This window comes from Rhinoderma darwinii, chromosome 7 (assembly GCF_050947455.1).
Source record: "Rhinoderma darwinii isolate aRhiDar2 chromosome 7, aRhiDar2.hap1, whole genome shotgun sequence".
NCBI classification, from domain to species: Eukaryota; Metazoa; Chordata; class Amphibia; order Anura; family Rhinodermatidae; genus Rhinoderma; species Rhinoderma darwinii.
Genome location: NC_134693.1, coordinates 63,088,379 through 63,376,736, shown reverse-complemented (window position 1 = coordinate 63,376,736; position 288,358 = coordinate 63,088,379). Strand labels below are relative to the sequence as shown.

Here is a 288,358-nt window from a genome sequence, read left to right as displayed (position 1 = left end):
CTAAGCATGGCACTAGATCAGGATACAGGTTACAGGAATAGGAACAGGAAACACTGGGAGTAGGAAACACTAGGGGACCATTTGCAAGACAGACTAGAAATACAACAACAAAGCTCAGGCGTGGGAGGATGGGGCTGGGACCTTCTTATAGCCCAGAGTGCTCTGGACCAATTAGCTCAATCACCAACATGCTTGCGCTCTGGCTTCTCAAGTCTGGACTGAGATCGTGAGCGCACCCTGGTGGTCACTGTGGAGCAGGAGGGCCGTATGTGCAGACATCTCTTGAGAGAAGGGCGTCGACTGGATGGAAGGAGTTCGTGGTCAGCGACCACGGACGATACAGTATCCCCCCTTTTACGCCCCCTCCTCTTGGGACGAGAACAAGAGAGAAACCTCTTAATGAGGGTAGGAGCGTTGAGATTCTCCTCTGGCTCCCAGGACCTCTCTTCTGGACCAAACTCCTTCCAATCTCCTAAATAAAAGGTTCTTCCTCTTACTTTTTTAATGTCCAAGATCTCCTTAACCTTGAAGGTATCTGAAGGGCCGATGGAGGCAACCGCAGGGCTTGGAGTCTTGGTAAAGCGGTTCAGAACCACTGGCTTCAGGAGAGAAACATGGAAGGAGTTGGGGATCTTGAGGGTAGGAGGCAGCTGAAGCTTGTAGGCGACAGGATTGATCTGCTGCGGGATCTCGAAGGGACCAAGGAACCTGGGAGCAAATTTGTACGACGGCACCCTCAGTCGAATATTCCTGGAGGACAGCCAGACCTTCGTGCCAGGAAGAAACTGAGGGGGTTCTCTTCTCCTTGTGTCCACCTTCCGCTTCATGCGGTCGACCGCCAGCTGGATTGAGGATCGAGTCTGCTGCCAGATCTGCAGAAAGTCCCCAAAGGCCGTCTCAGCAGCTGGCACCTCGGGACAGGGACATGGAGAGGAATTCGTGGGTGCTGGCCATAGACAATAAGGAATGGTGTCTTCTGTGTGGACTCGCTGATATGATTGTTGTAAGAGAACTCAGCCCATGGAAGCAACTGCACCCAGTCATCATGCTGTTTGGAGATAAAGTGGCGTAGGTAGTTCTCCAAGATCTGATTGATCCTCTCGACCTGACCATTGGACTGAGGATGGTAGGCCGAGGAAAAGTCCAACTTTATACCCAGGAGTACGCAGAGGGCTCTCCAGAACTTCGAGGTGAACTGAACCCCCTGATCAGACACAATATATGCTGTTGCAAGCCGTGCAGGCGGAAGATGTGTTGAATGAACAGCTTGGCCAGCTGAGGAGCAGAAGGAAGACCGGTCAGAGGAACGAAGTGGGCCATCTTAGAAAATCGATCCACCACCACCACCCAGACAGTACTGCATGCGGCAGAGAGAGGCAGGTCCGTAATAAAGTCCATAGCTATATTGGGCACAGGCAATGGCTGGAGCAGACCAGTAGGTCTGAAGTGAGCGACCTTGTTGGCTGCATATACTGAACAGGAAGAAACAAAGTCCATAATATCCTTGGGCAGCGTGGGCCACCAGAAATTACGAGCAATCAGATCCCGAGTCTTATGGGTCCCCGCGTGACCTGCCAGTCTAGAGGAGTGTCCCCAGCGGACGATTCTTTCACGGTCAGCCAGGCGCACAAAAGTCCTCCCTGGAGGAATGTCCCCAACTTGCAGGGGATTGACAGAGACAATGCAAGATGGATCAATGATGTTCTGTGGAATCTCCATGGTGTCTTTTGTCTCGAAAGACCTGGACAAGGCATCGGCCCTCACATTCTTGTCGGCTGGAGCTCAAACTGGAACCTGGTAAAGAACAGTGACCACCTGGCCTGACGAGAGTTCAGTTGTTGGGCCATCTGAAGATAGGTAAGGTTCTTATGGTCCGTAAAAATCAGGATGGGATGAGCTGCGCCCTCTAGTAGATGTCTCCACTCCTCCAGAGCCAATTTGATGGCCAGTAACGCCCGATCCCCAATCGAGTAGTTGCGTTCTGCGGAAGAGAAGAGCTTAGAAAAATATCCACATACCATTGACTTGCCCTTGGAGCCTTTCTGGAACAGGAGTGCACCAGCACCTCCAACGAGAACTGTAGAGAGACATCTGGATGATGGAGGATAGAGGCTGATGTGAAGGCACTCTTCAGGCTATTGAATGCGGACTCTGCCTCAGGAGTCCACACCATGGCGCTCATGCCCTCCTTAGTGAGGTTAGAGTTAGGAGAAGTCAGTGAGGAAAAGTTTGGAATAAACTGTCTGTAGAAATTGGCGAATCCCAGAAAGCGCTGTATGACCCTCAAGCCTTTGAGGGCGTGGCCATTCCAGAACAGACTTTACCTGTTACGTCCGTAAAAGACGCCACGAAAAACGCGAGTACTTGCAAAAACGTCTGAAATTCAGGAGCTATTTTCGCCTGAAAACAGCTCCGTAATTTCAGACGTATTTTGCGTTTGAACATACCCTAATGGGTGAAATCCACAGTGAATCTGCAGCAAGGTCTGCTGCAGAAAATCGGCAACAAATCCGCTACGTGCGCACATGGCCGGCCTTAGATATGTTCGACCAGTGCGGTCGCACAGGGCGCCAGCCGCCACACTGCAAGAGGGGCGCCAGCGAGTGTGTGTATCCCCCCGCCGTTGCAACTACCAGCGGGGATACTCACACTAACTGCAGTTGCCTTTCCACCCATGCGCGTTTTCACTTAGTGGCCGTCGCTACCGCTGTAGCAGCCATGGCGGCAGCTAGCGGTGACACCGGGCATGAGGGCTCTGCTATCTACTAGTGCCACTGTAGCTCCCTGAAGGAGCGGAATCCCCGTGTGGCCGGGGATTCCGCTCCAGGAGCGTTGCTTGATGTTTCTGTCCATGTATGGACAGTGACATCAGGGGAAACTACTGAAGCGGAATTCCCCGTTCACAGCGTTGCAGACTCTATGACCGGGGATTCCACTCCAGGAGAAGCCAATGACGTCATGGACACAGACGACAGGAGCTTCTCCTGGAGTGGAATCGACGGTCATAGCGTCTGCAACGCTGTGACCGGGGATTCCGCTTCAGGAGTTTTCCCTGATGTCACTGTCCATATATGGACAGAGGCATCAAGCAGCGCTCCAGGAGCGGAATCCCCGGCCACACGGGGATTCCGCTCCTTCAGGGAGCTACAGTGGCGCTATCTATACTGGAAGGGGGGGGGGGGGGGGTGGTTGCTATCTACAGGGGGGCTGTGGGCTGTGTGGCACTACCTACAAAAAAGGACAACTGTGCAGTAGCACACAAAATACCCTGCTTTCCCGGGTATAAAAAAGAAGTATGGAAATAAACTAAGATATAACTTTTATTTAATCTAGCTAAAAGGATTAATCCTTTACTCAGACTATATAAAAGTTATATCTTAGTTTAATTCCACACATTTATTTGATAGCTGGGTATTTTGTGTGCTCCTGCACAGTTGTCTTTTTTTGAATGTCTATTGCCCGCCAGCTATCAGGGTCATTTCGTAGTCCTTGCACTACCTACAAGGGGGCTGTGGGCAGTGTGGCACTACCTACCAGGGGGCTGTGTGGCACTACCAACCAGTGGGCTGTGGGCTGTGTGGCACTAACAACCAGGGGGCTGTGGGCTGTGTGGCACTACCAACCAGGGGGCTGTGTGGCACTACCTACCAGGGGGCTGTGGGCTGTGTGGCCCTATGAACCAGGGGGCTGTGTGGCACTACCAACCAGGGGGCTGTGGGCTGGGTGGCACTACCAACCAGGGGCCTTTGGGGCACTACCAACCAGGAGGCTGTGGGGCACTACCAACCAGTGGGCTGTGTGGCACTACCAACCAGGGGACTGTGGGGCACTACCGACCAGGGGGCTGTGTGGCACTCCCTACCAGGGGGCTGTGGGCTGTGTGGCAGTCCTTACCAGGGGTCTTAGCGACACTTCCTACCAGGGGGCTGTGTGGCACTCCCTACAGGGTGCTGTGCGGCACTCCCTACAGGGGGCTGTGTGGCACTCCCTACAGTGGGCTGTGTGGCGCACTCAACAGAGGGCTGTGTGGCGCTATCTACAAGGAGGATGTATGGCGCTATCTACAAGGGGGCTGTGTGTCGCTATCTACAAAGGGCTGTGTGGTGCTACCCACAAGGAGGCTGTGTGGTGGTACCCACAAGGGGCTGTGTGGCGCTACCTACAAGGGGCTGTCTGGCGCTACCTACAAGGGGGCTGTCTGGCGCTACCCACAAGGGGGCTGTGTGTTACTACCTACAAAGGGCTGTGTGGTGCTACCCACAAGGGGGCTGTGTGGTGCTACCCACAAGGGGCTGTGTAGCGCTACCTACAAGGGGCTGTGTGGTGCTACCCACAAGGGGCTGTGTGGCGCTACCTACAAGGGGCTGTGTGGCGCTACCTACAAGGGGCTGTGTGGCGCTACCTACAGGGGGAATCAGTGAGTGAGGGGCTGATGGTCATTTTACTGTGAGTGGTGGGCTGATGGTCATTTTACTGTGAGTGGGGGGGCTGATGGTCTTCAAGTGGTTTACACCTATGACCTCTAATTGAAGTTAATAGGAGGCAGAAAATACCTGCGGCGCTCGTTTGGAGTTTTTTTTCCTGCGTCATTCGCTTCAACAGCTTAAGAAAAACCACAAAAAAAGGTCACACAACGCTGTCAGATCCTGAAGGAATTTTGAGGCAGATTTTTTTTGCCTTACAAAAACGTGTGTGAACATACCCTACGAGTGGAGTGCTTGTTCTTAACCGTTTTCTGTCTTTCTCCAAACAATTTTTGGTAGGGGGGCCCTGAGGAAATTTTGTTTTTCCAGTGCTGTCTCGAGTCCGAAAAGGTTGGGAAACTCTGTACTAGGCTACAGGGTCCCGTCATGGAGCAGCTGTCTACAAGGGGGAGGTGCGGGTACTGTATGGCACGATCTACAAGGGGGAGATGAGGGACTGTGTGGCACTGTCTACAAGGGGAAGGTGGGGGACTGTATGGCACTGTCTACAAGGGGGAGGTGTGGGGGGCTGTATGGCACGATCTACAAAAAGGAGGTGGGGGATTATGGCACTGTCTACAGGGAGGCTGTATGGAAAAATCTACAGGGGGGCACTATACTGTGTGGGGGCCACTAAGCGGAAATTATACTGTGTAGGGGTACTACAGATGGTATAATACTGTTGGCACAATTAGAGGACAAAATACTATGTCCTTGAAGGGGTTGTAATATATTATATTATTAAATATTATTATTATACTGTATGGGGGCACTAAAAGGGGAATTATAATTTTTTTATGGGCCAATTTTTTTTTAATGATGGGGTGGGGTGCCGAAAGATCATTTCACGCAGGGCACCATCTATCCTAAGGCCGGCCCTGCGTGCGCATATCTGTGAAGGGGATGCAGCACCAAAACAGCGAACAAAATATGATCAACACCCATACATGTGAATACACCCAGTCAGTGTAGTATACAATGTGGATCAGGTACATTAATGGCTGATCTTGTCTTTTTAGGTTATGACTGTGGGCGCTATGGCTGGCTTTACACCCAGTGGCTGTGGAAAAATCTGCGTGACTGTGTGTAAATTTGAAATTGTTTTACTGGCAAATGAGGCAGTAGGTGGCACTATTGCTCCACCATTTCTTGAGCTGCAACACATGTTTCTAATTCAGTAGAAGGTAATTGAAATAACACAGAATGCCTGTTTTTATAACTTTTTCTATGGAGACATTTTCATCCAGCACTGCTCTACATATCATAGTCTGAAAAAAATAATCCAGAATATCCTGTCATATGAATGGCCATTAAAGGCGAAGACACACGTTATCCGCATGCAGCCAAAAACCACCCCCACGGGCTATTAGCATAGATTTCAAATTGATAGTTAATGGTTGCATGATTTTGTGGTTGAAACTGTTATTACCTGCCTATGGTGCTCTAAGGGTATGTGCACACGAGAACTGTCTTTTAAGTCTGAAAAGACAGACTGTTTTCAGGAGAAAACAGCTGCCTCGTTTCAGACGTAAAAGCTCCTCCTCGCATTATGCGAGGCGTCTTTGACGCCCGTAATCTAGAACTGCTCTTCATTGACTTCAATGACGAACGGCTCAAATTACGTTGCAAAGAAGTGTCCTGCACTTCTTTGCCGAGGTAGTCAATTTACGCGTCGTCGTTTGACAGCTGTCAAACGACGACGCGTAAATTACAGGTCGTCGGCACAGTACATCGGCAAACCCATTCAAATGAATGGGCAGATGTTTGCCGAGGTATTGGAGCCGTATTTTCAGGCGTAAATCGAGGCATAATACGCCTCGTTTACGCCTGAAAATAGGTCGTGTGAACCCAGCCTTACTCTAGATCCAATGAGGTCCGAGTGTTGTGTCTGTAATATGAGCACAAAAAAGCACCCATATTACGCCTGTGTAAAAGCGGCCTTCGGGTAAGTGCACACAGGGCGAATACGCTGCATAAAAGTACACAGCGTATCTGTCCTGGAAGTCACAGGGTGGTGCAGTTTTTCTGCGGGAATCTCTGCTGCGCTAATACTGCTAGAAAAAAATAAACCCTGTTCTCCGTTGTCATAGCAACACATCCCTCTGCTCTGAGTACAGTCCGGCCTCCTGGGATGACGTTGCAGTCATACCTCCCAACTTTCAAGCTTTCTACAGAGGGACAACTGATACGGCAAATGTTGCCTCATTAAGCCACGCCTCTAACTCCGCCCAATCCTCACCCATACACACCCAGTTCAGCCCACACAGTATCATGTTCCCATAGTGCCTCCCCACAGAATAATGTATCCATAGAGCCCCCCACACAGTATGATGCCCCATAGTGCCCTCACACAGTATAATGCCCCCATAGTGGCTGTTGTGCCCGAAGCCGCTGACCTCCGGCACCTCCTACTCACCGGCAGCCGTGACTGCAGGACACTCTCATCTTGCCGGAATCTTCCTCCCCAGAGATGCCAGCACACGTTGTTGTGTCTACCCATGTTTGTCTACCAAATGTTTCCTTAGCTGTATCCTGTGTTCCTCTATCCCGTATTCAATATCTGTGTCTGAGTCAAGTCAAGTGTCCGGGATGACTGCATTATTCGTGTTCTGTGTCCATGCCAAGTCAAGCGTCTGTGTTAAGTGTTCGTGTCAAGTAAAGTGCCCCTGTCAAGTCAAGTGTCATCTGTGTCAAGCGCCGGCCACACCAAGTCTCTGCCATGTCTTCTAGCCAGGCACTCTAATCCTAAGGCTGAGTTCACACAACCTATTTTCAGGTGTAAACGCGGCGTATTATGCCTCGTTTTACGCCTGAAAATAGGGCTACAATACGTCGGCAAACATCTGCCCATTCATTTGAATGGGTTTGCCGACGTACTGTGCAGACGACCTGTAATTTACGCGTCGTCGTTTGACAGCTGTCAAACAACGACGCGTAAATTGACTGCCTCGGCAAAGAAGTGCAGGGCACTTCTTTGCAACGTAATTTGAGCCGTTCTTCATTGAACTCAATGAAGAGCAGCTCAAGATTTACGAGGAGGAGCATTTACGTGTGAAACGAGGCAGCTGTTTTCTCTTGAAAACAGTCTGTCTTTTCACACGTAAATGCCTGCTATCGTGTGCACATACCCTAAGAGTTTAATTGACTCTTGTTTGGCCAGCTGCTACTCCACTACGTCGAAGCCACGTACTAGTGGGTCCACATACCCCACAGCCATGACAGTGGCCTCCACAGTATAAAGCCTCGATAGTGGCTTCCATACAGTATAATGCTCCCAAAGATGCCCTCCACACACAGTATAATGCCCCATAGCTGCCCTCCCAAGTGAACTGTCAGTTGAAGCAGGAAAAATGGGCAAGTATAAGGATCTGAGTAACTTTGACAAGGGCCAATTTGTGATGGCTAGACGAGGGTCAGAGCATTGAAAAAAAGGCTGTTCTTGTAGAGTGTTCCCAGTATACAGTGGTTAGTACCTGCCAAATGTGGTCCAAGTAAAGACAACTGGTAAACGCGCGACAGGGTCAAGACATGATTTGTGCAAAAAATGTTTTTGCCGGAGTGCTTCTTTAGTTCTTGCTTTGATAGAAAGGTGTTTGAACACACAGTGCATAGCAGCTTGCAGCATTTGGGGCTGCACAGCTGCAGACCAGTCATGGTGCCCATGCTGACTTCTGTCCACCACTGAAAGCATCTACAATGGGCATGTCATGGAGCAATGGAAGAAGGTGGCCTGGACCAATAAATCACATTTTCTCTTACATAATGGCGACATCCAGGTTCGCGTGTGTTGCTTATCTGGGGAAGAGATGGCACCAGGGTGTACTCTGAGAAGAAGCAAAGCTAGCGTTGACAATACGATGCTCTGGGCAATGTTCTGCTAGTAAAACGTTGGGTCCTGCATGTGGATGTTTTTTCCACATCTACCACCTACTGTACCTAAACACTGTTGCAGACCAAGTACACCCATTATGGCAACGTTATTCTCTAAATAATAGTTAGATAATAGATAGATAATGCGCCCTGACACAAATTTTTTTGTTCAGGAATGGTTTGAGGAACGTGACAAAGGGTTCAATATGTTGACTTGACTTCCAAATTCCCCAGATATCATGCCGATCGAGCATCTGTGGACAGGGGCATAACTAGGAAACGCTGGGCCCCATAGCAAACTTTTGACTGGGGCCCCCTCCCCTGGATGCCACACACAGCCCGCCCTTGTAGATAGTGCCCCCCTGTAAATAGTGGCATACAGCCCCCTCCTGTAGACAGTGCTATACAGCCCCCCTGTAGACAGTGCTATACAGCCCCCCCCCTGTAGACAGTGCTATACTTTTAAGTATCACAAGGAGAGACAAATCGATGCGACACACAGCGGCAATTTTTTTTCTTTTAAGCCACGCCTCTAATCCCATCCAATCCCCGCCCATACACACCCAGCCCACGCAGTATCATGCTTCCATAGTGCACCCACAGAGTATAATGCCCCATACAGTATAATGCCCACACAGATGCCCCATACAGTATAATGCCCACACAGATGCCCCATACAGTATAATACCCACACAGATGCCCCATATGTTATAATGCCCACACAGATGCCCCATACAGTATAATGCCCACACAGATGCCCCATACAGTATAATGCCCACACAGATGCCCCATACATTATAATGCCCACACAGATGCCCCATACACTATAATGCCCACACAGATGCCCCATATAGTATAATGCTCACACAGATTCTCCCATGCAGTACAATTCCCAAACAAATTCCCCCATAAGGCATGATGCCCCATAGCTTCCCCTATGCAGCATAATACCCCCATAGCTGCCCCCACAGTATAATGCTCCCCATAACTGCCCCCACACAGTATAATGCCTCCCATAGCTGCCCCACAGTATATTGCCCTCCATAGCAGCCCCACAGTATAATTCCCTATGCAGTATAATGCCCCCATAGCTGCCCCACAGTATAATGCCCCTCATAGCTGCCCCATACAGTATAATACCACCCATAGCTGCCCCCATAGAGTATAATGCCACCCATAGCTGTCCCCACAGTATAATGCCCCATAGCTGTCCCCACACCGTATAATGCATCCCATAGCTGCCCCCACAGTATAATGCACCCCATAGCTGCCCCACACAGTAAAATGTCCCCTCTTAGCCGCCCCACAATATAATGCCACCCATAGCATAATGCCATTCATAGCTGTCCCCGCAGTATAATGCCCCCACAGTTTAATGCCCCCATACAGTATAATACCCCTTATACAGTATAATGCCCCCCATAGCTGTCCCCACAGTATAATGCCACCCATACAGCATAATGCCCCCACAGTATAATACCCCCATACAGTATAATACTCCTTATACAGTATAATGCCCCCCATAGCTGTCCCCACAGTATAATGCCACCCATACAGCATAATGCCCCCACAGTATAATGCCCCTCATATAGTAAAATGCTCCTATAGCTGCCACCATATTGGCCCCCCTTCCCTACCCAGTATAACGCCCCATAGTGCCTAATAGAAAAATAATAACATAATTACTTACCTCTGTTCCCATGACAAGTGGCGGATCCTTCTCCAGTCTGTGCTGTGAGTGACTCGGCACAGACAGGCGTGATGACATCACAACATCGCGCCTGCCTGCGCCGAGCCGCTCATGGCAGAGTGAATGCTGGAACAAGGAGCCATCAGCTCCTTGCTCCAGCATTCAGGAAGCGGGACCAGTGCGGTCAGCGCTGTGAGGCTACGGGGGCACTGTCAGACCCCAGGCTTAGGAGCCCAGTCGCAACTGCGACCGTTGCGACTCCTATAGCTACGCCACTGGTGCTGGGGTCACATTCTGAAACCCCTGCCTTAGGCACCAAAACAGCTTGCCCCATCCCTGAAAACAAGGCTTCTCTTGTACCTACTCTGTTTTCTAGAGCAATTGCGAACGTTGCGACCCCTAGAGCTATGCCACTGTGTACAGTAGCCTGCTCTGTCATATTGTTCATTAGCATCTGCGTCCAATGGACGCAGGCACTAATGAATGTAGTGTCGCTACCGCTGTAGCAGTCATAGTGGCGCCTCGGGGCATGGGGGGTTGTGCGGCCGGGGCGGCACGGGCCCCCCATGCCATGGGACCCGTAACAGCCGCTATGGCTGCTACATCGGTAGTTACGCCACTGTCTGTGGGATGTGCTGGACAAACAAGTTCGATCCATCCAGCCCCTAAGTCGCAAATTACAGGACTTTGAGGATCTGCTGCTAACATGTCAGATACCACAAACCACCTTCATAGGTCTTGTGGAGTCCATATCTTGATGGGTCACAGCTGTTTCGGTGGCATGACGGGCATTCACACGGTCAATATTCATGTCGACAATATTAAGTTATATACAGTACCAGTACAACAATATGTACACATATTCAAGTCAAGTGGACAGTAGCAAGGAACAATGCAACATAAATCATATAATACAGTATAATGATTAGTTCCATAAACTATCAAGAAGGAGCTACATTTATATTGTAGAGGAAGATATTTCTAAGGCCCCATGCACACGACTGTAAAAACGCCCGTAATTACGTGCCCATAGACTTTTATTGGCCACGGGTACCTTCCCTTTTGCTTACGGGAAGGTGCCCGTGCCGTAGAAAATTATAGAACATGTCCTATTTTTTTATTTTACGGGCCGTGCTACTATACTTTATAATGGGAGCACAGCCCATAAAAATGGCCGGCTGCCCGCGGCCGGCCGTGCCCGTAATTACGGGTCGTAATTACGGGCACTGTCGTGTGCATGAGGGCTTAAAGGGTTAGAAAATTTACATCAGGTTTTCATTATATACATATTTTATAAACATGTTGATGTTTTATTTTTGTCATTCTCCATATATATGACAAATCATGAAAAATATTCCAATTCCGACACTAGACATTTATTATTCACATTATAGATCTCCAGTGAAGAAACACTGCCAATTGGAGCAGTTCACAAAGTAGAAAATTATGCTGGGTTCACACGACCTATTTTCAGACGTAATGGAGGCGTTTTACACGGCTCCAATACGTCGGCAAACATCTGCCCATAACTTTCAACTTACTGGGCTTTACGATGTACTGTGCCGACGACCTGTCATTTTACGCGTCGCTGTCAAAAGACGGCGCGTAAAATTACAGCCTCGTCAAAATAAGTGCAGGACATTTCTTGGGACGTAATTGGAGCCGTTTTCCATTGACTCCAATGAAGATCAGCTCCAAATTACGTCCATAAAAGACGAGTGTTACTGTATTGAGTAACAGAACAGAAAAATTATGTTTTACCCAGTCATTGTTGTTGTGAAAACTTGTCATTTTCCACTGTAAAATTTCCAAATCTAAAATGTTAGTTTAGCAGTAAAATATAGGCTTGTACTCTATATAAATATAGTATGAGTAAGTTCTGATACAAAGTCTGCTGAAAATGTCAGGAATTACAAATCAAGAAAGGGAAAAAGTGTGAGTGTTTATTTTGCCTTTACAAAAATGTATGTGTGAATGAAGCAACCGATATATTTAAGATACAGTTATCTATGATTACAATATCTATATCAACCATTTCCCTAAACGATTTGGTGATTTTTTTAAATTATGTTTTTACTATGAGACACAACCACACTTCATGCCAGAAGCAGACTAGCCGGTAGTCTAAGGAAATGGAAAGGGGAAAAAGAATAAAGAAGGAACAAGAATTAATTGACAAATGGTGGGCGATTTTCAGACGTTTTTGTAACAACTCGCGTTTTTCACGCGTATTTTACGGCCGTTATTGGAGCTGTTTTTCAATGGAGTCAATGAGAAACGGCTCCAAAAACGGCCCAAGAAGTGTCCTGAAGTGTTTTGACAGCGACACGTAAAATTACACCTTGTGGGAACAGAACACCGAAAAAACTCATTGCAAACAATGGGCAGATGTTTGTAGGCGTAATGGAGCTGTTTTTTCAGGCGTAATTTGAGGCGTAAAATGCCCGAATTACGTCTGAAATCACTGCGTGTGAACATACCCTAACTATTGGCCTCATGATGGTTGTGTGTGCGAGTGACACTGGTGATTTCAATATCCCCAAAAAATCTATAATACAAATAAGAGATCAAAAAATCAATTACCGGCCTTCAAGCACCACACAACAATGGTATTTGAAAATGTATTGATATAAAAATGTAGAAAAAAAACAGACAAAATATGCTGTATCACATATACAGTGAAGGAAATAAGTATTTGATCCCTTGCTGATTTTGTAAGTTTGCCCACTGTCAAAGACATCAACAGTCTAGAATTTTTAAGCTAGGTTAATTTTACCAGTGAGAGATAGATTATATATTTAAAAAAAACAGAAAATCACATTGTCAAAATTATATATATTTATTTGCATTGTGCACAGAGAAATAAGTATTTGATCCCTTTGGCAAACAAGACTTAATACTTGGTGGCAAAACCCTTGTTGGTAAGCACAGCAGTCAGACGTTTTTAGTAGTTGATGATGAGGTTTGCACACATGTTAGATGGAATTTTGGCCCACTCCTCTTTGCAGATCATCTGTAAATCATTAAGATTTCGAGGCTGTCGCTTGGCAACTCGGATCTTCAGTTCCCTCCATAAGTTTTCGATGGGATTAAGGTCTGGAGACTGGCTAGGCCACTCCATGACCTTAATGTGCTTCTTTTTGAGCCACTCCTTTGCTGCCTTGGCTGTATGTTTCGGGTCATTGTCGTGCTGGAAGACCCAGCCACGAGCCATTTTTAATGTCCTGGTGGAGGGAAGGAGGTTGTCACTCCGGATTTGATGGTACATGGCTCCATCCATTCTCCCATTGATGTGGTGAAGTAGTCCTGTGCCCTTAGCAGAGAAACACCCCCAAATCATAATGTTTCCACCTCCATGCTTGACAGTGGGGACGGTGTTCTTTGGGTCATAGGCAGCATTTCTCTTCCTCCAAACACGGCGAGTTGAGTTAATGCCAAAGAGCTCAATTTTAGTCTCATCTGACCACATCACCTTCTCCCAATCACTCTCAGAATCATCCAGATGTTCATTTGCAAACTTCAGACGAGCCTGTACATGTGCCTTCTTGAGCAGGGGGACCTTGTGGGCACTGCAGGATTTTAATCCATTATGGCGTAATGTGTTACCAATGGTTTTCTTGGTGACTGTGGTCCCAGCTGCCTTGAGATCATTAACAAGTTCTCCCTGTGTAGTTTTCGGCTGAGCTCTCACCTTCCTCAGGATAAAGGATACCCCACGAGGTGAGATTTTGCATGGAGCCCCAGATCGATGTCGATTGACAGTCATTTTGTATGTCTTCCATTTTCTTACTATTGCACCAACAGTTGTCTCCTTCTCACCCAGCGTCTTACTTATGGTTTTGTAGCCCATTCCAGCCTTGTGCAGGTCTATGATCTTGTCCCTGACATCTTTAGAAAGCTCTTTGGTCTTGCCCATGTTGTAGAGGTTAGAGTCAGACTGATTAATTGAGTCTGTGGACAGGAGTCTTTTATACAGGTGACCATTTAAGACAGCTGTCTTTAATGCAGGCACCAAGTTGATTTGGAGCATGTAACTGGTCTGGAGGAGGCTGAACGCTTAAGGGTTGGTAGGGGATCAAATACTTATTTCTCTGTGCACAACGCAAATAAATATATATAATTTTGACTATGTGATTTTCAGTTTTTTTTTAAATATAATCTATCTCTCACTGGTAAAATTAACCTAGCCTAAAAATTCTAGACTGTTCATGTCTTTGACAGTGGGCAAACTTACAAAATCAGCAAGGGATCAAATACTTATTTCCTTCACTGTAACCCTTCCTAAGCCAGGTAAATCCTCCAGATTGTCCTCCAAATTTCTATCCTAAATCACTCCTCAACACAGACTTAAAAGTGTATGCCAAAATGTTGGCCTCCCGTCGGTTAACATTTTGCCACTTTTAATATAAAATGACCAGATGGCCTTTGTCAAAGCCGACACATCTGACGGCATAAGATGTTTTCTGGATTTCTTGTTGAGTTGGTGGGCCCATGTCATACGCCTGCTCTGTTCCTTTCTCCGGATGCGGAGAAGGCATTCGACAGAGTTCATTGAGGCTATATAGAATCTGTCCTACAAAAATTTGGTACAAAATCTCTCAACAGTAATGGCATTGTATTTTAATCTTAATGAATAAATATACTCCATAGGATTCCTATCTGGCTCGTTCAAAATGACCAACGGGACCAGACAAGGCTGCCAGATGCCTCTGCTAACTTCTGCAATAGTGATGGGCCATTTGCAGAACAAAGACTAGCACAAAATATGTCTGCAATTAAAGTGGGGACATCTGAGCACTGAATTGGCTTGTTTGCTGATAATGTTCTCATAGCATTATCTAACCCAATGAAATCACTGCCGGCAGTTTTAGATATTATTCAAAAGTTTAGTGTGGCTTCTTATTACAAGATAAACACTTCAAAATCACAGATCCTAAGTTTAGGACTGAAGCAATCTGAAATAAATGTTCTTCCTAACATGTCTGGCTTTAAAATGTGTGGAGGAATCTCTCCCTTATTTTGGTATCAATATCACTTTCCCTGCATCTAAGATGTTTGACTTAAATTAAGGTGTATATACCCTTCATCACCACAATTAAGCAAGACATCCACAGATTGAAATTACATGGCATATCTTGGTTCGGTAGAATTTCAGCAGAAATGGTAATATTACCTAAAATACTTTATATATTTCGTAATATCCCGATATACCTTCCTGTCTCATTCATCAAAAAAATTACAGTCTATCATACAGCAATTTATAAGGGGGAAAAATAAACCTAGGGTAAAAGCGAACATATTACATTTGCCTTACTCCAGAGGTGGATTGAATACCGCTTCTATTTTGCAATATTATAGAGCTGTAATATTAGACCAACTGAAACTCCTCTGGACTTTAGATTTTTCTAAGTTATGGGTCCATATTGAACTTTTGTCACTGGGTAAACATCCCATTCCATATCACTTAAAAGCCATTTTTAGTTTTTCAAAAATACTTTCACCCCAATTTGCTTACCCTCAAAGCAGTCTCACAAGTATGGAAAGCAACCGCCATTAATATGAATCTATTAAATTTTCACTTGTATGACAATCACATTGATATATTAGAGGTGGCTATTGAAGATTTATCAGTGTCTTCTCGGAAAAATAAAGGGCTTGTAACTATAGGACTATTGTGGCAGAATAACTCCTTTGTTACATTCTCTCACTTGGTAGAACATTTTGGTATACTTCATAGTGACGTTTTCGGTGATCTCCAAATCAGGCACCTGCTGTCAAACTTTCCTCTTCCCACTTAGGCTTCGTTCACATCTTCGTTGGGGTCCCGTTCTGACGTTCCGTCTGAAGTTTCCGTCATAACGGGACCCTAAACAGACACAAACTAACAGGAACGGAAACCAGAGGTTTCCGTTTCCATCACCATTGATTTCGATGGTGACGGATCCGGTGCCTGTGGTTTACGTTTGTTTCTGTTGTGCACTGGACCCGTCGTTTTGGGGGAAGCAATAGCATAGTTCTTGTCAGTTTATGTCTGTTCAGGGTCCCGTTCTGATGGAAACCTCCGACGGCACGTCAGAACGGGACCCCAACGCAGATGTGAACGAAGCCTAACCCACTTTGCTCCTTTAGACTAGATAAGTGGCTACTTTCTACAAAGAAGAATACTATAGGTATTTCTAAATCCTAAATTCTCTTAAGACTGATCCAATAGAGTAGACTAAAAAAAGGTGGGAAACTGATTTGGGAATGCAAATTACTGATGAACAATGGTTAGATGCTCACTCTACTATAACTAAAGTTTCTAAATGTATAAATCATTTGGAGAATGCTCATAAGATTTTTAATGCCTGGTATTTAACTTCTTTAAAATGTATATGATATACTCGAGACTATCAATCAGATGTTGGAGATGTAAAACAGATGAGGGATAATTTTTTCACCTTTGGTGGGACTTTCCTCTCCTTGCATGCTTATGGTCACAAGTATTTAAGTTATTATCTAAAATATTTAAGAGGCAAATTCTCCCTCAACCAGCACTGGCCCTTCTAGGCCTAGATCTAGAGCATTTTCCAGTGATCAAATTTTTTTTTAAGTTACATGCTTTTATTTCCACAAGACTAAAAATAGGCCAATATTGGAAAGAAGATTTTGTCCCTTCTTTAAAAGATAATTATTCAAGGAATCAATAAAAACCATTGGTTCAAATTGATGTATGCACGTGCTTTCCACAGAAAACCTATAATTTATGCTATTTGGCAACCTTGGATTGATAGTTTATTCAATACTGTCCCTAAGGATTTGTATAAGTAAAGGCATATACTATATAAAGTTCAGTGTATAATAAATCGAACTCATTTTTCGATCAATGTCATGTAAGTCAATTTTGTTATATACACTAGTCCGCACTTGTCACGTTGGGTTCGTGGATCCACTGGACTGTACTGCCTTGACGGTATCGCAGCTGGCCAACAGGGCGCAGGTCACAGTCTATAGTTTGTATACTGTACCTGTGGCAGCTCGGACAGTAGCAAGGCAGGCTCGGCTGGGACTAGGCAGCAGGTAGACGTCAGGCGTGGAGTAGCAGGACAGGAGTGGAATACAGCACAGCACGACTACAGCTCAGCACGGCACTTGACCAGGATAGCACGGGATACAGGAATCAGGTACGGGGAACACTGGGAACTGGAAAACACTAGGAGACCATTTGCATAGACAAATTTTGGGTACGACAACAACGCTCAGGCATGGGAGTTAGGGGCACAGCCCTTCTTATAGCCCAGGGTGCTCTGGGAGCAATCAGCTCAATTTCCCACCTGTGTGCGCTTTGGCTTCTTAAGTCTGGATAGAGGTCACGAGCGCACCCTGGTGGTCACTATGGAACAGGACGGCCATATGTGCAGACATCTCAGGAGAGAAAGGCGTCGACTAGATGGAAGGAGTTCGTGGTCAGCGACCACGGACGTTACAGCACTGTTAGTTATTTTGTTGTATTATTGTAAGGCTTTATCCCATCGCATTGTCAATAAAAAGCAATGTTAAAAAAAAAGAAAAAAAGATTAAGGGCCCAGCGGACTGTATCACAAATGGTAGGCTAAGATGCAGAGCCCAGCGGACAGTATCACACATGATAGACTTAGATACAGGGCCCAGCAGACACTATCACACATTGTAGGCTTAGATACAAGTTTAAAGCTTCCTCTCTTGTGATCTTTTTAAACTTTTTATTCTGCCCTGCTGTGTACCACGAATAATAGACTATTAGTAACAGGGAAAAGGGGTATGAAAGGAAAAATGAGGGCAAAAAGTTACCTGGATCACTAGATCTCTTAGTAAAATTAATATACCCACATTAGCAGGCATGTGTTGCCTGATAGGGAAGTTTAAGGTGAACAGTCCCCTTGTTCATACGTCCCAACTTTCAAGTATCACAAAGAGGGACAACTGATGCGGCGCTCGTAATGCGTCACGGCAATTTTTTCCTCTTAAGCCAAGCCTCTAACCCCGCCCAATCCCTTGCCCATACACACTCAGTTCAGCCCACACAGTATAATGTCCCATAGAACCCCCACACTGTATAATGCCACTATAGCTGCCCCACACAAAGTATAATGCCAAATAGCTGCCCCCACACAATATAATGCCCCCATACAGTATAATGCCCCCATAGATGTACCCATCCAGTATAAATCCAACACAGATGCCCCGATACAATATAATGCCCACACAGATGCCCCCATACAGTATAATGCCCCAATAGCGGCCCCATACAGTATAATGCCCCTTAGCAGTTTCCATACAGTATAATGCCCACACAGATGCCCCCATACAGTATCAGGGCATGGTCGCAATTGCAACCCCTATAGCTATGTCACTGGTTTAACCTCTTAAATGCTGTGGTCTATATTGAAGTGGCATCTAAGTGGTTGACAAAGGAAGGGGGATCCTTCTGTACCCCATTGGCCCCCGGCAAGCGATTGGAGGTAAGGCAAAATAATATTAATAAAAAAGTTATTTAATACACTATACAGTATCTATCCTAACAGGGCCAGCTCCAGGTTTATGGGGGACCTTGGGCGATAGAGTCTCAGTGGCCCTTTTGCGGTGTGTCACACACATCACCCGATTTAAGCGCGGAAAATATTCAGCAGCATGTGAATGAGAAATTTCATCCACTTGCCTGCAAAAGTCTTAAAGGGGTTTTCCAGCCAATAAAAATGTATGGAATATGCTCAGGATAGGCCATCAATAGCTGATGTGTCGGGGTTCGAGTCATGGGACCCTCGCCGATCAGCTGTTTGGAATGGGCTGCAGCGCTCGTACATGTGCCGCTTCCACTTCCTTTCTTCTTGCTCACTGTAAATGTTCGACACGCTTTTAGGGGCAATTCACAGGTATTGCAGTCTTTTCTCCCATTCACTTCAATGTGTGTCGAAAATTCACAGTGAGCAAGAAGAAATTAAGGGGAAGCAGCGTTATTACGAGTACTGCGGCCCCTTCAAAACAGCTAATCGGTGGGGGTTCAGAAAGTTGGACCACTACCCATCAGCTATTGATGGCCTATCCTGAGGATAGGCCATCAATTTTTAGTGGCTGGAAAACCCCTTTAAGCTGCGGATTTTCCGCCCGAAATTTCCACTCAGTACATAAATACATTATCAGAACAAAGCTCATATTATAAATACAGCACCAGAACCAAGCTCAGTACTAATATACAGTACCATAACAAAGCTCAGTACATAAATAGAACATGAGAACCAAGCTCAGCACATAAATACGGTACCATAACTAAGCTCAGTATATAACAAGGAACAAAGCTCAGTATTTAAATACAGCAATAGCACCAAGCTCAGTACATAAATACAGAACCAACCAAGCTCAGTACTTATATTTAATACCAGCACAAATACAGCTCAGTACACAGATCATGTGCAACTTCAGTTTAACCCCTGCCATATAAATTTGTATGGCGAAAAACTACAAAACCCAGTATAGCCTGAACAATGATAAGGATATGCTGGGAGTTGCTGTTTCACAATACATAATGATATCACCAATCATCTCGCTGCAGATTATACAGTGCCTACAGTACTGATCAGTCAGTGGGAAAATAAACATTTACATTTAGTTATTCACAGGTGACGTCTTCTCAGATTCTAGTCAATATTTTTCTCTTTTCTTCTCCATCCGGTTCAGACCTCCATGATGACTACTCCTGGTCACGCCCCATTTCTGCAAAGTTTGCCGCTCCTCACTTTTCCAACATTTCCGCATTTATAAACTAAGATAAAATTCTCATGGTACCATACACTGTGCCCCTAAATATAATAGTACCATACAAAGCACCATGGCATATAATAGTATCATACACTGTGCTCCTGAATACAATTGTGTCAAACACTATGAAGTAAAGTACCACACACACACACACACACACACACACACACACACACACACAGAATGTCCTCTGTAGAGTGCCACTCACAATGCCCCCGTAGACAGTGCCATTCACAATGCCCCCTTTAGATAGTTCCAATCAATGCCACTGTAGAAAGCACCACTCACAATGCCCCTTGTAGATAGTGCCATTCACAATGCCCCTGTAGATAGCGCCACTCACAATGCCCCTTGTAGATTGTGCCATTCACAATGCCCCCTGCAGATAGTGCCCCTGATAGAGCCCGTGTAGATAGTCCCACCCATAGAGCCCTCTGTAGAGAGTGCCCCCCCATAATGAGTCCTGTAGATAGTGCCTCCCATAAAGATTCCTGTAGATAGTGCCCCTATAGAGCCCCATGTAGATAGTACTATTCACAATGTCACCTGTATATAGTGCCTCTCATAAAGCCCCCTGTATATAGTGCCCCTCATAGAGCCTCCTGTAGATAGTGCCCATTATAAAGCCCCCTGTACATAGTGCCCCACATAGAGCCACTGGTAGATAGTGCTCCACATAAAGCCCCCTGTAGATAGAGAGCCTCATAAAGCCCCCTGTAGGTAGTACACCTCATAAAGCCGCCTGCAGATATTGTCCCCATAGATAGAGCCCCACATACAGCCCTCTGTAGATATTGTCACTCACACTGCTCCACAGCAATAAAACGAACATCACTTACTCACTGTCACGTTGGGTTCGTGGACCCACTGGGCTGTACCGCCTTGGCGGTATGGCAGCTGGCCAACATGGTGCAGGTCACAGTAAGGTACCTGTGCTGGCTGTATACAATGAAGAATGGTGTCTTCTGTGTGGACTCGCTGGTGTGATTGTTGTACGAGAATTCAGCCCACGGAAGCAACTGGACCCAGTCATCATGCTGCTTGGAGATGAAGTGGCGTAAGTAGTTCTACAAGATCTGATTGATCCTCTCGACCTGACCATTGCACTGAGGATGGTAGGCCGAGGAAAAGTCCAACTTTACACCTAGGAGTCTGCAGAGGGCTCTCCAGAACTTCGAGGTGAACTGAACCCCCCGATCAGACACAATATGCTGCGGTAAGCCGTGCAGGCGGAAGATGTGTTGGATGAACAGCTTTGCCAGTAGAGGAGCAGAAGGAAGGCTGGTCAGAGGAACGACGTGGGCCACCTTCGAAAATCGGTCCACCACCACCCAGACAGCACTACATCCAGCAGAGAAAGGCAGGTCGGTAATAAAGTCCATAGCTATATGCTGCCAGGGAGCATCGGGCACAGGCAATGGGTGGAGCAGGCCACCAGGTCTGGAGTGAGTGACCTTGTTAGCTGCACACACTGAGCAAGACGAAACAAAGTCCAAAATGTCCTTGGGCAGCGTGGGCCACCAGAAATGACGAGCAATCAGATCTCGGGTCTTACGGGTCCCCGCATAGCCTGTCAGTCTAGATTGTCCCCAGCGGAGGATTCTCCCTCGGTCAGCCAGGCGCACATAAGTCCTCCCTGGAGGAATGTTCCCAACTTGCAGGGGATTGATAGAGACAATGCAAGACAGATCAATATTGTTCTGTGGCATCTCCCTGGTGTCCTCTGTCTCGAAGATCTGGACAAGGCATCGGCCCTCACATTCTTGTCGGCCGGGCGATAATGGAGCTCAAACTGGAACCTGGTAAAGAACAGTGACCACCTGGCCTGACGAGGATTCAGCCATTGGGCCGTCTGGCGATAGGTGAGGTTCTTGTGGTCCGTAAAAATCAAGATGGGATGAGCTGCGCCCCCTAGTAGATGTCTCCACTCCTCCAGGGCCAACTTGATGGCCAGTAACTCCCGATGCCCAATTGAGTAGTTGCGTTCTGCGGAAGAGAAGAGCTTAGAGAAATATCCACATACAATAGACTTGCCCTTGGAACCTCTCTGGAACAGGAGTGCACCAGCACCGACAGAGGATGCGTCCACCTCCAGCGAAAACTGTAGAGAAACATTTGGATGATGGAGGATAGAAGCTGACCTGAAGGCACTCTTCAGGCTATTGAATGCGGACTCTGAGGTCAGAGATAGGAGATGTCAGTGAGGAGAAGTTTGGAATAAACTGTCTGTAGAAATTGGCGAATCCCAGAAAGCGCTGTATGGCCCTCAAGCCTTGAGGGCGTGGCCAATCCAGAACGGACTTTACCTTTTCAGGATCCATCATGAGACCTCTATTCGAAACAATGTAGCCGAGGAAGGGTAGAGCTTCCTTTTCAAACACGCATTTCTCCAACTTAGCGTACAGACGATTCTCTCTTAAGTGCACCAAAACTTGATGGACATGTCTCTGATGAGTCACAGGATCTGGAGAAAAAATAAATATGTCATCAAGGTGGACCACAACACAAACATAGAGGAGGTCACGGAAAATGTTATTAACAAACTCCTGGAAGACCGCGGGAGCATTACACAGGCCGAAGGGCATTACTAGATACTCATAGTGTCCATCATGGGTGTTAAAGAGGCTCTGTCACCAGATTTTGCAGCCCCTATCTGCTATTGCAGCAGATAGGCGCTGCAATGTAGATTACAGTAACGTTTTTATTTTTAAAAAACGAGCATTTTTGGCCAAGTTATGACCATTTTTGTAGTTATGCAAATGAGGCTTGCAAAAGTCCAAGTGGGTGTGTTTAAAAGTAAAAGTCCAAGTGGGCGTGTATTATGTGCGTACATCGGGGCGTTTTTAATACTTTTACTAGCTGGGCGCTCTGAAGAGAAGTATCATCCACTTCTCTTCACAACGCCCAGCTTCTGGCAGTGCAGATCTGTGACGTCACTCACAGGTCCTGCATCGTGTCAGACGAGCGAGGACACCGGCACCAGAGGCTACAGTTGATTCTGCAGCAGCATCAGCGTTTGCAGGTAAGTAGCTACATCGACTTACCTGCAAACGCCGATGCTGCTGCAGAATCAACTGAAGCCTCTGGTGCCGGTATCCTCGCTCGTCTGACACGATGCAGTGATGAGTGACGACACAGCGTGATCTCTGGAGAACACGGCTGTGTCTGCACTGCCAGAAGCTGGGCGTTCTGAAGAGAAGTGGATGATACTTCTCTTCAGAGCGCCCAGCTAGTAAAAGTATTAAAAACGCCCCGATGTACGCACATAATACACGCCCACTTGGACTTTTACTTTTAAACACACCCACTTGGACTTTTGCAAGCCTCATTTGCATAACTACAAAAATGTTCATAACTTGGCCAAAAATGCTCGTTTTTTAAAAATAAAAACGTTACTGTAATCTACATTGCAGCGCCCATCTGCTGCAATAGCAGATAGGGGTTGCAAAATCTGGTGACAGAGCCTCTTTAAATGCAGTCTTCCATTCGTCACCCTTGCAAATCCGTACTAGGTTGTAAGCCCCACGCAGGTCTAGTTTGGAAAAAATTTTGGCACCACGTATACGATCAAATAATTCAGAGATTAGCGGCAACGGATATCTATTCTTCACCGTGATTTGGTTGAGACCCCGGTAGTCTTATACCAGGACGCAGGGAGCCATCCTTTTTTTTGACGAAGAAGAACCCGGTTCCTGCCGGGGAGGAAGACTTCCGTATGAAGCCCCTCTCCAAGTTCTCCTTAACATAGGCGGACATGGACAGAGTCTCTGGCAAGGACAGAGGATATATCCTACCTACCACAGGGAAGGGATGCACCAGGGATCAGTTCGATAGGACAGTCATATGCCCGGTGTGGGGGCAGTGCCTCCGCCTCCCTTTTACTGAAGACCTCCGAAAATGCAGAATAATGTCCAGGCAATCCTGCCAATGACAGGGGAGGCTGGACCAAACGAATCTGCACCAGACATTGTCTGTGAACCTCGGGGCCCCACTGGAGAACCTCTCCAAAGTTCCAGTCCAGGACTGGGGCATGTAGTCGGCCTTGGACAGGACATAGAACGGTAAAAGTTCGGAGTGGAGAGCCCCTACTTTGAGCGTCAGCGGCTTGGTCACAGCTATAACTGGGTCTGGCAGAGGTAGTCCATTTACTGATGCAACCATTAACGGTCTCTCCAGAGGAGTAGTGGGCAATTGGAGCAGGTCCACCAGGTCTCTACAAATGAAATTAGCAGAGGATCCAGAGTCCAGATATGCAGAGACCTGATGCGTTTTCTCACCGGACACTATGGTCACGGGTATGGACTATGGACAATTTAGACGGGAGTCCCTTTTTACCCAAGGTTGTCTCTCCTACCAACCCTAGGCTTTGGGGCTTTTGGGGACACAGACGCACAAGATGGCCTCCGAGGCTGCAATAAAGAAAGAGTCCCAAAGTGCGTCTGCGTTTTCTCTCCTGGGTAGATAGCTTACATTGGTCCATCCTCAGAGACTCCTGAGGAAGATCGGCATCTGAGGGTGGCAGGGGTTGCTGCAAGGTAGGAGCCAGACTAGGAAGGCCTCCCTCCCGACGAACCTCTTGTAGCCGTTCTCGGAGCCTTTTATCCATCCGGGCAGCCAGGAGGATGAGGTCATCCAGGGTAGACGGCAGGTCCCGAGCGGCAAGTTCGTCTTTAATTTTAGGAGACAGTCCATGCCAGAATGCAGCCACCAGAGCCTCATTGTTCCACAACAGTTCTCCCATCAGGGTGCGGAAGTGGATGGCGTACTTGCCCAGAGAGATGTCACCTTGGCTTAGGTTCAGCAACGAAGCCGCAGCAGAGTAGACTCGTCCAGGCTCCTCAAACACTGTGCGAAATGTCCGGAGGAACCCCTGGAAGTCACGGGTCTCTGGTCCCTGTCTCTCCCAGTTAGGATTCGCCCATGCAAGGGCCTTGACAGTAAGAAGGGAGATGATGAAAGCGACCCTTGCTCTATCAGACGAAAATGCCCTAGAATATAGGCTGAAGTGGATCTGGCACTGGTTCAAAACACCACGACAGGTACTTGCGTCTCCATCATAGCGGTCAGGAAGTGGCAAAGAAAAACGAGGATCAACACTGCCAGGAGGTGTAGTCTGAGGAACCGTACTGCCAGGAGATGTAGTAGGAGGAGCGGCAGCTCGTGCCTCCTGCCGACGTGCGAGAATGTTCAAGGCCTGGAGCAGTTGGTCCTGTCGAAACTGGAGGTCTAGCATATCTGCCCGCATCTCCTGAGACGTTGTCATGGTCTTGGATCGACCAGCGGGGTCTATGGCCTGAGCGTACTGTCACGTTGGGTTCGTGGACCCACTGGGCCATACCGCCTTGGCGGTATGGCAGCTGGCCAACAGGGTGCAGGTTATAGTTCACAGTTCGTATAAGGTACCTGTGGCAGGTCGGACAGTAGCAAGGCAGGCTCGGCTGGGTCTAGGCAGCAGGTAGACATCAGGCGTGGAGCAGCAGGACAGGCGTAGGTACAGCACAGCATGGCACGGCACTGGAACAGGATAGCACGAGATACAGGATACAGGAACACTGGAACTGGAAAACACTAGGAGGTCATTTGCAAGATTAACTAGGATACGACAAACAACGCTCAGGCAGGGAAGCATGGGGCTGGGACCTTCTTATAGCCCAGGGAGCAATCAGCTCAATTACCAACATGCATGCGCTTTGGCTTCTCAAGTCTGGACTGAGCTCGCGAGCGCACCCTGGTGGTCACTGTGGAACAGGACGGCCGTATGTGCAGACATCTCTGGAGAGAAGGGCGTCGACTGGATGGAAGGAGTTCGTGGTCAGCGACCACGGACGTTACACTCACCTGCCCTTGCTCCCACACCGTTCTTCAGTGTAGCAGACCTGGTCTAATCTGACCAGGCCTGCTTCAGAGGAACGATGCAGGTGGTGCAATGACGTCATTGCGCTGCAAGCATCACAGATAAAGTGCCAAATGCCAAAGTAAAGACTACTCAATTGTATCTGCATTTTATGGATGCGGATACGTTTGAGTGCAGGGGGACTGGTCCTGTGTACCAGTAATAACAACCGGTTCAGGAGAAAAGGGGAGAACCGGCCGGAACCAATCCCTTAGTGCCCTCCGATGCAGTGGGTCCCGCAACTTGCCCAGGTTTGCCGGGTACTGATGCGGCCCTGTACCCTAACATGTTGCCAGTTAAAAATACAGCTAAATTAAATTTAAAAAAAAACAGCCCTTATATGACAGAAAAATAAAAAATTTCATGGCTTTCAGAATGCATAAATGGAAAAGCAAAAACATTATTATGTCCCCAAACTAGGCCAAATCCTAAAAGGATCATTTGCTTGGATCTGTGAATGCAGAGGCGTAGCTAGGTTCTCCAACACCCGGGGCAAAGATTCAGTTTGGCGCCCCCACACTCTCTTTCCTGACATCTCCTTCCCCCTCGCCATGTTTGTTTTCTCTACCAATCAATGACGTGTCATTTCTTTTCCACATTTTTTTTTAATGTAGCTTAAGCATAAAAACATTTGTACATTTTACAAGCAATGTAATTCTATACACAACACTAGAACCAAGCTCATTACATATATACAGCTCAATACACATATACATCCCCAGAACCAAGCTGAGTACATATATACAGCTCCAGTACCAAGCTCTGTACATATATACAGCTCCAGAATAAAGCTCATTACATATATACAGCACCAGAACCCAGCTCATTACATACATACAATACCAGAACAAAGCTCAGTACATAAATACAGCTCCAGAACAAAGCTCAGTACATAAATACAGCCCCAGAACCAAGCTCAGTACACACACATATATATATATATATATATATATATATATATATATAGTACAAGAACCAAGCTCAGTACATATATACAGCACCAGAACAAGCTCATTACATATATACAACACCAGCACAAATACAGCTCAATTTAGTGCAACCCCTGCCATATAGGTTTGCACTAATTTGTTTCCAGCTCCCAGCATGGCCCGAACAATGGTAAGGATATGCTGGGAGTTGCTGTTTCACAAAAAATATCATATCATAATCATAGCACCCATCATCTCGCTGCAGATCATACAGTGACTACAGTACTGATTAGATGCAGAATAAATATTTACATTAAGTGACTCACCGGTGACATCTCAGATTCAAGTTCTTTTTCTCTATCCGGTCCAGACCTCTATGATGACTTCTTCTGGTCACAGCCCATTTCTGCAGTTTGCCGCTCAGATGTCTTCAGCTTCTCACTTTTAAAACATTTCTACACCTATAAACAAAGATAAAGTTCTCATTATACCACACACTACGCCCCTAAATATAATAGCGCCATACACTGAACCTATAATTATAATAGCACCATACACTGTGTCCCAGACACACACACACACACACCGTGCCCCCTGTAGATAGTGCCTGCCATAGAGCCCCCTGTAGATAGTGCCCCCTATATAGCCCACCAGTGTATATAGTGTCCCACATATAGCTCCCCCTATAATGCTCCACAGATAGCCCACCCCTGTATATAGCCCCCTGTAGCTATAGCCCACCCCTGTATATAGTGCTCAACATGTAGCCCACCCCTGTATATAGTGCTCCATATATAGCCCACCCAAGTATATAGCCCCCCTGTAGATAGAGCCCCCCATAGATAAAGCCCCTGTAGGTAAAGCCACCCCCGTAGACAAAGCCCCCCCTGTAGATAAAGCCACCCTCCATAGATAATGCCACACACTTTTTTATTAGGATAAAAAAACAAACTATACAAACTCACCTTAATCCCATTCTCATGCCGTCCAGTGACAATGGAGACCTGCTCTCTTCTGCGCAGGTCTCCTAGGGTTGAACGACATAAGCAGCGCGATGACATTATTGCGCCGCTTGCGTCTATGAAAAGGCACTGATTGGCAGGGCAGAATGACTTTCCCTGTCAATCAGCGGGACATACCCCCGGCCGCCCAGGACAGCGGAACACCGCCCGGAATCCGGGACTGTCCGGATGAATCCGGGACGATTAGAAGGTATGAGATAGATAATAGATAGATAGATATGAGATAGACAGATAATAGATAGATAGATAGATAGATAGATATGAGAGAGAGAGATAGACGTGAACTCGCCGCTTGCGTCTACGAAAGGCACTCATTGGCAGGGCAGAATGACTTTCCCTATCAATCAGCGGGACATACCCCCGGCTGCCCGGGACAGCGGGACACCGCCCGGAATCCGGGACAGTCCGGATAATTCCGGGACGATTGGGACGTATGAGATAAATGATAGATGATAGATAGATAGATAGATAGATAGATAGATAGATAGATAGATAGATAGATAGATAGATAGATAGATAGATAGATAGATAGATATGAGATGGATAGATATGAGATAGATAGATAGATAGATAGATAGATAGATAGATAGATAGATAGATAGATAGATAGATAGATAGATAGATAGATAGATAGATAGATTACATAGATAGATATGAGATGGATAGATATGAGATAGATAGATAGATAGATAGATAGATAGATAGATAGATAGATAGATAGATAGATAGACAGACAGACAGACAGACAGACAGACAGACAGACAGACAGACAGACAGATAGATTAATGGATAAATTTGTTTTTTTATTATTGCTATTACTATTTATGAGGGGGGGGGTGCGAGGTGTCACGGGGGAGAGGATGGTCGCGAGGGGGGGGCAGGACCGCCCCCCCCCCTAGCTACGCCTCTGCAAAGGTCTTGTTTTCACAGTATTGTAGGATTTAATGCAAATTTTAAAAGCTAATTGTTAGGGTGGGATGCTACATTGTGACACACAGAAGTGTCTTTCTTTATAAAAGCCCATTTTTTTTTCTTTGCGATTCCATGGTCATTGATTATTTTGTGCTTTTGCAGTTATCATTATGATCAAAAACATAAATGATCAAAAGGAAACATAAATCATCGCAATATATATGTGTAATCGGGTCTAAAGTGTACAGAGGTTGTATGAGTATTTAAAAGTGTTGTTAAGTTTCCGCCTTTCCAAAAATAGGTCAAATAGGTGTTAAGCAGACAACCACTTTATAAAAATAGCTTTATTATTTAACTTCCCAGCGATATATTCTGGGAAATAATGTTCCTTGTATATGACACAGTTTAATATTAGCTAAAGCAAGTACCTGTCGGTCTTTAAACAATCCTATTATCCACATAACAATCACTGGATTGCACAATTATAAAACTTTCAATCTTTCTCAATCCTGCAACATGAACTTTCACTAAGATATAGCTCTGCGATTTCACAAGACAATTTTATCCACATCAGTAATTTGTCTACCAGAACATCTGTATACATTAGTGGGTTACAGTGAGGTCTCAAACAGTTATGACAGCTCAACACGTCACTTATTCTTTGATCATTCCACTACAGTAGATTTGCTGTATGACAAATGTGTTTTTTCTCCCTTTAAGCATTTTGTTGTGGTCAGATGTAATCCTGTAAAAGATTGTAATTTTTGAATCATGATATCTCAATATATGAAGAATCGTGCCACAGTATTTCATATCGTTTTTGTTGACAGAGGCAAGCGTAATAGGAATGCAGGCCCTGGAATTTCTTCTATTGGCTCATGTTTGTAAACAGAAAACCTGCCAAACCCAATATTTACCCCATTCCTTTGTTGTATGTCCTTTTGAATGTTTTCATCTGTTTCCACTGTTAATAAATGAACATCTTTTCCAGTAGCATTTGTTAGTTTTGTTGGTATCTTTTATAAGAATTCCTTGGCCCCTACTATTAAATTGTTCCTCAATTATAACCTTTGTCATTACCTTGGATATGTGCCACGATTGTATTGGCGGAGGCTTGTAATTTATAAATGTAAATACATTTATAATATACTTACATTTTTCAAAGTGGCCCCGTTTCCAGATCCTGCCGTGGGGTACTTGACGGGTGACGTCACTCTCTGCACTTGCTCTAGCAGCTGTGTTTATCTTCAATCCTTTTCCGGGTATACGACACGCCACTTGTGGCATGCCGCGTATGGGGTGTGCTGTTGTAATGCGCATGCGCGGCCCCTGCTGTTATCTCGAGGACAGCAGGGACCGCAAGAACAGCAGTGACCGCGCATGCGCGTTACGGGCTGTGCAGCAGAACAGCCCATACACGGCACGTCACAAGTGAGGTGTCGTATACCCGGCAAAGAATTGAAAATCAACACAGCAGCCAGAGCCAGTGCAGAGAGTGACATCACCAGTCAAATACCCCACGGCAGGATCTGGAAATGGGGCCACTTTGGAAAATGTAAGTATATTACAAATGTATTTACATTTATAAATTACAAGCATTAACACATAGTCATTTAATCTCGGACAACCCCTCTAAGGAAGTCTTGATCTTAACAACTTACTCTAATTAAATGGTACGGTCATTGTTACACCGGAATTTGCAGATCACAGCCCTCAGAATAGTCTCCAATCAGTAGTCGCTGCCAGGACAGTGGAACAGCAGGACAGAACACAAAGTCAAGGAAGCAGCCGAAATCATTACTGGAAAGAGTGGTAACAGACTGGAAATAGACAAAAGCAGAGTGGAGATGTAGGAGACAGAGACAAGACTGGTTAGAGACAAAGCTAAGGGATGAGTAAAGTCAGGAAGTAACTAAAAATCATATCCCCTACTAAACCAACCCCATACAATAGAACTATAAGAAAAACTGGGATAAGAAAGGAGCGTGGATGTCACTAAAGTTACTCATAATAGTGCCCCAAACAAGAATGAATTCAGGCTAAGCGCACTCAGCCTGAGTTAGCGGTCTGGGTTGAATTAATTAATCGATGAGTGACATTACTGGGTCTAAGTAAAGCGGAGAATAAAACAGAAGGGAAAGTACCAGCGCAGCCGATATCCATAAGTCAAACAATAGTATAAAGGAGGTAGTAAACACAGCCACTGTTTTAGAATGCGTAACGTCCGTGGCCGCTGACCACGAACGCCTTCCATCCAGTCGACGCCTTTCTCTCCAGAGATGTCTGCACATATGGCCGTCCTGTTCCACAGTGACCACCAGGGTGTGGTCGCGAGCTCAGTCCAGACTTAAGAAGCCAAAGCGCACGCATGTGGGAGATTGAACTGATTGCTCCCAGAGAACCCTTGGCTATAAGAAACTCCCAGCCCCATCCTCCCTAGCCTGAGCATTGTTGTCGTATCCTAAGTTTTTCTTGCAAATGGCCCCCTAGTGTTTCCTGCTCCCAGTGTTCCCTGTTCCTGTATCCTGTAACTTGTATCCTGATCTAGTGCCATGCTGAGCTGCAGCCATGCTATATACCACACCTGTCCTGCTACTCCACACCTGACGTCTACCTGCTGCCTAGTCCCAGCCAAGCATGCCTTGCTACTTTCCGATCTGCCACAGGTACCCTATATGAACTATAGACTCTGACCTGCGCCCTGTTGGCCAGCTGCCATACCGCCAAGGCGGTACGGCCCTGTGGGTCCACGAACCCTACGTGACGGAATGCTAAATAAATATCTCCTTTATACTAATGTTTGGCATATGTGGATGTTGACAGCATTGGTACTTTCCCTGCCCTGCTTTTTTATTCTCTGCTTTGCCTATTGATTGCGGTGGTGCTGGACTTACATCAGATTGGGGATAGCTGTAGATGACTATATGACTTTATTCGGCTTTTAACAGTGTTGTACCTGTATTTGTGCAACGTTACAAGGTGAGTGGCGTTATTTCCATCTTTCATCAACTCTTCCTACTGTGTTCGATCTGCACGATGTGGCGCCTTGTGTCAATTTTTTTCTTTTAGATTACTGGGTCCAAGTAGTTATCAAGTCCATCAAGTTTAATCTATCATTTTAATGCTGTATCGATTAAAGGAAAATCAAAAAGAATGCAGTTGATAATTTTATGATGCAACGGAATGAATGCTCTAATCCCTCTACCCTCTTCATCTATTTAACATACACATTGAGTTTCAGTTACAGTGAGTATTTGATCCCTTGCTGATTTTGTAAGTTTGCCCACTGTCAAAGACATCAACAGTCTAGAATTTTTAAGCTAGGTTAATTTTACCAGTGAGAGATAGATTATATTTAAAAAAAAAACTGAAAATCACATTGTCAAAATTATATATATATTTATTTGCATTGTGCACAGAGAAATAAGTATTTGATCCCTTTGGCAAACAAGACTTAATACTTGGTGGCAAAACCCTTGTTGGCAAGCACAGCAGTCAGACGTTTTTTGTAGTTGATGATGAGGTTTGCACACATGTTAGATGGAATTTTGGCCCACTCCTCTTTGCAGATCATCTGTAAATCATTAAGATTTCGAGGCTGTCGCTTGGCAACTCGGATCTTCAGCTCCCTCCATAAGTTTTCGATGGGATTAAGGTCTGGAGACTGGCTAGGCCACTCCATGACCTTAATGTGCTTTTTTTGAGCCACTCCTTTGTTGCCTTGGCTGTATGTTTCGGGTCATTGTCGTGCTGGAAGTCCCAGCCACGAGCCATTTTTAATGTCCTGGAGGAGGGAATAAGGTTGTCACTCAGGATTTGACGGTACATGGCTCCATCCATTCTCCCATTGATGCGGTGAAGTAGTCCTGTGCCCTTAGCAGAGAAACACCCCCAAAACATAATGCTTCCACCTCCATGCTTGACAGTGGGGATGGTGTTCTATGGGTCATAGGCAGAATTTCTCTTCCTCCAAAAACGGCGAGTTGAGTTAATGCCAAAGAGCTCAATTTTAGTCTCATCTGACCACAGCACCTTCTCCCAATTACTCTCAGAATCATCCAGATGTTCATTTGCAAACTTCAGATGGGCCTGTACATGTGCCTTCTTGAGCAGGGGGACCTTGTGGGCACTGCAGGATTTTAATCCATTACGGCGTAATGTGTTACCAATGGTTTTCTTGGTGACTGTGGTCCCAGCTGCCTTGAGATCCTTAACAAGTTCCCCCCGTGTAGTTTTCGGCTGAGCTCTCACCTTCCTCAGGATAAAGGATACCCCACGAGGTGAGATTTTGCATGGAGCCCCAGATCGATGTCGATTGACAGTCATTTTGTATGTCTTCCATTTTCTTACTATTGCACCAACAGTTGTCTCCTTCTCACCCAGCGTCTTACTTATGGTTTTGTAGCCCATTCCAGCCTTGTGCAGGTCTATGATCTTGTCCCTGACATCCTTAGAAAGCTCTTTGGTCCTGCCCATGTTGTAGAGGTTAGAGTCAGACTTATTAATTGAGTCTGTGGACAGGAGTCTTTTATACAGGTGATCATGTAAGACAGCTGTCTTTAATGCAGGCACCAAGTTGATTTGGAGCGTGTAACTGGTCTGGAGGAGGCTGAACTCTTAATGGTTGGTAGGGGATCAAATACTTATTTCTCTGTGCACAATGCAAATAAATATATATAATTCTGACAATGTGATTTTCTTGTTTTTTTTTTATATAATCTATCTCTCACTGGTAAAATTAACCTAGCCTAAAAATTCTAAACTGTTCATGAATTTGACAGTGGGCAAACTTACAAAATCAGCAAGGGATCAAATACTTATTTCCTTCACTGTATACACCCACTGAATGCACTTAACTTATAACTGGCACATACTGCCCCCTCACAAGCTTCAGGCCCGTATTTGCCACTAGGGACTGAGGGTCCAGTGCCTAGGGCATTCAGCAGGGGGGGGGGGGCATCTGCAGGATCGTTTATTATTTTTTTTCTAAAATAAATTAACTTTGTGACCTGAATGACTGGCGGTCAGGTCACTCACAGGGCAGAGGGAGTGGCTACTCCAGCTCTTCTAAGACCCACCCTCTATTCGTGGATTGGACATAACTGCTCACATGAGCACCTGTAGCCAATCCAAGAACAGTTGGAGTATCTCAGAGACAGAAACAGCAAGAGGAAAGGAGGAAGCTCCGCACACAGCCTGCCCTGCAAGCAGCCTGTGAGAAAGGGAGAATGTGAGTGCCTAATAGAGAATATGTCTGCTGTTTGTGCCTCTATATGTGTCTGTGTGTGTCTCTGTGTGTATATATGTGTCCATGTGTCTAGGTGTCTGTGTTTGTATGTGTATATGTTCCAATTTGTATGTATGTCTCTGTGCGTGTATATGTAATGACCTCTGCAAAGTACGTAGAGTTTATGGCTGACCACTTTCTTCCGTGGTACAAAAAGAAGAACCGTGCCTTCTGTAGCAAAATTATCTTCATGCATGACAATGCACCATCTCATGCTGCAAAGAATACCTCTGTGTCATTGGCTGCTTTGGGCATAAATGGAGAGAAACTCATGGTGTGGCCCCCCATGTTCCTCTGACCTCAACCCTATTGAGAAACCTTGGAGCATCCTCAAGCAAAATATCTATGAGGGTGGGAGGCAGTACACATCAAAACAGAAGCTCTGGGAGGCTATTCTGACATCCTGCAAAGATATTCAAGCAGAAACTGTCCAAATACTCACAAATTCAATGGATGCAAGAATTGTGAAGGTGATATCAAAGAAGGGGTCCTATGTTAACATGTAACTTGGCCTGATAAGTTTTTTTTTATTGAAAGAGCTTTTGATTTCTGTAAATATGACCTACTGATGCTGCAAATTCAATAAATTACCATTTTAGTTCTCTTTAGAACCTTTAAAATGTTTTGATCTCTGTTGTGCATAATAATTTGAAACAGTGCATTTTGAGTTTTTTACTTCTAAAAAAAATCAGTTATCATTAGGAGATTTGTTCAATAAAATTTGAATTATACTCCAACGGTTGATGGCTTGAAGATTATACTGACTGTCATTTGCATCGACTATTTAGAAAAATCAGCGAAAAATAACATTTGCATAATAATTTGGAACGCGGTATATGTAATGAGCTTGGTTCTGGTGTTGTATATGTCTTTATGCTCGAGTTACATAAAAAAAAATGTGTAAAAGAAATGACACGTCGGTAGAGAAAACAAACATGGCGAGGGGGAAGGAGATGTCGGGAAAGAGGTTGAGGGGCGTGGGCGCCAAACTGAATCTTTGCCCAGGGTGCTGGGGAACCTAGCTACGCCTTTGGTCTATATATGTGCTTTTATGTATTTGAATATGTTCCAGTATGTGTATGTATATATGTGTTTGTGTGTGTGTATATATATTGTAGAAGTGCAGCTACTGGACAGTGCAGAAACTCAGGTTTTAAGCAGCCAGGGAGCATGTACAGCAGAGAGGGTTTTCTCTGCTGTTGCTTGGGTGTAAAGTCCGGAATAGGGCCTGGTTTGCTGGAGTGTGAAGGAGAAGGGCGGCTTCCACTCCATACAGACAGTCCATGTCTTGGGCTGTCTGATGAGCTTAGTTAGGCTTCACCTGAGACGGCTCTTTAATTCAGGTGTGTGCTGTTCACACAGGGCTCTCAGTCTTGGGAAGACAGGCATGCTAGCCTGTGAGAGTCACCAACGTGTAAGGTACAAACTGCCTATGTTTTGAGCTGCTGGACACAAGGCATAGTGTCTCGTAGTGAGGGACACTGAATGTGTTAGTTAGAGGCTGGACGTCCTAGGGTTTATTTTGTATGGTTAATGTTGTAATACTGCTTGCTATGGTGAAGACAATAAAGCTAGCTGCGGCTAGTTTAAACCTTTTATTCAATGAGTTGGAGTGAACTTTATATGTGTGCCAACCATCTCACCCAGGAGATGGTGATCCTGTGAGCTAAGTGGTCCACAAGACGTCCTCCTCCTCCTCCTAAGCCTCATCCTCCTCCTAAGCCTCGTCCTCTCTCGTCCTCTCTCGTCCTCTCTCGTCCTCCTCCACCTCCTCGCCCTCCTGTGCCTCCTCTGCCTCCTCCTCCGCCTCCTAAGCCTCGTCCTCCGCCTCCTCCTCCGCCTCCTAAGCCTCGTCCTCCTCCGCCTCCTAAACCTCGTCCTCCTTCGCCTCCTCCTCCGCCTCGTCCTACTTGTCGTCCTCCTCCCCATCCTAAGCCTAGTCATCCTCCGCCTCCTAAGCCTCGTCCTCCACCGTCTCCTCCTCCTCCTAAGCCTCGTCCTCCTCCGCCTCCTTCGCCTCCTAAACCTCGTTCTCCTCCACCTCGTCCTTCTCCGCCTCGTCCTCCTCCGCTTCCTAAGCCTCGTCCTCTTCCGCTTCGTCCTCCTCCGCCTCCTAAGCCTCGTCCTCCTCCGCCTCGTCCTCCTAAGCCTCGTCCTCTTAAGCCTCGTCCTCCTCCGCCTCCTAAGCCTCGTCCTCCTCCGCCTCGTCCTCCGCCTCCTAAGCCTCGTCCTCCTCCGCCTAAGCCTCGTCCTCCTCCGCCTCTTAAACTTCGTCCTCATCCGCCTCGTCCTCCTCCTCCTCTGCCTCCTCCTCCTCCGCATAGCTGCGTAAGGAGAGGGGGAGGAGTCCAAATGTAGCGCGGCGACAGGCGTTCTGCGATCCCGCCATTTTCTGGAGCCTCGCTGGAGGTGAAGAACTGGACGTCTGGACCGAAGACATCGCCTGGAAGACATCGCCTGACAACGAGGACTGGAGTGGGAGCCAGCAGCTCTTCTGACACAGTGAATAAAGTGTCTCAAAGTGCTGATTATGTATGGCCCTGTTCACACAGTGTATTTTGCAGGCAGAAAAAATCTGCCTCAATATTCCTTAAAGAATTTTGAGGCAGATTTTGACCTGCCCACACTATCTTGCCGCGTTTTTTGCTGCGTTTTTTGCCTGCGGCGATTGAGGACAGCAGACAAAAAACGCAGCGAAAAATGCATTTTCTGCCTCCCATTGATTTCGATGGGAGGTCAGAGGCGGAACTGCGGCAAGAAAGGACATGCTGCTTTTTATTTTTTCCGTGACTGGCTCCCATTGATTTCAGATTAAATCAATGGGAGGCGGTTTTGGATGTTTTTTGGCCCTGATTCTGACGTAGTGTCCGAGTCAATATCAAGGCCCAAAAACTCTGTGAACTGGGCCTTATTGTTAGGGTAGGAACACACTAGGCGTGAACACTGCATATTTTATGCAACACGTTTTATTGCGGAAAATCCGCAGCGTATTACAGTCGCAGCAGAGTGGATGAGATTTGAACAAATCTTATCCACACGCTGCAAAAAAAATTGACCTGCAGTGTGTTTTTTTTAAGCCGCAGCATGTCAATTTATGCTGCAGAATCGCTGCTCCTGTGTTGCGGAAATGCTGCGCTTCTGCCGCAAAAATCACAAATGAGAAAAAAAAAGGTATTTTTTTTAATTTATAAAAAAGTTTAGACTTACCCCGGCCGTAGTCCTGGTGACGCGATCCTCAATTCTTAGCGCAGCCCGGCCTCCTGTCCTGACGTTTCATCCCATGTGACTGCTGCAGTGGTCACATGGTCTACAGCGTCATCCCAGGAGGCGGGGCTAGGCTCAGAAGAGAGAGACACGTCGCCTAAACTACGGGCGGGGCAAGTCTAAACTTTTTTTTCCCTGCAGGAATCCCGCAGCGGACATGCCTCACGAAACCTGCGCCACTATTTGGTGCGGTTTTGCTGGCGGAATTCCCTGCGGCTACCAGGGCGGATAAGCTGTGTAGTTTTACTCAGCATATCCACCTAGTGTGTTCCTACCCTTAGGGCTGATTCAGACGAACGTGGCGTTTTTGCGCACGCAAAACACGCGGCGTTTTTCCTGCGCAAAAGCCACTTGACAGCTCCGTGTGGCAGCAGCATATGATGCGCGGCTGCGTGGATTTCGCGCAGCCGCCATCATTATAACACGCCATTTGGATGTTTGTAAACAGAAAAGCATGTGGTGCTTTTCTGTTTACATTCATCATTTTGACAGCTGTTGCGCGAAACAGCCAGTTCGCACAGAAGTGCTTCCGTGCGGCATGCGTGGTTTTCATGCACCCATTGACTTCAATGGGTGCATGATGCGCGAAAAACGCCAAGATATTGAACATGCCGCGCTTTTTACGCAGCGGACAAACGCTGCGCAAAAAGCACGGACTGTCTGTACTGCCCCATAGACTTATATTGGTCCATGCGAGCCGCGTGAAAGCCACGCGGCCTGCACGGACGCAATTCACGTTCGTGTGAATCCGCCCTTATGATACGCTCCTGGAGCTGCTGCCTGTCCAATAGGCCTGACCAATAGGGTGTTGGTCCAGTAGAATTTGCAATAATTTTTTTCTGTGAACCAGCTTAAAAAAATACAAAACTTTTGTGTGAGGCTGCTGGGTTCACACGAGCATGTTCGGTCCGTAAAGGACGGAACGTATTTCGGTTGCCAGTCCCGGACTGAACACACTGCAGGGAGCCGGGCTCCTAGCATCATAGTTATGTACAATGCTAGGAGTCCCTGCCTCTCCGTGGTAATACTGTCCCGTACTGAAAACATGTTTTCAGTTTCAGAGTAGTTCCACGGAGAGGCAGGGACTCCTAGCGTCGTACATAACTATGATGCTAGGAGCCCGGCTCCCTGCAGTGTGTTCGGTCCGGAACTTGCTGCCGAAATGCGTTCGTGTGGCGCAGCACAATGTAGTTACATCCTCAGGATAGGCCATCAATAGCTGATGGGTCGGTCCGAGCGCTGCTTCCTCTTCATTTCTACTTGCTCACTGTGAATCGTCGTCACGGATGTAGCGGCGATTCACAGTATTGCAGCCCTCTCCCAATGAAGTAAATGTGAGGAGGCTGCAATACTCTGAATTGCACTACATCTGTGTCAACGATTCTCAGAGAGCAAGTAAAAATGAAGGGGTAGCATGATCTAGTGCTGGACGGAGTACCGTTAACAGGCGGTGCCATGGTAGGGGGGCCCTGAAATTCCTGATGGCGGCCCTGGGTAATCCAGAGGATGTGTCCTTGGAAACAGATGTGCCAGGTGTATCTGAGATTTCCCTAGAGGTTGGGATTGTTGATGGTGGTAACCTGGAGTACAGCCCTGCCATACCTAGTGATGGTGATGAAAATTTGCAATAGAGGTGACTGCAGCACCTTTAGAAATGTTGCCCCCTACAGGTCATTTCTATGCTGTAGAAACTGAGACTGATGTAACGCTCACTCATTCCATGGGGATGGGGGAAGCACAGGAGGTAGACTTCAAGTCGTGTTCAGTGGATGCTACTATAGTGTATGCTTCGGGTTACTAATGGCTCAAGTGTGCCCCTAGAGTCATGGTTCACAATAACAAGACTGTTGCATGTGATGTGTGCACTGTTCCTAATGGCAACCAGCTGTATACTGCTGCGATGTGTGAGTGGAGTGGTGATAAACTCTACAGGTCTGAGAATGTGGTTGGGGTCACCTCAGAGTCAGCTGAATCCAGCAACAGCGATCCACCTTTTTATTTGAGCGACCACACGAGTGTGAATGTAGCCCTAAGTGACGCACATGAGTTCCTGGATGGTGGAGTCAGTGAGGTGTGTGCGCTGGTGGCTGTGGCCTCGGTCACTAATGAACCGCCCAGTAGTGAACCAGATGTACATGAAAACATTTCCCTAGAGGTTGGGGCTGTCAATGGTATTAATGAAGACACTACTTCTATGTATAGTGTGAGAAGGGTTACTACTTCACCCTTAGAAGTTCTGCCCCCTGCAGGTCTTTCACATGTAGACATTGAGACCCATGTAGCGCCCACACTTTCCCAGGAGGTAACGGGAGCAATAGAGGGGGTCTTCCAGGCTTGTTTGATGGATACTAATGCAGAGTGTGCTTTAGCCATGGAAGTTGCATGTGACACCAGACAGGTTGCTAAGGGCAACAAGCGGTGCTATACCACTAAGCAGGATGAGGGTCCTAATGCTGCTGCAGAGACAACCACTACCGGGTCAGATCGAAGTAACCCAGAGGGGTCGGGTCAGTGCAGTGAAAAATTGTCTCTGGATGGACAGTCTGAGCGTATAGATGCTGAGACACAAAACTCCACGATGGAGGGGAGTATAGCATCTGAAAGTGGTTTTGTAGATGATACAGGGTATACCACAACTCATGAGTTGAGTGTTACTGAACACAATGAGCCAGTGTCTAAACCAAGGGGTGACACACAAAGCCACTTCATGGATACGGAAAGGTCCCTGAATGTAGGGCACAACACATGTAAATACGGCTGTGATCAGCAAAAGCTAGTAGTGCCTACAAGGGAGGAGGATGCCATGCTTGCCAACATAGAAGAGTTGTTGGAGCCAGTGGCGGATTATCATATGGGCGATTCAGGCGGCCGCCCGGGGCCCGAGGCTCCCAGGGGGCCCATGGCAGCCCGAACTGCACATCATCTTGCAAAGGTACCTATTCAGCGCGCTAGCGCTGCTAACTAACACACCGAAAAAGGCCATACTTACAAATGGACACAGCCAGGCCAGAAATGCTGATGAAAGTGCGAGCAGGTGCTTTAAATAATAATAGCCACTCCCACTAGTCTTGAGGGGAGTGGTGTGTGGTGCATGGGATGTGTAGTAAGAAATAATAAATGAATAGTGTGTGTGCAAGTGTAATACTATAAGTGAAATATAGGGGGCAGTAATAAATGAAGTGCCTCAATAGAAATAAATGGATAATGGAGTGCAAGTGAGTGAAACATGGAGGGATAGTGTGTACGTCATGAGGCACAACGTGTATAGCCAGGTAAAAGCCTATTTGTGACGCCTTGATAATTCATAGAGCGGGCTACCCTGCTTGCTCTGCCTAACAACAACACACCATGCTCTCCCAGCATCAAAGACCCGGCTGTGTCCAAGAGAAGCGAATATACATAATAATGAAAAATACCTGGGGTATTGGTAATCATTTTGGCCAAAAGGACGCAAGCTCGCAATCCACGACAAGGATCCCCAGACTTGCGAGTCCCTAACTCCTAAACTGGAACAGAACGTTCCTGATGCACAAACAGAACCGATAAAAACACAGGGACATATACAAAAACACCGAAAAAGGCCATACTTACAAATGGACACAGCCAGGCCAGAAATGCTGATGAAAGGGCGAGCAGGTGCTTTAAATAATAATAGCCACTCCCACTAGTCTTGAGGGGAGTGGTGTGTGGTGCATGGGATGTGTAGTAAGAAATAATAAATGAATAGTGTGTGTGCAAGTGTAATACTATAAGTGAAATATAGGGGGCAGTAATAAATGAAGTGCCTCAATAGAAATAAATGGATAATGGAGTGCAAGTGAGTGAAACATGGAGGGATAGTGTGTACGTCATGAGGCACAACGTGTATAGCCAGGTAAAAGCCTATTTGTGACGCCTTGATAATTCATAGAGCGGGCTACCCTGCTTGCTCTGCCTAACAACAACACACCATGCTCTCCCAGCATCAAAGACCCGGCTGTGTCCAAGAGAAGCGAATATACATAATAATGAAAAATACCTGGGGTATTGGTAATCATTTTGGCCAAAAGGACGCAAGCTCGCAATCCACGACAAGGATCCCCAGACTTGCGAGTCCCTAACTCCTAAACTGGAACAGAACGTTCCTGATGCACAAACAGAACCGATAAAAACACAGGGACATATACAAAAACACCGAAAAAGGCCATACTTACAAATGGACACAGCCAGGCCAGAAATGCTGATGAAAGGGCGAGCAGGTGCTTTAAATAATAATAGCCACTCCCACTAGTCTTGAGGGGAGTGGTGTGTGGTGCATGGGATGTGTAGTAAGAAATAATAAATGAATAGTGTGTGTGCAAGTGTAATACTATAAGTGAAATATAGGGGGCAGTAATAAATGAAGTGCCTCAATAGAAATAAATGGATAATGGAGTGCAAGTGAGTGAAACATGGAGGGATAGTGTGTACGTCATGAGGCACAACGTGTATAGCCAGGTAAAAGCCTATTTGTGACGCCTTGATAATTCATAGAGCGGGCTACCCTGCTTGCTCTGCCTAACAACAACACACCATGCTCTCCCAGCATCAAAGACCCGGCTGTGTCCAAGAGAAGCGAATATACATAATAATGAAAAATACCTGGGGTATTGGTAATCATTTTGGCCAAAAGGACGCAAGCTCGCAATCCACGACAAGGATCCCCAGACTTGCGAGTCCCTAACTCCTAAACTGGAACAGAACGTTCCTGATGCACAAACAGAACCGATAAAAACACAGGGACATATACAAAAACACCGAAAAAGGCCATACTTACAAATGGACACAGCCAGGCCAGAAATGCTGATGAAAGGGCGAGCAGGTGCTTTAAATAATAATAGCCACTCCCACTAGTCTTGAGGGGAGTGGTGTGTGGTGCATGGGATGTGTAGTAAGAAATAATAAATGAATAGTGTGTGTGCAAGTGTAATACTATAAGTGAAATATAGGGGGCAGTAATAAATGAAGTGCCTCAATAGAAATAAATGGATAATGGAGTGCAAGTGAGTGAAACATGGAGGGATAGTGTGTACGTCATGAGGCACAACGTGTATAGCCAGGTAAAAGCCTATTTGTGACGCCTTGATAATTCATAGAGCGGGCTACCCTGCTTGCTCTGCCTAACAACAACACACCATGCTCTCCCAGCATCAAAGACCCGGCTGTGTCCAAGAGAAGCGAATATACATAATAATGAAAAATACCTGGGGTATTGGTAATCATTTTGGCCAAAAGGACGCAAGCTCGCAATCCACGACAAGGATCCCCAGACTTGCGAGTCCCTAACTCCTAAACTGGAACAGAACGTTCCTGATGCACAAACAGAACCGATAAAAACACAGGGACATATACAAAAACACCGAAAAAGGCCATACTTACAAATGGACACAGCCAGGCCAGAAATGCTGATGAAAGGGCGAGCAGGTGCTTTAAATAATAATAGCCACTCCCACTAGTCTTGAGGGGAGTGGTGTGTGGTGCATGGGATGTGTAGTAAGAAATAATAAATGAATAGTGTGTGTGCAAGTGTAATACTATAAGTGAAATATAGGGGGCAGTAATAAATGAAGTGCCTCAATAGAAATAAATGGATAATGGAGTGCAAGTGAGTGAAACATGGAGGGATAGTGTGTACGTCATGAGGCACAACGTGTATAGCCAGGTAAAAGCCTATTTGTGACGCCTTGATAATTCATAGAGCGGGCTACCCTGCTTGCTCTGCCTAACAACACACCATGCTCTCCCAGCATCAAAGACCCGGCTGTGTCCAAGAGAAGCGAATATACATAATAATGAAAAATACCTGGGGTATTGGTAATCATTTTGGCCAAAAGGACGCAAGCTCGCAATCCACGACAAGGATCCCCAGACTTGCGAGTCCCTAACTCCTAAACTGGAACAGAACGTTCCTGATGCACAAACAGAACCGATAAAAACACAGGGACATATACAAAAACACCGAAAAAGGCCATACTTACAAATGGACACAGCCAGGCCAGAAATGCTGATGAAAGGGCGAGCAGGTGCTTTAAATAATAATAGCCACTCCCACTAGTCTTGAGGGGAGTGGTGTGTGGTGCATGGGATGTGTAGTAAGAAATAATAAATGAATAGTGTGTGTGCAAGTGTAATACTATAAGTGAAATATAGGGGGCAGTAATAAATGAAGTGCCTCAATAGAAATAAATGGATAATGGAGTGCAAGTGAGTGAAACATGGAGGGATAGTGTGTACGTCATGAGGCACAACGTGTATAGCCAGGTAAAAGCCTATTTGTGACGCCTTGATAATTCATAGAGCGGGCTACCCTGCTTGCTCTGCCTAACAACAACACACCATGCTCTCCCAGCATCAAAGACCCGGCTGTGTCCAAGAGAAGCGAATATACATAATAATGAAAAATACCTGGGGTATTGGTAATCATTTTGGCCAAAAGGACGCAAGCTCGCAATCCACGACAAGGATCCCCAGACTTGCGAGTCCCTAACTCCTAAACTGGAACAGAACGTTCCTGATGCACAAACAGAACCGATAAAAACACAGGGACATATACAAAAACACCGAAAAAGGCCATACTTACAAATGGACACAGCCAGGCCAGAAATGCTGATGAAAGGGCGAGCAGGTGCTTTAAATAATAATAGCCACTCCCACTAGTCTTGAGGGGAGTGGTGTGTGGTGCATGGGATGTGTAGTAAGAAATAATAAATGAATAGTGTGTGTGCAAGTGTAATACTATAAGTGAAATATAGGGGGCAGTAATAAATGAAGTGCCTCAATAGAAATAAATGGATAATGGAGTGCAAGTGAGTGAAACATGGAGGGATAGTGTGTACGTCATGAGGCACAACGTGTATAGCCAGGTAAAAGCCTATTTGTGACGCCTTGATAATTCATAGAGCGGGCTACCCTGCTTGCTCTGCCTAACAACAACACACCATGCTCTCCCAGCATCAAAGACCCGGCTGTGTCCAAGAGAAGCGAATATACATAATAATGAAAAATACCTGGGGTATTGGTAATCATTTTGGCCAAAAGGACGCAAGCTCGCAATCCACGACAAGGATCCCCAGACTTGCGAGTCCCTAACTCCTAAACTGGAACAGAACGTTCCTGATGCACAAACAGAACCGATAAAAACACAGGGACATATACAAAAACACCGAAAAAGGCCATACTTACAAATGGACACAGCCAGGCCAGAAATGCTGATGAAAGGGCGAGCAGGTGCTTTAAATAATAATAGCCACTCCCACTAGTCTTGAGGGGAGTGGTGTGTGGTGCATGGGATGTGTAGTAAGAAATAATAAATGAATAGTGTGTGTGCAAGTGTAATACTATAAGTGAAATATAGGGGGCAGTAATAAATGAAGTGCCTCAATAGAAATAAATGGATAATGGAGTGCAAGTGAGTGAAACATGGAGGGATAGTGTGTACGTCATGAGGCACAACGTGTATAGCCAGGTAAAAGCCTATTTGTGACGCCTTGATAATTCATAGAGCGGGCTACCCTGCTTGCTCTGCCTAACAACAACACACCATGCTCTCCCAGCATCAAAGACCCGGCTGTGTCCAAGAGAAGCGAATATACATAATAATGAAAAATACCTGGGGTATTGGTAATCATTTTGGCCAAAAGGACGCAAGCTCGCAATCCACGACAAGGATCCCCAGACTTGCGAGTCTCTAACTCCTAAACTGGAACAGAACGTTCCTGATGCACAAACAGAACCGATAAAAACACAGGGACATATACAAAAACACCGAAAAAGGCCATACTTAAAAATGGACACAGCCAGGCCAGAAATGCTGATGAAAGGGCGAGCAGGTGCTTTAAATAATAATAGCCACTCCCACTAATCTTGAGGGGAGTGGTGTGTGGTGCATGGGATGTGTAGTAAGAAATAATAAATGAATAGTGTGTGTGCAAGTGTAATACTATAAGTGAAATATAGGGGGCAGTAATAAATGAAGTGCCTCAATAGAAATAAATGGATAATGGAGTGCAAGTGAGTGAAACATGGAGGGATAGTGTGTACGTCATGAGGCACAACGTGTATAGCCAGGTAAAAGCCTATTTGTGACGCCTTGATAATTCATAGAGCGGGCTACCCTGCTTGCTCTGCCTAACAACAACTAGCTGCTAACTAACGATGATGAGGAGGGGAGGAGCAGGGAATTGGCTGGGAAAGGGGTAGGACACGCCTCCCTGACAAGTGCGGGCCGCCGCCATTGAGTAACAGAACAGCGACGGACGGCTGTTCTGTTACTCCGAATCTGCAAGACAAGAGCCGGGCGGTCGGTCACCGGCGCTGAGGTCAGTACAGCAGGCTCATCCTCCTGTCCAACTGGTTCCCGACCGCTGGCTGTATTTTTACGGCCAGCGGTCAGGGACGGGTCCTTAAAACCCGAGCCATAGACTTTCTACGGCTCGGGTTTTAACTTGCTGCCCGCGCGATCGGGCAGCTGAATGTCGGGTCTCCGGCTGTCAGTGACTGCCGGGGACCCTGAGGAGAAGACAGAAGCAGCTTTCGCTGCTTCTGTCTTCTCCGATGTCTTCTTACACAGCGTTCAATGAACGCTGTGTATAGGAATAGAGACAGCAGCAGCGGCGCTGTCTCTATTCCTCCCGGTGATCATGTGACTGGTCACATGATCGCCGGGTGCCGTTAGTGGCAGGCTGCTGCTGGGTCTAACTAGACCCAGCACAGCCCTATTAGTGACAATCGTCACTTTTTTGACCTTTGAGGAACAGACCACAGTAATAAAAAAATAGGAAAGTAAAGTGCAAAAAAAAATGAAATAATAAATACACATAAAATACCCACCCCAATAAAAACCGTCGTCGTCCCCCCGCCAATCATTGTTGTAACGCTAGCGCTGACCCAATTACCCTAATATAGACATGTAATATATTAAAATTTACGGTAAACAATGACGATTACAAATAAAAGGTCTATTTTAGGGTAAAACTATGTTATTACCAAAAAAAATAAATGAAACGTAAAAAAGCTTATTTTTTTACTATTATTTTCAAACTTTATGAATAAAAATTCTAAAATAGCAAAAAAGGTGTGTATAAAAACGATAAAAAAAAAGAAACCTGCATTGTCTACGGAAAAAACGTCGCAAAAATCACGTCGTTTTTATTTATTTTTTATAAAAATGTGTGTTTGGTGCAACTTTGTAATCACGTTTTATTAAAAAATATTTTCACTTTTTGAGATACAGCTGCTTTGTATCCTGTATCCGTCAGGTCAGCAGGACTGACGGGATCAGTGAAACGGGCCCTGCGCTAAATTATAATCTTAGATGTGATAGATTTGAGGTGGATCCTGCGTGTCACTGATCCTGTCAGTCCTGCTGACCTGACGGATACAGGATACAAAGCAGCTGTATCTCAAAAAGTAAAAATATTTTTTAATAAAACGTAATTACAAAGTTGCACCAAACACACATTTTTATAAAAAAGAAATAAAAACGACGTGATTTTTGCGACGTTTTTTCCGTAGACAATGCAGGTTTCGTTTTTTATCGTTTTTATACACACCTTTTTTGCTATTTTACATTTTTTATTCATAAAGTTTGAAAATAATAGTAAACAAATAAGCTTTTTTACGTTTCAGCTATTTTTTTTGGTAATAACATAGTTTTACCCTAAAATAGACCTTTTATTTGTAATCGTCATTGCTTACCGTAAATTGTAATATATTACATGTCTATATTAGGGTAATTGGGTAATATATATATATATATATATATATATATATATATATATATATATAAAATTATGATATAAAGTTTTTAAATGTGTACATAACCTTGTGGCACTATATACAAGGGGGAGCGCTGTGTGCCACTATATACAAGGGGGAGCGCTGTGTGCCACTATATACAAGGGGGAGCGCTGTGTGGCACTAAATACAAGGGGGAGCGCTGTGGGGCACTATATACAAGGGGGAGCGCTGTGTGGCACTATATACAAGGGGGAGCGCTGTGTGCCACTATATACAAGGGGGAGCGCTGTGTGGCACTATATACAAGGGGAGCGCTGTGTGGCACTATATACAAGAAGGAGCGCTGTGTGGCACTATATACAAGGGGGGGCTGTGTAGTGCTATCCACAGTGGTATGTGTGTGGCGCTCTTTATAGGGGGGGCTTTTTGGTGCTATTTACAAGAGGGAGAGGGCTGTATGGCATTATCTATATGGGGCTGTGTGTAACGCTCTCTACGGGGAGCATGTGTGATATATAGAGGGGGCTGTGTATGGCGATATCTATGGGGGTGTGTAATATCTACAGGGGCTGTGTGTGGCACTATGTACAGGGGGCTGTGTGTATGTGGTGTTTTACAGTGTGTGGTATTATTATATTCAGGCACGCAGTGTTTGGTGCTATTATATTTAGGGGCACAGTATGTGGCACCATGATAACTTTATTTTCGTTTATAGGTGTGGAAATGTTGGAAAAGTGAGGAGACGTCTGAGTGGCAAATTCTGCAGAAATGAGTCATGGCCTGGAGAAGTCGTCATGAGCGCTGGACCAGATGGAGAAGAAAAGAGGAAAAAAACTACTAGAATCTGAGACGTCGTCACCTGTGAGTCACTAGATTTATAGAGAATCTGTCACCTCTCCTGACATATTTATTATAGGAATCCTTGTATTTCACAAAAAGTCTTTCTGCAGTCCAGGACTGATAGACAATTCCCCTTGTCAGGAGGTTGTGTCCCTGCACAGTGTGATACTCTCAGTATGTAGGGACACAGCCCTGTGACAAGGGAAATCGTAACACTGTTAATGCTTGCCCAAAAAAGTAGTGTCAAAAATAGTTACGGCGCGGCAGGGCGGCGGTGAGGAAGGGGGGCCCAAGTTTGGGTAACAGCCCAGGGCCCATGGTCTACTTAATCCGCCACTGGTTGGAGCACCCGTATAATACACCCACGGGTGATTATCAAACTGTTACTGTAGAAGTGACCCTAAGTGTAATTATGTTCCAATGTAGGAGCTTTGACCCTGGAGGGAGGTTGAAATGTGATCAGTCCTACGGTGTTTATCAAAGGGGGGGGGGGATATGTAGCAGTGCAGCTACTGGACAGTGCAGAAACTCAGGTTTTAACCCCTTCAAGACACAGCCTGTTTTGGCCTTCAGGACACAGCCAATTTTTTCAAATCGGACATGTTTCACTTTATGTGGTAATAACTTCGGAATGCTTTTACCTATCCAAGCGATTCTGAGATTGTTTTCTCGTGACACATTGGACTTTATGATACTGGCAAAATTTGCTCGATACATTAAGTATTTAATTGTGAAAAACACCAAAATTTAGCGAAAAATTGCAAAAATTAGCATTTTTCTAAATTTATATGTATCTGCTTGTAAGACAGGCAGTAATACCACACAAAATTGTTGCTAATTAACATCACCCATATGTCTACTTTAGATTGGCATTGTTTTTTGAACATCCTTTTATTTTTCTATGACATCACAAGGCTTAGAACTTTAGCAGCAATTTCTCACATTTTCAAGAAAATTTCAAAAGGCTATTTTTACAGGGGCCAGTTCAGTTGTGAAGTGGATTTTAGGGCCTTATATATTAGAAACCCTCGATAAGTCACCCCATTTTAAAAACTTCACCCCTCAAAGTATTCAAAACAGCATTTAGAAAGTTTCTTAACCCTTTAGATGTTTCACAGGAATTAAGGCAAAGTAGATGTGAAATGTTCAAATTTCTTTTTTTTTTGCAGAAATTCATTTTTCATCTATTTTTTTTTGTAACACAGAAAGTTTTACCAGAGAAACGCAACTCAATATCTATTGCCCAGATTCTGCAGTTTTTAAAAATACCCCACATGTGGCCCTAGTGCACTTATTGACTGAAGCACAGGCCTCAGAAGCAAAGGAACACCTAGAGGATTTTGGGGCCTCCTTTTTATTAAAATATATTATAGGCACCATGTCGGGTTTGAAAGGCTCTTGCGGCACCAAAACAGTGGAAATCCCCCAAAAGTGACCCCATTTTGGAAACTATACCCCTTGAGGAAATTATCTAGGGGTATAGTGAGCATTTTGACCCCGCAGTTTTTTTGCAGAAATTATTGGAAGTAGGCCGTGAAAATGAAAATCTAAATTCTTTCAAAGAAAATGTAGGTTTAGCTTATTTTTTCTAATTTCCACAAGGACTAAAAGGAGAAAATGCACCACCAGTTTTGTAAAGCAATTTCTCCCGAGTAAAACAGTACCCTGCATGTGGTCATAAACAGCTGTTAGGACACACGGCGGAGCTTAGAAGGGAAAGAGCGCCATTTGGCTTTTGGAGCTCAAATTTAGCAGGAATGGTTTGCGGAGACCACGTCGCATTTGCAAAGCCCCTAAGGGACCAAAACAGTGAAAACACCAAAAAAGTGACTCCATTTAGTAAACTACACCCCTTGAAGAATCCATCTAGGGGTGTAGTGAGCATTTTGAACCCACAGGGGCTTCATAGATTTTATTAGAATTGGGCAGTGAAGATAAAAAAAATCCTTTTTTTCCAATAAGACGTAGCTTTAGCTCAACATTTCTCATTTTCTCAACAAATAAAGGAATAAAAGAACCCCAACATTTGTAAAGCAACTTCTCTGGAGTACGGCAATACCCCATTTGTGGTCATAAACTGCTGTTTGGGCATACGGCAAGGATCAGAAGAGAAGGAGTGCCGTTTGGCTTTTGGAGCACAGATTTTGCTGGATTGATTTCTTGACACCATGTCACTTTTGCAAAGCTCCTAAGGTACCAGTACAGTGGAAACTCCCCAAAAGTCACTCGATTCACGAAACTACACCCCTTGAGGAATCCATCTAGGGGTGTAGTGAGCATTTTGACCCCACAGGTGTTTCATAGATTTTATTAGAATTGGGCAGTGAAAATAAAAAAAATCCTTTTTCTTCAATAAGACGTAGTTTTAGCTGAAAATGTTTCATATTCTCAACAAATAAATGAAAAAAAGCTCCCCAACACTTGTAAAGCAACTTCTCCTGTGTACGGCAATACCACATATGTGGTCAGAAACTGCTGTTTGGGCACAGAGTAGGGCTCAGAAGGGAAAGAGCGCCATTTGGCTTTTGGAGTACAGATTTTGCTGGATTGGTTTCTGGTCGCTATGTCGCATTTGCAAAGTCCCTGTGGGACTAAAACAGTGGATCCCCCCCAGAAGTGACCCCATTTTGGAAACTACACCCGTCAAAGTATTCACCTAGGGGTGTAGTGAGCATATTAACCCCACAGGTGATTGGCAGAAATTGGTGTGCACGCGATGTTGCAGAGTGAAAAGGGTTTTTCAATAGATATGCCAATATGTGGCGCCCAGCTTGTGCCACTGGAGACACACACCCCAAAAATTGTTAAAAGGGTTCTCCCGGGTATGGCGATGCCATATATGTGGAAGTAAACTGCTGTTTGGGCAAACTGTAGGGTTCAGAAGGGAGGTAGCGCCATTTGGCTTTTGGAGCGTGGATTTTGCTTGTAGTAGTTTTGTTTTGAGTCTTACTGGTGTTTCCGTTTATAATGTGGGGGTACATGTAAGACGGGCGGAGTATATAAGGGGCATAGTCAGGTGGTATAGTGGGGTAAAAAAAAAACAATAAAATAATCCATAGATGTGTGTTATGCTGTGACTTTCTGCACAGGCCGGTGTCGCACTAATAAATGGTCTTTACTTAGTCCCCTTTTGGACCACACTCTGGACCTTTGCAGTTTGGGGGATTTTGCAGGAAAGTGTTGTCCTGGTATAATACGGGCGCCCTCACTTCCAGCAGATATGTTTGGGCCCTCCCCTTCCTGGTTCCCTAATTTTAGGGGCCTTGATAATTCGCCACTTGAAACAGAAGAAACGTTCCCCTCGGGCCGGCACAACTGCATATTTTTATTTCCTGGCTTATTGGTGCCTTGACTAATTTTATTTTTTCATAGACGTAGTGGTATGAGGGCTGTTTTTTTTTGTGTGTGACGAGCTGTAGTTTTTATTTGTACTATTTTGGGGCACATGCGACTTTTTGATCACTTGTTATCCTTTTTTTTTGGGAGGCCAGGTAACCAAAAAAACTGCAATTCTGGCATATTTTTTTAGTTCTTTTTATACAGCGTTCACCACGCATTATAAATTACATGTTCACGTTATTCTGCGTGTCAGTCCGATTCTGGCGATACCAAATTTATAGCACTTTTTATGTTTTACAACTTTTTGCACAATACAATTACTTTTGTAAAGATAATGGATTTTTTCTGTCGCCAAGTTGTGAGAGCCAGAACGGTTTTACATTTTTCGTCGACGGAGCTGTATGAGGGCTTGTTTTTAGCGAGACGAGTTATAGTTTTTATAGGTACCATTTTTAGGTACATGTGACTTTTTGATCACTTTTTATTTCAATTTTTGGAAGACAAAGTGACCAAAAAATAGCAATTATGTCAGTATTTTTTAGTTTTTTTTTTACGGCGTTCACTGCGCTGGATAAATAACATAATATTTTATAGTTCAGGTCGTTACGGTCGCAGCGATACCAAACATGTATGGCTTTATTATTTTTTTCAATAATAAATGACTTGATAAGTGAAAAAGGGCGATTGTGTTTTGTGTTATTATTTAAAACTTTTATTGTATATTTTACAACTTTTATTTTTACATTTTTTACACTTTTTTTTACACTTTTCTTTAGTCCCACTAGGGGACTTGAAGGTCCAACTGTTTTATTGATGTTCTAATACATTGCACTACCTATGTAGTGCAATGTATTAGAACTGTCAGTTGTTCACTGACAGCAAGCCGATCAGGCTCCGCCTCCGGGCGGGGCCTAATCGGCTAACGTAATGGCAGATAGGAAGCCATTGTTAGGCATCCTGTTGCCATAGTAGCAGTCGCCAGCCTTGCCATCGCGTGGCAAGGCTGCCGATTGCATACAAACCACTTTGATGCAGCGATTGCATTGAATCGCTGCATTGAAGGGGTTAATGCCAGGAATCGGAGCTAGCTCCGGTTCCTGGCGATAGATCGGGGTGTCCGCTGTAACATACAGCGGACACCCACTGCTGATGACGCCGGCTCAGCTTCTGAACCGGAAGCTGAGCGGGCGCCATCTTGCCGATGGTACCGGAAGCCTCCTGGGCCCCGCCGACGACGGGGCATAGGAGGATTCCGTTACTGGCGGACCGGGAGGTAAGTATTACCCCTCCGATCGCATTTGCAGCCACCGGCAACCCAGCGATCACGTTGCTTTGTCGCCGGTGGCTATAAACTCCTCACATGCTGCGATCTCTATTGAACGCAGCATGTGAGGGGTTAATCGGTCGGATCGGAGGCTAGCTCCGGTCCTGGCCGATACCTCAGGGTGCCAGCTGTAACATACAGCTGTCACCCGGCGGTGATGTCGCTGGCTCAGCTCCTGAGCCAGCTTCATCTCCATCACGTACAGTTACGTGGAGATGCGGGAAAAGGCCATCTCCCATCACGTAACTGTACGTGAAAATGCGGGAAGGGGTTAAGCAACCAGGGAGCATGTACAGCAGAGAGGGTTTTCTCTGCTGTTGCTTGGGTGTAAAGCCTGGAATAGGGCCTGGTTTGCTGGAGTGTGAAGGAGAAGGGCGGCTTCCACTCCATACAGACAGTCCATGTCTTGGGCTGTCTGATGAGCTTAGTTAGGCTTCACCTGAGGCAGCTCTTTAATTCAGGTGTGTGCTGTTCACACAGGGCTCTGTCTGGGGAAGACAGGCATGCTAGCCTGTGAGAGTCACCAACGTGTAAGGTACAAACTGCCTATGTTTTGAGGTGCTGGACACAAGGCTCAGTGTCTCGTAGTGAGGGACACTGAATGTGTTAGTTAGAGGCTGGACGGCCTAGGGTTTATTTTGTATGGTTTATGTTGTAACACTGCTTGCTGAGGTGAAGGCAATAAAGCTAGCTGTGGCTGGTTTAAACCTTTTATTCAATGAGTTGGAGTGAACTTTATATATGTGCCAACCATCTCACCCGGGAGATGGTGATCCTGTGAGCTAAGTGGTCCCCAAGATGTCACAATATATATGTACCGTATTTTCGGACTATAAGACACAGTTTTTAGCAAGAATTAATCTTGCTTAGAAGTCCCTGCGTCTTATAGTCCGCAGTCAAGGGACCCGGCCTCGCCGGGCCCCATGACTGCTTCATTACTTAACCCCTTCCCGGCCCATGACGTGTCGGCTCATCATGGAGCTGGAGGGGGATGATGTATGGAGCGGGCTCACGCACGGAGGTGTCAGCATACACTGCAGGTGTCAGCTTCTGACACGCTGCACTAACGGCCAGGAACAGCAATTTCGCTGTTCCTGGCAGTTTAAAGTGCTTGTGCCATAAAACACATGTATCCCCTATCCACAGGATAGGGGATATATGTGTGATCGATAAGGAGAACGGGGACCGAAAGTTACTAAGAGCATTGCATGAGAAGCTGTGACTTCTGCGTTCTGTGTCCGGCAGCTTCATAGAGATCAATGGGATTCTTCTGCGCGAGCAGCTCTCCATTGATCTCTATGGAGCTGTGGAACAGATAAGACAGACACAGAACCCGGAAGTCCAGGCTTCTCATGTAGCGCTTTGGGTGACTTTCGCTCCCCTGTTCTCCTTATTGCTGGCGGTCCCAGCGGTCGGACCCCCAACGATCTCACATGTAGCCCCTATCCTGTGGATAGGGGATACATGTGTTTTATGGCAAACCCCTTTAACTAGTTAAATGCCGTGGTCAATAGCGACCGCGGCATTTATAGGATTTTTTCTATGAAGGACATTTATGCCATATCCATAGGATATGTCATAAATGTCCGATAGATGCAGGTCCCACACCTGGGACCCGCACCTATCTCAAGAACGGGGCCCCCTAAACCCCGTTCTAGCTTTCTGTGCTCTCCCGGGCCACTTGATTACATGTGGTGTTACTGAAACAGCGTAGCTCGCATGCTACGCTGCTTCCGTAACTGCCATTCACTACTATGGGAGTTAGAGAAACAGCGTAGTTACGCTGTTTCAGTAACTCCACATGTAACAAAAAAAAAATGTTAGTTACATTTTTAGGAGTGTAAAAAAAACAAACATTTTCCCTTTTTTTTTTTTCCCCAAGCACGATGTAAAAATTAAAATAATTTCGTCCCGCAACAAAATAAACCTTCACACCACTCAATCGATAAAAAAAAAGTTTTGCCTCTCAGGATGTTGTGAAACAGAATAAATTATTTTTAAGAAATAATTTTTTTCCTATTTTCTGTTGTCTAAAACCTGGGTTCGTCTTATGGTCCGGTGCGTGTTAGGGTATGTACACACGACCTCTTTTCAGATGTAATGGAGGTGTTTTACGCCTCGAATTACGCCTGAAAAGACGGCTCCAATACGTCAGCAAACCTCTTCCCATTGCTTGCAATGGGTCTTACGATGTTCTGTGCACACGAGCTGTTACGGCAAAGAAGTGCAGGATACTTCTTGGGACTTAATTGGAGCCATTTTTCATTGACTCCAATGAAAACCAGCTCCAATTACGTCCGTAAAAAAAGGCGCCACGAAAAACGCGTGCACTTGTAAAAACGTCTGAAATTCAGGAGCTGTTTTCTCCTGAAAACAGCTTAGTAATTTCAGACGTATTTGGCGGTGTCGTGTGCACATACCCTTATAGTCCGAAAAATACGGTATGTATGTATGTGACTCTGTGTGTGTATAAATATGTGCCTTTATGTATGTGGAGTTACATAGGACTGCAGGTAACACTACTACATTATCTGTACTCAGAGTTTTGACTGTCTTATCAGTGATATTACATAGGACTGCAGGAAATAATATCTACTGCATTATCTGTATTTAGAGTGTTATTGTGTTATCTGTGGTATTACATAGGACTGTAGGTAACATCTACTACATTATCTGTACTCAGAGTTATCACTGTGTTATCTGTGGTGTTAAATAGAACTGCAGGTAACATCTACTACATTATCTGTATTTAGAGTGTTACCACTTTGTGTTATCTGCAGTGTTACAGAGGACAACAGATAACACTACTGCATTATCTGTACTCAGAGTTATCACTGTGTTATCTGTGGTGTTACATAGGACTGCAGGTAACATCTACTACATTCTGTACTGTGAATATGTGTGTCTATATATGTGCATTTATGTATTTGTATATGTTCTAGTATGTGCATGTTTGTGTCCGTGTGTATATATGCCTCTGTGCGTGTGTATAAATATGTGCCTTTATGTATGTACAGTATATATGTGGTTAATGTTTTGTAGAGGGCAACAATAGAGAGTCCTGTACTCGGTGTCATCCAACTTAAGGCCGGCCCTGCTCAGACTCATAGTTTAAGTAGTGCTGCAGCCATTTCTGGACAGCGCTGAGGGGAGCGGCAGATCCACGACACAATTGAAGGGCACCAGGTAAGGTATGTTTGTATTATTTTACCGTGTTGCATGTCCCAGTCCCCAGGACCGGAAGGTCGCTTCAATTGTATTTGTGTCCTTAGGACGCGAATACAATTGAAAGCGCAGGCAATGCAAGGGTACCATCAGTTCCATTCCTTGCCATTCAGCGCTTTTTTTTTGTTTCACAGGTGGCACAATGAAGTCATTGCGCCATCTGGCATAGTTTCACTGGAGCAGGCCAGAAAAGACCAGGCCTGCATCAATGCCAAATGTAAATGGTCATCCCTGGCCGACGCTAGTAACCCGGCACGGGGATTCCTTTGTATCTAAAGGAGTCCAGCACTAGATTCATAGTGGCACACATAACCGAGATGTGCCAAAATTCTGGTGCATCATGGATGATCCTGCGCCACTCACAAGGCTCAGTAAACTAAGCAGTGACCGCTCTAAGCTGTCAAAGGTTAGTTTACATCATGTGATGGCCGGTTACCTAAGTTCATTGGCCTACTTTTAAAAGTAGGCCAATGAACTGAGGTAACATGGGACCACGTGATAATTGTTTTGCCGTTGGTTGTTGTACTACTTCGGATTCGAGGACTACTTCGATGACAGCATTTTTATTTTCAATAAAATGGTTAACGAGGGTTGCTTTGGGTTTTATTTCAATAAAATATTTTTTATATGTTGGTGTTATTTTTAACATTATTACAACTGCCTTAGTGATGGCCTCTCCCTGATAGACAGCGTCCATTACTAAGGCGGGGCTTAGTGTAAGCCGGTGAAAAGGCAAGCACTAACTCCCATTATTACCCCGGTACCCACCTCCCCGGGTATCGGGAAGAGACGGTTATGATTCAGTACCCGACAATCTGCACTGAGGGCCGGGCACTGGGGTGGCCGTAGGCTTGTATTATTAGGCTGGGAAAGCCCAAAAACCGTAAGCCTTCTCAACCTCGTAACGCCAACATGCTGCTGCGATGTTGCATCTGGCTGGTTATGAAAAATGGGGAGGACCCCACATAGTTATTAATTTTTTTTTTAGAATTTATAATTGAAAAAAGCAGGATGGAAGGGGCTTGTTTTCTGGGCATTTCCAGCCTAGTAATACCAGCCTGCGGCCACCCCAGTGCCCGACCATCACTGCAGATAGTCAGGTTCTGTATCGTAACGGGTTCCATACATCTGAATGGAATTCGAGTTAGCGAGAAAATTGAGATTTGTTTGAGCGCTGCAGGGTGAAGTCGGTGGTTGTCAGTATTCATAAATGAAATATTTATTGTAAGATACTACACGCTGAGGTTCTGAACCGGAGCCTTTATCAGGTACAAGCAATAATACAAATGGGAAGAGTTTGTATAATTAAAAATAGATGGAAACAGGGTAAAAAAGACATCATCAGGTCAGAGTATGCTCGGGTCAATGCAAAAAGAATATAATAGTAAAAACGTTCATACAAATATTAGATGTATATAAAAGTAATTACAATTGCAACACAATATGCAAATATAAGCAATGGAGACATATAAAATATAGAAAACCCACGAGAGAAACAGACCAGAATCATAAGACACTGCCAAAAATAGTGAAAATGTTTCATCTATCAGACTACACCCTGAGTGAATATGAAATCAAAGTCCTCTCAAAGGGTCTTTCTTTTTGTCCCACCAAACAGTTTTCATCTATATTAAACACCTTCTACGCAAACAAACCCTAAACAAATATTTCTCCATCTCTTTTCTCAAGAAACCTTCCATTTCTCTGGGTGCCAGCACAATGCTTGTATCTACGATTCCTACCCCACCACGAAGAGTAGCTTTCCAAACCCAATACCTTTTCCTTACATCACACAGGTCCTGGAGTCGAGACGTTTTTTTAAGCTAGAAGCTAAATACTTTTGTGATGTAGAGAAACCAAGGTTGTATTAAATTCAATCTCACACGGGAAAGGATGGCGATAAAGAATCTATGGTTGCCTTGTGAAACAAAATAGATTCAACTATAAGTGTATGTTTACACGCTTAATAAAACAAGTCGGAAAATATGGAGCTGTTTTCAAAGGAAAACAGCTCCTGATTTTCAGCTGCTTTTGAAGCAACTCGCGTATTTCGCTGTGTATTTTACGGCCGTTTTTGGAGCTGTTTTTCTATAGAGTCAATGAAAAATGGCTCCAAAAATGGTTCAAGAAGTGACAAGCACTTTTTTGCGGGCGTTTTTTAATGCAGCCGTTTTTTCAAAACGGCTGCCTAAAAGAACGGCCAGTTGTAAAACAACGCAGTTTTTTCAATTGAAATCAATAGCCAGATGTTTGGAAGCGTTCTGTTTCCAATTTTTCAGCCGTTTACGACCCAAAAAACGGCCGAAAATAAGCTGTGTGAACATACACTAAAGCCGAAGCTACCAGGATTTTTTATCATAACAAATTTTACCAGATTCTCTATTCGATTCCCACTAATAATAATTTAGCATCTTACAACAGCCATATCAATGCAGCAATGGAAAAACGTCTCACTAAAAAGGGACGTTTCCTCCCTGTAAATCCTTTCCTTTCTTCTATCATCTCCCAAAGTACACAAATCAATACACAATTTCCCTGGTTGCCTGATATATATTGCAAATATCCAAAAAGTCTTATATAAAACAAGTATATAAAAAACATGTGGGCTCACCCAGAAACAATGTCTAAAACTTAGTAAAAACGAAATCCAAACACAGATCATAAACTAAATTGTATTACTACATTCAATGCAGGGCATAAAGCAAATCAATGCTGGAATAGCTGCTTATTTTCAATTCTCTCCCAAATTAAAGTTAATAAAAGATAATCTATATATTATATGCATCCAAAAATGGTGCAATTTCAAAATACAACTTGTCCCGCAGAAACAAGCCCTTATACGGCTATGTCGACGAAAAAAAAAAAAAGTTATGACTCTTGGAATGCGACCGTGAGAAAACAAAAAATAATCCTTGGTCATTAACGCGCAAAATGGTCTGGTCATTAAGGGGTTAATAAATGAGCAAAAAATGTCTTAAATTCTGTTTTTATTTGGTCATTATGGGGTATTGAGTGCAGAATCATGGAAAAATTTAATTTCTTTTTATTTTAGCAGAAGGCCCCAACATAACAAAATATCAAAAAAGTGAAAGGGTCTGAAGACCGTCCGAATGCACTGTACAACACAATAGACACAAGTGGTCCCTTTTCCAGCATCCCAATTATTTTGAAACTAATACTCATTACCATTTTACTTTCGCGCTGATATGCCTCCCCTCCAAGCCATAAGTCGACCTAATCAAAATAATAAATGTGACAGGCACTGCGACAGAGAATTAGGAGATAGATACACTAAGACCTAGATATTTTTAAACCTCCATTGATGTGTATGTAACTAATACATAATGCATAGGCTGTGCTTGTCTCACTCCTGGCAGAAGTCATCTGTTATAGATGGCTTCTACTTGGAGTTGTTCCTCCTGTCCAGTAGGTAAAGATGGGTCAATCAAATGTAACAAAAAGAGGAGAGAATGACTACAGCTAAGGGAATAGGGAGGACTGAGGTAGTTATTTAATGCGGTACTCTGTCTGGCATTTAATGGTCTGTTGTGTGGAGGCAATCTGCCTGGTAATAGGGTGCTGTGTCTTACACTGGGGGACATTCTGGCTTGCAGTAATGACATGTGGCTGAATCAATGGGGGCATTATAGTTGACATGGGGTCGCTTCTGGCAGACACTTGGAGGGGATCTGACTGCCAATGAGGGGGTTGTTACTGGCACATGCGGGCCATTCTAGATAGCAATGCGGGTTGTGACTAACAGGGTGAGGAATTGTGTCTGACAAGGATGGGGGTGTTCTGTATGCCAGTGGGAATGGGGGCTGAGGCTGATACGTTGGAAAAGCAGATGGAGAAAATTGTGGTTGACACTGTAAACTATGGCATACTATGGCTGTCATTTTAATAGACAACCCAGTTGCAAGACCCACATTTGCTTTTATTTTACAGCCATTAAATGACTTTAAGATCCAAATCTCTGTAGATATAATGGATATTTTGTGTAACTAGTTTATATAGTTGGTATTTATTATATACTCCTCAACATTGAAAAAGCAACACCGAGAAGGACAAGCTGTAAGGTTATACACATCGAGGATGTAGCAGGTGTCGCTAAGATCTGCAAATGATCAAATTTTCAAGCACCTAGCTTCAATTTGTGAGGGATATAAAAGCCAGATTAAGAGCAAAGTTTTTATCCACATGAATTCTCAAAAATCAGATCAAGTGGTGTGGGAGGATTGTGCGATGCCCCCTGTTCGACGATGTGCCAGTTATCGTCACTTGTCGCGAACTGCGAGGGACAGAATCCTTAAACTGAGACACTTTGGTTTAGCACTCCGGCAGATTGCTACGCGCTTAGGCCGTGATGTCAGGACTGTTCAACGTTGCGTGTCCTAGAGATTGGGAGAACAATGAACGGGAAAGACAGCAAGAGGTGCGCAGAGGCGAACCTCTGCAAGGACGAATCGTCTGCTTGGAAGGATGACGCATAGCGATCCATTCTGTACTGCAATTGAACGTCACATCCCAAGCCTATGGCGGCAACCAGTGTCGACACAGGCGTTTACATGACACTGGGCTACGGGCCAAATATCCAGCTACAGGTGCTCCATTGACCACGCGCCACCACTCTCAAAGGACTTACAATGTTGCAGAGCAAGATGGAAACTGGAATGGAGGTCTATCCTCTTCAGCATTAAGGCCCGCTTTTGTCTCGATGCAATGATCGATACTGAATAAATCAAGATGTTTGGAATATATTGTTTCCAGTTTTTATGATTTGTGTAAAGGGAAGTGTCTCTCTCTCTCTCTATCTATCTATATATATATATATATTTACATATAGGGCTGTAGAGACACAGCTCTGGTCATGAATACAGTATAAACAAAGCAGGATAATTAGTATTGTCCTGCTCGGTTTGGTAAAGATGGAGACAGGAGATACTGTTGATCTCCTGTCTCCATTTCAAATTTCCCGCACACATGGACGGTCTCGCGTGATAACGCGCGGGCGCTCAGGAGTTGGCCAGTGATATGTTATCACCCATGTTAGCCGGGGGGCGAGCGCCACTTGTCCCTTGCTGCGAGCGTATCGGCAGGGCTAAATAGCCCTTCGTCGGTACTCTCAGCACCTGAAGCTATCTGGATCCTGCCCCCACACTACCAATGAAGCTCACCTCTCCAGCTGGGACCTCACCATACCATTAATGACCTGCTCCTGCCCCTGCTCCACCAACGAAATGTTAAGTATCAGTGCAGCAATGGCTACACTCTAACTCTCCCTGTCTGTCCCTGTTAACCCTTGCTGCCCTGAGTAACCCTTGGTGTCCCTAAGTTCCTGTTGACCCTTGCTGTCCCTGTGTTAACCGTTGCTGTCCCTGTGTTAACCCTTGCTGTCCCTGAGTAACCCTTGTTGTCCCTGAAAAACGCTTGCTGTACCTGAGAAACCCTTGCTGTCCCCGAGTTAACCCGTTGCTGCCCGTGTCCCTGAGTTAACCCTTACTACCCCTTGCAGTTCGAGTTAACCCCTTGCTGACCTGCTCATCCCCTGTGTATCCCTGGTTAACCCTTAAAACATTTAACCCTTCCCAATTTTAATCCTTTACATGATTAACCCTTAGCGTACAGGGACAGTTATATTAGGAGGGAGTGGGACAGAGATAGTGAGCATGTGAGAATTACAAGTAACTTGTATTGTAACGTAACTTCTATGTATGTTTAGGTAAGTGGGTGGCGGTATAGTTTAGGATTGTAATACCATGTTTATACTGTACTGTGATTAGTTACTGTATTTTATATATGAGAGTGATTACTGTATGTTAATAAATATTACCTTTATTTACTGTACAGTCTTATTCCCTTAAGTAGCAGCAAAACAAGCAGAGCAACGTTAGTATAAAGGAAAGGTAGGGGAACTAGGCATAACCCTAGTGACCCTGATTATAAAGGAGGTAGTAATAGTGGGTGACACTAGCAGGTGAAACCCCACTATTACCCCACTTCCTTTTACAATTTGCATATCATTAAGATGTCTATTGATCCTGCGATTTCCACAAGGTCAAAACTTTTCCTTCTTGGTGTTGCAGTTTCAATGTTAAGGAGTGTAAAAATGGAAAAGCATTGCATCAAAGAAAAATATTAAAACTGTAAATTAGATTGAAAAACTCATGAAATGCTGCAAGTGACCTGCCTAAGATGGAAGCAGATGTGGTTTCCAATTTTTTTTTTTTTCTTATATGAAACATGAATTACAAGTCTCTATAATATGTTCTTTGTATGTTAGCCAGTGGACCAGGCTCTGTGAGAGCAGCTTGCACTAGACAGTGTCAAAACCCAGTGTGCGGCACCTCCATAGCCTCACTATCAGGCCAATGAAGCAGAGATTGTGCTGGTTTTGGTGGAGGCCACCATTTTACTCTTGATGTTGGAGACACTGAAATGTGAGCCCCGGGTTCTCTCTCTATATTGTTTACTTATATTATATGCCTTGTATTTTGCACATTTGACCTAATTTTTAAAGTATTCTACTTGATTAAATACATACAATGTACATTCTTTTAAAGCGTAACCTAACCTTTCAGAAGGAATAACACTATTTCTGACCATTATATAACTAGTGGGTGGAGCCGAACTGCTATCATGTCTTCTATACACAGCACTTCTATACATAGTTACTGAGCCACTTTCTCGCTATTTGGATTGGGTGATGCATCCACGGTTAGTGAATATTCCCTCATCTTTACAGGATACAAGACTTTTTGACAATCTTGATGGAATTTGGTTGGCAGCAGAACTTTAAGTTAGCTAGTATTGACGTTGAGAGCCTTTACACACGCATCCCGCAGGATGAAGATGTACAGCCTGTCACACGTCAATTACACTATACAAAGGGGGATCCTATGTTTATTGAATTTATTTGTGAAGCATTGCAATTTGTGTTGAATCACAATTCCTTCCGATTTGACGATACATGGTACCATCAAAAGGCAGGAACGGCTATTGGGACCCCAGTGGCACCAACTTTTGCAAATTTATTTCTAGCCGATCCAGAGGAAAAAATTATTTACAACCTATTTAACCCTTATGCTAGACATTTACAATTATACTTACGGTACATTGACGACATTTTTATAGTGTGGTCCGGAACGCAAGATGATTTTTCGAATTTTGTGCGGTATCTCAACACAAATGACATAAATATGAATTTTACATATAAATTTGGGGATCAGGAGATAGAATTTCTGGATGTATATGTAACTATAAAAGAGGGACAGGCTCAAAAAAGAGGGTATCTTAGTATGATAGAAGGTATGATAGTTACCATCCTAAACATGTCACCCAATCTCTACCATATGCCCAATTTCTACGTCTCAGGAGAATTAACAGTGATGAGGTATTCTTTAAGCAGGTAGATGAAATGAGACAAAGATTAGAGTTATGGATATACCCTTTAGGTCTCATCATGGAAGCATTAAAAAAAGGCAAATAATAATAATCAACTATCCTTATTGCAACAAAATAAAAAGAAGCAATTACGTGTAAAAGAGAACAAACAGTTTGGTTTCATCAGTTGGTCACAGTCCTATGAGTGATGTACGTAATATGTACTAGCTTTAGAAAAAAATTGGCATCTGGTTGAAAACGACCCATTTATTATAAGAAGTCACAACCAGGCAACCAATAGTGTCGTTTCGCAGGTGCAAAATATATACTGGTTTTAGGTTGCTTTTCACAAAGGGAAAAAGAAAATGAGAACTGGCTATCAGCAATGGGGCTGAAATGCAATAAAAAAATGTGGACAATGCAATTTTTGCAATTCCCTAATACACACTAGGAACCTTAATTTAGGGGGCTGTGCGTTTGAAATAAATGAACTGATAACCTGTAGAATACAGTATGTAGTATATGTGGTTGTTTGCACTTGTGGCAGATTTTATATAGGAAAAACCGATACAACCGATGTATAAAAGATGTTGTGAACATATAAGGTCACTAAATACAGGTGAGGATTGCCCTAGGTTGATACAGCATATGCAAGAGAAACATGCAAATAATGCACGGTGCATGTGCTTTGCAGGTATCACTCAGATTAAGGCAATAATGTCTGGGGGAGATAGACACAAAACTCTATTACAAAAAGAGGCTGAAATTATCTTGAAGACAGGGGCACTGGGACTGCTCGGTCTTAAGGATCGATAGGATCTTAGTGTTTTTATAACATAGACTATGACATTTTAAATGAATCAATGTAACGTTTATGCTATGAAATGACTATGTTGCCTTACCTGTTATTTTGTACTGTGTATTTTTCTGCTTCTAGCGGTGAAAGTTTGTTATGTAAACACGCACTGACATACGAACATAAAACGGGCAGGAAAAGGAAGTGACGCCAGGGCCTTGACAAAGCGTGTTTGCACACAAAACGGGCGTAGGTTTACTCCGCATTATTTAGACCAAGATCTTGAATAAAGAAATTCATCGCCAAGTCGGTGAGTGCCTCGATTTTTTTTCTATTTTGGATTAATAATCTAAACATGCCAGGTTCCCTGTTTCAATGGTGTTTAAGTGTGTTAACAGGTTACATACGATTAAAAACTTTCATAATTTCCATACAAGCCATAAAAATATATAACTTAACATCTGAAGAATTTTGGCAATGCACTTTAAAATACCTGATCATGAAAGATGGCAACATAATACAAAATTTAGTTTTATGTTTAATAGGCTGATAAAAGAATGTTTGGCATTACATATGGCTTTGAAGTAACACATAACCCCTACACCTCTAATGGACGACGCATCATTTGTGCAGTCTGCCAAGCCAAAAAATAAATGCGTCATTGTCATGTTGTTAGTCATTCTGAACTCAAAATCCTAATCAGGAAGTCATAAACAAAGATTACACGCTCTCTAAAATGTGAGGAAACACGGGGGCTATAGGATCTCTTTAAACTACACGTTGCACAAAAAGGATTTAAAACTATACATTCTATGTAGTTGTCTAAAAATAGCAGACGACACATCAGTAACATCATCCTGAAGAGAGCAATTATTCTTAATAAATTTATGTACAATGTCAAAGCTTAGCAGTCATCTATAATACAATAATGAAAACATATATGTAAGGTGAAAGCCAGAGAAATGGACCACATAAAACCGTTAGTTACAACACATGTGAATGGAAATGATAGGCTTACACAATTAAACCTCTCTTGCTTTATATGCTTATCATTGTGCTATATACAGGGCCAGATTTACCTATGGGCACATGTCTATAGGTGAGCCGGGGAGAACGTCGTCCACTGGAAAGAAATGACACCAAGAGAGGAAAAACAAGAAAGGCTGCAGACTTTGGAATCTCGTCTTTAATTTAATATATAGAGCAGGCACAGCCATACTGTTAGGAAAACACCTGTTCCCTTAAGGTCGCTATGACAACCTGTCTAGCTTCTGGCCGATTCTTCTTTTGCTTGAGCCTCTGTTCTTCTGACAATCTGCTGTGGGCATGTATTTATACCTGTCTCTTCCCAACTATGTTTGCTTGTGAATTTTCTTATTTCCTGGTTCCTGATCAAGCTCCTGCATTTCTGATTTCTGGACTTCATGTATACTTGACCTCGGCTTGTCTCTAGTTAACCCTCTGCCTACCGATTTGATTATCCGCTCCCGACTGGTTTTGACCATGTCTTGTCTGATTACTTCTACTCCATTTCTGTACTTTCTGTTAACCTACTGGCTGTCTGGTATCCAGCTCAGGTTTAACTGCATTGCACCTCTTTTCCAAAACTACACTCTGTTAGGACAACCTGGGTTCTAAGCAGCAAAGTCCATCCCACCTTGCGGTCGGCTCTGGCAAATACATTAGAGTAGCCTTAGACTCCTTCGACCAGAGTGGTTACGGATTAGAGGTTGCAGGTTTATGTGCACCCTCTCTCGCAGCAGGTTCCAGCAGCCTTGAGGTATCGCTCCACTTGCATTTACATAACACATACATGACTTAAGGTGTGGCCTGGGCAAAGACTAAGGTGCTAGACAATCTGTGTCTACAGGCTCTGGAGACGTAAATACGGTATTTTCTACATACCATGAGATACCAATTTGAAATGTAATATTTCTTTTTTTTTTTTGTCTAGTAACCCACTCTACATCCACAGACAAAAAGAGACATCAATAAGAAAAGAATGTTCACATTTCCAATAATTTTATATTCAAAATACATTTTGAAGTTGAAATATTTACTATAAATGTATTTCTGTTAGAACAAGAATTTATAAAACATTTTTAGGTTATTAGGCATTCCAAAGTAACATTTCACTGTGATGTAAATAACAGTAGAAAAGTAAAAGTGGTTACCACCCCACTTATGGGAGTGTACAACAACTCCAGACGTGACTGGCTCATGTAGCTTCATGTGTACTACCCTATCTAGTATAAAAGATGGCTGGACCATTGTACAAAACAAGCACTTTTTTACATTTTGTGTCACCCTTTTCCTCATAGATTGTTAGCTGTTGCGATCAGGGCCCTCACTCCTCTTGTTTGATTGTTAATTTGTTTTTCTAGATTGTAATATCTGATTTTATTTGTACACGTACCATCTGAATTGTAAAGTGCTGCAAAATATGTTGAGGCTACTTAAGATTATATTATATATCCAGTTATTCTTTGTAAATAGTATAATACATTAAAATCCTATACGACATATAGGAGATATGTTATAAAGTACAAGTGTGGAAAATATCATTTGTATGTGTATATACTGTACATATGATAATTGAAATTGATGACATTACTACAGGATACTTATTTATGTAAGGTAATATATCTTGATTTTCTTCAGATTGTAATAATTTGATTTTAGCAGTTTATCATTAAATATTTAGTGTAGTCATTTTATCCTTGCAAAAAAAAAAAAGATATTATTTTCTTCAGAACTATATAAAATCAACGTTGCCTTTTTGAATATTTTTTTTTTCTTTTCACTACAGTATCGTTTATTGAAATCTGGATCAATGTTAAAAGGCTATGGACACCTTTTTAGATAATTTTTTCTTTTTTTTTGCATTGCATGTATTATGGGGAGAATTTTTTTTATGTAATTGGTTTTAATAATAAGATGTGCTCGGTTTGGCTTCTGCAGCTTGCATGTGTTCCAATACATTCCAAGCTGCTCACAATGCTGTTCACCATCAATTCCATCAGACGAGCTCCCTGTCGACTTGTCTCCAGCCTCTGTTTGTCTCCTCTCTTGAGCGATGATTTAAAAAATCATTCCGGCATTATTATTAACTTTTAGCTAAGATGATCATAATCACACTTAAGACTGCGATAAATTATCATATTCCAGCAGTATTTACTGGATCCAGCCTCTTCTTGAGTTTCCGCATATGCAGCCATCTTTGTAGCATCTTCTCTTCTGTCAAGGAAATGCTCCCTCTTGCATCGTGGATTCACTTCGCCTAGCCATACCATACAGCAGGACGTGGATCCCGCTATAAGATGGTGGCTCCTTCCTAGAATAGAGATTTCAGCAGGATACAGGGCGTCACTGTTGTGTCACGAGATCCAACGGAAGCCATAGATACCAGTGATTTTAACAAAGAAAGGAACAAGAAATCACACCCACATCATTAGACATTTTGGCAGAATGACTTTATAATACAGTCTGATTTGATCAGAATCGATCTTAAATGAGCCTTGAGGATTGGAGAGAGAGGCAAGAGATGAGTCAACAGGGCGCCAAACCATGCAAAAAATTTAACTAAAACCAAATACATAAATATATATATATTTTTTAAAAATACATTTAATACAATAAGAAAATAATTGATCCGAAGGTGTCCATAGCCTTTATCTGTATAAATATTTTACATAAATCAGTAATACAAGTATGATACTTTGTAATATATCTTGTTAGGGAAAAATGGCAACTTCCTGATCTTACAGAAGCCTATGCTTCCCGTTTCCCTGCCTGCAGGCTCTATATAAATGTTCACAAACCGCCAAAAAATTGTCCGTAATATAGTAAATAGTAGACAGGGAGGAGGGTCATGCAACTGCAGCTTTACTCTCTCTGTCAAAGACACTGAATGCTGTGAGAGGGGAGGAAGAGCAAAAGTAGTGGGAGTGATGAGCACAGGACTAGCATCTCCCAAGGAAAAGCCTGGTTGCTCTGCAGGCACGGGGAGAGGAAATATACACTCTCAAATGCCATGCTGAAAGATGGGAAAGAATCAAAATCACCTAACCTAATAGTCTACAGATTATAATTTCTAATATTCTAACCTAATATTTGGCTGCATATTATTTTTCCATCTCAAGAAGCAGATCAAGATGTAATGTTTCAACATTAAGGGGCAGATAATGTTAGTTACAGGAGACAAGTACTCTCACGATCTATGTACAAAGCAGTCATTGAGTATTTAAAATGCTATGACGGGTCAAGATTTATTACACATGGTATTAATGTCTAAAAAAGATATTTGTCTTTTAATATTCAATAACAACTTACTTATTTCCATAACAAAAACAATAGGGACAGTAACAAAAAAGGTAATAAACAGAACTTGTAAATAAGATGATAAATAATGATCGGTTGCTTGTTTTTACACGTGGCTTCTTTTTTTCATCCACATACAACCCAATGGAAATCTCCCTTCATAATATTGTCAAGCTATGTTGGACAATTCAGCTTTGCGGTTTGCTCTTGTTAAAGAATTTCCGAGCTTCAACATTACTAAGTGACACTGAACATCGAGACGGATGCTGCCTCCTGTACTCAATGCTTTCTCGAATTGCTTCCTTTATCACCTGCAAGAAAATAAGAATGTATACATTGAGGCAACACTCCAGCAAACACATGAAATCATTCCTACCATTACCTAACATTATAACAGTGTTCTGTTTTCCCCCATTGGTTATTCTCACTATTTAAAGTGATGGTATATCACTAGGAACGAAGGGGCCAAGATGCTGATTTAGCGCTGCATTCATTTCACTGTTTTTCCCTGCCCAATAGCGCCCGGACTATGAAGGGAACGGCAGCACGGCCCCATTCAAGTGTCTGGGGTTGGCTGAAGCTTCCTGCACAGCTCGGTGGCCGGGAGCAACACTGTGCAGGGTAAAATTAAAAGGGGATGAGTGCTAAATCAGCACTGCGTTTCCTTCATTCTCAGGATCATTAGGGGTCTATCACGTTATAAGATGGGAATAATGATTTAGCTTGATTTTAGTAGGGAGCAGTCCAGCTTTTGTCAAGCATTTTGATTTCAGAAATCCCTGTCTGCAGCTAGTAGCTCTGGTAACTGCATGTTCCATAATGCCTTACCCAGGCATGACATATAGATGTGTGGCCAGATCACATCTATCAAAAGCTAAAGTTATATACTGCAGATTATTTCAAATTGTTAAGAGGATGTTGGAGAACTAGGGAAAAACACAGGAGAGGCTGCAGACTACATGCCCTATGCAGCAGCATGCTTGTCATAGCCACTGTTTTAACTCCGGCCTAATGCATAGAGGGGCAGAGATGACTTCGACTATCTGCAGTCAAGAGGAAGCAGCCTGGAAAAGATTCAGTGACAGCAGCAAAATATACAGGGTTATACTGATATTAATACTGATATTTTATTATTTAGTCTACAAAAGACAGCAGTGACATCAGAGATCTCGATTACAGGCGAGGATTATTTTGTTGGTTGAAGCCTGGTTTACATTGGCAGTCACTTTAAATTTTGTACAGGTCTTCATAATATCTACAGTGGTCATATAAAAAACAGACCACAATACGAGCAATTCTGTCCGAATTTTGTCCCTTCCGCACCACGGAATTGATGTATTATCTTACACAGAAATAGATAATTCCCTCCACCAGCCTCTTTCCAGGAAACCAGTAAATTTGACATGTTTAACACAGATTTATTTCAAAGGCTTTTCAAGTTCCTTGCATGTTGTTGGCGTTAGAAATCCTTAAATAAGCACTACGCTTTGAACAAACTTTTCATACATTAATAGTATAAGTGAAGATAAGAAATTTTGTAATATATCTTATTAGAGAAAAATGCATTTCTCTCTTTTATCAGGCTCCTTCCCCCTCCCTCCTAGACTATTCACTGTGAATTTCCTGCTTTCTCCATCTTAGGCCCTATTCACATGGCGGAATAGTCGGCCGTGCGATGGCTGTTTATTCAACGGCAGTCACATGGCCGCAGTAAAAACAACAGACCCCAAATGGGGCTATTCACATGACCAATTTTTTGACGGGCTGCCAAAAAATGGAGCTTGCCCTATTTTGGGCCGTTCTCACGGCAGCACGGCTCCCATAGAAGTCTATGGGGCCGTGTGAAACACGGCCGTCACTTGGATGTGATCCGAGTGACAGCTGTGCTTTCTGGCGCTCGCTCTCTCCTCCTCCTCACAGTGCGAATTGCACGTGAGGAGATTTTTTTGCTGTAGGTAGTGCCACAGCCCCCTTGTAGAGAGAACCCCCCGTAGATGTTACCCCCTTGTAGATAGCGCCACTGTAGCTCCCTGTAGGAGCGGAATCCCTCTGGCCAGGGATTCCGCTCCTAGATGGGGCCCCTGACGTCACTATCCATATATGGACAGCAACATCAGGGGCAGCCAATGAAGCGGAATCCCTGGTCAGAGGGATTCCGCTCCTCCAGGGAGCTACAGTGGCGCCATCTACAGGGGGGTGGTGCCATATACAAGGGGGCACTATCTACAGGGTGCTGGGTGGCACTATCTACGAAGGCAATGTGTGGCCCTATCTACAGGGGGGAGTCTGTGGACCTATCTACAGGGGGGAGTCTGTGGACCTATCTACAGGGGGGAGTCTGTGGACCTATCTACAGGGGGGAGTCTGTGGACCTATCTACAGGGGGGAGTCTGTGGACCTATCTACAGGGGGGAATCTGTGGACCAATCTACAGGGGGCAGTGTGTGGCACTATCTACATGGGGCTGTGTGTGGCACTATCTACAGATGGAAGTCTATGGCATTATCTACAGAGGGCTGTGTGTGGCATTATCTACAGAGGGCAGTGTGTGGCATTATCTACAGAGGGGAGTGTGTGGCATTATCTACAGGGGGGAGTGTGTGGCATTATCTACAGAGGGCAGTGTGTGGCACTATCTACAGGGGGCTGTGTGTGGCACTATCTACAGATGGAAGTTGGTGGCATTATCTAACGAGGGCTGTGTGTGGCATTATCTACAAAGGGCAGTGTGTGGCATTATCTACAGAGGGGAGTGTGTGGCATTATCTACAGAGGGGAGTGTGTGGCATTATCTACAGAGGGCAGTGTGTGGCACTATCTACAGGGGGCTGTGTGTGGCACTATCTACAGATGGAAGTCTGTGGCATTATCTACAGAGGTCTGTGTGTGGCATTATCTACAGAGGGCAGTGTGTGGCATTATCTACAGAGGGCAGTGTGTGGCATTATCTATAGAGGGCAGTGCCTGGCATTAAATTCATCCATTTCTAAAACGGACAGAGAAAAAACGGCTGAGAAAAACAGACCAAAACGGACGTTTCTATCGGCTGACATTCGGATCCTGTCATGTGAATAGAACCTTAGACAAGACAGGCTCTTAGCTTACTGCGGGATCGGGATACTGCTGCCTATAGAAGTCTTTGGAGAGAGGAGGGGTAAGGAAGGAGAGCAGGAGCAGAGTGAGAGAGAAGAAAAAGACAAAGAAAGACACAGATGTTCAAAGTAAGATTTATACCTCACCCCAGTGCTGGACTCTCAGCTAAACTGTTCATTACTGCTGTATAATCTCCATGCTGCTGTATTTTCTATATAGTTTTGATAGAGATAAGGGAGCAATATTTCCCTCTTCTATGTGTGCTTTGTATAGATGGCATGATAGCGGTACAGCTATACCCACTAGCTCAGAGAGCTCTTAGAATTAGAGATAGAGCCTGCAGATGGGGAAAACTGCTATAAAAATGCAGGGTGCGGGTCATATAATAGGCAGAAATATTGTTGTTACTCATACACACACACATATGACAGCTAATGCTGAAAAGTAATCTCATAAGTGTAGGTATGCTTTAAAATATAATATTTAGATGGTTTCCACACACATATTGCAACAACATAAATACCACAAGCAGCATAAAAAACTATTATAAAGGAATATGCTTATATAAATGTAAAAAAAAAAAGTGAAAACCAGTTATGATATGTATACCATGTAATCATATAATCCTAGTGTGGTATTAGAGAACAATAGACGTTAATATGGCATGTTTACAAAAATAAAAAAACAATACAAAACAGGAATATTGCAATACCACAGGTCAGTGATTAGATGTACATGTAGTACCACATATGAAAAAGGGAAAGATTTAGAATCGAAAATGCGTAACTATTTAAAGAGACTTGAAGCTTTGACTTAAACTTTTAGACGACTTATCAAAATAAGCTATCATGTGTGTATTCATGAGGAATAACATTATTTCTGGCCATTATATGTCAAATATATATATATATATATCCGCAATTTATTTTACCAGTTTTGCCCTCTGCAGGCTCTACTTGTCTCTGAGCTAGTGGGTGGAGCCTAACTGGCCATACACAGCCTAAATATTTCTATACACAGAACCCATAGAAGAGGAGAATCCTTCTCTAATATATATATATATATATATATATATATATATATATAGATTATATATATATATAGACAAATCAAGGGTAGGAGCAGCACTGTGATTCCTTGCCTGTTAAGGCTGGTGCTCAGCTTTCAACCAGGGAGTGACCTCTCCCTGCACAAACGTGTATCCAAAAAAGAGAGATCGAAGCAGCACTCAAAAAAACTCTGGTTTATTCATCCAGCATCCACTGCAACGCTTCACCTTCTCTATGAAGGCTTTTTCAATACATAACTATGATGCTAAGAGCCCGGCTCCCTGCAGTGTGTTCGGTCCGGGACTTCCGGCCGAAATACGTTCCATCCATTACGGACGTAATGTGCTCGTGTGAATCCAGCCTCATACACAGGCGCCAAAAATTGTACACAATATTCCATGTGTGGTCTGACTAGTGAGGCAAAACTATGTTCTTGTCATGAGCATCTATGCTCCTTTTGATGCATCATATGATTTTATTTGCCTTGGCAGCAGCTGCCTGACACTGGTTGCTAAAGGTAAATGTACTGTCCACCAATATCCCCAGTCTTTTTCAGTATCAGTTTTTCCCAGTGTTTACTATCACTGAGCCAGTTGTTAACCCAATTACACATATTTTCCCCCAGTCCCAGCATTTTAATTTTATGTATCAACCGTTTATGCGGCCCAGTATCAAACGCTTTTAAAAAGTCTAGATGCACCACATCCACAGGCTTACCCAGGTCCAGTCTAGAACTTACCTCCTCATAGAAGCTAATCAGATTGGTTTGACAAGACCGATGTCTCATAAACCAATGCTGATGCTCTAAGAAAAGTTGTTCCAGAAATGTGATTTTAAGGTAAATACAAGTATTCAATAAAACAGACATGTCAGGAGAGGTGAACAAGCTACCCATACAACTTCTGTGCATGCATGTGTTTTCAATAGGGAGAGAGGGAGTAACCTGCTGCCAGTCCCTCTGACTATCTTACCTGAGAACAAAATAATCGGATGTTGAAATTCAAATGTTGTCGGAGGGGAGTCGAGAAGCCCCCATACCCATTAGATGGTCTGCCGGTCCCGTCGAAAATTGGTGGGTTCGGACCAACATTATTCTGATGTGTATAGGGTACCTTTATAGCACAGTTATCACAATGTAGCAGTCCCACCCCCATTCATCTCACATTATGATTTGGAAATACCTAATGTTCACATGTTTACCACAAATTTAGTAGAATCATGTATACTAATAAATCGTGTGCCAATATGGAATACATACATTTATGTTGTTGAGGGTATTAAACTCCATGAGATCATGCAGCCTTTTAAATGCTTCATTTGGGTACTGGAAATTAAATGTTGAGAAGGGACTTTCAGGGTCATCAAAAATGTCAAAATCTGCAAAATCCTTTTCTTCAGTAGTTTCTCTGGGGACACCTGAGATATATGAGAGAAAAAAAATCTTTTTTTTTTAGGAAAAAATATATAGCATGCAACATAGCAAACCTAAATTAATATAAGTGAAGGGGCTCTCAGACAATAAAAGGCTGAAAGAATCTGCTTTGTCCAATCTGCAAAGTAGACTCCTTTAGGTAATTGATATTTATAAATGTATTTACTATAAAGATTTACATTTCACTGTAAACAGGCCTTACATATTGATAAAAGGGTAGGTTAAAACACCAGTCATGTCCAGTGTCTATGTATGATGTTATTTTCAATAAGAACGTTGGAATCAATAATATAATTTACAAAACGGCTACATATTTATCTTAGAACTAATAATATTCTAGTTCTAGCAAATAAAATAGAAGGAGATAATTTGATCTTGGGAAATATTTCAAGCCAGGAAGGAATTGTTTTCCTGCATGAGCCAAAATAGGCCACGATTGCCCAGAGGGGTTTGTTTTGCTTTCCACTGGATTAGACAGCTAGGTCTGAGAAAAGTGTTAACTTGAAGGACTTGTATTCAACCTATATCATTACGTTCGCTATAAACCTCAGAAACAACATTGAAAGTGACGACATGCAGTATGAGAATATGTGTGAATATGGTAAAGCAGTACTCTCTTCCCACCGACATAATGTTATCTACTACATTTGTATTGTGTTTCTAGTAAGGATTTATACTTATAGGTGTGGAATTTTGATAACGTGCAACGGTGACAATTTGTGTATATCGGAAAAATAGGCGTTCTGTAGTAACTGGCGCACCGTAAACCAACAAGGGAATTTTTTAGAGATATATCTGTCCTTACATATCCTACAATATGATAAAATGGTCTAACGGTTTCAGAATGGTCTTATTTTCCAGACTGTTTTACTAAACATGATACATATAGTTGATGATGGGAGTGTTGGGTAATGGAGAAAAAGTCCTGCGGCCACATGATTACTAATTCTTGGTATACTGAGGGCAGATGTATAAACAGTCTACATTATCATGTCTATCTGCATGTCAAATATAAGCAGTATCACCGAGGTCGGCTATTGTTGATGTGACATTTAAAAGCACATTATACAGAGACAGAAAGCCACTTGTACTTAGAATAGTTGGGCGGACTATGTTGAAATACATGAAAATAATCCTTTCAATGAACATACCTGGAGCTTTGAACTTTCTAAATGCAATGTTAGCCAAGACAAAATGAATCACAGTGGGGCAGTCTTTTTCTACTGATGGGTTCTTAGGTCGAAATATATAACATTCTTTCAACCCTTCTCGGTCAAAGACGTGTGTGTCTATCTTTGGAAACGGCAGTTTATTCATACGCGCCCACTTTTCAGCGAGTAGGAGTTCCTAGAGCGGAAGTAATCATTTAAGATGTTTAAAATTCCTTAAAGAAGTCAAGAGTTCCCTTATAAAAACAGATCGTTATCATACAAAAACTATGTTGCACTTGGTCAAGGAAGTTTTTCAATGCACTTAAAATATTTACCTTTAGTAATGATCTTTTAAAGTACCCTGTAAACCTGACACAGGAAAAGGTCTCACTAATGTCTCCATCATTATGTATTTCCTTAATACAAGTGATCACCTCAATGAAAATTGTGGCCGAAAAAATGTTATGAAAGTAAGAGGAATGTTTCTGTAACTGCTTTGTAGATTTATGTTTTTTGTCATGGATCAGAATTTTTTTTTCCCAGAAACACAAAAAGTTAAATAAATCAGCAGTCAGTATTAGGTCTAAGGTTAAATCTTAGTTTATTAAATTGGACCCGTCATCTCTCCTGACCTATCTATTTCAGTAAATATCATCATTGCAGCATCTTATCTCTGCATTGGCCGTTATAATGAAAGCTGTATCCTTACACACTCTTACAATGTCCAATCAGTACTAACAGTGTTAGACCGTGTAGGGATACACCCTCTTGACAAGGGGAATGGTAACACCCAGTTATCAATTTATTTATACATTTCCAAGAGGAATAACAGCTGAACGGCACAACGCAGAGATCTAACAAAAGATGCTTTACAATCGTTACTTTATTGAGAATTCAACTGTTTATTAAAACAGACCTGTCATGAGAGAAGACAGGTCTTTTTTAAAGGGGTTATGTGGGGAGTGAAAAGTATAAGTAGTGTGCTCACTGCAGTATGTGAGTACACTTGCGAATATACATTCCGGTCCCCCGTCGCACTGATTATGAGATTTTAATTGGTGACCAGAAGTCTAGTTGCACAGTCTTCCTTCATTACGACACGACTCTTCATCATCTAACCGGCCCCGTTGTACTCTATGTACAAGCAGTAGTAGTCACTGCTAGTACAGATTTCGTCATGTGACAGGCCCCGCTGTAATCTGTACAAGCAGTAACTACTGCTGCTACTGCTTGTACATAGAGTACAGCGGGGACGGTTACATGACGAAGAGTTGTGTCGTCATGAAGGAAGACTGTGCAACTAGACTTTTGAGAAATTGTAACAGATCTGTTAATTTTTTTTGGCCATTTCTAATTACAAAGACAGCACAAAGACACTTTTTATAAATGTGCCCTATTGTGTTTTAACTTTGTAACCCTGTTATAGATTAGCGTATACCCACTTTATTATTCTGTATATACTGAATTTTAGTACACCTGGCATATCCATGTATTACATGTAAAATTGAATGGCCGTCATGTAGTACTACTGCAGGGGTTGCTGCATGGGGAAATGTATGGCCGGATGAGTTTTACCCCATTGACATGAACCAGATGCAGATTCCCCCTTGAAGACATTAATATTGATGCCATAAATTAAACGCTGTATTATGTACAAGAAACTTTAGATACGGTATACAGGCATGCGTTTATGCTATAAAGGCAACGAGAACTACAATTTTCAAAGCTCAATACATCTTAAAGGGGTTTTCCAACTGTCAATTTTTTTTTATTATTATCCCTTATACTTTAAGCTGAAGCATTTTAGATACCATTTTTCAGTTTGTACCTTTATCGCCACTCCAAGCGCGATTCAGAGTCTCATTCCTGTTGTGGGGTATGTAATAGTTTCAGCATAAAACTGAAAACTAAAATTCTGCTCTGCACACTCCTCCTTCCTAGCTGCTCCTCCTTCCCTGCTGTACTTGTCTTTTCTGCACTATCATGTGATTGGCTGAGAAAAGCTGCACATGTGCAGAGGATAGTACATTTAATGTTATAGGTGTGTAGCTGCACGCAGGCGCACTTGTCTCAGCATGGACGCATGCGTGGAAAAACCCAAGGGTGGTTCAACTGAGCATGCTCGATGGAGACATTAGATGATCCAGCTCATGTACAGGACAACACTGATGACGTCCCGTACATTGAGGGAGTGGGTCTTAAAAATACAACCACTAGCCCATATATGGAATGTCATCAGAACAGAAAGTAAATACAGAAGCAGCGATCACGTGTCCTGCGAGTAAAAGTACGAATAGTGGCAGATTTCTAAAAGCAAGTATATGACAAAGTGACTTTATTTTGCATGTTTAGAAAAAGACGGGATAAAACGTTACTCGGAAAACCTCTTATGTACTGTACTTATGTAAGACTCACTAATGGACTGGAGGGGATTACAATAAAATGAACGTAACATAGTATTATTAGCTCACATATAATGTACAGTTAGCTCACATATCACAAGAATCTAGGCTTTCATATGTTATATTATTCAAACTGCTCAACTTATCTGTAACAAAATAATACTGGAGTGGAGAGTTTCGGGTTTTTTTTGGATGACGTGTCTAATTTGAAAGTAACATATAATTTAAAAAGCCACGAAAAGGGTTATTTCCACCTCAGACATTAATTATATCATTTGGCAATATGAAAAAATATGCGTGCAGCTCCCTCCATTCAAGCCTATGGGAGCTTGCTTGACTTTCTGCCTATTAGATATTTATAGCATACTCTGTGAATATGACAAAAATGCCTGAGATAGGAATACGTCTTTAATTCATATTTTAATATTATTATACAATAAGTAAAACTTCAACAATGATTAAAAAGCGGACAATTAAACCCCAAACATTCATATGAAGTGTACAGCCAAATTACCTGTAAGAAACTTTCAGATCAACTATTACCTTGAAAGGGGGGCTCGAATCACTTGGTCTTGCAGAAAAATCAAAAGAAATAACCAGATCAACTCCTCGTTGAGGTCTTAGGATAAGCGGGTAAGGAAGATTGAATGTCAAACCACTGTCAACAATGTGTATTTTCTTGCTTTTCACATCCAATGGTTCATAAATCTGTTCAAATTCATCAGGGTCTGCAATAAAATCAAATCTAATATTAGTTACATTTTTCAAACTTTGATAATCCATAATAAAGAAAATAACCCTCAATAAATACTTGCTAATATAGCCCTATGTACAGAAAAGCTTTGTAAGGAACCTTACAGAAATCCTAAAAGAAAGGGTTTTAAAGGGTAACTAAACTTTCACAGAACTTCTGACATGTCATAGAACCCCACCTATCGCTAAAATGAAGCGGCAGAAGTGCTTTGGTGAGCGCTGAGCCGCTCTGTTTCTGATCTGCTTTTCTCGGAAAGCCGATGTAACGTGTACAGACTGAATAGAAAGTCTATGGGCCCGCACACCGTTACATCGGCTTTCCGAGAAAAGCCGATCAGAAACGAAGCGGCTTTGCGCTGACCCGAGCAATTCTGCAGCTTTGTTTTAGCGATCGGTGGGGGTCTCAGTGCTCGGAACCCCACCGATCAAAGCATGACATGTCAGAAGTTTTCTGACTATGCTATTGCTTCAGGCAAACCGAAAGGTGATGGAAATGGAAACCTCAGGTTACCGTTCGTGTCAGTTTGTGTCTGTTCAGGGTCCCGTTCTGATGGAAACCTCCGACGGAACGTCAGAACGGGACCCCAACGCAGATGTGAACGAAGCCTAATACACTGTTTTAATTTAAAAAAAAAAAAAGTATTCAAAAGGTTTACATAGCCTTTAATACTGTAGGGGTTGTCCAGGCTCTAGTAAATAAGTTTAATAGACAACTATCATAAAGATAACTAACTTACTAATGTGCGTTGTGTTCCAAATCTGCATGATTTATTCAATCTGGGACTGTTTCAGCGAATGTTTACAAACATTGTCCGGTATTCCTGCGACTGTCTATGGGTGGAGGGAGAAACGCTCCACCCATAACTCCCTGATACTGTTATATGTGTTCACTTTATTCTGCTAAAACATTTTTGACATATATTGTCAACTTTACATTGACAGAGAGTTATCATATTAACTTTCTGGTTAATAACGTGGATAAAGAAGATTATGTCTCCCTAGGACATAAACTTCACTTGACACAAATGAGATGGATAGATGGATCAAGTAAAGATTATGTCCCCCTATGTTCGGATATTCCAGTCAGTTGTGCAGATTATGTTCCCTGATTTCAGATATTCCAGTCAATTGAGCAGATTATGTTCCCCTGCGTTCGTATATTCCAGTCAGTTGTGCAGCTTGTTTTTCAGAGGTTTCCAAGCACCAGAGGTAAGTCACATGTAGCCACTTTTTCAGAGGTATACAAGCACCAGAGGTAAGTCACGTGTAGCCACTTTTTCAGAGGTATACAAGCACCAGAGGTAAGTCATGTGTAGCCACTTTTTCAGAGAGATGTGCGACTTTTCAAAGAAAGAGCCCTTTCTGATGGATACCCATGATGACGCGCAGTTCATTTAAATATACTTCCAAGAATACCCATCAGAACGTTGGTGACGAGCGATACAACACAGAGGTTGATGGCAGTTTTCACAGATTGTTTGTAAGTAAATAGTGCTGTTTCATGAATTCGATTACATTTATGTGTACCAGCTACAATAGGCTGAACTGTCTTCCCGTAGAAATGTCCATCCATTTTAATTTAAGGGCAACAAAAAATTTCAATGAATGGGGGAGATTTATCAAGCTGTTTTATAGTAAGAAGGTCATTTGTTGCCCATAGCAACCAATCAGAGCTCAGCTTTCATTTTACCTCAGCTCATTAATATATGAAAGTTGTGGGGTTGCTAGGGGCAACAAGGGACATTCTTACTATAAAACAGGTTGATAAATCTCCCCCAATGTCAATGCGGAAGCAGGGGGACATAATCTTCACTTGTTCAATCAGGGGGACATAAACTTCACTTGATCCAATAACTTAAAGGGATTGTCCACTGCCTGTTTTCCTTGGCCCAAGCAAGTTTCTTCCTCTTTTTTGTCTCCCTCAGTAGTGGGTTTTGTGCAGAAATTGTATCATGGAAGCCGGATTCACGCAGACAGTTGATGTTGAGATTTTTCTGCTGGTTGAACTTATGGAAACTTTCAATTAGACTTCAATTTGAGGGTCTGTCAATTTACAATTGAGGCTGATGACTCAAATATATATTGTCCTATGCAGTAGAGGTAACTCTTGGCCTGCCTGTCCTGTGGTGATCCCCATTAGAACTTTTTTTTATAATAGCCCTTATTGGTATTTGCCAATGCACTTGAAGAAACGTTCAAAGTTCTTGCAATTTTCCGTATTGACTGACATGTATTCGTTAGAGTAACGGGGGCTTGTCTTTTTTTCTTTGTTTAGCTGCGCTGCTTTAGCCATATTGTGCAAAACTACAAGCAGAAAGACTCAAATAGGGCTATTTACCCCTAAGGGTATGTTCACACGGCCAAATTTCAGACGTATACGAGGCGTATTATGCCTCGTTTTACGTCTGAAAATACGGCTCCAATACGTCGGCAAACATCTGCCCATTCATTTGAATGGGTTTGCCGACGTACTGTGCAGACGACCTGTTATTTACGCGTCGTCGTTTGACAGCTGTCAAACGACGACGCGTAAAAATACAGCCTCGTCAAAAGAAGTGCAGGACACTTCTTTGGACGTTTTTGGAGCTGTTTTCTCATAGACTCCAATGAAAACAGCTCCAAAAACGGACGTAAAAAACGCAGCGAAAACGGCGTGAAAACGCCGTGAAAAATGCGAGTTTGTAAAAAAACGTCTGAAAAGCAGGGTCTGTTTTCTCTTGAAAACAGCTCTGGATTTTCAGACGTTTTTGTTGACTACGTGTGAACATACCCTTAGTGACGAGCCTACTTTAGGCCTTAATGACCAAGCACTTTTATTACATTTTTCAATCGTTCAAGGAGCTATAACATTTTTCTTTTTCCTTTATTACAGCTGTAGAAGAGTTTTTTTTAGTTTTTTTGTGGGACAAGTATTATTTAATAGCACCATTTTTGGGTACATATAATTTATTGATTAACTTTTATGAACTTTTTTTTTGGGGGGGGGGGGCAGGGGACAGAAAAAAAATCAGCAATTTTGCTATTCTTGATGCATCTTAAATTTACGCCGCTTACCTATGGTATAAATAACATAATAACTTTATTCATCTGGTTATTACGTTTGCGGCGATGCCAAATTTATATAGTTTTGTTTTATGTTTTACTACTTTTACATAGTAAAAAATTTTTTTTAAAAAAAATTATTTGTTTTTGTGTCGCTATATTCCAAGAGCCATAACTTTTTAATTTTTCTGTATGAGGGCTTTTTTTTGCGGGACGGCTTGTAGTTTTTATTGGTACCATTTTGGAGTACACATGACTTTTTGATCAGTTTTTATCAAAAATTTTAAAAACCAGGATGAACAGAAAACCGCAATTCTGGCATTGTTTTTTTAATATCATTTTTACGCCCTTCACTGTGCGGGTTAAATAATGTAATGTTTTATAGTTAGCGTCATTACGGATGCGGCAATACCAAATACGTGTCGCTTGTTTTTCTTGTGTTTTTCAGAATAAAGCATTTTGTAAGGGGAAAAAGTGGGTTTTTCAATTTGTTTTACTTGGGATTTTTATTTAATTATAAACTTTATTCAACTTTTTGTTAACTTTTTTTTTAGTCCCACTAGGGAACTTTTTTATGCGATCAATTGATCGCTTTTATAATACACTGCAATACTTCTGTATTGCAGTGTATTATTGCCTGTCAGTGTAAACCGACATGCATCTGTTAGGTCATGCCTCTGGCATAGCCTAACAGGCTTTCACTAAAGGCAGATCTGGGGGCCTTTGTAAGTCCCCCAGGTGCCATAAAACCATTGGCACCCTGTGATCACATCACGGGTGTGCTGATGGGGTGAGAGATAGTGCCCGCTCCTTCTGAAACCACGGAGATGCGGCAGTCACTATTGACCGCCGCATCTGAGGGGTTAAATGGGCAGGATTGATGCCGATTTAGATCCTATCTGCTCAAGCAGGTCTGCTCCATGCTCTCAGCTGCCTCTGGTAGCTGAGAGCAGGGAGCTTTTACTGCTCCCAGTGACGCTGCTTTATTCTGATGTAGCGCCGTAAAAAGGCTACTGCAACAGAATAAAGTCCACTAGTGATCGTTGGAAAAACACTCATGGGTGGTCACTAACGGGTTAAATCTTGATGTCCAAAACAGTTCATAAGTAAAATAAAATAAAATAATACAGTATTTCGACAAATGGTTACCAGCAACTGCAAGATCAGTCTCGTCATCATCCACAGATTCCTGGGTAGTCAAGTGTGCTAAAGGTGACAAAGGATATGATGTATTTAAGTTTAAACCCAGCATGAAGTTGTGCACTTTGCCAGCTCTTCCTTCACGTGTGTTGAATAGGGCACTGTCACTGACTAAGGCCATCAACATGCGCTGCACCCAGCTTGCTTGACTGTTTCTTTGATATTCCTCTTCAGCTTCCGTATTTTCACTACCTAAATGAGATCCAGAGTAATACATGAAGACTGAGCAGTAATGTTCACAAACCAAAAAAAATGTTTATGAAGACCAACACAAGGCATCCCGTATTTAAGAACTATTTTTTTTAGGTTACAACAAAAAAAAGTGAAAGGTACTGAATAACAATGCTGCTCAGTAGAAAACATTATTAAATGTCAGATAGCTATACAGTATTCTTTCTTTTCGCTTTCTCAGTGATTGTTAAAAATAAAAAAGACAACAATATGGAAACTCATATTGAAAGTCCCTTTAATAAGACCCGCACTTCAGATTAAAACCTGTTTCGACAAAAACGGGAATGTTGTGGCAATGGAGCCATATTGACTTTTTCAGTTGATTATTGTTAAAGTGATCCCTTAACAATCATCATTGGGGACTCCATATGAAGTATTATTTCTTTATATTTATTTTTACTAGTATTTCTTCATAATAAATAGGTTCTGATATTTGGAATGCAGTGAGTAAAAACAGAAATTAGGAGCTACAGCAATCGATGGATTATAAGAGGGTACTTGGATTCCATAGAAATAGTCAAGAACAGTCACTCAACCAGGCTCAGGAGGTACACGGAGTGCTACATATATACACACACAAAATATATATATATATATAATCTAAGCATATTTCACTGTTGGTTGCTAGGGCACTGACGTGCAAGCTTACAGAGCAAGGACACCAGCTCTTAAAGCCCCCACAGCACAAGAGGCTTGCTCTTGCCCCACCGCTGCCACTTCTGTGAGGGTCCCGCCGCTGCTGCCACTTCCTCCGATACAAGTCTGTCCAGGAAAACAGGGACAGAGTCTAATCTGGGGTCTGTGATTATTAGGGGGTATGATCTGGTGTTTGTCATTTTGAAGAGGTCTGATCTGGAGTCTGTAACTAGTCGGGGGTCTGATCTGGTATCTGTACTTTTTAGGGGGTCTGAACTGGGTCTATGTATATAGGGCATCTGTATATACAAGGGACAATCGGCAATACCATAAAATCCAGGATTAAACAGTCGCAAACACTGTATGAAAGGTAAAAACACAAAGGGGCACATATATTCAAACTATCTAAAAGTAAAACTGGCCTTGTTGCCCCTAGCAACCAATTATAATGCAGCTTTGATATTTTTCCAGACCATTTTAAAAAGTGTAAGCTGATTAGTTGCTACGGGCAACAAGCACATTTCTTCTTTTACATAGATTTGATAAAGCTGCCCCTAAGATCGCAAAGATCATAAAACAATTAGGGGATTTGGAATTATTAGGGTGTCTGATCTGGTGTTTGTAACTTTTAAGGGGTCTGATCTGGGATCTGTAATTTTTAGTGGGTCTGATCTGGGGTCTGTAATTTTTAAGGGGTCTGATCTAAGGTGTAATTATTTTGGGGTCTGATCTGGGATCTGTAATTTTTAAGGGGTCTGATCTGGGGTCTGTAATTTTTAGGGATCTGATCTAAGTTCTTGAAAAAGGGGGGGGGGGACTGGTCTGGCATCTGTTTGTAGGGGGGTCTGTATATACAAGGGGGTCTGGTTTGGGCTTTGTATACAGGGGGGTTCTGTATACATGGGGGTTCAGGCCCCGGGTCCGGCTAAGTCTTATGTGTGATCTTTATTAATTTTAGCGGCCCGCTGTAGGTGGACATATGTACTATTTGCAATTCAAATGCAGACAGTTGGGGGCATGTCCTATATAAATTGGCAGACCATAAGGAAAATAATATTTATTTTCATCTTCCGGTCAGAAAGTATGACACTATGCTGGATCTGTCACACACCAGAGGGACCCCATTGACTTATAATGAGGTCTGTCAGGGTTCTGTCGCTGCATCCATCATTTGATCAGAAGAATAGTGCTGAATACGTCACTATTCTTCCTGCCAAATCTGATGAAATATGCGGCGGAGGCTCTGAACAGTGCCTCTGACAGAAGTGTAAGCAGAACCTTATAACGAATTGCTTCCATGGGGATACTCGGTTAGAACTTCTGGTCACTAGTGGGTACTTCGCTTTAAAAGGTTAGAAAACACTGGTCTAGAAAACACATTGCCGGTGTCCCCTGAAGTGATTTGGTGAATGCAGGATTTAGTTATCTGTACACCCACTGAAGGATCAACTTATCTAAAGAAATGTCGTTTTGAGAGAATTAAAGTTGTGTTACCTTTTGGTTCTTGCTGTTCATCGTCACTATCATTGTTGTCAACTATGTGCTTTGGTTTAAGGTTTTCTGGTAGAAGGAGAAACAAAACATTATTATTTTCATCATTACCATGCTGGGATGGCACCAGAGCAAGATTTCAGTACTTCTATAAGAAAGCTGGTGCTTAATACCTACTGCTGAATTATATGCAAATAAATTGTGAAGCCTGTGAATCTACATGTGCTAAATTTAAAGCAGGAGAATGCAAAGATGTTGTTACCAGCATGCAACAAGCAAGTAGAACTTTTGCTCTGGACACACATCAACTACACTGGTGAATACGGAAGTTAAATGGGGATTAGAATCTGTTCACACTGGAATCATAGGTCTGACACTCCCCCACTTGGCCTTCATCCCCTGCAACTTTCACACTTAAAGAGGTTATCTCAGTATTAAATGTTATTGCAATATAATACATAATTAAAAATTAATTTGTTTTGTAATTTACCTTATGTTACAAAATGCTCCCGTTATCCCCTTCCCTCTTTAGCCACTTTTGACCTTCCTGACCGAGCCTCATTTTTCAAATCTGACATGTGTCACTTTATGTGGTAATAACTCCGGAATGCTTTCATCTATCCAAGCGATTCTGAGACTGTTTTCTCGTGACACATTGGACTTTATGTTACTGGCAAAATTTGCTCGATATGTTCAGTATTTAATTGTGAAAAACACCAAAAATTAGCGAACAATTCCAAAAATTAGCATTTTTCTCAATTTAAATGTATCTGCTTGTAAGACAGGCAGTTATACCACACAAAATTGTTGCTAATTAACATCACCCATATGTCTACTTTAGATTGGCATCGTTTTTTGAACATCCTTTTATTTTTCTATGACCTCACAAGGCTTAGAACTTTAGCAGCAATTTCTCACATTTTCAAGAAAATTTCAAAAGGCTATTTTTACAGGGGCCAGTTCAGTTGTGAAGTGGTTTTGAGGGCCTTATATATTAGAAACCCCCAAAAAGTCACCCCATTTTAAAAACTTCACCTGTCAAAGTATTCAAAACAGCATTTAGAAAATGTCTTAACCCTTTACACATTTCACAGGAATTAAAGCAAAGTAGAGGTGAAATTGACAAATTTCATATTTTTCTGCAGAAATAAATTTTTAATACAATTTTTTTTATAACACAGAAGGTTTTACCAGAGAAATGCAACTCAATATTTGTTGCCCAGTTTCTGCAGTTTTAGGAAATATCCCACATGTGGCCGTAGCGTGCTACTGGAATGAAGCACAAGCAAAGTAGCACCTAGTGGATTTTGGGGCCTTATTTTTGTTAGAATATATTTTAGGCACCATGTCTGGTTTGAAGGGCTCTTGCAGTGACAAAACAGTAAAAATCCCCCAAAAGTGACCCCATCTGGGAAACTAGAAACCTCAAGGAAATTATCTAGGGGTGTAGTGAGCATTTTGACCGCACAGGTTTTTTACAGAAATTATTGGAATTAGGCCGTAAAATTAAAATCAACATTTCTTCAAAGAAAATGTAGGTTTAGCGATTTTTTTTCTCATTTCCACAAGGACTAAAGGAGAAAAAGCACTGCAAAATTTGTAAAGCAATTTCTCCCGAGTAAAACAATACCCCACATGTGGTAATAAACGGTTGTTTGGAGACACGGCGTAGCTGAGAAGGGAAAGAGCGCTATTTGGCTTTTGGAGTTCACATTTATCAGGAATGGTTTGCGGAGGCCATGTCACATTTACAAAGCCCCTGAGGGGACAAAACAGTGGAAACCCCCCACAAGTGACCCCATTTTGGAAACTACACCCATTGAGGAAATTATCTAGGGGTATAGTGAGCGTTTTGATCCAACAGGTTTTTTGCATAAATTATTGGAAGTAGGCCCTGAAAATGACAATCTAAATTTTTTCAAAGAAAATGTAGGTTTAGCTAATTTTTTATAATTTCCACAAGGACTGAAGGAGAAAAAGCACCGCAAAATTTGTAAAGCAATTTTTCCCGCGTAAAAAAATACCCCACATGTGGTAATAAACGGCTGTTTGGACACACGGCGAGGCTTAGAAGGGAAAGAGCGCTATTTGGCTTTTGGAGATCACATTTAGCAGGAATGATTTGCGGAGGCCTGGTCACATTTGCAAAGCCCCTGAGGGGACAAAACAATGAAAACGCCCAAAAAGGGACTCCATTTAGGAAACTACACCTCTTGAGGAATTAATCTAGCGGTGTAGTGAGCATTTTGACCCCACAGATGTTTCATAGAATTTATTAGAATTAGGCAGTGAAAATAAAAACAGTCCTTTTTCTTCAATAAGACGTAGCTTAACGCAAATTTTTTCATTTTCTCAACAAATAAAGGAAAAAAAAAACCCCAATTTGTAAAGCAATTTCTCCCGAGTACGGCAATACCCCATATGTGGTCATAAACTGCTGTTTGGGCAAACGGCAGGGCTCAGAAGGGAAGGACCGCCATTTGGAGTGCAGATGTTGCTGGATTGGTTTCTGGGCGCCTGTGGGCCCAAAACAGTGGAAACCCCCCAGAAGTGACCCCATTTTGGAAACTACACCCCTCAATGCATTTACCAAGGGGTGTAGTAAGCATTTTAACCCTGCAGGTGTTTTGTAGAAATTAGTGTTCACTCGATGTTGAAGAGTGAAAATGGGATTTTTTTCCATAGATATGCCAATATATGGTGCCCGGCTTGTGCCACCATAACAAGACAGCTCTCTAATTATTATGCGGTCTTTCCCGGTTTTAGAAACACCCTACATGTGGCCCTAATCTTTTGCCTGGACATATGACAGGGCTCAGGAGTGAAGAGTACCATGCGGAGTGGAGACCTAATTTGGCGATTTACAAAGTATTGGTTCACAACTGCAGAGGCTCAGATGTGAAATAATAAAAATAAACCCCTGATAAGTGACCCCCACTATGGAAACTGCACCCCTCAAGGCATTTATTAAGGGGTGTAGTGAGCATTTTCACCCCACAGGTCTTTTCCATAAATGAATGCGCTGCGGATGGTTCAAATAAAAAATTTATATTTTTCCCTAGATATGCCATTCAGTGGCAAATATGTCATGCCAAGCTTATGACGCTGGAGACACACACCCCAAAAATTGTTAAAAGGGTTCTCCCGGGTATGACGATGCCATATATGTTGAAGAAAACTGCTGTTTGGGCACGCTGTAGGGTTCAGAGCCGAGGGAGCACCATTTGGCTTTTGGAGAGCGGATTTTGCTTGGTACTATATTTGTTTGAGTATTGCTGGTGTTTCCATTTATAATGTGGGGATACATGTAAGCGGGGCGGAGTATATAAGGGGCATAGTCAGGTGGTATAAAAAAAAAATAATAATCCATAGATGTGTGTTACGAAGCAATCCTTTCTGCACAGGCCGGTGTCGCACTGATAAATGGTGTCATTTCTTATCCCCCTTTTGGTCCACACTCCGCACCTTTTGTAGTTTGGGGAATTTTGCTGGGAAAGTGTTGTCCTGGTATAATACGGGCACCGTCGCTTCCAGCGGATATGTTTGGGCTCTCCCCTTCCTGGTTTCCTAATTTTAGGTCCTTGATAAGTCGCCTCTTGAAACAGAAGAAATGTTCCCCTCGGGCACAACTGCATATTTTTTTATTTCCTGACTTATTGGAGCCACAACTAATTTTATTTTTTCATAGACATAGTGGTATGAGGGCTGGTTTGTTACGGGACGAGCTGTAGTTATTATTGGTACCATTTTGGGGTACATGTGACTTTTTGATCACCTTTTATCCTATTTTTTGAGATGCCAGGTAAACAAAAAAACGCAATTCTGGCACAGATTTTCGTTTTTTTTTTATACAGCGTTCACCATGCGTTATAAACTACATGTTACCTTTATTCTGCGGGTCAGTACGATTCCGGCGATACCTAATTTATAGCACTTTTTTATGTTTTACAACTTTTTGCACAATAAAATTACTTTTGTAAAAAGAATGTATTTTTTCTGTCGCCAAGTTGTGAAAACCATAACTTTTTAATTTTTTTGTCGACGGAGGTGTATGAGGGCTTGTTTTTTGCGGGACGAGCTATAGTTTTTATAGGTACCATTTTTGGATACGTGCGACTTTTTGATCACTTTTTATTCTAATATTTGTAGGGCAAAGTGACCAAAAAACAGAAACTCTGGTAAAGTTTTTTACGTTTTTTTTTTACACTGTTCACCGCGTGCAATAAATAATATAATATTTTGATACCTCAGGTCGTTACGGTCGTGGCGATACCAAATACATATGGTTTATTATTATTTTTCAATAATAAAGGACTTGATAAGAGTAAAAGGGGGATTGTGTTTTATTTGATTACTTGAAACTTTTATTGTTTTTAAACTTTTCTTTTTTGCACTTTATTTTACACTTTTTTTTACACTTTTCTTCAAGTCCCACTAGGGGACTTGAAGGTCCAACTGTCAGATTTTTTTTTTCTAATACATTGCACTACCTATGTAGTGCAATGTATTAGATCTGTCAGTCATTCACTGACAGCAAGCCGATTAGGCTTCGCCTCCCGGCGGTGCCTAATCGGCTTCCGTAATGGCAGAGCAGGAGACCATTGTGTCTCCTGTTGCCATAACAGCAGTCGCCAGTCCCGATTGCCTGTCGGGGCTGGCGATCTGCTAGTAACCGCTACGATGCAGCAATCGCTTTCGATTGCTGCATCGAAGGGGTTAATGGCAGGGATCGGAGCTAGCTCCGGTTCCTGCCATTACAGGTGGATGTCAGCTGTACAGTACAGCTGACTTCCACCGCTGATGATGCCGGATCAGCTCCTGACCCGGCGCCATCTTGCCGGCAGCTACGGAAGCCGATCAGGCTCTGCCGCCGGGCGGATCTTGACCGGCTTCGGTGCTAGGCAGACCGGGAGGCCAGTATTAGGCCTCCGGTTGCCATTGCAGCCACCGGAACCCCGGCAATTTCATTGCTGGGGCTCCGATGAGCTGCAAACACCTTAAGTGCAGCGATCGCGTTTGAGCGCTGCACTTAAGGGGTTAATGGCGGGGATCGAAGCTAATTTCGGTCCCCGCCGTTACAGTTGGATGTCAGCTGTAAGATACAGCTGAGATCCGACGATGATGGCACCGACTCAGCTTCTGAACCGGTGCCAAACATTTGCCGTAAATGTACGGCATTTTGCGGGAAGTCGATGCTTTCCATGACGTACATTTACGGCAAATGTCGGGAAGGGATTAAGAGATATTCTCTTTATTTCATTATAATGGTGCCCCCTGGTGTTCAATCTGTATAGTAATGTGTACATCCTACTATTGAACTGAATGAGGGAGGACACACGTTCACTTTCACTAGAAAATGTCTTCTCTGCTTGTCAGTAAAGAAGTAGGGAAGAAGCGGTTATTTAGAAACGCAGATTGTAGTATGGATGGAGACTCACACAGGTAGAAACACACAGGAGAGCCAGCCTTTTGCTTAGATCAAGAGAGCCTGCGTGTACAGTGCATTTGGAAAGTCTTCGGACCCTTTCACATTTTGTAACATTGAGGCCTCGTGCTAAAAATCATTCATTCTGCACTCAATACCCCCTAATGACAAAGTCAGACCCTTTGCTATGACACATGAAATTTAGCTCTGGTGCTTCCCATTTCTCTAGATCATCTTTGAAAATTTTCTACACCTTGATTGGAGTCCAACTGTGGTAAATTCATTTGATTGGTCATGATTTGGAAAGACACACCCCTGTCTATATAAGGTCTCACAGCTGACAATGCATATCAGAGCAAAAACCAAGCCATGAGGATCAAAGAACTGTCTGTAGAGCTCAGAAACAGGATTGTGTGGAGGCACAGATTTGGAGAAGGGTACAAAAAAAATTTCTGCTGCACTGAAAGTTCCCAAAATCACAGTGGCCTCCATAATTCTGAAATGAAAGAAGTCTGAAACAGACAGGACTCTTCCTAGAGCTGGCTGCCCCACCAAACTAAGTAAATCGGGGGAGAAGGGACTAGGTAAGAGAGGTGACCAAGAACCCAATGGTCAGTCTGACAGAGATCCAAAGATACTGTGTGCAGATGGGAGAAACATCCAGAAGTTCAACCATCAGTGCACCAATCTGGGCTTTATGACAGATTGGCCAGAAAAAAGCCTCTCCTCAGTAAAAGACACATGAAAGCCCGTCTGGAGTTTGCAAAAAAGCACCTAAAGGATTCTTAGATTGTTAGAAACAAAATTCTACGGTCTGATAAATCTAAGATTGAACTTTTTGGCCTCAATTCTAAGTGTCATATCTGGAGGAAACCAGCTCTGCTCATCACCTGCCCAATACCATCCCTACAGTGAAGCATGGTGGTGGCAGTATCATGCTGTGGTTGTGTTTTTCAGTGGTTGGGACAGGGAGACGACTGGTTAGGGTTGAGTAAAAGATGAATGGAGCAAAGTACAGAGATAGTCCTAATGAAAACCTGATTAAGAGTGCTCTGAACCTCAGACTGGGCCGAAAGTTCACCTTCCAAAAAGACAATGACCCTAAGCACACAGCCAACACAACGCAGGAGTGGCTTAGGGACAACTCTGTGAATGTCCTTAAATGCTTAAGATGAATGTCCTATGTGAATCGAGCAGCTCTGGAGAGACCTGAAAATATCTGTCCACCGACGGTCCCCATCCAACCTGACAGAGCTTGAGAGGATCTGCAGAGAAGAATGGCAGAAAATCCCCAAATCCAGGTGTGCAAAACTTGTGGCATCATACCAACTAAGTACTGAGTAAAGGGTATGAATACTTATGCCAATGCAATATTTTAGTTTTTCCTATTCAATAAATTAGCAGAGATTACGAACATTCTATTTTCACTTTGTCATTATGGGGCATTGAGTGCAGAATGATGGGAAATAACTTTTTTTAACAAATATTTTAGTACAAGGCCTCAAAATAACAAAACGTGAAAAAATTGAAAGGGTCTGAAGACTTTCCAAATGTACTGTAGCACTGCTTACATATAGCGTTGAGCTCTCCCCTCTGCTGCTCATCCTCTCACTGTGTGTACGCTGCTGGTTCTAGCTTTGTTTGACAGAGAATGTCAAACTATATAATGTCTTACTTTATATCTTACTTGATCTCTGGCTGCAGGATATCCCTAAAACCATTCAATATCACAGTCTAGATCCTAATGGCTACATTCTATCTTCTATTGAGTAGAGATAGAAAATAGAATTCACCCTTTAATGACCAGGACTCCCTTCCCTTTCCCCCTTTCGATCAAAGATTTGTTCATCAGTTTCAACCCAAACTATAAAAACTGTTACGCTGTCATGTTCTAACCCTTTCAATTTTGCTCCTATAGAATTGCCTGTATATCGATAGATTTTTCTTGAAGCTCAGGCTATATGACAGTTGTCTCTATCTGGATCACAGATATTGATTATCTAGTGCTTATTTTCTGTTAAAACACTTAAAAAAAAAAAACTAATTGAAGAGAACCATTGCTCTATTCCGTCAGGTTTAATTTCCAGGTAAAATGGCCATTAATGGGGTTGTCCGAGATAAAATTACTGTGTTAATGCTTGTAATTTATTAATGTAAATCCATTTGTAATACACTTACATTATTCAAAGTGGCCCCGTTTCCAGATCCTGCCGTGGGGTACTTGACGGGTGACGTCACTCTCTGGCTGCTGTGTTGATCTTCAATTATTTTCCGGGTATATGACACGTCACTTGTGACGTGCCGTGTATGGGCTGTTCTGCTGTACAGCCTGTAACACGCATGCGTGGTCCCTGCTGTTCTTGAGATAATAGCTGGAACCACGCGTTACAGGCGGTACAACAGAACAGCCCATACACAGCACGTCACAAGTGACGTGTCGTATACCCGGAAAAGAATTGAAGATCAACACAGCAGCCTGAGAGTGACGTCACACGTCAGTGCGTGCGATCGAGAGCGGGGCAACGGCTGTAATACACAGCCACGGCCCCGCTCTAACAGCAGAGAGGAGAGAAACATCTTCTCTCCACCATTAACCCTTTGAATGCCGCGATGAAAGCGGATCGCGGCGTTCAAGGAGGAGGGTTTGCACTTTGATCGCGTCACAGAAAATAACTGACGTGATCAAAGCCCATAACTCGTATGGCCAGACAGCCCAGGGTCCATTGAAGGACCCCAGGGCTGTCTGAACATATTTCCTGTTGTTAGGGCATACTGAGGTATGCCCTAACAACTGCCTGTGTACAATCAGTAACAGGCTAATGTACTGGCATATAGATCTATGCCAGTACATTACAGTTACAAAATCAAAATGCTAAATCCCTTTATGGGATTAAAAAAAAAAGTTAAAATGAATGTAAAAAAAATGAATGATAAATAAAAAGTAAAAAAAATACACAGAAACATTTTTTTTAATAATAAATCAACTTTTTAAAATATAAGTCCCAAAACATGAAATAATATAGATTTATTTGGTATCGCCACGACCATAACAACCTGTCCAACAAATGTATAACATTATTTATGATGATCGGTGTATGGAGTAAAAAAAAATATATATTAAAACTGCTTCAGAACTGCTTTTTTTCTGCATTTTCGCCAAAATAAAAAATTTATATAAATTAAACGATTATGTAGGTACCATTTTTTGGTACAAATACATTAAGTACAACTCGTCCCGCAAAAAATAAAGTCTCATACAACTACGTCGGGATGCAGAGGGAAATATAAAAAAATTGTTCTGTCCTCAAGGCCAAAATTGGCCGTGTCCTTAAGGAGTTAAAAGGTAGGAGAAAAATCTTGCTCCACTTTTTTTTCCAGATCTGCAAACAGTTACAGGTTTTTCTGTCAATGCTTTGACTGTGAGTAGATTACTCAAAGCTATGAGTCTGAAATATGTAACGGATTAGAAGCACTTTTCATAGAAAAGGCAATAGACAAAAAAAAAGATGATTTAAACTAGAACACCAAAGCTGGACAACCGATATATGGGGTAAAGGGTTTTGGTCACATGAGCCTAAATTTTCAATCTGAGGGAAGGAACAGCGTGTGGACCTCATTCTACAGCAATATAATAGCCTTAAAGAGGCTCTGTCACCAGATTTTGCAACCCCTATCTGCTATTGCAGCAGATAGGCGCTGCAATGTAGATTACAGTAACGTTTTTATTTTTAAAAAACGAGCATTTTTGGCCAAGTTATGACCATTTTTGTAGTTATGCAAATGAGGCTTGCAAAAGTCCAAGTGGGTGTGTTTAAAAGTAAAAGTCCAAGTGGGCGTGTATTATGTGCGTACATCGGGGCGTTTTTAATACTTTTACTAGCTGGGCGCTCTGACGAGAATTATCATCCACTTCTCTTCAGAATGCCCAGCTTCTGCCAGATCACGCTGTGACGTCACTCACAGGTCCTGCATCGTGTCAGACGAGCGAGGACACATCGGCACCAGAGGCTTCAGTTGATTCTGCAGCAGCATCGGCGTTAGCAGGTAAGTCGATGTAGCTACTTACCTGCAAACGCTGATGCTGCTGCAGAATCAACTGTAGCCTCTGGTGCCGATGTGTCCTCGCTCGTCTGACACGATGCAGGACCTGTGAGTGACGTCACAGCGTGATCTGGCAGAAGCTGGGCGTTCTGAAGAGAAGTGGATGATACTTCTCATCAGAACGCCCAGCTAGTAAAAGTATTAAAAACGCCCCGATGTACGCACATAATACACGCCCACTTGGACTTTTACTTTTAAACACACCCACTTGGACTTTTGCAAGCCTCATTTGCATAACTACAAAAATGGTCATAACTTGGCCAAAAATGCTCGTTTTTTAAAAATAAAAATGTTACTGTAATCTACATTGCAGCGCCTATCTGCTGCAATAGCAGATAGGGGCTGCAAAATCTGGTGACAGAGCCTCTTTAAGCACCATGAATATCAAGAAATAATGAACAAATAAAGAAGCTGCTGGTGTTGTCAATGTGTTTCAGATTGTGATCACAAGATGATGAAAATACACCCAAGTTTGGCAGTCATTCCAAAAATGAAAAAATATCCCTGCAGATCCCTTATAGATCATTTATTTGATGGCTTCTGTATAATTTTCTGTTAAAGTATATTTTCACATTTTCTGCTGATGCTGATGAATGCTTGCACTTAAACGGAACCTGTCAGCAGTTTTGAAGCCTCAAAACTGCTGACAGGTTGATATAGGGGAGAAGAAGGGAATTTTAAATTTACCTTTTTTCCCGGTCATACAACGTTTCATTGCCCCGGAGCAGTAGTCGCAAGTGCCACATTCTGCTCTGAGTGACGGCTCTAACGGTCAATCAGCAGACCATTAGGCTGGGTTCACACGACCATGTTACGTCCGTAATGGACGGAACGTATTTCGGCCGCAAGTCCCGGACCGAACACAGTGCAGGGAGCCGGGCTCCTAGCATCATAGTTATGTACAATGCTAGGAATCCCTGCCTCGCTGCAGGACAACTGTCCCGTACTGTAATCATGTTTTCAGTACGGGACAGTAGTTCCATGGAGAGGCAGGGACTCCTAGCGTCGTACATAACTATGATGATAGGAGCCCGGCTCCATGCAGTGTGTTCGGTCCGGGACTTCCGGCCGAAATACGTTCCGTCCATTACGGACGTAATATGGTCATGTGAACCCAGCCTTAGAGCCATCACTCAGAGCAGAAGGGTAGGGATTGCAGTGTACAGTGCAGGACCACTTGTGCATCAAGTTCTGCCTCAGTGGCATTTGCAATTAGCAACATGCTGTATGAGTGCTTGTTATTTTGTGGGCCGAGTTGTAGATTTTAATAGCATCATTTATTGTACCATATAATGTACTGAAAATAAATTCTTTGTCTCGTGGAATGGAAAAAACCCAGCAATTTTACTGTGAATACAAGTGATCACTTTCTTCCCCACTATATTAGTAAAAATGTACAGTATTTAACTCATTTTGATATTTTTTTTTTAGTTCCACTAGTGGATTTAAAACTGGAACAAGACACTGTAGTATTTATGTTTTGCTGTATATTGTACTTTTACCGCTCTCATATTAAAGGGTAACTAAACTTTCAACAAACTACTGATATGTCATAGTAATATGTCAGAAGTTTTGATTGGTGGGTGTCCGAGCATGGAGACCCCCCACCAATCACTAAAACAAAGTGGTAGATGTGTCTTCAAAGAATGGAGTTACTGGTAGCTGACAAGAAGTCATCTTTAGGGAGACCTTGGCTCAACCTCCTCTCCACACTTGAATACAGGGTCCAACTGATCTCGTGTTCTGAAAGTTGGGTGCTCTGCGTTTTACATCATAATAAAGACTTACCTAGTTTGTGGTTATGTGACACAACATCTTAGTTTTTCTTCTCTTATTGAACCGACTTCTCTGTTTATACATCCTTCTCTTATTTCTCCTAAAGACCCCCCTTATATAAATATACGACCTAGCAAAAGACTTGTATTTTAGTCGTATTCTGTCTATATTTGATTTTCTTCCCCAGAATTGTACATAGTATTGCTCTGCTTACTTCAAACCTGCTGCATCAAGTGGATTCTAATACACCAAAATTATATACCCATCCCTCCACTTCTTCTTTTTTTTAGTAAAAGGTGAAAAAAAACATGAATACTGCTTACAATTTGTTTTTATTAGAGATAGAAATCTTTAAATTGGTTATCTCTGACCAGTTGACTGCACTTGGTACTGTGCGTTTTATGAAATACAGTACACTATCAGAAACAAGGGTTAAACTCGGTTGAAGGATTACTACTCGCAGTTAACCCAGATTATTGGAAATTCACTGTATTTTATACATACCATGAAACACTTGGTGTAGAATATTGAAGTGAGAATGCTAAAAGTAAATGTATTTTGCTGCTAGAACATGAATCTTGTAAACCATAATCATCATATATGTAGGTCTTCGTAGTACATAAACAGGATATCTTAACATTTTCAACACAAGCAAGAAAAACAAGTTTGTTGGACCATATTTTACCATTTCTTAAAAGAAACCATGAATAGTCCATTTAGATCAGGGCATTCTTCTAAAGTTATAGACAGGAAATTTTACATTAATCCTTGAACTACCTTAGACCAATAGGGATGTTGGTATGAACCCCTCCATTACTTTAGAAGGGAAGCTGGCATTAACGCTTTCACAGCCTTAGGCCTCATGCACACGACCGTATTTTTTCCCACCCGTAAATACTGGCGTAAATACGGGTCCGGTGTCACACGTATTCCACCCGTTTTGCACCAGTATTTACGAACCCGTGCCCGTAAATATGGGTCCGGTGTCACACGTATTCCACCCATATTTACGAGCACGTTTTTGGTGGCAAAATAGCACTGCACTAATCGGCAGCCCCTTCTCTCTATCAGTGCAGGATAGAGAGAAGGGACAGCCTTTTCTGTAATAAAAGTTAAAGAAATTCATACTTACCCGGCCGTTGTCTTGGTGACGCGTCCCTCTCTTCACATCCAGCCCGACATCCCTGGATGACGCGGCAGTCCATGTGACCGCTGCAGCCTGTGATTGACCTGTGATTGGCTGCAGCGGTCACATGGCCTGAAACGTCATCCAGGACGTCGGGCCGGATGTCGAGAGGGACGCGTCACCAAGGCAACGGGCGGGAGACCGGACTGGAGGAAGCAGGAAGTTGTCGGTAAGTATGAACGTCTTTTATTTTTATTTTTTACAGGTTTATACTGATCGGTAGTCACTGTCCAGGGTGCTGAAAGAGTTACTGCTGATCAGTTAACTCTTTCAGCTCCCTGGACAGTGACTATTTACTGACGTCGCTTAGCAACGCTGCCGTAATGACGGGTGCACACATGTAGCCACCCGTTATTACGAGAGCTCCATAGACTTCTATGGACTGTCCGTGCCGTTATTACGGCCTGAAATAGGACCTGTTCTATCTTTTTCAACGGCACGGGCACCTTCCCGTGAGAAAACGGGAAGGCACCTGTCGCCAATAGAAGTCTATGAGCCCGTTATTACGGGTCGTGATTACGACCCGTAATAACGGGAGTTTTTACGGTCGTGTGCATGAGGCCTTAGACCATAAGGGATCTTTATATTAATCTCTTTACTACCTTAGACCACCTTGTTACCTTCAACCTCTTAAAGTGTTTCTGCACTTTTGCAAAGATTTTGATATGTCATAGAAACATACTGTATCAGTTTTGATTGGTGTAGATCTGGGTGCTGAGACCACCACCATCACAGAAACGAAAGGGCAAAAGCAGTCTGCACCTTCGTCTATTGTGATTGGCATTCCTTGCCAGGCTGACAAAGGGCTCGCATACGTATATAAGCCTATCTTCAGCCTAATGTGGAGAACTCATCACACACGAAGATGCAGAGTGCCTGGCTGAGTGATTCAGCGATGGTGGGGTTCTCAACTCCTAGACCCCCACAGATCAAAACTTTTAAACTGTCTCTTTGACATATTAAAAGTTTTGAAAAATTTCAATTAGTGTTTAACTACCTTAAATCACCCAATACCTTGAATCACCAGCTCACCAGGGAGGCTATTTTGTCGGTCTTGCCAGGGGTTCCAGAAATTATATGGGCTGCCCTGATTTCTAAACTGGATCCTATATGAAACTACCTGGACGATATGTGGAACTGTATATCTGGCTGATGTTTTGGTAATTATTATGGCACTGTATGGCAATATATATTTAATATTTATTCAGCAGTAATAAGACATTGAAAAGCTGTTTTAAACAAAAATGTAGAAACTAGAGGCATAAGCACCTAATAAACCGATGAATGGATGACAAAAAGCTGGCTTAAATAAACTGCACAGAAACCAAGAAATGTTAAGGACAGAGAATACGCAAAATAATTGCTAACTAGTAACAGTCAAATTGAACATATTATACAATTCTGGAATATGTATATTTTATAATTGTAAAGTTGATAGCCGATATAAGCTCTATAAGATTCTAAGGTGCTTACCTAGTTCTTCTTCCATTGTGGCCCCTTTGTTTTGGTTGGAAACACCAAGAACTCTGTTGAACAATATTGAAAAGGCACTACCCCAAACACCTAAGAGAAACAGAAACAAAGCAAAAATATTTTTTGACAATACAGAGTAAAAATTGCTGCATAGCGAATAGGTGTAGGCCTGCACCAGAGACAATTATTACGAGACACCACTTTTGGTTTGGTTAATTCTCCTGTTTGCTACTATATCAATTTCTTTATGTGTTTTCTACAGTTTTGTGGATTTTGTTTTAGTGAGTGCAATATTTAGCACTTTACACTCATTACACACTAAATACAATCAGAGTAATTGAATTGTGGAACTTGCTTTAATTTTATTTTTCATATAATTATATGATAAACTTCTATCTGTAAAAAGGGGTGATGAGAGTGGACAGGTGTTGAAGAAACTGGGAGTCAAGGGGGCCTGGCGACACCAGATCCCCCGAACAACTTCCTTCCACGTGTATACCATAACAAGTAACCCCATTCACTGTCCTAGACCACCAGATATTTTGGTATTAATCCATTTCCTGCCCTAGATAATCATGGATGTTAACCCCTTTACTACCCTAGACCCACCAGAGTTAATACCATTAGCCAATCAATCTTTAATCTAAAAAAAAAATAATATTTTTTTTAGGATCGAACATACAAAGTGTAGTAGTAATTAACTTTAGTAGAGAATTACTTATCATGCATTTTTTATTTCCAAATGCTTTATACTATTGTATAGTACATCTGAAGAACAAAATCTATATGTAATAAATAATTATTGTATATTAACATTGTTTGCCTTCTGGCTTACTTACCCATTAAAAAGTGCAGTGGATATTCATCATATTTCTTTATAACAGTACCCATATAAAACTTGCTTCCAAAAAGCTCTGGAGACATGAATGTGCCATACTTTGCCATTCCTATCTCATAGGGGGTAAATTCCACCCAATCTGCAAGAAAAAGAAGCTGCAATGGTGACAGATGGACATATCTCCTTTTCAACTGTACTTGCTATGTAGGACTACGAGATGACATTTGTATAACTAACAACAATATTGTATTTTAACATTCATAATGTGTCAACTGGAGCCATTAGTCAGCTTTTCTGCTGCCTAAGGGAAAGAGCAAAATGACACCTCCCCCAATTGGGGGATGGATGGCATTTCTGAAAAACTGCTCCCCTCTCCTGCAGCCAGGGGTCTGACGTCAAAGAGCAAGAGCTCCATTAAATTTCACTTGACTGTACAAATATATGTCTCAGTTTTTCTACACCCAGGAAACATTGAGATCTATATATAAATATGTGTGTAGGTCTTTTGAGTATGGTTCTGATATTATCACTTTTTTTTAGTTCTAATTTTTGGCCAGAGGTTCGAATCTGATGTAATGACTGGTCAGAAGGAATTTAATGAATACCTCAATAAAAAAAGACAATACAGTCATGCAAATTTTATTTAATACAGCCTTACCATGCCAAAATAATATCATATCATTTTTAAATAATGCAATGATACATTGATCAAATAATACTGCCATACAATACTCAAATACATTGGGAAGTTGAAGTCTGCAAGACTAATAATGAAAATATGATCTGGTCTATAGTCAAGTCAATGTTTATTGCCTTTCATTAATGGTACAGGACCAGGAGGAACGGCACTTTTAACTTTAATTTTCCAAAATCAGGTGTTCAGAAGTAGAGCTACCGTACTTTGAACAAAGGTTAGTCTTCCTAGGTGTACTTGGCCCGCCAAAACTGTGCCAGCCACAACTCATCCAAGAATACTGCAAATACTTCTCACCAATTAAATGAGAAAGGCAAATCTTCATTAGATCATTGGTTTTGCATTGAACTGCATAGATAAGAGGCTTAAAAAACAACAACATTGTTAACCCCTTACCGCCAACCCTATTTAAATAAACGGGCTAATGGCACTGTCTCTGTTCAAAAGCCTGGTCATTTATGTTCTGCCTTCGATTCAACTGCACACTCCTGCCGGTATATACAGGGGCATCTTAATAAACCTATGCACGTCAGGTATTACTGCATCATGGTTGTTTAGGGGGCTGAAAAGTATTGATAGGTTCCCTTTAAAGTGTAATACCAGACACTTTACCTTTTATTACACACATTAGAAACCATACTTACGGGGGTGCGGAAATTGCTTTCAGCATTTATACGAGGAGCAAACAACTGATTTAGCAACCAGTCACAATATATAGCCACATTAGTTACTTTTTATTAGGTGTTTAGTCAGACACTTACTAGACAACGTACTCCTAGATTTGCAATAATTTGCTTAATACGTCAGAACTAAATGTTTTCATAAATTATTCAAACAACTCCTACGTTATAATTAGGATTGGTTTCCTGCTGACGTCTTAAAGTGAATTAAGTCAAAGTAAATGCTGTCAAGGACTAATAGCATAGGTCAGATCCCCAACAGACATTTATGGGATAATGCACTTCGATGGAAAATGTTCTAAAGCTTGAGTATGTAAACAGGACAGGTAACACGGTAGCAAGGCAAGATTACTTCTTTTTTTAAACATTCCACTTGTTTTAAATGTAGGAAAGCAAGTACGTCATTAGCTGCAGTAGGTACGCAGAAGAGTCAAATTATGTCATGTATAGGAGTCATGTGGGGATAATAGGCTCTAATTGTACAACGTTGCAAAGACACTATGGGCGGAATTAATCAGGAGGGTTACGGGACTTTAGAGACAAAAAAAAAACTCGCAAATTTTGGCGCATGCCTGCTTTGTGCAAAAATATACTCGTTTTTATTCTTTACGCCATTCTCACCACTTTTGAAAAAGGGTGTGGGGCTTAGCTGAAGGGGATGGGTCCACCCATGGCCTACAAATTTACTATAACTTACGCCAGAAATTGGCGTAATACAGCGGAAATCTAGGCCAGCTTTCACTTTGTGGCACACTGACAGACAAAGATGCGACAAACTTATAAAGAGGCATGCGCCTCTTACTAAATTTGTCACATCTTACTCCAGCTAACTCATTCTAAGACTGGAATATGAAACGCCAGTCTTCGTAAATCTGGGCCTTGATATCCTATTTTTTTTGTACAACGCAAGTCTACGGCAACAGGATTCTACAGAATAGGCATCCTGTTTGACAGCCTTTTTTTTTTTTTTTAATGATAAAAAAACAGGACATTTTAACAGGATGAAAAAACATGGTGGGAACTTAGTCTAACACAGGAGTCTCAAACTTGGCCGGGTAAGTGGACCACATATAGAAAAAATGGGAAGTTGATTAGCCGCATTACTTTCAACGTTGATACAATACAAAATTATTGTTAATCAATTAGTTATTTGAACTACTATAACACTATATTACTATAATACTACATTACTATAACAATACCGCTAGGTTTAAAATTTGAGAGAATTCTCCACGTGCTTATTTCAACAATCCAGTTTTCCAGTTTGTGTCGCTAAATGCAGTCCGGTGGCTCAGTTGGCAGCGTTTGGCAGACACACGTCGAGATTGAGCAGCCCCTTTTTAGATGCCACAGAGCCCTCTGTAGATAACGCCACAGTGCCCTCTGTAGATAATACCACAGTGCCCTCTGTAGATAGTGCCACAGTGCCCTCTGTAGATAATGCCACAGTGCCCTCTGTAGATAATGCCACAGTGCCCTCTGTAGATAATGCAACACACCCCTAGATAATGCCACAGTGTCCTCTGTAGATACTGCCACACACCCACTTTTAGATAATGCCACAGTGCCCTCTGTAGATGCTGCCACAGTGCGCTCTGTAGATGCGGCCACAGTGCCCTCCGTGGATGCTGCCACAGTGCCCACCGTAGACGCTGCCACAGTGCCCTCCGTAGATGCTGCCACATTGCCTTCCGCAGATGCTGCCACAGTGCCCTCTGCAGATGCAGCCACATTGCCCTCTGCAGATGCAGCCACAGTGCCCTCTGCAGATGCAGCCACAGTGCTCATTGCAGATAATGCCACACACCCGCCAAGTAGATAGCTCCATTGGGGCTCCCTCTAGGAGTGGAATCCCCAGCCAGAGTGTTGCTGACGCTTTGGCTGGGGATTCCTCTGCTGTTGATGCACCTGACGTAACTGTCCTTACACAGTGATGTTAGGGGATCCTCCTGGACCGGAATGTGATATCAGGGGCAACCCCAGAGCTGGTGTCCTGGAGCAGAGCACTAGTATAGGCTCTGCGCCGGAACTCTGGGGAAGACACGGACATCAGTGTCCATATATGGACAGTGATGTCAGGGGCTTTCCCAGAGCTGGGGTCCCGGAGCAGAGACACTTCTAGCACTCTGCCTGGGATTCCAGCTCTGCTCCTGACATCGCTGCCCATATATGGACTTGGATGTCAGGGGCAACCCCAGAGCTGGAGTCCCGGGCAGAGTGCTAGTAGGCTCTTCCTGTGCTCCTGACATCACTGGAACTCCTGCTCTGGGGAAGCCCCTGACATCACTGTCGATGTATGGACAGCGATAGAGGCTTCCCCAGAGTCCCGGAGCAGAGCCTATACTAGCGCTCTGCCCGGGACTACAGCTCTGGGGAAGCCCCAGACATCGCTGTCCATATGTGGACAGCGATGTCAGGGGATTCCACAGAGTCCCGGTGCAGAGCCTATACTAGCGCTCTGCCCGGGACTCCGCTCTTGGGAAGACCCTGACAACACTGTCCATATATGGACAGTGATGTCAGGGAATTCCGCAGAGTCCCAGAGTAGAGCCGATACTAGCGCTCTACACAGGACTCCGGCTCTGGGGAAGCCCCAGACATCACTGTCAATATGAGGACAGCGATGTCAGGGGATTCCCCAGCGTCCCGGAGCAGAGCCTATACTAGCACTCTGCACGGGGCTCTGGGGAAGCCCCAGACATCGCTGTCCATATGTGGACAGCGATGTCAGGGAATTCCACAGAGTGCTGGAGCAGAGCCGATACTAGCGCTCTGCCCGGGACTCCGCTCTGGGGAAGACCCTGACATTGCTGTCCATATGTGGTCCTGGAACAGAGCCTGTACTAGCGGCTCTGTGTCCCGCGGGCCGCAGATGACTGCCCCAGAGCCACATGTGGCCCGCGGGCCGCGTGCTTGAGACCCCTGGTCTAACTGACACAAATATGGACACAGTTTATCTAAGACAACACATACAGATGTAGCCATCTTTATCTTGACTTTTAAACGCATTAAACAGGCTCTGTCACTAGTTTAGTAATGCCCACTCTCCTAGCTAATCTAATAGGCACTGACACACTTCTAATGCTAGTGAAAATTGTGTCCCAAAAAGTTTATTATTCTAAAAGTTATGAGCTTTTTTTCTAAATATGTAAACAAGGCTATACTTGACAAGTGGGTGTCAACACCAGCGATTCTCCTGAGGTGGAGCTACCTCACAGCCTCTGACGCTGTCCTATCAGCATGAAGCTGCTTCACACAGTATAAGAGACTGAGGCTAGAGGGAAGGGTAATCACTTGAAATAGCCATATTTTTGGTGGTGGACCACCTAGAACAGTAATATGGCACCAGGATTGCAGTTCCAGCTGTGAAACAACCGGAGATATCACCAGTTGAAAACACAGTCAGGAATTGAAGCTGTATACTATATGATCACCTGTGTTGCTGGGCTGCGAAGAGGAGAACTGTATGACGCTGATTGGACAGAGTCATACAGAAAACATTACAACGCCCAGAGTGAAAAGAAAGAGTCACCTCCCATTTGGCAAGTATAGCCAAATTAGCATATTTAGAAAAATGCTCATAACTTTGCAAATAATAAACATTTTTGAAAACAAATTACACTGTAGTTATCAGCATCATAGCGCCTATTAGATTAGTTAGGAGATAGGTCATTAATAAAATAGCGACAGATCCTCTTTAAATACACAGTGGCAAGAAACTTTAACGACTTTTTCAATGGCTTTTCTTGTGTGATATCACGCTGCAGCAAATTATCAGTCAAGATAAACTTGGCTACATCTGTATGTAGCCTATTATATTTTATGTCAGCATAGACAACAATAAAAGTAATTCAGTATATGTAAAGATACATTGAGGGATTGTTATTAGAAGTCATTGAGGATACAATTCAACACGAAATGTCTATAAAGCCAAACACTAATATGAAAATGACTCACTATGCGTGTATTGAACATCTGCATATCTGAACAACATTTGCAAATAAGGCAGCATGAATAGCTTCCACTGTCATATACTGTAATTATACAAGGGTACATCTGTCCATATACACAGATCTTCTAGGAGTGTCTTTTAAACAGCGTTCACATATGCTACTTGCATTATACTCTGATATCCAGAAAGCTTACCGGCAAACATAAGCTCTGACACATCTGGCTTGACATGAAGACATGTAAATAATGGCATTGGACACTGCCCATCACCTATTTTATCCTTCATGTTACTTAACTTACTATTCATTCTCTGTAAAGAAATAAAATAAAAATGATTACAAAAAAGTTTATTGTAAACATCTGGAATAAAGACAAGTTGTCAATAGTAATAGCAATCAACCCCCCGCCACATTTATTGTCATTGTAATACTGTTTTTATTAAAGCGGTTGTACGGTTTCAGCAAATAAATGTTATTTTTTTGTATAATAAGAAGGAATACAATTTTCCAATATTCTTTCTGTATTAATTCCTCACAGCTTTTAAGATCTCCATTTGTTCTTATTCAGTAGGAATATTCATTGTTTACTTCCAGTAGATAAAATTCTGTCCATGGTCAGCTGCTGTCAATAACTGCACTTTAATTTTATATATAGTATTTTACATAAATTTGTTATTTGCATACAGATATCATAATTTTAGACACTGTTAATGCCACATGACATTGAATATGTTTACACCATTTACATCGGGTCCATTTAGTTTGTTTAACTTCCTGCCTAATTTGCCATGCCTGAGGCTATGGTTGAGTATCACCACTGTTTCTCTGCTATTGTTATCACTGCTGTCAATCATTAACCGTGTGATTTGCTTCATACAAGAAGCTATTCAAACTTGTACATGAATATTATCCAGTATATTGCTTCCACTTCCTCTTCTTGTTCACCTAATAGCGCTCAATAAATGTAATGTCCCGGAGTTTGTCTGTGTGTAGGCACATGAACTGCCCACTTTAAGGGGGTTGTGCCACTATCGAAAGTGCACCTAAAAGTACCAGCTTCAAATGAGGCCCCATGCATATGACTGTAGAATTAGTCCAGAATTACGGACCTATTCACTTCTATTGACCATGGACACCTTTCCGTATATTTACGGGAAGTGGTCCGTGCCGTAGAAAGGCTCCGCAAAAGAAAGGACATGTCCTATTTTTAGCTTTTTACGGACCGTGCTCCCATACTTTATGTGGGTGCACGGCCCGCAAATGCGGGCAGCTCTCAGTGCCCGTAATCACGGACTGTGATTACGGGTATGGTCATGTGCATGGGGCATAAAGAGTACATTTAGGTGCACTTTCATTTGTGGCACAACCCCTTTAAAGCACAACTCCAGTCAAAAAATATTCATCTCTTGGCCAGACTTACGAAGCTCTGTTTTCCCCCAAAGTTTAATTTACGTTAATAGGAATGTCCTCAACTAAGCAACAGCTGAAGTCTGTGCTGGTTATAGCAGTGGATCAGCACAATCAGCATAGTAAATACTACAACATCAACTGCATCACATAATGACAGTATGATAACTGAGCAGCACTGCCATGAGCCAACCAGGAATTTGTATAGGAGATACTCTAATTGCAACAGTCTTTGTTCATGTATATTGCGCCTATAACATGCATATAAAGTGTAGTTATTGATAAAGGAAGTAAATTACTAAAGGGGTATTCCTATCTTATAATGTTTTGGCATATCGCTAGGTTATAAAAACAACTTTATTAAGTCTATATTTTGCAATAATGCAAATAAACATTAGAACATGTTTATCATACATTATTTCATCAGACAAGGTGCTAATAATCTCAAAGAAAATGTAAGTCATCGTTACTTACTGTGAAAGATTCACTAACTTTTCATAAATCAGTAGTACAATAAACAAATATAATAAACTTTGTAATATATCTTTTTAGAGAAAAATGCCTCTCTCTCTAGTAAACAGGATCCTTCCCACCCCAGCTTCCAACTTTTCACTCACTCTGAATCTACTGCTAAATCCATCTTCTCAAGACAAGATGGACTATCAGTTAACTAAAGCATCAGTTTACAGATGCCCATAGAAGTCTATAGAGAGGGGAGGGAAGTGCAAAGGTGGAGATCAGGAGCAGAGTGTGAAAAAGAGGCAGGGAAATACGCAGATGCTGCTGAAGTTTCCTAGTATGTGTTTTATTTCACCCCAGTCCTGGATTCTCAGCTACACTGCTCATTACTGCTGTCTATACTTCTCCATGTTGCTGCTGCTTCTCAGAGTGTGCTACAAAGAGATAGGGAAGAGAACATCCTGCTCCCCTATGTGTTTAATGTCTGGCAGACATGATAGCAGTTAGGCTCCACCAACTAGCTCAGGGAAACTGAGAATTAGAGATTGAGCCTGCAAAGGGGAAAATGGCTGAAAAATGCAGGATACAAGTGTCAGGGATCATTAGCATGTATATTGCTTGCAAAAACATTATTACCTTACAAAAGTTAAATATCAGTATATTTCACAAAGAATCTGAATGTATGCAACAAGATGGAGCCTGCATCAGGGACACGCCCATGGAAGACACCGCCCCTGGAATGCAAGAGGAGTGTACAGAAGAACGTCACAGCTGAATAGAGCCAATGGGGCTTAAGCACATCCCACATATCTAGGGAGGAAACTTGTAATTCTTTGTTGTGTAATAAAGCAGTTGTATTTCCTACTTCACTGAGGGAGGATCTTTACCAACACTACTCTGTCTGGTGTATTTCTTCCACGCATGCCCTCAGTTTCCAATTTACAGAGGTGGTTATTCGGTGTAGAATAACAGGGAAAGGAATCCTGACACAAGTCATATAATAGCCAGAAATCGTGTTATTCCTCATGTACACACACACACACACACACACACACACACACACACACACACACACACACACACACACACCATAGTTACTATGAAAAGTTATCTGAGAGTATAGCTTTAAGAATAATTTTCAGTTGAAAAGTAGCATGCAATGTAAACCCTGCCCAAAAATAGTGAGTGCCTGCACTTTTTATTAACTTTAAATAGGTCCAAAATTCTGTGCATGGTTTAATTTCATAATATGTTTTTAAATGGTAAAAAACGTTTATTTGTTAAAAAGCTCCAGTGGCTGTCAATGATTGGTTAGGGTAGTAGGGGAAGCGCTACCCTAATAAATACAGCTAGGAGTCTTTTTTTGTGTGCTTTTTGGTCTAATAGTTCAGACCTGTGCCTATAATTTGCTTCATTAAATAACACTCGGTGGCCCCGCTCTGTGAGTTTGTGTTGTCTCCTGCTTCATGACTGAGCGGTTGTTTACTCCTAGACGTTTCTGCTTCACAAAAATAGAACTTACAGTGCTGGGCAAATCTACCAGTTCAGACATTTTACAAACAAGACTTGTAGCAAAGGTGGCATCCTATGACTGTGCATCTTAAGTCAATGAGCTCTTCAGTACTACCCATACTACTACAATTGTTTGTCTATAGATATTTTATGGCTGTGTGACACTGGGCAACTCCAAAAGTCTGTTTTGAAATTAACTTTATAGTGATCATCAGGATTGGCAATCACGGTGATCACATGCCCAGAAACTGACAATATTATGTCAGTTATCACTAGGCAGATTCTGAGGAAGACATCAGCATCAGGATCGCACTAATAAGTCCATGCAGGGAAACGCTGCTTTGAAGTGCATTCGATTTACGTGGCAGCTGTATGGGTATGTGCTGCTGTCAAGTAAATCTAGATTGTAGGTTACATAATGAGAAAGCCCCATTTATCCTGCCAAATATAGAAGCAAAACATTTCAGGGTAGGTTAAAAAAAACAAAACGAAAAAAATCACCTTTAGAATGCAGCATTCCAAAATGTAAAATTTAGCTCTGGGAATGAAGGTCCAAAACGGGCCCCAGTCATAAAATGGTTAAATAATGTAAAATTTTGCTAATTTGACACCATACTGTTATAGCTAAAACACACTGGCCCACATTTATTATTAATGGCGTATTTTGCAACATTGATATTGAAAAGGGTAGCTGACAAAATTGTGACTAATTTATTAAAAGGCGCACGCCTCCTAATAAATTTGGTGCATTAGGAATTGTCAGACTGTTTGAATTTCTTTTATGAAGTGCTGTACATTTAAGTACTAATTTGCGCCTTTTTGTTAACCTTTGCATTTGATAAATGAGTCTAAAAGTACATTGAAAGCTAGAACATGCCCACTTTTCTCAACTGTTTTCTTCTTTTGGAGTAAGACGACAAATGTTGCATATTTGGTGCAATTTTGATGCAATTTTAGATGCAATTTTTTAACCTGGACACTATAGCAAATTCACTATTACATTAATACAATCTCCTACTACCATTTTCTATTATCTGATCTAACTGCCTAAGGCCTTATGCACACGAACGTATTTTTTTCCTCGCGTAAATACGGGTTCTTGGTCACACGTATTCGACCCGTATTTAAGGGCACGTTTTCGCTGCAAAATGACACTGCACTAATCGGCAGCCCTTCTCTCTATCAGTGCAGGATAGAGAGAAGGGGCAGCCCTTTCCGCAGTAAGAGTAAAAGAAATTCATACTTACCCGGCCGTTGTCTTGGTGACACGTCCCTCTTTCGACTTCCTGCCCGACCTCCCTGGATGACGCGGCAGTCCATGTGACCGCTGTAGCCTGTGATTGGCTGCAGCGGTCACATGGGATGAAACGTCATCCCAGGAGGCCGGACCGGAGGAAGAAGCAGGGAGTTCTGGGTAAGTAAGAACATCTTTTTTTTTGCAGGTTGATCTATATTGTGATCGGTAGTCACTGTCCAGGGTGCTGAAAGAGTTACTGCCGAATAGAAGTCTATGGGCCCGTAATTACGTGGGTGTTATTTAAATCTATGATAAATATTTTCAGATTTCAAAGACAAACTATTACTCAACAGTACGTCAATGAGGCACCGTACAATGCTAGATGTCATACATTCCTGCCAATATGATTACAGGTTTTTTTGTCATTGGTGATCCAAGGCAAATACAACATTTTCCACGCTATCTGCCAAGAGTAATTTTGTCAAAGTAAATTGTCGATTCCAGGAAAATCTTAACTGCTTCAAATAGAAAATGTCGATGAAAAGAAAAATATCTTACATCTTGGATTAGTGTCTCTCCAATGAGCATAGAAAATACATCTGTGAAAGTAACAGGCTGTCCAGCACTCTTCTTCTTCCATAAAGCTTCAACATAGCGTTTGACTTTCTGGGGTGTTAGTAAAAGAAGGGGGCTGTAACTGACATTGTACATGACCTCTTGATTGATTTCTTTTGGACCTTTCCTTGGGAATTCAGGGTGAGAGTAAAGTGTAGACATATACCTGCAATACAGTGTGATGGACAAAGAGTTAATAAATATAAACATTTTATGCAACTTAAAGAGTTAAACTTCAAAAAGGTTTTATGAAATTAGAAAAAAAAGTATCTTTTTTTTCTCTCCCAGAAACAGTGCCACTCTTGTCCATTGCAGCAAAAGTGAATTACCGTACACAACTCTTGGAGAAGAGTGGGACAGTTTCTGGAAAAAAAATCTCACACAAACAGCAATTGCTCCTAAAATGAATAAATAACATATTAGTTAATCAGAAGTTACAGCAATAATCAAAGTTTGATAACTATGATTTTTTTTTCCATAGCGGAAACTCCACCCAAAACAAAAGTTTTATATGTGTTACTTAACTCTTTCACACCCGTGACATTTTTTTGGATTTTCACTTTTGTTTTTTTTTCCCTTATGCTGCAAAAGCCATAACTTTTTAATTTTCTCATCAATATTGCGGTATGAGGGCTTGCTTTTTGCAGGACGAGCTGTAGATTTTTATGACACCATTTATTGTACCATATAATAATATGGGAAGCTGTAAAAAAAAATATTTCCAGGGTGGAATAGGAAAAAAAACAGCGATTCCTCAATATTTTGGGGGGTTTTGTTTTTATAGCGTTCACCATGCGGTAAAAATGGCATATTAACTTCATCTTTAATCCACGGGTCAATACGATTACGGTGATACCAAATTTCTATCGGTTTTTTTATGTTTTACTACTTTTACAAGAAAAAAACTGTACTGTTAAAAATTAAATTTTAGTTTTGTCGCCATATTCTGAGAGCCATAATTTTTTTAATTTTTCCATCGATTGGGAGGTATGACTGTTTATTTTTTTGCGGGGTGAGCTTTAGTTTCTATTGGTATCATTTTGGGCACAAGAGACTTTTTGATCACTTTTTATTAATTTTTGTGTGGGAGATGAAGTGACCGAAAAACAGCGATTCTGGTGGTTTTAATTTTTTACGGCGTTCAACGTGCGGATTAAATAATGATATATTGTAATATTTCAGACTTTTACGGATTCGTCGATACCAGTTATGTTCATTTTTTTACATTGTGCAAGAGGGAAAATGTGAAAAGGGAGTTTTTGTAACTTTTATTTTTTATTTACTAGAACAACTTTATTTTACTGATTTTTACTTGTCCCCTTAGGGGACTTAAACCAACGATCCAACTTGCATGATACACTGCAATACGAATGTATTGCAATATATCGTGATACTGACACTCTTCTATGAAGCCCTTCATAATGCCCCCAGGCTGGTATTCTAACCAATGGCACCCCGCGATCGCAGGGGGGCAATTGCAACGTTACAGGGGCCCCCTGTTTCTAGTAATTTAAATGGCGTGGTCATTATTGACCGTGGCATTTAATGGGTTAAACGAGAGGGATCCCGCTCGTTACCCTGAATGGTCGGCTGTAACACACAGCCGATATGCGCGTTCTATGGAGCTGGCCCACGGGCTTACTCCCACCAAATGTATATAATTTTTTTTAATGCAAATGATTTTTTTATTAAAGTTTTACAGACAAATAAAACAAAACAAAGTAGCAGCAATTCAACCCTGTCTCATTATAATGAAAGGACAGTGAGGAAATTCACCATCCAATAAATGTTCAGGATATGAGCAAGTATAAAAATACAATAAAATAAATTTCCATTACAGTAAGTCCAGTACAAAGTGACCCATAAACAAATGAACAGGTCATATAATAATGGACTAAATATATTCATATATTCCTTCATATATTCATGACGACAGTGTACCTTTAAAACACCAGTACAGAGTATACAAACAACAACAGAAAAATGTTGGATGAGGGTATGTGCACACAGCTGTCAAACGACGACATCTAAATTACAGGTCGTCGGCACAGTACGTCGGCAAACCCATTCAAATGAATGGGCAGATGTTTGTTGACGTATTGTAGCCGTATTTTCAGGCGTAAATCTAGGCATAATACGCCTCGTTTACGCCTGAAAATAGGTCGTGTGAACCCAGCCTTACTGTGAGCAAGCCTAACGGGGCTTTATTGATTAGGGATTTGAGCAGAGAGAGGAGCATGTCCAAGCTAACCAATATTTATTAAACGATGCAATCAAGAAATTCCCGAAAGCTATTGCTTTTTCATATGCAAAAGTAGTATTTATTAACGAGATGAGTTCTGAAATTGAAGGAGCCTCAGGTATTTTCCAATATCTCGTCCCCACCAGTTTAGCCATAACTAGGATTTTACAAAAAAGTCTTCTATTAACCCAGGGAATACTTTCCAAATCTAAACATAATCAAGACATTTGTGGAGTATGAGGTGTTCTCATAGAGCATACAGTGAAGGAAATAAGTATTTGATCCCTTGCTGATTTTGTAAGCTTGCCCACTGTCAAATACATGAAAAGTCTAGAATTTTTAGGCTAGGTTAATTTTACCAGTGAGAGATAGATTATATATAAAAAAAATAAAGAAAATCACATAGTCAAAATTATATATATTTATTTGCATTGTGCACAGAGAAATAAGTATTTGATCCCCTACCAACCATTAAGAGTTGAGCCTCCTCAAGACCAGTTACACCCTCCAAATCAACTTGGTGCCTGCAATAAAGACAGCTGTCTTACATGGTCACCTGTATAAAAGACTCCTGTCCACAGACTCAATTAATCAGTCTGACTCTAACCTCTACAACATGGGCAAGACCAAAGAGCTATTCTAAGGATGTCAGGGAAAAGATCATAGACCTGCACAAGGCTGGAATGGGCTACAAAACCATAAGTAAGACGCTGGGTGAGAAGGAGACAACTGTTGGTGCAATAGTAAGAAAATGGAGGACATACAAAATGACTGTCAATCGACATCGATCTGGGGCTCCATGCAAAATCTCACCTCGTGGGGTATCCTTGATCCTGAGGAAGGTGAGAGCTCAGCCGAAAACTACACGGGGGAACTTGTTAATGATCTCAAGGCAGCTGGGACCACAGTCACCAAGAAAACCATTGGTAACACATTACGCCATAATGGATTAAAATCCTGCAGTGCCCGCAAGGTCCCCCTGCTCAAGAAGGCACATGTACAGGCCCATCTGAAGTTTGCAAATGAACATCTGTATGATTCTGAGAGTGATTGGGAGAAGGTGCTGTGGTCAGATGAGACTAAAATTGAGCTCTTTGGCATTAACTCAACTCGCCGTGTTTGGAGGAAGAGAAATGCTGCCTATGACCCAAAGAACATCATCGCCACTGTCAAGCATGGAGGTGGAAACATTATGTTTTGGGGGTGTTTCTCTGCTAAGGGCACAGGACTACTTCACCGCATCAATGGGAGAATGGATGGAGCCATGTACCGTCAAATCCTGAGTGACAACCTCCTTCCCTCCACCAGGACATTAAAAATGGCTCGTGGCTGGGTCTTCCAGCACGACAATGACCCGAAACATACAGCCAAGGCAACAAAGGAGTGGCTCAAAAAGAAGCACATTAAGGTCATGGAGTGGCCTAGCCAGTCTCCAGACCTTAATCCCATCGAAAACTTATGGAGGGAGCTGAAGATCCGAGTTGCCAAGCGACAGCCTCGAAATCTTAATGATTTACAGATGATCTGCAAAGAGGAGTGGGCCAAAATTCCATCTAACATGTGTGCAAACGTCATCATCAACTACAAAAAATGTCTGACTGCTGTGCTTGCCAACAAGGGTTTTGCCACCAAGTATTAAGTCTTGTTTGTCAAAAGGATCAAATACTTATTTCTCTGTGCACAATGCAAATAAATATATATAATTTTGACAATGTGATTTTCTGTTTTTTTTTTTTTATATAATCTATCTCTCACTGGTAAAATGAACCTAGCCTAAAAATTCTAGACTGCTCATGTCTTTGACAGTGGGCAAACTTACAAAATCAGCAAGGGATCAAATACTTATTTCCTTCACTGTATATAATCTATAATATTAAATACTTCCGCCCAATAGTGTTGGATAATGGGACAATCCCATAATATATGGGTAAGGGAGCCTTTATTGCCGCAATTCCGCCAACACAATGCAGGAGTATTAGGATACATTTTATGCAAGCATTCTGGCGTATAATACCATCTGAAAAGAGATTTGTTAGCGGCTTCTAGGTGTGAAACACACTTAAACAAAATATTTATCCATTTCAAGGTAAAGACCATTGTTTGTGTGCAAAATATTTCCCCAACTCCCTTTCCCAAAGAACAATCGAGGTCGTTTTTTCAAAATTAGAGTGAGAGGATATAGAGCAATAAATGTGTTTTAGTCCCTTCGTACCTTTTGTAAAACTGTTCAGCAGTGTCAAATTCCCTTGGAATGTAAGATAACTATGGATAAAATGCTTAACATTAACCCCTTCACGACCAGCCCACGTAGATTAACGGGCTGCCGTGCTGGGCTTTTCTCCTGCAGCCCGTTAATTCACGTGGTGCCAGAACAGAGTGCACAGCTCTCCCTGTGCTCTGAATCTCTCAGCACACGCTGCTACTAGCAGCCTAAGTGCTGAGAGAAGACATCAGGACCGGATTGGTGTCGGTCCTGATGACGTGATCACCATGATAAAGCTATCATGGTGTTCACAGCAAAGTTTATTGCAGCAGCAAAGTTTGTTGCAGCAACAAACTTTCGTGCTGTTTGTTACACTGTTTCTCCTCCCTCCCTGTCAGATCGTTCTGAGACAGTGGGGGAGAAGAAGCTGTGCCGAGCAGCTGCTGTGTGTCTCCTATAAAGACACACCGACTGTGAAAAACACACACAAATAACACCTCCACATAGTTTAGTGTAGGCAGCTAGTTATAGTTTAGGTAGATAGTACTCAGACTAGGACAATTAATTAGTTATTTAATAATCAATTAGGGCTTATAATGTGTGTGTGTGTATATATATATATATATATATATATATATATATATATATACACACACATTATATATATATATATATCTATATGATTTTATATATATAGAGAGAGAGAGAGAGAGAGACAGATATATATCTGTCTCTCTCTCTATATATTTACATCTATAAAATTATATAGATATATATTTATATACTGTGTGTGTATGTGTGTATATATATATATATACACAGTCACACACGTAATATATATTATATATAGACATATATTTGAAATTTGTTAATACTAAAAATTAATAATTAGGTATGTTATATATCTATAACATCATATAGATATATACGTACATGTAATATATACGTATACACACATATACTTATATAAATCTCTTCATATATTTTACACGTCTGTAAATTCTAAATACATTGATTCATTGTTTGGCTGTGTTCACACAGAATTTTTTGCAGGAGGAAAATTCCTCCTGCAAAAACTGTTCTGGATGTTTTTTGCACAGTGGTTTGCCAAAAACTCATCAAAACACTCGTCGAGGTGTTTTTTTTTACCCTTCTGACTGATTGAAATGGGGTTTTGGAGGCGGAAACCGCCTCAAGATAGGTCATGACGCTTCTTTTTACCGCGATGCGTTTTTTTTGCTCACGGTAAAAAGGCTCATCCAACTCCCATTGAAATCAATGGGAGACATTTTCGGGCGGTTTTTGACGAGTTTTGCGGAGCGGTTTCCGCGCCGAAAAACTTGTAAAAAAAACTCTGTGTGAACAGGGCCTTAGGGTTGTTCATAAATTTATTGATCAATGGATTAGTGGACTTTTTCTTTGTTACTTTTATTAAAACTGTTACAAAAAATAAGTTAAAAAAAAATACATAAAAAATGGCACGCAAGTTATATACCACTTAAGAGGCATTTGCTCTCTTGGATTCTGATAGTGAATGGGGTCACTTTTGGGGGGTTTCTGCTGTTTTGGTCCCTCGAGGGCGTTGCAAATGGGACATGGCACCGCAAACCATTATAGCAAAATTTGAGCTCCAAAACCCAAATGGCGCTCCTTCCCTTCTGAGGGCTGTAATGTGTTCAAATATAAGTTTATGACCACATATGGGGTATTGCCGTAATCAGGATAAATTTCTTTACAAATGTTGGGGTGCTTTTTCTCCTTTATTCCTTGCAAAAATTAAAAAATGTCTATGTTTCTTCAGAAAAAATGTAGATTTTCATTTTCACAGACTAACGCCAATAAATTCAGCAGAAAACCTGTGGGGTTAAAATGCTCAATATACAACTAGATAAATTCCTTGAGGGGTCTAGTTTCCAAAATGGGGTCACTTTTTGGGAGTTTCCACTGTTTAGGCACCACAAGACCTCTTCAAACCAGCCATGGAGCCTAAAATATATTGTAATAAAAAGGAGGCCTCAAAATCCTCTAGGTGCTCCTTTGCTTCTGAGGCCGGTGTTTCAGTCCATTGGGACACTAGGGCCACATGTGGGATATTTCTAAAAACTGCAGAATCTGGGCAATAAGTATTGAGTTGCGTTTCTCTAGTAAAACCTTCTGTGTTACAGAATTTTTTCTATTACAAATGAATTTCTGCAAAAAAAATTACATTTGTAAATTTTACCTCTACGTTGCTTTAGTTCCTGTGAAATGTCTAAAGGGTTAAGAAACTTCCTGAATGCTGTTTTGAATACTTTGAGGGGTGAAGTTTTTAAAATGGGGTGAATTATGGGGAGTTTCTAATATATAAGGCCCTCAAAGCCACTTCAGAACTGAACTGGTCCCTGAAAAAATAGGTTTTGGAAATTTCTTGAAAATGTGAGAAATTGCTGCTAAAGTTCTAAGCCTTGTAACGTCCTATAAAAATAAAAGGATGTTCAAAAAACGATGCCAACATAAAGTAGACATATGGAGAATGTTAACTAGTAACTATTGTGTGTGGTATTAATATCTGTTTTGCAAGCAGATACATTCAAATTTAAAAAAAATGCAATTTTTTGCAAATTTTCTATACATTTTGGTGTTTTTCACAAATAAATATTGAATTTATCGACCAAATTTTTTTACAGACGTAAAGTACAATATGTCACGAGAAAACAGTCTCAGAATCGCTTGGATAGGTAAAAGCAATCCGGAGTTATTACCACATAAAGTGACACATGTCAGATTTGAAAAAATCGCCTGCGTCCACAAGGCCAAAACAGGCTGTGTCCTGAAGGGGTTAATATACCTAAACAGTTCGTTTTTGGGGATAGAAAACGATGTAATCAGATTTGCAAAACTCAATATGGTATTATTACTAAACAGCTGGTCACATGTCTTAATGCCTTGCAATTTCCTTTTCCCAAGGTCCAAGTCAACATTGGCTAATTCTAGAAAATCTATTGGAATATACGATCTAGGTATGTGTAAGCGGTCTGAGGACTTCACGTGCATGTGTGTCCAACAATTCAAAGTTGCTTTAGTGAGTGGAGATAATCCCTCTGGAAGTGGTATTCCTGCCAATGGCAGGCACAACAAGGCCTTTAGGTTCCGTGAACCCAAGTAGGATGCTTCAATATGTACCCAGTGTTTCGAAATATCTTCCTTCCACCAATACACAGCTTGAGCAGCTAAGGTCGCTGCATAATAACTATACAAGTGTCGAACAACCAGTCCCCCTGAGGTCTGAGTCTTAAACATGACCTGGGTGGCAATTCTCGGTCGCTTTTTCTCCCAAATGAAGGTCATTAGTAAACGTTGAGTTTGTTTGAAATAGGATGCAGGAATCGAAATGGGGAGTGTCCTGAACAAGTATAACAGCTTTGGTAGTACAAGCATTTTGAACGCCGCAATTCTGCCCAGCCAGGAGACCTCTACCTTCAGCATTCTGTCAATATCAGCTTGAATCACCTTGTTAAGTGGAATATAGTTTACATCAAATAGATCTTTATGCCTTTTTGTCAATCTCAGGCCCAAATATGTTATCTCCGTCATGTTCCAAACAAAATTATATCTAGATTGAAGAAAATGCAGGGAAGATGGGGATAAATTCAAGGGAAAGTTCGGTGATTTCGTTGTATTGAGTTTATAAAGGGAGACTTTACTAAAATGTATTATGCATTACATAACTGCTTCTAACGAGGTCTCCGGATTGGACAAAGAAAAAATAACATAATCTGCATAAAGGGATATAGTGTGTGTTTTTGAACCTATTTTGATGCCGTAGACTGCTTTGTGCAGTTTGAGAGCCAACGGTTCCATAGAAAGTACGAATATAAGGGGTGACAGAGGGCAACCCTGTCTAGTTCCATTTGTAATTCTAAAATCTCTAGATAATACCCTATTTGTTTAAATTCTTGGCGAGGGGTCTGAGTATAAGGCTTAAATGGCTGACATTATAGCACCCGAGAACCCCATTTTCCGCAGAGTCGAGAAAGCATACTACCATGAAATACGGTCAAATGCTTTTTCCGCGTCTAATGCAAGCAAAACGGAAGGAATGTGGTTGTGTTCAATATGATGTAGCAGGCCAATGGTTCGTCTTGTGTTCTCTGAGCACTGTCTTCCCTTTATAAAACCAGTCTGATCATCTACTATTAGATGGGGCAAAAGAGGGGCTAGTCGATTCGCGATTATTTTAGCACAAAGTTTCAAATCTATATTGGGTAAAGAAATTGGTCTAACATTTTGAGGTTGGTCAGCGGTTTTCCCCAGTTTCGGTAAAGTCATTATTAAAGCATCTTGATTTCCTTTGGGGAAAGAACCGGACATTTGTGCTGCTTGAAAAAATCTGCATAGATATGGAGAGAGAATTTCTCTAAAAGATTTAAAGTATGAATTTGTGAGGCTGTCTGGTCCAGGTGCTTTGTCTGGGGGTAGTTTAAGGAGTATGTTATGTATTTCAGATTCAGAAATCGGGGCATTCAGAACATATATTTGGTCCTCCGTTAGTTTGGATGAGGGAATGTCGTTCAGGAAATTTTGAATGTCATCTGTAGTGGGGTGAGACATGAACGGATCAGTATTCAAATTATATAAAGATTCATAAAAAAACGTAAAACGATCGGCGATATGTCCCGGATGTGAAATTTCATCTCGCGAGATAGGGTCAAGTAAAAAGGGGATTTTGGTCTATTGACGCTGTTGTGTAAGACGAGAAGCTAGCAGTTTACCCGCTTTGTTATTTTGCGAATAATAACTAATTTTCATTTTGCGCAAGGTTTTCTCATACTCAGATACAATAGCTAGTCTCAATTCTTGACAAAGTCTATTCAAGCTCTCAGCTTGTTGAGCTGATGGGGCGACCTTATTTAACGCTTCTAATTTGTATATTCGTTCCGTAAGATAAGTAATTATAGCTACTCGTTGCTTTCTTTCTATATGTCCCATACGGATCATGGATCCTCTTATATATGCTTTATAAGCGTTCCAAAGCGTGTTAATCTGTACCTCCCCAGTTTTATTAGTCGTAAAGTATTCAGTAAGATCTCTCAATATGTCCTGTTTATATTTAGAGTGGGCGAGGAGGAAGGGGTTACATCTCCAGATGAAGGTGCAGTTGGCGTTGTTATTTTCCTGTAGGGTTAGGGTTATGGCTGCATGGTCTGACGATTTAATGCATTCAATCGTGGAATTAACCATACGGAGCAATGAGTTTTTATCAATAAGAAACATATATATTCTAGAGTAACAGTTATGCGGACTAGAGTAAAATGAGAAATCCCTTTCTGTACCATGGTGTAATCTCCATCTATCATACAAATCTTCCCGCTGGATCAATGACTTAAGTAATGGTTGACCAGATCTGATACTAGAAGTAGAATCCAGAGTTGTGTCCATTACCATGTTAAAATCTCCATAGATGATCACTTTGCCGTCCTTATTTTTATCTAAGGCTCTAAACATTCTGCACAAGAATGTTAATTGATGTGTGTTTGGAGAATATACACTACCGTTCAAAAGTTTGGGGTCACCCAGACAATTTTGTGTTTTCCATGAAAACTCACACTTATATTTATCAAATGAGTGCAAAATGACTAGAAAATATAGTCAAGACATTGACAAGATTAGAAATAATGATTTTTATTTGAAATAATAATTTTCTCCTTCAAACTTTGCTTTCGTCAAAGAATGCTCCATTTGCAGCAATTACAGCATTGCAGACCTTTGGCATTCTAGCTGTTAATTTGCTGAGGTAATCGGGAGAAATTTCACCCCATGCTTCCAGAAGCCCCTCCCACAAGTTTGATTGGCTTGATGGGCACTTCTTGCATACCATACGGTCAAGCTGCTCCCACAACAGCTCTATGGGGTTGAGATCTGGTGACTGTGCTGGCCACTCCATTACAGATAGAATACCAGCTGCCTGCTTCTTCCTTAAATAGTTCTTGCATAATTTGGAGGTGTGCTTTGGGTCATTGTCCTGTTGTAGGATGAAATTGGCTCCAATCAAGCGCTGTCCACAGGGTATGGCATGGCGTTGCAAAATGGAGTGATAGCCTTCCTTATTCAAAATCCCTTTTACCTTGTACAAATCTCCCACTTTACCAGCACCAAAGCAACCCCAGACCATCACATTACCTCCACCATGCTTGACAGATGGCATCAGGCACTCTTCCAGCATCTTTTCAGTTGTTCTGCGTCTCACAAATGTTCTTCTGTGTGATCCAAACACCTCAAACTTTGATTCGTCTGTCCATAACACTTTTTTCCAATCTTCCTCTGTCCAATGTCTGTGTGCTTTTGCCCATATTAATCTTTTCCTTTTATTAGCCAGTCTCAGATATGGCTTTTTATTTGCCACTCTGCCCTGAAGGCCAGCATCCCAGAGTCGCCTCTTCACTGTAGATGTTGACACTGGCGCTTTGCGGGTACTATTTAATGAAGCTGCCAGTTGAGGACCTGTGAGGCGTCTATTTCTCAAACTAGAGACTCTAATGTACTTGTCTTGTTGCTCAGTTGTGCAGCGGGGCCTCCCACTTCTCTTTCTACTCTGTTTAGAGGGTTCACTGAAGTGACAACTGAGTAAAATATACCTTTTATTAGTAACTCGTTTTAAAAACAGGGGTAACACACCACTGTGAAATAAGCCCCACCGTGAAAATTTAAAAACGTATTAAACAAGAAACACTGAGTCATTATGATAAATATATCTCAGTGTTTGTAACAATGTTTCACTGGAACCAGCATTTCTCCTGGGCACAACAGTAGTACACTCCCCAAAATGCACCAGTGTCCGTAAACAAACACCGGATCTCCTAGCGCTGGGTGTAATACAATGCTACTGTCCCCTATGCAGACATTCCATGTACAATAAACGACCCTACGCGTTTCAGATACTCATCCTCAGGGGTCCGTATCTTGGTCACTCTGGCCTCATCACCAGCGATAATAATATTCAACAGCAGATATTCTGCTGTGCGTCACGGGAAGATGCTCGTATCGATGTCAACGGCATACTTCATTGCAGGCGCTGGGTTACTATAAGCACCAAAACTCCACCCCTCGTATTTGGCGGCGCTACATGAACTGACCAATCACAGCACCCTCTCGATTCGTGACACCTGCCCATGTGACCCCCCGCCGTCAGCTGACAGCCAGGGGTCATCATCGACCGCATCAAGCCGAACGCGCAGGCGCAGTAGAAGCCAAGGACGTATCGCCCGGACTGCCAAGTAAGAGAAAGGTAAGAGCAAAACGATAATTTGTTTGTAAGTATGTCTTGCGGGACAGTTACCCACCGCAAGTGGACTACCTCAAAAAAGCAACTCTCTAGTTTATAAACACATATTAGGTGGACAAGATTACGGAATCCCTCCCATTTGGAGTTTCTGACACAAGATCTCTTTATATGTTGGCTGGCCAGTATGGCCATATCAAACATAGTACACTATGCAGATTAAAACCACCCACCCAAAAGGCAACCCAGGGTGAATATTGGCCGCCAAAAGAGGAATGGTATTGCATATTAGATAAAACACGTATAATTAGTCTGCATCCCAGAGTCGCCTCTTCACTGTAGATGTTGACACTGGCGTTTTGCGGGTACTATTTAATGAAGCTGCCAGTTGAGGACCTGTGAGGCGTCTATTTCTCAAACTAGAGACTCTAATGTACTTGTCTTGTTGCTCAGTTGTGCAGCGGGGCCTCCCACTTCTCTTTCTACTCTGGTTAGAGCCTGTGTGTGCTGTCCTCTGAAGGGAGTAGTACACACCGTTGTAGGAAATCTTCAGTTTCTTGGCAATTTCTTGCATGGAATAGCCTTCATTTCTAAGAACAAGAATAGACTGTCGAGTTTCACATGAAAGCTGTCTTTTTCTAGCCATTTTGAGAGTTTAATCGAACCCACAAATGTAATGCTCCAGATTCCCAACTAGCTCAAAGGAAGGTCAGTTTTATAGCTACTCTAAACAGCAAAACTGTTTACAGCAGTGCTAACATAATTGCACAAGGGTTTTCAAGTGTTTTCTAATCATCCATTAGCCTTCTAACACAGTTAGCAAACACAGTGTACCATTAGAACACTGGAGTGATGGTTGCTGGAAATGGGCCTCTATACACCTATGTAGATATTGCATTAAAAACCGGACGTTTGCAGCTAGAATAGTCATTTAGCACATTAACAATGTATAGAGTGTATTTCTGATTAATTTAATGTTATCTTCATTGAAAAAAAACTGTGCTTTTCTTTCAAAAATAAGGAAATTTCTAAGTGACCCTAAACTTTTGAACGGTAGTGTAAGTTTACTAGCTTACTTTTTACATTGTTAATGAGACACACCAACAGTATATACCGGCCGATCTACGTGAGCATGCACCAGTTGAAACGCTACCGTGTCCTTAATAGCAATCAACACCCCTTTGGATTTGGTCTTGTAATGAGAGTGGAATATATGTGGGAAAGCTGGGAACATAACACGATGTGCATCTTTGGAGAGGAGGTGAGTTTCTTGTATGCAAAGGGTGTCACAAGCTAAGGTTTTAGCCACTTTGCACAAAAAAAACAAAACGTTTTTGGGGGGTATTAAGCCCATTAACATTTAGAGATGCTAATTTAAGCGTCATTGATTACAGTAAAAAGGTGTGCTGCAAATACTTCCCCATATACCTCTCGTTAAGGACATGAACCGACCCAACATTAATGCATAAGAATTGACCCAGAGGACTATCTGACTGTATACAAAAATATTGATATGAGAGATAATATTAGTATCACGAATTTCAAAAGGATACTTGGTCTGCCCAGAGAATTACAATATTGTAAAGTCATATGTAAAGCACAGTTTTCAACACAGAAAGAATACAAAACCACAGAAAAAGAAAACAAGAAAACCGCAAAAGCTGAGAAACATACGTGTGGGGGGAAAAAAGTCAGTATGAAGTGGAAATTCAAGATGGACGTCTTGTGCACCAGATGAATGCTATAATAAGCCCTCTGCCAATCTACCACCAAATTATGTGGTTGTTGCGTCACTGGTTTTGATGGAAGTTGAACCTTTATATTCCATTGCTGTAACAACTTCAAACCATCTTCCAATGAACCTATGACATGCATAGTATTGTGTCGTTTCACCAGAAGTTTAAATGGGAAACCCCATCTATACAGGATTTGACTTTCTCTGATTTGTAGAGTCGCTGCCGATAAATCGGTGAAGACCGAAATCATCTTAAATTGAGATGGTATCCTGTCCTTCTTTCTGGTAACTTCCATCAGATGTTCCTTGATATGAAAAAAATGGATACGTACTAGGACATCTCTTGGGACGTCTGCAGACAGATGTTTGGGTCTGGCTAGACGGTGTATTCTGTCAATAATCAGATCCCTTTGGGAACATTCTGGTAAAATGCTTTTAATAAATTCTTGTGCGTATATGTTGAGATCTTGAGGGTTAACTTCCTCTGGAATACCCCGAAATTTGACGTTATTACACCTTGATCTGTCTTCCATGTCTGCCAATTTAGCTGTGACTTGAGCCAATTTATCTGACATATCATAGTGCGAATCAATTAAGTCATTATGTGATGAGGTAACTTCCCCCATTTTGTTTTCTAAATGATGAACTATGTGTTCAACTTCTTGCACAGATGAAGACAGGGGGTTAATAAGGCTTGCCAAGCCTGTATGACGAGATTGATATAAAGCTTGTAGCACATTCTTTATCATCAATTCAGTGACAGGATTTGAAGAAGGTGGTAAATGTCCCAGAAAATCACACAATTCTCCCATAGGAGTGTGTATAGGAGAAGTAGCAGGTAAAGAGGGATTTCTTACCCTTTCTGGCGACTGAGTAGGACTGAGAAGGGAGAAGATGGCGCCGAAATGGCCGACCCACGTGGCTGAAGATGGATGTCGGCTTCCTCATGGTGCGACCAGGGGTTTGTCACCGGAGTGTTCCTCTGCATCAGAGGTAAGTATGGAGACCCCGACGGATACGAACCTTGTAGTTTATCGGAGGTAAGTGCCGACAGTTAAGCTGGCGGGAGAGCCGCTGGCTGCTCTGAGGCTACAGATCTGGCATGTGAGCCAGAGTCTGCGTCATCCCCATTTTCATGTGCCTGGAGGGGGTAAAAGTCGGTAAGTTTTGCCGTTTCCTCCTTGACATTTCCAGGTACACCAGGAGTAGTTAGCAGAGCAATTGGACCCACTTGTGAGGCTTTCAGCCGTTGATTTAGCCGGAATGGTGAAGGAGCTCCTCTGTTAGACATCCATCTCTCTCCACAGCCAAGCCACGCCCCCGTATATAGTTTTTTTTAATGTTTTACTGCTTTTACAAGAAAAAACCGATTGTTAAAAATAAAATATTATTTTTAAAGCCAAATTCTGAGAGCCATAACTTTTTTATTTTTTCGTCGTTTGAGCGGTACGAGGGCTTATTTTTTTGCAGGCAAACTGTAGTTTCTATTGGTACAATTTTGGGGTACATGAGACTTTTTGATCACTTTTTATTCCATTTTTGTGGGAGATGAAGTGACCAAAAAACAGCAAATCTGGCAGTTTTAATTTTTTACGGCATTCACCGTGCAGACTAAATAATGATATATTGTAATAGTTCAAACTTTTACGGACGCGGCGATACCAGATATGTTCAGTTTTATTTGATTTTTTACATTGTGCTTAAGGGAAAATATGATTTTTTTAAATTATTTATTTAAAAAAACCTTTTACTTTTCCCCCTAAAGGACTTGAACCAGCGATATATCGTTATATTGACACCCTCCTATGAAACCCTGCCGGGGAAACAGAAGCTTTTGGGTTTCCATCCTGACAACACAGTTTTTCAGCCCTCAGCTGCCGTGGCAACCCATCGGCACCCCACAATTGCGTTCCCCATGTGCGACCATTGTGCGACATAAGGTGCCCCCTCGGTCAAAACACTATTATACTATTAACTGCAGCATGTAAGGGATTAAACTTCTGAGATTAGAGGTAACTCTGATCTCGGCAGGTCAGACGAAAGCAGAGCTTTGCACAGTATCTTGTCGATACAATGGACAGCAAACAGGAGATCACAGTGATGGATATATCTGTCATTAATAGTTTAAGGAATTTTGTGTGTCAGTCTCATACCTGCTCTTTTTCTTGCTCTTTCCCGGATATCAGGTTCACAAGACCAGGACAGTTTTAACCCATTGGTGGGCCCAGTGCTAAGGTGACATAAGTGGGCACCCCACTGCCAAAAAAGGTAAAATAATGCCCCATAGTGCCCCCCACACACAGTATGATGCCCCATAGTGCTTCCACACAGTAATATTCCCCCATAGTGCCTCCACACAGTATGATGCCCCATACACAGTATCATGCCGCCATATTGCATCCCATACAGTGTAATGCCCCCACAGTGCCATGCTCCTATTTTGCCTAGCCACACAGTATGATGCCCCAATAATGACCCCCACACACACTGTGTCTATGCCACAATAGTGCATACCCACGCAAGTTTAATGCCCCATAGTGCCCACTATATAGTATAATGGCCCCTATAACACCTCCCACATGAAGTTAATGCCCAATAGTGCCTTTTAAAAATAATAAATTAAAATACTTATCTAGCCATGTTCCCACTATGAATGGAGGAGAATCCTCTGCAGGTCTCCTCTGGTCTGTAACGTGTGTGGCTTGGGGAAGACAGGATAGATGAACTCACTGCATCACACCTGTCTGTGCCAAGCCGCTTATGGCAGGCGTCACAGTGTAACTGGTGGAGCAGGGAGCGGACAGCTGTCTGTTTCACCATTGTATTCCCAGCAGCGCTCGCTTCCTGTCGAGGATTGCAGTGCATAGAGCCGATGGAAAGCCTCAATGTTATCTCAGCAGTCATAGTCCATATTAAGATGATTTATGAAAACATTTAATACATAATATTAGACATTAAATGGAACCAATCTGATTTGCATCCAACATGTTAAAGCAGGAGTAGTAGAGTTGATTAATATATAGTTTTGTAGGAAAAGATTCAGTATAACTAGTAATTTATTTCTAGCTCACTTTAGCCTGAGGGGGGGGGGGGCAGCAGGGGACGTGCCGGCAGCGTGCAGGGACAGGAGGAGAAGCTAGAGTCCATTTTAGTGGTATTTTTATACACAGTATACTGTGCGCTCTTCATAAAATTGGATTTTGATAGCATAGTAGCGGTTTGCTATGTGCAGTTTACATTTTTAACACATTCGTGGATGATGGCCAAGTATTGCATCTAATGTGGTCTAAAGGAGCTTTGCACACCTTGGTCTATTATTTTTAAATTATTTTTGGGTGTAAACCTATACTTGTATGTGAGTCTCAGGTGCAAATGTATGTTATGATGCATTTAAAAAAAAATAAAATTCCTGTTTTTCACAAAATTGCGTCAAGGTGGACATGGCAGCCAACAGATTGTCAAGACAACTGCAATTGTGAGGTTGTCTGATATATAGGATTTGAGGGTGTAATCCTTGTATTTTAGAGGTTGTTACTTTTTTAGCATGAACTCCTTTGCACTGAATGTTTTGATTATTCATTTTCTTTCTAAATGCAAATTTGCAACCTTCTAAACAGACTCAATTAAATCAAAACAGTCAGTCCACTTCTCCGGACTGGCTGATATAATCAGAAGGTTATACTTGGCAGATTAGAGAGCGGAGAAGAGAGAAAGCTTCCAAGTGTTTAGGGAGGGCAAATCACACAGGTTGTCAGTATCAGAGGGTAGATAGGGAGGAGAGCAGCAGAGGAATTTCACAGGCTATGTATATGGTGAAAGCTGTGCTGATACATGAGAGCTAGTGAAGACAGCAGCATCCTGGACACGCAGACCTCACATCAAGAATTTATAGCTGAGAGGAATACACTACAGAAAAAACGTTAGAAACTAGAAGCTGGTTGTAAACTGCATATTGGGGGGTCTGAAAATGTTTTTGTTTTTTTAACTCCAGATAACCACTAAAATACATAACCTTGTCAATGGTTTCTATAGTTTTTAAAACCAGATTTTTGGTTTCTTCAATTCTGGTGAGTTTATGAAGAGATGGACAAAAATGGTATGTATGAATGCTACAGATATTAAACAAATTTCCTGCTTGGGTCACACTTTTAGCCACAAAAGGTCCCGCCCTTGCCATTGAACTCTGTTATCAGCCATTATCACAGGATCACAATACAATACTATAAAAGAGAATACAGACATTTGCTTTTATCGTATACATGTTTTTATATGGCAGTAGCAGGTAGTACACTTTACTAGATTATCCTAGATGGGAAGGTACAGTGGAGTGGTTGCCAATAGCAACCAATCAGATTACTACTTTCCGTTTCAATTGGGCCTTAGATAGATGAGAGCTGGAATCTGATTGGTTGCTATGGGCAACTGTCTCATTTTTCTTTTACACCAGTTTAGATAAATCAACCCCCATTGCATCTTAGGCTTTTTGGGCACATATTAACGTTTTGAGTCCTAAATCTTGGAGGCTGGTGGCAACTGACAGTCGATTTTCCTGAATTCAGTGGGATCCTTTGGACTCACTAATAAGTCTGGAAAAATAAAACCAAGTCCAGTGAAGGTTTAAAGTCACTCTGGCCGTGAGATTTTGATTTCAAGTTTCTAAAGTGTATTGCGCTTGGCTTCTAAGCCACCCACTACTCCTTCAGGATATAAACTTAGCAAACTTGAAGTCAACTAACCGTTACCTTAAATTTGCAGCCAAAGAGAACTCCCTCAATTGGCAGGAAGTCTGCAATGGCCAGGAGGAAAGCTGCATCACGAGCTGCAGAGACTCCTCAGCAAACTCTTGCCCGACTGCAAGCTAATCAAATGCATCATACCACTGCTCGAGCTACTGAAACTCCTCAGCAAACTCGGGCCCAGCTTTCTCAGATGAGACAGGTGGCTCTCAGAAGCGCAGAGACTCCTGCCCAAACCCAGGCTAGAAATTAAGCTGATAGAACTTCTGCTCCAGTTGTGCTCTTTTCCACAAATCCCACTGATTAACTCAGATGAAACAACACCTTTTAAACTATTACAGTTTCCAGTTTAGCGATCATTTGCAATGACGATAAATGAGGCCCAAGGCCAATCATTGCAGGTGGATGGCATAAATCTGAACTCTGCATGTTTCTCACATGGACAATTGTATGTTGCCTGCTCCAGAGGTAAATCAGGTAAAAATCTTTATGTCCATGCACCTGGCAATAAAACTGCCAATGTTAATTATCAACAAGAACGGTCATAGGCTCTTATGACTCCATCTTCTACCAGTTTAGCTATCCTGTGGATATGTCATAAATGTCCTTCATGGAAAAACCCCTTTAATGACAGCAATTATTTTTCGTTTTTCCATCATCTAATTCAAAGAGCTATAACATTTCTATTTTTCTGCCGACATAGCCGTTTGACGGCTTGTTTTTTTCGGGATGAGTTGTATTTTTCAACGGCACCATTTTAGGGTAGATATTATTTTTTTATTAACTTTAATTAACTTTTTAATAACATTCATTCCGTTATTGTTCTATGCATTTTAAATTTATGCCCTTCACCATGTGGCGAAAATAACATGTTACCCTTATTCTATGGGTTGGTAGGATTATGGTGACACCATATATGTATAGGTGTTTTTTGTTTTACAACTTTTGTACAATAAAAATACTCTCAAACTAAAATATTTTGTTTTTGCATTGCCGCATTCCAAGAGCCACAGCTTGTTTATTTTTCCCGCGATGTAGCCATATGAGGGTTTTTTTTTTTCTGAAGCGAGATGTGATAACATTTTAGGGTACATGGGAATTATTGATTACATATTTTTTTAGGGGGCCATGGAAAAATAATAGCAATTCCACAGTTGTTTTTTTGCAGGGTTGTTTTATGGCGTTCCCCTTGCTGTTTAACCCTTTCCCGCCACAGCCATTTTTCAGATATTCACTTTTGGCTTTTCCTCTCCACCTTTTAAAAGCCATAACTTTTTTTTTATTTTTTCATCAATATTGCCATATGAGAGCTTGTTTTTTGAGGGACGAGTTGTAGATTTTCACGACACCATTTACTGTATCATATAATGTAGTGTGATACTGGAAAAAACAATATTTGTGGGGTGGAATACGCAAAAAACTGAGATTCCTCAATCTTTTAGTGGTTTTTACGGCAGTAAAAACAGCATGTTAACTTTATTCTTTAGGTCAATACAATTTTGGTGATACCAAATTTATATATATATTTATTTTTTTTACTACTTTTACAGGGAAAAAAAATGATTCTTAAAAATAAAATTAGAGTTTTGTGGCCATATTCTGAGAGCCGTAACTTTTTTATTTTTCCGTTGATTGAGCAGTATGAGGGCTTATTTTTTGCCTGCCAGCTGTAGTTTCTATTAGCACTATTTTGGGGTAAATATTACTTTTTGATCACTTTTTATTCAATTTTTTTGTGGGAGATGAAATGAACAAAAAACAGTGATTCCGTTGTTTTAAATTTATTATGGCGTTCACACTGTGGACTAAATAATGATATATTGTAAAAGTTCAGACTTTTACTGGTGCGGCGATACCAGTTGTTAATTTTTATATTTTTTAAATTGTGCTTCAGGGATAATGGGGAAATGTTTTTTTTTTAAACTCTTAATTTTTTTTAAATTAAAAAACCCCCTTTATTTTACTGTTTTTTACTTGTCACCCTAGGGAACTTTAACCAGCGAACGTTGGATCGCTTACATTAGTTTTGCAGTATATAATGCATTACAGTATATCGCCATACTGACAGTCTCCTATGAAGCCCTGCAAAGATGGCAGACCTGGGGGTCTTCATCAGTCCCCCAGGTTGCCATGCCAACCAACGGCACCCCACAATCGCATCTTGGGGGGCTGTTGGAACGTTACAGGGGGCCGCCCCCGTTTCTAGTCATTTAAATGCCACGGTCGCAATTTACCGGGGCATTTAATAGGATAAATGAGCGGGATTGTGCTTGAGCGAGATCTCGCTCGTTACCCTAAGGTGTTGGCTGTAACACACAGCCGACAGGCTCGTTCTATGGAGCGGGCTAACGGACTTACTCCCCGAGCTGACGTGTGCCGTATATATACACACACGTTTCAGTAAGGGGCTAAATAACATGTTAACACTATTGTTTTGGTCATTACAATCGCAGCGATACCATATTTTTTTTTTTTTACACTTTTACAAAATACTACTTTTTTAATCATTTTTATTTGACAAATATTTTTTTTCAGTCTTACTAGGGGACTTAACTATGCGATCTTTTGATCGCTTATATAATACTTTTGTATACTTAGTATACCATAGTTTTATAGGCAATAATACTGACATGCAATCTATTAGGCTATGCCTCTGTCATGGCCCAATAGACATATAGCTGGGGCAAGCCTGTGGGCCTTTGTTAGAATCCTGGCTGCCAAGGGAACCCATTAGCGGCCCACCATTATATTTGTGGGCTGCCGATGGGTAACAGAGGGAGTCCCCTCTCTCGGTAAACCACTTAGATGCCACGGCCGCTATTAACTGTAGCATCTAAGGGGTTAAATAGTCGAGATCGAAGGACATTTCAATTGCGACCATTAGAGCAGGCGTTCGTATATCATAAGACAGCCAAGCACCCACTCCAGCCAGTACAGGATACCCGTGCAGGACTTAGACTAGACCGCCGTGAAAAAGAGTATTGGTGGTCACTAAGGGGTTAAAGCACCTTGCAACACCAAGGCGCAATGCTCCTTCCTAACACAGCGCGGCATGCGGAAGCACGTGTATCTTGAATCCTCCTCCCTAGTTTCCTACTCTCTGTTTCCTCTGAGGCGCAAAGGTGAAGAACACAGAGGAGGACTCAATATACACGCGCTGCTGTCCACCACGCTGTGTAAAGAAGAAGGTCATTAAATAAGTAACAGTGCAGGAACAACCAGTGGGCGACTTTTGACCCCAAAGTCACTCTTTGCAGACTGCAGAGACTGTTGTTAATTGGGGGCAAAAAGGGATAAAGATTTAGGTGCCATGAACACGAACGTGCTTTTGCGGCCGCAATTACCCCGAAAATCCACGGGAGAATTTTGTGTACCCATCTATACCTATGGGGCCATGCACACGACTGTGGTTTCCACGGTCCGTGCATGGCCCAGGAGCCCGGACCGCAGAAAGAATGGGCATGCCTTATTACGGCCATGTTCTGCGGTCCGGGCTCATTGAAAATAATGGCCGCGGCCATGTGCATGGCCCGCAATTTACGGGCGGCTCGAGGCTGACACTCCGTGGCCGGCCGACCCGAAAATCACGGCCATGCACATGGCTACGGTCGTGTGCATGAGGCCCAACTGCATAAGGGCTATACAGAGAAAAAAGACATCAATATCACATCAGTATACAGTTAGGTCCAGAATTATTTGGACAGTGACACAATCCTCATGATTTGGGCTCTGCATGCTACCACATTGGATTTAAAATGAAACAACGGAGATGCAATTGAAGTGAAGTGAAGACTTTCAGGTTTAATTCAAGGGGTTGAACAAAAATATCCTGTGAAACGTTTAGGAATTGCAAGCATTTTTCTACATAGCCTCCTCATTTCAGGGGCTCAAAAGTAATTGGACAAATTAACATTACCATAAATAAAATGTTTTTTTTAATACTTTGTAGAGAATCCTTTGCAGGCAATGACTGCCTGAAGTCTGGAACCCATGGACATCACCAAACGCTGGGTTTCCTCCTTTGTGATGCTTTGCCCGGCCTTTACTGTAGCGGTCTTCAGTTGTTGCTTGTTTGTGGGTCTTTCTGCCTTAAGTTTTATTTTAAAGAGGCTCTGTCACCACATTATAAGTGCCCTATCTTCTACATAATGTGATCACAATTGTAATGTAGATTACAGCAGTGATTTTATTTAGAAAAACGATCAATTTTGACGGAGTTATGACCTATATTATATTTATGCTAATGACTTTCTTAATAGACAACTGGGCGTGTTTTACTTTTTGGCCAAGTGGGCGTTGTGGAGAGAAGTGTATGACGCTGACCAATCAGTGATCAATCAGCATCACACACTTCTCTCCATTCATTTACTCTGAACATAGTGATCCTGCGTTTTCCACTATGTGCAGTCACATACTGACACTTTAACGTTACTGAAGTGTCCTGACAGTGAATAGTTCATCACCTCCAGCCAGGACGCGATGTCTATTCACAATCCCGACACTTCAGTAACGTTTGTGTGGGAGTTAATGACAGCAAGCGTGATCTCGCGAGATTGCGCTGTAAGCTGTCATTTACAGCGAGATCACGCTTGCTGTGCTGTAAGTCCCACTCAAACGTTACCGAAGTGTCGGGATTGTGAATAGACATCGCGTCCTGGCTGGCTGTCCATTAACTCTCAAGGCACTTCAGTAACGTTAATGTGTGAGTATGTGACTGCACATAGTGAACAACGCAGGATCACTATAGGCAGAGTAAATGAATGGAGAGAAGTGTATGACGCTGATTGGTCAGCGTCATACACTTCTCTCCACAACGCCCACTTGGTCAAAAGCTAAAAAACGCCCTGTTGTCTATTAAGAAAGTCATTAGCATAAATCTAAAATAAGTCAAAAATGATTGTTTTTCTAATAGAAAATACTGCTGTAATCTACATTACAGCACCAATCACATTATGTAGGAGATAGGCCACTTATAATGTGGTGACAGAGCCTCTTTAAGCAAGTAAATTCAGCTCGATCGGGTTGGGATCTGGTGATTGACTTGGTCATTGCAGAATATTCTACTGCTTTGCCTTAAAAAACTCCAGGGTTGCTTTCGCAGTATGTTTTGGGTCATTGTCCATCTGTACTGTGAAGCGACATCCAATGAACCTTGCTGCATTTGGTTGAATCTTAGCAGAAAGTATATCCCTGAACACTTCAGAATTCATCCGGCTGCTTCTGTCTTCAGTCACATCATCAATAAACACTAGTGACCCAGTGTCTTTGGCAGCCATGCATGCCCATGCCATCACACTGCCTCCACCATGTTTTACAGAGGATGTGGTGGGCTTTGGATCATGAGCCGTTCCAAGCCTTCTCCATACGTTCTTCCTCCCATCATTCTGGTACAGGTTGATCTTTGTTTCATCTGTCCAAAGAATGCTGTTCCAGAACTGGGCTGGCTTCTTTACATGTTGTTTGGCAAAGTCTAATCTGGCCTTTATATTTTTGAGGCTGATTAATGGTTTGCACCTTGTGGTGAACCCTCTGTATTTGCTCTCATGAAGTCTTCTCTTTATGGTATACTTAGATATCGATACACCTACTTCCAGGAGAGTCTTCTTCACTTGGGTAGATGTTGTGAACGGGTTTTTCTTAACCATGGAAAGGATTCTGTGATCATCCACCACTGCTGTGTTCCGTAGACGTCCAGGTCTTTTGGAGTTCACGAGATCACCAGTGCGCTCTTTTTTTCAAGAATGTACAAAACTGTTGATTTGGCCACTCCTAACATTTGTGCTATCTCTCTGATGGATTTCTTCATTTTTTTCAGCCTAACAATGGTCTGTGTCACCTGCATTGAGAGCTCCTTTGACCTCATGTTGTGGGTTCACAGCAACAGCTTCCAAATTAAAATGCCACACCTGGAATCAACTCCAGACCTTTTACCTGCTTAATTGATGATGGATTAACAAGGGAATAACCCATGCAGCCCATTAAATAGCTTTGGAGATAATTGTCCAATTACATTTGGTCCCTTGAAAAAGAGGCAGCTACATATTAAAGATCTGTAATTACTAAACCCTTCCTCAAATTATGATGTGAATACCCTCAAATTAAAGCTGAGAGTCTGCACTTTAATCCCATATTGATTATATAACTGTATATTCAATATGTTTTGGTAAACATAAAATACCAAAACTTGTGTCCGTGTCGAAATAATTCTGGACCTAACTGTATGTCATATACAAGATTACATTGCAGTTAACAGGGAATATGATGTAAATTACATAGTCCAAAGGGTATAGGGTACCTTATATGGGCCAAGTTTTACAGGTCAATGAAAAAGTGCATAATGCAAACAAGTGGGTCTACAAAAGTGAATGGCATTGATAAACAGTGCATCAAGAATCTTTGCATATCCACAGAGGAAAGCAGGCAGGGAGTATTGCTTGGTATGCATAAATGGCTAGAAACAGATTATAAAGCAGTATGATGTAACAGACCAACAAAAGTTTGTAGTCTAAAGTGCCAAGTAGCAAATACTCCCAATACCCATTCAGAAAAGAACAGTCCCACTAGGTATCAAAATCCACGTGTCTTACCCACTGGTATAGTGTAGTCTGTGTGCCCAGGAAGCTTTCCTCTGTGGATACACAAAGATTCTTGTTGCACTGTTAACTAATGACATTTTCTTTTGTAGACCTACTTATTTGCATTATGCACTTTTTCATTGACCTGTAAAACTTGTCCCAAATTAGGTACCCTATACCCTTTGGACAATGTAATTGACATCATATTCCCTGTTAACTGCGATGTAATGTGGCATATGACATATATTGATGTGCTATTGATGTCCTTTTTCTCTGTATGGCCCTGATACAGTTAATATTGTTTGGATCTCCTATATATTTTATATTACCCATTTTTTGTGATTTAATAAAATTGAGATTTTTCTATTTTCATACTAATAATAGTGCATGACTCCTTGTTCTCTTTCTGGAGTTTCTATTTACGTTACTACTTATTACTTTGGATCTGTAATACCTTACTCAGGGATAACCTAGCCAACAATCTATTTGTCCTGTGAGACATATGTTTATTATAAAGCTACCATTAGATTATCTGCCATGAAATATTGGAGAACTTGCCGAATTGGAAAAGTATTTCTATTGAATATTTACCGAATGCTTATCTAGATCACGGACTGTGATTCACGAACCTGTATTCTTCATATATGGTGCCTTATTGTCCTTGTGGACTGTGCAATTACACGGATACTTATATCTTGCTGTGAGTTGTAATACTGGCCAGTAGGATGCATATAGGACGTGTATGTTTATAAAGAAGAAGTTAATGCACAACTTTTAATCAGAGATTTTTGTAATAGACTGGAATAATGAGGAAAATTTTAGTTTGAGTGCTTATTGTTTACTGATCAATTGTTTAGTGTATTTTTTCTATATATGTGGATGAGTTTTGAGTACCGTACGTGGATTTGTTTGTGTACTATGACTGGTTGGTGGTATTGTCACTATATTCTGTTTTTACGTTTTCAAAGAAAACTTAATTTTGCATTTTTCAGTTCAATTTGTCAAGCAGTTAAAGTGAATCAAACTAATGATGAGCCATGAAAGCCAAATTTCATGTGCCACTTTTAAAATATTTTAGAGCATTTTACTTATAGTTCATCAATACATGATACTAAAAAACATCCTAGCCTATAAAGTACGTACAATACATGCAGTAGTTAGGAACTATACAACATAAACCCATGTCACTATTTTAAGCAGATGCCATTGCAGTAACGGAACAGTCTTTGTGTCCCTTAAATATAGAAAAACAATATATGCTTAAGTATTTTAAATATCTAAATTCTAAAAATCAGCAATTACCATGTAGATCCAGATAAACCAGCAATATATGTAATACAGTCCAGAACTCCTGATTCAAACAAGGCCTTCATGACCCCAGAGAAGCCAACCATGGCACGGAATCCCCCTCCGGAGCCAAGAACTGCAATTACTGGGACCTAGTAAAAGAAGGAGAAAAAAACAGCAGATTGATCTAATCTGGCAGTGAAAGACTCATACTAAGGGATATCTGTACACGAAGGTTGGATTACTAATATTAGCCAGTGGTCTCACACATTTATATTTGAGAAATGTGAAATGATTCTCCCTTTGTAGCCACCTTAGCGTCTTAGTATAGTAGCTGCACTAAGCCTCTGTTCACCCTGCGTTCAAACACTACTTACAGCATACACGAAGGAAGAGTTCTGCCAAATGTATGCCACAGACGTACACAAGTCTATACCTATATGACTGCCACTGACGCCCATTGTAAACAACAACACATACACTGTGCGGTAAAGTGCTGAAAAGTGTTGTCAACTCAACTTTTCAATACAATTACTAAAAAGGTATATGGATGCATACCGGCCAAACACATGCCAAAAAAACACTATTTTCACATACGTTTGGATAATGAAAGTCTATGGGCACATTGGCACTGCTCCCAACGTTCTAATTCACATCACAGATACATCTAAGGATTGAAATAAATACTAATAAGTGACAAAAAAAATACACAAAAAGTAAATTTTCTTATTGTGGAAACCACTTACCCAAATGTTGAGTTTATCATTCTATTGGTCTAGAGGGAGATAGTGTTTATGTAAAGAATACTGTAAGATTGCAAAGAGATGTACGTTCACCTCACAGTGTAAATGTATAGAAAAAGTTGAAGTAACTGCAGATCTAATAAATTGAAGTGGAAATAACCCAAGAACAACCAGATTAATCAAAAGAAGTGTATCGGAGGTGAGGAGCTTAACCCCTTATTACTGCACATATTTGTGGGCTTAATGACAGGATGCTTATTTGTGATGTACTGCTTGTACTGGTTAAATGGCTATATCTGATTTTATTATGCTTTGCGTATAACATTGCTTAAAGGGGTTGGCCACATTCTAATGACCATTCCAAAACGCCCTACGTTGCTGTCACACAGGCAACTATAAATACCCCCGTCATCCAGCCCTGTGATTCATTTCAGGGCCCCCTGCTGCCCCTGGGACTGCTTGGTAAACAGCGCACAGTGCGATTATCAGATCCATAGATACCATAGCATACATTCAATATAGCGGCAGTCAGGTGACTTGGCCGCGTGACCACCTTCCCGGCTGCCTGCTCTTCAGGGCTAACACAGAAGATTCTGCGGCCCGCATCTGCGCTGAATGTATTTAGCCATGGTTCAGAATGACACAGAAAAGCAAGCAGTGTGGAGACGATCCACTGTTTACTAAGCCTTCTAGTAAGAGCAGGAGGTCCAGAAATGTAGCGTAGGGGTAAGTGATGGGGTATTTACAGTTGCCTGTGTCAGAACACAGCAACTTAGGGCGCTTTAGAAATTTCATTAGAAAGTGATCAACCCCTTTAATTAGGGGCACTGTGTCAGGGCTACAGCCTCAGACACAGTTGGCTAGGGGATATTTAGGATATTTTTATAGTTTATTATTTTTTTTTATTTTCTTATTATTTTGTTATTATTTGTTTTATTGCCACAATTTTTTTAATTATCGTATTACAACCTGTCCACCAATGAACTTTGAGGGACATTTTTTCTTATATACTAAATTTTTGCCCTGTAACTAAAGCTGCCAAAGCAGCACCAGTTACAAGGGGAACCAGCAATCACAATCGGGGCTGTGTTGGGGCTAGTTGGACCAAGCAGCTCTGTCTTATGACAGTTCTTCAGACACTGCCACAACCTCTATTGTATATGCAGAGCTCATTGAGTGCTGTGTAACACAGATCGAGAAGGCAGAAATGTAAAAAAAAACTTTTCTGCCTTGTCTACGGTCTCTTCCACCAGGACACGCACTGTACAGTTGCTCCACATAGCTGCTATTGACAATATGGCACACACGTAATTCCCATTCACACACAGGTAAGACTTCGCTGCCATGGTGAAAAAAAACCAAAAAACATAGCCCTACTGTCCACTAACCATAGCAGAAGTTCTGGACTATTGTGAATGACAACCTACATCTTTAGAAGTGGAGTACAAATCTTTGCTCTGTTCCGGTCCTAATAGTTTCTTTATTCCATTGATAACCGTATGTTTTCGGTTCTGACGGAAAACTTTTTCTTGATCACATAAAGCCATGCTGAATCTCAAATCAGAGGACGAACTGCATACAAAAAAAAGAAAGAACTTATTATTTTGTTATTTAAATAATCTCTGAGTGAAACATAGGAAATATGAGCCAATAAATATACTAGTGACATGCATATACACAGGCAAAGGGTAGAGTATTGGAAAAAAGTAATTGGAAGCACAATACACACACATCTGCACACGACCGGGCCCGGGCACATCCAGCTGTCGACGGCCGCAGGCAGCTACCTGCAATTGCGGGCTGTGCTCCCATAAAAAGTGTGGGAGCGCAGTCCGTAAAAAACAAAAAATAGGACATGTCCTATCTCCTGCGGAGCCTTTCTATGGCACGGACACCTTCCCGTAAATATACGGGAAGGTGTCCATGGGCAATAAACGTGAATGGGTCTGTAATTACAGATGAATTCTACGGTCGTGTACATGGGGCCTTGTGTTCATCCTGTGTGTTCTACAAGATGAAAGTTTTTTTACAATTTGGCCGGTTCCTCAGTACTAATAATAATAATCTTTATTTATAGAGTGTCAACATATTCCGCAGCTCTATACAGTTGGGAAGTAACTAACAAGTAAAATGACAAATAATCAAAACATATGAACACACAATGAGACAAAAGGAAAGAGATCCCTGCCCATAAAAGCGAACAATCTAAATATGGCAGGAGTGACAAAATAGGAACAAGGTGCTAATGTTATCCTGGGGACCAGCCTCTTGTGTTGGCCAAGGGAATATAAATAAATCTGCATTAACCCTTCATTCAGCCAGTAACTGAGCAAACATGTATATAAAGTGAAGAGCGATGCAAAAGGGGTAGCTAGTTGAGTTAATAGATATTTGTGACCGGGTCAAGTTTTGTATGGGCCATGAGCTACGGCTATGTGGTATAAGTCTGTTTAAAGAAATTAGTTTTTAAGGCACGCTTAAAACTTAAAAATGCTAGGAGCAAGTCTAATCATTCGGGGGAGAGAGTACCACAGAACGGGTGCAGCATGGGAGAAGTCCTGCATACGGTGAGAGTCATAGGTCATTGGCTGAACAAAGAGCAGGAGTAGATTGGTAAACAGAGAGGAGAGCGGAGGTGTATGAGGGTGCAGAACTGTGCAGAGCTTTGTAGACTTGGAAAACATTTTTAAATTTAATTCTGCAAGAAATGGGTAAACACTGTAAAGAGCCCTGGCCCTGGATTAGAGTTTCAGCGGTGTCATTGGTGAGGTTGGGATGGATACCATAGATTTTTATTAGGGGAAGGTGACAGGATTTGGCAATAGATCAAATGTTGGGAAGAAAGGACAGGTCAGAGTCCAGTATAACTCCAAGACATTGGGCCTGATGTCTAGAGATGGAGACAACTTGTTTAGGTGAAGAAGATGAAGACGAAGACTATATACAAAGTCCAGCAGCACCAGCAGCGTGTGGGTGCAAGCTCAAAGGGACAGACCAAGTCCCAGATACACAGAAATCCAAAGAATTAGCAGCAACTCCAATATAAAGGGTGAAAAAGTGGGTACTTAATGCCCATATCTATCTATCTATCTATCTATCTATCTATCTATCTATCTATCTATCTATCTATCTATCTATCTATCTATCTATCTATCGCCTATAAACAAGGTTTTGTCCGTGCACGCGCTGTGAATGCTGAATGCAGCATTGTTGACACTACACACAAGTACCGGGGCATTGCTAGCAACCAACCAATAGACTCGTTTTATGCCGAGCACGCGTAGTTGGTCTATTTATAAACAGAGCACATTGAGCACATTGATTGTGAGTACATCCTTTTTAAGATAGGTTCCATTGTTATGTTGATAATTTAAATGATTGGATTATACATATGAGGCTAGAGGAAAGGGGTCCTCAACAGGCAGACCGCGGTCCGAAACCAGACAGCGGACGCCAGTTGTCCGGACCAGTGGCGTCGCTAGAACTGGACATCCCTGCTCCACCATTCACCAGGCTACATGCAGCACTGTGTGGCACGATCTACAACGGGGTGTGTGGCTCTATCTACAGGAGGGTGTGGCACTATCTACAGGGGACATTGTGCACTATCTACAGGGTCTTAGTGGCACTATGGGGGTGGCACTATCTACAAGAGGGAACTGTAGGGCACTATCTACAAGGGACATTGGCACTATGTAAAAGGGGCATTGTGAGGGATGGTCTACAGGGGGCACTGCATGGCAACTATGGGGGTGGCACTATCTACAAGAGGGAACGGTGTGGCACTCTCTATAAGGGACATTGTATGGCACTATCTACATGGGGACAGATAAGCCTCAGATTTCTGCTGCAGATCCATGAGTCGGAATTGCCTATGGCAAATCCGATACGTATGAATATAGCCTTACTGTCGGTGCTTAGATTAGAGCTTCACCTGATGGTAGACCCAGGTAAATGGACCTTCACTGAAAATAGTTGAGTACCCCGCTATAGGAGATATTTTTACAAATATAATGGTAGTTTCTCCTGGCTCAAATACCCACAATATATCTTTCAAACCGGAGCAGGTAAAACTAAATTGGTTATGATCCAACAAATACCCTAAATGACATATATAAAGTACAGTTAAGTTTACCGCTCAGACGGCACTGGTAAGGTAACAGTCCAATATCATTCAGTATGGGCTCTCTCCCAGAAAAATGCAGTGGACAATCCGCAATCCAATGAGGGTGTGGATGGTAATTCTTATCTATGTAGTCCCACAGAGCTCTATATCATCTCTCGACTAACAGAGAACTTCTGGTAGGAAAAGGGTCTTATGTCTCTAATAGATGGAAAAATTAAGACACATAGTGCAACACCCTCTGAAAAAAGATTGCTCCACGCCAAGTTTAATCCATACTCCCAGAAGTAACAAGAAATAAAAGCATCAAGGTAAGTTAAAATCTCTAAAAATTTCTAGGCAGCACGCCAAACACTCTCGCCCGAAGTGAGTGTGTTTGGCATGCCGCCTAGAAATATTAGAAACGTTAGACAGCCCGGCACCTGCTCTAGCCGGCACTGGACACCGTGAAAAGGCGTTGCTGTGCATAAGTACCCATAATGACCGCTGTCAAAAGTTGTATTGGCGGTCATTAAGGGGTTAAATAGGTTTTACAGGATGAGAAAAACATAGCTACTTTCTTGTAGAAACCGTACCACATGTGTCTATGTGCTGTAACTGGTATTGCAGTTCAGCTTTATTGGCGTGAATCTGGCTGAGCTGCAATACCACACAAAACCGGTGGACAGGTGTGGCACTGTTTTTAGAAAAAAGTAGCCATGTTTTCTAGGCGGCACGCCAAACACTCTCGCCCAAAGTGAGAGTGTTTGGCGTGCTGCCTAGAAATTGTAAAGATTTTTACTTACCTTGATGCTTTTATTTCTTGTTACTTCTGGGAGTATGGATTAAACTTGGCGTGGAGCAATCTTTTTTCAGAGGCTGTTGCACTATGTGTCTTCATTTTTCCATCTATTAGAGGCATAAGATCCCTTTCCTACCAGGAGTTCTCTGAACGTCGAGAGATGATACAGAGCTCTGTGGGACTACAGGGATAAGAATTACCATCCACACCCTCATTGGATTGCGGATTCTCCACTGCATTTTTCTGGGAGAGTGTGTCCATACTGAATGATATTGGGCTGTTACCAGTGCCGTCTAGGAGATATTTTTAGTTTGGATGAAGCAGATTGAATATATTTCTATATTTGTGATAAAAACAGTTCATCATTATATAACATGTGACGGTTGAATTGATGAATTGTAACTATTGGTTATTACTCATATAAATATGTTACGTTTGTAATTTTCACTTGAGCTTGAAAAAAAAACCCAGCCACTGTAACGGGTCGAAACGTTGCTTATTCTTATACGATGTCTCTGGACACAATAAAAGGATTTATTGAAAAGGATGCTGTTTCCTCTACTACTTCTATGGAAAACCTCTTTAATGACCAAGCAATTATTTCAGTTTTTTATTGTTGTATTCTAATCTTTTTTATTTTTCTGTAGTCATAGCCGTGTGAGGGCTTGTTTTATGAAAGATTAGTTCCATTTTAGGGCACATCTAACTTATTAACTTTTATTAACTTATTTAAAGAGACATTGAAAAAAAACAACAATTTCTGCAATTTCTTTCTGCATCTGAAATTGACGCCGTTCACCGTGTGATATAAATAATCACTTTATCTTGTGGATCGTTAAGCTACACTACTTTTGCTAAATAAAAACCCTCTTTTTTAAAAACGTTTTTTTTTTAGTCTCGCTATATTCTCCGAGTCATAACATTTTATATGAAGATTTTGTTTTTGCTGGACAACTAATAGGTATACAGTGTTGGCAGACCTAAAGCCTTTTTTAGGTCCCAAGCTGCCATGGAAACCATTAGCACCCCGTTTTCGTGTTGTGGAGGTGCCAATGTAGTGATAGAGGGAGCCCCCTTCCTCTACATCCACCTAGATGCCACAGTCAATTAGCTATTGACCATAGTATTTAAGGGGTTAAATGGCCGATATCAACGGTAACTCAGACTCCGGGCCCTTAGAGCAGGAGCCCGGATGTCATTAGACAGCCCGGCACCTGCTGAGCTGCAATACCACACAATACCTGTGTAGAAGTGTGGCACTGTTTTTAGAAAAAAGTAGCCACGTTTTCTAGCAGCTCAATAGAAAATAACCGAATAATACATGGCATGTTCTTACAATACAGACATCAAATGAATGTTATAATGCTCTGAATTCAAATATAAAAATAATTTCTAAAAACATTACACTATTATGATACATACCATTCTTCTAGTGAGAATCCTAGGAAAACTTCTGTAACCTAATAAAAGAATAAAAGATAGTTATGCAAATTATGTAAAATTATCATATCAATAATATTAGAATCTTAGTATTCACATATGATCATGAAAATGCAAGAAAAATGTACCATATAAACTCAGAAATGCATTGGGGGGAACACGATGTACATGTGCATCAATACTGTATAATACCAGTCCGGTAAACAAAGAATTTTATATCATATGTAATAATTCTTTAATCCCAAATGTCTCTTCTCTAAAGGTCTGCTGTGCAATAGGTGTTGTCCTCTATTCGCATGCTTCTTTTTTTTTTTACATTCAGAACAGCTAAACGGAGGAATTCTGAAGTTGCGCTGTATTTTTAAAGTCTTTTCATATCAAGGCGAAGAGAAGTAGAATGTAATTAACTAAACACTGTACATTTATCCATCTTATTTTAAAGGGGTTGTCCGGGATATTAAAAAGGCGAGATGCAGGCAGGGGATGTGATAAAATAACAAAATGTTAAGTGCCTACATCCCGCTCCATCCACATGACTGCTGCAACCAATCACTGTTCTCCACAGTGACGCTGTAATCTTGCCAGAATCGCCGCTGAGGCCAGTGATTGGCTGCAGCAGTCACATGGTTGGAACGGCACGTCATCACTTCTTGTAAAAGTAAACAGGCCAGCAGAGACCACCAGAGCGGCAGTGATGGAGTGGCGGGGGATTTATAAGGTGAGCATTACTTATTTTGTTATTTTATCACATTCACTGCCTGTATCCGGTCTTTTAAATGTCCCGGAAAAGCCTTTTAATATAATTCAACTATTCCTGAATACTATTGTATGTCTTTTTATGACAATGCTACATCTTAAAAGGGCTACTGGTCAATGTGTCAACATAATAATATTTGGACATGATGGTCACCTTATTAAAGGTAAAAGGAACTTCTCTTTTTTCTCCAGGCTTCAAGGATGTGATCTTGAATGTTGCTGTGCCCAAAGTTTCATCCATTACATAATTAGCATCCATTAAGGTTACCTAGGAAAAATAAATGAATGGAAAAATCTCATGAAGACATGAAACCCCAGCATTCAGCTGTTATCGCTTGGGGAAGTTTCAATCATCCACACATTTCAGGAGAATTTAGGTATTACATGCCAGCCATTCAAATAAATGGACGACCATATAATACATGGGCGGGAGCCTCCTACTTAGCAGATCATCATTTTTGAGACCCCCCCCCCCCTCTATGATGTCTGTACGCCCTACTAGGCATATAGATCTATTTTATTCTAACTTTAACTCATAAGCCTTTAGAAAAATACAGCTGAAAAAGAACTTTTGTGTGTACATGAGATACAGGCATTGTGATACAAAGATCGGTCCAAAGGATAGCTGTTACCCTAGTCATCTTTGGGTGGAGAATGCTGGAATTGGTGCAGTGATCCTCCTACTTCATGAAGAGAATCCTCCTGACAGCTCTGACAGCTCTGTAGAAATAACCTAATGAATGGTAATGGAGTTCACTGACTTTCAATGGACCTGTCAACAGGTTTCCAGACAGAATAGACAGGTTGCTGTTCAAGAGGAACAAAAACCTGACCAAAAACAACCAGCTTAAAGGGTAACTAAACCTTCAACAAACTTCTGACATATAGTGACATGTCAGAAGTTTTGATTAGTGGGGGTCTGAGCACTGAGACCCCCACCGATCACTAGAACGAAGCTGCAGAACTGCTCGAGATTCTGATCGGCTTTTTTTGGAAAGCCCATGTAGCGGTTTACTGGCTTATAGACTTTCTATTGAGTCCGTACACCGCTACAAAGGCTTTCCGAGAAAAGCATATCAAAAACCAAGCGGCTCAACTCACCCGAGTGCTTCTGCCGCTTTCTCTAGCGATCGGCGGGGATCTCAGTGCTCAGATCCCCACCGATCTAAACTTCTGACATGTCACTATGACACGTCAGAAGTTTGTTGAAAGTTTAGTTACCCTTTAAGTGTGCGCAGAGCCTTAAAGACGATTCATGTAGTTTCTTTCTTGAGGCTCAACACTCACAGGTTGCTTGCAGAGAAGCAACTCTTTTAGAATATAAGAAAGACCTAACATAAAGAGAACAGCATAGACCTAACATAAAGAGCTGCCTAATGTCTGGTACCTCATATAGTTAGTCATGGCATAGCAGATATGAAAAGATGAGATATAATATGTAACCTAGAGCCAATGCAAATATAAGATGCAGCGGACCCAGATCAACCCACAAACAAATGAATCATGCAGATTTGTATCAAATATCTAATGACAAGGTTAATATGAAGACAGTCTCTGGAGTTAAATAGAACATACAGATCTGCAGGTGCTAAGCCCAATATACAGATCCATATATTTCAGGAAGACTAGAAGCAGACACACATCTGATACGAAGGCCAGATTCGCACGAACGTAGAATACGTCCGTGTGACGACCATTAAAACAATGGCACACCGGCACATGTATTTCAATGGGGCCGTTGTTTCAACCGACCGGGTGAAGGGTCCGTTGAAAAATAGAACATGTCCTATTTTTTCAGTTTTCATGGATCCTTCGATTGACTCAAGTCTATCGGGATCAGTGAAAACAGGACCCGCATGGGTGCAACTCGGACGTGAAAAATGGCAGTTTTTCACGTCCGAGTTTGCACTCATTCGTAGACTGACCCTTTACTTATACCACACATACAGTATGAACCAGAGTATATCATGTGAAGATCTGTGTTATTAACAACTCTTAAATTTAAAAGTCGCATGCAAGAACATGCTGGTGCCAGAGGATAGTAGCTCAGCCATGTGCTGCCTTTTTATGTGGAATTACATGTTAAGACAGAATGTTCACCATACCTCCAAAACATTATCCTGGTTTGGATCCAAAATAAATTCAAAAGACTCGTTCCAAACTGGATTAATGTCATTGTTTATATGTTTTGTTCTCTTTCTGCCATCTGGTGCTAATGCAATATAAAGTTCCACATAAGGGTCTGGTGTGTCAACTGTAAAATAAAAGGAGAAAGATCACAGTATTATGTAAGTTAGTGCAGTTTAACAATTGTAGGCTTGGTTCACAATAGTGATTATCTGTACATTTTTTATACAATTTTTTGTGGAAAAAATAGGGAAAAGAAGGGATTCCATGATGGACATCAATCATTTCCATGGAAATGGTTAAGATCCGTTTAGTTTGCATCGTTTCTCTCTGAATCCATCTTTTTATAGGGCAAGAAATGCTGCATTTGCTAGTTGTCCAAGCAGTTTGAATCAGTTGTACAAAAATAGAAAAATGTGAAGTTAGTATAAAGCAATATAAAGTTCTTATGAGGTCACATGTGGTCTTCCTAAAATAGTTATGGGTGTTGTCACCTTGGTTTGCAAATAGATTGAACAATGTTTCCCAACTAGGTTTTCTCTGGAACCCTGCAGTTCCTTGGACATGGTCAGGGGTTCCTCAGAACCCAGCAACAGCAAGACCTGTCACTTTTACAGTAGGGATGGCAAACTATTTTCAACCTGTTCAAATATGCTAGACAAAACAGTCAACATACACTATATACACTTACTGAGGGTTATATACAAGGATGATGCCTGGTACATACAGGGATGATGGGAGTTACATACAGGGGATTATATACAGCAATCATGGGGGTAATATACAGGGACCCCCATCATCCCTGTATATACCAGCCATCATCTCTGTATATAACCACCATCATTCCTGTATATCCTTGTATTTAACTCCCATCATCTCTATAAATAACCCCCGATCATTCCTGTATATAACCTTCATCATCCGTGTGTATACACTTGGGGCGGGCACTGTCCACTCACAGTGGCGAGAGGGAATTTATACTAAACAAAAAGTAAATGGGGCTGGCATTGAGGATACTGTGGACCAATATGATGCTTGAAATACTGGTATATGGCAGAAGTCCAGCGGAATCTGAAAATATGAGAGCAGTTTGACACAGGCAAGGCAGTAAAGTAATTGCGCCTGGCTGCGCGGAGTTACAGACCGGCCCGGAAGAGCAGAGGGATCTCCTCCACTTGTTGTTGGAATAGGGTTAGGCGAGTATGTTTTTTATTATTTGTATCAGGCACCATTGGGGCAGCTATAGGCGCATTGTACTGTGGGGTGGGGGGTGCTATGGGCATATACTGTGTGGAGGCAGCTGTAGAGCATTATACTGTGTGGGGGCAGCTGTTGGGAATTATACTGTGTAAAGGTAGCTATTGGGGCATGATACTGCATGGGGCACCTATGGGGGCATTATAGTGCGTGGGGACATCACTATACAAATGTAGCCGTCTTTATCTTGACTTTTAACGTATTAAATACAGTGGCAAGAAGTGACTTTTTCAATGACTTTTGTTGTGTGAAATCACACTGTAGCAAGTTATCAGAGTCAACATAAAGATGGCTACATCCGTACTGTGTGGGGGCATTATACTGTGGAGGGGCAGCCATAGGGACATTATACTGCATGGAGGGCACCTGTGGGGCATTATACTGTGTGAAGGGCAGCTACAGGGACATTATACTGTGTGGTGGCAGCTATGGGGTATTATACTGTGTGGGGACAGTGTCAGGGGGTATATTATATACAGTAGTATACAGCAGGCACAGGGGATCTATATTAAAGGGATATTCCTATTTTTGACATTTATGGGAATAAACTGATCAAAACTTCTGGCTTGTCACTATGACACGTCAAAAGTTTTTGGAAAGTTTAATTACCCTTTTAAATATATACAGGGTTGCTGTAGACAAAAATACCAGCCAGGCATACACAGATAAAAAAATGGGTGCAGTTTTGGGGGCATGGCCTCACATAGTATGCTTTACCACTTATTCGTTATAAGGCTTTTCATACTTTTAAGATCTAAGGACAGAGGCTATAGGGACATTATACTGTGTGGGGGCAGCTATGGGGACATTATACTATGTTGCGGCAGTGTCAGTGCCTAAGGACAGAGACTGTCGGAGTCATTTTTGCCAGCCATGACAAAGGGTCATCATTTCACAGAAATACCTCCACAAGATAGAATATATGTGGTAAAATGATGACTGGTTGCTAGCAAAAATAACTTTATACCATAGAGAATTGAAGCAGATTAACCCAAGTTGGGTAAAATTTAGATTATGGAGCCACATATAGTATCCAAATGGAGAAGAAAGCAAGGCCAACACACCTCTGCCCTGCTCTGCTCTATAACCTTCCCCAACAAGGGTTAAGAGGATAAAGCTGTAGTGAGCAGTCAAAGTCTCATCAGAATTTTACTGCTTTGCGAGACTTCTAGCTTTCGAGCTGGAAGAGCCTGCTGTGAGAGGGGAGACTGTTAGGGTATGTTCACACGAGTTCATTACGTCCGTAATTGACGGACGTATTTCGGCCGCAAGTACCGCACCGAACACAGTGCAGGGAGCCGGGCTCCTAGCATCATAGTTATGTACGACGCTAGGAGTCCCTGCCTCGCTGCTGGACAACTGTCCCGTACTGTAATCATGTAACTATGATGCTAGGAGCCCGGCTCCCTGCACTGTGTTCGGTCCGGTACTTGCGGCCGAAATACGTCCGTCAATTACGGACGTAATGACCTCGTGTGGACATACCCTTAGTGTGCAGCATCCGTACAGTGAAGAACTCTGCTGCTATCTGGTCTTACTTCATGCCAGATGCTGTTATATTAGCTGCAGTATCATATTCTTAAGAGTCACTAGATACAGCAGCAGAGATACAAGGAAGTTAAATCCTGTCACTCACAGTTTATTGCCTGCTTTCTACTAAGGCCCCATTCAGACGACAGGGATACTCGGCCGTGTGTGGGCCGTTTATTTAACAGCCATCACACGGACGCAGTAAGAACAACAGACCCCAAATAGGGCTATTCACATGGCCGATTTTTTGAAGGCCCGGTTTAAAAATGGAACATGCCCTATTTTGGGCTGTTCGCCCGGCCGCACAGCTCCCATAGAAGTCTAGGGGGCCGTGTAAAGCACGGCTGTCACTTGGATCCGAGTGACAGCCGAGCTTTCTGCCGCTCGCTCGCTCTCTCATCCTCCTCACAGTGCAAAGTGCATGTGAGGAGATTGTTTTTTGCTGCCACAGCCCCCTTGTAGTTGGCACCACCCCTCCCCCAGTCTGTAGATAGCGCCACTGTAGCTCCCTGTAGGAGCAGAATCCCTCTAATCACCGGCCACAGCGTTGCTGAAGATGTGGTCGGGGATTCCGCTACAGGAGAAGTAACTAACGTCACTATCCATATACGGACAGTGACATCAGGGGCAATTCCTGAAGCGGAAATTCTTGGCCAGAGGGACTTCGCTCCTACAGGGAGATACAGTGGCGCTATCTAAAGGAGGGATGCCATCTACCGGGGTGCTATCTACAGGGGGGATGTGTGTGGCACTACCTAGAGGGTAGCTGTGTGGCAGTACCTACAGGAGGATGTGTGGCATTATCTACAGTGGGCAGTGTGTGGTACTATCTACAGAAGGCAGTGTGTGGTACTATCTGCAAAGGGCAGTGTGTGGCATTATCTACAGGGAGCAGTGCGTGGTACTATCTAAAGAGGGAAGTGTGTGGCATGATCATCTGAGGGCAGTGTGTGGCATTATCTACAGAGAGCATTGTGTGCCATTATCTACAGAGTGCAGTGTGCAGCATTATCTACAGAGGCCAGTGTGCGGCATTATCTACAGAGGCCAGTGTGCGGCATTATCTACAGAGGCCAGTGTGCGGCATTATCTACAGAGGCCAGTGTGCGGCATTATCTACAGAGGCCAGTGTGCGGCATTATCTACAGAGGCCAGTGTGTGGCATTATCTACAGAGGCCAGTGTGTGGCATTATCTACAGAGGCCAGTGTGTGGCATTATCTATAGAGGCCAGTGTGTGGCATTATCTACAGAGGCCAGTGTGTGGAATGATCTACACAGAGCAGTGTGTGGCATTATCTACACAGAGCAGTGTGTGGCATTATCTACACAGAGCAGTGTGTGGCATTATCTACACAGAGCAGTGTGTGGCATTATCTACACAGAGCAGTGTGTGGCATTATCTACACAGAGCAGTGTGTGGCATTATCTTCAAAGGGAAGTGTGTGGCAAAAAATTGACAAATGAAATTCATCAGTTTTTAAAACGAACAGGGGAAAACATGGCAAAACGGGTAATTAACTGCCATTTTTATCGGCCGACACTTGGACCCGGTCGTGTGAATAGAGCCGAATAATGCCCTATTCACACGACCGGGCTTCTCGGCCATGTGACGGACGTTTTTTTGAACAGCCGTAGTAGGAACAATAGACCCCAAATGGGACTATTCACACAGCCGATTTATTGTCGGCCGCACGGCTCCCATAGAAGTCTATGGGGACGTGTAAAGCAGGGCTGTCACTTGGATGTGATCCAAGTGACGGCCGTGCTTTCTGCCGTTCGCTCACTCTCTTCGCCTCCTCACAGTGCGAAGTGCATATGAGGAGGAGATTTTTTTGCTCACTGTAGGAGAGGAATCCCTAGTCCCCGGCCACAGTGGCCGAAGATGTAGCAGGGAGAAGTCCCTGACCATATATGAACAGTGACATCAGGAACTTCTCCTGGAGCAGTCCCCTACTCCTGAAGCGGAATTCCCGGCCATAACAGCTAGTGATTCCGCTTCAGGAGAAGTCCCTGACCTCACTGTCGATATATGGACAGTAACGTCAGTGAAGCGGAATCTCCAGTCTAATAAATTCTTCTACAGTCATTCATGAGTGTTTCTCAGAACAGATAGGTCCTCTTTGAGCTCATTGATTTAGATCAGGGGGCACATTCTTTAGGCCCTGTTCACACTGAGTTTTTTGCAGGCAGAAAAAATCTGTCTTAACTCTCTTTGCAGCGTTTTTCTGCCATTGTCAATGATGTCAATGAGAGGTCAGAGACGGAAACGCCCGAGGAAAGAACATGACGCTACTTTTTCCCCGTGAGCGTTTTTTTCCGCTCGTGGAAAAAAAACGCCTCTGCGGCCCATACAGCTACGATGATGGAAAAATAAAAAACTCGCTGATAAAAAAAAAACGAAAAAGAATGCTTGGCCCTTTAAGGCCAAAATAATCCTGGTCTTTTGAGGAGTTAAAAATTATGATTCCACTATGATAAGACAACCAAATAATAGCCTGTGTCTTTATGCTTTATTGGGAACACAGGCATATAAACTAAATAGTACTCTCCACACGGACAATATTATAATACTAGCATTAATGTTATAGCGCTATTATATAACTAGAGTAAGGCCTCATGCACACGGCCGTGCGCGTAATCACGGTCCGTGATTACGGGCACGTCCGGCCGCAGACAGCCACCCGCAATTTCGGCCCGTGCTCCCATATAAAGTATAGGAGCACCGTCCGTAAAAAAGCAAAAGATAGGACATGTCCTATCTTTTGAGGAGGCTTTCTACGGCCTGGACACCTTCCCGCAAATATACTGGGAAAGTACAGTGGTCAATGGAAATGAATGGGTCCATAATTATGGTCCGCAATTACGGACGAAATCTACGGCCGTGTGCATGGGGCCTAAGTGTGATTAATAACAGGTGAAAAAGCTGGATATTTTATTTAAAACATAAGAACCGTGCAACACGTTGCAGTACCTACCGTAAGTGTTGCTACACGCGACATTTACATTTACAGATCATGCCGATAACAATCTAATGAACAGGTAGGAAGGTGCATAAATATTACTTACGCATATCCCCAAAGGTTCCTTTGGTAACATTAGTGGCCCTTAGGACAGTTACTGTAAATCTGTGTGAATACTGATGTTCAACCTGGGGGGAAAGAGTTGTAAAATATTGAGCATTTAAAAAAAATGACACTGATACACAGAATACTTTTTCTTGCATTTTGTTTCAATTGTCCTTTTACAGTGTACTGTTTTTGTTTTTTTTTTAAACTATTCTAGATCATCTAGATAATTTTACCACAAAGAATCACTGATACAGTAATGTACCTGCAGATTGATGTCCATTAATAAAAATTTAAAGGACGACTGGGAAAGAAAAATTATGGGGTTAACTGATTAAATCCTTGTCCCTCTATAAATACAATTACAAGATCATAATTTATATTAACATTTGTTTCTGAAACATATTTCTTTACTATATGTATCTGATCTCTGTGGAATTTGATTGGCTGCCAGGAGTAACAAACCTGAGACACATTTTCTCTATTATGAGTCTCAATTATAGAGAACAGGGAATAAATAACACATTGTTTAGCTATGTAAAACTACCAGAGCATTAAACAAATATTACAGTAGTCCAGGGAGTCAGTGTATATTAAATAGCTGCTTTATCTCTAATGCAAAATTATAATCTAACTTTAACATAGCAACTAGAATTCTAGATCGAGTTTAAAAAAAAAAAAAAGACTGAATAAGATCCTCATTTTACTTTTAATATTTACACATCTCACCAAGAGGTTACCAAGGAAATTATACAGAAAAGCCCATGCACCCTGCAAGCTTTCTTTACTGATCTTCCCATTGAGGTCACAATAGAAGCATCCAGTTTTGCATCCGTTGAGACTGCGCCTTACTTACAGCAGCTGTTAGAATTAGCACCAATTTTAAAATCAAATGGCCACCCAGTGCCCAACGAGACCATTTAAAATCAAACGAGTACACCTGACCTTAGTGTGTTTTTAATGCCAACATTGCAATGGAAATAATGCCCGTTCTATTGCTATTTTTATGGGCCCTTTTGCTGTTTCTTGTACCCTCCATCGTTTGTATTATTAAAGTTAATCATAATGGCATCCTCAGTAGGATGAGTGCCACAAGTGGGGAGGGCGCTTACACCATCGCCACCTTGCTTGCCTCCAGATGTGCCCTCTGGTGTATTTTTTAACTGATCAGCTAAGAGATTTTATCATTGCCTGTGATACTAGCCTCCTGAGGACTTTCACCCATGCTTCGACCCTGTCTGACTTAGTGCCGTAACTTAATGAGAATGTTTCATATATGTATTATATTTTAGTTTCATACTTTCGATTTCAGTCTGTAGTATAAAAATAATGTGTATGTTCATTTTTTTAAAACTTGGAGGCCCATACTTTTTCTATTGTCTGGGTAGAGTGTGTGTGAGTTTTATGGCACCTAAAATGATTGGAAATCAATTAAGAGAAAAATGTAAAAGATTATTTCAGTTTCCAGGAACCAATGGAGTACAGTCCCCCCTCTAGAGACAAGATGCATACCGAACCAAATCTGTGTGTATCATGTTGCTGTGATGCTTTATCTAGGCTTCCAGCAGTACAACAGAGCGGTCAATAAATCACCTGTCCTCTGCTGACCCTGTCCCAGTCTACACAGCAAAGCTGACAAATGAGCTACAGAAAACAGGACGTTTCAACATATTGTGTCTGCACAAGTGGCCAGTTTGAAAAGTGGAATATTTTTATGTTTATAGTAAAAAATTTGAATTTCCTTTAATTATTATGGGCTGTGAGGACTGCATGCCCTTTAGCCATTATTATAGCTATGCCCCATGATTTCTTGCCTATGTTTTTACTCTGCTACTACTGATGCATTATGCTTTTATTACTGTTCTCTAAATGTAAGATGATATAATTTAATTAAATAATGTATAATTATCAAAGATGCACTCCAGAAATTATTGCCTATAAAGTGCAGCATATTCTATTATTAAAGAATAATGTAGAGACTCTTGTGTATACCGGTTTTAGTTGATGGGCCGTTTATGGATTGTCTCTCATCTAAGTTCCTTCTTCCCCACTGATGTAGTGCCCCCAATGTAGCCTACATTTCCCATCATGACTCTGGCTTTGCAGAAGGGGTGGAGTCTCATCACACTGCACTTGTACTGCATCCTATTTAAGTGCAGCAAGTAATAGATCAGCAATATAGAACTGCTCTCCCCTAACTGCAGAGTCTGTGTATTTTATATGATGCAGCTTAGCCTGTCTCCTCTGCCTCCTGATTGTGATAGTTATCTCTGAATCAGTTTTTACGCAGGAGGCAGTGAGCAGCAGCATCTCATAGAAATACACACAACACTCACAGATAGTATAGACAGTTAGTGTGCGTAACGGGGGTTTACAATTCTGCAGCTAATCATTTTATGAACTCACACATTATATCACTGTACTCCTAGTCCCTTGGATAGGGCAGAAATAATCTCTTCAGTAGCACTATATGCATAGAAAAACATACCAAGGAACAAGGAGGGTGGATTTCATATGTGATTATGTAATCCTGTAATTCTCAGGAAGTCAGACAGAGCAGAGACTGACCTCCTGTCTACACATTGGAGAATAGTCTATTTTGGTGGTCCGATTAAGCTTACATAATAGAGCTGCCCATAATGGAAGGGTTCAAAATGTATAGATTCACATGAGCTGGAAAGAAACAAAATGACACTGCTAGAATATTGCTGGTGAAATGGAATGATATGTGTAAAAAATAAAAATAAATTGCCGGAGTGCTTCTTTAACCCTTTCATGCCGACAATCTGTATATTCACGTCCTTTTCGCACATAACCCATGCAGCCAGGGCGTGAATATACAGATCACTGTTCCAGCCAGTGTTCCAGTCAGTGTCCTCGGCACCCCAGCACCCTGTTCTATGATAGCCAAACCGATTGGTTCGGCTGCAGAGAATATGATCACCGTCATTAACCGCTTCCTGACTGCCCACTGTAAATTCACGTCGGCACATGCTGGGCTCTGTGCAGAGCCGACGTGAATTCACAGTGGTTGTTAAAAGCGCGATCCGGGTGTCTCAGAGTAGTGCTGACACCTGGATCGCGCTGTCAACCCCTGCCTCTGGTCCCGGAGACATGACCGGGACCTGATTGGTTCAGGTCCCGATCATGTGATCGCAGGGAAAGTTTGTTGTAGCAACAAACTGGAAAGTTTGTTGCTACAACAAACTTTCCCAAGGACCGATTGCGGGTGCTGCCGTCAGTAGCATGGCAAAACCAGAGGCCATACAACGGCCTCCGGTCTGCCATTCACGGATGCCTATGAGGACCAGCTGGTCCTCATAAGCTTCCTGTCAGTGTGACTGTCAGCGTCACAATGACAGTTTATAATAAGTTACACTATCTAGGTAGTGTAATGTATTATAGCAGCGATCAGTGCTGCAGGTCTTCAAGTAAAAAAAAAAAAGTAATAAGTTATAAGTTACAAAAACAAAAAATTATTTTTTTCTTATAATAAGTCTTTTATTATAGGAAAAAAAATAAACCGTTAAAACAGTACACATATTTGGTACCACGTTCGTAAAGCCCCCAACTATAAAGCTATAATATTCTTTTTCCCGCACGGTGAACACCGCAAAAAATAATGAAAAAACAATACTAGCATCACTATTTTTTTTTGTCATCACCCCTCCCAAAATATAGAATAAAAAGTGATCAAAAATTTGCATGTACCCCAAAATAATACCAATAAAAACTACAACCCGTCTCGCAAAAAACAAGCCCTTACACAGCTTTTTTGACTGAAAAATAAAAAAATTACGGCTCTCAGAATATGGTGACACAAAAAAGAAATCATTTTATAGAAAAGTGATTTTATTGCGCAAACGCCACAAAACATAAAAAAACGATATACATATGGTATTGCCGTAATCGTATCGACCTTCAGAATAAAGTAAAATGTCATTTATAGCGCACGGTGAGCACTGTAAAAAAAAAAAAAAAAAGGACAAAAACATTGTCAAAATGTATGTTGTTTTCTTGTCACTTTGCTTGCCAAAAAAAATAAAAAAAAAAGTGATCAAAAAAATCACATGTACCCTAAAATGGTACCAATGAAAACTACAGATTGTATCATAACAAATAAGCCCTCACACGGCTCAGGTGGAGAAAAAATAAAAAAAAGTTCTGGCGCTCAGAATATAGTGACAGAAATTGTGCAGTGTCCAAAAGCGGATAAGATTGGGCACCATTTATCAGTGAGACACCGGCCACACATCTATGAGTTATTTATTTACCCCATTATTATACCCTCTTATTATGCCCTGATGTACTCTGCCCAGCTTACATATGCCCCACATTATAAACTGAAATACCAGTAAAACCCCAAACTACTATTAAGCAAAATCAGCGCTCCAAAAGCCAAATGGCGCTCCTTGCCTTCTGAGCTCTGCCATGGGTCCAAACAGCAGTGTATTACCACATATGGGGTATTTCCGTAATCAGGAGAAATAGATTTACAAGTTTTGGGGTGATTTTTATTCTTTATTCCTTGTAAAAATTACATTATATTTTTTCAGAAAAAAAGTAGATTTTCATTTTCACAGACATATTTCAATAAATATAGCAAAAGACCTGTCGGGTCAAGATGCTAACTATACCTCTAGATAAATTCCTTGAGGTGTGTAGTTTCCCAAACCACTTTTGGGGAGATTCCACTGTTTTGGTACCACCTCTTCAAACCTGACATGGTGCCTAAAATATATTCTAAAAAAAGGAGACACCAAAATCCTCTAGGTGCTCCTTTGCTTCTGAGGCCGGTGCTTCAGTCCAGTATCACACTAGAGCCACATGTGGGATATTTCTAAAAACTGCAGAATCTGGGCAATAAATATTGAGTTGTATGTCTCTGGTATTACAAATGAATTTCGCCCAAAAAAATGAAATTTGTAAATTTCACCTCTACTTTGCTTTAATTCCTGTGATATGCCTAAAGGGTTAATAAACTTTCTGAATGCTGTTTTGAATACTTTGAGGAGTGCAGTTTTTAAAATGGGGTGATTTATGGGGTCTATCTAGTACATAAGGCCCTCAAAGCCACTTGAGAACTGAACTGGTCCTTGACAAAATAGCCTTTTGAAATTTTCTTGAAAATGTGAGAAATTGCTGTTTATGTTCTAAGCCTTGTAACGTCCTAGAAAAATAAAATAATGTTCAAAAAACAATGCAAATATAAAGTAGACATATGGGGGATGTTAATTAGCAATAATTTTGAGTGGTATTATCTGTTTTACAAGTAGATTACATTTAAAATTAGAAAAATTATAATTTTTGCACATTTTCTTTACATTTTGGCGTTTTTCACAAATAAACTATGAATTTATTGACCAAATTTTTCCACTAACATAAAGTACAATAAGTCACGAGAAAACAGTCTCTAAATCGCTTGGATAGGCAAAAGCATTCCAGAGTTATTACCACATAAAATGACATGTCAGATTTGAAAAAATGGGGCTGGTCATTGAGGCATCGAGGACCCTTGGTCCTGAAAGGGTTAATGAACCAAAGCCTCCTAATTTCTCCCCTACACCTCAATGTTTAGCCTTTGCCTCTTCTAGATAAAGGCTGCATCCCAGTACCTGACTTTTGCTTTTACCCTGGTAAACTACTGCTCATTTTTTACTTTTAATTTTTTTTAATTAATTAGTTACAAATATACTGGTGCTATGGTGATGTAAAGGGTTATACTTCCCTCATCAGGTCCCCTTAATAAACAAAAGTATATATATATTGCAACTAGCCACATGCCTGCTGAGTGAAATATCATTATGACAGTCTAGTGCGGTCATAATCATTCTTTTCAATTACTTTTAGTTACTAGATAAAATGTGGCGGTGTTATTTATGTGTGACTCATATGGCCCTGTTCACATAGAGTTTTTTGCAGGCAGAATACGCAGCCTCAAAATTCCTGACAGAATTTTGAGGCAGATTATGGCTTGCCTGCACTCTCTCGCTGTTTCCGTAACTTCCGACCATGTAATTAATTAGGAAGTGGCCGGGATGCAGCGTGAGCACAAAAAGCTAGAACGGGGTTTAGGGGGCCCCGTTCTAGAGATAGGTGCGGGCTCCAGAGGTGGGACACGCATCTATCTGACATTTATGGCATATCCTGTGGATATGTCATAAATGTCCCTCATGGGAAAACCCCTTTAACCCCTTAAGGATGCAACCTAGTTTTGGCCTGAAGGCTCAGAGCCCATTTTTCAAATCTGACAAATTTCACTTTACATGGTAATAACTTCGGAATGCTTATACGTATCCAAGCGATTCTGAGATTTTTTTTCTCATGAGAGACATTGGGCTTTATGTTAGTCGTAAAATTTGGTCAATATATTCAGTGTTTATTTGTGAAAAATAGCAAAAGTTAGAGAAAATTTAGAAAAAATTGAATTACTCTAAATTTAAATGTATCTGCTTGTAAGGCAGATGATTATACCACAGTAACATAGTTACTAGTTCACATTTCCTATATGACTACTATATGTGGCCATCATTTTTTGAACATTCTTTTATTTTTCTAGGACGTTACAAGGCCTCAGAACATAACCAGCAATTTCTCATATTTTGAATAAAATTTCAAAAGCCCCTTTGAGGGGCCTATATATAAGAAACCCCCATAAACACCCCATTTTAGAAACTGGACCCCTTAACCCCTTCCCGACATCCGCCGTATATATACAGCGCACGCCGGGTGGGGGAATATGGAGCGGGCTCACGGGCTGAGTCCGCTCCATAGAGCGAGTGTGTCGGCTGTGCGTTCCCGCTTGTTTAACCCGTTAAATGCCGCGTTCAATAGAGATCGCGGCATTTAAATTACTAAAATCTGGGGGGCGACCCCCTGAAACGCCTCAACGGCCCCCCCGCGGCGAGATCGGGGGGAGCCATTGGTTCACACGGCTGCCTGGGGGTCTGACGAAGTCCCCCAGGTCCGCCATCTTGGTACTCCTATGAAGCTCTGCCTCCGGCAGGGCTTCATAGAAGACTGTCAGAATCACGATATACTGCAATACATTAGTATTGCAGTATATCGTGCAAGCGATCTAACGATCGCTGGTTGAAGTCACCTAGGGGGACTAATAAAAAATGTAACAGCATTTAGAAAGTTTATTTACCCTTTTCACAGGAATTTAAAGCAAATTTTTTTTTTTGTCAGAAAATCCTTTTTATTCCTTTTTTTTCTGTAAAACAGAAGGTTTTACCAGAGAAATGTAACTCAATACTTATTGCCCAGATTCTGCACTTTTTAGAAATATCCCACATGTAGCCCTGGTGTGCTAATGGACTGAAGCACAGGCCTCCGAATTAAAGGAGCACCTAGTGGATTTTGAGGCCTCCTTTTTATTAGGCACCATGTCCGGTTTGAAGAGGTCTTGTGGTGCCAAAACAGTGGAAACCCCCCAAAAGTGACCCTATTTTAAAAACTACACCCCTCAAGGAACTTATCGAGGTGTATAGTGGGCATTTAGACCCCACAGGTTTTTTGCTGCATTTTGTGGAATTAGGCTGTGCAAGTAAAAATCAAATTTTTCCAATAAAAGGTGCAAATTATTAATTTTGACAAGGAATAAAGGAGAAAAAGCACCCCAACGTTTGTAAAACAATTTCTCCCGACTACGGCAATACCCCATATGTGGTCATAAACTGCTGGTTGGAAAAATGGCAGGGCTCAGAATGGAAGTTCTAGTTGGCATGTAAATTTTTCTGGATTGGTTACTGGGTGCCATGTCGCATTTGCAGAGCTCCTGAGGTACCAGTACAGGGGAAACACCTTAAAAGTGACCCCATTTTGGAAGCTGCACCACTTGAGAAATTTATTGTAGTTTTTATGGAGTGCATGCAACTTTTTGAACATTCTATTTTTTAATAAGCGTGGTGACTAAAAAACAGCAATTCTACTATTGTTTTTTATTCCTTATTTTACAGCGTTCACCATGCTCTATAAATGACATTCTGCGGGGCGATAAGATTAAGGCGATACCATATGTTTATAGTTTTTTTTATGTGTTATGGCGTTTGCACAATAAAATTCTTTATAAAAAATAATTTACTTATTGTGTTGTCATAAACTTATTGTGTTACAATAACTTTTTATTTTTCCATCAAGAAAGCCGAATGGGGACTTGTTTTTTGCGTAACAACATGTAGTTTCGATCAGGACCATTTTTAGGTACATGCAACTTTTTGATATCTTTTTATTCAATTTTTTGGAAGGTGAAGTGACCAAAACATTGTGATTCTGGTACAGTTTATTATTATTTTCTCTTATGGCGTTCACCACGCGGGATAAATAACGAAATACTTTTGTAGTTACGGACGCGGCGATACCAATTATGTATAGTTTATTTATGTATTTATTTTTTAATAATAAAAGGACTGGTAAGAGAAAAAGGGGTATTTTTACGTAACTTTTTTTATTTTGTCCGACTAGGGGACTTGAAGGCAGGAGGCCCTGATCGCAATTCTGATACACTGCACTACATGCGTAGTGCAGTGTATTAGAACTGTCAGCTACTCGCTGACAGCAAGCATAGTGGGCCCTGACTTTGTCAGGACCCTCTATGCTTCCGTAGATCGCCGTAGGCCATTATTAGGCCTCCGGTTGCCATAGCAACTATCGCTGCCCGCTGTCATGTAGCGGGCCATCGATGGTGGTTTATCCCCTGAGAAGCCACGATCGCTATTGAATGCGGTTTCTAAGGGGTTAATCAGCGGTTACACCGCCATCGGTTCCCGCTGAAGGAGCTGCGGCAACTGCTGTATGAGACAGCAGTTGCCACAGCTCCTGTATGTGTCGGGAGGACGGCCGAAATGGATGTTCCTCCCGTGACGTACTATTCGGAATAGTACGTCAAAGAGCGGGAAGGGGTTAAAGTGAACCGATCACCAGAATTTCACCTATTAACTCTTTGGGTATGTTCACACGGCCTATTTACGGACGTAATTCGGGCGTTTTTGCCCCGAATTACGTCTGAAAATAGCGCCTCAATAGCGCTGACAAACATCTGCCCATTGAAAGCAATGGGCAGACGTTTGTCTGTTCACACGAGGCGTAAATTTACGCGCCGCTGTCAAATGACGGCGCGTAAATAGACGCCCGCGTCAAAGAAATGACCTGTCACTTCTTTGGCCGGAATTGGAACCGTTATTCATTGACTCCAATGAATAGCAGCGCTAATTACGGACGTAATGGACGCGGCGTTCAAGCGCCTGCACATGCCGTTACGGCTGAAATTACGGGGATGTTTTCAGGCTGAAACAACCCCGTAATTTCAGCCGTTCCGGACGCCCTCGTGTGAACATACCCTTTCACGCCGCAGCCCTTTTTCAGATTTTCATTTTCGTTTTTCCTCCCCATCTTCCAAAAGCCATAACGCCTTTATTTTTCCGTCTATATAGTACTATGAGGGCTTGATTTTTGCGGAACGAGTTGTAGTTTTTCGTAGCACCATTTACTTTGCCATATAATGTACTAGGAAACGGGGAAAAAATTATTTGTGGGGTAGAAAATGAAAAAAACACCAATTCCTCCATGGTTTTTTGCGCGCCATTTTTACGGAATTCACTGTGCAATTAAAACAACATGTTAATTTTATTCTATGGGTCAATACGATTACGCCGATACCAAATATATGTAGTTTTTTCTATAATTTTACTACTTTCACAAGTAAAAACCTAACTGTAAAAAAGAAAATTTATTTTGTTTCGCCAAATTCCGAGAGCCGTAACTTTTTTATTTTTCTGTCGATTAAGTGGTAGAAGGGCTTATTTTTTGCGGGATAAGCTGTCGTTTTTAACAATACCATTTTGGTGTACATGCGACGGTTTGATCACTTTTTATTTCATTTTTTTGTGGGAGATTAGGTGAACAAAAAATAGAGATTCTGGCGTTTACAATTATTATTTTTTTACAGCGTTCACCGTGCGGGTTAAATAATTATATATTGTGATAGTTCAGCCTTTTACGGACGCGGCGATACCAATTATGTTTATTTATTAAAATTTTACTATGCTCTAGGGGGAAAATGGGAAAAGGGGGGTTTTTGGAACTTTAAATTTTTTTTTTTACACACAAAAAAAAACTTTATTTAACAAATTTTTACTTTTTTTATTAGTCCCTCTAGGCAGAGCTTCATAGGAGTACAAATATGGCGGACCTGGGGGACTTCGTCAGGCCCCCAGGCAGCCGTACTAACCAACGGCTCCCCCCGATCTTGCCGCGGGGGGGGGGGGCGTTGGGACGTTACAGAGGGTCGCGCCCTTGTTTTTAGTAATTTAAATGCCGCGATCTCTATTGAAAGCGGCATTTGCCGGGTTAAACAAGTGGGATCGCGCTAAAACGGGATCCCGCTCGTAACCCGGAAGTGACGGCTGTAACACACAGACGACACACTCGCTCTATGGAGCGGACTCAGCCCATGAGCCCGCTCCATATTCCCCCACCCGGCGTGCGCCGTATATATACGGCGGATGTCGGGAAGGGGTTAAACCAGCAATAACTGGTGAAAGTGGGTGAAAAATCATTTTGATGTAACCTATAATTAACTTCTAGGTAGATTGCATGGTACATTTAGTATTCAGTTTTTTTGTCTTCCCGCACTGTATGCTAATGAGCATAGAGTCACATATTAGTTAAAAAAAGAGTCATATCTTCATTCCACAAGCCTTTCCGAGTTAACCCCCGCCTCGGTACTTTTGATTGATAGCTCCTCACACACAAAATACAGCGCTTGCGCATCATTGTCCTGTTCTATTGCGTACGCACAAAGGAACACAATAGCGGCCCATGTGCAGTAACTAGAATTGAGGCCCTGACGAAGCAGGGAGGGGTGTCAGACCATACATGACATGTGTGCTATCTCAGACAAGTTTTCGGCATTCAGGGCGGACCAGTTTTCGGCGGTGGACGGGCAGATTATTATTATAAAAAGTGCAAAAAATTTGTGCACACTGTTATTTACGGTAGGAGGAGGAGTTTAGGAGATGGGATAATGACAATGAACTACTAACAGCAGCGGCCAATGAGGGGTGAGTAGAGTTCAATAGGTGACATTCTGGTGACAGGTTCCCTCTAAGTTCAATGTGTAAACAGTATGCAGTAAGCTCTGCTTAGTATTGGATGCAGGCAGACAGAAATTTATCATTTGGAGTTTAAGTTGTTTTAGGTGACTTCTCAGAATAAGCAGCCGTCATGTGTGTGTACATGAGGAATAAAACTTTTTATATTACCATTATATTACTGGTATCTGCATTAATTAGCATTTTACTCCTCAGGCTCCATATCTAATTGTCAGTATTTCCTAAACTCCAGAGTGAGTGAAGAATAAGGGCCCTTCTACACTGGCCAATTAATTTGTAAAGAGGGCAATGATCAGCTGATGAATGAGCAAACGCTGATTGTATCGTTTTAAATGGCGAAACTATTATCGTGGCACATCTCCCTGTGTGGGGACGAGCGATCGGAGTACCAAGCGCTCGTCCCCATACTAGCTGCTTGTGAAAGAAGAAAACAAGTGCCAATCAACGAGGTGTCTCATACACTTTATTAAATTAGCATCACAAAACAGTAAATAAAAGAAATTATTGTTATCCCCATAAGCTTAACAAGCTTAACAACCCATACAATGGAGTTATCGCATTCTTCATGGTGATTGGCAAATGGCATATATATTTAAAAAAACCTTTTCTAAAAACGAAGAAGACTGCCATGTGTGAATATACCCTTAGTGTTACTGGTGGCATTATTGTTATATGGCATACTGGATGAGTGAAAAAATATAGTGGGGCCCAATATCTATAGCCCAAGGGCCCACATAATGCTGATGCCGGCCTCGATGCTCTGTTCCTCCTTTCTTACAAGACGTCATTCCCAATATGGTGCCATGCTCTCTGACTTGTGCTGTTCATGAATGCTGGGCTTCCCACCAATGAGCAGAAGATTGGTGCTGCAGAGTACTGGACTGGCTTTTAAATGAAGTAGGCTTCGGGGCCACACTATGGACTTAGACACCAGCTCTTCCTACATATATATATATATATATATATATATATATATATATATATATATATATATATATATATATATAAAAATATAAGTTCTGTGTGTATGTGAAGAGTAGGTTCTCACCTATAGAGGTCGCCTTGTCGTGGCAAGTGGGCCCACACAATTTGATTAAAATGTGCGCTGAGAACCTCCCTATTGTAAGTAGATTTAGCAGTAATGCATATTTATTTATATTTAGCAGTTTAGGTGGCATTAGTGTTCGCAGTGTGCTGTCGCCATTTTCTTGTGCGCTGTATAAATTTGCAGTAACAGGCGTTCTTGCACCTGTATACACGTTTTCTTTCATTTTGTTGGAATGTGCTGTTCAAACTTTTGTGTTGTTTATGTGATCCATATATGTGGGATTTGTGAATGCCTCCATTTTTGTTCTTGCACTCCTCCCATTCTGCCCTGGGCAATTTTAATTAGTTTAATGCTGGTTCCTACTATCCCCAGATATATATAATTAGACAAAAAAAAAGTCTCACAGGACACATGAATGTCAGGGTGGGAAGCAGAAATCACAACCACCCACTACATTTGTTGAAGATAAAGACTCCAAATCATATATATATATATATATATACACACACACACGAGAGAAAGAGAAGTCCATAAATATCAAAAAGGTTTGAAAAAGTAGAAAATGTTTATTATAAGTCAAAACATGAGAATCTAAAACAAGTCTTTATAACTGGATCAAAGTAGAATACACTTTATGAGAAATATATATAAACCGTAAATAGTATACAAAAAAATCACATCTATCTTATATCCCAAACCAGGGAGATATTCAAAATGAAAAGTATAATGTCAGGTGAAGTAGAAGATAGAGTAAGAGCTTACACCCAATAAGCATGATCAATGTAGTGGGTATATAAAGAGCCTGACAGAACCTCCATGGTATGCTTACCCATATTTCCGTAGTGTAGTGGTGTGACCCAGAAGATAAGGTAGCGCCCCAGTCTGGGTGTATGTGCAGAGAGGGTTCCCACCTATAGAAGACGCCTTGTCGTGGCAGGTGGGCATACACAATTTGATCAAAATGTGCGCTAAGAGCCTCCCTGTTGTAAGTAGATATAGCAGTAATGCATATTTATTTATATTTAGTGGCTTAGGTGACAATTGGTGTTTGCAGTGTGCTGTCGCCATTGTCTTGTGTTCTGTACATATATATATATATATATATATATATATATATATATATATATATATACACACACACACACACACACGCACATTACTACGAATTACGGTCAATTACAAAGAAACTTCTGACATGTCCCGAGACCCCACTTTTCTGAAACAAAGGGGCAGTAAGTGCTTTGCTCCCTTGGCTGTTATTGGCTTTTCTCGGCTCTCCTCGGAGAAGAGAGCAGACCGGTCTACGGGCTCATAGATTCAACCACATGCAGCAAGGTTGATTGGACGTTGCTTCACAGTACAGCTGGACAATGACCCAAAACATACTGCGAAAGAAAATCAGGAGTTTTTAAAAGGCAAAGAAGTGGAATATTCTGCAAATGGCCAAGTCAATCTCCAGATCTCAACCTGATCGAGCTGCATTTCACTTGCTTAAGACAAAACTTAAACAGGCTCTGTCCCCAGATTAGAAAATGCCTATCTCCTATTGAATGTGATCGGCGCTGCAATATAGATAACCGTAAAGTTGTTTTTTTTTGGCAAAACGATAATTTTTGCCCAAGTTTTGAGCAATTTTAGATTTATGCAAATGAGCTTTTCAATGGACGACTGGGCGTGTTTTCTCGTTTTACCAACTGGGCGTGTATTGTGTTTTTACCAACTGGGCGTTGTGAATAGAAGTGTATGACGCTGACAAATCAGCGTCATACACTTGTCATCGTTCCCACCCACCTTCTTTCACTGCACAGGCACACAGCGTGAGGTCACCCACAGGTCCTTCAAGCTTGGCGTCGGACGAGAGAAGATACATCGGCTCCAGGCGTCCGAGAGGGTAATATGCTCGTCTCTAGGGAGTTCACTATGCTTACCTGCACAGTGATGCTGCTGCAGATTCAACTGTACCCCCTCGTACGCCTGAAGCCGATGTGTCTTCTCTCATCCGACGGGGTGAAGGACCTGTGGGAGGCAGTGACGTCACAGCGTGATCTCGCGAGAACACGCTGTGTGTCTGTGCAGTGAAAGAAGCTGGGTGGGAATGATGAGAAGTGTATGACGCTGATTTGTCAGCGTCATACACTTCTATTCACAACGTCCAGTTGGTAAAACGAGTAAACACGCCCAGTTGGTGAAAACACAATACACGCCCAGTTGGTAAAACGAGAAAACACGCCCAGTTGTCCATTAAAAAGCTCATTTGCATAAATCTAAAATTGCTCATAACTTGGGCAAAAATTATCGTTTTAAAAAAACCAAAAAACAACTTTACTGTTATCTACATTGCAGCGCCGATCACATTCAATAGGAGATAGGGATTTTCTAATCTGGTGACAGAGCCTCTTTAAGTTTTGTCTTAAGCAAGTGAAATGCAGCTCGATCAGGTTGAGATCTGGAGATTGACTTGGCCGTTTGCAGAATATTCCACTTCTTTGCCTTACAAACTCCTGATTTTCTTTCGCAGTATGTTTTGGGTCATTGTCCATCTGTACTGTGAAGCAACGTCCAATCAACCTTGCTGCATGTGGTTGAATCTGAGCAGAAAGTATATCCCTGAACACTTCAGAATTCATCCGGCAGCTTCTGTCTTCAATCACATCATCAATAAACACTAGTGACCCAGTGCCTTTGGCAGCCATGCATGCCCATGCCATCACACTGCCTCCACCATGTTTTACAGAGGATGTGGTGTGCTTTGGATCATGAGCCGATCCAAGCCTTCTCCATACTTTCTTCCTCCCATCATTTTGGTACAGGTTGATCTTAGTATCATCTGTCCAAAGAATGCTATTCCAGAACTGGGCTGGCTTCTCTAGATGTTGTTTCACAAAGTCTAATCTGGCCTTTCTATTTTTGAGGCTGATTAATGGTTTGCACCTTGTGGTGAACCCTCTGTATTTGCACTCATGAAGTCTTCTCTTTATGGTAGACTTAGATACTGATACACCTACGGATGTAGCCATCTTTATCTTGACTCTGATAAATTGCTGCAGCGTGATATCACACAACAAAAGCCATTTTTACTGAAAAAGTAAAGATAAAGGATCTTGCCACTGTGTATTTAATGGGTTAAAAGTCAAGATAAAGATGGCTACATCTGTACTTCCAGGAGAGTGTTCTTCACTTGGGTAGATGTTGTGAAGGGGTTTTTCTCACCACGGAAAGGATTCTGCGATCATCCACCACTGTTGTCTTCCGTGGACGTGCAGGCCTTTTAGAGTTCACGAGATCACCAGTGCACTCTTTTTTTCAGGAATGTACCAAACTGTTGATTTAGCTACTCCTAACATTTGTGCGATCTCTCTGATGGATTTCTTCATTTTTTTCAGCCGAACAATGGTCTGTTTCACTTGCATTGATAGCTCCTTTGACTTCATGTTGTGGGTTCACAGCAACAGCTTCCAGATGCAAGTACCCCACCTGGAATCAACTCCAGACCTTTTACCTGCTTAATTGATGATGGATTAACGAGGGAATAGCCCATGCAGCCGAATAAACAGCTTTTGAGATAATTGTCCAATTACCTTTGGTCCCTTGAAAAAGAAGCAGCTACATATTAAAGAGCTGTAATTCCTAAACCCTTCCTTAAATTAGGATGTAAATACCCTCAAATTAAAGCTGAGAGTCTGCACTTTAAGCCCACGTTGATTACCAAAACATTGTATATACAGTTATATAAACAGCTAAAATGCCAAAACTTGTGTCACTGTCCAAATAATTCTGGACCTTACTATGGATCTGCCATAAAAGTCTTATCAGACTACTACTTTAACCCCTTAATGACCGCTCATACGTGTTTTAACAGGGGCCATTAAGGGTACTTATAGCAAAGCGCCACATTAGTAAGAGTCAGGGATCAATCTTAGTGGTCCCCGATGACACGATCATTGTGATATACCTGTCACCGTGATCTATGTCAGTATATTTAAAAAACACAGTTTAGGACATGCGCTGTGTCTTATTCTCCCCTCACTATAGTTGTTCTGAAATAGTGAAAATACATCACAATCACATAGTCTTCTAGTCTGTGCCCCCTGATCATCCGGTTTGTGCCTACTGATCCCCTGACTACCTCCTAGTGTGAGCACACAAGTGATCAGTACTTTTTTTTAACCTGGTGTTAGGCCATTTTATGTAAATGTTTAAATTTTTGGCCTATCATACGGTTACTGTTTTATATAGTGCGTCAGGTTAATGGCTAGTGATAGGCAGATTTTTTTTTTTCCTTCCTTTAAAGGGAATGTGACGCTAGAAAAAAAAATTTTTTTTTTTTAGTTAAACAATTAGTGTATAGGTGATTAAACATTGTTCTAATTTTTTTAATTTTTTTCACGAGTCAGGAAATATCAATTAGATTCTAATTTATAATATTTCCCAGTGCTTGTCACTAGATGGAGCAATTCCCAAAATTGCAGCATTGCATGTGGTAAAGCAACCACATTGCTTTATGCTGCAAATTTTGAGAAAACTCACTCGCTCTAGTGAGCTCTCAGAATTCCCCCCTCCTTTATCCTGGCTAGTGCCGTGAGAAACGAGGGGATTGAACGGTCAAACCTCCTACACTGTGTGTCGCCATTTTTTGAGCTAACACACAGTGTAGTAGGTTTACATACACTAGTAAACACACAGTAAAACACTTACATACACAGAAATAACTTACCTGCTCCAGTCACCGCCGCTCCCTCCGGTCCATCCGCTCCGTCTGCTACCGCCGCTACAAGTGCAAAAGTCCGGAAGCCGCGACCGGAAGTAGTAATCTTACTGCCCGGCCGCGACTTCCGGTCTACAGGAAAATGGCGCCGGACGGCGCACAGTTCAACTTGGACTGTGTGGGAGCGGCGCATTGCGCCGTTCCCACGCAGACGGCGTACAGCATAGTGGATGGAACGGGCCCCATTCGCATTCACTATGGGACTGTAGCTGCCGTATTCCATGTCTGTATGTGTCGTTAATCGACACATACAGAAATGGAAAAAAAAATGGCAGCCCCTATAGGGAAGAAAAAGTTCAAAAATAAAAAAAGTAAAACACAAACACACAAATAAATCTAAAAGTTTTTAATAAAACACTAAAATCAAACTGATGTAAAAAAATTTTTTTTCGGGACACTGTTCCTTTAAAAAAAAATAAAAAAAATAAAAAACACAAAAATATACATATAAAGAAAATGGAAAACAAAATGAGTAGCCTATTATATAGTTACTGATTATAGGGTGTCAGATTATTGGTGTTAGGCAGGTTTATTTTGTTTTGAAAGCTTGACATTTTTTTGTAATAATAATGGCTAGAAGAATGTTTCCTGTGGAACAAGCAAACACCGTGCTATACTGTGGCATTTCAAGTAGTGACACTGACACTGCTTCAGGAGCTAGACCTTTTATCAGATTGAGACGACTCAAGTTCTACTTCTACCTCTGGACTCTATAGCCCTATGGTGGTGGAATCAGTCGTCACGGCATTCCTCAGATGCAGGGGCTAGTGGTGCAGGGGCTAGTGGTGCAGGGCCTAGAGATGCAGGGCCTGGTGGTGCAGGTACTAGTGATGCTCCCCCGCCCCCCTGATGTGGGATCTTGCAATTTTATTTTCACCCCGAGTACCCACATTTTCAGCAACCCTAGGAACAAAAGTTGTTATTACTTATTTTACCCCTTGTGACGTAGTAACTGGGCCTATTTATGTATTTATTTCTCTATTTATTTATGAAAAGTTAAATACTTTTGTGTCAAAAAAGACAAAAAGTATAATAAGTATGATACCTTTATTGGCTAACCATAAAAGTTCTATATGCAAGCTTTCAGAGCGCAGAGGCTCCTTCTTCAGGCAGTTTACAACTGAATGACTTAGAAAAAAGCACAACATTTAGATGTTACACAATTCAATTCAAAGAAGCTTTATTGGCAGGACCAAATACATATTAGCATTGCCAAAGCAAGTAAGAAGGGAATGAGGGATAGGGACTGAGGGATTGGGGGATAGGGACACATCTAGGGTCGGGGTTATACAAGTCCATGGCATATCATGTCTCTCTCAGTCTATGGTATTCAGTGACATATTGTGCCGCTGTGCCCACTGTGTTTTCCTCTTCAGCCAGCAGGATGTACAGTTTATTTTCCTCTTCCATGGAGCTGAAGTCCGGAAAGAGATCAGAGAGTTTCCTGAAGTGAGTGTCCCTCACTGCTGAGTATTTGGAGCAGTGTAGCAGGAAGTGGGCCTCATCCTCCACGGCCTCCTGGTCGCACTGTTGGCACAGTCGGCTCTCCCTGGGCTTGTAGTTCTGTCTGTGACGCCCGGATTCGATGAGCAGGTTGTGGGCGCTCAGTCTGTAGCGGCTCAGGATCTGTCTGTCTCTGGGGTTTGGCAGTTTCTCCAGATATGGCGCCAGTTTATATTGTCGCTGTAGACTCCGGTATATTGTCAGTTTCTGGGATGTCTTTATGTCGTTCCTCCAGTCACTGATATACTCCTCTTGGTTCTCGTGTATTGTCTTCTTGATTTCGGCTTTTGTGAGGCCGCGCTGAGTGACATTTTCTTCAGGCCGGGTCAGGGTGAGATGTTCTGCGGGGCCTGGTTTACCTGGGACCCCTTGGTGTAGCAGGGCTTTATGGTGATAGGAACTTTGCCTGCTGCTGTGTAGATGGGCCCAGAATGATAGCGCCCTCTTCTGGATTGTGAGGTGTAGTGGGAATCTGCCCAGTTCTGCCCGACAGGCACTATTTGTGGTGCTCCGATGGACTTGGAGAAAGTGTTTGCAAAATTCTAGGTGGAAGATTTGTTGGGCTGGAATCCCACCTTGACCAGTCTGGGTATGTGTCCGGACCCCAGACTTCACTGGCATACAGGAGGATTGGGGAGATGATGGAGTCAAAGATTTTCAGCCAGACCGTCACTGGTGGTTTGAGATGATAGAGTTTTCTTCTGATGGCATAGAAGGTTTTGCACGCCTTGTCTTTCAGAATCTCTATGGCTTGTTTAAAGCTTCCTGATTGGTTGATTTCTAGGCCCAGGTAAGTGTACCTGTCGGTCGCTGTGATTGTGGCGTTATTTAGTGTGAAGGTCGGGTGCCTGGGGGATTTTGAGTTTCTCTTCTGGAACACCATGATGTTGGTTTTCTTTGCATTGATGGGTAGTGCCCACGTGGAGCTGAATTTTTGTAGGATTTGCAGGTTGTCTTGGAGACCTTTCTCGGTTGGTGATAGCAGCAGAAGGTCATCTGCATACAACAGGAATTTCACCTGGGTGTCATGGAGGGCGAGACCTGGTGCTGAGGAGGATTCCAGAGCTGTGGCCAGTTCATTTATGTAGATGTTGAAGAGCGTTGGACTGAAGCTGCAGCCTTGTCTGACTCCTCGGCTCTGCTGGAAATTAGCCGTTCTTCTCCCGTTTACCTTCACGCTGCATCTGTTCTCTGTGTAGGAGCTTCTGATGACGTCATAGGTTTTACCTCCTATTCCGCTCTCCAGCAGTTTCAGGAATAGGCCCGGGTGCCACACTGAGTCAAAGGCCTCCTTAAAGTCCACAAAACAGGCGTAAATCTTCCCATGCTTTGTATTGTGGACGTGGCTCTTGATGAGGCTGCGCAGGGTGAAGATGTGGTCAGTGGTGCGGTGGTTTGGCATGAACCTAAAAAAAAACGCCCAGTTGTCCATTTCAAAGCTAATTTGCATATATATATATAAAATAGCTCATAACTTGGCCAAAAATGAACGTTTTTTTTTAAAAAAAAACGTTACTGTTATCTACATTGCAGCGCCGATCACATGCAATAGGAGATAGGGATTTGAGAATCTGGTGACAGAGCCTCTTTAAAGATGCTCAAAGCATTCCTAAGCGACACAAAAATCAACAGAAGGTTGACAGATTCTTTAATAAAAGACATGCGACCTCTCCTGCTGGTTGCCACAATTACACGCAAGATGATGATGCTGAACTCGAACAAGATGGTCACTCTTGGCCACATGGACGCATGCCAGATCTCTAGAGCCTTTCTCAAGAAATGTATATCACAAGCACGATCACCTGTATTGAAAACTTTTCGATATCAAATCAGATGTCAAACAAAAATTGGACATGGAGTGGAAAAAATTTCCAAACTGCGATTCTTGCTCATAACGCAGCTACACAAAACAACATACTCAACAAGATCATCTAAACAATGCATTCCTTATGCTGAAGGATCAAGAGAATCGAAATAGAAGAAAGAATAGTCGGATCAGAGGTGTGCCTGAAACTGTGGCGCTTGACACACTGTGCTCAGCTGCTCTATCTTTTTTTTCCAACCTACTAGGACCTGACCGGGATTCTCAGATAGTCATTAAGCGCATCCATAGAGCACTGCGGCCCAAACCTGCCCTCACAGAACTACCAAGACATGTGGTTTGCGGTTTATTAAGCTTCGTTGACACAGATGAACTCTTGCAAAAAGCCAGAGAATCACAGGATATGTCTTACGAGGGCTGCAAAATTCTGTTTTTCCAAGATGGGGCAGCAAGCACCTTTGCTAAAAGGAGAGTTCTGAAGCCTCTTACGGACACCCTCAGAGAAAGTAAAATTTTACCATAGACTAGATCACATTTTTATTACAGATAGGCTCTATCCTAACATCGGATCACGCCCTAAATTCATTGACCCTTTCCATATCATCTCTCCCGCAAAAATCACTGTCCTAGTCTCTTAATGAAACACTACTTAACTCTCCAGATCATGTCTCCCTGATAGCGGGTAAACTTTTGGAGTACTTTCACTTCAACGACATTCCGGAGATTCCTTTACCGGTGATATGGGAAGCCCACAAGTCTTGTCTTAGAGGTGAATTCATAGCCTTAGGTTCTAGGGTCAAAAAATCTAGAGATGCGCACATAAATTCCCTTCTGACCAGGATTTCCGGTTTAGAAACGGTTAAGAAAAAAATCTGTTTTACAAAACTCGCAACCTGAGCTTTCGAAACTAAGAAATGACCTTAAGGATCTCTTGAATGACAAAGCAGCAAAAGCCCTCCAAAGATGTAAATATAAATATTATGCTCATGCGGAATAAAGGGTCAAAAATTATGTGTAGCCTTATCAAAAAACAAAGGGAAAAGTTCTTCATCACTAACAAGAAAAAAAGACACTGGAGAACTAGTTTCTACAACTAAAGAGATCGCAGAAGAGTTCCATAAATTTTTTATCTTTATGACATAAAATCCAATAATTCCCTACAGGCTCCAGAGGAACGTACCACTATCATAGAATAATTTTGAATACTATTTCACTTCTGAAATTAGATGACACTGAACATGACAATGGGGGCCTTTTTGAACACAGGAAAAAGAGGGTGATAAATCTTGGGGTCTTGGTGATAAATCTTGCATCATTCTGACACCTATGAGCATCTGCAAAATTGGCTTAGTGCAATAAAACAATATGTGCTTCGAAATGTATCAATTATTAACATTTGTCTATTAAAAAGTAAATAGCTCAAAAATGTATTTTTAAAAAAAGTTCTGCCAGAGTAAAGAGATGGAAATATAAATTTAATTTAAAAAAATGTGTACAGTATGTATGTATGTATGTATGTATGTATGTATGTATGTACGTACGTACGTACATACTTATGTGCACTATTGCAATTCAAAATGGGGAAAAAATATTTTTTTTTACAAAGTGTAATATATTTTTGTGTTTTTTAATTAATTTATGCAAATCGTATCACTCTATTTTTACCACCTAAAGAAAGTACAACATGTGACTAAAAAAACAATGTCAGATTTACTTGGATATGAAAAACTATTACAGTGTTATTCTCTGATAAAGACAGACATACCATTTGAAAAATATGGCTTGGTCATTAAGGGGTTAAAGTGGTATTCCAACAATAAACATTAAATGTATGGTAATGATGATCAGTGGTGGTCCGACTGATCAGAAAATCCCTTTAAGGTATACAATAGGGCTGGGCGATCTTGCCCAAAAAAAAAATCTAGAATTTTTTCAACCCTATGGGCAAGTTTCGATTTTAATCTCGATTTTCTTATTACTATTAAATATACTGAAAAAAATACCAAGACATAATTTAATAAATTACTTTCTTCATTTAAATAACATTTTAACATATATTACTATAATAATTGTACGTAACTTTACAAATTTTAACCTCTGCAAATACTTTATCAGAAATACAATTGGAAAAATGTATATCTAATTGATTAGAACTTCTATTAGCCTGTTCTCTGGCAGGGAACAGGTTAACAGAATTCATAATCCATTATGCACTGCATGCACTAACATCCCTCTCTGCCCGTTACCACCTCAGCCGGTCTCCGACATTGCAGACGGGAGTAGTCTAAATTGCAGCAGGGCCAGTCAGATAGCGCCGTACTGGCACTATATTACATTGTAGTGTCTAAAGTGCGAGCAGGATGCTGTACTAGCCCAAAGATGGGGTTTTAAATAAATGACATTAATGGCCGGATTCACACGACCTTGATTGGGCCATAAAAAATTGTCCATGTGTCAGCCGGATTTCCCAGCCGGACCATGGTACATGTGAACGGGACTCCTGGCATCATAGTCATTTAGGCTACATTCACATGACCGTGAAAAATATAAAAAATGGCCATTAAAAACTGATCAACTGCCAGTTTTTCATGACCGTTTTGCATCAGTTTGTCTCCAAATTCTCATCCATTTCCAGTCCGCCTGCCATTTTTAATAGCCGTTTCTCATTCATTTGCCATCCATTTTTTATGGCCGTTAAAAAGACGGATGAATTTCATTTGTCAGGATTTTTTTGTCCCAACCCCCTGAAAACACTAAAGTGTAGGGCTAGGTCAATTAATAGAAAAATAAATCGAAATCGAAATTCAGCGCAATTAATCAACATCATCTTCCAAATTTTGGTTTTATTAATTATTTTTTCCCGGTTTAAGCTGTATCTGCATCTTCAGGATGCAGATAGAGTTGAATCCAATGGTAGAGCAGGGGACCTGCTCTATTATTTACTATGTATCGCCGCACGCAAGGCAGTGATGTTGTCTGCGCCGTGCCGCACAGACCAGAGGAGCAGAGGGATCTCCTCCACTCGTCGTTGGAATGGGGTTTGGGGAGTATGTATATTATTATTTTTATCAGACACTATTGGGGGCAGCTGTGGGGGCATTATACAGTGTTGGGGCAGTTATGGGGCACTTTATACTGTGTGGGGTGCAGCTATGGGGGTAGTTATGGGGGCATTATACTGTGTGGAAGTTTGTTATTGGGGTATTATTCTATGTAGAGGCAACTATGGCGGCCATTATACTGTGCGGAGGGCAGTTATGGTGGGCATTATATGGTGTGGGGGCAGCTATGGGGGCATTATACAGGAGGGTGTGGCACTATACTAGGAGTCCCTGCTTCCCCACGGAACTGCTGTTCCATAGTGTATAATTTTGTTCAGTACGGAACAGCCAGTTCCGTGGGGAAGCAGGAACTCCTAGGACCATATTTGACTATGATGCCAGGGGTCCCATTCACATGTACCGTGGTCGGGGCCAGAAATCCGGCTGCCACACGGACTGTTTTTTACGACCCGATTACGGTCGTGTGAAATGGTAGAGGCAGAGTCGGGACAGAATAGGGAGCAGATGAGGCGACGGGGCGCAGCTTCTTAGACTGGGTTGACCAGGCAGGTGACGAGGCGGAGCTTCCTCCTGCAGCACGGTGCCACTAGGGAATAGATTCAACAATTCTGTTAAAAAAACTGAATCATCAGAGGCCTTGAAGGCGAATTAATCAAATTAATTTGATTAATCGCCCAGCCCTAGTATACGGTTTGGGAGAACAGGGTTCGCATGTCATGCATTGTGAATTAGAATTTGACCTGGGGGAGAGCTGGCTTTCTCCATTATAATATATAGTTAAAGGGATATTTCAAACTCAGGCATGATATGCCATAAGTGTCTGATAGATGCGGGTCCCACCACCAGGATCTGTAACTTTGTAAAGAATAGAGATCCCGGCCACGCCTGTGGATTTGCCATAAATGTCTGAGTTGGTAATAACGCTTTAAGAAAACATCAAGCATGCTTCTCTTTATTCTTATGATATGATAGAAAATTCTGCACAGAGTGCCACCTAACCTAAGTCCACTCAGAACACTAACTAGACTAGAAGCAGCAGCAAAGCTTGTGTGTCTCTCTGCATTTGTCTCTATGCATCAGCTCCCTCCTTCCATCCATCCCCTACCCATAGACACCTATCTGCAGCAGCTCTAATCTGATCTGTCAGTGAGACTGATAATCCATCTTCATCACTGCATCAAGTTTCTTATCTAGGTCTGTATTATTGATTTATGGGGAAGAGAATTAAACAGTGACTCTTTAAGTAGGTGTCTATAGAGGCGATTTGGTAGAAATTTATAAAATTATTCTAAACCGAATTTTGGACCCATCTAGACTAAACAAAATAATGTTCAATAGAAACAAACTTTTCAAACAGCTTATCTAATAGTATACCTAAAACATAACAACTTTGTAACTTACTTCTTTTAAGAATTTGTGTGGATAAAACGACTACATTTTATGTGAAGTTACTGACAATAGGTATTTCGCATATAGCAATCTACTGTCCACACCCTGTTGTCAAGCAAAATCCATCTCTAGTCACAGAGAAGACTGACTGCAGGAAGTGGGGGGTGTCTCTTCACTAACTGCCAATAGAAGTCTATGGAGAGTGAAGGGGGAGCAGATGGAGTGAGCAGGAGCATAAAACAGACATGCTACTTATAGAAGTCTATGAAGAGGTGAAGGGGAGCAAAAGCAGTGTGAGAGACAGACACGCTGCATATAAATGTCAATGGAGAGGGGAAAAGGAGGAGGAAACAGAGTAAGACAGACACGCTGAACATATAAGTCTAGGAAGAGGGGAGGGGGAAGCAGAGAGAAAGAGAGACACAGATGCTGCTGCTCATAGAAGTCTATGGCGAGTGAAAGGGGAGCAGGAGCAGAGAGAGTCACACACAGATGCTGATGCCTATAGAAGTATATACAAAGGGAAGGGGGCACCAAGAGGAATGAGCAGGATCAGATAGAGGGAGATCGAGAGAGAGAGAGAGAGAGAGAAACACACACACACACACAGAGACACTGCCAATAGAAGTCTATGGGGAGGGGAAGGGGCATCAGGAGGAGGGAATAGGAGCAGAGAAAGAGACAGACGCTGTCCATAGAATTCTATGGAGAGGGTAAGGGAGCAGAAGCAGAGAGAGAGAAGACACAGGCTGCTGTTATATTCAACACGGTGCTGGATTCACAGGAGAAAGAGAGACAGAGAGTGCAATATATATGATAGATAGAAGAGAAGAATTATCCTCTTCCCTATGTGTGCAGTGTATAGAAAACATTATAGCAGTGAGGCTCCACCCGCTAGCTCAGAGAAAACGGAGATATAGAGATAGAGCCTGCAGAGGGAGAAACTGCTAAAACATGCCATATATAGTTCATATAATGGCCAGAAATAGTGTTATTCCTCATTTACACATATAACACCTTATTCTGAAAAGTTAGGTTCACTTTCAAGGGTGAACAATAACTTTAATAATCAGCATAAGGGCTTGTAAAAAGATAGGAGAAATTATAGATTAGGAAAATAAAACATTTTCATTGCTCCTTTCTTTGGATTAATTTCTTGTTTTCCCTAAAAAGAAATGCATTTAGCAACTTCAATACAAAGACTATGAGGGCACGGCCTTAGGTAGTGAACTGAATGGAGTGAGACATATAAAGAATTGAATAGCTATTCCAGCTTTCGAGACAAATAGGAAAAGAGACACAAGAGAATGACTTCTTTCACAGTCTTTACTCTGAGCTTTACATAGTGTTGACCCAGACACTATGAAATTCCAGTAAATGAAAAAGGGAAACATGATTGAACATAAAGCTTGATAGACCTCCAATCCTCAATGGGACGATATAAAAAATTGTGTAGACTAGGAGCTAAAAATGGCACAGACATGTGCGTCACTTTTGTAGGGAATCTAGCCGCCAGAGTTTGCCCGTTTTCCTGGTGTCTGACATTTTTCAGTGTGGAGTTCTCGTTTTTCAAAGAATATACTTCAGATTTATAAAGTGTATACAAAATACTGACAGGTCAGGCTAGGTTTACCTGTGGTATTGTAAAAGAAGCAAATAATTATTAATTTTACAAGATCTTCAAGACATTTGTTGCTTTTCTCGCATATGGTTGTCGATTTTGAGAATTTTTGGAGCATGTCCGATACTTTGCATCATTTAACATCTGTCTTGTAAATTACTTTTTATGCATGTGCCCCATTTTAAAGAGTAAGTGTACTTTCAGAAAGCTTTTGAGATGTCATAGCAAAATATCAGAAGTTTTGATCTGTGGGAGTCCGGGTGCTGATACCCGCCATCACTGAAACAAAGGTGCAGAAGCGCTCAGCTGATCGCTTGCCACCTTTGGCTGTGATCAGCACTTCTTGTTAGGCTGAATACGGGCTCAAAGACATTCTAGGGGAGTCTGTCTTCAGACTGACAAAAAGAGGCAATCACTGCCGAAGGTGCAGAGGGCTCAGCTTAGCGCTTCTGTCCCTTCGTCTCAGCGAGCGTGGGGGGGTCTCAGCACATGGATCATTGATCGAAAAACTTCTGATATGTCTCAATGACATATCCAAATTTTTCTAAAAGTACAGTTACCATTTAAGTGAATGTATTTGTTTCTTTGTCTGGGGGTTCACCATTTTTGTTTACTAACCCTTTAACTGGTTCACAAGGCTGTACAAATTCTGCAACTGTGCCCGTGCGATCAGGAGTGGGTCAACGGTTGTAACGCACATCCGTAGCCCGCTCTAACGCCGAATATCAGAAGAATCTCTGATCTCCGGCATCTAAGTTGAACCGCTATGCAAATGCGGTGCGCTGATTTGTTTCTATCACAGCCGGGGGTCTGCCATAAGCATCTGCCTATTAGGCCATGCCAGAGGCACTAGGTATTCGAAAGCATTATAGAAGCAATCAAATGATTGCTGCTTTAAATCCCCTAGTGGGAAAAAAAATGTAAAAGTCAAATAAATTAATTTTAACCCCATTTCCACAAAAAAATTATTACAAAATGAAACCCATTTTATTAATGGTATTTTCTTTTTAAAGAACAGTTTAATAAACCATAAAATAAAAATTAATTACAAATATATTAAGTGGTTTTCCAGTGAGAACAAATTGATGGCCTATACTCAGGACAGGCCATCAATATCTGATCGTTTGGGGTTCGAATCTCAGAACCCCCACCAATTAGCTGTTTTGAAGTGGCCGCATCGCTCATGCGAGCGCTCCTTCCCCTTCATTCCGGTCACTGCTCGTGCTATGAATTGCTAAAACACTTGTAGCGGCGGTTCACAGTATTACAGTCTTCTCACGTTCACTTGAATACCGCACGGCGAATGTTTTAAAAAAATAAAAATAATAAAATATGAAAAACAACGATGGCGAATTTGCTGTTTTATTCAACCCACCCCCCCCAAAAAAAGTCAAATTGAATGTTCCCAGAAATGAAAAACGACATCCCGCCTCCCAAAAAAACAAGAACTCATAGAGCTCTGTCGACAAGAAAAAAAAAAAGAAAAAGTTATGAGTCTCAGAATGCTGCAACACAAAAATAACTTTTTTCCATAAAACATGTTTTTATTGTGCAAAAGTACTAAAACATAAAGCATACATACATACATACAGTATTTTGCATCGCCATATTCATACCAATCATTAGAATAAAGTAGTCAAATAAATTGGTCCATAAGACTCAAATCACGTTGGTCCTTAAGTGGTTAAATTTAGTTTTGTTAAACAAGTTTTGTATTACGGCATGGTAAAGTACATAAGGCATAAGAAGTCATACTTACTATAATATACTGATAAGGATCTATGTGTGCCATGAGAAGGAACTTGTGACCACAGCGTTACACAGCGTTTTTTTCCTCCCAAGTTAACACTGTATTGACAGTCCTAAACAAATAAGAAGAAATGAAGAGTATATTTACTTAATGTAAGAAGAGTGATCCTGATCCAGTTAAATCCCAGAGTACATGATGAAACCATTAACAAATCCATGACAATAGGTTTTCTTGTCAGCAAATACCAGTAATATAGAATACAAAATACATACAAAAACAGTGATATGCATGTTTTAAAATCTTATTGTTGGAAATAAGGAATCCACACAGGTAAAGGGTCAAACATCTTAGCAATCATAGGTCATATATAAAACAGAGAAAATCTGCTATCTCAATTGGCAAAGTTGGTGACTATACTGTAGGCAGGAGCTACATAAGTAGAGACTCATGCACATATTGAAAGGAAGTAAATACTTTTCAGTGTCAACTCGACCTGAAAGGTAAAACCAGTTGAACGGCACTGAATTGCACCGGATGAACTCAAGAGACACCTAAAACGTTATAAGGGAAAGTTTAAAAAAATAAGAATACTTAATAAAGAGTTAGGTCCCTGGGAACAATAAATGTGTTATTCATTTCTAAACAGGTGATTAAGGGAATATGTAAATGTAAACAGGTAAATGGAGGGAATATTAAACACCTTAGCGACATGTGACGTAACTGTACGTCACAGCTGCCAAGAGGGATTATGATGCAGCCTCACGGGCTGTATGTTACAGTCGACACCTCACAGCAACACCCAGAGATAACTAATGGCGACCGCGGGATCTAAGATGTTAGAAAGAGGGGGGCCTCATGCGACGCGATCATGGGGTGCTGATTTTTGTCATGGCAGACTGAGGCCTATAGAAGGTACTCTGCCATCTTTCTGCTCCTATGAAACCCTGCCAGAGGAGTCAAAATTACCATAGACTGCAATACGTAAGTATTGCTGTGCATGGTACTAGCGATCAAACGATCTCTTGTTCGAGTGCCCTGGGGGGGGGGGGGGCACAAAAAATAAAAAAAAAGTAAAACAAGTGTTAATGTTTTGTTTAATGTACAAATATAAATATTAAAATTAGAAGAACAAAAAACAACCTTTTCCCATTTTTCCTCTAATGTAAAAAATAAATGGCACCAATAAAAACTAAAGCTCTCCCTGCAAAAAACAAGCCCAAACACCGCTCCATCGACAGAAGATTGAAAAAAAAAGTTCTCTCTGTATATGGCAACACAAAACTCATTTTCTTTCAACAAATAGTTTTTTTTTCTTTGCAAAACATAAAAAAAAAAAAAAAGATATAAATTTGATATTGCCGTAATCATATCAACCCGCAGAATAATTTTAATATGTCATTTTTACTGCACGGTGAACGCCGTAAAAAAGAAACACAAAAAAACAATTAGAGGAATTGCTTCTTTTTTTTTACCCTATTCCAGTCCACAAATAATTTCTTTTCAGTTTTCCAGTACATTATATGGTAATAGTACCATTAAAACTACAACTTGTCCCGCAAAAATCAAGCCCCTATACAGCTATGTCGATGGAAAAATAAAAAAAAAGTTATAGCTTTGGAACGCAGAGAAGAAAAAACTAAAAACGGAAAAAAAAAACCAATAGCTGTGGCGCCAAGGAAAGGTAAATGTAGGAAATATGTAAATTGATATAATTGTAGGGAGATTAGCAACTTAGTTTGGGAAATGTATATACTCATGGATCCAGTAGTTGTAATTGCGGGTTACCTTAAAGAAGATCTGTCACTACTTTATTTTTGCCCAATCTCCTAACTAATACGATAGGCGCTGTCATGCTGATAATTCCAGTGAGAATGTGTTCCCAAAACGTTTATTATTTTAAAAGTTATGAGCTTCTTTCTAAATATGCAAATGAGGCTATACTAGCCAAATCGGCGGTAATGTTGCTCTCGCTGTGTTTACTCTTCTGACCGCAGCTCCTTCACCACATCACCTCAGCGCTTACCCAGGAAGACCGTCCCAATTTTCACTGGAATTATTAGCATGTCAACGCCTATCAGATTAGTTAGGAAATTGGGAATTAATAAAGCAGTGATAGATCCTCTTTAAAGAAGTGTGTTACCTTAAAAAAAAAAATCTTTCAATTAAGTAACTATTCGCCCATTATATATAACTCAGCTAGTATTAGAGAGAAAGATAATCACACTGTCCTTCCAGCAGACAGAAACGGTAATGTTTCTAGCTGATCATGTGATGCTGTACCGAGGCATCACGGGATCAATAGTATAGCATGGTGGAAAAGGATGCAAGGGAAAATCTAAAATCCAAGACGGTGTCTAATCGGCCGCACTTCCCAGACCGAACGCACTGCAGTGAGCCGGGCTCCTAGCATCATAGTTATCTATGACGCTAGGTGTCACTGCCTCTCCGCGGAACTACTGTCCCGTACTGAAAACATGATTACCGTCGGAGGTCTTACATACAAAAAAAAGACGTTCAGATGTGGAATGACAATCCGGTGGGGGTGCAGTGATAGAAAAATGTGTTTGCGTTGGAGTGCTTCTTTAGGAGCTACCAGCAGCTGAAAGGCCAGGAGCTCATACTTTTTTATCCCCTATAATCTCAAGATTCCCATGCATTCGGAAAGCATAAGACTAATTATAAAAACAAAAAGAAATTAAACGAAAAGTACCTTGTATGCCAAAAATACAGTGGTTACACCCATTTGTTTCACACATGTGTGTGTATATATATATATATATATATATATATATATATACATACACACATGGACAAAAAGAACAGAAGATTAGAGCAGCACTGTGAATAAACGCCTAATTAGGCTGGTGCAAAGCTTCAGAAATAAAGGAGTGACCTCTCCTTATGTACTGGACATCCAAAAAAAGAGAACATGAAGCAGCACTCAAAAAAAGGAAATTTATTCGTCCAACATAGGACCTATGTTGGATGAATAAGTCTCCTTTTTTTGAGTGCTGCTTCATGTTCTCTTTTTTTTTGGATATATATATATATATATATATATATATATATAGAACACACACACACACACACACACACACACACACACAGCATATATACACACACGCAATTACAAAATGTTGTAGAAGGTAAAAAAAAAAAAGAGTAGGTAAGAACTTTTTAAATAACAGAAGATGCCTTTTAACAAAGCAGACTCACCGGACTAAATTAAGAGCAGAGGTTTTACACTGAATGACCACTTTGTTAGAGACACCCATCAAGTATCGAGTTTGACCATATTTTGCCTTCAAAATTCGTCTTGACATATATTCTACTAGGTTTTCAAATAGTTTTGCAGCCATTTTGGCCCATGTGGACAAGATAACTTCTCACAGTTGCCACTAAAGTGTCCTTCTACCATAGGGTAAATAGCTGCCATGATGGGATGAACTTAGTCAGCCAAAATACTTAGGTAAGCCCTACTGTTCAAACTTCCATCCACAGATATCAGAGGACAAAGGGTGTGCCAAGAAAACAGTCCCCCCACACATTAGTCCACTTTCACCAGCCTGAACTGTTGACACCTGAAAAGAAGGATAAATTAAATTATCCTTCTTGCACCAAATTCTGACCCTGCCATCAGCATGGTGCAACAGAAATCTGGATTTATCTGACTAGGCAATGTTTTTTCACCACTCAGTGATCCAATTTTTGCACCCCTTTGCCCACTTTAGTCTTGGCTTTCGGTTTCTCTTAGACAGCAATGGCACTCGAACTGGTCGTCTGTTGTTATAGCCCATCCGTGCTAAGGAAACGAGGACTTGTGCATTCAAACAGGTTAGTTGGAGCACCATCATTGTAGGCAATTTGCTTTACTGTGCACCGCCTGTTCGTCAGAACCATTCTTGACAACCTCCCCTGTCCCCTTTCATCAACAAGCTGCTGATGTCCACAGGATACCCTTTCGCTGGACGCAGATAAAGTTGAAACCAATGGTAGAGAATGGGCCATTAGGTCCCTGCTCTTCCGTTCACTATGTAAGTGCCTGCCTCACGGCTCGGTGCAAGCAGGCGCGAGGCAGTGACATCATCGCGTCTGTCTGCGCCGAGCCACACAGACCGGTGGAGCAGAGGGATCTCCTCCATTCGTCGTTGGATTGGGGTTAGGGGAGTATGTATTTTATTATTTTATTGTTTTAGGCACTAATGGGGCTGTGTGGGGGCAGCTATGATGGCAAAATACTGTGTGGGGTCAGCTGTGGTGCATTATACTGTGAGAGGGTAGCTATGGGGGCATTATACTGGTTGGTGGCAGCTGTGGATTATTATACTGTGAGGTGGCCGCTATGGGGGCATTATATTTTGTGGGGGTGACTATAGGGCATTATTCGGTGTAGGGACAGCTATGGGGCATTATACTGTGTGCGGAGCACTAAGGGGAATTATACTGTGTGGGGGAAGTGTCAGGGGGTATATTATATACAGCAGTATACAGCAGGCTCGGGATATATGGCATGGAAAAATGTGTGTGGCCTAAATAACCGTTCATTAAATTGTTGCATGTTCAATTACTTGTGATTTTGATTTAGGTCATAATTGCCGAGCCCTAACCATGCCTCATTCGAAGTCGCTAATGTGGATTCATACGGAAACTGATCCATGGAAAACTTACTCACTTGTCCATGTGCCTTAAAGTGAAATCTACAGCAGCTCGGAGCTGTCGTAGATTTTCGCTATAATTTACGCCAGCGTGTGGCGTAAATTAATGTAAATAAATATTATAGTAAGTCATGTACCTTATTGCAACTTTTTTTTCCACCACTAAAGTGGTGCATAGGCCTTAGATTTCATTCTACGGACACGTATTTTGTTCAGAGGTAATAATTCCCAAATAAGAAATATATTATGATTGTAGAAAGTAAAATTCATAAATATCATAGTAGATCGATGAATGAATATAAAACAGTAACTTAATGCATCATTCAAAACAAAATATGAAGTGGCCAAGAACTTCAGGCACATATGGTAACACCATCTTTCCGATTAACCTATTACACAAAAGAAGTACGCAGACAGTTTTCTCACTCATACCTACTAGATCCGTGTCTGCTTTCTGAAACAAAAATAATTACTTGACGCATTGTTGTATCGGAACTCAAGGGAATACTTCAACATGATATCAGAACTCATTGCAAACTACACAAATCAGATTACTGTCCAGAAAGTCCTAAAAAAATACTGAGGATAAGAAAATATAACAAGCTTCACTTAAACAAAATCTACAATGACATATATATTGTTCTATGATAAGACTTCAGCAAAGAATCTATATACTATTTGTCTTTATGATAGCTAAAATAGATAGATAAAACAGTGGTTCCACTTTGACTTGATCAGAACTGAGCTTAGAAAATTGCTCAGTAGCCGCTGTCAGATGAGCCATCAGTGCAACTCCGTGATGGATTCGGCTCAGAACGACTTTCTGCAGCTTCTTTGTACTATGATACATAGAAGCTGCGAAACAGTGCATTTTTTTAAAAAAATAAACGTCAACTACAAAAAAATTTTTTATCCCCAAATAAATGCATTTTTTTTAAAAAAGACCCCAAAAAGGTGCCCATAGTCTTTAAACATTCCACAGATACAAGGATTTTACAATATTAAAACACACCCTCCCATAGATTACTCATATACACGCTCAGATAATTTTTCGATGATTCAAATTATTTTCTCATGTTTGCAGATTTGGACGCTATATGGTAAAAGTATGTGGACACCTGACCAGCACACCTATATGAGCACGTTGGTAATCCCATTTCAAAACTCTGGACATAAATATGGAGTTAGGCCCCCTTTTCAGATATAACAGTCTCCCTTTTCTGGAAAGGTTTTCCACAAGATTTTGGAGTATGCCTTGGTATTTGTGCCCATTCAACCAAAAGAGTATTTGTGAGCACAGGCACTGATGCGGGACAAGAAAGTCTGGCCTGCAATAGGCATATCAATTTATCACGAAGGTACTCCATTCAATGGGGTTGAAGTCACGGCTCTCTGCAGGCCACTCCAACCCTAAACTTTTCAATGGATCTTGCTTTGTGAACAGGAAGGGGCCTTCCCCAAACTGTTGCCACAAAGTTGTAAGCATACAATTGTCTTCAATGTTTTTGTACACTGTAGCACTAACAATATCCTTCACTGGACATAAGGGGCCTAGGGACCTTAAAAAAACAGGCCATAGTCCCTTCTCCACAAAATGTTACAGTAGGCACTATGCATTCCAGTAGATAGCGTTCTCCAGACATCCACCAAACCCAGATTGGTCCATGAGATTGCCAGATAGTGAAATATAATTCATCACCCCAAAGAACACCTTTCCACTGCTCCAGAGTCCAGTAAGGACATGTTTTACATCACTCCAGCCAACGCTTGGCATTGCACATGGAGATCTTAGACTTGCATCCAGCTGCTCAACCAATACACAGTTCTTGTGCTGATGTAACTTCCAGAGGCAGTTTGAAACTCTGTAGTGAGTAATGCAACAGAGGATAGGCAATTTTTAGGTGCCGCACCAACTTAAGCACTCAGGAGCCCCGCTCTGTGGATGAAAGTTCTTAAGTGTTTCATGTGCCAGTGTTAATCTAAAGTGCGCTGAAGTAAAATGCACCTAATTAAAAGAGGCGCATGCGTCTTAATAAATTTGGTGTATCCCTGGCCACCTGTGTGCCAGAAAGTAAATCTATGCCAGCTATGAGCTGGTGAAGATTTGCACTATAATTTACACCAATTTCTGGCATAAATTATAGTCAATTTGTCAACCGTGCCCCTCCCACTTCTATGAAAAGTGCCATGAGCGGCGTAAAAAAGAAAAAGCTGCAGAATGCGAGTTTTCGTACGAACTGCAACTTTTCAATGACAGAAAACTGGCGGAGAGTGTTTGATAAATTCACCCCTGTAAGTTTGAGTGGTCTACTGCTTCATGACTGAGCTATTGTCACTCCTAGAGGCTTCCACTTCACAATAAAGGCACTTACAGATGACCAGGGCAGATCTAGTAGATCAGAAATGTTACGAACTGAGTTGTGGCAAAAATGGCATCTTATGACACTGCCGTGTTTAAAGTCAATGAGCTCTTTAATACAACCCATAGTACCATCAATGTTTGTCCATGGAGATTGCATGGCTTGGTACCTGATTTCATGTAACTCTTTACAATGGGTGTGGCTGAAACACCTGAACTCAATAACTTAAACGTGCGTCCACATACTTTTGGCCATATAGTGTATTTCAAATAAAGCATTCTGTCGTTGTACTGATTGCCGCTTCAAGTGCTTGAGGAGAATATTCAGCACATTTATAGCTACATTGTAGCGTGATGTCACAGAAATGGGGCTCCCGAACCTGTATATAATGTTTATAGTCCATATTCAGTCTTTATGAAGTTATCCCAGCACTTTCACTACTAATGTTTTAAGTTATGGGACCCTCTAAAATAAGTCAGTCCAGCGTCTCATAGTGGGGCCACACCATCTTTTTCGTCAATGTGAACCAGAAGAAAGAGGGGGGATGTCAAGCGGTAGAGAGAGAAACTGCTTTAGCAAGAGGAGATTGTCAACGGTCATTCTAGTAATTTGCAAGCTGGTCGCTAAATATAAAAAATAAAAAAGAATATGAAAAAAGAAATAAAATGAGATCCAGGTTCAGGGTGAAATCATGATATAAGTTAGTGGTAAATATAACTTTTATATCGGAGAGGACATGAAAGGTCTCCTTTAAGTACCATGCGCTTCCATACTTCTCACCTTTTCTATGACTAGTCTTTTTATGAATTAAAGACGATGTACACCTTTGTAACAAAAATGTTTTCTCCACTGATTCACCAACTTTGAATCACTCCAATTTCTTGTGAATCTTGTCAATTCTACCACCTCTATAGATAAACGGATCATTACAAATTCTCTTCTCTATTGATTTAACAAATTGTAAATCCCTCAGATTTGCTGCATAATTAGAATCAGGGGAAATCGATCATACCATCTCTAATCACTTACTAAACAAATGCAGGGGTGGAATTCGGATGATCCAGTTGTTAAAATCTACTGTACATACAGTGTATAGTACTTAATGTGGGTTTATATGTCTACAGTTAATAGATGCATGTAGTGAGTGTGAGTAGGTATGTAGATATGTACAGTATTGTGTATGTAATTATATTCATAGTGTAACGATCCAATTTTAAATCCTTGGCTAGAAGTGGCCCACAAAGTTTGGAAAATTTCTAAGATATTACTGCTACGTACAAAAATATATTTATTTAAAGACCACATTAATAAAATTTATTTGGAATATTGTAATTATTACAGTAGAAATTATTTTCCGCGGTGCGCTATACCACGGGCCGCCCTCATGCATATTTTTGTCATCCAAGTTGGGACCCTGTACAAATAATATGACCATCTGTGTCAAGCTTACAAAAAAAAAAAAAAAGGTTATATTATTTTCATCTTAATTCATGTCTAAACTGACAATTTAGACAATATATACAAAGAATTTTGCACATTTAAAGTGAAAAGTACAAGTCTAAAACATCAGCAGTGGAGTGCCATGATTAGGTTAGACTGATGTCTTGCCAATGAAAGGTTAATGAAATTCTCAAAATTCCTAGGTTCATGTATGTCTTAACAGTAAACCTGATAAAACTGGTAAACTGACCCGTGGGATTATATTTACATTGAAAGTGGGCTGAATATAAACATTTTATGGGAAGTGCAGGTAGATCTCACGCATAGCAGCTGTGCTAAAGGTTATAGCATTAACAAAGAATAGGAGAAGTCACTAACATACTGTAACAATAAGTTAAAGAAAATTCAGAACGACAAAAAAAACAGAACGACAAAACGCAAGTGGATACTATAATAAAAAATAAAAAAAATCAGAAAGAAAAATCAGAAAGAAATCCAAAAGATAGTATCCACACAAAACTATAAAAGGTGTACAAAATTTACAAGGCAAAAAGTTAGGAATATTTCTAATTTATTCCTTCAGCCTAGGAGTGCAGAGGAGCGATAAAAAGGCCTAAGAGAGAGCCAAGACACAAGAAAGCAGAACTATTGGCGGATACATAAGAAGAGGAGGATTGTTGTCATCTTTAGGCCGGGTTCCCACAGGTCGGATACGCTGCGTAAAAATCACACAGTGTGTCCGACCTGGAACCCACAGTTCATTCCGTCCGAAAAAAAATCGCACCACGATGTGGTGAGGTTTTTCTAATGGAATTTCTGATGCGGAAGAAAGCACTTATACTTACCCCCACGATGACTTTGCAGGCCATGTGACATGGGATGAAAAGTCATCCCAGGAGGCCGGACTGCAGGAAGGAGAGCAAGAGAGAAGAAGTAAGATTTTTTTTTTCTGTAGTTGCGATTTTTGCAGCGTAATTGCGGTGATTATGCCGCAAAAGTCGCAACACTTGGCTTTCTGTTGCAGGTTTTGCATCCCCATTAAATTCAATGGGGAAAACCCGCAACAGAAAATCAACAAAAACGCAGCATAAATTGACATGCTGCAGAATTAAATTCCGCACCACAGGTCAATTTACGCTGCGTTTTTTTTTCCGCAGCGTTGGAGAGAGATTTTCTAAATCTCATCCACTCTGCTGCTACTGTAAATGCTGCGGAATTTCCGCACACAATTCCGTTGTGAAAATTCTGCAGCGTTTACGCTACCTGGGAACCCGGCCTTATACAGTAACTGGTAGCGTGGATCAAACTTTATATAATAGATTGGAATATTACAAAAGTCGTTTTAATCAAACAAAGGAACATACATCACAATTCGTAAAGATGTTCAATGGACTTGTACAAATTCACCTTCTGATTATGTAACAAAACGCTAGGTGAACATTTCACCATTGGGAGCACTGAGGTCTAAACGTTGTGCAAACCATTTGTGGTAAAGTGATTCAACATAAGACTAATAGCAGAAAAATGTACCATCCCTTTATCAACTATGCATTTTAATCATTTTTACTAACAAATATACTTGTTCAAGCACATTTATGTAAGAAAACTTTTATGCCACTTTACTCAGTGTGTGTAATTGCATTGTCTAATGATCAAACCCTTTCAGCATCAGACATCCTAATATAGTCAACACCCTAAGGCCAGAATCACACACAGTTTTGATGCAATTATTCCTCTCTCCATTGAAATAAACATGCACTTGAACGAGCCAAGCATGCCTGTTTATTGGAGAGAAATAACCATCAGCTAAATGAGCGTTGACCGAAGATTATTTAATGGCCAACTTAAAAAAGTTGTAATATAAAGTGGAGCTCCAGTATAAAAATAAAATAAAATCCAGAGATGTGCCAATTTCCCAAACCCTACAATAAGTTTTGTAGCTTGGGTGCTACAAAATGGAAATCTCTAGACACTACAGACTACATTTACAATAACATGACCTGTATATTGACGTATCGTAAGTAGAAGTTTGCAATAAAGGACGGCAATAACGTACAAAGCTTTTCTGTTGCATAACAAATTAAATGTATGTGACGTCTAATTTAACGTTATCTTTTTTTTCTAATAGAAAATACAGCATATTTTTTAAATATTCACAAACTGAAAACGTGTCTGCGAGAATTTTTTTCTTTTAAAAAACAGCGTTGCCCAGACGCTATGTAAGGGGGAAACCGCGCCGCAAAACGGCCGAAAATGCCTCCCATTGATTTCAATGGGAGGCGGAGGCGTTTTTTTCCAGCGAGTGGAAAAACCGGCTCGCGGGAAAAAGAAGAAACATGCCCTATCTTCGGGCGTATACGCTTCTGACCCCCCCATTCACAACAATGGGAAGCAGAGAAAGCTTGTTTCACTGCGTTTAATGCCCACAGCGCTCAATGGCCACAGGCAAAAAACGCAGCGAAAATCGGCGTGCAGGCAGAGGAAAATCTGCCTCAAAATTCCAAACGGAATTTTGATGCAAATTTTCCTCCTGCAAAAAACTCTGTCTGAACCCAGCCTAAATGTAAGAAGCATTCTATTTGAAAATATTACCTGTGCCAAATTTTATATACGGTATATTCTCCCATGTGTCATGAACTGCCCAAATAAAAAATACTGGATCCTGTAATGTTACCAGGGACATTTTATTATACAGAAAATCATGCGGTTTAATCCTGACCAACATGCAGATATACTTTTACTGCAGGAGCGGAGGTAACTAATATTGTGGGAAAAAGAAGGAACCATAGGGTTAACTAGATTTGTATTTTAGGCAACTTTTAGGCAATTCTCTAATATACTTCTATTATCAGATTTTAAAGCGAGTAATATAATAAATCAAGGTTGCAGCACGTTCCCACAGTTGCCTTGCATGGCCATTTATATAGCGTGTATCTGCTGACTGACTTCAGAGGTCGAATCAAATACCGTGATCAGTTTCTTGGCAGAATAGACACATCTTTAAACACAAGACTCAGACAAGGTTTTCTTTACAACAAAACTTCAAGTCAAAAAGCTGTGCCGGAGAGGCTCTCTGCGCTTTACGATTGCCTAGGAAACTGGACTACCTGCTCCCCTGGTGGCGTCTCGTGGAGTCCCTCTTAAACCTCTGGCAGTAGACACGGTTGCGATCATTATTGGAGATACATTTTAGAAATGAAATTACTGCCAAAGGTGCATCTACTCAATATTTACTTAACTGTTGTATATGCACTGACTTATTTTGTGTTTAAAAAGGAGTTGTCTCATGAAGACAATTCTTATCAATATGGCCTATTAGGGCATATGGACATCATAAAGTGGGAACGGAGAACTGCTCTATAGGAGCTGCTCCAGTTTTGGCGGATTTGAGACGGAGTCATGGCTCCTTCTGAAAGGAGTTGTCACTGAGGAGTCAACTCCTTTAATAATTTTAAGATATATTTCTACAAAGCAAACGAGATGTATTTTCAACCAATAATTTTACTCGTGCCATTACCGTGCTGTGAAAAAGTTTTTGCCCTCTTCCCTATTTCTGTACACTCTTCAAACTACTTTTAATATTAGACAAGTATAATCTAAATTAACTCAAAATGCTGTTTTTAAAATGGTGATTTCATTTAATGAAGGAAAAATACCTGGTCCTTTGTAAAAAAAGAAAGTAATTGCCCCCTAAGCTACTAAATCAACTAGTTTACCAAATTCAATTGACAATCGGGTTTAATTTCACTAGCCACATGCAGGCCCGATATCTGCCAGACCTGTTAATTCTAAAAATCTCTCAAAAAGAACCTAACAATGTGATGCAAGTCTTAGCAAGCAGCACATGATGCCACGTTCTAAAGAGATTTAAATACAGATACCAAATAGTCATTGAAATCTACCAGTCTGGAAAGGGTTACAAAGCCATTGCTAAGGCTTTGGGACTCCAGCGTACCACAGTGAGAGCCATTATCCACAAATGGAGAAAACTAGAATCAATGGTGATCCTTCCCCGGAGTGGCTGACCTACCAAAATGTCATCAAGAGCACATCGACAACTCCACCAGGCAGTCACAAAAGAACCCAGATGAACATCTAAACTGCAGGCTTGACTTGCGTCGATTAGGGTCAATGTACGATTCTACCATAAGAAAGACCCTGGGCAAAAATGGCATCTATCGGAGAGTTGCAAGGCACAAACCACTGCAAAAAGAACACAAAGGCTCGTCTTGCAAAACGTTTCGATGACCCCAAGACTTTTGGGATAATTTTATGTGAACTGGTGAGGCGGAACTTGTTGTAAAACATTGGTCTCATTATATCTAGCATAAAGTTAACACTGCATTTAAACCAGAAGAACATCATACCAAGAGTCAAACATTGTGGTGGCAGTATGATGGTCTGGGCATCATAATAGTCCAACGTAATTAGTGTTACTACAATAATAATTGCATTTAAATAATACCACCATATAATGCCCAATAAATTATCATAACAGTCCCTATTAAACCTGCCATATAGAGCCATTCTAATTCTTCTATAAAACGGCTGAAATAATACCGATATACAGTACCAGAAAATACCATCATATCATGCCAAAATCATGCAAATATACAGTGTCTACATAATGCAATCACCAAGTTTATAAACATATGTCTCTATACAGAGAAAAGTGCCATGCAGAATATAGATATCACAGATCCATGGCATATATGCAGTACACAGTGCTTCCTGCACAAAACAAATAAAAGTTATATACAGTATATACAGTGAAGGAAATAAGTATTTGATCCCTTGCTGATTTTGTAAGTTTGCCCACTGTCAAAGACATGAACAGTCTAGAATTTTTAGGCTAGGTTAATTTTACCAGTGAGAGATAGATTATATTTAAAAAAAAACAGAAAATCACATAGTCAAAATTATATATATTTATTTGCATTGTGCACAGAGAAATAAGTATTTGATCCCCTACCAACCATTAAGAGTTCAGCCTCCTCCAGACCAGTTACACGCTCCAAATCAACTTGGTGCCTGCATTAAAGACAGCTCTTAAATGGTCACCTGTATAAAAGACTCCTGTCCACAGACTCAATTAATCAGTCTGACTCTAACCTCTACAACATGGGCAAGACCAAAGAGCTTTCTAAGGATGTAAGGGACAAGATCATAGACCTGCACAAGGCTGGAATGGGCTACAAAACCATAAGTAAGACGCTGGGTGAGAAGGAGACAACTGTTGGTGCAATAGTAAGAAAATGGAAGACATACAAAATGAATGTCAATAGACATCGATCTGGGGCTCCATGCAAAATCTCACCTCGTGGGGTATCCTTGATCCTGAGGAAGATGAGAGCTCAAACGAAAACTATACGGGAGGAACTTGTTAATGATCTCAAGGCAGCTGGGACCACAGTCACCAAGAAAAATATTGGTAACTCATTACGCCGTAATGGATTAAAATCCTGCAGTGCCCACCATGTCCCCCTGCTCAAGAAGGCACGTGTACAGGCCCATCTGAAGTTTGCAAATGAACATCTGGATGATTCTGAGAGTGATTGGGAGAAGGTGCTGTGGTCAGATGAGACTAAAATTGAGCTCTTTGGCATTAACTCAACTCGCCGTGTTTGGAGGAAGAGAAATGCTGCCTATGACCCAAAGAACACCATCCCCACTGTCAAGCATGGAGGTGGAAACATTATGTTTTGGGGGTGTTTCTCTGCTAAGGGCGCAGGACTACTTCACCGCATCAATGGGAGAATGGATAGAGCCATGTACCGTCAAATCCTGAGTGACAACCTCATTCCCTCCACCAGGACATTAAAAATGGCTCGTGGCTGGGTCTTCCAGCACGACAATGAACCGAAACATACAGCCAAGGCAACAAAGGAGTGGCTCAAAAAGAAGCACATTAAGGTCATGGAGTGGCCTAGCCAGTCTCCAGACCTTAATCCTATCAAAAACTTATGGAGGGAGCTGAAGATCCGAGTTGCAAAGCGACATCCTCGAAATCTTAATGATTTACAGATGATCTGCAAAGAGGAGTGGGCCAAAATTCCATCTAACATGTGTGCAAACCTCATCATCAGCCACAAAAAACATCTGACTGCTGTGCTTGCCAACAAGGGTTTTGCCACCAAGTATTAAGTCTTGTTTGCCAAAGGGATCAAATACTTATTTCTCTGTGCACAATGCAAAAAAATATATTTAATTTTGACTATGTGATTTTCTTTTTTTTTTTTTTTTTTTATATAATCTATCTCTCACTGGTAAAATTAACCTAGCCTAAAAATTCTAGACTATTCATGTCTTTGACAGTGGGCAAACTTACAAAATCAGCAAGGGATCAAATACTTATTTCCTTCACTGTATATACATACATACATACATATACACATAGTATACAGTGAGCCCACTCCCCAGAAGATCACCCGCCCATTGAGAAGACCCCCTCCCATCCAGACTGAATTTTTCTGTAGCCCAATATGGCCACGAATGGGTGCAGTCACATGCAGCAGATTTTGTTGCAGAAATTTCTGCACCTGAAAATCAGTTTCATTCATCTGAATGGAACTTGAAGAAATCCATGCACCGGTTGCAGAAACAACCCCATTCAGATGAACGGAACTGATTTTCAATTAGGGCTTGGCCACATGTAACGGAATTGCTGCGTATTTTCCATCCGGAATTGCGGATGGAAAAAATGCAGCGGAATAGAGTAGCAGCAAAGTGGGTGCGATTTAACAAATGCCACACACGCGCTACGGAATAATTCAGTCTAGAAATTCACTTGCGGTTTATAATTATAGTTCTGCAGCATGTCAATTCTTGCTGCGGAAAGTGGACTGATTTCCTGCATTTTTCGGATTTACTGCGTCATTTGATGCAGAAACGCTGCAGAATTTCTTACAGGGGCTGGAAATTATATCATAAGAAGAAAAAATATCACACAGACCTTGAAAAAAAACACGCCAAAAAAAACACACTTTTTTCCGCAGTAAAAAACAAATGAAATGGTGCAGATCTTCCACAGCGGATTGTCTGCTAGTTGATGCTGACATTTTTAGCAGTAACTTACATGTGGACAAGCCCTCACAGAAATTTCTCCACCAAAATAGGGTTGTCACGATACCAGAATTTGGACTTCAACACCGATTCTTCATGTATTGCGATACTCGATACCAAAACTTGCCGAGAACAATTAAAAAAAAGCGAGGCACATGGCATTATGAATTTTGAACCTCCATGTGACTCACATTAATAGTAATTAACCCCATCATGTTTCTCACAGTCATAATGGACAACATTGGGTTAATGTGTGAGGTACATGATGGGGTTAATTACTATTAATGTGAGACACAGAGGTTCAAAATTCATAATGCCATGTGCCTCACATAAATAAGTGAAAGAAATTATTTTTGAATTGCTGTTTTATTATTTTCTGTCTTATGATTTACTGTACCGATAGGGGCATTGTTCCTTACCTAGCTACTGACATGGCGGACGCCCCTATACTTCTGATTTTTATGCACTCGATTAGATGCATCTTCTGCTATAGTATTGCTCGTTGTTGTTATTATCACAATGCCCTTGTCGCTTTGATGTTTCTGTTTCATTGTAAATGGTGAAAATCACAATAAAGACATTTGTTAAAAAAATAAAATAAGTGAAAGAAAGCAGTTTTTATTTTATTTTTTAACAGCGTACACATCATAAATGATGCTAGAAATTTGTTGTGCAGGTTATTCTGGTCGCGACAATACCGAATATGTGTTTATTTTATGTATTGAGACTTTTATTTTAATGTTTGTGAAAAAAATGTGTGTGTATTTTACATGTATTTGGTATTGTTTTTCTCAGAATATATTGGGCTTCCATATTGTGTAAAAAAATAATAGATGTATTTAACTTTTTTTTATATCTGGTGCATGCCACTGGGTAAACACACATGAATACATATTTTGGCAACTTCTGCCGACTTCAATGATGCCAAATATGTGTGCATTTCCTACACGCTGGGCACAATGAATGGTGCGCAAACTGGCTTTTAGAGAAAAATTTCCAAAGCTGTTCGCTGACACCATACGACCATTACAGATGTTGCGATGTTCCCAGTCCACAAAAACTGATGGCCTATCCTCAGGATAGGCCATTAATATCTGACCCGTCAGATCACCCCCGATCGTCTGTTTTGAAGGGGCCACAGTGCTCGTACGAGTGCTGCTTCCCCTCCATTTCCTTTACTGCTCACACTGCGAATCGCGGACCCAATTGTAGCGGCAGTTCACAGTTTTACAGCTTTCTCCCATTGAAGTGGACTGTTAGGGTATGTGCACACGATATGACAATTACGGCTGAAATTACGGAGCTGTTTTCAGGAGAAAACAGCTCCTGCATTTCAGACGTAATTGCTCGTACTCGCGTTTTGCGAGGCGTCAATTACGGTCGTAATTTGGAGCTGTTCTTCATTGGATTCAATGAAAAACGGCTCCAATTACGTCCCAAGAAGTGTCCTACACTTCTTTGACGAGGCTGTCATTTTACGCGCCGTCTTTTGACAGCGACGCGTAAAATTACAGGTCGTCGGCACAGTACATCGGCAAACCCATTGAAATGAATGGGAAGATGTTTGCCGACGTATTGGAGCCGTGTTTTCAGGCGTAATTTGAGGCGTAAAACTCCTCGTTTACGCCTGAAATTAGGTAGTGTGAACCCAGCCTTAGTGTATGTTCACACGCAGTGTTTTCAGGCGTATTTCTGGGTGTTTAAGCCTCGAAAAATGCCTGAAAAAACAGAGCGGAATGCCTACAAACATCTGCCCATTGAAATCAACTGGAAAAACAGCATTTAGTTCATATGGGGCGTCATTTTACGCCTCTGTTTTAAAAAAACGGAGCGTAAAAAGACGCTCCGTAAAAAGAAGTAGCATGTCACTTCTTTAGGCGTTTTTTGGAGCTGATTTTCCATTGAACACTATGAAAAACGCCTCAAAGGAAGCCTGAAAAGAAGACTCAAAAGAAGCTCCAAATTAAAAGAAGCTTAATTTTCAGCTACAAAAAACGACTGAAAATCAGAGGCTGTTTTCTCTGGAAACGGCTCTGTATTTTCAGACGTTTTTTGTTAAGTATGTGAACATACCCTAATACTGTGAACCGCTGCTACAAGTGTGTCAGTGATTCACAGTGTGAGCAGTGAGGGTATGTGCACACGATGAGAGGCTTTTACGTGTGCAAAGACAGACTGTTTTCATGAGAAAACAGCTGCCTAATTTCAGCCGTAAAAGCTCCTCCTCGTATTATGCGAGGCGTCTGTGACGCTCGTAAATCTTGAGCTGCTCTTCATTGAGTTCAATGAAGAACGGCTCAAATTACGTTGCAAAGAAGTGCCCTGCACTTCTTTGCCGAGGCAGTCAATTTACGCGTCGTCGTTTGACAGCTGTCAAACGACGACGCGTAAATTACAGGTCGTTTGCACAGTACGTCGGCAAACCCATTCAAATGAATGGGCAGATGTTTGCCGACGTATTGTAGCCCTATTTTCAGGCGTAAATCGAGGCATAATACGCCTCGTTTACGCCTGAAAATAGGTCGTGTGAACCCAGCCTAAAGGAAATGAAGGGGAAGCGATGATCGTACGAGCATTGCAGCCTTTTATTAAACAGCTGATCGGCAGGGCTGCGGGGAGACGGGCCACCAATGATCAGATATTGATGGCTTATCCTGAGGATAGGCCATAAATTTTTGTGGACTGGAAAACGCCTTTGACACCCCAAAAATTATTATTTCATGGAATTTAACGACATATCAAAGATTTTAAAATCTGCCGTGTATAATGTCTGCAGCATGCAGATGAGCTTTGTAAAATCTCATCTTCTTGCCTTATACTGTAATCCGCTGCAGACTTAACCTGCTCAAAGCCGCAGGTAAAATTTGAAGTGAATCCGCCACATCTAACGTCACCCTAAGGCCCAGTTTACACCGTTTTTTTGGCGCTGATTTTGATGTGGAAACCTCGTCGGAATCAGTGCCAATATACAGTTGAAATTGTTGTTTTTTCCTGGGCAGCAGAAAAAGCGTTTTACACCCACGGTCCTCAATGGCCTCGGGCGAAAAACATGGCAAAAAAGTGCAGGCAGGTGAAAATCTGCCTCAAAATTCCTTCTAGAACTCTGACGCAGATTTTTTTTCTGCCTGTAAAATACTCTGTGTGAGTTTTAGGCTATGTTCACACAGAGTTTTTTGACAAGTTTTTTGACTCGGAAACCGCACCGCAAAACTCAAAAACGGCCCTAAAAAATGCCTACCGTTGATTTCAATGGGAGACGGGGGTGGTTTTCTCCCGCGAGCAGTAAAACCGCCTCGCGGGAGAAAGAAGGGACATGCCCTATCTTCGGTCGTTTACGCCTCTGACCTCCCATTGACTTCAATAAGAGACAACAAAGGGTATTTCGCTGCGTTTTATGCCCGCGGCGCTCGATGGCCGCGGGCAAAAAGCGCCGTGAAAAACTTAGCGAAAATCGGCATGCAGGGAGAGGAAAATCTGCCTCAAACTTCCAAACGGAATATTGAGGCAGAAATTCCGCCTGCAAAAAACTCTGTGTGAACATAGCCTGACATGGTGATTTTGGCCACGACATGTCTTCCGACCATAGATCGCTATGTCTCATAGTCTACACCGCAAGTAATGAAAGTCAATGTGGTTGCGTTGCGACCTGCAAGTAAGGGTATGTTCACATGCACTGTTTTCAGACGTAATTCGGGCGTTTTACGCCTCGAATTACACCTGAAAAAACGGCTCCATTACGTAAGCCTACAAACATCTGCCCATTGCCTGCAAAGAGTTTTACGGTATTCTGTTCCCATGAGGTGTAATTTTACGCGTCGCTATCAAAATACGGCACGTAAAAAGATGCCCGCGAAAAAGAAGTGCATGCCACTTCTTGGGACGTTTTTGGAGCCGTTTATCATTGACTCTATTGAAAAACAGTTCCAATAACGTCCGTAAAATACGCCACGAGTTGTTAAAAAAAGTCTGAAAATCAGGAGCTGTTTTCGCCTGAAAACAGCTCGGTATTTTCAGATGTTTTTGATCACTGCGTGTGAACATACCCTAACTGCGACACGACAGTTTGGATTGCTTGTAACTGTCATGCGGTGGCAACTTGCGTGTTGCGACACAACCACATTGACTTTTATTACATGCGATCAGCCCCTGGGAAATGAGCTGTGATAATTGCGGTCCGAGACGAACATTGCGCTCAGCTCGACGTAATAGTACTGCGCTGAGCGTTAAGGGGTTAATTTGGCGGAATTTGCACACTTATGCCCCTCATAGCCGTTATACAATTCCGTGAGAATTTTGCTTGGAAAATGGTGCAAGTAAAAATAAATTTAGTGCCATTATCATTATTTTTAGCCATGCCCCTTCTGATATAAAGGCTTTATACAAGATTAAAAATGGTGCATGTTACACCCACATTACAGGACTTTTCTGGTGCATTTCATTTGATAAATATGTCCCATTATGCGTTATATCACCATTTGTCCGGTAAAGATAAATATCCCCCAGGAGGTACATGGGATTCTGTCCAGGGCTACAGGGATGTAATCTTTATAACGTGCTATGCCACATGCCATATGTGCAGCATTTACGCCTGGTACACTTATGACGCATGTAAACAAATGCTAACAACAATGCTCTAGCGGAAAACTCCAAAAAGGTGCAGCAAGTGCGGAATGGTAAACAACTACATACCAAGAGGTTGTGCTCATTATTCACTGAGGTACATAACTGTATTGAAATTCACTACCAAATGCTTCATAAGTATACAGTAGCTAAACTTTTTCCTGACATGAGCTTTGGCTTCAGAATAAGGAGAAGCTTTGGCCTTGAATTGGGCTAAAGGGAGCGATGTAATGAAAGCTATAGGCCTTATCTACATGGATGTATTACATACTGTAGATCTACACAGGGGCCTCAGTGCACAGAGGTTGTACAGCTTCCTAGTATGGATTTGTACGACATCTGTGCTCTGCTCTACACACTCTGTCAAGTGCCATGTGTATGGAAATGTTCTTCCCTAGAAACTATGCTTCTAGGGCAGTACACCTCTATACATATGGCATCCAGAGCATGCCAGGATTTTTTTTTCCTGTATGTCACCTTATTAAATTGGAAGAATAGAGGTACAGTAACATAGCTCCCAACTTTCAATTATCACAAAGAGGGACAACCGATGCGTTGTGCGCAGCACTTTTTTATTTTAAGCCACGCCTCTAATTCCCCCCCCCCTCAATCCCCGCCCATACACACCCGGTTCAGCCCACACAGTGTCATGCTCCCATGGTGCCTCCCACACAGTAGAATACCAAATAGCTGCCCCCACACTGTATAATGCCCCCGTAGCTGCCACCATACAGTATACTGTTACATAGATGCACCCATAGAGTTTAAAAGCAACACAGATGCCCCCATATAGTATAATGCCCACACAGTATAAGGCCCACACAGATTCTCCCATGAAGTATAATGCCCATACAGATGCCCCATGCAGTATAATGCCCAAATTCCCCCATACAGCATAATGACCCATAGATGCCCCCATGCAGCATAATGCCCCTATAGCTGCCTCATACAGTATAATGCCCCAAACAGTATAATTCCCCCATACAGTATAATGCCCAAACAGATGCCCTGATACAGTACAATGCCCCCATAACTGCCCAATACAGTATAATACACGATAGCTGCCCCATACTGTTTAATGCCCCCTAGCTGCCCCATACTGCTTAATGCCCCCTAGCTGCCCTTATACAATATAATGCCCCCTTATCTGCTCCTAGTGCCAGTGCCCTTGTAGATCGTGCCTATGTAGCTAGCACCACAGTGTCCCCTGTAGCTAGTGCCCCTATATAGTGCCAAAGTGTCCATGTAGATAGTGCCACACCCCCATTGAAGATAGTTTCACCCTTCCTGTAGATAGCACTTTTGGGACTCCCTCTAGAAGCGAAATCCCAAGCCAGAGCATAGGCCGCGGATTCCGCTCCTAGAGGGAAGCCCTGATGTCACTGTCCATATATGGACAGTGACGTCAGTGGCTACTCCTTGAGAGGAATACCCGTTGCCAACTCTGGCCTGGGATTCCGCTCCAAGAGGAGCCCCTGACGTCAAAGTCCATATATGGACAGTGACCTCAGGGGTTTCCTCTAGGAGCGGAATCTCCGGCGAGATCATCGGTATCAGGGATTCCACTCAAGGAGTAGCCACTGACGTCACTGTCCATATATGGACAGTGACGTCAAGGACTTCCCCCGAGCACAGTGCTTAAAGTATCGATGTGTCCGGGGAGTCCTTGGCGAGCGGAGTAGCACCCTCTGCTCCTCCGCTCTGAACTAATTCTGAAGCAGGGAGCTGATGGCTACCTGCTTCAGAATTGGGTTCAACTGTATCTGCGTCCTGAGGACGCAGATACAGTTGATAGTGGGACGTACCCCCAGCCGCCTGGGACAGCAGGACACCGCACAGAATTCGGGACTGTCCCGCTTAATCCGGGAGGGTTGGGAGGTATGCAGTATGTCCCCATGCACCTCTTTGTCAGCTATATTGCACTTCCAAAAATAATCTGTAATAAGACTGTATGAATGAGGCCTCGCTGTACTTCTGTATGCCTCAGGATTTCAGGCGAGCGCATACAGAGGTCCAACAGGAAAATGAAACTGTAGCATGCTTCATTGAATCCTATTTTACTGACCTATTCTCTCCTAGAAGCTCTGGGACCCGCAAGCAGCGCTTGCTCGACTGCTTCCGTTACTACCATAAAACATAATAGACAGAGCCGTGCATGGTTGGCCCCCTCTCCATATAGTCTTCATCTGAAATCGGCGGCCTCCGGGATAGGTTCGGGTTCCAGAGATACCACCTGCATCTATCAGACATTTATTTCATGTCCACAGGATAATGTCTGAGATAGGAATTATCCTTTTACCCCTTAACGACATGCCACGTACAGTTGCCCCACTGAAGTTAGGGTACTTAATGCAACAGCACGTAACTGTAGGTGGCAGTGATGGAGCGGGCTCAGAAGCTAAACCCGTGGCATCACCAGCAGGTAAGGCGAGGAATGGAGCTAGCCTCCGTTCCGTCCGATTAACCCCTTAGATGCAGCGATTAAAAGCAATCACTGCATCTAGTCGGTTTCCAGCTGATCGCGCCCCCCCCCCCCCTGCGACATGATCTCGTGGGTGTCGATAGTTGCAATGGCAACCGGAGGCCTAACAATAGCTTTCCGGTCTGCGAAGTACATAAGCCTTTTAGGCCACGCCTGGAGGCAGGGCCTAAATGACTACTGTCAGGGCCAAGAAGCTGGCGCTGGCTCAGAAGCTAAGCCTGCGCAATCAGCCACGGGTGTCAGATGTATGTTACAACTGACAACCTGTTGTAATGGCCACGACTGGAACAAGCCTCCGATCCAGCCGTTTAACTCCTTAGATGCAGCGAACAAAAGCAATCGATACATCTGGGTGGTTTGTAGCCGTCCGGCACCCGTGCGACGCAATTGCCGGGGTGCCGATGGTTGCTATGGCAAATGGAAGCCTAGAGGCAAAGCCTAATAGGCTTGCTGCCAATGTATAACTGACATCTCTAATACACTGCACTATGTAGGTAGTGCAGAGTATTAGAATAGCGATCAGTGTTTCATTCCTTCATGTCCCCTAGTGGGACATAGGAAAAAAAACTAAAAACTAAAAAATGTAAATAAAATCATTGTACAAAAGTATAAAAATAAAAGTTTTAAGTTAAAAAAACAATAACCACCCTTTTTTCCCCATGATAAGCCCTTTATTATAGGAAAAAAATGAAAACATAAAAAAAAGTACACATATTTGGTATCGCCGCGTCCGTAACGACCCAAAGTATAAAAATATCATGTTATTTTTACCGTAAAATATTTAAATAAAAAAATTCCAAAATCCATAATCAAACTACAGCTGTCCCGCAAAAAGCAAGGCCTCCCACAGCTTTTTTTACGGTAAAATAAAATGTTATGGCTCTCAGAATATGGCGACATAACATTTTTTTACAGTCATTTCATTGTGCAAACTCTATAGATAATAAAAAAAAACCTGTATACATTTGGTATCGCCGTAATCGTATCGACCCAGAGAAAGTAAAAATGACATTTATAGCCCACGGGGAAAAAAAAAAAAAAAAAAGACAGAATTGCTGGTTTTTGGACACCCTTCTTGCCAAAAAGAAAGGAAAAAAAAGTGATCAAAAAAAATAAAATAGAATGTACACCAAAATGGCACCAATGACAACTACAGATTGTCCCGCAAAAGATAAGCTTGCACATAGCTATGTTGACGAAAAAATTTCTGGCTCTCAGAATATGACAAAACCAAATGTGCAGCGTTCCAAAAGTGGATAAGATCGGGCGTCATTTTCAGTGCGACACCGGCCACATATCTATGGATTATTATTTATTTACCACGTTATTATACCCTCTTATTATGCACTGATGTTCTCTGCACAGATTACATATGCCCTCACATTATTAACTGAAATGGCAATAATACCCCAAACATCACTACTACCAAGTAAAATCTGCGCCCCAAAAGTCAAATAGTGCTCCCTCCCTTCTGAACCCTACATCGTGCCCAAACAGCAGTTTACTTCCACATATATGGCATTCCCATACCTGGTGGAACCCACTTAACAGTTTGAGGTATTTGTCGAGTAACTTTTTTGTGTGGTATTACTACTATCTGTCTTACAAGCAGAAACATTTAAATTGAGAAAAATGCACATTTTTGCAAATTTTCTCAAAAGGTTGGTGTTTTTCACAAATAAACACTCAATGTATCGACCAAATTATGCAATTTCAGAATCGCTTGAAAAAATAAAAGCATTCCAAACTTATTACCACATAAAGTGACGTGTCAGATTTGAAAATGATGGCTTGGTCCATAAGGTCAAAACAGGCTGTGTCCTTAAGGGTATGTGCACACACACTAATTACGTCCGTAATTGACGGACGTATTTCGGCCGCAAGTTCCGGACCGAACTCAGTGCAGGGAGCCGGGCTCCTAGCATCATACTTATGTACGATGCTAGGAGTCCCTGCCTCGCTGCAGGACAACTGTCCAGTACTGTAATCATGTTTTCAGTACGGGACAGTTGTCCTGCAGCGAGGAAGGGACTCCTAGCATCGTACATAAGTATGATGCTAGGAGCCCGGCTCCCTGCACTGTGTTCGGTCCGGGACTTGCGGCCGAAATACGTCCGTAAATTACGGACGTAATTAGTGTGTGTGCACATACCCTAAGGGTTTAAGGACATGGGCAATTTTTCATTTTGGTTTTATTTTTTCTTCGCCATAGCTGCATGAGGGCTTGTTTTTTGCAGGACAAGTTGTAGTTTTTATGGCACCATTTATTGTACTGCATAATGTACTGGAAAACGGGACAAAAATATTCACCTTATTCTACTGGTTGATACGGTTACGGCTATACCAAATTTATATATTTTACCACTTTTATAAAAAAAAAAAAATATTTGCAAAAAAAATAGTTTAGTGTCGCCATACTTTGAGAGGCATAACTTTTTTATTTTTCTGTCGATTGAGCGATGTGAGGGCTTATTTTTTGCAGTAGTTTCTATTACCATTTTGGGGCACATGTAACTTCATCACTTTTTGTTAAATTTTTTTTGAGAGCTAATGTGACCCAAAAAAACAGCAATTTGGGTGTTTAACTTTTTTTTTTCGGTATTCACCGAGTGGGTTAAATAACGCTATATTGTAACAGTTCAGACATTTATGGACGTGGCGATACCAGTTATGTTAACATTGCTTTAGGGGGAAAAAATGGGTTGTTTTTTTAAACTTTTAATACTTACACAACCGTCACCTGCTAAGTATGGAGCGAGCTCAGACCATGAGTCCGCACCGTACTTCCCCTTAACAGCTGTCACATACATGTACTGTATGTGGCATGTCATTAAGGGGTTAAATAGTTTCATGAAATATTCCCAGAGTTGCATATATGGAAAACTATTTTTTTACTTGTGTTTTTTTTCTCCCCATTTGGAAAACGCTATGTGCACAATGCAATATTGGAGATCTGTGCAGTAGCCATATATTTAGTGCCAAGGATAAGATCCGATAAGTGAAAACTTTGCCAAAGCTGTAATATGCTTGTGGAACCGGCCCAAGGTTAGTTTCAAATTGTCACATTCTTAAAAAGTAAATTTGCTCTGACGTAGGACAAAAATGTGGTGTGAACAGGGCCTTATTTTTGTTATGAAGATTTCAAACTTTACCGTTAGTCTAAAAATCACCAGAAATTCAACAAATTTACCAAGGTAGTGCAGACAATTCGGAATACATTTCCTTCTTACACCACCCCAGGGCAGCTGTACATATATTACAATATTTCACTTCAAAAATACATTTGACTCACCTTTTGTCAATGCCAGTTGTATGCACCAATTCAAAACTCCTTGGTTACTCTTGGTGCAAGTGGTTTATCAATTTGACAAGTCACCTGTGCCATTTTTATGCATATCACACCACTTTTTTATTGCATATATTTTGATAAATGACCAATATTGTTCTATAGCTATTTCCTGTCATATATACCAGTCATTCTCAATTAATTAGAATATCACATTTTTTATTTTTTAGTATATGCACTCAATACTCTGCCGGGGGTCCTTTTGCATGAATTATTGCATCAAAGTGGCGTGGCATGGAAGCGATCAGCTTTTGGCACTGCTGAGGTGTTATGGAAGCCAAGGTTGCTTTGATATCGGCCTTCAGCTCGTCTGCATTGTTGGGTCTGGTGTCTCATCTTCCTCTTGATGATACCCCATAGATTCTCTATGGGGTTTATGTCAGGCGAGTTTGCTGGCCAATGAAGCACAGTGATACTGTGGTTATTAAACCAGGTATTGGTACTTTTGGCCAGGTGGGCAGGTGCCAAGTCCTGCTGGAAAATTAAATTAGCATCTCCATAAAGCTTGTCAGCAGAGGGAAGCATGAAGTGATCTAAAATGTCCTGGTAGACGGCTGCACTAACTCTGGACTTGATATAACACAGTGGACCAACACCAGCAGATGACATGGCCCCCAAACCATCACTGACTGTGGAAACTTCACACTGGACCACAAGCAACTTGGATTGATGCCTCTCCACTCTTCCTCCAGACTCTGGGACCTTGATTTCCCAATGAAATGCAAAATTTACTTCCATCTGAAAACTGGACTTTGGACCACTGAGCAACAGTGTTGGGCCACTGTGTTATATCAAGTCCAGAGTCAACGCAGCCGTCTGGCAGGAAATTTTCCAGCACTTCATGCTTCTCTCTGCTGACAAGCTTTATGGAGATGCTGATTTCATTTTCCAGCAGGACTTGGCACCTGCCCACACTTCCAAAAGTACCAATACCTGGTTTAATAACCACAGTCGATTGGCCAGCAAACTCGGCTGACCTAAACCCCATAGAGAATTTATGAGAATTGTCAAGAGGAAGATGAGAGACCGGACCCAACAATGCAGACGAGCTGAAGGTCGCTATCAAAGCAACCTGGGCTTCCATAACACCTCAGCAGTGCCACAGGCTGATCGCCTCCATGCCACACCACATTGATGCAGTAATGCATGCAAAAGGAGCCACGACCAAGTATTGAGTGCATATACTGGACATACTTTTCAGTATGCCAACATTTCGGTATTAAAAATTATTTTTGAAATTAGTTTCATATAATATTCAAATTTTCTGAGACACTAAATTTTGGGTTTTCATTAACTGTTACTATAATCATCAACATTAAAAGAAAAAAAATGCTGGAAATAGATCACTCTGTGTGTAATGAATATATATATTATAAGAGTTTCAATTGAATTACTGAAATAAATTAACCTTTTGATGATCTTCTAATTCATTGAGAAGGACTAGTATATATACACACACACACACACACATCACAGGGAGCATGGAGCGGGAATCTCGGGCTGAGCTTGTACCATAAAATGAGCGTGACGGCTGTATGACACAGCCGACACTTCAGTGAAACGAGTGGGTTACCGCTCATTTGACCTCTTAGATGCCGTGGTCAATAGCGAGTGCGGCATCTAAGCCATTAGAAAGATAGGGATGGCTCCTTCCTGATGCGATCACAGGGTGCCAATGGCTGTCATGGCAACCTGGGAGCCTAATAAAGACCCCCAGGTCTGCCATCTTTAGGAGCCTGTCAAAATCATTTTGTGCAAGCAATCCAAGGACTAATGAAAAAAGTAAAATACAGTAAAAGTTTTTTTAATATAATATTTAAAAGCTTAATTTTTTTCCAATTTTCCCCCAAAAGCAATGTAAAAATAAAATATTTAACATAACTGGTATCACCACGTCTTTAAAAGTCTGAACTATTACAATATAACATTATTTAACCCGAACGGTGAACGCTGTAAAAAACAAACAAACCGTAAAATGCCAAAATAGCTTCACCTTATCTCCCATAAAACATAAAATAAAAAGTGATCAATAGATCTTCTGAAGCCCAAAATACCATTACAAACTACAGCTCACCCTGCAAAATATAAAACCTCACACCGCTCAATTGACGGAAAAATAAAAACGTTATGACTCAGAATATGGCGACACAACAAATTTAATTTATAACAATTACATTTTTCCTTGTAAAAGCAGTAAAACATAAATAAAAATAAATAAATTTGGCATCGCTGTAATCCTATTGACCCGCAGAATAAAGCTAATGTGTCATTTTTACCGCACGGTGAACGCTGTATAAACAGAACCCAAAAAACAATGTAGGAATCAGTTTTTTCCCCAGTCCACTCCACAAATTATTTTTTCCCAGTATCCTAGTACATTATATGGTATAATAAATAGCGCCACGAGAAACTACAACTCGTCCCGCATATATCAAGCCCTCATACGGCAATATCGACAGAAAATAAAAAAAAGTTATGGCTTTTGGAAAGCGGGGAAGAAAAAGTGAGAATTAAAATGAAAAAAAAAACAAAACATGACTCTGGAGGGAAGAGGACGGGCCGTACAACACGGCAGGAATGGAGCATTGCACACACATTCTGTCATACATACATTCTGACACTACATGGACATACTAATGGGAGATTATTTACTCTTAGAAGACCAAACACTACAGAACATTTCTCCTGCTTTGTTTATTTTCACATAAGGTTTGTGTATAAATACATCTACATGTAACCATTCTAGAAAGAAACAGGAAAAGCAGAAGCTGGCAGATAAATGATGGCTGGTCAGTAAATGGACACCCAGCTGCAGGGAGACAGGAAACTTTGCAATGAACATTCAGTTAATAGCTGCATTCCAGTGCATAGCACTATGTATAATGTATAGAAGTAGTAATACTACATCTGCACTCACTGAATAAAGGAAACAACATTTGCTAAATAAACAGAAACTTTCTAAAGGAAGAGCTGCTGAAGAACTGGTGAGGGTCTGGCTGCTTCTACCCCACAAACACTTCCTAACTAAAGTGTGTACTCATGTGAGTTCACAGGATGAGTCTGAAGTCAAATACAAGCAAATCATACATGACATACTGTAGTATTATATCCAGATTAGTGATGGATGGAGACAATAACCTTAAATACACTCACCTGCAGTCTTCTCTCTCTCTCTCTGTGCGTAGAAATGTCAGGCAGGGAAGTTAGAGTTCAAACTACAACTCCCAGCATGCTTTGCAACCACTTAAGGAAAAGTTTCAACAACTTTATTTGTAGATTTTTGTGTTTTTGAGAGAGTCATCAGAGTCTATATGCAAGAGCTCCACTTGCTGGCAGCTATGTGTTTCATTGTGTGCTAAAAAAGAACTGCAAGTATTGTCTGTGGCCCAAGAGGCTGGTAGGTGTGGTAATTAACAGCGGTGATTTATAGAAAACACCCAGCAGCTATATAAATTAATATATATATATATATATATATATATATATATATATATATATATATGTATATGTATATGTATATATATATATATATATATATATATATATATATATATATATATATATATATACACGCACATTTTTAATTAAAGAATACCTGTCATAAAACACCTAGTAAGATCTACCTTTCATTTTACTCATACATTTCCAGGAGGAATAACAGTGGAATGGCACAACTTAGAGTTCTGAGAAAAGGTGCTCCCGCATTATTTCATGGGGGGTGCACAAGTAGTTACTAAAACATATTTTAGGAGAGCAGTACATTTCCTCTAGTTCCCTTCCGCCCATGGCTACAATCAGGCTGGCTGGCTGGCAAATTTTAGCTTGGGGGGCAAGCACACAGCACTGGCCTAAGAGTAGCGGCCCATTTTTAACCTGTTTACCTCCGCCTACCGTATATAGACGGTAGAGTTGATTGGGCTTTAAAGAGGCTCTGTCACCACATTATAATTTTTTACCAAGTTATGAGCAATTTTACATTAATGCTAATTAGTTTCTTAATGCACAACTGTGCATTTTTTTTTAAACTTTTGACCAAGTGGGCGTTGTAAAGAGGAGTATATGACACTGACCAATCCGCTTCATACACTTCTATCCATTCCGGTCCATTTGTACTCAGCACAGCGTGATCTCGCGAGATCACGCTGTGCTGTCACATACACCCACATTAACTTTACTGAAGTGTCTTGAGAGTGAATAGACATCACCACCAGCCAGGACGCGATGTCTATTCACATTCCGACACTACGGTAAAGTTTTTGTGGGACTTAATCACAGCACTGCGTGATCTCGCGAGATCACACTGTGCTCTCATTTGTAAGCTGTGCTCAGTCGTCAACGCAGCGCTCACCTCACCGCTCAGCCCGGCCTTCGCCCTTGACATCTTCAGCTGGTCACAGCAAGCGGCGCTCCTGTTCAACTCTGGCGGCGCAGGCAGCGTCAGGGGAGGGGCCTGTTCTAGCAGACGTGCCTACGTCTGCTAGATAAGGAACACACTGGCTAGTCTGGCAGACGTCCATGTACGAATCTTCACTACATTTCCAGCTACAGTGATAAAGGCTGTGGATTGGCCGAAACGTCATTATTAAGTCGCTTCAATTCATAAATTCATATAAAAATGCTGATTACTTATGAAATAATAAATGATGTACAGATTTGTGAAAAAATAAATCTATTCAACTTGCAATATATTTACTTGTTTTTTTGTGAGTGCTGGGATAATCGAGACTATATACATTGGGATTCTATCCCAACACCCTTGCACCACACTGTCATCATAGGTGTGCATCCCATATACATTCCTGCTAGATAAGGCAGGCAAATAGCGCAGCCACGGCTGCATAAATAGAAAGAAAAATAAAATCTGACAAATGGCCCTAAAAGTATAGTGGGGGACCGGCCTGGGGGCAGCCTGCCCCTGACTACAATACATTAAAAAGGATTTTCAAGGTAGGATAGGCCATCAATATTTGATCATGGGGGAATGAGCCAGAACCCCCACAGATCAACTGATTTATGGGGTTGCGGCGCGCCACAGAGCATCGTGTCCCCTTTATTGTTTACCCCGGCATAGCACCTTACATACAGTTGTGGCTGTGTCAGGTCACTTCTATGGGGGTTACGGAAACAGCGTAGCACAGCGAGTTTAGCTGTTTGCGTAATCCTGGCCACCTCTCCATTCAGAGGTTGGCAGAACTTCCATTTATCTCAAAAGATGGGTGAGGCAGCTTTAAGTTCTGCAATTCATGTGCCTACCAGTTTAAACTTGCCCTCATTGACAGTTCAGGTACACAGCAGATTTCTCCAAAGAAAGTGTTAGTTATAGAATTAAATATTCTATTTTATTAGAACTGAGGCTTCTATTTATGTCAGGTCTATGATGGCTTATGCTACAAATGCTTCATAAAACTATTACTAAGCCATTAATAGCTTTAAAACTGTATGAGCTTTTTTAGAAGAACTAATAAACATGCAGGACCATTTATAAAATATAATTAATACACATTAAAGAGGTATTCCCAACTTAGCCATTTATGGCATATCCACAGTCTGATAGATGCCGGTCCAAGCTGTGGCACCCAGACCTATATCGATAACAGGGGACCCGCATCTATCAGACAGTTATGGCATATCCTATGGATATGCCATAAATGGCCAGGTTGGGAATACCCCTTTGAGGCAAAGGGGACTAATGGCAGTCATTTATAACTGTTATTGTAAGGGTATGTGCATACAGGGCAGATTAGCTGCAGAATTTTTGACTAGATTTTTTTGTGGATTGGTTATTGACTAATTTCATAATATATACTATACGGACCATAGTATTGGGACACATACACATTACACCTACAGGAGATTTTCTGACATCCAATTCTAAATCCATAGGAATTAATATGGAGGCTTTTTTACAGATTTTGGCGTGTGTCTGTGGGAATTCTTGCCCATTCACCTAGAAGAGCATTTGTGGGGTCAGGCATAATATTGGATGAGAGGACCTCTCTGGTTTAGTTAATCAAAAAGGTGTTCTATGGGGTTGAGGTCAGGTCTTTGTGCAGGCCAGTGAAGTTCTTACACATCAAACTTACCAAACCATGCCTTTATGGACCTTTCTTTGTGCACTGTGACACAGTCATGGTGGAACAGAAAAGGGCTTTCCCCAAACTGCTCTCACAAAGTTGGAAGCATACAAGCGAGCTCAGTCCAGCCTTAAGGAACCAGAGCGCACACAGGTGTGAGTTTGAGCTGATTGCTCCCAGAGCACCCTGGACTATAAGAAGGGCTCTGCCCCTTCCTGTATTGCCTGAGCTTTGTTGTCGTTACCCTAATCTGTCTTTGCAAATGGTCTCCTAAGTGTTTTCCAGTTCCCAGTGTTTCCCGTTCCTGCTACCTGTAACCTGTATCCCGTGCTATCCTGGTCAAGCGCTGTATTGATTTGGAGTCATGCTGCACAGGGTACCACGCCAGTTCTGCTACATCACGCCCGGTGCCTTCCAGCTGCCTAGTACCCTCCGAGCCTGCCTTTCTACTGTCTGAGCTACCACAGGTACAGCTATACAAACTGTAGACTCTGACCTGTGTCCTGTTGGCCAGCTGCCATACTGTTAAGGCGGTACGGCCCAGTTGGTCCACGTACCCAATCTGAGAGTAAGCTCAGGCCATGGACCCCGCTGGTCAATCCAAGACCATGACGACGTCACAAGCGATGCGGGCTGATATGCTAGACCTCCGGTCTCAACAGGACCAACTTCTCCAGGCATTGAACATTGTTTCACATCGGCTGGAGGTGCAAACTGATGTTCCTCCTACTACAACTTCTGGCAGTACAGACCCTCCTGCAAAACCTCCTGGCAGTGCCGATCCCCGTTTTCCTTTGCCGCTGCCCCACCGCTATGATGGAGACCTGCAGGGGATTTCTGAACCAGTGCCAGATCCACTTTAGCCTGTATGCAAGGGCATTTTCGACTGATGGCGCAAGGGTTGCTTTCATCATCTCCCTCCTCACTGGCAGGGCCCTAGCTTGGGTGAACCCTATCTGGGAGAGACAAGGACCAGAACCCGTGATTTCCAGGGCTTCCTACAGACTTTTCGTACGGTGTTTGAGGAACCTGGTCGAGTCTCATCAGCGGCCGCCTCCTTGCTGAACCTGCATCAGGGAAACACCTCCGTGGGCGAGTACGCCATCCACTTCCGCACTCTGGCTGGAGAATTGTCGTGGAACAATGAGGCCTTGGTGGCTACATTCTGGCAGGGACTGTCTCCTGAGTTTAAGGACGAGCTTGCCGCCCAGGATCTGCCGTCTGCCCTGAATCACCTCATCCTTCTGGCCGCCTGGATTGATATGAGGATCCGAGAATGGTTCCAAGAGGCTCACTGGGAGGGAGGACTCACTAGCCCGGTTTCTAATTTGCAGCAACCCCTGCTGTCCTCATCAGCTGTTCCGCAAAAAGAATCTTCTGGGATGGACCGTTTCAAGCTGTCTACCCTGGAGAGACAACGCAGACGCACTTCGTGACTCTGTCTGTATTGCGGCCTCAATGGCCATCTTGTGCATCTGTGCCCCCAAAAGCCCCAGAGCCTAGGGTTGGTTGGAGAGACAACCTTGGGTGAATAAGGCCTTTTTTCTAAATTGTCCATTCCCGTGATCATAGTGTCCGGCGAGAAGACGCATCAGGTCTCTGCCTATCTGGACTCAGGATCCGCAGCTAACTTCATTCGGAGAGATCTGGTGGATCTTCTCCAGTTGCCCACAACCCCTCTGGAGAGGCCTTTGATGGTTGGATCTGTAAATGGACTACCTCTGCCGGTTGTAGCTGTGACTAAGTCCCTGAGGCTCCAAGTGGGAGCCCTCCATTCCGAGCTCCTCTCGTTCTTTGTCCTGGCAAAGGCCATCAACCCTGTGCTGCTCGGCCTGCCCTGACTACATGCCCCAGTCCTTGACTGGACTTCTGGAGAGGTTCTCCAGTGGGGCCCCGAGTGTCTCAACCGCTGCCTAGTACAAGTTCATCCGGCTCAGCCTCCTCTGCCTCGGTCCTTGGCAGGATTGTCATTATTCCGCGTTCTCAGATGTATTCAGCAAGAAAGAGACAGAGACGCTGCTCCCACACTGGGCATATGACTGTCTTGTCGAGCTGATTCCTGGTGCATCCCTTCCCCGTGGTAGGATATATCCTTTCTCTTTGCCAGAGACTCAGTCCATGTCCTCTTATATTAAGGAGAACCTGCACAGGGGCTTCATACGGAAGTCTTCCTCCCCGGCAGGAGCCGGGCTCTTCTTCATCTAGAAAAAGGATGGTTCTCTGCAGCTCTGCATCGACTACCGGGGTCTCAACCAGATCACAGTAAAAAATAGATATCCATTGCCATTGATCTCTGAACTGTTTAATCGCATATGAGGAGCCAAAAAATGTTCTAAGCTAGACCTGCGGGGGGCTTATAACCTAATCCGGATTCGCCAGGGTGACGAATGGAAGACGGCATTTAACACACGTGACGAACGCTATGAATATCTAGTAATGCCCTTCGGCCTGTGTAACACTCCCGTGGTCTTCCAAGAGTTCGTTAATGACATCTTCCATGACCTCCTTTATGTTTGTGTTGTGGTCTATCTTGATGACATCTTGATTTTTTCTCCAGATCCAATGACTCATCGGAGACATGTCCGTCATGTTTTGCTGCGGTAAAGGGAGAATCGCCTGTATGCCAAGTTGGAGAAGTGCGTGTTTGAGAAGAATGCTCTACCTTTCCTAGGCTACATCATCTCGGATCAAGGCCTCAAGAAGGATCCTGAGAAGGTAAAGGGCGTCCTGGAATGGCCACGCCCTCAAAGCTTGAGGTCCATACAGCGCTTCCTGGTATTCGCTAATTTCTACAGACAGTTCATTCCAAACTTCTCAATGACATCTCCTATCTCTACCCTCACAAAGAAAGGCATGAACGCCAAGGTGTGGACTCCTGAAGCGGAATCCGCATTTATTAGCTTGAAGAGTGCCTTCACATCAGCCTCTATCCCACCATCATCCAGATGTATCTCGACAGTTCTCGTTGGAGGTGGACGCCTCCTCTGTCGGTGCTGGTGCACTCCTGTTCCAGAGAGGTTCCAAGGGCAAGTCAATGGTATGTGGCTATTACTCTAAAATCTTCTCTTCCGCAGAACACAACTACTCGATTGGTGATCGGGAGTTACTGGCCATAAAATTGGCTCTGGAGGAGTGGAGACATCTACTAGAGGGTGCAGTTCATCCCATCCTGATATTCACTGACCACAAGAACCTCACTTATCTCTAAGCAGTCCAACGGCTGAATCCCCGTCAGGCCAGGTGGTCGCTGTTCTTTGCCCGGTTCCAGTTTGAGCTCCACTACCTTCCGGCCGACAACAATGTGAGGGCCGTTGCCTTGTCCAGGTCGTTCGAGACAGAGGACACTATCGAGTCTCCACAGAATATCATTGACCATCCCTGTATCATCCATGTCAACCCTCTGCAAGTTTGAGACATTCCCCCGGGGAGGACTTTTGTGCGTCTGGCAGACAGAAGAAGAATCCTCCGCTGGGGACACAGTTCCAAACTGGCAGGTCACGCGGGTGCCTGTAAGACCCGAGACTTGATTGCCCATCAGTTCTGGTGGCCCACACTGACCAAAGACATCACAGACTTTGTCTCCTTCTGCACGGTGTGCGTAGCAAATAAAGTTGCCCACTCCAAACCGGCTAGCCTGCTCCAGCCACCGCCTGTGCCCGATGCTCCCTGGCAACATATTGCTATGGACTTTGTTACGGACCTGCCTCCCTCTGCGGGATGCAGTGCGGTCTGGGTGGTGGTGCAGGGGCGTAGCTAGGGGGGCAGGCGGGGCATGTGCAACTAAGTGGTAGGGAAGGGGGGCGCCGAAGAGCAGCTGATCGCTGCTGATATGTGCCCCGTATGTCGGACACCTGCAGCAGCTTTAGGAAGAGCCAGGAAATTATGGCGTTCTGACTGGGGTCTGTGACGGCCAGGGAGTGGACCAGTCCAGTCACCTTACCTGTCACCTGACCTCACGTCAGTGACATGACTGAGGTCAGATGACTCAGGTCAGGGGACAGGTCCACTCCCGTGCTGCACCCTCCCAGCTCTGCCTCTACTCTGTGCACTGCTGTTACACACAGCCGAGAAGCAGAGAGGAAGCTCCGCCCACAGCCCATCCAGACCTGTGATGCTGTCAGCAAGGAGACATGGTGAGTATCTGTGTGTATATGTGTGTGTAGTGTTTATACAGTGTGTGTCTCTGTCTTTGTATGTTTATATGTTACAGTGTGTGTGTGTGTGTGTGTGTGTGTGTTTGTGTGTGTGTGTGTCTCTGCATGTGATTGTCTCTTACATCTACTACATTATCTGTACTCAGAGAGTTATCACTGTGTTATCTGTGATGTTACATAGGACTGCAGGCAACAGCTACTACATTATGTGTAATCAGAGAGTTATCACTGTGCTATTTGTGATGTTACATAGGACTGCAGGCAACAGCTACTACATTATCTGTAATCAGAGAGTTATCACTGTGTTATCTGTGGTGTTACATAGGACTGCAGGTAACACTACTATCTGTATTTAGAGAGTTATCACAGTGTTATCTGTGGTGTCACATAGGACTGCAGGCAACATCTACCACATTATCGGTAATCAGAGAGTTATCACTGTGTTATCTGTGGTGTTACATAGGACTGCAGGCAACATCTACCACATTATCTGTAATCAGAGAGTTATCACTGTGTTATCTGTGGTGTTACATAGGACTGCAGGCAACATCTACCACATTATCTGTAATCAGAGAGTTATCACTGTATTATCTGTGGTGTTACATAGGACTGCAGGTAACATCTACATTATCTGTGGTCTTACATAGGACTGCAGGCAACACTACTACATTATCTTTACTCAGAGAGTTATCACTGTGTTATCTGTGTTGTTATATAGGACTGCAGGTAACATCTACTACATTATCTGTGCTGTGTACATATGTGCCTGTGTGCGTATATATGGGTCTGTTTGTGAATGTGTCTTTGTGCTTGTATATTTGTGCCTTTTATGTATTTGCATATGTTCCTGTCTGTGTATTTATCTGCCGGTGTGCGTATATGTGTCTGTACGTCTATATATTTACCTGTATGTATATATTCCAGATGTGTGCATGTATATTTGCCTGTATGTCTAAATATCTGTCTTTATGTATGTACAGTATATATGTTCCAGCGTGTCCATATATGTGGTTAATTTTTGGTTTGTGTAGGGGGCAGCAATAGAGAGTCCCGCACAGGGCGCCATCCAAGCTAAGACCGGCCCTGGCTGTCACCAACCCTAGTCAGAAGGAACTCCGCCGCTGCCTGCACTGCATGACCTCCTTGGCTCCTCTGGTAAGTCACACCAGGCAGAACGGAGAGTGGTAGCTGTAGGCTACCGCTCACCGGTCTGTACACAGTGTGGCGCTAAGTACAAGGGGGGGGGGGGTGTGGCGCTATTTAAAAGGGGGGGAATGTGGCACTATCTACAAGGGGGGGAGTGTGCCGCTATCTACTAGGGGGAAAGCGGGCTGTGTGTGGCACTATCTACAAGGGGGGCTGTGTGGCGCTATTTATAAGGGGGGCTGTGTGTGCGCTATCTACAAGAGAGATGCTGCGTGTGGCACTATCTACAGGGGGCTGTGTGTGGCCTCTTTAATTTATATTCTTTTAATTTATTTTTATGTTAATTACATTATAGAACTATATCGCTTGTAACATGTAGAAATGCTTTTATACTTGAGTTACATTAAAAAAATTGTGAAAAAAAAATGACACCTCATTGATTGGTGGAGAAAGCAAACATGGCGAGGGGGAAGGAGATGTCGGGAAATAAGTTGGGGGGGGCGCCAATCTGAATCTTTGCCCCGGGTGCAGGAGAACCTAGCTACGCCTCTGTGGTGGTGGACCGATTTTAGAAGATGGCTCACTTCATTCCGCTGACCGATCTACCTTCTGCTTCTTGACTGGCCGCCCTCTTCATCCAACACATCTTTTGCCTGCACAGCTTGCCTAGGCATTTTGTATCTGATCGGGGGTTCAGTTCACCTCGAAGTTCTGGAGAGCCCTCTGTAAACGCCTCAATGTAAAGTTGGACTTTTCCTCAGCCTACCATCCTCAGTCCAATGGTCAAGTTGAGAGGATCAACCAAATCATGGAGAACTACCTACGACACTTCATCTCCAAGCAGCAGGATGACTGGGTGCAGCTTCTTCCTTAGGCCGAGTTCTCGTATAATAATCACACTAGCGAGTCCACAAGAAATACACCGTTCTTCATAGCATACGGCCAACACCCACGACTCCCTCTCCCGGTGTCCATTATGTCCGAAGTGCTCACAGCTGATTTTGTTTTTAGGGACTTCCTGCGGATCTGGCAGCAGCCCCGATCCTCCATTCTGCTGGCGGTGGACCGCATGAAACGTAAGGCAGACATAAATAGAAGAGAACCTCCCCAGTTTTCTCCATGTGCCAAGGTCTGGCTGTCCTCCAGAAATATCTGGCTGAGGGTGCCATCTTATAAGTTTGCTCCCAGGTTCCTCGAGCCCTTCGAGATCTTGCAACAGATTAACCGGTATCCTACAAGCTTCGGCTGCCTCCTACCCTCCGGATCCCCAACTCCTTTCACGTTTCTCTCCTGAAACCTGTGGTCCATAACCGCAACTCTAAGACTCTTAGCCCTGCAGTTGCCCCCAGCGGTTCTGCAGAGATATTTGAGGTTAAGGAGATCCTGGAGACCAAAAACATAAGAGGAAGAACCTTTTATTTAGTAGATTGGAAGGGGTTTGGTCCAGAAGAGAGGTCCTGGGAGCCAGAAGAGAATCTCAATGCTCCTACCCTCATTAAGAAGTTTCTCTCCCGTTCTGGTCCCAAGAGGAGGGGGCGTAAGAGGGGGATACTGTAATGTCCGTCGTCGCTGACCACGAACTCCTTCCATACAGTCGACGCCCTTCTCTCCAGAGATGTCTGCACATGTGGCAGTCCTGTTCCACAGTGACCACTAGGGTTAGTTCGCGAGCTCAGTCCAGCCTTAAGGAGCCAGAGCGCACACAGGTGTGAGATTGAGCTGATTGCTCCGAGAGCACCCTGGACTTTAAGAAGGGCTCTGCCCCTTCCTGTATTGCCTGAGCTTTGTCGTCATTACCCTAGTCTGTCTTTGCAAATGGCCTACTAATTGTTTTCCACTTCCCAGTGTTTCCCGTTCCTGCTACCTGTAATCTGTATCCCGTGCTATCCTGGTCAAGTGCTGTATTGAGTTGGAGTCGTGATGCGCTGAGTAGCATGCCAGTCCTGCTACACCACGCCTGGTGCCTGTCTGCTGCCTAGTCCCATCCGAGCCCGTCCGACTGTCTGAACTACCACAGGTACACTTATACGAACTATAGACTCTGACCTGTGTCCTGTTGGCCAGCTGCCATACCGTTAAGGCGGTGCGGCCCAGTGGGTCCACGTACCCACCGTGACTCCAAGACATATTGTCCAATTTGCCAGTTTGGGAAAGACTCTTTTCTGTTATCTGACCGGCAAAGTCCACACCTCCTTGCGGGGGTTAAGGGTGAAGAATAGAGAATAACTTAGACTGCCAAGCTTAGTCTAAGTGCATTTTGGTCTCACTCCTTTCGTGCTACTCAGAGCCCCTCTCTGGAGAACCTGCCATCTGCATCACTGCTTCCAGCTATTTAGGATCTGGCGATCAAATATGCTATTGGACTGTAACACGTAGCGTAATAGAATAACTAAGCTAATGAAGTATGCAGAGTTTCTAAAGCACTTACTAGACTAACAAAACAGGCGGCTGGAATAGCTACTTTGCTTAAAGAGCTTGAAGGCAAATATGTTCAGCTACGATTAGAAGTCTAGGATTTGTGGCATCCTAAAGTCTACATGGCAGCAACTTTACTGGATTCTCCACCTTCGGTGGCTCTTGCAGCAGAACTGGGCCAGGCTGTTCTGGAACCTAAGGTACCCCTAAATATTTTCATCCATTTGCCTACAGTTGTCGATTGCTCTTTTATCTTTAAACTTGTACCAACCAAACCAACCAACTAAAAGTGGGAACTGTAATTACATTGCTAAAAGGCAAACCTGTATCTTGGGCGCAAAAACTCTTGGAGCAAGACAGTCCCCTTCTTGTGAACCTTTCTGGATTCCAATTATTTATGATAATCCTCACAGAACAGCATTGGCCAAGTCTACTATCAGTTCACAAAATTAGGCCTGTAGAAGATTATATCATGAAATTGTGATGGAATGCTGCCAATACACAATGCAACGACCTTGCATTCAAGTCCCATTGCTGCCTGCGATTTAGTAAATAGCTCAAGTATGAACTAGTACAAACAGGAGTTCCGGAGTTCCCAGAGGATTAAACCCCTTAAGGGCATGGCCAATTTTCATTTTTTTTTTTTCATTTTGGTTTGTCCTCCCCGCCTTCCAAACTTTTCTATTTTTTTTAGTTGTAGTTTTTCATGGCATTATTTAATGCACCACATAATGTACTGGGAAGCTGAAAAAAAAATGTTGAGTGGTGAAACTGGTAAAACAACTGCGACTACACCATTATGTTTTGGAGGGGGGGAGGTTTGTTTTTATGGCTTCCACCAGGTGGTAAAAACTACATGTTCTCTATATTCTAGAAATTGATATGATTATGTTTTGTGTCGCCATATTCGGGGGCATTTTTTTTACGGAGTTTACCAAGTAGGTTAAACACTGTTATATTAACTTTTATTTTTTCTAACATTACTTTTTTTTAACTTTTTTTTAATTAGTCCCCCTAGGGGACTTGAACCAGCGATCGTTGGATCGCTTACATGACATACTGCAATACTAATGTATTGCTGTAATGATGGGGGTAAGAAAACAGACAAGTGAGCCCTAATCTACCCGCCACTCAGTCCCTGCCTACTTGCAACGACCCGCCCTAGGCGACGGGGTACAACTGGGCGACGGTCCCTACGCTCAATAAGTGCACGACAGACAAGCAGACAAGGGTACACAGAAGCAAGGGAAAAGGGGCAGTTGCCCACGGCAACACTGTGAGCAACAAGAGTGGTGAACGAGCCGAGTCAAACCAGGAGTGTACGAGGTACCAAACGCAGAGCAGGAGAGTAGTGAACAAGCCGAGTCAAACCAGGAGTGTACGAGGTACCAAACGCAGAGCAGGAGAGTAGTCAGTAAGCCAGGGTCAATATGAAGCAGGGTCAAATATTTCAAGAAGCTGCAGCAGGGCCAGGAAACCAAACGAGAAGAATCACAAGCAAGGAGGAACAGGAAAGGCAGGTATAAATCGACAGAGGGCGGGAGCTAGCTCCGTCTGGCCAGGCTGTGATAGGCTCTCCCACTCCTAAGCCTGCCATCCTGAGTGGTGGAAGATGGGGTCAGTCTCACAGACATAGAAGCAGGTGCAGACTGATTACCTATGGGCGTAGATACAGAAGCTGTGCCTGGCAGATCCTTAACAGTACCCCCCCCCTTTTATGAGGGGCCACCGGACCCTTTCTAGATGGACCTGGTTTATTGGGGAAACGAAGGTGGAACCTCCTGACCAATACCCCAGCGTGAACATCCCGGGCGGGTACCCAAGTCCTCTCCTCAGGCCCGTATCCTCTCCAATGAACCAGGTACTGGAGGGAGCCTTGGACCATCTTGCTGTCCACAATCTTGGCCACCTCGAATTCTACCCCCTCAGGGTTGAGAACGGGGACAGGAGGTTTCCTCGAGGGAGCCAAGGACGGGGAGCAGCGTTTAAGGAGGGAGGCATGAAACACTTCGTGTACTTGAAAAGATGGGGGCAACTCCAGTCAGAAGGAGACAGGATTGAGGACTTCAATGACCTTGTACGGCCCTATAAACCGGGGAGCAAACTTCTTGGACGGGACTTTAAGGCGCAAGTTCCTAGACGATAGCCACACTAGATCCCCGACCATAAACAAGGGGTTAGCAGAACGTCTTCTATCTGCCTGAGTTTTTTGTATGCTCTGCGACGCCTCTAGGTTCTTCTGAACCTGGGCCCAGACTGTGCACAGTTCCCGATGAACGACCTCTACCTCGGGATTGTTGGAACTACCAGGTGAAACGGAGGAGAACCGTGGATTAAACCCAAAATTACAGAAAAAGGGGGAGACCCCTGACGAGTTACTGACCCGGTTATTAAGGGATAATTCGGCGAGGGGAATGAATGTGACCCAATCATATTGACAGTCAGAGATAAAACACCTTAAATATTGTTCTAGAGACTGATTAGTCCTCTCAGTTTGGCCATTAGTTTCAGGATGGAAGGCAGAGGAGAAGGACAGATCAATCTCCAACTTTTTACAGAAGGCTCTCCAAAACAAAGAAACAAATTGTACCCCTCTGTCAGAAACAATATTGACAGGGACCCCATGGAGACGCAGGATGTGTTTGACAAACAAGGTAGCTAACGTCTTAGCATTGGATAGTTTCTTGATGGGCACAAAATGGCACATCTTACTGAAGAGGTCTACTACAACCCACACCACCGACTTGCCTTGAGATGGAGGCAAATCGGTGATAAAATCCATGGAGATATGGGTCCAAGGTCTCTGGGGAATGGGCAAAGAACGTAGTAAGCCCGCTGGTCGGGACCTGGGAGTCTTGGATCTAGCACAAACCTCACAAGCGGCGACGTAGGCCTTAACGTCTTTAGGCAACCCAGGCCACCAATAGTTTCTGGCAATGAGGTGCTTGGTACCCAGGATGCCTGGATGACCACATAGTGTGGAGTCATGATTTTCCCTAAGTACCCTTAGCCAGAATTGCAGGGGAACAAACAGCTTGTTCTCAGGAAGGTTCCCGGGAGCTGAACCTTGATCAGCAGCAATTTCAGAGACTAAATCAGAATCAATAGAAGAAATGATTATACCTGGAGGCAAAATACAAGCAGGATCTTCCTCCGAAGGAGGGCTGGCCATGAAGTTACGCGACAGTGCATCAGCCTTAATATTTTTAGACCCAGCCCTATAGGTAACCAAAAAGTTGAATCTGGTAAAAAATAACGCCCATCGAGCTTGTCTCGGGTTTAGCCTCCGGGCAGATTCTAGGAATACCAGATTCTTGTGGTCGGTAAGGACCGTTACCTGGTGCCTAGCCCCCTCCAGGAAGCGGCGCCACTCTTCAAATGCCCATTTAATGGCTAAGAGTTCGCGGTTGCCAATAGCATAGTTACTCTCAGTGGGCGAAAACTTCCTGGAGAAGTAGGCACAGGGACGGAGATGGGTGAGGGACCTGGTACCCTGGGACAAGATAGCCCCCACTCCCACCTCGGACGCGTCAACCTCCACGATAAATGGCTCCATTTGGTTGGGCTGAACCAGTACCGGGGCCGAGATAAAGCACTTCTTAAGGACCTCAAAAGCCTGGACAGCCTCAGGAGGCCAGCGGAGGAGATCAGCACCTTTGCGAGTGAGATCCGTAAGAGGCTTAGCGATGACCGAGAAGTTAGCAATAAATCTCCTGTAATAATTTGCGAACCCCAAGAAGCACTGTAACACCTTCAGGGAGGCAGGTTGGACCCATTCCGCCACAGCCTGGACCTTGGCGGGGTCCATGCGGAATTCATGAGGAGTGAGGATTTGACCCAAAAATGGTATCTCCTGCACCCCAAACACACATTTTTCGGTCTTCGCAAACAGTTTGTTTTCCCGAAGGACCTGGAGCACCTTCCCGACATGCTCAATGTGGGAGGACCAGTCCTTGGAAAACACAAGTATGTCATCAAGGTACACTACAAGAAATACCCCCAGGTAATCTCTTAAAATCTCATTTATGAAATTCTGGAAGACCGCGGGAGCATTACACAACCCAAAGGGCATGATGAGGTATTCGAAATGACCTTCGGGTGTGTTAAACGCAGTCTTCCACTCATCCCCTCTTTGATGCGGATAAGGTTATACGCCCCCCGTAGATCAAACTTAGAAAACCATTGGGCCCCGTGAACCTGATTAAAGAGATCAGGAATCAAAAGAAGGGGATACTGGTTCCTTACAGTGACCTTACTCAAGTTACGGTAGTCAATGCATGGCCTAAGACCACCATCCTTCTTCCCTACAAAGAAGAAGCCAGCACCTACCGGAGAAGTAGAGGGGCGAATTTAACCCTTGGCCAGGCATTCCTGGATATACTCTCTCATGGCTTTACGTTCGGGACAAGAGAGATTAAATATCCTACCCTTAGGGAGCTTAGCTCCTGGTACCAAATCGATAGCGCAATCGTATTCTCTATGAGGAGGTAACACTTCGGAGGCCTCCTTAGAGAAAACATCATTGAAGTCCTGAACAAACTCAGGTAGCGTGTTCACCTCCTCAGGGGGAGAAATAGAATTAACAGAAAAACATGACATCAAGCATTCATTACCCCATTTGGTAAGATCCCCAGTATTCCAGTCAAACGTGGGATTATGCAACTGCAACCAGGGAAGGCCTAAAACCAAATCGGACGATAATCCCTGCATCAACAGTACAGAGCACTGCTCCAAATGCATGGAGCCAACAAGGAGTTCAAAAACAGGGGTATGCTGTGTAAAATAACCATTAGCAAGAGGAGTGGAGTCGATACCCACTACCGGGACAGGTTTAGGCAAATCAATCAAAGGCATAGCTAGAGACATAGCAAATTCCACAGACATGATATTAGCAGACGACCCTGAATCTACGAAGGCACTGCCGGTAGCAGACCTACCACCAAAAGAGACCTGAAAGGGAAGCAAGATTTTATTACGTTTCATATTTACGGGAAATACCTGTGCGCGCAAGTGACCTCCCCGATGATCACTTAGGCGCGGAAGTTTTCCGGCTGCTTATTCTTACGCCTAGGACAGGTGTTCACTTGATGCTTGTCATCCCCACAATAGAAGCAGAGACCATTCTTCCTGCGGAACTCTCTACGTTGTTGGGGGGACACGGAGGCACCGAGTTGCATAGGTACCTCCGAGTCTTCCGTGGAAGAACGAAGCAACGGAACCTCGGGAGGCATCATGGTGTCAGAGGAGAAAACACAAAAACATTCAAGTTGTCATTCCCTGAGACGTCGGTCAAGTCGTACCGCTAAAGCCATAACCTGGTCTAGGGAGTCAGAAGAGGGATAGCTAACTAGCAGGTCTTTCAGGGCGTTCGACAGACCCAACCTAAACTGGTACCTTAAGGCAGGGTCATTCCACCGAGAAGCTACGCACCACTTCCTAAAGTCAGAGCAATACTCCTCAACAGGTCTCTTACCCTGACGTAAGGTCACCAGCTGACTCTCGGCGAAGGCAGTCCTGTCAGTCTTGTCATAATTGAGTCCGAGAACAGAAAAGAAAAGATCAACGGAGGAAAGTTCAGGGGCGTCAGGAGCCAAGGAGAAGGCCCATTCTTGGGGCCCTTCCTGAAGCCGGGACATAATTATACCCACCCGCTGGCTCTCAGAACCTGAGGAGTGGGGCTTTAAGCGAAAATAGAGCCTACAACTCTCCCGAAAGGAGAGAAAAGTCTTCCGGTCCCCTGAAAACCGGTCAGGCAACTTGAGGTGGGGTTCAAGAGGTGAGGTGAGGGGCACTACCATGGTAGCATCAGGCTGGTTAACCCTCTGAGCCAGGGCCTGGACCTGTAGGGAGAGACCCTGCATTTGCTGAGCCAGGGTCTCAAGGGGATCCATAGTAGTGTGAGGGACCAGGGTAGACTAGGTATATGGGCTTGTGATTATGTAATGATGGGGGTAAGGAAACAGACAAGTGAGCCCTAATCTACCCGCCACTCAGTCCCTGCCTACTTGCAACGACCTGCCCTAGGCGACGGGGTACAACTGGGCGACGGTCCCTACGCTCAATAAGTGCACGACAGACAAACAGACAAGGGTACACAGAAGCAAGGGAAAAGGGGCAGTTGCCCACGGCAACACCGTGAGCAACAAGAGTGGTGAACGAGCCGAGTCAAACCAGGAGTGTACGAGGTACCAAACGCAGAGCAGGAGAGTAGTCAGTAAGCCAGGGTCAATATGAAGCAGGGTCAAATAGTTCAAGAAGCTGCAGCAGGGCCAGGAAACCAAACGAGAAGAATCACAAGCAAGGAGGAACAGGAAAGGCAGGTATAAATAGACAGAGAGCGGGAGCTAGCTCCGTCTGGCCAGGCTGTGATAGGCTCTCCCACTCCTAAGCCTGCCATCCTGAGTGGTGGAAGATGGAGTCAGTCTCACAGACATAGAAGCAGGTGCAGACTGATTACCTATGGGCGTAGATACAGAAGCTGTGCCTGGCAGATCCTTAACAATTGAAGTATATCATGTTCCTTACAATCTCCTTTGAATCCCTGCCAGAGGGCTTCATAGGAGTACTAAGATGGCTGATCTGGGGGCCTTTAATAGGCCCCCAGGCTGCCATGACGACTGTTAGCACCCCACAATCGCTTCGCGGAGGGTTCAATGGCACGTCGGAGGGGGCCGCCCCCTTAGTCTAATGCTTTATATACCGCGGTCATGATTGACCGTAGCATCTAAGGCCCCATGCATACGACCGTGTTCGGTCCGTGATTTCCCAGACCGAACACAGCTATGTATGTTGCTAGGTGTCCCTGCATCCCCACGGAACTACTGTCCCGTGCTGAAAACATGATTACAGTACAGGACACTTTTCCTGCAGGCAGTGACTCCTGGCATCATACATAACTATGATGCTAGTAGCGTTCCTCCCTGCACTGTGTTTGTTCTAGGAAATACTGCCAACATGCGGACCGTATATCACGGACCGAATGCGGTCGTGTGCATGAGGCCTTAGGGCACATTCACACGTGGCGGAATTGCTGTTGAATTCCGCCTCGGACAGTTTTTTACATTTGTTTCTATACATTTTTGTTAAAGTTAGTTCAGACGTTGCAGAAAATAACCGTGCGGAAATCAGGCTGCGGTGCAGAATTTTCCCTCCGCAGCATGCTGATGACGTTGCGGAGAAGAAGCGGAATTTCACTGCGGATTTCAGCATTTGCATTGCAAAGGCTAAAATCTGTGGAAAGTCCGCTGTAATATCTGCAACGTCTGAATTACCTGTCAAATATGCAAATGTTGGCTTTAGATTCGTTGCGTAATTGCCCCAAATCTGCACCAACATTTGCAGCGGAAAAATTCCGCCACGTCTGAACGTGCCCTTAGGGGTTAAATGGGCGGAATCAAAGTGATCTTTGATTCCTCCCGTTGCAGTGTGGTGTCGACTGTGGTACACAGCCATCACCCGCTAAGTATGGAGTGAGCTCAGCCTTTGAGCCCATACTCCTCGCAAAAAATGGAATAAAAAGTGATCAAAAAGTCACATTTACCCCAAAATAGTACCAATAAAAATTACAGCTCTTCCCGCAAAAACAAATCCCTGACACAGCTTTGTCCACACAAAAATAAAAAAGTTATGGGTCTTGAAATATAGCGACACAGAAAACTATTTTTTTTTGTTTTTTTTTAAGTGAATTTATTGTGCAAAAGCTGCAATACGTGGAAAAACAAGAATACATTTGGTATTGCCGTAATCATATCGACCCACGGAATTAAGTTAACATGTAGATTATGGCGCACGGTGAATGCCAAAAGAAAAAACAAATAAAAAACATATCCGGAATTTTTCCTTCCAAAAAAATGAAATAAAAATTGATCAATGAAGTTGTTTGTGTCCCAAATTGGTACCAATCAAATCTACAGCTTGACTCGCAAAAAAAAAGGCCTCACAGCTCCATCAACAAAAAAATAAAAAAGTTATGGCACTAGTAATGCGGTGATGAAAAAACATCCAGATATGTTGGAAGAGAGGGCGCCCGTGTTATACAGGGCAACATTTTCCAAGCAAAATTTCCCAAACTACAAAAGAGGAAAAGTCCCCAAATGTTGCAGAGTGTTACAAAAGGTGGATAAGTAAGAATACCATTTATTAGTGTGAGTTGTGCAGCAAAAAAGGTGAGGGAATGGCGGTTCTCCTCCGAGACTATATGTGAGGTGGAAGACTGTAGATTGCCTACTGCCCCCCACTGCAGTCCCTCTGTGCTAAATCCTTAGTACCTGGGACATGATATATGCACCGCGTTCCAAATTATTATGCAAATCTTCAAGCCATCAACCGTTGGAGTTTAATGCAAATTTTATTGAACAAATCTCCTAATGATAACAGATTTTTTTTTAGAAGTAAAAAACTCAAAATGCACTGTTTCAAATTATTATGCACAACAGAGATCAAAACATTTTAAAGGTTGTAAAGAGAACTAAAATGGTAATTTGTTGAATTTGCAGCATCAGGAGGTCATATTTACAGAAATCAAAAGCTCTTTCAATCCAAAAAAACTTAACAGGCCAAGTTACATGTTAACATAGGACCAGTGGCGGATTATCATATGGGCGGTTCGGGCGGCCGCCCGGGGCCCGAGGCTCCCAGTGGGCCCATGGCAGCCCGAACCGCACATCGTCTTACAAAATTATTCAGCGCGCTAGCGCTGCTAACTGCCACTATGGAGATTGGGAGGAGCAGGGAATTGGCCGGGATAGGGGTAGGTAGCAGGCGTTAAGCACGACTGCTAGTGCTTAGGACACGCCTCCCTGACAGTGCGCGCGCCGCCATTGAGTAACAGAACAGCAACGGACAGTTGTTCTGTTACTCCAAAGCTGGAAGAGAAGAGCCGGGCGGGTGGTCACCGTCGCTGAGGTTAGTACTGGCTGCCGGTTTATCCTCCTGCCCAACTGGTTCCCGACCGCTGGCTGTATTTTTACGGCCAGCGGTCAGGGTCCTTAAAACCATAGACTTTTTACGGCTCGGGTTTTAACTTGCTGCCCACGCGATCGGGCAGCTGAATGTCGGGTCTCCGCCTGTGGCCTGCTTAATAATGTGGAACGTCCTTCTTAAGTAGCTTTCCTTTGATTGGGCAAACCTGGCAAACTAATTATCACAGGTGTCTGAGATTGATTACAATGATTCAAAGAGCCCTAAGACACAATACCATCCATGAGATTAATTGAAAACTAATAATTAAATGTTTATGACACTTAAATCCAATGTGCATAATAATTTGGAACACGGTTTATAGAGGAAGGCCAGAAAAATATGCAGTCTAATCACGGGCATCGGCGCCAGGCTCAAGCGGATAAGGAACGGAGTCATGTAAGTATGATCAAGGAGATCTTTAATTCAGAGGACGACACGTTTCTGGACCAGACTGGTCCCTTCGTCAGGTCAGTATACACTAGTTGCATGTGTAATCTGCACATATATGTAGTAAAAAAAACAGGAACACACCGGTGCACAGCAGTTCACTATTCATTCCAAATTTCAGTAGCCGTTACGGGATTAAAACACTTAGTGGCTTAAAATGTTAACATCATGATATACTCAAACAGTACATGTTATTCACATATATTCACATATATTCTTATACACTTATTCATGAAGGTGTATATTCTGTATAACAGCATGTTTTCCCACATAGATTCTCATACACCTATTCGTAGAGGCGTTTTTGAACTCTTAGGGTATGTTCACACGGCAACACCAAATACGTCTGATATTCCAGAGTGAAAACAGCTCCTGAATTTCAGATATTTTGACACGTACACGCGCTTTTCGCGACATCCATTACGGATGTAATTGGAGCTGTTTTTCAATGGAGTCAATGAAAAACGGCTCTAATTACGTCCCAAGAAGTGACATGCACTTCTTTGAGACAGGCGTCTTTTTACGCGCCGTCTTTTGACAGTGGCTCGTAAAAATACACCTCGTCTGCACAGAACACCGTAAGACCCATTGAATTCAATGGGCAGATGTTTGCAGACGGTTTTGAGCAGTTTTTTCAGCTGTAATTCGAGGCGTAAAACGCATGAATTACGTCCGTAAATAGGGCGTGTGAACATACCCTTATACTATATGGTTTTACAATAGTGTCATAATGTTCCATAGTTTATATTCATTCTCATATGTAAAGTAAAAATAAAAGCATCTTAATATATCCTTTTTAAAAACATGTTGTCACTTTGTTTATTTGTGTATTATCTGATGTATGCAACGTACTGTTACTTCATTGCGATACATCTCTGACTCGTTCCATAGTAATCCTCTTTTTATCTTGTTATTCATCCATAAATATAAATAAGAATAATCTAAATTTCCATCCCAAAACTTTACTCCTCGGATGGATAACAAGATAAAAAGAGGATTACTATGGAATGAGTCAGAGATGTATCGCAATGAAGTAAAAGTACGTTGCATACATCAGATAATACACAAATAAACAAAGTGATAACATGTTTTTAAAAAGGATATGTTAAGATGCTTTTATTTTTACTTTACATATGAGAATTAATATAAACTATGGAACATTATGACACTATTGTAAAACCATATAGTATAAGGGCACGGCCAGACGTGGCAGAGTTTTTCCGCTGCAAATGTTGGTGCAGATTTGGGGCAATTACGCAACAAATCTGCACCAACATTTACATATTTGCAGGTAATTCAGACTTGCCAAAGATTTCAGTTTTTGCATTGCAAAGGCTCAAATCTGCAGTGAAATTCTGCTTCTTCTCCGCAACAGACAGTGCATGCTGCGGAGGGAAAATTCTGCACCACAGCCTATGGTCCACAGCGGAGTTTTCCCGCAACGTCTGAACTAACTTGCCTGAAAATGTATTGGAACAACTGTAAAAAACGGCCGCTGGAGAATTCCACAGCAATTCCACCACGTCTGGCCGTGCCCTAAGAGTTCAAAAACGCCTCTACGAATTGGTGTATGAGAATCTATGTGGAAAACATGCTGTTATACAGAATATACACCTTCATGAATAAGTGTATAAGAATATAGGTGAATATATGTGAATAACATGTATTGTTTGAGTATATCATGATGTTAACATTTTAAGCCACGAAGTGTTTTAATCCCGTAACGGCTACTGAAATTTGGAACGAATAGTGAACTGCTGTGCACCGGTGTGTTCCCGTCTTTTTTACTACATACACTACCGTTCAAAAGTTTATGGTCACTTAGAAATTTCCTTATTTTTGAAAGAAAAGCACAGTTTTTTTCAATGAAGATAACATTAAATTAATCAGAAATACACTCTATACATTGTTAATGTGCTAAATGACTATTCTAGCTGCAAACGTCTGTTTTTTAATGCAATATCTACATAGGTGTATAGAGACCCATTTCCAGCAACCATCACTCCAGTGTTCTAATGGTACATTGTGTTTGCTAACTATGTTAGAAGGCAAATGGATGATTAGAAAACACTTGAAAACCCTTGTGCAATTATGTTAGCACCGCTGTAAACAGTTTTGCTGTTTAGAGGAGCTATAAAACTGACCTTCCTTTGAGCTAGTTGAGAATCTGGAGCATTACATTTGTGGGTTCGATTAAACTCTCCAAATGGCTAGAAAAAGAGAACTTTCATGTGAAACTCGACAGTCTATTCTTGTTCTTAGAAATGAAGGCTATTCCATGCGAGAAATTGCCAAGAAGATTTCCTACAACGGTGTGTACTACTCCCTTCAGAGGACAGCACAAACAGGCTCTAACCAGAGTAGAAAGAGAAGTGTGAGGCCCCGCTGCACAACTGAGCAACAAGACAAGTACATTAGAGTCTCTAGTTTGAGAAATAGACGCCTCACAGGTCCTCAACTCGCAGCTTCATTAAATAGTACCCGCAAAACGCCAGTGTCAACGTCTACAGTGAAGAGGCGACTCCGGGATGCTGGCTTTCAGGGCAGAGTGGCAAAGAAAAAGCCATATCTGAGACTGGCTAATAAAAGGAAAAGATTAATATGGGCAAAAGCACACAGACATTGGACAGAGGAAGATTGGAAAAAAGTGTTATGGACAGACGAATCGAAGTTTGAGGTGTTTGGATCACACAGAAGAACACTTGTGAGACGCAGAACAACTGAAAAGATGCTGGAAGAGTGCCTGACGCCATCTGTCAAGCATGGTGGAGGTAATGTGATGGTCTGGGGTTGCTTTGGTGCTGGTAAAGTGGGAGATTTGTACAAGGTAAAAGGGATTTTGAATAAGGAAGGCTATCACTCCATTTTGCAACGCCATGCCATACCCTGTGGACAGCGCTTGATTGGAGCCAATTTCATCCTACAACAGGACAATGACCCAAAGCCACCTCCAAATTATTCAAGAACTATTTAGGGAAGAAGCAGGCAGCTGGTATTCTATCGTTAATGGAGTGGCCAGCGCAGTCACCAGATCTCAACCCCATAGAGCTGTTGTGGGAGCAGCTTGACCGTATGGTACGCAAGAAGTGCCCATCAAGCCAATCCAACTTGTGGGAGGGGCTTCTGGAAGCATGGGGTGAAATTTCTCCCGATTACCTCAGCAAATTAACAGCTAGAATGCCAAAGGTCTGCAATGCTGTAATTTCTGCAAATGGATCATTCTTTGACGAAAGCAAAGTTTGAAGGAGAAAATTATTATTTCAAATAAAAATCATTATTTTTAACCTTGTCAATGTCTTGACTATATTTTCTAGTCATTTTGCAACTCATTTGATAAATATAAGTGTGAGTTTTCATGGAAAACACAAAATTGTCTGGGTGATCCCAAACTTTTGAACGGTAGTGCATTTGTGCCCACTACACGTGCAACTAGTGTATACTGACCAGACGAAGGGACCAGTCCGGTCCAGAAACGCATCGTTCTCTGAATTAAAGATCCCCTTGATCATATTTACCTGACTCCGTTCCTTATCCTCTTGAGCCTGGCGCCGATGCCCGTGATTGGACTGCATCTTTTTCTGGCCTTCCTCATTTATTAATGCGACACTGGCCTGTGCATAACGGATTGCTTCACATCGTACCACACATCTATGGATAGTTTTGTTATTTACCCCATTATTATACCCTCTTATTATGCCCTGATGTACTCCGCACAGATTATATATATGTCCCCACATGATAAACTGAAATACCACTAAAACTCAATCAAAACTACTATCAAGCAAAATTCAAGCTCCAAATGGCGCTCCTTCCCTCCTAAGCCCCTCAGTGTGCCCAAACAGCAGTTTACGTTCACATGTAGGCATTGCCATATCCGGGAGAAGCCGTTTAACAATTTATACTTTGACCAGGTGCTATGACTAAGAACGCAGTTGGCATTTGAAACACGTAAGCGTACTGGTCCTTTGTCTTTATGTGCTGAGTGGATTTTAAATGTCGATACAATAAAGGACTGAGATTGCTTCATGAAGTGCTGGATCATATCCTTTGTTTGCTGCTGTGAAAGATGCCTGGGCCAGGGCGAGGTCCGTGCCCTGAATCACTGAAGACACTGGACAACGGTGAGCTGGAAATATCTTTTCATTTTACTATGCCGTGGCGGTGAAAGATCATAGAGCCTGAAGAAACCCTAAAGCGGCAGCCAGCACTGCAATTTGGTGTAAAAGCAGAGATTTCAGTTCAATAATTTTTTTATGTTGCCCCTGTGCACACCTACTGTCTCTCCCCCTGCCACTCCACTGAGACCCTGTCATGGTGCGTATCCCCCTGGTCCTACTCCTGCCCCTGCCACTTTCCACTCTCTTAGCCTTCTCCCCATTCCACAGAGCTCCTGCCCACCTAATCTCTCCCTCTTGTTCACTGACAGAGCCCCTGCCCACCTACTGTCTCCGCCGTGCCCCTCCACAAAGCCTCTACCAGTTTGTGTCTCACACCTAGCACACTCCCACTACTTTCCATTGCCACACCCCATCCTTCAGGGTAAGGAATGCGGGGAGGCCTTAAATGTATGGAGCCCAGAAATTTCTATTGGCGGCCCAGAAATCTCTAATGGCGGCCCTGCTAAGGAGGCAGATACAGTTACTGCAAATCTGATAGACTTGCCTAAAAATATGTGTTTTCAGAATATAATAACCTGTTCACGCACCATGATGTACTATTGCGTCGTGGTGCGGGGGGGTGTGATTTTTGGATCAGGCTCGCTCGCTGAGCCCACTATGTACGCAGCGGGTGTCAGCAATGTTTTACAGCTGACACCCGGGACTAACAGCGAGGAACAGCAATCGCGCTGTTCCTGACTGTTTAACCCCATAGATGCTGTGATCTTGCACGATCACAGCATCTAAGATGTTAGAAAAAGGGGGCACCCCACTCTGACAGCTCATCGACCCCCCCGCAAAATGATCGGGGGGGCAATGCTTGTCATGGCAGCCCAGGGGCCTATAATGAAGGGCACCAGGGTTTCCTTTCTTCATCTCCTGTTAAGCCGTGTCTCTGGCATGGCTTAACAGAAGCCTGTAAAAATGACAATATACTGCAAAACATTAGTGTTGCACTGTATTGTCCCAGCAATCTAATGATCGCTGGTTCAAGACCCCCAGGGGAAATAATGAAATGTGTAAAAAAAAGTTAAATAAAGTTTTTAGTAATTTAAAAAAAAATTAAAAAATTAAAAGTTTTAAAAAAAAACTTTTCCTATTTTTCCTCTGAAGCAATGTAAAACAAAAACACAAATTTGGTATTGCTGCGTCTGTAAAATTCCAAACTATTACAATATAGCATTATTTAACATGCACGGTGAACGCCGTAAAAATAAAAAAATATAAAACTCCAGAATCGCAGTTTTTTGGTCACTTTATATCCCACAAAAAATAAAATAAAAAGTGATCAAAATGCCTCATGTAGCCCAAAATAGTACCAATAGAAACTAAAGCTCGCACCGCAAAAAATAAGCCCTCATACCGTTCAATCTATGGAAAAATAAAAAAGTTATGGCTCTCAGAATGTGGCGACAAAATACAAATTTTATTTTTAACAATTCGTTTCTTCCTTGTAAAAGTAGTAAAACATAAAAAAACAATATAAATTTGGTATCGCCGTAATCGTATTGACCAGTAGAGTAAAGTTAACATGCCATTTTTACCATAACTACAAAACCCCTCAAAATATTGAGGAATCGCTGTTTTTTTCCTATTCCACCCTACAAATAATTATTTCCCAGTTTCCCAATGCATTATATGGTACAATAAATGGCACTTTGAAGGACGACAACTCGTCTTGTAAAAAACAAGCCCTTATATGGCTATATCAACGGAAAAATAAAAAAGTCATGGCTTTTGGAAGGTGTGGTGGAAAATATAAAAAATGGCTGCGTCCTGAAGGGGTTAATAATGTAAATCGTCATGTAGAATATTTAGCGTTTAGGGTATGTGCACACACACTAATTACGTCCGTAATTGACGGACGTATTTCGGCCGCAAGTACCGGACCGAACACAGTGCAGGGAGCCGGGCTCCTAGCATCATAGTTATGTACGACGCTAGGAGTCCCTGCCTCTCCGTGGAACTACTGTCCCATACTGAAAACATGATTACAGTACGGAACAGTTGTCCTGCAGCGAGGCAGGGACTCCTAGCGTCGTACATAAGTATGATGCTAGGAGCCCGGCTCCCTGCACTGTGTTCGGTCCGGTACTTGCGGCCGAAATACGTCCGTCAATTACTGACGTAATTAGTGTGTGTGCACATACCCTTAGTTACAAAGTTGGTCAATATTTGATAACAAGGACTATTCTATCTGCAGTTTATATTTATAGCCACCTAAAGCATTGCATGGCACCCATCTGTAATTTTATGCAATGCAAAAATGCAAAGGTGCAATGCAAGGCAATTGATAGGATACCCTTATCCATCAACTGTATAGCATGCAGCAGCAGACACATCAGTGTGATCACTGGATAAAAAGGTTATTTGAGTTTACTGTGTTAGAGCCAAGATCATAAAGGGTAGGCCAAGCCAAAGATAAAACAAACTATTTGAGCACCTCTGTGTAGGTGTGCTTAGCTATGCAAAGGTTAGGGATATTTTAAGTACACAGGTTCTCCAGCATTCTCCTACAAGGGCATTTCATCTTACATGAACTCATTCTTTATGGAATATAAATACTGTTCTTTATTCAGATAGTTTTCCCACCGAATTAAGTGAAATATATAATTTAATTTATTTGACTTATTATTACATATATTTGTAGTTAAGAAAAAAGCTTATTTTTAACCAACAGAAAAGAAAATTGCCTTATTGAGGTATACAGTATATACCGTTCAGCCATAACATTAAAACCACTGACAGGTGAAATGAATAAAGCACGTGGGAATACCTGGAGAAGAGAAGGCACCAGAATGCACTATGGGATGACAGCATGCTAGTGGAGGCAGTGTGATGCCCTGGGCAATCTTCTCCTTGGGAAACTTTGGGTCCTGGAATTCATGTGGATGTTAGGATCTGTTCACATGTTTAGAGCCTTCCATCGGAGGTAGGCATACATTGAGATAAGTTGCCTATACAGCTCCCTCCACCTCTACTCTCCAACCACCTGGAAAAGTATCTTACCGCTCTACAGAGTTATAATGCAGGGTCAGGGAAAAGCACATACACCCACCAGCTGAGGGGTGAGAACTAAAGAGCGATTTCCTCCATCTTACTCCACCTCCTCTGAAAAGCTCCAGTGACGTAACTGAACATTTAGAAAAAAACACAAAAAAACTTTTTCCCAATATAAAAAGTTTTTTATTATGTAAAAAAAAATATAGAAAAAAATACACATATTGGTATCACTACGTAAGAACTATTTAACCCGCATAGTGAACGCAAAAATAAAACATTAAAAACAATACCATAATCGCTGTCTATTATCTCACCTAACAAAAACAACGGAGTAAAAAGTCATCAAAAAGTCGTACATACCGCAAAATAGTAATAATGAAAATGTTAACTCATTCGGCATAAAAAAAGCACTCACACATCTCCATTGACGGAAAGTAAAAAAGTTATAGATGTCAGGGCGTGGTAACACAAAAACAAATTCATTTAATAAATGAAGTAGTAAAACATAAAAAAAACCTATATACACTCCTCAACACTGAAATTGCAACACCAAGAAGGAAAAGTTTTGGAATTGTGGAAATCACAGGATCGATAGACATGTTAATGATATGCAAATTTTAAGAAACATGGAAACAAAATATTCGAAACATCTTGAGCTATTTAGTATCAACTATGAGCGCCACGTGCAGAAATACACACAGTTACAAGCCTTGGCATACTATCAATCAGGTTATTAAAGGTTGCCTAAGGAATGTTATGCCACGCTGAATGCACTTGTGTACGCAAATCATCAAGAATAGCTGCTGGCAGCTTTCTTTGCAATTGCCGACCAATGACATCCCAGATGTGCTCGATGGGAGACAAGACCGGAAACGTTGCAGGCCGTGGTAGCACGTTTAGGCCACGAAGGCTGCTCACAATAGCACGAGCAACATACGGCCTGGCGTTGCCCTGTTGAAGAATGACTTCTGGGACACTTTGGAGAAATAGCCGTACCACTGGTAGCAAATCAATGTAACACCGAGCTGTTAGTGTACCTGAAATGAAGACTAGAGTGGTCTGGCTACTGTACATCATGCCACCCCACACCATAATCCCGGGAGTAGGACCGGTGTGACGTTCCCTTGTGAAGGGCGTTGCCCACGTGGTCTCCAGACCAAACTCTGGCTACCATTGCATCCAAGACAAAAGCGTGACTCATTGCTGAACATAATAGACCTACATTCCAGCCTCCATTGCCGTGTTGCTGTGCACCATGATAACTTTTGAGACCGGTGGCGTGTGTACAATGGAACACCTGCAGCTGGACTTCTGGCTTGTTCCACACCACTTGATCTGATTTTTGAGGTTTCATGTAGGACAGGTCCTCGAGAGCAAAATACGCTATTTGTTCAGGATCCTTATCTCTTGGCCAGAGTGGAGAGCGGTTACAGAGGACCCCCATCTATTAACCCAAATATCCCTAATTGGGTATATAAAAATGGGTTTTATAAATTAGACAACCCGTGGAAAACTAAGCAATCTGTAACTAAAGGGGGTGTGGTATTTGTGTTACAGAATATATTCTTTACACTAATTTTAGTCAAACCCCTGTAATGTAAACAAAGCCTGATGCCACCATTTGCTTTTTGCCAACAAAGGCAAACCCTACGACTGCCAGTGAAAAGTAGAGGACAATTCAACACTACAGGATGTATACAGTCTCAGACTCAGGGTACAGTCTAATGCAGTGGTCCCCAACCACTGGTATGGGAACCAAATGGGGATCGCGAACCCCCCCCCCCACACAATGTGTGGCTTACCTTAGAAGCCCTGAATTATGACCATATGCAATTGCCGCAATATTAGCAACTTAGGCCCCATGCACACGACCGTATTTTTGTCCACCCGTAAATACTGGCGTAAATACGGGTCCTTGGTCACACGTATTCGACCTGTATTGCACCAGTATTTACGGACCCGTGCCCGTATTCCACCCGTATTTACGGGCACGTTTTTGGCAGCAAAATTGCACTGCACTAATCGGTAGCCCTTCTCTCTATCCGTGCAGGATAGAGAGAAGGGACAGACCTTTCCGTAATAAAAGTAAAAGAAATTCATACTTACCCGGCCGTTGGTGACGCGTCCCCCTTCTGACATCCAGTCCGACCTCCCTGGATGACGCGGCAGTCCTTGTGACCGCTGCAGCCAGTGATTGGCCTGTGATTGGCTGCAGCGGTCACATGGGCTGTAACGTCATCCCAGGAGGCCGGACTGGAGGAAGAAGCAGGGAGTTCTGGGTAAGTATGAACGTCTTTTTTTTTTTTTTTTACAGCTTTATCTATATTGTGATCGGTAGCCACTGTCCAGGGTGCTGAAACAGTTACTGCCGATCGTTTACCTCTTTCAGCACCCTGGATAGTGACTATTTACTGACGTCGCCTAGCAATGCTCCCGTAATTACGGGTGCACACACGTAGACACCCGTAATTGCGGGAGCCCCATAGACTTCTATGGGCTGCCTGTGCCGTAATTACGGCCTGAAATAGGACATGTTCAATCTTTTTCAACGGCATGGGCACCTTCCCGTAAGCATACGGGGACGTACCCATGGCCAATAGAAGTCTATGGGCCCGTAATTACGGCCCGTAATTACGGGAGTTTTTACGGTCGTGTGCATGGGGCCTTAACTGAAATAACTGTCTGCAAATTTAAATGTCATGCTTTTGTGTTTCTCAATATTTAATAGGTTAACATATTTGACTTGAATGGGACTCCCAACCATCACACAAAGTTAGGCCTCATGCACACGACCGTATTTTTGTCCACCCGTAAATACTGGTGTAAATACGGGTCCTTGGTCACACGTATTCCACCAGTATTCCACGCGTATTTACGGACCCGTAAAAAAAAAGGTGGGGGTTGGAAATGATGTCAAAATCATGACCAAAGCCCTTAAAAGAGTCACATGATCGCAGAAACGCCTTTCTATGTGCCATTTGTGCATTGTGAGAGCTGTGTGCGATTCATGTGCTGAGATAGTTTGGAATATTGGCGTTTATTTTGCAGCAAGGATGTCAGACACTCGTGTGGATGATGCTCTGCTGTACTGGCTTGTCTTGCGTCGATTTGGTCAGCGACCTATGCTGGACGAGGAACCATTGAGAAGGAAGAGGTGGTATTGGGTTCATCCCATTGTCTCCCAAAGGCCCAGGAAGAGACATTTCCATACCCTATACGATGACCTGAGGAAGCACCCGGAGAAGTTTCACAACTTCTGCCACATGTCCATCTCTAGTTTTGACCGTCTGTTGTCGGACCTCCGTCCTGGAATCACCTTAGAGGACACCAACATGCGACGGTGCATCTCTCCAGAGGAGAGGCTCATCGTCACCCTCAGGTAAAACACATAATGTCCCCTGTGCCCATTCCTGCCATGCCCTGCGACAGTTAGTAAAACCGTACATGTCCCCTGTGCCCATTCCCGTCATGTCATGCATAACCATAGTAGTTGTCCCCTGTGTGAAACTGATGTCCTGTTACCCTGTACCAGCAGTACTCATTTTTTGATGGATTTCTTAACAGATTCCTGGCAACCGGCAACTCATTTGCATCACTGCATTTTTAGTTTTTGCTGGGTTGCTCAACAATTTCGCAGATCATCCGTCTGACCTGCCAAGTCATCTGGCAGCATCTGAGAGCGTCGGTGATGCCACAGCCCAAGACAGAAGTTTGGCTACGGATTGCTGAGGGCTTCTACCAATCTGCACATTTTCCCAACTGTGTGGGAGCGCTGGATGGGAAGCACATTCATGTGAACAAGCCGCCTCACTTGGGTCCCTATATTACAATACAAACAGTTTTTCTCGGTGGTGCTGTTGGCCTTGGCTGACAGCAACTACCGGTTTGTGATTGTTGATATAGGGGCCTATGGGAGCTCTTCGGATGCTGGCATCTTCAGGGCTTCCCGAATGGGTGAACGTCTTCTCTCCAACCAGCTTGCCATTCCTAAACCAAGGCAACTACCTGGATCTTCCGGTCCACCAGCGCCATTTGTCATCGTGGCAGATAAAGGTTTTGGCCTATCACGCCATGTATTGCGGCCATTCCCCCGCCGTGATCTTGATAACCGGAGGCGCATTTTTAATTACCGGCTCACCCGTGCGAGACGGTATGTGGAATGTGCCTTTGGGATCCTGAGTAACAAATGGGGTTTATTCCAGAGCCCCCTTCAATTGGATCCCGAGAATGTGATACTGGTTATCCAAGCCAGCATCATTCTGCACAATTTTTGCAGGATCCACGAATCAACACAAGACATTGACCTGGACGCTGTACATGCAAATTCTTGCCTGAATGTGGACAACACCCTGCATGGAAGACCCGGAGCAGCAGGACTGTTGACGCAGGAATTCTGTGCAGACTATTTTGTGTCCTCTGCTGGGGCGGTCTTGGCAGGTAGATGCAATCCATGGCACAAATTAGTTGGATTTGGAAAGTTATAATTTTTGGTTTACTTTAGTTAGTTTATCCTGGTTGGAGTTATTAGTTAGGCTGGGTTCACACGACCTATTTTCAGGCGTAAACGAGGCGTATTATGCCTCGTTTTACGCCTTAAAATAGGGCTACAATACGTCGGCAAACATCTGCCCATTCATTTGAATGGGTTTGCCGACGTATTGTGCAGACGACCTGTAATTTACGCGTCGTCGTTTGACAGCTGTCAAGCGACGACGTGTAAATGGACTGCCTCGGCAAAGAAGTGCAGGGCACTTCTTTGCCACGTAATTTGAGCTGTTCTTCATTGAACTCAATGAAGCACAGCTCAAGATTTACGAGCGTCTCAGAGGGCTCGCAAAATGCGAGGAGGAGCATTTACGTGTGAAACGAGGCAGCTGTTAACAGTCTGTCTTTTCACACGTAAATGCCTCTCATCGTGTGAACATACCCTTAGGGACTCGCAAGGCATTGAGGTCCCTTGACGTGGGTTGCGAGCTTATGTATTTCTGCCGCAATACCATTGTATGTTATGTAAGTTAGGGCACGGCCAAACGTGGCGGAATTGCTGTTGAATTCCGCTGCGGACAGTCCGCAGTGGAATTCTCCTGCGGCCCTTTTTTACAGTTGATTCAATAAATTTTAAGGCAAATTAGTTCAGAGATTGCGGAAAACTCAGCTGCCGACCATAGGCTGTGTTGCGGAATTTTCCGTCCGCAGCATGCACTCACTGTTGCGGAGAAGAATTGGAATTTCACTGCGGATTTCAGCCTTTGCAATGCAAAAAATGAAATCTGTGCCAAGTCCGCTGTCTTTTCGGCAACATCTGAATTACCGGTCAAATATGCAAATGTTGTTGCAGATTCGTTGCGTAATAGCCACAAATCTGCACCAACATTTGCAGTGGAAAAACACCACCACGTCTGGCCTTGCCCTTAATGGTAAAAGGAATTGTGTGCAGAAATACATACCAATACCTCATTACAATTATATGTTCACTTTTTCAATAAATATAAATGCAAACACAATGACAATGTTACTTTTGGTTGTTGGTTAAAAATCACACGTTCACAATTATTAAACAAAAAAAAACAGAACAATATGAAGTGTAATGTGCTAATCTACATACAACGTTCGGTCCCATACATGTGAAATGTATTGTACCTAATAAGCATAAAAAAAAACACAACACAAAGAATTTTTCTTCAACAAATTTTTAAGTCAAATAAGCAGAAATTGAAAAACAACAACAATACAACTGTAAAACAAAATAACGAACAAAGTCCTCATTTGAAGGCCCCGCCACGTTAGCACTTTGCAGTTCAGCCCCTTGCACTTGCTGGTATGCATATTGGCCTCCAGAAAACTGTCCGGTGGAAGAGAATGTTGGACGATCCTGGCTGAATTGTGGCTGGGAGGAGGGCACATATCCACGATAAGTCGATGCACACGGTGGCAGTGGGGGTGGACTGCTGAGAGTGGAAAAATGCATGACATGCCTGCTCTGATGAAACTCTACTGCATTGCAGAGTTCCATCGGAGCAGGATTGTTCATGAATGTTTCAATGACCCCCAAGGATGGTAGATTGGCAGCGAAGGTGCCTTTCAGAGGGCATACTTTTTAGGTGTTGAGCAACAGTTTTGCCAAAGGCGTCCTCCGAACTGTCCTCATATCTTCGCTGCAGATGTGCCCACACTTGTGTGTCGATAGACGATAGTCTCTCCCCTTCCTGTTGTTTGCGATTTCGACGACGTCGTGGTGGGGGCGATGCCCTTTCATCTGGCACAGGCGTATTTTCCTCTGGATAAGGGGTCCCAGACGGAGACTCCACCAAAGTAACGTCTGAGTCAAGTTCTTGTAGATTATCGCTAGTTCTATGTTAAAAAGAAAATTATTGAATCAGTTCAATATAGATTGCTAAAATATTATTAAAGCTTTTATAAAGGACATATCAAAAACGACGTATAGAGCTATGCGATGTCACACAGGTATCTGTGGGGCATACCATATCCCCATGCGTTACATGTAAACACAATATCAAGAACAGCATGTCCCCTGGCAACATAGCAAGGTGTGACGGATGGGGCTATGCGATGTCACACAGGTATCTGTGGGACATAGCATATCCCCATGCGTTACATGTAAACACAATATCAAGAATAATATGTCCCCTGGCAACATAGCAAGATGTAACGGATGGGGCTATGCGATGTCACACAGGTATCTGTGGGACATAGCATATCCCCATGCGTTACATGTAAACACAATATCAAGAATAACATGTCCCCTGGCAACATAGCAAGGTGTGACGGATGGGGCTATGCGATGTCGCACAGGTATCTGTGGGACATAGCATATCCCCATGCGTTACATGTAAACACAATATCAAGAATAACATGTCCCCTGGCAACATAGCAAGGTGTGACGGATGGGGCTATGCGATGTTACACAGGTATCTGTGGGACATAGCATATCCCCCATGCGTAACATGTAAACACAATATCAAGAATAACATGTCCCCTGGCAACATAGCAAGGTGTGACGGATGGGGCTATGCAATGTCACACAGGTATCTGTGGGACATAGCATATCCCCATGCGTTACATGTAAACACAATATCAAGAATAACATGTCCCCTGGCAACATAGCAAGGTGTGACGGATGGGGCTATGCAATGTCACACAGGTATCTGTGGGACATAGCATATCCCCATGCGTTACATGTAAACACAATATCAAGAATAACATGTCCCCTGGCAACATAGCAAGGTGTGACGGATGGGGCTATGCGATGTCACACAGGTATCTGTGGGACATTACATATCCCCATGCGTTTAAATTAAACACAATAGCATGTGACATTTGGCATAATTGTATACTTACGGCCCAATGTCCATCACAGCTTTCAAGAACTGTAGTTGCTGCGTAAATATGTACGGCCTTTTTTTCAGTTGACCTTCGCCGCTGCAGCCTTTAGACACGATCTCGCGATCATGCTCCATCGTGCCTTAGCATTAGACACTGTGGGAAAGAAAACAAACAGAATTGGAGTATACATTTGAATTAAAACAGAGCGTGATTGCAATAACATTTGGGGGGAGGGGGTGGCAACTTACCTAGCTTGCGACGCTCCCTCACCGTCGCCGACTCCCATTCCTCAGGATGGAGGGACTTCGCCACGTCATTCCAGGCTTGCTCTTTTGCCACGGTATCTTTATACGCTTCCAGGCGGTTGTCCCATGTCACGGGGTAGTCTTGGACTTTGGTCAGTGCCATCTTTCTCTTCAACCACTTGTACAATAAATGAGGGCTGTGGCCTGCAGACAGGGAAATCCCCTGATGTCGCCTAGCAACGCTCCCGTAATTACGGGTGCACACACGTAGCCACCCGTAATTACGGGAGCCCTTTAGACTTCTATGGGCCTGCCTGTACCGTAATTACGGCCTGAAATAGGACAAGTTCTATATTTTTCAACGGCACGAGCACCTTCCCGTAAGCATACGGGGAGGTACCCGTGGCCAATAGAAGTCTATGGGCCCGTAATTAAGTGCCGTAATTACGGCCCGTAATTATGGGAGTTTTTACGTTCGTGTGCATGGGGCCTTAAATGTGGCACACAAGGTATACAAGTTTGGGGACCTCTGCCCTAATGATAGTGGCTTTCTCTAGGCCTATATAGAAGATAATGTTTACTTACTTCTTAGCAGCATCACTTATTTGACTCATGTTCACAATTCCTCCAACAGAGGAATCAAAATACAGGCAGGATAACCAGTTTAATGCAAAATAAAACATCTTTATTAGCTACAAAATAAAATACAGAATATAAAATGGTGCGACAAACCCATGATGCAAGGATCCCCAATGTAAATACTAAAAACCTTCGATAGAAAGAAATACATGGGTAAATACAGCAAATTCAGGCAATTAAAATTGATGGCCTATCCTCAGGATAGGCCATTAATAGCTGATGGGTCGGGGTCCGACTATCGGGACCCATGCCTATCAGTTGTTTTGAAGGGGCCGCACTTCAATGGGAGAAAAGGCTGAAATACCTGTGAATCACCACTAAATGCGTGTCGACGATTCACAGTGAACAAGAAGAAATGAAGGGGAAGCAGCACTCGTATGAACGTTGCAGCCCCTTCAAAACAGCTGATAGGTGGTGGTCCCAGGAGTCAGACCCCGACTCATCAGCCATTGACGGCCTATCCTGAGGATAGGCCATCAATTTTTATCGGCTGTAAAATCCCTTTAAGCCCTCTAACCCCTTTCAGGACTGAGACACTTTTTGCTTTTTCTTTTTAGCTTTTCACTCCCCACCTTCCAAGAGCCATCATTTTTTTAATTTTTCGTCAATAGAGTGGTTTAAGGGCTTATTTTTTGCAGAAAGCACTGTAGTTTCTATTGGCAGCATTTAAAGTACTGGGAAATTGAAAAAAATTGGAAAAAACTGTGATTCCTCCATAGTTTTTTGGGTTTAGTTATTATCGCTTTCACCGTGCAGTAAAAATGACAACTTACATTTATTCTGCGGCTCAATACGATTATGGTGATATCAAATTTATATATATTTTTTTATATTTTACTAGTTTTACAAAGTTAAAAAGCAAAACATTTTTTCTTTCACCACATTCTGAGAGCCATAACTTTTTTCTTTTTTGGTCGATTGAGCGGTGTGAGGGCTTATTATTTGCAGGACGAGCTGTATTTTTTATTGGTACCATTGTTTGGTACATACAACTTTTGATCTCTTTTTATTTCCTTTTTTTTTTTAGAGCCTAGGTGACCAAAAAACTAACATTTTACAGTTTAAGTAAACTTTATTTTTTATGGCATTCACCGTGCAAGTTAAATAATGTTATATTGTAATGGTTCAGACTTTTACGGACGCAGCGATGGTTTATTTTTTTATTGTTTACATTACTTTAGAGGAAAAATGGGAAAAGGTTTGTTTTTTTAACTTGTAATATTAAAAAAAAATTCAAACTATATTGCAGCATATTGTAATTTTTACAGGCTTCTGTTAAGCCCTGCCAGAGGCACGGCTTGACAGAGGCAGAGTAAAGGCAGACCTGGGGGCCTTCATTAGGCTCCTGGGCTGCCATAACAACCATCGGCACACTGCGATCGCGTTGCAGGGGAGGGGGGCGATGAGCTGGGGGCCGTCCCTTCTTTTTAACACCTCAGATTCTCCGGTCGCAATTGACTGCAGCATTTAACCCCTTAATGACCGGGCCATTTTGCACGTTAATGACCAAGGATTATTTTTTGTTTTTTCATGGTCGCATTCCAAGAGTCGTAACTTTTATTTTATTCCATCGACATAGCCGTATAAGGGCTTGTTTTTTGTGGGACGAGTTGTATTTTGTAATTGTGCCATTTTTAGATGCTTACAATATATTGATTAACTTTTGTTAACTTTATTTTAGGAGAGAATTGAAAATAAGCAGCTATTCCAGCATTAATTTTCACGTTATAAATTTACGCCGTTTACTATGCAGCGTAAATAACATGTTAACTTTATTCTATGGGTTGGCACGATTACGGGGATACCAAATATGTAAAGGTTTTATATGTTTTCCTACGTTTGCACAATAAAAACCCTTTTAGAAAAAAATTACTTGTTTTTCCATCGCCGCGTTCCAAGAGCCGTCATTTTTTAATTTTTCCGTCGATGTGGCCGTATGTGGGCTTTATATTTTCGGGCCAATCTGTAGTTTTCATTAGTACTATTTTGGGGTACATAGGACTTATAGATTAACTTTTATTTTATTTTTTATGGGGGGAATGGGAGAAAAAAGAGAATATTGCCGTTGTTTTTTTGCGTTTTTTTGAATTCCGTTCATCCGGCGGTTTAATTAATGTGTTCATTTTATTGGTCAAGTTGTTACGATCGCGGGGATACCATATATGTGTATGTGTTATTTGTTTTGACACTTTTACTGAATAAAACCACTTTTTGGGCAAAAAAAGTAGTTTTATTTGATTTTGACTGTAATTTTTTATTTTTTTTCCCACAAACTTTATTTAACTGATTGACATTTTTTTTTTAAGTCCCACCAGGGGACTTCACTATGCGATGTGCCGATTGCATATATAATGCTTTGGTACAATGACTGCTACAAATGAAAGTCAGTCTACTGAAAGTGAAAGGCATCAGTGGCGGTCATATAACGATGTAATTATGCTTCAGATCCCTGTCGTAATTTTAATGTATGCATTATAACAGGTCAAGAGATGTAAGAAACCCATGAAGTCTCTTGTTGTAAGCAGTTATAGGTTTTTTTGTGGTATGTCATATATGTGTAAGATATTATATTCCAAAGCTCAGTATGGTTTCATGTAACTTACTATTTGTAGTACAAATGTATCATTATAATTCACAATGTACTGTTGTTACGTATTTGGTGAAGAAAGAGAGTTTTTTTCACAGAACTAGAGGGTGATTCAGATAAAAATAATGATACAAAGTCATAGACAGCACTGTGAGGAGGCATTGTAAAGACTGTTTGGCCATCAATGCTTTGGTTATGCTAGCGCAGCCGAGCCTTTGTCCATGTCATCTCAAGGAAAGGACTTAGCGTAATATTAAATCTTGTCATGCAGTATTTAGTGCAAATATAAAATATTTAATTCTTGGCTTGTTTCCTTATCATCTGAGAACATTTGTTTATATGACTATTAAAATTTGTAGCTTGTAGTCTTTTCGTCTGCGTAATACTGGTGCTTTTTTACACCCTCATTAAGGACGCAACATCTGGACCTCCCGCCGTTCATGAGAACAGGAGATAGAGCATTATCGAAGTCTATGGTGCTCTATATTCGGTTCTGATTAACCATGAGAGGTCTAAGTGTTGCGTCCATAATATGGGAGCAAAAAAGCTTTCGTATTACGCTCATGTGCAAGCGGCCTTAGAATGAGAATAATAGTAAAACCACAGTTGTTTTTTTTATAGGTTAATTTGTTATCCTTAAGGAGTTAAATACATAGTTACGTCTGTAAATTTGTCACAGAAGCGCAGAACACTAATAAAGAGGATAATAAAAATGTGGTCAACATGTAGTAACAATGAGTTTGCATGATGACATTATTACAAAGCTTAGGATATTATCACAAATGTCAGGAATTCCTTTTCCTTCAAGTCATACAACTTGGTTTTATCTGATTATGCACATGCAAAGCTTCATTGGACAATTTTATGTGGGGGAAAGGACAAGCATTGCACCATAGGATGAATGTACAGAGATTCACTATTAGTCATGTCATAGTTTTTTCTGCATCAATCTAGTTCTACAGTTATTAAACATTATAAATTACATGAAGAACATTGTTTTGATGGAAAATTACAAAATCAAGACACTAAGGAAGAGGAATTCTAACGTATTCATAAATTCAATCACTTTCTTTTGACCTAAGCAAGTTGCTCAGATACGGTGGCCCCACATGGTGTTGCTCATCTTAAAGGCAACACAGGTTAAGACAATTTTCTATTTATGATAATACAGTTATAGAGTTACCAAATAATACCACTATCCACTATGCAAGGAACAAATATCCCCATACGGTTACTAATCAAAACACAGTATACCAAGGCCAATATTACCAATGATACTACTATACAAGAGAAAATAATACTGGCACACTATGACAACATATTACCATTGCATGGTGACTGATTAATACTACCATGCAGAAACTGCCACATCATGATCATATATTACCACCATACTGTTCTGAATAATACCTCCACACCATGATCACATATTACCACCACATAGTGACTGAATAATACCCCCATACAGTTACTGAATAATACCCCCACACCGTAACCATACAGTGACTGAATAATACCCCCATACTGTTACTGAATAAAAACACCACATTATGACCACAAAGTGACTGAATAATACCCCCATAGTGTTACTGAATAATACCCCCATACCGTCACTGAATAATACCGACAAACCATAACCACATAGTGACTGGACTTAATAATACCACCATACTGTTACTGAATAATACCTCCACACTATGATCACATATTACCACCACATAGTGACTGAATAATACCACCATACTGTTACTGAATTATACCTCCACACCATAACCACATAGTGACTGAATAATACCCCCATACTGTTACTGAATAATACCCCCATAACATCACTGAATAATACCGTCAAACCATAACCACATAGTGACTGGACTGAATAATACCACCATACTGTTACTGAAAAATACCTCCACACCATGATCACATATGACCACCACATAGTGACTGAATAATACCACCATACTGTTACCGAATTATACCTCCACACCATAACCACATAGTGACTGAATAAAACCCCCATACAGTTACTGAATAATACCTCCACACCATAATCACACAGTGACTGAATAATACGCCCATACTGTTACTGAATAATACCCCCATACCGTCACTGAATAATACCGACAAACCATAACCACATAGTGATTGGACTGAATAATACCACCATACTGTTACTGAATAATACCTCCAGACCATGATCACATATTACCACCACATAGTGACTGAATAATACCACCATACTGTTACTGAATTATACCTCCACACCATAACCACATAGTGACTGAATAATACTCCCATACAGTTACTGAATACTACCTCCACACCTTAATCACACAGTGACTGAATAATACCACAATACTGTTACTGAATAATACCCCCATACCGTCACTGAATAATACAGACAAACCATAACCACATAGTGACTGGACTAAATAATACCACCATACTGTTACTGAATAAAACCTCCACAACATGACATCAACTTAACAATACATAGTGACTGAATAATGTCACCATACTGTTACTGAACAATGCTGCCGCAACATGAAAACATATTACCACAACATAGTGACTGAATAATATCGCCATTCTGTTACTGAATAATACTGCCACACCATGACCTCATATTACACCACCATACTGGTAGCATAGGTACCGGTAGGGCGGGCGTGCACTTACATCCTGCATCTTTAGGGGCCACTGCGCGCACCCAAATCCTTCCCCAGTCAATCCCTGTCAATCACCAGGTATATAAGTCTGCTTCTCTGGACACACCCTGCCTGAGCAACTTTGGTGAACTTAGTTCTGTCCTGCAACGGTTCCTGTTTGCATCCTGATTCCAGTCCGCACCTGATATGTGTTCACGGCCTGTATCCAGCTATCCGCTATCAGTCTATATCCAGCTATCTGCTACCAGTCTGTATCCAGTTATCCACTACAGCTTGTATCTTTTATGCAACTGGTGGTGTTCAAGACCGCAATACCAATCGCTATCACATGGGTGAAGAACGCATCAATACTGACAGTAAACAAAAGGCACAAGTAACTAACCAGTGGAAAAGCGAACGTACCGAATAATGAAGGTAGGAGAAGATGGAGATGATGCATAAATAGAAGTGGATGGCAGATGGATAGCATGCAAGCAGTTAACAGATGGACAAGAATTAACAGTACTCACTAAACCTATCTGAATGCTATGCCACAGCAGGGTAAGACAACAGCTTGGCAACAGACCAAACACACAGGAAAGACAAACAAACCAGAGAAACTACTGATCCAAGGATACACATAAAACCACTATACAAAAACTAGAAATCTCAGAGGACCAACAGGTCCCACAGTACAAACAAACACATATACAAGAACAAAGTCACCAACTAGAATTGGGAAAGAGTTTAGCACATGCCAGAAACAGTATAACCAGCACCTGAGTAATCCAGGTCTGAAGTGTATAAAAGCCTAAGAAAAGTATTCTGCCACAATTAATCAGGCAAAGCTAAATGATGACCAAATCCAGACTCAGACCAAAGGCATTGCCTAGCTACACACAAACACAGAGATAACAGAAATCATTGATTTGCAGCAGTCCTGTATCCTGTATCCAGCTATCCACTGCCAGCCTGTATCCAGCAATCAGCTACCAGCCTGTATCCAGTTATGCGCTTCCAGCCTGTATCCAGCTATCCGCTACCTGTCAGTGTCCAGCAATCTCCGTACTCAGCTGTTCGCTACCAACCTGTGTTCAGTTCTTCACTACCAGTCTGTATCCAGCTATCTGCTACCAGTCTGCATCCAGCTACCAGCTGCCAGTTTGCATACTGCTACCTGCTCACAGTTCGTATCCTGTTACCCACCATCAGTCTGCATCCCGCTGTCTACTTCCAGTCTGTATCCAACTACCTGGGACGACGTGCCTGAGGCTTTCTACTTGTTACGAAAGGTGACTTCAGCCATCTGCCAAGGTAACATCTGCTACTGTCTGTACCCTTGGTGTACTACACCTTGTATCCTAGTCTGCTGGGCCAGCCGTTACTCTCCCCGGGACCACCTCAAGAGGTAACGACCTGGTAGTCTACCTGCAGCGAAGTCCAGATCCCCGTAGTGGGGTTAAAAGGTGAAGACAAGGGAGGCTACATAGATAACACCCTTAAAGGTGGCCCCAAGTCAAACCGGAGGAGTAGCACAGTGGGTCCACAACCCACTGGTCATAACAATAACCACATATTGCCAGTACAAAGTAACTGAATAACACCACCATACTGCTACTAATTAATGCCTCCATACCATGACTACATATTACCACTACATAGTGACCGAATAATACCACCATACTGTTACTGAATAATACCTCCACACCATAGCCACATATTACCACCACATAGTGAATGAATAAAACGACCATACTGTTACTGAATAATACCTCCACACCATACCCACATATTACTACCACATAGTGACTGAATAATACCCCCATACTGTTGCTGAGTAATACTGCCACATCATGACCATAATTAATGCTTCTATACCATGCCTGCATATTACCACTACATAGTGACTGAATAATACCACCATACTGTTACTGAATAATACCTCCACACCATAACCACATATTACCACCACATAGTGAATGAATAATACCACCATACTGTTACTGAGTAATACTGCCACATCATGACCATAATTAATGCCCCCATACCATGACTACATATTACCACTATATAGTGACTGAATAATACCACCATACTGTTAATGAATAATATCACCACACCATGACTACATATTACCACTTCATAGTGACTGAATAATACCACCATACTGTTACTGAATAATATCAGCACACCATGACCACATATTGAATGAATAATACCACCATATTGTTACTGAGCAATACTGCCACATCATGACCACATATTACCATTACATAGTGACTGAATAATACCACTATACGGTCACTAAGTACTGCCACACCATGGCCACATTTTACCACTTCATAGTAACTAAATAACACCATCATGTTGTTACTAAATAAAACCTCCACACCATGATCACATTTTACCACCACATAGTGACTAAATAACACCCACATACTGTTCCTTAATAAAACTAATATCACCACACCATGACCACATATTACAACCACATAATGACTGAATAATACCTCCACACCATAACCACATAGTGACTGAATAATACCCCCATACTGTTAGACTGGGTTCACAGACGTAACGAGGCGTTTTACGACTCGATTTACGTCTGAAAATACGTCTCCAATACGTCGGCAAACATCTGCCCATGACTTTCTATGGGTATTACGCTGTACTGTTCCAACGAGGCGTAATTTTACTAGTCGTTCGGCATTTATGACGCGTAAATTTACGCCTCGTAAAAAGAAGTGCAGGGCACTTCTTCAGCCGTAATTGATGGAGCGTAAGTCCATTGAAGTCAATGGAAGTTTCAAAAAACAGTGTCCAGGCTTTTGTCACACATTTGGAGCGTATTTTTAGGCATTTGCGCCTCAAAATACGCCTCGAATTACGCATTAAACATGGCCAACACTCCCCCAAGGGGTGTTGCCTAACCGGCCAGTTTAGGGGTGAAGCAAGGCATTTCAAAATGGATTAACCAGCAGGTTCACCATGGCACCCCCAATCTACAACAGGATGCACATTGATGTGGATGCCCTGATAAGCGAGGTAAGCACCAGATTAAACCACCAATTATGTATGTTTTTGAGTATCCATGTTTTTAGGGCTAAAATGCTTTGGTTAAAGCTGCAGACAGTATGCCAGAGCAAACATGTGTCTAGACAGTTTTATTAATGTGAGGTAATGTGTTCCTTACATGTGCGTCTGTTCCTATACATTATTGCAATTTACCTGCCACTATGCACTGTATCCTATGTTTGCAACGCTTTGGAAGCATGCATGTTGTTTGCAAGATGTACAGATGCCATTTTGCGCACTCACACCTCACAGCGTATGTGCAGCAGTTATTAACATGCCACTGTGTGTTTTCATGTGGTAATTGTGTGTATTGAAACACTCTATACCTGTCTTGGCTTTTGTTAACTGTGTATGTAACTTGTAGGTGGACTTTTGCCTGCATATTTGGGACTACTTCATGGTGTGCTAAAGTGTGTGATAAATGTCCACTCTCTGGTTGTGATTATTTAAAGTGAGGACGTGCATTCGTTTGTTCTGTGTTTGGAGCACAGCATCGTGTAAACCCCACAAAATTGGTCATTCCTTGTGTTTCTTTGCATGTACAACCCTCGCGGATACCATTACACACTTTACAACAAGAAGTAACCTTAGTAGCCACATGTTCTTAAAGTGTTTGTGGTGTAAGGATTCCAAATCACTATCTTAGCATGTTTGTGTTTCTGGTTTCTGTAAGTACAATTCAGAAAACCTGAGGAGGCAAAATGGGCCTTTGCTTACACTTGTTTGTGATAACTAAATTTGTGTGCTAAGAGTTCTGCTAATTTATCTCTGCTTTTTTCTTAAAGGTGCAGGCGCGACCCAATATCTGGGATAAAAGCCATTCAGGGTACAGCAACAAAGGCCTCTGCCATGATTCGTGGGAGGAGATTTGTAGAGCACTGTACCCCGACTGGATGGCTCGCACAAACAACGAGCAGGGGGTTATTGGTGAGTGTTCATAATATCTACCCATAGGTTCTTCGACCTTAATGAGGTTGTGGCGTTTGAACGGCAAATGCTGTGTATGTGCGGAACAATGTTTTAGTGAGAACAGTCTGTGGCACCTCTGAGGAGCAACCAAAATGTACATGCATACAGACGCATATTACCAGTGTGGTGTTTCTGGGACATTTGTGTTTCAAAACAAACACCCAAATCAAGTGCCACTTCCAGAAAGGTATACTATCATGTTTTGGTATTGAATGTTTGTTTTTCTATTATTTCTCAGAAAAGACCTTCAGAATAGGTGGAAAAGTGTCCGGGACCGGTTCCAAAGGCAGATTCGGAAGGCTGAGAGGAGTGGGTCCTCTCCCTCACAAGCCTCGCAGTGTCCTTACCATCAGGAGATGCTGTTCCTCCTGTCCAACATGGCACTATGCCAGTAAGTTTGTGTACATTTCCTTAGGAAGGGTTGACAATTCACGAACAACACATGCTGGTCATTTGTAGGCATACCTTTACTGAATACATCTTGTTGTCATTTTCGTCATGGGTCATTTTGGGTCATTTGGGTGTGTGTGGAGATGCCCAGATAAGTTGTTACATTATAGAGAGCATACATGTTCATGGAACCCCCTAAATGGCCTGCTCACTGGAACCGACGCATTGACCTGATTCCAAAAAACACCGGTTCCCCCTGTTTACAGTGTACCACAACCCTGGCAGTGTCATGAAGGAGCGTAGGATTAGGAGTTGCTAAGCATTGCAAGCAATATTTCTTGGACCACTACATGCGTCATGCAAGTTGTCATGCTAGCAAAGGATAATTAGCAGGTAATTCTCCCCTAGGTGTTTGTTTAAGGAATGTGTTTCATGTCCTATTAGTGAGTGTGGAATATGTTGTTGTTGCCAAATAGTTCCCACACAAATACACATGTAAGTTGCGGTCACAACAGCCATTATACCTTTTTTTTTAACTTTACCCTAGACCCGCTGGAAACGTAGGACGACCAATGGAAGGACACCCTGCTGAACATGAGGAACAGCAGCAGAGGGAGAGGGAAGCCACTCCATCTACCTCCCATCAGGCAACTCCAGAAGCCGAGGGCCACTCGGAGGATGACGCTGGTCCTTCATGGGTGGCCCCAGCAGCAGAGGGGTCTGACGACACCATGAAAACACCTGCTGCTGCTGCCCCTTTGACAATGGCAACCGCAACAGGTTCGGCTCTCCCCTCCCGGACACCTTCCACCCGACAGCGAACTCGAAGAACCCTCCGGACAATGGACAGGCAACTCGAGGTCGAGTCAGACGCCATGTCCTTTATCCGGAGGGTCCACGGCGACGATGAGTTAGATTTTTTTGGCTATGTCATAGCCTCTCGTTGCCGTCGGCTGCCACTGGAAGTAGCCCAGGATGTCATCACCTACTTTCAGGCGGCGGTCGCAGTCTTCGAGTTCGCTGTCAACATGCCCCCGGTTGAGGAGTTATTTGGTAACTTCAATAGGGCCGCGGGCTGTAGGGAGGGGCATTCACATATGCCCCACAGCCCTAGATGGCAAAATGCCTCCTCCCAGACCGAGCCCCCAAACCCCCCGCCCTCCCAATCCAATCCCTCTGCTGGTTCCCATTTTGTCCAATCCTTCTACCCTTACCCACCCTCCCAATACAGCACAAGTGCTTATCAGTAAACTTACCCCCCAACTTTTCCCCTGCCTCAACCTATGACTCTCCTCCCCGATTTACCCATATGTGATCGTCCTTTTGTCTGGGTGGAGGTTATGTAAATATGTTTGTGAATACTGTTTTTCTTATGGACAAGGAACATCCCTGCATTTCCAAAAGGAGATGGTGTTTGGGGTAAAGTGTTACCTTTCTTTTTTTGCATTTATGTTATGTGAAGTAAAGAGTTAAAAGTATTTTACCAAATGTAACATGTCACATGTGTTTTGTTTTTTAAAAAGGTAACCAAGAACAAAACTAAAAAGCAACGTCCAAGGAACAATAGAGACAACACATACGTTTTTGGGTGTGAATGTTTTTTTTTGTTTGTGGTCGAACTGTACAACGTGCCCTGAATTTTTTTTTTCTTCACACCAACACAACACATAGTTACATAGTTACATAGTTACATAGTTAGTACGGCTGAAAAAAGACACATGTCCATCAAGTTCAACCAAGGGAAGGGAAAAGGAAAGGAAAAATTTCTACACATAGGAGCTAATATTTTTTTGTTCTGGGAAATTATCTAACCCTTTTTTAAAGCCATCTACTGTCCCTGCTGTGACCAGCTCCTGCGGTAGGCTATTCCATAGATTCACAGTTCTCACTGTAAAGAAGCCTTGTCGCCTCTGCAGCTTGAACCTTTTTTTCTCCAGACGGAGGGAGTGCCCCCTTGTTTTTTGAGGGGGTTTTACAAGGAACAGGATTTCACCATATTTTTTGTATGTGCCATTAATATATTTATATAAGTTAATCATGTCCCCCCTTAGTCGTCGTTTTTCAAGGCTAAATAGGTTTAATTCTTTCAATCTTTCCTCATAACTTAAATTCTCCATGCCCCTAATTAGCTTCGTTGCTCTTCTTTGTATTTTTTCCAACTCCAGGGCATCCTTTCTATGAACTGGAGCCCAGAACTGAACTGCATATTCTAGATGAGGCCTCACTAATGCTTTGTAAAGTGAAAATAGAAAGGAAGTTGGATCCAGCGCTTGGATAGGAGTAAAACGGAAGGAATTTCCAAGTTTAATGAAATTCTATAAAAAGTCCATTGAAGTATGGTCCTGGTGTGTGGGTAATAGAAGGATGATCCTGTGAAGCCTACGCGTTTCGGACGATAGCGACGTCCTTAGACTTGGCTGTAAAGTGGTAATATTACATCCCTGTCCCGCGAGTCCATGCCTCTTTTAATACACGACAATATCCTGCTGGCCTTTGAAGCAGCTGATTGACACTGCATGCTGTTATTGAGTTTATGATTTACAAGTACACCCAGATCCTTCTCAACAAGTGAATCCGCCAGTGTAGCTCCCCCTAGGACATATGATGCATGCAGGTTGTTGGTACCCAGATGCATAACTTTACATTTATCTACATTAAACTTCATCTGCCAAGTGGACGCCCAAACACTTAGTTTGTTTAAATCTGCCTGTAATTCATGAACATCTTCCATAGTCTGAACTATATTACATAGCTTGGTGTCATCTGCAAAAATAGAAATAGTGCTATTAATCCCATCCTCTATATCATTAATAAATAAGTTGAATAATAGTGGTCCCAGCACTGAACCCTGGGGTACACCACTTATAACCGGTGACCATTCAGAGAAGGAATCATTGACCACAACTCTCTGGATACGGTCCTTGAGCCAATTCTCAATCCAATTACAAACTATATTTTCTAAACCTATAGTCCTTAATTTACCCATTAGGCGTCTATGGGGGACAGTGTCAAATGCCTTTGCAAAGTCCAAAAACACTAAATCCACAGCGGCCCCTCTGTCTAGACTTCTGCTCACCTCTTCATAAAAACAGATTAGGTTAGTTTGACAACTTCTGTCCTTAGTAAAACCGTGCTGGCTGTCACTTATAATGCTATTTATTGTCACATAATCCTGTATATAGTCCCTCAATAGCCCCTCAAACATTTTCCCCACGATGGATGTTAAGCTTACTGGTCTATAATTACCTGGGGAAGACCTAGAGCCCTTTTTGAAAATAGGCACCACATTTGCGCTGCGCCAGTCACATGCCAAAATATATACCACACATAGTGCATACAAAGTGGGGAAGGAGGTTAATTTGGCTTACTAGCCACAATTTCTTACTGCCAACACACAATATACTTGGGCCTAGTCCGGGATCGGCTGCTGAACACTGTGGCTGGAATCCTGCCGGGGCACGGCACCTTCGGGACTCATGAAGTAGTCCGTGAAGGCATCTCTCACTTGTACTCCCCGGTTGGATGGTCTTCCTAAGCCCCAGTTCATGTGGGCGTCATGGAAAGCTGTCTGTGTCTCCACCTCAACGTCACCTCGCTCCTGATCCCTAACATATTTGTAGAGAACACAGGCAGCTTTAATAACCCCATCAACTGTGGAGGCATCCAACTGAAGGGCACAGGTGAAGACCCTCCACTTACTAACCATGATCCCAAAGGTGAACTCCACGAAGCGTCGTGCCCAGCTCAGCCTCTCATTGAAGACCCTCCTCCGGGCATCTAGTCTCCTCCATGGGAATGGGCGTAGCAGGTTGGGCATCAGTGGAAAAGCCTCATCCGGTACCATCACGAAGGGAACTGGATGCGTGGTACCCGGAAGAAGTTGGGGTGGAGGTAGAGTTACCTGATCTAGCAGGATTTGCTTCCCTAAATCCGAAGTCAGTAGCGCCCGGGAGTCACTAGTGCTTCCATATGCGCCGACGTCAATAGCAACAAACTTGTACGAGGCATCAGCCACCGCCATCAGGACCACGGAAAAATACTTCTTGTAGTTGAAGTAATTTGATCCTGACCACGGTGGCTGCTGCACACGTCCGTGCTTACCGTCGACGGCGCCTATGCAATTTGGGAAATTGGCGTACAGATTGAAAGCGTGTTGCCATCTGCAACCAAATCTCCAGAGTCGGACTGGGCATCACGATGGGCTGCAAATACTGCCAGATCACCTGGCATGTGCACCTGACAATTCCTGAAATGGTGGATTTCCCAACCCGGAATTGCAGGTGCAGGGATGAATAACTCTCCCCTGTTGCAAGAAATCTGTAAAGAAAAGAAAACAAGAATTAGGAACAAGTACTCATAATGGAACACCAGCATAACTTTGACATTCACATAGGAACAATATAAATGACTTAGCATGAAATTTACATCCACCATACTGGACAATGTCTGACAAAAGCGTTTAAATAATTCTTAACACACCGCAACATGATCAGCAGCCTCTCCACAGGACTAATGGCCGTGCGCATAACCGTATCCTGCCTCCTTAGATGGACCGACAGAATCTCATCCAAAGCATCAAATGCTTGTATTGTCATCGTAAAATTTTGGGGGAAACCTGTAGAGACATACACATTATAAGACATCCACAGACCCAAAAGGTATAACGTTACATACCAAATGTGGGTTACTAAATGGCCATTCAAAGCCACATGGACAAACAGAGCATGTGCAACATACATACATGAATGCTTCCCAAATGAACACAATGCAACCCCAATTTATAACGTCAATATGTATTCTGAATTTTAAGGGTATGTGCACACGATAGCAGGCATTTACATCTGAAAAGACAGACTGTTTTCAGGAGAAAACAGCTGCCTCGTTTCAGACGTAAATGCTCCTCCTCGCATTTTGCGAGGCTTCTCTGACAGCCGTAAATTTTGAGCTGTGCTTCATTGAGTTCAATGAAGAACGGCTCAAATTACGTCTGAAAGAAGTGTCCTGCACTTCTTTTGCCGAGGCTGTATTTTTACGCGTCGTCGTTTGACAGCTGTCAAACGACGACGCGTAAATGACAGGTCGTCTGCACAGTACGTCGGCAAACCCATTCAAATGAATGGGCAGATGTTTGCCGACATATTGTAGCTTTATTTTCAGACGTAAAACGAGGCATAATACGCCTCGTTTACGTCTGAAAATAGGTCGTGTGAACCCAGCCTAAGTTGTACTTAGTAAGTACTGCTATCTCCAAAAGGGAATTTGCAGGTTTCGCCCTGGCTTTTTGTACGTCTGGGCCAGAAGTACAGCCCCTAGTGGGCTGGTTCTTTTTTTTCCAATTAAAGTTTTTATTTTTTGAGAAAAAAAACAAAACATGAGCGTACGGTTACTAATCAAAACACAGTATACCAAGGCCAATATTACCAATGATACTACTATACAAGAGAAAATAATACTGGCACACTATGACAACATATTACCATTGCATGGTGACTGATTAATACTACCATGCAGAAACTGCCACATCATGATCATATATTACCACCATACTGTTCTGAATAATACCTCCACACCATGATCACATATTACCACCACATAGTGAATGAATAATACCCCCATACAGTTACTGAATAATACCCCCACACCGTAACCATACAGTGACTGAATAATACCCCCATACTGTTACTGAATAAAAACACCACATTATGACCACAAAGTGACTGAATAATACCCCCATAGTGTTACTGAATAATACCCCCATACCGTCACTGAATAATACCGACAAACCATAACCACATAGTGACTGGACTTAATAATACCACCATACTGTTACTGAATAATACCTCCACACTATGATCACATATTACCACCACATAGTGACTGAATAATACCACCATACTGTTACTGAATTATACCTCCACACCATAACCACATAGTGACTGAATAATACCCCCATACTGTTACTGAATAATACCCCCATAACATCACTGAATAATACCGTCAAACCATAACCACATAGTGACTGGACTGAATAAAACCACCATACTGTTACTGAAAAATACCTCCACACCATGATCACATATGACCACCACATAGTGACTGAATAATACCACCATACTGTTACCGAATTATACCTCCACACCATAACCACATAGTGACTGAATAAAACCCCCATACAGTTACTGAATAATACCTCCACACCATAATCACACAGTGACTGAATAATACGCCCATACTGTTACTGAATAATACCCCCATACCGTCACTAAATAATACCGACAAACCATAACCACATAGTGATTGGACTGAATAATACCACCATACTGTTACTGAATAATACCTCCAGACCATGATCACATATTACCACCACATAGTGACTGAATAATACCACCATACTGTTACTGAATTATACCTCCACACCATAACCACATAGTGACTGAATAATACTCCCATACAGTTACTGAATACTACCTCCACACCTTAATCACACAGTGACTGAATAATACCACAATACTGTTACTGAATAATACCCCCATACCGTCACTGAATAATACAGACAAACCATAACCACATAGTGACTGGACTAAATAATACCACCATACTGTTACTGAATAAAACCTCCACAACATGACATCAACTTAACAATACATAGTGACTGAATAATGTCACCATACTGTTACTGAACAATGCTGCCGCAACATGAAAACATATTACCACAACATAGTGACTGAATAATATCGCCATTCTGTTACTGAATAATACTGCCACACCATGACCTCATATTACACCACCATACTGGTAGCATAGGTACCGGTAGGGCGGGCGTGCACTTACATCCTGCATCTTTAGGGGCCACTGCGCGCACCCAAATCCTTCCCCAGTCAATCCCTGTCAATCACCAGGTATATAAGTCTGCTTCTCTGGACACACCCTGCCTGAGCAACTTTGGTGAACTTAGTTCTGTCCTGCAACGGTTCCTGTTTGCATCCTGATTCCAGTCCGCACCTGATATGTGTTCACGGCCTGTATCCAGCTATCCGCTATCAGTCTATATCCAGCTATCTGCTACCAGTCTGTATCCAGTTATCCACTACAGCTTGTATCTTTTATGCAACTGGTGGTGTTCAAGACCGCAATACCAATCGCTATCACATGGGTGAAGAACGCATCAATACTGACAGTAAACAAAAGGCACAAGTAACTAACCAGTGGAAAAGCGAACGTACCGAATAATGAAGGTAGGAGAAGATGGAGATGATGCATAAATAGAAGTGGATGGCAGATGGATAGCATGCAAGCAGTTAACAGATGGACAAGAATTAACAGTACTCACTAAACCTATCTGAATGCTATGCCACAGCAGGGTAAGACAACAGCTTGGCAATAGACCAAACACACAGGAAAGACAAACAAACCAGAGAAACTACTGATCCAAGGATACACATAAAACCACTATACAAAAACTAGAAATCTCAGAGGACCAACAGGTCCCACAGTACAAACAAACACATATACAAGAACAAAGTCACCAACTAGAATTGGGAAAGAGTTTAGCACATGCCAGAAACAGTATAACCAGCACCTGAGTAATCCAGGTCTGAAGTGTATAAAAGCCTAAGAAAAGTATTCTGCCACAATTAATCAGGCAAAGCTAAATGATGACCAAATCCAGACTCAGACCAAAGGCATTGCCTAGCTACACACAAACACAGAGATAACAGAAATCATTGATTTGCAGCAGTCCTGTATCCTGTATCCAGCTATCCACTGCCAGCCTGTATCCAGCAATCAGCTACCAGCCTGTATCCAGTTATGCGCTTCCAGCCTGTATCCAGCTATCCGCTACCTGTCAGTGTCCAGCAATCTCCGTACTCAGCTGTTCGCTACCAACCTGTGTTCAGTTCTTCACTACCAGTCTGTATCCAGCTATCTGCTACCAGTCTGCATCCAGCTACCAGCTGCCAGTCTGCATACTGCTACCTGCTCACAGTTCGTATCCTGTTACCCACCATCAGTCTGCATCCCGCTGTCTACTTCCAGTCTGTATCCAACTACCTGGGACGACGCGCCTGAGGCTTTCTACTTGTTACGAAAGGTGACTTCAGCCATCTGCCAAGGTAACATCTGCTACTGTCTGTACCCTTGGTGTACTACACCTTGTATCCTAGTCTGCTGGGCCAGCCGTTACTCTCCCCGGGACCACCTCAAGAGGTAACGACCTGGTAGTCTACCTGCAGCGAAGTCCAGATCCCCGTAGTGGGGTTAAAAGGTGAAGACAAGGGAGGCTACATTGATAACACCCTTAAAGGTGGCCCCAAGTCAAACCGGAGGAGTAGCACAGTGGGTCCACAACCCACTGGTCATAACAATAACCACATATTGCCAGTACAAAGTAACTGAATAACACCACCATACTGCTACTAATTAATGCCTCCATACCATGACTACATATTACCACTACATAGTGACCGAATAATACCACCATACTGTTACTGAATAATACCTCCACACCATAGCCACATATTACCACCACATAGTGAATGAATAAAACTACCATACTGTTACTGAATAATACCTCCACACCATACCCACATATTACTACCACATAGTGACTGAATAATACCCCCATACTGTTGCTGAGTAATACTGCCACATCATGACCATAATTAATGCTTCTATACCATGCCTGCATATTACCACTACATAGTGACTGAATAATACCACCATACTGTTACTGAATAATACCTCCACACCATAACCACATATTACCACCACATAGTGAATGAATAATACCACCATACTGTTACTGAGTAATACTGCCACATCATGACCATAATTAATGCCCCCATACCATGACTACATATTACCACTATATAGTGACTGAATAATACCACCATACTGTTAATGAATAATATCACCACACCATGACTACATATTACCACTTCATAGTGACTGAATAATACCACCATACTGTTACTGAATAATATCAGCACACCATGACCACATATTGAATGAATAATACCACCATATTGTTACTGAGCAATACTGCCACATCATGACCACATATTACCATTACATAGTGACTGAATAATACCACTATACGGTCACTAAGTACTGCCACACCATGGCCACATTTTACCACTTCATAGTAACTAAATAACACCATCATGTTGTTACTAAATGAAACCTCCACACCATGATCACATTTTACCACCACATAGTGACTAAATAACACCCACATACTGTTCCTTAATAAAACTAATATCACCACACCATGACCACATATTACAACCACATAATGACTGAATAATACCTCCACACCATAACCACATAGTGACTGAATAATACCCCCATACTGTTAGACTGGGTTCACAGACGTAACGAGGCGTTTTACGACTCGATTTACGTCTGAAAATACGTCTCCAATACGTCGGCAAACATCTGCCCATGACTTTCTATGGGTATTACGCTGTACTGTTCCCACGAGGCGTAATTTTACTAGTCGTTCGGCATTTATGACGCGTAAATTTACGCCTCGCAAAAAGAAGTGCAGGGCACTTCTTCAGCCGTAATTGATGGAGCGTAAGTCCATTGAAGTCAATGGAAGTTTCAAAAAACAGTGTCCAGGCTTTTGTCACACATTTGGAGCGTATTTTTAGGCATTTGCGCCTCAAAATACGCCTCGAATTACGCATTAAACATGGCCAACACTCCCCCAAGGGGTGTTGCCTAACCGGCCAGTTTAGGGGTGAAGCAAGGCATTTCAAAATGGATTAACCAGGAGGTTCACCATGGCACCCCCAATCTACAACAGGATGCACATTGATGTGGATGCCCTGATAAGCGAGGTAAGCACCAGATTAAACCACCAATTATGTATGTTTTTGAGTATCCATGTTTTTAGGGCTAAAATGCTTTGGTTAAAGCTGCAGACAGTATGCCAGAGCAAACATGTGTCTAGACAGTTTTATTAATGTGAGGTAATGTGTTCCTTACATGTGCGTCTGTTCCTATACATTATTGCAATTTACCTGCCACTATGCACTGTATCCTATGTTTGCAACGCTTTGGAAGCATGCATGTTGTTTGCAAGATGTACAGATGCCATTTTGCGCACTCACACCTCACAGCGTATGTGCAGCAGTTATTAACATGCCACTGTGTGTTTTCATGTGGTAATTGTGTGTATTGAAACACTCTATACCTGTCTTGGCTTTTGTTAACTGTGTATGTAACTTGTAGGTGGACTTTTGCCTGCATATTTGGGACTACTTCATGGTGTGCTAAAGTGTGTGATAAATGTCCACTCTCTGGTTGTGATTATTTAAAGTGAGGACGTGCATTCGTTTGTTCTGTGTTTGGAGCACAGCATCATGTAAACCCCACAAAATTGGTCATTCCTTGTGTTTCTTTGCATGTACAACCCTCGCGGATACCATTACGCACTTTACAACAAGAAGTAACCTTAGTAGCCACATGTTCTTAAAGTGTTTGTGGTGTAAGGATTCCAAATCACTATCTTAGCATGTTTGTGTTTCTGGTTTCTGTAAGTACAATTCAGAAAACCTGAGGAGGCAAAATGGGCCTTTGCTTACACTTGTTTGTGATAACTAAATTTGTGTGCTAAGAGTTCTGCTAATTTATCTCTGCTTTTTTCTTAAAGGTGCAGGCGCGACCCAATATCTGGGATAAAAGCCATTCAGGGTACAGCAACAGAGGCCTCTGCCATGATTCGTGGGAGGAGATTTGTAGAGCGCTGTACCCCGACTGGATGGCTCGCACAAACAACGAGCAGGGGGTTATTGGTGAGTGTTCATAATATCTACCCATAGGTTCTTCGACCTTAATGAGGTTGTGGCGTTTGAACGGCAAATGCTGTGTATGTGCGGAACAATGTTTTAGTGAGAACAGTCTGTGGCACCTCTGAGGAGCAACCAAAATGTACATGCATACAGACGCATATTACCAGTGTGGTGTTTCTGGGACATTTGTGTTTCAAAACAAACACCCAAATCAAGTGCCACTTCCAGAAAGGTATACTATCATGTTTTGGTATTGACTGTTTGTTTTTCTATTATTTCTCAGAAAAGACCTTCAGAATAGGTGGAAAAGTGTCCGGGACCGGTTCCAAAGGCAGATTCGGAAGGCTGAGAGGAGTGGGTCCTCTCCCTCACAAGCCTCACAGTGTCCTTACCATCAGGAGATGCTGTTCCTCCTGTCCAACATGGCACTATGCCAGTAAGTTTGTGTACATTTCCTTAGGAAGGGTTGACAATTCACGAACAACACATGCTGGTCATTTGTAGGCATACCTTTACTGAATACATCTTGTTGTCATTTTCGTCATGGGTCATTTTGGGTCATTTGGGTGTGTGTGGAGATGCCCAGATAAGTTGCTACATTATAGAGAGCATACATGTTCATGGAACCCCCTAAATGGCCTGCTCACTGGAACCGACGCATTGACCTGATTCCAAAAAACACCGGTTCCCCCTGTTTACAGTGTACCACAACCCTGGCAGTGTCATGAAGGAGCGTAGGATTAGGAGTTGCTAAGCATTGCAAGCAATATTTCTTGGACCACTACATGCGTCATGCAAGTTGTCATGCTAGCAAAGGATAATTAGCAGGTAATTCTCCCCTAGGTGTTTGTTTAAGGAATGTGTTTCATGTCCTATTAGTGAGTGTGGAATATGTTGTTGTTGCCAAATAGTTCCCACACAAATACACATGTAAGTTGCGGTCACAACAGCCATTATACCTTTTTTTTAACTTTACCCTAGACCCGCTGGAAACGTAGGACGACCAATGGAAGGACACCCTGCTGAACATGAGGAACAGCAGCAGAGGGAGAGGGAAGCCACTCCATCTACCTCCCATCAGGCAACTCCAGAAGCCGAGGGCCACTCGGAGGATGACGCTGGTCCTTCATGGGTGGCCCCAGCAGCAGAGGGGTCTGACGACACCATGAAAACACCTGCTGCTGCTGCCCCTTTGCCAATGGCAACCGCAACAGGTTCGGCTCTCCCCTCCCGGACACCTTCCACCCGACAGCGAACTCGAAGAACCCTCCGGACAATGGACAGGCAACTCGAGGTCGAGTCAGACGCCATGTCCTTTATCCGGAGGGTCCACGGCGACGATGAGTTAGATTTTTTTGGCTATGTCATAGCCTCTCGTTTCCGTCGGCTGCCACTGGAAGTAGCCCAGGATGTCATCACCTACTTTCAGGCGGCGGTCGCAGTCTTCGAGTTCGCTGTCAACATGCCCCCGGTTGAGGAGTTATTTGGTAACTTCAATAGGACCGCGGGCCGTAGGGAGGGGCATTCACATATGCCCCACAGCCCTAGATGGCAAAATGCCTCCTCCCAGACCGAGCCCCCAAACCCCCATCCCTCCCAATCCAATCCCTCTGCTGGTTCCCATTTTGTCCAATCCTTCTACCCTTACCCACCCTCCCAATACAGCACAAGTGCTTATCAGTAAACTTACCCCCGAACTTTTCCCCCTGCCTCAACCTATGACTCTCCTCCCCGATTTACCCATATGTGATCGTCCTTTTGTCTGGGTGGAGGTTATGTAAATATGTTTGTGAATACTGTTTTTCTTATGGACAAGGAACATCCCTGCATTTCCAAAAGGAGATGGTGTTTGGGGTAAAGTGTTACCTTTCTTTTTTTGCATTTATGTTATGTGAAGTAAAGAGTTAAAAGTATTTTACCAAATGTAACATGTCACATGTGTTTTGTTTTTTAAAAAGGTAACCAAGAACAAAACTAAAAAGCAACGTCCAAGGAACAATAGAGACAACACATACGTTTTTGGGTGTGAATGTTTTTTTTTGTTTGTGGTCGAACTGTACAACGTGCCCCGAATTTTTTTTTTTCTTCACACCAACACAACACATAGTTACATAGTTACATAGTTACATAGTTAGTACGGCTGAAAAAAGACACATGTCCATCAAGTTCAACCAAGGGAAGGGAAAAGGGAAGGAAAAATTTCTACACATAGGAGCTAATATTTTTTTGTTCTAGGAAATTATCTAACCCTTTTTTAAAGCCATCTACTGTCCCTGCTGTGACCAGCTCCTGCGGTAGGCTATTCCATAGATTCACAGTTCTCACTGTAAAGAAGCCTTGTCGCCTCTGCAGCTTGAACCTTTTTTTCTCCAGACGGAGGGAGTGCCCCCTTGTTTTTTGAGGGGGTTTTACAAGGAACAGGATTTCACCATATTTTTTGTATGTGCCATTAATATATTTATATAAGTTAATCATGTCCCCCCTTAGTCGTCGTTTTTCAAGGCTAAATAGGTTTAATTCTTTCAATCTTTCCTCATAACTTAAATTCTCCATGCCCCTAATTAGCTTCGTTGCTCTTCTTTGTATTTTTTCCAACTCCAGGGCATCCTTTCTATGAACTGGAGCCCAGAACTGAACTGCATATTCTAGATGAGGCCTCACTAATGCTTTGTAAAGTGGTAATATTACATCCCTGTCCCGCGAGTCCATGCCTCTTTTAATACACGACAATATCCTGCTGGCCTTTGAAGCAGCTGATTGACACTGCATGCTGTTATTGAGTTTATGATTTACAAGTACACCCAGATCCTTCTCAACAAGTGAATCCGCCAGTGTAGCTCCCCCTAGGACATATGATGCATGCAGGTTGTTGGTACCCAGATGCATAACTTTACATTTATCTACATTAAACTTCATCTGCCAAGTGGACGCCCAAACACTTAGTTTGTTTAAATCTGCCTGTAATTCATGAACATCTTCCATAGTCTGAACTATATTACATAGCTTGGTGTCATCTGCAAAAATAGAAATAGTGCTATTAATCCCATACTCTATATCATTAATAAATAAGTTGAATAATAGTGGTCCCAGCACTGAACCCTGGGGTACACCACTTATAACCGGTGACCATTCAGAGAAGGAATCATTGACCACAACTCTCTGGATACGGTCCTTGAGCCAATTCTCAATCCAATTACAAACTATATTTTCTAAACCTATAGTCCTTAATTTACCCATTAGGCGTCTATGGGGGACAGTGTCAAATGCCTTTGCAAAGTCCAAAAACACTAAATCCACAGCGGCCCCTCTGTCTAGACTTCTGCTCACCTCTTCATAAAAACAGATTAGGTTAGTTTGACAACTTCTGTCCTTAGTAAAACCGTGCTGGCTGTCACTTATAATGCTATTTATTGTCACATAATCCTGTATATAGTCCCTCAATAGCCCCTCAAACATTTTCCCCACGATGGATGTTAAGCTTACTGGTCTATAATTACCTGGGGAAGACCTAGAGCCCTTTTTGAAAATAGGCACCACATTTGCGCTGCGCCAGTCACATGCCAAAATATATACTACACATAGTGCATACAAAGTGGGGAAGGAGGTTAATTTGGCTTACTAGCCACAATTTCTTACTGCCAACACACAATATACTTGGGCCTAGTCCGGGATCGGCTGCTGAACACTGTGACTGGAATCCTGCCGGGGCACGGCACCTTCGGGACTCATGAAGTAGTCCGTGAAGGCATCTCTCACTTGTACTCCCCGGTTGGATGGTCTTCCTAAGCCCCAGTTCATGTGGGCGTCATGGAAAGCTGTCTGTGTCTCCACCTCAACGTCACCTCGCTCCTGATCCCTAACATATTTGTAGAGAACACAGGCAGCTTTAATAACCCCATCAACTGTGGAGGCATCCAACTGAAGGGCACAGGTGAAGACCCTCCACTTACTAACCATGATCCCAAAGGTGAACTCCACGAAGCGTCGTGCCCAGCTCAGCCTCTCATTGAAGACCCTCCTCCGGGCATCTAGTCTCCTCCATGGGAATGGGCGTAGCAGGTTGGGCATCAGTGGAAAAGCCTCATCCGGTACCATCACGAAGGGAACTGGATGCGTGGTACCCGGAAGAAGTTGGGGTGGAGGTAGAGTTACCTGATCTAGCAGGATTTGCTTCCCTAAATCCGAAGTCAGTAGCGCCCGGGAGTCACTAGTGCTTCCATATGCGCCGACGTCAATAGCAAAAAACTTGTACGAGGCATCAGCCACCGCCATCAGGACCACGGAAAAATACTTCTTGTAGTTGAAGTAATTTGATCCTGACCACGGTGGCTGCTGCACACGTACGTGCTTACCGTCGACGGCGCCTATGCAATTTGGGAAATTGGCGTACAGATTGAAAGCGTGTTGCCACCTGCAACCAAATCTCCCGAGTCGGACTGGGCATCACGATGGGCTGCAAATACTGCCAGATCACCTGGCATGTGCACCTGACAATTCCTGAAATGGTGGATTTCCCAACCCGGAATTGCAGGTGCAGGGATGAATAACTCTCCCCTGTTGCAATAAATCTGTAAAGAAAAGAAAACAAGAATTAGGAACAAGTAATCATAATGGAACACCAGCATAACTTTGACATTCACATAGGAACAATATAAATGACTTAGCATGAAATTTACATCCACCATACTGGACAATGTCTGACAAAAGCGTTTAAATAATTCTTAACACACCGCAACATGATCAGCAGCCTCTCCACAGGACTAATGGCCGTGCGCATAACCGTATCCTGCCTCCTTAGATGGACCGACAGAATCTCATCCAAAGCATCAAATGCTTGTATTGTCATCGTAAAATTTTTGGGGGAAACCTGTAGAGACATACACATTATAAGACATCCACAGACCCAAAAGGTATAACGTTACATACCAAATGTGGGTTACTAAACGGCCATTCAAAGCCACATGGACAAACAGAGCATGTGCAACATACATACATGAATGCTTCCCAAATGAACACAATGCAACCCCAATTTATAACGTCAATATGTATTCTGAATTTTAAGGGTATGTGCACACGATAGCAGGCATTTACGTCTGAAAAGACAGACTGTTTTCAGGAGAAAACAGCTGCCTCGTTTCAGACGTAAATGCTCCTCCTCGCATTTTGCGAGGCTTCTCTGACAGCCGTAAATTTTGAGCTGTGCTTCATTGAGTTCAATGAAGAACGGTTCAAATTACGTCTGAAAGAAGTGTCCTGCACTTCTTTTGCCGAGGCTGTATTTTTACGCGTCGTCGTTTGACAGCTGTCAAACGACGATGCGTAAATGACAGGTCGTCTGCACAGTACGTCGGCAAACCCATTCAAATGAATGGGCAGATGTTTGCCGACGTATTGTAGCTTTATTTTCAGACGTAAAACGAGGCATAATACGCCTCGTTTACGTCTGAAAATAGGTCGTGTGAACCCAGCCTAAGTTGTACTTAGTAAGTACTGCTATCTCCAAAAGGGAATTTGCAGGTTTCGCCCTGGCTTTTTGTACGTCTGGGCCAGAAGTACAGCCCCTAGTGGGCTGGTTCTTTTTTTTCCAATTAAAGTTTTTATTTTTTGAGAAAAAAAACAAAACATGAGCGTTTACAACAATCCTCACACCCTTAATCCAAAGGATAATGAGGTACATCATTAGTACAGAATTACAGAAGAACAATAAGAAACAAACAGGCAGTAAAAAGGAAACCATGACTGCTGAAGAGAAAAGGAGTGTAAATGTTATACATATCTATTGAGTGTCAAACAGATATTATGGCTAACAGAATGTGCAAACATTATTAGGTCTAAAGCCTATATGCAGAGCGACAGAAACTATACTTCCCAGAATCGAAAAACAAATATAATGGAAATATCTCAGCAGACAGATACAACAGGAGCTTGCGAGCGTATAGTGGGCTGGTTCTTTAATGCCTCTTAATGCCCCAAATGACGCCTGTTAACGCCTCAAAAAACGCCTGAAAATACTTCTGTCAGGGTATGTTCACACGCACTAATTACGGACGTATTTTGGGCGTTTTTGCCCCGAATTACGTCCGAAAATAGCGCCTCAATAGCGCTGACAAACATCTGCCCATTGAAAGCAATGGGCAGACGTTTGTCTGTTCACACGAGGCGTAATTTACGCGCCGCTGTCAAATGACGGCGCGTAAATAGACGCCCGCGTCAAAGAAGTGACCTGTCACTTCTTTTGCCGTAATTGGAGCCATTATTCATTGACTCCAATGAATAGCAGCGCCAATTACGTCCGTAATGGACGCGGCGTTCAAGCGCCTGCACATGCCGTTACGGGTGAAATTACGGGGATGTTTTTAGGCTGAAACATCCCCGTAATTTCAGCCGTTAGGGACGCCCTCGTTTGAACATACCCTCAAACGCCTTGAATACCAACTCATTTACGTTTGAAAAAACGCTCCAAAATACGCCTCAACATGAAAACGCTCCGAAATACGCCTCGAAAACGCCTCAAATTCAGAGGCTGTTTTTCAGAAAACAGCTCCTTAATTTACAGACGTATTTGCAGTTATCGTGTGCACATACCCTTAGGGTATGTGCACACGATGAGAGGCTTTTACGTCTGAAAAGACAGACTGTTTTCAGGAGAAAACAGCTGCCTCGTTTCAGCCGTAAAAGCTCCTCCTCGTATTATGCGAGGCGTTTGTGACGCTCGTAAATCTTGAGCTGCTCTTCATTGAGTTCAATGAAGAACGGCTCAAATTACGTTGCAAAGAAGTGCCCTGCACTTCTTTGCCGAGGCAGTCATTTTACGCGTCGTCGTTTGACAGCTGTCAAACGACGACGCGTAAATTACAGGTCGTCGGCACAGTACGCCGGCAAACCCATTCAAATGAATGGGCAGATGTTTGCCGACGTATTGTAGCCCTATTTTCAGGCGTAAAACGAGGCATAATACGCCTCGTTTACGCCTGAAAATAGGTCGTGTGAACCCAGCCTTACTGAATAATACCTCCACACAATGACCACATATTACCACTACATAGTAACTAAATAACAGCATCATGTCCTTACTAAATAAAACCTCCACACCATGATCACATTTTACCACCACATAGTGACTGAATAACACCACCAAACTGTTCCTTAATAAAAAATAATATACTAAGGCCTCATGCACACGACCGTATTTTTTCCCACCCGTAAATACTGGCGTAAATACGGGTCCGGTGTCACACGTATTCGACCCGTTTTGCACCAGTATTTACGGACCCGTGCCCGTAAATATGGGTCCGGTGTCACCCGTATGCCACCAGTATTTACGGGCACGTTTTTGGCGGCAAAATAGCACTGCACTAATCGGCAGCCCCTTCTCTCTATCAGTGCAGGATAGAGAGAAGAGACAGCCCTTTCTGTAATAAAAGTTAAAGAAATTCATACTTACCCGGCCGTTGTCTCTTCACATCCAGCCCGACATCCCTGGATGACGCGGCAGTCCATGTGACCGCTGCAGCCTGTGATTGACCTGTGATTGGCTGCAGCGGTCACATGGGCTGAAACGTCATCCAGGGACGGCCAGGACGTCGGGCCGGATGTCGAGAGGGACGCGTCACCAAGGCAACGGCCGGGAGACCGGACTGGAGGAAGCAGGAAGTTCTCGGTAAGTATGAACGTCTTTTATTTTTATTTTTTACAGGGTGCTCTTTATTCTGATCGGTAGTCACTGTCCAGGGTGCTGAAAGAGTTAACTGCCGATCAGTTAACTCTTTCAGCTCACTGGACAGTGACTATTTACTGACGTCGCTTAGCAACACTGCCTTAATGACGGGTGCACACATGTAGCCACCCGTCATTACGGGAGCTCCATAGACTTCTATGGACTGTCCGTGCAGTTATTACGGCCTGAAATAGGACATGTTCTATCTTTTTCAACGGCACGGGCACCTTCCCGTAAGAAAACGGGAAGGTACCCGTGGCCAATAGAAGTCTATGAGCCCGTTATTATGGGTCGTAATTACGACCCGTAATAACGGGAGTTTTTACGGTCATGTGCATGAGGCCTAAGACCGATATTACCACCATACAGCAACCATGTAGTAATAGATAGGAGTTGTACACAGTCGCTCTGCAGACGATAGAAGTGAATACCGTACAGTCAATCCAGAAACTAAAGAAAAAATCGGATCTTATTCCAGGCGCTGTTCTTTGATTTTGGTAGTTTTCATTTTAATTAAAAAGTATATAATGCCAAATAAAATTAAGTTTTGGCATATAAAATCCATTGGTTTTATTTTGTGTTTAAAAAGGCAACGCGTCTTGAAACCGGACCAATTTCTCCATCAGGATAAAATACATATAAAATATTAGGTCCTAATTGATGGCTTTATAGTGGAAATTACCATAAAATGGGCGCTGTACAGGTCAGGGGTCAGCATGTGTTGTATTCTTTCATAATCTTTTTCAGTTACATAAGTCATTGCACAACAATGGTTGCATAACACTTTGTTTCAAATACAAGCATATATTTGTATTTTTAAAAAGACAGATTTTACCGCTTAGACAATTTTTAGCAGCAATCCCAAAATATCTTCAGAGGATAGCACTTGACCAAGCGGTAGACAATCGATCATCCCAATCGTATGCACTCGGTTCTCCTGGGTCATGCGGTTCTACAAAAAAAGTATCTGCCTCAAGACACTAATTCTCCGATGTATGCCACAAAATTGGAGCCTGTACCTTAAAGATGTGCGCAAAGTATAGTGCAATACTGTGGGATAAATTTCACTACACACTATTTTATTCCATACACAAAATATTAAAAAAATCTTTCAAGCATATCACATATGAAAGCACGCGGCACACCAATATCTACTACCCTACCCTACCTACCCTAGGTTATCATGTAGGTCGGGCACCTTCACTCAGATTAATAAATAGCTGCTAGCATTAAAAATGTTCCAATAAAAAAATATAATATAAATTATGTACAGATGTACATCATGTACAACATATGGCTCATACAAAGAACATATATTTATGAATTAAAAATATGTATAAAATCACATGATATCGACACAAACTATTTAATAATAATACATTTCTAAAATGGTATTCTAATATGAAATTCTGTTATCCTTTCCTTGATATACTCACTATTTGAATATCAACTCTTTAGACGTTATAACAGTATAAATAATTTGAAATCCCTACATTTTAGGATTCTCATTCCAAGGTCTCCACCAATCACAGACCATCTTCTCTACCTTACATTAACAACTCTATCTGCTTTATAAAGCCGCCGTGTCTTCTCCTCCAATCATGGCTTGGTAATTTTTTGACCAATCCTGTTTGACTCCCCTGACAACGTCACCATACTACTCATGAATGAAGCTACATATCACCTCTTATAAAGCACTAAGCACTCCCCACAAGCTACAGAGAACCTGCCTGCATCTCGGTGTATCGGCATCCAAAGAGCAAGTGTGGTCATAATGCCACACACCCTCCTATCTTCGAAGGAATGGCAAATAAGTGGCAACGTACTTCACTGCCGCTATACAGTGAACATGTACAGAAGTTAAAAACACGGCTCTCGATTCCACTCACAATAAAGTATATTTTACTCCTTAGCCTCCATCATATGGTAACTAATTTAAAGGAGTAAACTACGGATGATTAAGTGCAATACCAAAATTGTGTTGTCTACTTAGCCCTATATACACTGCATCAGAGTTCTTACAAAAAGCATTTAAAGTGTAGCTAAATGTTTGACAAAGTTCTGACATGTCATAGTGACATGTCAGAATTTTGGATTGGTGGGGGTCCGAGCACTGAGACCCCACCCAATCGCTACAAAGAAGCAGCTGAAGCGCTCGTGTTTGGATTTTTCCCAAAATAAATGTATCAGTGTACGAACTCAATAGAAAGTCTATTAGCCCGTACTCCGATACGTCGGCTTTCCGGAAAAAGCCGAACAGAAACGAAAGTGGCTGAGTACTCACACGAACGCTTCAGCTGCTTCATTCTAGAGATTGGTGGGGGTCTCAGTGCTCAGACCTCCACCAATCAAAATTTCTGACATGTCACTATGACATGTCAGAAGTTTGTCAAACGTTTAGCTACCCTTTAAGCTCAAAATCAGAATTTAGTCCTAGAAGGTGTAACATTTTTAATTGATTATCCAAAAGGTCTCCCTTTGACTCATTTTTGTAAAGAAATTATCTCCCCTCCAATGGTTTTCAACAAGTTCTATTGCATAGAATTTGTCCCTTTTGGGTTACTATTATGTGTCTTTAGGTAGTGTGCAGACACACTGTAATCTAACTTTCATTTACGGATATTATTTCAGTGTTCCGCCACTCTCTTTTTCAGTTTACGAGTAGTCCTGTTGGCATAGCTGAGACCACAAGGGCATTCTAATACATAAATATCATGTTTGTTTAGTGTTGCAGGACATAAAATTGTTAATATTATCACTATTCTTCTTTTGCACATCCATAAACGTTTTACATATGTCTTTGATTCTATTATAGTCCACCTCTTTGCAAGCTTTGCATGGAAAAAAAAATAATTTAATTGACATAACTGTTTTTTTCCAAATGTTTTATATAACTTCTAGTGATCATATCTTTAATATTACGGCTTTCTGGTTTATGATGTTTGGATTCTCGGGTAGAGCTGGAATTACAACAGTATCATTTCTCAAAATATGTCAATTACGTTTAATAATATTACGAATTATGGATGAACCCGAAGAATATGAAGTTAGAAAAGGAACTTTTGTTAAATTCTTATTTTGTGTGTTTGCTATGTGATTGGCCTGCAAATTTTTACTGACATCTTGCAAGGCTTTTTTAACTACTTGTACATAACAGTTTTGCTTCAAAAGTCGTTATTCAGTTATCCTAGACTTTATGGAAAAATCTTCTACTTTGGTATATTCATTCGTTACCCTCTTAAATGGACCCTTATCTATATTTTGTAACCACAGCATATGATGATAACTCAAATATTCTATGTAGCTGTTGCAATCTGTTGGTTTGAAAAAGTTTCTAGCTCACAATTTGGTATTGTCCGCCATATGTCTACTTTATGTTTTCATCGTTTTTTGAAAATCCTTTTAATTTTCTAGGACGTTACAAGGCTTAGAACTTTAGCAGCAATTTCTCACATTTTCAAGAAAATTTCAAAAGGCCATTTTTGCAGGGGCCAGTTCAGTAGTGAAGTGGCTTTGAGGGCCTTATATATTAGAAACCCCCAATAAGTCACCCCATTTTAAAAACTTCACCCCTCAAAGTATTCAAAATTTGGTCGATAAATTAATTTCTCATTTGTGTAAAACACCAAAATTTTGGGAAAATTTGCAAAAATTTGTATTTTTCTAAATTTAAATGTGTCTTATAAGATGGATAGTTATACCACACAAAATAGTTACTAATTAACATTTCCCATATGTCTACTTTCACAGGAATTAAAGCAATGTGGAGGTGAAATGTCATTATTTTTTTTAAGAAATTCCATTTTAACCCCTTAAGGACGCAGCCTAGTTTTGGCCTTAAGGCTCAGAGCCCATTTTTCAAATCTGACATATTTCACTTTATGTGGTAATAACGTCAGAATGCTTAAACCTACCCAAGCGATGCTGAGATTGTTTTCTCGTGACACATTGGGCTTCATGTTCGTGGTAAAATTTGGTCGATATATTCAGTGTTTATTGGTGAAAAATTGCAAAATTTAGAGAAAATTTTGAAAAAATAGCATTTTTCAGAATTTAAATGCATCTGCTTGTAAAACAGTCGGTTATACCACCCAAAATAGTTACTAGTTCACATTTCCCATATGTCTACTTTAGATTGGCATCGTTTTTTGAACATTCTTTTATTTTTCTTGGACGTTACAAGGCTTAGAACATAAACAGCAATTTCTCATATTTTTAAGAAAATTTCAAAAGCCATTTTTTTAAGGTACCTCTTGAGTTCTGAAGTGGCTTTGAGGGGCCTATGTATTAGAAACACTGATAAAACACCCCATTTTAAAAACTAGACCCCTCAAAGTATTCAAAACAGCATTTAGAAAGTTTTTTAACCCTTCAGGCATTTCACAGGAATTAAAGCAAAGTGGAGGTGAAATTTGCAAATTTCATTTTTCTTGCTAAATTTCAATTTTATTCATTTTTTTTCTGTAACACAGAAGGTTTTACCAGAGAAACACTACTAAATATGTATTGTCCAGATTCTGCAGTTTTTAGAAATGTCCCACATGTGTCTCTAGTGCGCTCGTGGAATAAAACACAAGCCCTAGAAGCAAAGAAGTACCTAGTGCATTTTGAGTCCTCTTTTTTCTTAGAATATATTTTAGGCAGCATGCCAGGTTTGAAGAGGTGTTGAGGTGCCAAAACAGTAGGAATCCCCCATTTTGGAAACTACACCCCTCAAGGAATTCATTTATGGTTGTTGTTAGCATTTTGACCGCACAGTTTTTTCACAGCACCTATTTCAATTGGGCTGTGACATTAAAAAAATGACATTTTTTCCAATAATATGTAATTTTTGATCAAAATTTCTTATTTTCACAGGGAACAAAATACTCCATTTTGTTGCCCAATTTCTCCTGAGTGCAGCAATACCCCATTTGTGGTGATAAACTGCCGTTTCGGCCCATGGGAGGGCTCAGAAGGAAAGGAGCGCTATTTGTTCTTTGGAGTCCAGATTTTGCTAGATTGGTTTTCGGGTGCCATGTCGCATTTGCAGAGCCCCATAGGTATCAAAGCAATAGAAACCAAGCACAAATGACCCCATTTTGGAAACTACACCCCTCAAGGAATTCATTTATGGGTGTTGTGACCATTTTTACCCCATAGTTTTTTCACAGAACTTATTTGAATTGGGCTGGGAATGAAAACAAAATTATTTTTTTAAAATAATATGTAGTTTTGGCTGAAAATTTCTTATTTTCACAAGAAACAAAATACCCCATTCTGTTGCCCAATTTGTCCTGAGTGTGGCAGTATCCCATTTGTGGTGATAAACTGCCGTTCGGGCCCATGGGAGGGCTCAGAAGGAATGGATCACCATTTGGCCTACTGGGGATTTTCTAGTGCGAAGTCATGTATGCAGAAGCCCCTGAGGTACCAGTACAGTTGAAACCCGCAAGAAGTGACCCCGTTTTCAAAACTACACCCTTAAGGCATTCATCTAGAGATGTAGTGAGCATTTTGACCGGAGACCTACACCCCTTAAACTGTAATGTCGGTTCTCCCGGGTATGGCAATACCCTCAATGTGGCTGTTATCAGCTGCCTGGGCACACAGCAGGGCCCAGAGGGGAAAGACTAGGGGGGATAAGCTGTGCGGAGTGCATCAGGGTAAGTAAAATTGGGGTAAATTATAAACCAAGGGATGTATGATACATTTTAAAACACTCTTTCATAAAGAGCTCTGGTTTTTTGGGACACGCGTCACATTGATATATTGTGTCATCCCTTATCGCCCTCTTATAGCAGACTTTGCACCTCTTTTGACTTTTTCCCTTCTTGCCAGTTTGGGGAACTTCTCCAGGAAAGTGTTGCCGCCCTGGTACGATGTGTGTGGCCCCGCTTCCAGAAGTACTGGGTGCCCCCCCTTCTTGGTCCCTAAAGATTAGGTTCTTGATAATCACCTCTTGAAATTCCAGGAAAGTTCTCCTCTGGCCTGCACGTCGATGTAGCACGTACGCATTGTACAATGCCATCTGTATGATGTGCCCGGCCAGCTTCTTATACCACACCGCATGGCGCTGTAGGGCTTCAGGATTTGATCTGACAAGTCCATCCCTCCCATGTACCTATTGTAGTCCAGGATGCAGTCTGGTTTGGGGGTGGCCTTTCCTTCATATATCCTAAACCTGTAGGTATACCCTGATGCACTCTTGCACAGCTTATACATCTTCACGCCATACCTTGCCCTCCTACCCGGCAGGTACTGGCGGAATTGAACCCTCCCTTTAAAATGTACCAGGGACTCATCAATAGAAATACACTTCTCGGGGGTGTATGCTTGGGAAAACCGGGCACTGGAACGGTCTAATAGGGGTCTCCGTTTATACAAACGGTCAAAACTGGGGTCATCTCGGGGTGGGCACGGCTCATTATCAGTATAATGTAAGAAGCGAAGTATTGCCTAATTTTTATTTATTTTTAGGTTACAGTTCAGTTCTGAAGTTGCTTTGAGGGGCCCATATATTAGAAACCCCTATGAAACACCCCATTTTAGAAACTAGACCCCTCAAAGTATTCACAACAGCATTTAGAAAGTTTATGAACCCTTTAGGTGTTTCACAGAAATGTAGAGCAAAGTAGAGGTGAAATTTACATATTTTTTTTTGTCAGAAAATCCTTTTTATACCATTTTTTTTATAACACAAAAGGTTTTACCAGAGAAACGCAACTTAATATTTATTGCCCAGATTCTGCAATTTTGAGAAATGTCCCACATGTGGCCCTAGTGTGGTAATAGACTGAAGCACCGGCCTCCGAAGCAAAGGTGCACCTATTGGATTTTGAGGCCTCTTTTTTATTAGGCACCATGTCCGGTTTGAAGAAGTCTTGTGGTGCCAAAACAGTGGAAAACCCCCAAAAGTGACCCCAATTTGGAAACTAGACCCCTTGAGGAATCCATTGTAGTTTTCTTGGGTTGCATGCGGCTTTTTGATCAGTTTTTATTCTATTTTTAGGTGGCGTGGTGACTAAAAAACAGCAATTCTACTATTTTTTTTTTATTCTATTTTTTTTTACAGCGTTTACCGTGCGCTATAACTGACATATTCACTTTATTCTGCGGGGCGATACGATTACGGCGATACCAGATATTTATAGTTTTTTTTATGTCTTATGGCGTTTGCACAATAAAATAAGTTTTGTAAACAATCATTCACTTTTTGTGTTACCTTATTCTAAGAGCCAGAACTTTTTTATTTTTCAATCAATGAAGCCGTGCGAGGACTTATTTTTTGCGTAACGAACTGTAGTTTCGATCAGTACCATTTTTCGGTACATGCAACTTTTTGATCTCTTTTTATTCCATTTTTTGGGAGGTGAAGTGACCAAACAATTGTGATTGTGGTACGGTTTATTATTATTTTCTTTTACGGCGTTCACCGTGCGGGATAAATAATGAAATAATTTTGTCGTTCAGGCCGTTACGGACGCGGCGATGCCAATTATGTATAGTTTATTTGTTTGTTTATATATTTTTATTAATAATAAATGACTTATAAGGGAAAAGGGGGGAATTTTTACTTTGAATACATTTTAAACTTTTATTTTCTTATTTTTACACATCTTTTTTTAACTTTTTTTTAACTTTATTACTTTGTCCCACTAGGGGACTTGAGGGCAGGAGGCCCTGATCGCTATTCTAATACACTGCACTACATGCGTAGTGCAGTGTATTAGAACTGTAAGCTACTCACTGACAGCAAGCATAGTGGGTCCCGACGTTGTCAGGACCCACTAGGCTTCCGTCTATGGCATAGCCGGACGCCATTGTTTGGTGTCCGGTTGCCATAGTCACCATCGCCGGCCGCTATCGTGTAGCAGGCCGGCGATGGCAGCTTAACCCCTAAAAAGCCGCGATCCCTATAGAACACGGCTTTTAAGGGGTTAATCAGCGGGGACACAACGATCGGTCCCCGCTGTAGGAGCTGTGACAGCTGCTGTACGAGACAGCAGCTGTCACAGCTCCTGTATGTGTCGGGAGGACGGCCGAAACGGCCGTTACTCCCGAGACGTACTATTAGGTCATGGAGCGCGAACGATACAGCTACCATGACCTAATAGTACGTCCAGGAGCGGGAAGGGGTTAATCAATTTATTTCTGTAACACTGAAGATTTTACCAGGGAAACACAACTCAATATGTATTGCTCTGATTCTGCAGTTTTTAGAAATATCTCGCATGTGGCCCTAGTGTGCTACTAGACTGAAACACAGGCCTCAGGAGCAATGGAGCACCTAAGGGGATATTAGAGCCTTCTTTTTTTAGATGAGATATTAGGCACCATATCAGGTTAGAGGTCCTGTGGTGCCAAAACAAAGGAAACACGCCCAAAAATACGCCATTTTGGAAACTACAACCCACAAGAAATTAATCTAGGAGTGTAGTGAGCATTTTAACCTCACATGGGTTTCATAGATTTCATTAGAATTGGGAAATGAAAATCAAAAAAAATTTTTTTCCAATTAGGTGTAGCTTTCGCTCAAAAGTTTTCATTTTCTCAACAAATAAAGGAGAAAAAGCACCCCAATATTTGTAAAGAAACTTCTCCAGAGTACGTAAATACCCCATTTGTAGTCATAAATTGCTGTTTGGGCACACAGCAGGGCTCAGAAGGGAGGGAGCGCCATTTCGCTTTTGGAGTGCAGATTTTGCTGAAATCATTCTCAGGTGCCATGACGCATTTGAAGAGCCTCTGAGGTACCACAACAGTGGAAACTCCCAACAAATTACCACATTTTGGAGACTACATCCCAAAAGGAATTTGTCAAGTGGTATAGTGAGCATTTTGACACCACAGGTGTTTCATACAGTGGGCCGTAAAAAAAGAAAAATTTTATTTAAAAAAAAAAAAAATTTGCAGACTTTGAGTCGCTTGATATGTATGAAGATGAGAGCTCGAACTGTGCTTCACCTTTGCTCGCACTGTCCATATTGGAGCATAGCATAGCTTCCTCAGCTGTGAAACTCCTTCTGCCCATATTGGGGGATTTTACAATGGCGTACCAAATAATTAGTGTAGGAGTGACTGGCACCTAAAAGCTGCATCCAAGTTATCTGTATAAGAGCAGGCTTTTCTGTCACTGTGGCTGTGTGTATGAGAGTAACACCAGTCTGAGTAAAGAGACTTTACTTAATCCCATCCTTCCGTGACTGCCCTGCACAATTTTCCCTTACACCACCTTTGCCTATATTATTCTAGTATCCTCTTATATGACAGAGGAAACATTGGGCCACCTCAAGCACCATTTCCCAGGTGCAATTACAAACTCTGAACCTCATTTACTTTAGCCCCTTAAAATGCACATAGTGATATCACTGCACAGGAATTATTCTACATAACATGTGAAATGCACACAATAATATCTTACCTATTTAGAAAGTACAAGGAGTACACGATACAGGTGAAGCAAACACAGTAATGAGACAGTACAGAGATGAGATAATAAACTTTCTCTGCACAGAGATGTCACAGCACAGAGGTAATAAACACAACATCATAATACCAAAATGATGCACACAGTGATGTCACAGTACAGCAATAGTGTTACCACCAAAAGGTTTGTGAACCCACTGGGCTACCCCATCGGTTTGACTTAGGTCCACCTTTAAGGGCATTATCTAAGTAGCCTTCCCGGTCTTCACCCTTTAACCCCTATACAGGGATCTGGTCTTCACTGTGGGATGCTACCAGGTCGCTATCTTTTGAGGTGGTCCCGGCAGAGTAGCTGCTGGCCAAACAGACAAGTAACAGGCACTGATGGTATCTTGAAGGACAGTGGATCACTGGTCACAGGTGGATAGCGGATAGCTTGACACAGGTAGGTAGCAGGTAGCTGGTCACAGACAGGTAGCAGATAGCTTAACACAGGCAGGTAGCAAGTAGCTGGACACTGGCAAACAGGGCCACCATCAGGAATTTCGGGGCCCCATACAGCTAAATTTTCTGGCCCCCCCTACCGTGGCACCGCCTGTTAACGGTACTCCATCCAGCACTATATCATGCTACCCAGGGCCGCCATCAGGGGGTATTAGGGCTACTGATGTGAGGGGCCCGGCCAAACCTAATTGAAAGGGGGGCCCGGCCACTGCCACGACTTGCCTTTGGTAAGAAAAAAAACATGCCCCTGCAATGGGGCCCGTATTTTTCACCAAAAGAATGTCGTGAGCTGCCAGGCCCCCCTCTCGTCATGGGGGCCGTCAAACACCGATCGCGCGCACCCGCAAACTCCCACGCGTGCGCAGTCGCAAAATCACGCGCGTGCGCACACGCGAGCACGCACCCGCGACCGCACGCACCCGCGACCGCACGCGCATGCGTCCGCGAGTACGCACCCGCGATCGCACGTAACCGCAAACGCCCGCCCGCGCACCCGCGACCGGCTGGAACCGCGCACCGAATTTTGAGGTAGATTTTGACCTGCCCACACTATCTTGCCGCGTTTTTTGCCCGCGGCGATTGAGGACAGCAGACAAAAAATGCAGCGAAAAATGCATTTTCTGCCTCCCATTGATTTCGATGGGAGGTCAGAGGCGGAACCGCGGCAAGAAAGGACGCGCTGCTTTTCCTTTTTTCCGCGACTGTCTCCCATTGATTTAACCTGAAATCAATGGGAGACAGTTTTGGAAGTTGTTTGGTGCTGATTCTGACGCAGTGTCCGAGTCAATATCAAGGCCCAAAAACTCTGTAAGGGAACTCCGCAGGGAATTCTGCCAGCAAAACCGCACCAAATAGTGGCGCACTTTTGGTGAGGCATGTCCGCTGCGGGAATCCTGCAGGGAAAAAAAAGTTTAGACTTGCCCTGGCCGTAGTTTAGGTGACGCATCTCTCTCTTCTGAACGTAGCCCCGCCTCCTGGGATGACGCTGTAGACCATGTGACCGCTGCAGCAGTCACATGGGATGAAACGTCATGACAGGAGGCCAGGCTGCGCTAAGAATAGAGTATCGCGTCACCAGGACTACGGCCGAGGCAAGTCTAAACTTTATCAATTTAAAAAGTACCTTTTTTTTCTCATTTGTGATTTTCGCCGCAGAACCGCAGCATTTCCGCAACAGAGGAGCAGTGATTCTGCAGCATAAATTGACATGCTGCGGCTTAAAAAGCCACACTGCAGGTCCATTTTTTTTGCAGCGTGTGGATGAGATTTGTTCAAATCTCATCCACTCTGCTGCGACTGTAATACGCTGCGGATTTTTCACAATAAAATGTGTTGCATAAAATCTGCAGTGTTCATGTCTAGTGTGTTCCTAGCCTAAGGCCGGATTTCCACAAGCGTGTGCTTTTTGCACGCGCAAAAAACTTGGCGTTTTGCGCATGCAGAAGGTCCATAACAGCTCCGTGTGTCAGCAGCGTATGATGCGCGGTTGCGTGATTTTCACGCAGCGGCCATCATTATGACACTCTGTTTGTATGTTTGTGCACGTGGTGCTTTTCTGTTTTCATTCATAGTTTATACTGCTGCGGAAGTGCTGGGCATGATTTTCACGCACCCATTGACTTCAATGGGTGCGTGATGCGCGAACAATGCACAAATATCGGACATGTCGTGAGTTTTACACAGCGGACTCACGCTGCGTGAAAATCACTCACAGTCTGCACGGCCCCATAGAGTAACATAGGTCCGTGCGAGGCGCGTGAAAATCACGCACATTGCACGGACGTATTACACGTTCATCTGAATAAGCCCTAACAATAAGGCCCAGTTCACAGAGTTTTTGGGCCTTGATATTGACTCTAAAACGAACGAGGATATGACCCTTGGTAGCTGGCGGGCACAATATACATAAACATAGAAAGGAGCTGCCTGCAACAGCCAACCCTATTTCCCAGCCACCACTAATATATGAAAAAGAGTTACAATTTTATTAGCTACTTATAGCTGGACAGACCACAATTAGGATTTAAAATTATCACCAGCCGAGATCGGACAAACACATGTGTAACCTGATTGACCAGGCATATCTGCATGTAACATAGGATTGTGTCTTCCCTATTCAGTTAAATTGTCAGTAACCAGTAAGCAGCAATAGGTCCGATCAACGGCAGTGTCTAAAATATGAACAGCCCCCCCGACATGTTTCGCCACTAAGTAGCGTCCTCAGGGGTACACGGGGCTAATGGCGGCGCGGAATAAAGGAGATCCTGATATAGACACGTAAAATGACGTGTCAGAAGGTGTGTCGGGCCAATTGGCCTATGGCAATGAGGGAGACACAGAGGTCTCTCAGCTGTGTTCAGCCAACAAATGAATGACATGATAAGGTGCTTCAATCAGAAAGGGGAGGCGACGCATGCGCATAAGGGTGAAAGAACGACTTAGTGCACTTATCCAGATTCAAGCCGCGAATCGACTCGCGCCTGCGCAAATGCACAGAACAGTGACTTAGTACCAGAAAGGCTCGCTCTAGCCATTGATGCGATAGCATCATATATATTGAAACCCCTTGACGTCTCTATAATAAAAGCGACACATTAGCAAACATGCATACACCAACAATGCCGGCATACAACGGGACAAGATAGAAGGAAACCCACAATCCATTAAGAAGATCTAGGGCAATAATGCTAGCATAATTATAAGCCGACAAATCAATATGACAATTCAATAGGGGAGGGAACCCTTCAGTATCCCTACCCACATAGCCAAAGTGTATGTCCCCGACAGTCAGTTGCTAAATTGCAATCTAAGTCGCGGACTAGGATGATAAGCCAAGGGCTACCAAGTCCAGTCAGGTCAGTTCACAGCTAAAAGGTATCTCCAATATCCCCTCTCAGGGATATGCCACACTTATGAAGATCAATCCAGGATCAATAAACATATACATATAATATATCAATGACAGTAAAGCCGCCTCCACCATGTGGTCAAAGCCATAATTGATGTAGATAGGTGGATCAGTCTAACCTTTTGATTAGAAATGATTATCATATTGTTACATTATTTAGTTATTAGTGTAAGTTCTCCACAAAAACTGTAAAGAACGCTATGGCAGATAAGTATTGTTCACATTATAAGTAGTCTTTATATGTATATACATAATTCCCAGAGGTCCAAAGGTATGGACAAAAACATCAACGAGAAAAATTCTCGATGTCCAACTGTGGAATTAAAGGAAAGCACTGAAGGTAAAACCCTCATTCAGACCTAATGGAGACATGGTATTAAGTCGGTGAATCCACCTCGCTTCCTCCTGCAGAAGTTTACGGTCCAAATTGCCCGCTCTAGGTCCCATTTTAACCTGGGCGATACCCCAAAACTTAAGCAACTTGGGATTACCTCCATGAAATTTAACAATGTGTCTAGAAAGAGCGGTATCCTCATTACAGGTCACCGCACTTATATGTCTAGACACACGTCTTCTCAGTTCCTGAATGGTTTTACCCACATATAACTTGGGACAGGGACATTTAGCAACATAGACCACTCCACTACTCTGACAGTTCAAAAATTGTTCGATTCAGTATAGCCTACCGTCGACAGGATTGGAAAAGTTTTTAACAGTCGGCATTAAAGGACAGAAGGAACATCTACCACACGGATGGAAACCCTTCAGAGGTGACTTAAGCCAAGTCGACGAGACATTAGATTGTTTAGAATAATGGCTATGTACCAAGAATTCCCGCAGGTTCCTGCCCCTACGGTAAGTGACATTTGGATTAGCCATTACTGCCTCTCTGAGGTCGGGGTCAGCCGTAAGAATAGCCCAGTGTCTTTTCAAAATTTGGACTACCTGAGGAGAGCAGGCGTCAAAGGTGCCAATGCACCGAATGATCCCAGATGGCTTTTTAGTGATATCGCCTCTACTTGACAACAAGTCCCTCCTCTCAGTGGCCCTTGCTCTAGCATATGCCCTATGTAGCCACTTTTTGGGGTAGCCGCGCGCTGTAAACTTGTTAAAAAGACCATCACACTCAGTTTGAAAGGCTAATTCGCTCGAGCAATTGCGTCTGGCCCTCAAATATTGGCCAATTGGTATGCCCCTCTTGAGGGCAGAGGGGTGGTAACTCTGCCAATGCAGAAGGCTATTGGTCGCAGTAGCCTTACAGAAAACATCCGTTTGGACACCGCCATCAGGATCCAACGATATCTTAAGATCAAGAAAGTTTATGGTATGATCATGAATTTCATAGGTAAATTTCATGCCGATATTATTGGTATTGAGCATAGACATGAAGTCACGGAAAGTGTTAACATCCCCATCCCAGAGGATGAGGATGTCATCAATATATCTCCCCCAAAAAGAAATGTGTGAGGTGAAAGAAGAAAAATTATCAGAAAAAACTATAGTGTCTTCCCACCACCCTAAAAAAAGGTTGGCATAAGTGGGTGCACAGACCGTACCCATCGCCGTACCTTTTATTTGGTGATAATATTTATGATCAAAAATAAAATAATTGTGAGTGAGTAGGAAACGTAAAAGTGACAAAACGAAATCATTGTGACGTTGAAATTGAATGCCTTTAGTGTTCAAAAAGTGTTTGACAGCAGTGAGTCCTAATTCGTGCTGAATATTGGTGTAAAGTGACTCCACGTCTATGCTCGCTATCATTGTGGTAGAAGTAACGTTGATCTCATGGATCCTGGTGACGGTGTCCTTGGTGTCCCTAAGGTAAGAGGACAGAGAGGAAACAAACGGTATTAACATTTCGTTGACATAGAGGCTAATACCCTGTGTCAGGCTGTCATTACCCGACACAATGGGTCTGCCAGGGAGAGGAGAAGTTGCCTTATGCACCTTTGGCAGCGCATAAAAGGTTGCCAGAGTGGGGGTGGAATTGTAGAGGCACTTAAATTCATCAGTAGTGATGAAGTTCTCATTCCTAGCACCATTGAGGAGGGAATATAATTCGGCAAGATATTTAACTGTAGGATTTACATCCAGAGTGACATAGGTGGTATTATCATCAAGTAATCTATGAACCATGCGAACATAGTCAGCATGGCTCATAATTACAACATTGCCCCCCTTGTCAGAGGGTTTGAAGACTAAATTGTCATCTTTGCACAAGGTATCTAATGCCTGCCTCTCATCATCATTGAGATTACCAAAAACATTGGATTTCTTGGTTTTGAGTTTTTTAAGGTCGTTACACACCATCCTGACAAAGGTGTCGATATGGCTATACTGTGAGAATGGAGGTGTGAGCTTAGACTTAGGACGTAAAGTTGAAAGTGGTCCAACAACATCCGCAACACCAAATTCGCTCTCATGGAGCAAACTTTCAAGATCCCTCAAGGTGTTACATTCTGTACGATCCTGAGAGATTTTCTCAGATATATTACCCTTGAAGTACTTATGTAGGGCCAATTTTCGTGCAAAAAGGTTGATGTCCTTAACCCACGTAAATTCATCGTAAGATGGAGTAGGAGTATATGACAAGCCCTTTTTAAGTAAAGTTAGTTGGTGAGAATTAAGTTGACATGAAGACAAATTTATTATCTGCATCTCATCATCTCTTTCTGCCTGTATATTCGATTTTACGATTTTGTCCCCCAGTTCAGACTGGGTGGGCCTAAAAAAGGAAAAGTAGTGGGGGGACCAATACTTTGTTTCACTACATTGTCCCCTCCATATAGATTTGGATTGGTACGAGAGGAATGAGGGGTGGACAGTATATTCACAGGGTTTGTTATGGATGTAGAAACCGGCATAGATGAAACAAAGGAGGAACTTAAAGTGTTGGAGGGACATGTTGATATTGACTCTGACACTGCGTCACAATCAGCACCAAAC

General features: G+C 42.3%; 1 protein-coding gene across 1 annotated transcript; it reads right to left on the bottom strand.

Annotated features, from left to right (window-relative positions):
* Positions 1-66,526: 66,526 nt before the first annotated feature.
* Positions 66,527-209,054, bottom strand: PLA2G4A (phospholipase A2 group IVA). The gene is made up of 18 exons (XM_075832258.1): positions 208,973-209,054; positions 179,864-179,966; positions 151,782-151,863; positions 145,905-146,053; positions 143,954-144,067; positions 143,026-143,063; positions 138,127-138,271; positions 135,972-136,108; positions 109,864-110,086; positions 104,887-105,001; positions 99,368-99,505; positions 98,529-98,618; positions 84,571-84,636; positions 82,159-82,401; positions 77,758-77,942; positions 74,813-75,008; positions 73,488-73,645; positions 66,527-68,398 (listed from the first exon to the last, which is right to left on the bottom strand). The coding sequence occupies exons 2-18, from the start codon at positions 179,894-179,896 to the stop codon at positions 68,276-68,278; spliced, it is 2,235 nt and encodes a 744-aa protein (XP_075688373.1). The 5' UTR covers positions 179,897-179,966; positions 208,973-209,054; the 3' UTR covers positions 66,527-68,275.
* Positions 209,055-288,358: the final 79,304 nt, after the last annotated feature.

Bases quoted from the DNA above. Each gene is read 5' to 3' on its own strand.
- PLA2G4A (XM_075832258.1), bottom strand. From the start codon at position 179,896: ATGGCACACATAGATCCTTATCAGTATATTATA. The intron at 105,002-109,863 runs GTAAGATATTTT...ATTTCTTTACAG, and splicing joins GAGAGACACTAATCCAAGAT to AGAATGAATAGTAAGTTAAG. The intron at 99,506-104,886 runs GTAAGCTTTCTG...TTTTTCTTGCAG, and splicing joins GTCAGAGCTTATGTTTGCCG to ATTGGGTGGAATTTACCCCC.